At 40.9% G+C, this 265,454-nt stretch overlaps 13 protein-coding genes and 2 non-coding genes across 21 annotated transcripts; 5 read left to right on the top strand and 10 right to left on the bottom strand.

Annotated features, from left to right (window-relative positions):
- Positions 1–1,859: 1,859 nt before the first annotated feature.
- Positions 1,860–5,457, bottom strand: LOC139336009 (adenosine receptor A2b). Its single transcript, XM_070969842.1, has 2 exons — positions 4,656–5,457; positions 1,860–3,405 (listed from the first exon to the last, which is right to left on the bottom strand). The coding sequence occupies exons 1-2, from the start codon at positions 5,455–5,457 to the stop codon at positions 3,110–3,112; spliced, it is 1,098 nt and encodes a 365-aa protein (XP_070825943.1). The 3' UTR covers positions 1,860–3,109.
- A 38,441-nt stretch (positions 5,458–43,898) lies between these two features.
- cpne7 (copine VII) lies at positions 43,899–74,659 on the bottom strand. Of its 2 annotated transcripts, XM_070991180.1 has the most exons (17): positions 74,532–74,641; positions 73,444–73,510; positions 73,006–73,324; positions 67,803–67,985; positions 67,468–67,542; positions 64,771–64,845; positions 61,563–61,646; positions 61,395–61,484; positions 61,059–61,157; positions 60,772–60,858; positions 60,326–60,385; positions 58,447–58,580; positions 52,006–52,060; positions 48,915–48,966; positions 48,328–48,461; positions 47,069–47,305; positions 43,899–45,751 (listed from the first exon to the last, which is right to left on the bottom strand). In XM_070991180.1, the coding sequence occupies exons 3-17, from the start codon at positions 73,177–73,179 to the stop codon at positions 45,599–45,601; spliced, it is 1,692 nt and encodes a 563-aa protein (XP_070847281.1). In that variant the 5' UTR covers positions 73,180–73,324; positions 73,444–73,510; positions 74,532–74,641; the 3' UTR covers positions 43,899–45,598. The 2 variants fall into 2 exon arrangements, with proteins under 2 accessions (XP_070847281.1, XP_070847214.1); XM_070991113.1 differs by lacking the exon at positions 73,444–73,510 and having other exon boundaries at positions 74,532–74,659.
- Positions 74,660–79,903: 5,244 nt separating this feature from the next.
- rpl13 (ribosomal protein L13) lies at positions 79,904–84,646 on the bottom strand. The gene is made up of 6 exons (XM_070960988.1): positions 84,604–84,646; positions 84,025–84,142; positions 83,308–83,449; positions 81,619–81,792; positions 80,596–80,652; positions 79,904–80,106 (listed from the first exon to the last, which is right to left on the bottom strand). The coding sequence occupies exons 2-6, from the start codon at positions 84,126–84,128 to the stop codon at positions 79,948–79,950; spliced, it is 636 nt and encodes a 211-aa protein (XP_070817089.1). The 5' UTR covers positions 84,129–84,142; positions 84,604–84,646; the 3' UTR covers positions 79,904–79,947.
- On the bottom strand, positions 80,259–80,337 carry LOC139336587 (small nucleolar RNA MBII-202). Its single transcript, XR_011602479.1, has one exon. It is a non-coding gene; the product is annotated as a small nucleolar RNA MBII-202 (small nucleolar RNA).
- Positions 81,890–81,966, bottom strand: LOC139336592 (small nucleolar RNA MBII-202). The gene has a single exon (XR_011602480.1). It is a non-coding gene; the product is annotated as a small nucleolar RNA MBII-202 (small nucleolar RNA).
- A 10,143-nt stretch (positions 84,647–94,789) lies between the features above and the next one.
- gcshb (glycine cleavage system protein H (aminomethyl carrier), b) lies at positions 94,790–99,489 on the bottom strand. The gene is made up of 5 exons (XM_070964809.1): positions 99,305–99,489; positions 98,068–98,147; positions 95,624–95,687; positions 95,392–95,523; positions 94,790–95,226 (listed from the first exon to the last, which is right to left on the bottom strand). Exons 1-5 carry the CDS (start codon positions 99,453–99,455, stop codon positions 95,132–95,134), a joined length of 522 nt encoding a protein of 173 aa, XP_070820910.1. The 5' UTR covers positions 99,456–99,489; the 3' UTR covers positions 94,790–95,131.
- Positions 99,490–101,272: 1,783 nt separating this feature from the next.
- On the bottom strand, positions 101,273–109,744 carry kars1 (lysyl-tRNA synthetase 1). 3 transcript variants are annotated; one of them, XM_070984945.1, is made up of 15 exons: positions 109,278–109,375; positions 108,670–108,819; positions 108,283–108,418; positions 108,005–108,170; positions 107,813–107,906; positions 107,314–107,500; positions 106,341–106,466; positions 106,060–106,179; positions 105,706–105,868; positions 103,774–103,947; positions 103,506–103,591; positions 103,319–103,404; positions 103,116–103,242; positions 102,840–102,983; positions 101,273–101,951 (listed from the first exon to the last, which is right to left on the bottom strand). In XM_070984945.1, the coding sequence occupies exons 2-15, from the start codon at positions 108,807–108,809 to the stop codon at positions 101,877–101,879; spliced, it is 1,824 nt and encodes a 607-aa protein (XP_070841046.1). In that variant the 5' UTR covers positions 108,810–108,819; positions 109,278–109,375; the 3' UTR covers positions 101,273–101,876. The 3 variants fall into 3 exon arrangements, with proteins under 3 accessions (XP_070841046.1, XP_070841112.1, XP_070840978.1); XM_070985011.1 differs by lacking the exons at positions 108,670–108,819; positions 109,278–109,375 and adding an exon at positions 109,668–109,744; XM_070984877.1 differs by having other exon boundaries at positions 108,670–109,375.
- A 4,528-nt stretch (positions 109,745–114,272) lies between these two features.
- Positions 114,273–146,655, bottom strand: nfat5b (nuclear factor of activated T cells 5b). 2 transcript variants are annotated; one of them, XM_070984677.1, is made up of 13 exons: positions 146,320–146,655; positions 126,874–126,999; positions 124,221–124,851; positions 122,832–123,018; positions 121,955–122,145; positions 121,615–121,787; positions 119,935–120,069; positions 119,791–119,843; positions 118,955–119,087; positions 118,333–118,407; positions 118,032–118,135; positions 115,917–117,765; positions 114,273–115,429 (listed from the first exon to the last, which is right to left on the bottom strand). In XM_070984677.1, exons 1-13 carry the CDS (start codon positions 146,390–146,392, stop codon positions 115,191–115,193), a joined length of 3,969 nt encoding a protein of 1,322 aa, XP_070840778.1. In that variant the 5' UTR covers positions 146,393–146,655; the 3' UTR covers positions 114,273–115,190. The 2 variants fall into 2 exon arrangements, with proteins under 2 accessions (XP_070840778.1, XP_070840859.1); XM_070984758.1 differs by having other exon boundaries at positions 115,917–117,762.
- A 970-nt stretch (positions 146,656–147,625) lies between these two features.
- On the bottom strand, positions 147,626–164,349 carry LOC139331186 (polycystin-1-like protein 2). The gene is made up of 41 exons (XM_070962557.1): positions 164,028–164,349; positions 163,170–163,328; positions 162,898–163,086; positions 162,235–162,345; positions 161,870–162,017; positions 161,521–161,750; positions 161,013–161,423; positions 160,781–160,908; positions 160,517–160,661; positions 159,507–159,705; positions 159,231–159,342; positions 159,011–159,152; positions 158,684–158,848; positions 158,211–158,353; positions 157,920–158,099; positions 157,703–157,840; positions 156,995–157,141; positions 156,786–156,910; positions 156,583–156,703; positions 156,090–156,218; positions 155,776–156,001; positions 155,157–155,347; positions 154,834–155,064; positions 154,545–154,646; positions 154,246–154,424; positions 154,000–154,146; positions 153,686–153,885; positions 153,217–153,443; positions 152,917–153,133; positions 151,894–152,366; positions 151,678–151,774; positions 151,454–151,594; positions 151,180–151,365; positions 150,162–150,492; positions 149,536–149,669; positions 149,314–149,441; positions 149,068–149,228; positions 148,594–148,804; positions 148,397–148,498; positions 148,179–148,310; positions 147,626–148,044 (listed from the first exon to the last, which is right to left on the bottom strand). The coding sequence occupies exons 1-41, from the start codon at positions 164,347–164,349 to the stop codon at positions 147,874–147,876; spliced, it is 7,431 nt and encodes a 2,476-aa protein (XP_070818658.1). The 3' UTR covers positions 147,626–147,873.
- A 1,271-nt stretch (positions 164,350–165,620) lies between these two features.
- bola3 (bolA family member 3) lies at positions 165,621–167,500 on the top strand. Its single transcript, XM_070965088.1, has 4 exons — positions 165,621–165,779; positions 165,893–166,007; positions 166,368–166,456; positions 166,692–167,500. The coding sequence occupies exons 1-4, from the start codon at positions 165,711–165,713 to the stop codon at positions 166,755–166,757; spliced, it is 339 nt and encodes a 112-aa protein (XP_070821189.1). The 5' UTR covers positions 165,621–165,710; the 3' UTR covers positions 166,758–167,500.
- Positions 167,501–168,845: 1,345 nt separating this feature from the next.
- On the top strand, positions 168,846–182,874 carry vat1l (vesicle amine transport 1-like). Its single transcript, XM_070969736.1, has 9 exons — positions 168,846–169,178; positions 169,786–169,915; positions 170,140–170,355; positions 170,763–170,905; positions 172,811–172,914; positions 175,045–175,100; positions 175,258–175,452; positions 179,783–179,866; positions 180,804–182,874. Exons 1-9 carry the CDS (start codon positions 168,964–168,966, stop codon positions 180,900–180,902), a joined length of 1,242 nt encoding a protein of 413 aa, XP_070825837.1. The 5' UTR covers positions 168,846–168,963; the 3' UTR covers positions 180,903–182,874.
- Positions 182,875–184,283: 1,409 nt separating this feature from the next.
- Positions 184,284–186,563, top strand: clec3a (C-type lectin domain family 3, member A). Its single transcript, XM_070965601.1, has 3 exons — positions 184,284–184,526; positions 184,633–184,719; positions 185,368–186,563. Exons 1-3 carry the CDS (start codon positions 184,415–184,417, stop codon positions 185,763–185,765), a joined length of 597 nt encoding a protein of 198 aa, XP_070821702.1. The 5' UTR covers positions 184,284–184,414; the 3' UTR covers positions 185,766–186,563.
- Positions 186,564–187,541: 978 nt separating this feature from the next.
- On the top strand, positions 187,542–205,872 carry usp47 (ubiquitin specific peptidase 47). 2 transcript variants are annotated; one of them, XM_070958559.1, is made up of 28 exons: positions 187,542–187,841; positions 193,313–193,507; positions 195,324–195,440; positions 196,030–196,183; positions 196,275–196,371; positions 196,455–196,600; positions 196,686–196,765; positions 197,574–197,723; positions 197,916–198,011; positions 198,110–198,262; positions 198,717–198,875; positions 199,850–199,981; positions 200,157–200,233; positions 200,502–200,557; positions 200,786–200,898; positions 201,008–201,109; positions 201,367–201,574; positions 201,881–201,996; positions 202,130–202,249; positions 202,370–203,222; positions 203,439–203,614; positions 203,717–203,797; positions 203,893–204,008; positions 204,094–204,212; positions 204,403–204,533; positions 204,891–204,938; positions 205,057–205,187; positions 205,438–205,872. In XM_070958559.1, the coding sequence occupies exons 1-28, from the start codon at positions 187,797–187,799 to the stop codon at positions 205,610–205,612; spliced, it is 4,146 nt and encodes a 1,381-aa protein (XP_070814660.1). In that variant the 5' UTR covers positions 187,542–187,796; the 3' UTR covers positions 205,613–205,872. The 2 variants fall into 2 exon arrangements, with proteins under 2 accessions (XP_070814660.1, XP_070814669.1); XM_070958568.1 differs by lacking the exons at positions 187,542–187,841; positions 193,313–193,507 and adding an exon at positions 194,988–195,215.
- A 2,004-nt stretch (positions 205,873–207,876) lies between these two features.
- Positions 207,877–213,701, bottom strand: dkk3a (dickkopf WNT signaling pathway inhibitor 3a). Its single transcript, XM_070962062.1, has 7 exons — positions 212,985–213,701; positions 212,612–212,731; positions 212,474–212,533; positions 211,399–211,491; positions 210,429–210,573; positions 210,183–210,339; positions 207,877–210,074 (listed from the first exon to the last, which is right to left on the bottom strand). Exons 1-7 carry the CDS (start codon positions 213,180–213,182, stop codon positions 209,987–209,989), a joined length of 861 nt encoding a protein of 286 aa, XP_070818163.1. The 5' UTR covers positions 213,183–213,701; the 3' UTR covers positions 207,877–209,986.
- Positions 213,702–214,776: 1,075 nt separating this feature from the next.
- mical2a (microtubule associated monooxygenase, calponin and LIM domain containing 2a) lies at positions 214,777–246,355 on the top strand. 2 transcript variants are annotated; one of them, XM_070965055.1, is made up of 22 exons: positions 214,777–214,882; positions 223,639–224,002; positions 228,376–228,583; positions 229,202–229,318; positions 230,364–230,465; positions 232,257–232,412; positions 232,696–232,796; positions 233,238–233,495; positions 234,067–234,182; positions 234,319–234,445; positions 234,564–234,654; positions 235,264–235,411; positions 236,832–237,031; positions 238,069–238,172; positions 238,276–238,347; positions 238,437–238,571; positions 238,988–239,134; positions 239,807–240,073; positions 241,767–241,874; positions 243,928–244,108; positions 244,216–244,292; positions 244,382–246,355. In XM_070965055.1, the coding sequence occupies exons 2-22, from the start codon at positions 223,748–223,750 to the stop codon at positions 244,784–244,786; spliced, it is 3,375 nt and encodes a 1,124-aa protein (XP_070821156.1). In that variant the 5' UTR covers positions 214,777–214,882; positions 223,639–223,747; the 3' UTR covers positions 244,787–246,355. The 2 variants fall into 2 exon arrangements, with proteins under 2 accessions (XP_070821156.1, XP_070821164.1); XM_070965063.1 differs by lacking the exons at positions 238,988–239,134; positions 239,807–240,073; positions 241,767–241,874.
- Positions 246,356–265,454: the final 19,099 nt, after the last annotated feature.

Raw genomic sequence — 265,454 nt, 5'->3', positions numbered from 1 at the left:
GCTCATTTTAACTACTTAATGAACTGTTGGGTAGTTTAATCCACAGCAGTGAATCATATTCTGTAAGATCACCATACGTTTGTAGCCTGGCTGTCCTGTGAGAACCACGTATCTAAAACTCTAAAAAAGTTTTCATGACAGACAGCTTGTTTTCAGCTTTATGGCAACGCATTTTCCAGCTGATCCGAGAGGGTTTTTAAATAGTTTTGTTTAAGAAGTATGAGAATTTTCTCAACCCATAAAGCATCACTTAACCCTTCAGTTTGTTAAAAACATTCACATTCACAATCAGCTTATGTGGAGATGTGTGGTTTTCACTGGACAGGGAGGGTATGAATTATTACAATTTGTAAAGTAACTAAAGCTGTCAGACAAATGCAATGAGTACAACATTTACCTCTGAGATATAGAGTAGAAGTTTAAAGTTAAAAGAAAGCAAAAAGTAAATACTCAAGTACTTGATAAATGTACTCAATTACATTCCTGCTTCATTTCAGTATCTCATTACTAATTTCCAAATCCTTTCACATGTATGAATGAAGCATTTCTGTTATTGTTTGTTTCTTTTGTGCCTCATTTTTGCCAAACTAGTTTTGTGACAGTGGCTTCACGAACACATTGATAGCCTCATATGTGCTGTATATATACGATATATATACCGCGGCTCTGTTGTTGTTCATCCTTCCTCTGGAAGAAAATCAGGCACATGATCAATCAAACTTGTACACCTACAGTATTCATAAGCCAAAGCATTATATTGTTACCATCTCATTATTTTCAATAATGTACTTTAAGTCCATACCCCTGGCTCAAGCTTATGTTATCTAACATGGCATTGGTAGGTGGTAATTAACATAATCCAATTCAAATTATTCATCATAAGACACTATATCAGATGTAAAACTAAAGCAAATGAACACTGAGAGCAAACCAAAATCTGTCAAATGTATATGCACAGACAAAGTGCTATGACGGCAAACCATGTGGTCTACTGTTTAATTACATGTATGTGCTAATTGAGATACATTTCAATAATCACACCATATCAGACACAGCTGGACAATGGTCCTCCAGCATCTGTAATGCTAATTAACGTTGGCAATACATAAAAGTTTCAAGACTTTCATTATATCAAAATTATTATTCTTTGTGCATTTATCAACTGTTGTTCAGCTGTTTTAGCTCAAACAGTCGGTCATCTAATATCTGTAGTGCATGCTGTTTCTAATGTACTGTTTTCATTTATATAATTCAGTGTAATACAAGGCAGACTAGGCAATCATTTCAATGCAAATTCTTATTTCTACCCACACATATGCAAATGCATTTGCCTACAGAAAACAGCATGGCTACTGTGTGTCTATTAGTAGTAATTAGAAAACACCTGAATTAAATCTCTGTACAGTAGATATTGGGGGAAATATTACAATCTTGAAATGCTAAGAGTTTTGCTTTCCGGTTCCATCTCCATCACCTGAAACCCAATAATTTATTAACAAGGACAACAAATCTACAACACCACATACTAGTGTTGCAGAAGTGTTTGCCGTTGTGCTCCACACCTGGCCCGGGCTTTTGGAGATATATCCACAGCATACTGAAGCAGTAACGTTCACTGGAAGCCAACCATGCTGTATTTTGTCTGACAAGGTAGAGCCGCTCATGCAGTAACATGCTGTCATAGGAGTGAACAACTCTATGAGACTCGGGTACTGTGAGGAAGTTACTCTGCTCCTCACTGCTCCTTTGACAGGTCTCTTCTATCCTTTAGTGGTGTGGAGAGCAGTGAGGCTTTTTTCTTTTTTAAACTGATGATACATTTGTAAAGACATAACTCAGACCAAGTGATGACACCATTCAAAGGCATAATGCTTTATTTAACAAATCATCCAGAAACCAATACAGTAGCAAATGTTCATTATTTATAAAATTAGGAATTTAGAAACATAAATTGTATACATGCAAAAAGTCATTATTAAGACGATCATTTTTCTCACATTATTTAATGGCAGACCGTGAAGTTTTTGGGGGAGGGTCACCATTTGCAGGCGCGCAAACTTTAATGCTAATGACACCAAGCAGCAACCCAAAGGCTAAAATAGGCTGCATAAAACATTTGTGAATTTCAGTTTCTTTTTGAATGTTAACTTCACCATAACAGTTAACTTTATCCAGGAGGATCATGGGCACTGCCATGTTGAATCCATACCAGAGTAGAAGACACTGAGAGGCAGATCGTGGGCTTAATGTCTCAAAATAAATAACCACAGCCTCAGAAGTTACCCAACTTATCTCTTTGCCAGCACAAACGCAGTGACCTTTCCACAGTGTAGCTGCTTAATTACTTTTCTCCTTGCATACACTGAAATGCTGTGACTTAAAGGTTAACTTCTCCCAGCTGTTATATGCCAAGGTCTTCGACACACAGTTTAAATGGAAGAAGATATAGATGGCCTCAATCCTTCAAAGTGCTTGTAATCGGAAGGTGATCTTAGTTCACAAATATCTCATATGAATAGAAGTCTAAATATCACTTTCTTGTGATGAACTAATTGACTAACCCGAAATATTTGAGGTGAAGTGTATTCACGCAAGCAACAAGTCAAAGCACGCAACAGCTGACACTATTAAAAGATTGATTATACAACTATATGCAGGATAAAGGGAGGCATTTCTGGGGCACAGGCAAGGTTGATAGCTAACTATAAAACAACTAAAAGGTGTTTTAAGAGGCCGTCTCTGACAGTAAATCAAATCTTGTAAAAGAAAAAAATCCAAATAAGTTATAAATTGAGCCTGTGTTCCAGTCAGCTGAACACTATGAAACTGAGATTTGATTAAAAAAAAAAATAGAAAAAAAACACAATAATCAATACAAGGCAAATGATAATGATTTAGACTGTGCAGTGGTTATTTCAAATATTTGCTATCATAGCCCGTCTTAGTATCAGCCGTTGCATTGTAACCCATGTAACCAGTTATTCTAATCTTACCCATGGTACCTTAATCCAATAACTTGGCTTTGGTTAACCAGCTCAGTAAGGAAATATGAGACAGCACAGAGGTCACTGTTCGCGTCCTTTATCGAGCCAGTGGTGCCAGTCAGGTCCTAGGCCAAGCTCAACAGGGTGCAGGTGGAGGATACGCTGGAGGAGCGCTCATGGACGCTGTTGTTATTATCCAGAATTCCTGACACAAACTGTGTCTTTGAAGCACTGCAGCACCCGAGGGTGTCAGCCAGTTCGGGGCAGAGGTTCAGAGCCAGCCTCTGGAGGACGAGGTGGAATTTCCTGCGGAAGCTTCGGTTTATCCAGAAGTAGAAGATGCAGTTGAGGAAACCGTTGGAGGTTGGCAGCCATACCACCACAAACTCAATCCACTCTGGTACTCTGCTACCTGAGACGGCTGTGGGGCAGAACACATGAGGACTGACGAGTATCCACAGCAAGGCAACACAGGCCAGCAGTTTCTGAACGAGAAAAACCTTTTCCTTGAAAGGGGTCACACCTGAAACAGTTTAGCTATGGCTGGTTAATGATCATAAACTGATACATTTATTTTAAAACCATAGGTGAGCATGTAATACGTCAACTGATAATAGATGTGCGTCTTTCCCTTGAGAGCAACGACATGAAGCCATCATATTAACATTTATAGTCTAGATATGAAAGTACAAAATTAACTGATAGATTTGGTGGAGTGGAGGCAACCAATTTACAGTGAGGCTCACTAGCGTTTGGACAGCGGCACACTTTGAAGTTACAGTTAAGACTGTCAGCTTCATTTTGCAGGGATTTTCATCCATATCAGATGAATTACAGCCCTCTTTGGAAAAGGTCTTCACTTCTAAAAATATTCAGCTGTGACTCCACTTTCAGTCTTGATTACTCCAAGACAGCACATGGTTGGGGGTAAATGAGAAAACGTCAAAAAAAAGTCTGAGTCATAAAACTGGCCTTGAATCGGTATATTCATGCCCAGAATTACATAAATAACTTTTACAGCTATTTCTCTGAGCACAGTTTCAGCTGAAATCGATGGATACCACCAACTTACTTATTTTAAAAAGGAAATGCATCTAAATACCTATACATTTGACTTCTCTTGCTGTATTTGAGCCCAGACATTTGATACTGCAACATCAACAAAGCCCTGGTTGATCTTTGACTTTGTCCAGTAGATTTAAAAACATCAGGTGACCCAAAACATCTTAAAGCTAATTTCCTATATGTGCCTAAATAGCCATTGCAAGGGAAGTTTGCACTTCTTCAGCTGGGTCCACATCCAGAACTTTAACTGTATAATCCTTAAATATTCTGCATTGTTAAAGAAGATGACTATGTAAATATAAGTGTGTTGCAAGAGCAGTTTTTGTACATTTTACAACAGTTAATGCCAATTTTAATGCAAACTGGAGCCTAACAATGTGTTCTCATACTCAACTATGCAATAACTGTTACCATGATGCCAGACAGCTGGGTCTGCAGAAAAGCCTCAGACATCCAGTGATTCATTATCTATATTATGTTCCACCAATATCCACTTTGATAAATAAATGTTGTGCTGTATGTTAGAAGCTCTTTTTCAACAGGACAATGTCAGCTTTTCCTCACAACACCCCTTTGAAGGTTTATCCCCATTCATTCATTGCTTACCATTGTAGATCATAGCTGCCATGCAGGGGGTCCAACAGGTGAAGTAGGCTGCCATCACAGGTACGAGCACTCTGGACGCCACGTTGTGTCTGCTGCGACGCGCACGGTCGTATTTGAGCAGTTTCAGTCGCTGTCTCTTTGCAGCGCACCACACTCTCAGGTTTGCGTATGTCATGATGATGGAGCAGGGGAAAAATATGAAACATGTCAAGCTGAGAGAGTATCCAACGTTTGTGGAGTAAGATGGATTGCAGACCAGTGATGCAGTCGAGAAATGAACCTCAATAATGCCGCCTGGAAATGATATTGGCGACAGCAGAAAGGGAGGGAAGCACCAGGCGAAGGCAATCAGGAGCAGTGTTCTTTTTCTTGTCATCAGAGACGAGTACTGCAGCGGGTAAAACACTGCGATGTACCTCTCCAGGCTTATCGTGGCCAGAGTATACATGCAAGTGGAGTAGACGGTGGCATTGCAAAAGGCCACGACATGACAAAGAGCATCTGGCCCTTCAGTGTAGTCCTTCAGCAGACTCACCCAGAGATTCAAGGGCATGACCAGCAGTCCAAACGCGGAGTCTGCAGCAGTGAGAGAGAGGAGAAAGTACCGAGAGTTTCTTGACCAACCAGCCACGGAGGAAGTAATCACCAGGAGAACTGCGATATTTCCCAAAGTGATCATCACGCCCAAAACGATTATTATGCTTACTTTGATGGAGCGGTGAGTCAGCTCCTGCAGTCTCTGGGGGTCAACACCTGACAGGTTGGAGTCGTCAGGAGTTGAGAAGTTAAACGTTGAATGCATTTTCCTCACAGTGGCATGGGTGCAGCCAAAACATGAGGCATAAAAATGGTCAATTAAAGTACGCAAAAGTATAAGCAGACATATAGGGCCGTGTTTTGAAAGCAGCTGCTTGTAGGCTTTTTACCTCCACGATCAGCCGCACAGCTGCTGCAATTAGTGCTGGGTGGTAACAGTCTGACTCTCCAAAGAAGCACTGCAACAGTTAGACAGGTCATTATAGATCTTTCATTGTAGTTCATAATGTTTCAACAAAGTTATGATACACTAATGTCACAGGCATCATCATCCTCCAAAATAGTATGTGCATAAGTACTTTTTTTTAATTTCTTTTTGGACAACTGAGGGATATCACATTTTATACAAAGGGAAAACTTGAAAAATCACCCTGAAGTGACAGATCAATCAATCCAAAAAAGTGGAAAAACTAACTTTATCCTCACTCTCAGATGCACTTGCTGCAAAGTTGCACTTAGTATATGAATACATGTGTGTGCATGTGTTTGTGCATATAATGACTTTGATATGCAACAAATATGAGATAAATCTGTGGGAACTTAAGGAAGAAGTACCAAAAATGAGTATCAAATAAGTCATAGTAGGCCAGAGGGATCAGTGTCATGGTTTGGTATGAGGTTTGGGTTTTTTCAGGTTGTAATTGGATATAATCACATGCCGGAAGTAAATAAAGCAAGTTGTTGGTCAATGTAATCTCTCTAAGAGATGGGAGACAAAGTTCACAGCCCTTGTTCCGTACAAAAAAACAAAAAAACATTTTAAGTTAATCACAGCTAAAATAAGATTTCAGCCATTACTCAAATAAATCAACCAATAACTTACTCAGTGTACTTTTGTCATGTGAGTAATGTACTGAGATAGGAGAAACAGACATGAGCCTCTTCTTTAAGGTAGTATTAAGGTACACAATTACCCTGTTGGGTGTTTCTGTGACATGCTATTGATCCAGTCTGTTGTGGATTTCAGGATTTTTAGATACAACAGGAATCCCCATAATCTACACAGTGAGGTTTTATCCATTAGAGCATTATAGGTGCTGGGCTAAACAACTCTTCAGTAATAATAATATGTAGAGGCTGACCTGTATGCTCTCTCTCTGGCTTTATTAATTACAGTTAGCAGGACAGTTTCAGCCCTGCAGGCCTTTCATCACATCCAGTAGGCTTGTCCCACTAATTGGAATTAATAAAGCTGTGTTGTGAGTGTAAAGTGTGGCCTCTACAGTATCAACTATCATGACCAAATGTATCCTGTATCTCTCATGAATAATTAATTAAACATGTTTTACTATTAGCATTACTATTTTTTAATGGCTCTGTTCGTTGTATCAGTGGAAGCAAATAAAAATGCACTAGTGACTTACAACCACTCATTTCATCCAAGCTTGCCGGGCAGCCCATTGTGACAGGTTTCATCACCAACAATAGCAGTCAGTCAACAATTCATCACTATTAAAGGTCCCACAGACAATGTAAGCTCAGTCACAGCCTAGGAGGCCTGACATCTCACAACTAATCATGGTCCAATTTCCCCGATCACACACCATCAGTGTCAGGCTTTCCTCCACCTCCTGTTCTAGTGACAAGCTTAAGTGTTTTTGTCTGCACCGCTGATTGGTAGCTGCCAACTTGCCTCCTTCAAAAAAAAAAAAAAAAAAACCTGCACGACACAAGGGCCAAGAAAAGGGCAGGAAAGATTGTCACTGACCTTTCCCACTCAGGTAACCATCTGTTTCAGAGGTATTCTTCTGTGTGACAGTCAGTCCATTAAACAGCACAAACCAACACATTCTTCCCAGACATCCACCTTCCTGCATCCCCAAGGACACTAATACCACCCATGACTCATTATATCAGTGGCAAACAATCAAACAATTGTACAAGTCTGAGTGTCTCCCATTTACAAGATTTTAGCTCTTAATATTAAAGTCAACAGAATGAAAAAACATGATTAAGCCAATAAAAAATTTAATAGCTGTGTTGTAGAATTTCAGCCAATGTAGTAATATTTTTAACTCCATGGTGACCTCCGCTGAGTCCTACAGATGCTTCAACACCGGCAACCTTATTTCACATTAACCTTCTAATATTAGTTTTATCAGCAATGTAGCAGTTTCCATACTGTACAATGGCCATGGTATACAGCACACACACAGGACGGACTGTAAATATACATGTATGAGCAATGTATGGCCCAAAGACACACAGCTTTGCCCTGCTACCACGGCTCAATCCCCCAGAGGAGAACTGACAGCTATCTGCGTTTGATATATGTGTTTCTCTCTGTCCTAATGAGCGGATTTTTCTTTCTGATGTCGAACACGAGGCCTGGAGGAGGGGATGGACTCAGGCTCTGCGGTTAATATTCTCAGTCCCGCTCCCCCAGTTGCACTCCTTCACGTTCAGTGCATGGTCAATTGCGTGGTCCTTACCTCATTCTGTCTCATTTCGAAAATATGTGAAAGCACCAGACAGTTCCAGATATAGCACATGATGCTACATATTTTACTGACATGTGAAGAGTTCATAGTAGCCTATTTTTCAGGATGTAAGTACAAGATGCATTTATTTTCCCCCTAAAATGTTCCCGTTTAGCTTCATTAATGGTAAAATATTCACTGCTCATCTTGTGATGTTACAAAATTGACCTCACAACCGATAAAGCTCTTTATCAGCCAATGAAACCCAAATTCTGGGGATATTTTTTAATAGAAACCTAATGCACATTTTGAAAATAAGAGAGATGTGCACTTTGAGCCGTTTTCTTCTCCTCTCAGTTCATTCATAAATCCCGCTGCTGCTGCTGAGTATTTCTGTGTGGCTCATAGCATGAGATGTTTCTATGTGACAGAGAGCGAGTGTTCGTGCGTGTTTCTATGTTGAGTCTACATGTGTGGGTGTGCACACACAAGCAGCACTTGCCCAAAGGTGCATGTGTAAATGTAGTTGATCCCATGCGAACAGCAGTGAGATAGAGAGTACATGCTTGCAATTGAATATCCTGTGAGTAGGTGGACTCCTCCATTGGCCTCCTACTGTACAGCACTTCCTGGTGTGGAGGAAGGTAGCCATTGATTTGATCTGTCTGTGCATGTATGCGTGTGTGTGTGTGTGTGTGTGTGTGTGTGTGTGTGTGTGTGTGTGTGTGTGTGTGTGTGTGTGTGTGTGTGTGTGCATGTGTGTGTGGGCAGCAACACTATCTAATTCTTCCAGTGAGGTTTGATGCATGATGTTTAGGAGAGATAGTATAGCGGGGCGGTTTGATGGGTGATTGTGTGAAAACTCGATGTCTGTCTTGACAGTCTGTCTAACTGATAACAGGGCTCCGCCAGCACAGACAAAACCAGCCTGGCAGGTTGCAAGTTATTAAAGTGCTGTGGAAGATATATCCTCTTTGAGCCTACACACCAACACGTACTCTGTGCACTCAAATAAGGAGGACCAGCCCATGCTGTCTGCAAGGGTAAGTGCAGAAACTGAATGGAGAAAGTATTAAGTGGACTGTTCGTACATAATCATGCATTGCATATCAAAGGCAGAAGAGATATAGATTTGTCTAAATAAGTCCATACAAACCACCTTCATATGTCTCTGCTGCTGTATAATCCACCCATTCCTGGACTTGACTCCAACACAGTCCCTTACTGCTTTTACTAAAAATGGGGACAATATATATGTGTGGGGTTTCCTTTGTGTTTCATGACACTTGAAAGACAGAATTTAATCAATTAAAAAAAGCCCATTTAAAGGATTTTCAGGGAAAACATGCTGCATCCCTGCATGCTGTGTGTGAACAGAAAGATAGCAATCTGGTGCTCCACATTCCTAAAAAAAAATCCTGGGTAATTTAAGCAGCACATATTGACCCTGTTACACAATGTTTGTATGTCACAGTGCCTCTGCTTCTCTCCCTTCTACAAAAATACCTACACTGAGGCTAGAATTTCAGCCTTGCATAACAGCTCTTCCATTTAAAAGGCCAGGGTATTGAATATCATTGAAGATCCTTTCTACGTTTAGAGAATCGCCATTTGAATTCAGCTAATGTGCCTCTCTGTAGTCAATCTTATGCAACAGGGGTGCCATTCTCCTTGAAATAGGGTTTTTGGACATCGGAAAAGAGCGGAAATTTTGCTTTGGTACTGCCGTGCATTGAGAATTATAGCATTGTGCTCGAGTTAAACAAAGTGAATGAATGAATAAAAGGGTGTGAACGTTAGTCCTTCCAATGGAGCCCTGTTGTATATTTCAACATTAAAAAATGTTGTACTAACACTGTGCCGTCCACTTCATGCCGTGTGTGTGGTAATGTCTTTTAATAATTTCAAATTTCTACAATGTCAAACTTTTAAGCTGTTCAACTGCCAGAAAACCCGAACACATTTATCTGACCTTTTATTTTTTGCCAGTAGTTGCAACTTATACACAGCCACACAACCCTTCAGTTGCCGTGCTGTCAGCAGCACGGCAGCTTTATTTTGAAGCCAGTTGCTCCCCACTGACCTGAAATGAATGCAATCTGTCATGTCCAGATTTCGAGGTATTTCAAGTTGATTTCTATACAGCTACTGAAATCACTCTGTAACTTAAAGTTCTTTGAAGTCTCATGGCTAATGCGTACAGTATAATCATAGTGGGTAGAAGAAACACTGCAAAACGTGCATCATTTTCACATTTTAACTATATTGAACTTAGGACCAAATGCTGAACTATTCTCTGATGCTTATCTGCACTGCCATTTGCCATTCCTTGGCTGAACAAACTGAACTGCCATTTCAAGATTGTGCACAGGCTTGAGCTCTTGCAGCAAACAAGCAAGTCAAACCCAGTACTTTGTACAAACAAAGAATTTTGTTCATGACCTGCAGCTCATTGAACGTGTTTTCTTTTCAGGCTGGATATGACATTTAAAGGTGCTATCAGTAAAATGTAGAATGAGATCTACAGTAGTAGCAGCTGAAGGAATCAAGTCTACAACATTGGTAAACATGTCCTTCCTCAAAACACTGTTTTTTTCTTTCTTTTTTCTCTTCTTTTTCTTTCAAACAATTTTGTCTTAAAAGCTAATAAAATGTTATCTTTTATAATAATAGCTCCAATAAGTCATTTCTTGGCATGAGCTTTTGAGCTTTGCCAGAGTGTTTTGTGAGCAACACTTAACACTGCAGTTAACTTGACAGAAAAACAAGAGAGACACGCAGGGGAGGGCAGCGGTATAGATCGGTGAAGAACGTGTACAGTGTGTTTTTAGTCCTTAATATCTGTGAAATCTGCTGATGCAGAGTCACTAAAGTGAAGCACATAATTTGAGATGACTGTTCTCTCTATGCTAGTAGAGGTCACCACTGCTCGACAGACTAATATTGCACCGTCTCTAAAACCCGACCCTGTCCGGTTCACTCCACTCTAGAGAAAATTGTGATAAAAATGACTGTTATGTAACTGCAATAATGAGACCTGCAAATGATTGTGAAATTTGAAAAAGTTACAGAAAGTGAGCACTTGTACTTCTTATCTTCACATATAGTACATCCTTGACCATCTTGTTTGTTTTGGGTCAACTGACAGTGCGACAACACATTTCCTGTGTGAGGCTAACTAAGCCAAAGCATGCTCAGTCATAAATGGAGTGTATCTTTCTGATACTGTGAATTGGCAAGTCCAGGAAGAGGTATATACCTTTCCTCCGACTGTTTAGTTTCTGTATATTTCTTGTGCTAGACACCACCCAGACCATTGCCATCATATCAGGTCAAGAGGTCAGCCGCAGAGGAGAGAAAAACAGCTCTTGCAGAGCTGCTGGAGCACTAATGAGTGTTCCAACCAGTAAATAATAAAACAGGTAGGAAATGAACATGTCTGTCTTTTGTTTAATACTCTGTTGTATGACCAATTCAAAATTCTATTCACAGAACAGATAACAATACCAAGCTAGTTTGAGTCAAAGTCTCCTTTGAGACTGCTCTCTCTGCAGAGCTGGCCACTTTCTCTTACTTATTGGTTCATGATGATTGGGCAGAGAAATGTTTTTTGGATGACGTCATCCATGTGTGCGTCAAACCCTGCTCAGTAACATGCAGGGAATGACAATGAGCCACAGAGTGAAGACTGTGGCTCAAACTGCTGCCTGTTACATTTGTGGCAATACCTTTCTCCTCTGCAGCTGTAATTACCTGAAAAAAATGTGGCGTTTATGAACAGCTTAATAAGCCGTCCTTCAACAAGCTCCACCATAATAACATCAACAAGTTTTTAGCAAAATAGTTCTCGGGCAATCAGAGAGCCATCTGTGTTTTCAAAATTACTGTGCTGGATGTGGCATATAATTTTGATGTAGTTATTGAATTCTGGCCTATGGAGAGATAAAATATTTAAGCAGTCACTCAAGTGTGTACAGTGTAATGTCACAGTGAGGTACAGATTTCCTCAGAAAATGATGTGGCACAAATGTACTCTGCAGTTTTCATTGAGTTTCTGAGGGCAATCTGGGTGTATTCAGCATCTGATTTACTTAAACAGCAGCTCATTATGCAGTCAGCTCCTAAACTGATGCTGATACTGCACCGGTGAAGGGAAGCTGATCGGCACACTTCAGAGGTGGGATTTCTATGAGATTGGCTGGAGTTCAGTTCAGCTCCACCTGAGATAAACTGTTACTATTACCCAAAATATTATTCAGAAAAATATCAAATAAACTTCATATATATATATATATATATATATATGTGTGTGTGTGTGTTGAATTAGTATTACATTTAGTGGCAATGCACATATTCATAGGAAACTAAAAGGAGATTAAGTGATGGGGGCTAGAAAGCACATTTATTTCTGCCACTACAACCTTCTTGTTGCTCTAGTAAGTCCCATCTGCCCTGTCTCCTTTTCAGAGGTAGCGAGTTTTCCCCACAAAACTGACAGTCACAAATAGGATGACCTCAGTAAATCCAGCGAAATACATTATCATCCTCTGTTAACCTGTCTTCTCCTATTATTTGCGATCCTCCCTTAAATGTGTTTGCAATGAGGAAGAGGCACATGGTGCAAACATAGAAATGACACACAAACGAGCTGTTTGCGAAATAATGCATGTGTTTGAGGTAGAGTATGTCACATGTGTGCCTCAAAAACAGGCATAAAAGCATTAGTGAATCTGCCCTTAAGGTCTTAATGGACTCTATCAGCTTTCCAGCTCTTCCAACCAAACTGCGAGGAGACAAGAAAAAAAATGCTTTTAAAAAGAGGGAGCAAAGATGTTTAGAACATAAGACAAAGATATATGAGAATCCATCCATCCATCCATTTTCTATGCCGCTTATCCCTTTCGGGTCACGGGGGGCCGGAGCCTATCTCGGCTGTCAATGGGCGGGAGGCGGGGTACACCCTGGACTGGTCGCCAGCCAATCGCAGGGCACATACACACAACCATTCACACTCACACTCACACCTAGGGGCAATTTAGAGTCACCAAGGTGAGGAAGCCGGAGTGCCCGGAGAGAACCCACGCATGCATGGGAAGAACATGCAAACTTCACACAGAAAGGCCTGACCCAGGAATCGAACCTGCAACCTTCTTGCTGTGAGGCACGCGCACTACCTGCTTGCTCCACCGTGCAGCCCCTTATATGAGAATCCTCTGTTGAAATTCTCACACAGAACTATAGGCGGGAAAAAAAATCCAATTACAAAAAAAGAATAAGAATCTACATGCTAACAGCACTGTGAGGCTTTACTTTGAACTATATGCTAAGTCAGTATTCAAACATGCTCTCAATGAGAACGCGTCGATGTTTAGCAGGTGTAATCTTTACACCACGTTCAGGAATTGTTAGTATGTTAGTATGCCAACAATAGCTAGTTAGGACTAAATGCAAAATACAGCTGAGGCTAATGGGAATGCCATTTTTTAAAGTGTTGAGTCAGAAACCAAAAGGTCTTACAAGTTTAAATTCTGACCTTATGAATCCTTAGGATGAGTCATTCATTCTGCCTGTATTGATTGATTGATGCAAATCAGAAGAGCCTCAGTGACAGTGTTTGTCAGGTTCATCCACTTTGACGGAGGCACACTAAAAAGACACTCGTCAAGACCTATCTCTTTATTTTTATTTTTATTTTTCTATATATAATGACGCTGATTGTTGATTGGTAAAGATGTAATTGTTTGTCTGACTGGCAATAAGATTATTGCTCCAAATAGCTAAAAAGTAATATTCTTATTTAGGGCAAAGCACCTAAATGTGCTGCTCTCATCTATTACAATAACTCTGATGCTAATGCATGTATAAATGCTAATGTAATAAATTCAATCAAAGGAATTCAGTGTGTGTCCATTGTGTGCCATACGGCATACAAATGAATGGTTTATCTCACGTTTTTAAGACCACATTAAAAGATCAAAAGCAGATTCAACATAATGTACACGTCAACTTTTTATCATCAGCCTCAGGACTTCTGTCAAGCTTAATAATGAGCACGTATGAAATCCATCTGTTGGGAAAAAATCACTTTGTTTACCATGCGAACAGGAAATCAGATTGTAGCTGCCACAGATGAAATCTTGCTGGAGAAAAACAAAAAGGCATTTAAAAGACAACTGATTGAGCTGCAGCCCGAGTGTTCAGCACCAGATGGAGATAAGAGCCATCTTAATGCTTCATCTGCTGGCTCAGAAGGAAAAAAAATGTTATTTGCTTTATTTCCCAATAGTATGGTCCCACTCATTGTGAAGACTCAATAATGGCGTTGTCAGACAATACAGGGTCAATTGCAAATAATATAGCATCTTAAAGATTTTTTTCCAGGGGGTACCATCAGAGCTGATTCATTGTTAGTAGTGCCAGCATAATGGGCAAGGTTAGAGTTGTAAAACATCAAAACTAGTCAATAACATTAAGAAATTAAAGCTATATTATTCTAAGTCAAATTCCTGTGTACTGTTCTCATTATGTGGCGACACAATTTGACATCATCTTTATTGTGCCTTTAAGAAGATGCTGCTGTCATGTTCATGACACAAGAGTGATGTTGTAGACATCCCAAGGTACATGAGCAATTCAGTAGTGTTTGCTGGCCCAATGACAAGGCAGCTACGGCTTACCAAAATGTCTGTTAATAATAACGCACTTAACATGAATGTAGTTTTAGCTAATGTCAGCTCAACACCATGCAAGCATGTTACATCTAAATAAAGCCATCATATAGCTATCAAAGGTCACAAAAGCGTCCTCCTCACAAATATCACCAAACACGATTACAATATGGGGTTATATCGAAACTGATAAATGATGCTTTCACGAGCTTAAACAAAAGGAGGGCAGCAAATGCAATAAAGTCTGCTTGAGGAGAAACCACACAACAAGTACTTCCTGTACATCCTATGCAGACACGTTACTTCCTGTTCAAACAAAACCGCCACTAGGAGGTGCTACAGCACAACTAAAAGACCTCAAAAGCCTGTGACAGGACATCCTGTGTGTGTGACAGGATAACGACAAACTGAATAGATGCAGTTAATTTCTACAGTATGCAGTGGCCATAACTTTGAAAACTTTGCAACTATGCATAATTTTTGCAAGCTAGCTAGCTGATCTGTTGCAGTCTGCAAGGTGGTTGCAAGTCTAGGGAGAGGCCATGAGGTCAGCACACATCCTGGTTCATAACATGCATCTTTATTATTCTGAAGAGGCGATCTTGGAGCCCAGCAGTTATCATCTCATGACGAGTTAGCTAAATCAAAAAAAAAGCTAAATCACAGTCAGATGATGGCTGGGTTAGGATGATGGGTTCAGACATTGCATTTTGGCCATGTGTTCAACCTCTTTCACTGTTAACATGCATCACACCAGCAAAGCCTTCTCCAACATGATCGGTCTACAAACAGACTGCAAGCCGAAACCACACTTTCAATACTGAAATCTTTTCCCAAGCCTACAGATTCCACATCCATATGCAGATATCTGGTCATAGAGATTGCTGAGGAGGAGGATAAAAGTAAGAGAACTATCTATCACTCAGTAAGAGCAACCTGGAGTAAAATAGATACTATTTGAGGGGAAACCCATCAGAATCGATTGATGAGATAACAATCACCTCACTGGCTCCTCACTGCAGCCATTCAGGATACGTTCGAAATATTCAAATATGTGATTCTGAGCTCTATTCATTTTCCTATAAATTTTACATCAGACATTCTACAAAGTGTCATTGTTGAATGATGGAGCACTATACTCATGGACAGCATATATCCCCCCTCATTCTATTTGTCCCCTCCCCCCGCCGCCAATCTACATCCCCTTCTGTTCTGGATTCACTGCTGTTAAGGAAGATCGACACTGGCCCATTATCATGAGGTATATATATATATATATATATGGAGGAAGAACAGTGAGAAAAAACACACAAATATCAGTGAGGAAAAAACACACACACACACACATATACATATGTGTGTGTGTGTGTGTGTGTGTGTGTGTGTGTGTGTGTGTGTGTGTGTGTGTGTGTGTGTGTGTGTGCGTGTGCGTGTGAATGTGTATATATGTGAAGTATATATTCATTTATGTATTTATTTTATTTTTTGTTTTCTCACCGTTTTTCCTCCATATACATATTTATTTTTTTTATGTTTTTTTCTCACCATTCTTCCTCTCCCCACCATTCTTTCATAAGCGCTATCTTTTGCTCCGTGGCTGCAGAAAACCACAGATACAGGACGTGTGTCTGACCTGTCCTGTGTTTGTTTGGACCCTGGTGGAAGGTCCCTTTGTTCCGAGCAGAGAAAACACTGGTATATGATTTCACTGTGTACAGGGACCGTATAAATTCATATAATGAGTTTTACAAATCTCAGAGGTTGTACAGGTTGTTAAACAAAGGACACTGTCTTCCTAATGGAGTATTTTGTGTTCACCACTCATAATAAAACATGACAAAATAGAAATGCAACCCCAAAAGAACCTGTCAGAATAAATATATCTTTATTCTGGTGAAGAACAAATGTGAGTATGTTTGAGCCTCAAACCCATTTAGAATAATCACACACAAGGACATGTGGACTTCTTAAATTATTCAGTCTTTAATTTTCTCCAAGACACTCAGCCAAACATTCACTCTGTGGCTGTGTTAATTCATTTGAATGTCTGCGTTTTGTCAGTACAAAGCTCCACTGCACAAAGATGTGCATGTTCACGCTGTACTGGAATGTCACCTTTGCATATACAGACTTCACTACCTCACACATATTTCTGTGGGTCATTTAAATCCTTTGAATCCACATCTAAGACATATAGTACAGAGTGAAGTTATGTCAGGCAGCCAGAGTTTCACAATTGCTCAAAAGAGATAACTGGCTGTTCAAGCATTTCAATAAATTGAACTTCTCCTGGATAAAATATCGGCATACATTGAGCAACATAGTCAAAAGATTATTTAAAAGTCTTAATCTGAAGCAGCCATGATACCTACACAAGTGATTGGTGCAAGATGAACACTGCAAAATACAAACAAAACAAAAAAAAGATGCTAGATTACTTGCATTTGCAAAAGGGCAAAAACAGGGGAATCAGTGACTGTGCCAGAATTAAAATGAAGATCATAGATGAATATTGAGGCCGTTCTATTTTTTTTCTGTGCTAAAAGCAATGTTTGAGACAAAGAAAATTAGATAGGAAGACCTTATCAAGCCCCCTGGCTTTCATAGACTAACCTCCTAATTAAATCTTTAATCATTGTTACTTTTGAAGAGGTACGGATTAGATTCACTGCAGAGTATTTTAAATACAATGCAGCTAAATTGTTCACTGTAATAATAAACAGAAAACTTATGATGGATTAGGGGAAGCTGCACAGAAACTGGATGAACAACCAAGTGCATTAAAGTTATGTTTGTCCTAGCAGCTTTTTATATATAATGTAAGTATTATTATCAAATCTGAATCTTCTTATTTCATTTCCTGCGCTTCCTGGCCAGACTTAGTCTCGAATGTCAGCTCGAAAAAATCTAAATACACTAATGGCCTGCAACTCAGCAAGCTATACCTCTGCATTCTATCTTTACAATGTACTGGAAGCATACAGGGCTTAAATATTCCAGCAATGAGTCTATTAATGAATCATTAATGCAGCAATACTGTGGCAGCCATGGTGATAATGAATATGGATGTTGGCAGCATCACTTCTGTCAAATGGAGGCTTCAGTATGGGCATGCTGGCACAGAGCGAGAAATGTGTTTTTTGGCTGCTGCTGCTGTGTCCCATGTGTCACAGGCGTGACAGCTCTTTTTCATTCCCTCCATTTACTGTCATTTCCATGTGTAGCAGCCAAAAAGAATATGAGATCAAACAAAAAAAAAATGTGTATGTTAATTTACATTCATGTGCTGATTCATTTGAGAGAGAAGAGCTACAGTACAAAATGTAAGCAGAGTTTGGTTTGACAGGTGAAACCAAGCAGATCAGTTAAGGCGTAGTCCTTCACCTGTTGTTAGTATTCATGTCTGCGACTGTGTAAGACTGACAGAGAGCGTTACCTGTTGGATGCAGACTACCAAGTCAGACAAAATCAGAATTATTACACCTTTGTCAGGGGGATCACTTCCAGTTGCTGAACAACGGGATCATTTTTATAATGGCTTCAATCATTAACTGTGCCAATTCCAGGCCTCTGCTTTGCTCCTTAACCATGCTCTGAACTCTTTTTAGCAAGCAAAAAAAACTTAATTTAGAAATCACATTTCAAAACCAGAGTTAGGAGGTGGTGTACAACGTGAATGCTGAAGAAAGAGTACGCAGTTATAACTAAAATCTAAAAACACTAAAGGTTCACTTGAACAACTAAACACAAAGCGAAATTAAACCAAAGAAGAAGTTATCCTTTGTCTGTCCTCTGACATAACTTTAATTTTTGTTATTCTTCTTCGACTTCAATTTTCTTCTCAGACCACCACCCTCTGTCCCTTGAATAGGATCTTTAGAAGCTGCATTATATGCTGCTGGATTTCTGGGTTATTCAGCTACATTTAGTTTGACTGACACTTTTTTCAAGCTACCCATCCCGCAGGTTTCCACTGGGTGTCACAGTCATAATACTTTGTCCTCATTGGCAGCAGTGATCACAGTATGCTATGGTTTTACATTTATCTGTAAAAACACATTATGAGATTCTACTGCAGAGTAGAATGAGCAGTAGGATCATTTTCTCTTATCATTAAAGGAATATTACAGCATACCAAAGTGTTTGATCTATTCTGTTTCTCTCTTTGATTTAACGACATTTATCTTAATTGAAACATTAGTTATTTATTATTTGGTGATTGTGAAGTGCATAATGTAAGAGTTCTGAATCAATCCGTCCAATTTCCCTGAGTTCTCCAACTGCAGATTAGTACTTCCTTGCTACGGTTTTAGAAATATTACATTTCAGGGTTTTAGTTATGCAGACCATGAAGAGTTTAAAGCTTTCTCAAACAGTGTCCAGCCTTTGAAAAATCACCATGTGTTCTCTCGTCTCATTCATTCTCCACAGTAAATTGAGCAGATGAGTGTTCAGTGATTTAAGCTGCACTCAGATAATTGGAGTTTATTACTCAAGTATCAGGTGGATAAAGTCTTATTTGAGGTTGGAAAGTGCAGCACCGTCAGAAAGTCTTCAGCAGACTTCTGCATCTTGTGGCGCTGCAGCCTGAATCCTGAAGCGATTATTAGATTGATACAGAGTCCGGCTCCGTGAAGCTGTACTGAGGTCAGACTCTCTGTCAGCTCAACATCTTATCATGTGGTTTTGTTTGCAGAGCTCGGGTGGACTCATTTAGGACAGAAAGTAATCTGACTGCCCAGAGATGCCATCTCCACTTCCACTTGCATTGCTTTTCTTTTTATTAGCCTCTCTCTCTGACTCTTAACAGAAAAGCCAGGCTGCTAACACGTTTGCTTTTAGAAATAGAAAGCGCTCATAATTTAGCCCCACCTCCAGCATTTCCTTTTCCGCGACTGAAAGACTGGTATATTTGTTTTTAGATGATGTGCATATCCTTGCTATTATGAAGGCTTATTAATGTAACTCTTATTGCTTGCAAAGTTGAGAGATGACTGGTTTGTAGATCCGTCTATGAAGGCTAAAATTCTGCTTCCAGCGAAACAGCCACTTGAGATGCAATTTTCATCAAGTCCAAGAATTCCACCACCAACAAATCAAGTTATATGCTCCCACTTACCCAGCACTCACTGCAAATACTGTGCCGTCATCACAATTTGTTTCTGCATCTGAGTGATTATCTGGCTAACAGATATAGACATGTTGAATGTGATCAGCACCTTCATGGGAGAGTTGTATTCAGTGGACAGAGAGAAAAAACAGGGGTAATAACTGGAGTTGCTTTTTCTATCATATTTGTAATAAATCAGGATGTTGCAATCAGCGGTGCAAGTTCATTTTATTGACATGAGAAACATTTCATGTGTGCGTCTGCTGGCTAAAAGAAGCGTTAATAGACAGAGGTGACTGACTGTGTAATTTTTTTCTCGCACAGACTGATTAGACCTTGTCAGCTTTCTGAATCACTGATCACTGGAGCATATGCTACATAAATCACATTCTTAAATCACGATATACTCGTCTCAGCAAAACAATAGCCAACCTCAAAGAAGTAGAGGGAAAAAAAATTAAAAATAATGAACGACTTTGAGGCTTGAATGCGAACGAGGCAGGAATGTGAGCGATGGAGGTGTCTACTGCTGACCAATGACTGCGTGATGATGCAGTAACCCTAATTATCAGACAACTCATTTAGTCTGACAGATGATTCACAGCCTCTGGAAATACATGTGCTGTATCTATGGTGAAACTCAATAACACACACACACACACACACACACACACACAGAGAGAGAGAGAGAGAGAGAGAGAGAGAGAGAGGACTATGTCAGATACTGCTATTACATCGATCAATATGTATGTTTGTGGGGACAACTAACATATTTTCTTTTGCTGTTTTTGTCTAAATTCTTACACTGGAACCCAGTCGAGATCCATAACTTTGATTGTTTGTCTTTTAATGTGCAGCTAATCAAAACTTTTTAATTCTTCCATGGCTTTAGCAACAATCTGCTTTTTGTTTTTTTTTTAATTATTCAAAGTTGCTGGAATCCTTTGTTGGATGTCACTCTCATCTCTCTCTCCATTTCCCCCGGTCTCTCCACTGTTGACTAATCTAGTAAATGTACAAAACAGCCAAATAGATAATTGATCAAAATTTGTAGCACGTTACACATTATTGTCTGACTGTAAGGGCTCTTGCACGTAGTTTCCTTCACATCTAACACAAGAGTTTTCCAGTTTGCCTGTGAAATTGGTAGTTAATTGTGAGGAAAAAGAGCAAAAAGGCAGGTGATTATTAATTTCATGACAGAACTAGATAGTCAGCTTGGTTTACACGAGCATTGTCTGAGCTAATGTTTCAACTCTAGAAAACACTGAAAAGTCATGTGCGTTGATATGACTTTGACAATATTTCTTAACTTCAATATTTCTTAAACAACACATGGGGTTTTTAACAGCTGTTCTATTTCCGTAGAGAGAAGCAAATGCAGCAGGATATTAAAGCCTCTTTTCACTGTATGTCTCGCAGAATTCATATTGTTTCAAGAAGGAGGCTGCACTTTGGTTGGTTTTCATTAGAACCCAAACACAGCAATTAATGTAAGAGCGACAGAGCTCATCAATTCATCCCAGTGTTTTTCATCCCATGGCATCTCCATTATGCTAATTTCAAAAACACAGTTGAAGCTCTGGCGTGATAAATAGCAAATGCCTAATAATGCTGCATTTTACTTTACTTCTCCATCAAAGGGTGTAGGAATTCACACGATTAAACTCTTGCTCTGTTATTTCACATTCATGTGTGGACAAATGATCAAAGATTGTCATCAGGTCCTTCTGCTCTTTTTCTAACACACCATTACTTTTACATACTTTTAAAATACATTGGTATTGTAGCTGCCAAATCATATAGTCTTTACTGAGTCTATTCTTATTTAATTTGTTCATCTAAAAAGATTTTAAGTTGTAACTGGTTGACTCAGGCATTTTGATAAATTGTAGAAATAACTCAGAGCAAATATACTTAAAGATAGATTTTAAAGGACATGTCCTAAGGTGGGCTGCACGGTGCGCAGCAGGTAGTGCGCGTGCCTCACAGCAAGAAGGTTGCTGGTTCGATCCCCGGGTCAGGCGGGGCCTTTCTGTGTGAAGTTTGCATGTTCTTCCCGTGCATGCGTGGAAGCACTCCGGCTTCCTCCCACAGACCAAAAACATGCTCATCAGGTTAATTGATGACTCTAAAATTGTCCGTAGGTGTGAGTGTGAGTGTGAATGTTTGTTTGTCCTTGCATGTGGCCCTGCAATCGGCTGGCGACCGGTTCAGGGTGTACCCCGCCTCTCGCCCATTGTAGCTGGGATAGGCTCCAGCCCCCCGCAACCCCGAAAGGGATAGGCGGTATAGATAATGGATGGATGTCCTAAGGTGCTTCTGTATGTAAAGATTATAAAACAGAATAATAAGATATGACAGTATAAAAGATTAAACTGAACGTTGCTTTTTCACTCACTAAACAGAACACTTTCATTTATTTAGCCTCTCAGTCCAAATATATTCCACATCTCGGTGTCTTGACACAAGATGGGAAACTGGCATAATCTTGACGCCATCCTTTCAGACAAAATCTGTGGCAGTGATAAAGCGTCAGTCAAACATTAAAATGTCAGGCACATCGATATGAGGCAAGGCGTAGGTGGAAGTCTGTTTGTGCCAGAGGGAGTATAATAGAGAGAACTTCAGGGATGGATTTTTCAACTGCTGGAGACACAGTGCCTTTTAACACTCAGCCTTGGCTTGAATATCTGAAGAACAAAAAAGCAAAGGAAATAAGCGGTATGATATAGAGATAAAGAACATGTTAGCACTATTTCTCTCATGTTCTTCTGTCAATGTTACTTAGAATTTAAAGAACCAAATCAAACAAATAATAACAACTGAAATATTAATAACGAGTCAATCCATATTGCGGGTTCCAGTCCTTTATTTTCAGTTGTGATGGGGGGGAAGTTGTTTATATTTGGATCACCACTCCTTCACTTAAAGGCGCAATATCTAATATTTCTGCATTAAACTGTTTAAAAACAATATTGCTATGTTGCTTTGTGTACTTACATAATCCCAAATGTTTTCAGCAAAGTTCAAACCCAGAGAAATCTGTGATGTCATTCAAGGAGTAGTGTGTTTCATTTGGCCCATTAACAATTCATCAACAACGTCATATCCCCTTTAAGCCATCTAGCTGCAGTAACTTTCAGAAAAAGGAGGGTGATCATGTTCAGGCTCAGACACTAGTGGACTGTTCATTCTAATTGATTTCATCTTTCATTTCGTCTCAAGCTCTGGTTAATCCTTCACTTTCCTTTCAGAGGACAAAACTTTCATTTTTCTTAGTCACATTTACGTCACCAGGAAGCTCTGTGCAACAACCTATAGTTGTTGCAAGGCTCTGTCACCTTTCTGATTTCCTTCTTGAGATTCCGGCATTTCATTTGTAATTTCTCTTGGAATTCAAAGCTCTCTTGTGTTTGCATATTCTTCTTATTATCCTGGTCTCTCTGACTTCTTCTCTCCTGGAGCAGAGATTTCATGTCTGACAGACCATGTTTAAGTGCCTCCCCTGCCTCTCAGGGATTTGGCCGGCTCCCTCCTGACTTGTCCAGGTCTCTTTTTGGTGCTCTTTTTTCAAATCATCCATCTCTTGTGCACAGACAGTGTTTCTTTTCTCAATCTTTGGTCCCTTCTTTTCCTCACAAGCACTGTAGTTCTCAGTGCTTTGGAGTTTTAGCCTTTCACTCCTCTTTTTTTGGCCGTTTTTTTCCACTGCACAGTCCTTGAGCTTCCTGGCCAATTGAAAGCACCAAAGGACCTCTGGCTATCAGCCTTGTCCGGCATATCCTCCATGTTTGGCTGGGTGACTCATTCTCTAATAATTCTTCCTGAGGTTGCCGTCTGCAGCCATGCTTCTTAGATGAAAGCTCTGCCTGCCTTCAGGGAGGCTGCAGTGTTCACAACTTGGAAGAAAAGGAGTTCCAAACACTTTTTCAGTGCTTAGATTCAATTAAAAATTCATCTTCTCTCAAGTTTTCCTGCATGGTTTGTTTTATTGTCCCTCACCTAAATCCCAAAGCATCATTAAAGGTACAATCTGTAAACAAAATGTTGGTTTCATGCACATCCTTATATCCTTTCTGTCCTGTTGTCATTACAGGCTTTAGCTTTATTCAATGTCACCGACTACACTAACAGTATATACTGAAAAATGTCCAGTATGCATCAGACCAGTCTATCTCACCTACTGCGTCCCACAATGCAAAGCGCTGGAGCGGTCATAATAATCAGCCAGGCCAACAACAGGAATTCTTTTATGTAATTTCATCACTAAATTCACTTTTGTGAATTTTTGAAATCAGCTGTGCAGGTTTCAAATATTGCCAGTTTGATGAAAATTCATGAAAAATCAAAAAAGTGCTCTGACATTTTCATAGCTGAGCAGCTCCATAAGTGCCTGCGGGGGCAGCCAGCCAGCCAGCCAGCCAGTCAGTCACACTCACTCACCCCATAGACCACTGCAGCCAATACAGCAGACTTCAGCAACAAGGGCAGAGGAAAGCCAGGCCCACAACTGGAAGGTATTTTTAATTTTCATACTGCTGTTATTCTGTCATAACATTACATTTTTGATTGTCAGTGGAGAAATGTTCACAACACGGCGTTACCCAGCTCTCAGTTAAATGCTCATCTTTCAGAAAATCCACATTTGTCATTTGTCACACTGTTTTTTAGAGCTTTAGGTGATGCTAGTAGGTATTGGTGCTTTGCTATTTTAGTTCTGCTTTCCAGAACTAGAACTAGAACCCAGCTAAGCCTGGCCTGGCATACTGCAAAATATTGGAGTCACTCATGGAGTCGCTTTTTCTGTCATGTTTAACCCACAGTGATGCAGCATATCTGGCACCTGTAGCATCTGGCTTTTAGGAAATGGTGTTTATCTGTGGATTTCTGTCCTTATCTAGACACATAGATTGAACCACACAAAATATCATTAACTGAAGTTATGCTCCAAGGCTATACTATTTGTATTAAAATCAATTACAGAAGACTAGGTACATTGTATAAAAGAGTATAAACAATATTGCTGAATGAATGAATGAATGAATGAATGAATGAATGAATGAATGAATGAATGAATGAATGATATCAGTGAAAATGGAGCTATTCCTTTGTAATTCTGATGAATGAAGGTGCAAACACAGATACATACCTGTACAGTTGCTTATGGAATAGCATGTCTCATGCCAACATTGGTGCAAACATGTGTTACTGTATTTCATATCAAGCCTATCGTCATCGAGTTTGCAACAAGGAAGTATATTTCCCAAAATGTCAGTGTTCTTTTAAGATTCAGAGTGTGCGATCTATCATCCAATCATATAAACTTGAGATGTTATGATACTGTGGAAGCCCTTTTTAAAACTGTGAGATCTAGTGGCTCTATATTCATTTTACTACATTAGATTTAAAAAAAAGAAATACACTATTAATCATTACCACGTGAATAATCTGTCAACGATGGAAGTGTTTCTTTCCAATGACATATCCACGAGTTCAAACAATATTCACTTGCAAGGCTCTTTGATGGCAGGATGGTAAACCTCACTGTAAGTCACTGAAGATCAAAGGTAATCATTTCAAGGTGCCGCTTCCTCACTCACAGAAATGACATTTCAGAGGATTTAGCCATCTCTATTTTGAAAAGTTTGACTTTGCAGATGATTGAGAGGAAGGATAAAGTGTCACACATGATTCAGAGGAGTCTAAATATGGTGATTTTATAATACTAGAATGGATAGGCGTGGATGCACAGGAATTTCATGATACGGCCTGGCCCATAATAAGCAATGAACATCAGACAATATCAACTACCGAACACATATTGGTCTCAAGAAAACTTTCTACTGCGAGTTTTTAATATTCAGAGCAGGTTGCTGAGTGTTTATGCTGGTGATCTTTCTGACTGAGGGTCAACTGTGTCCCAGCTGGCTCCTGCTTTGCCACTGGGTCTCCTCCCTGACCTCAAACAACCAACCTGTCAGATAATAAAAAATAAATACAACACAGCATCATTGAATAATAAGAAGCAGCTTGTCTGCCTGATTGTTGTTATCTCTCCATAAAATCTCAAAATCAGAGGTCACAATTTCCAGTCTGATTTATTTTGTTTCTGGTGAATTCAACCTTCTTTACGCCATAGAGCATAAATCATTGACTGCATTTCTATACAGCCTATGTGGACATTGATCATCGGTACCAAACACTGATTGAGCTTTGAACTAAAAATGATGTACAGTTTATGTTACCGCTGACCATTTTCTTTACAAGCATACTGTCTACCTTCATCTACCAAGGTTTGGACTTACATTGATTTCCTACTTTCCACAGAGACATTATCCATTTCAGCACACTACCACACTAAACCAATTTGCAGAGACGTGAAACTTGCTTGTAATCCATCACTGCGAACAATTTCTTGCTTTTAGTCTTTTGTGATATTATTATTGAGTAGTAATGCAGTTGTGAGCTTTGAGAGCTCAGCCTTCAAGAGTGTTGCTCTCAGGCTGTGCAGAATGGCATTGGAGATCCCGTATGCGCTCAACATGTGTATGTGACACTATGATTCAGTGCTTAACATTATTTTTCACTTAAGTAAATTGAAAACGAGAGTTTAAGAGATTAAGAATCCACACACACCATCGTGTTGCTAAATAATTAATCAGATATTTTAATAATATACCAATGATTTTCTGCCAGTGTTTGTCTCATAGCACAAAAGATTTTCACTCTCAAAGATGTGCATTACATATTTTCATACAAGGTTTTGAACACGGCTCAGCCAATCAGTGATGAGGACCGGACCCAGAGCATCAGTGACGTAATCAGGTTAGTAAACTAGCATGTTGTTTTGAAGTGAATTGACCACATGATACCTTTGAACTGTGTCATTTCCTGGCAGCAGCTCAGAAAATGGAACAATAAAAAGAGCCATCATTCAAAGCAAACAGCAGTGTCTCACATAATAGAGCTGTGCTTTGGCACACGCTGCTGCAAACACCGACTGCTAACGCGCTGGATTTCTTTTTTCCTTCAGGGAGTGAACTGTGGAGGTCACTGACTTCTCAGACCCCTGAGGATGCCTGCTCTTCATGAGGTCAGGTGGATGACAAAGCCTGGAGCAACCACAGCGTTCCAACTCTAAGTCACCTGTTTACAAACATTTAACACCGTCAAGCTGTTTGACCAGGACGCTTAAGGGGTCTGACGCACTGACTGACAATGATGAATATATCCTCAGTGTGGCTGTTGCATGGAAACTGCTTAAACGCAATGTTATTTTGGTCAGTCATGGTCCATTTCCATCCCAGTTGTTGTGTTTGACTTCTGCTGTTTACTCAGATTTTGTGTGCTTGTGTCCTGGCAGACAGCTCAAAACAGACAACAAGAACAAATATGTGTGGTTGTATCAGATAGTCTGTTTGGACAGTGCGGTATAAATGTGGCGATACACCCTCGTACTTGCAAAGAACTGCCTGTCTGACCACTAAAAACGACACCTAATCTGCCAAACAGTCAATGAAGCTGGTTAACAGTGATAGCAGAGACAGACAGGAATAGCCATATTGAGCTAGCTCCACATCTGATCCTCAGCACACAGTGGATCTATGGAGAATCAATGACATTGATCACAGCAATTTTGTACTGAGCAGGAAGTATAGAAAGAATCAAGAACTGGATCCATAAACATCTCGACTGTCAAAAAAAACAGCTTATCTATCTCTTTAAAAGTTGCTTTTTGCAAAGATAGACTGAGTGTGTCTGCATTAGAAGAAAGTAGTCATGGATTTTTTGTGAAAGAATTTGTTGGGTTTATCACTCTTATTCCCACCTTTAAGCATTTCGTTGCTAATGTACAATTACCTTAAAAACTCCAGCTCTTTGATCGTGTGCATACTGTGTCATCAAAATTCTTTCTTTGGGATGATGTTTCACTATATTCGCACAAAGCTCCGGACTCCGTGAAATGAGAGCTCTGGAAATTAAAAGAAATAACAGTGGGGGAATGGAACAATCAAAGGTTTGCAAAGGTAGTTGTCATTCGTCCTTGCAGTCGGTCAGGGGGTAAGTACCACAGCACAGAGGCTTAATCCAAGAAGTGAAGAGCTGCAGAAAGCTTGCACATACTCTATCAGCAGTTCAGTGCTCTGCCTGGTTTACTTTTCTTTTTCATCTCCAAGCTTACTGAGATAAGAAGGAATCCCTCACGACCGCTGCTGATTGATTGTCCATAGTAAGCAGAAATTTGATCTATCAATTGTCCTCAATGAAACAAAGGCTGGTGGCTGTGGCTGAAGTCGCGAGAGTGCCGGTGTTTCAGACAGCCAATAAAGAGGCATATCAAGCACAACACACAGGGGAAACCACAGCGTGACGTACTCGGATAACGTCAGGATCCAACCTGGAGGAGCTGGAAATCTGAGCCTCTCTGCTTCTCTCTTGTTGCCATCTTGCTGGCCTCTATCACAGGTCAACAAATAGCATGTAGACTAAAAAGTGAGACCACTGTCCCAAGAAAAGCAGCAGCATTGGTCGTTTCTCCAGGTAACAAGGCTGTTTAGTGGCTCTAGTTATTTTGGTTATCATGACTCTTGTCTGTTGGGAGTGTTTCACATTTGCTACCACTCTGGTTCGCACCTCTGACTAGCTTCTTCTCCTCGCCAGCGGTGGCCGAGGCTCATGGGTACAGTAGTATTTAGAGCCAAAGTGTTGGACCAACCAACCAACCAACATTGCTTTCCCTAGACTGAAAAGTTTAAATTAAAAAGTTTAGCTTGTGTGCTTTGGCACATTCGAAGAGTCCAAGAGGAGAAACTCAGCTGAGTATACAATGTGCTGATGATTGCTGAAGAGCAGGACCAATATCAATCTCTGCCAGGTGTTGAAAAGCAGATTTGGAGGGATTTATCTCACCTGCCAACAACACTGGTCTACCAAATTTGTTGACTGTTAACTGTTTTTCTCTGTGTCTCAACTCTTCTTTAAACTAACTTTGTATTTGTGTGTGTGGGTTAAAGTTGAGCTTGGCCATTAAAACATTGTGTATTATCACGTCTCAGTGTTTGTGCAGCCAGAGCAGTGACGATAATGGTGCATTAACATTTATGGCATGCACACCACCGTGGGTAAAGAGAAATTGAGTCTTGTTTGTTGGCACAAAGCACATTCTTTTCTCCTTCCGGCCTCCAGATTAATCTATAATTAAAATGAGACTCGGACCCCTTTACTCCCATCAGGACAGTTTGTGCTTGTAAAACAGTGAGACAGTTAGCAGCACGACTGTGGCAATGAGTGCTAATGTGGGATGGTACAAGAGACTGGCATTAAATCACAACAGAAAGTCAGTCCCAGATGAATCTTTGACTTTTCCTGCACATACACATGGGCAAACATTTAATGGACCAAGAGAACAATCATCAAGCTCCTAATGGTCTATAAACTGTTTCTTTCACCCACTCCTCCCCTGATAGTTTATGGCTGTTATAGCATTATAAATCTGTATTAGTCTACATCAGTTTGAGAAGTGGTCCTGTTTAATTAAAGTCACGCTGCAGGGATTAATTAAACAAGCATCTTTATACTAGGAATCTCTCTATACAGCATCAAGATTTATGATCCAGTTTATATTATCACAGTGAGATTAATCGAGACACAAAAATGAAAGAGAAATGCAGTTCCATTATATAACCTCCATTTTTTCCTCATATAACACAACACATCTTTCACAAGCGTCCATATCATAAAGTTGCATGAGTAAATGGTGGTGATGATGATGAGGGAAAATCTTTTAAGCAATTTCCTGCACTCGCTAGTCTCCTTCAAAAAAAATGGAAAGGACACAAGCCACACAGCATGTTGCTTGGTGGAATATATTGCCTCTATAGTTTCAGTCAATGACACCACATGACACCATCTGCAGAGGTACACGTCAGACCCCTCTACAGCTGAAACACATTTCACACATATGGCCAGGATGTGGTTGTGGATCTGAGCTTTTTCTTTAGTCTACCTCAATTCTTGAACTCTCTCAAAACTCACTGTACGTATAATAAAAAGCATCATTATAATGTTATCAGTAAAAGGTGTCAAAAGTTGGGTGAGAAATCATCTGAAAGCATAGTATTCATGCACATAATGCTTTGATCTATCATTGTTCCTTCAGGAGGTATCAGGCTGTGCCATCATACATCTTCCAGAAAATGGTCCCATTTTCTAGGCCTGACCTAACGTCCCTTTAAGCTGCTTTCAGGTCTTTAACTTCCACTCTCACCAAAGCCAAGAGCAGATACTCAGCAGCTGGACCCGGCCACAGCTGGTCCCACTGGCAAGATAGGCAGTATCGTCTTAATGCTTGCTCAGTTGCCCAACCCCCATCACACTATGACTGGTTCCAAAAGTCTTACCAAAAGCTCTCAACTAGTAGCCCCTCTGATATGAGATTTTTTCTTAAATTACATCCTTTGACCTATTTTACCAAATAACAGCCTATAAAACATCACTTTTAAAGGTGTCATTGATGCTGTCTAGGACAGGATTTTTCCATTTGGGTTTCTGCCATCAGAAAAGTGGAAAAACTGGGATCAGTTGGAAAAACTTTAAATACTGATAATACGACTCTACACTAACTTGAAGAAATCATTTTTTCACTTTCAGCACGACTGCTTTGCTAACTTGTCTTTTCATGTATTAGTCTGTTTAAGCACATACACACAGTCTGTGGGTACACTGAAATATAAAGGAAATACATCTAATTCAGAGTTGCTATTGGTTGCCTGCAATAATTGATTTTTGATTTTTTTGTCCACTGGAGTGCAGCTGAAATAAGTCGTAAAAACAACACTGACATATAAGTGATTTTGGCCGTTCTGTCTACTTACACATCCAGTAGATATGGAGGAGAATTAGCATTTCTTTGGAGTTGTGTTTCTGTCCAGCTGAATGCAAATCCAATATTCACTCTGCTTTTTGCTCTGCTATGGTCTCCACCACCTCCTTGAAGCTCTTCTTTTTAGCCAACACAAACAAAAACTTCTCTGAAAAATGAAAATTTGAACCTCAACTCCATCTGCTGATGACATTCCTGTGATATGATCACCAGAAGCTCCAGAACGGCCTCTGAATAGCCCTTCAGGTGACATTGTTTTGTCACATACTGAATTAACTTTACATTCAGATATGGCCAGATATCCTCAGTTTAAAGGCCCTGAAAGTTTGATCTCTCAGTCATCTTCTTATTATGAGTGATGGGAGTTTTGACACATTATTGCTTTCAAACCTTTTTTAAAATGCCCTTTAATAATGTTTTTGTCGCAGCAATAACTATTAGTATTTCATATGATAGAGCGAGCAACTGTGATTAATAGAGGCACAATCATGCGGCCTGTTCCACAGAAAAATAGTGACAGATGTATTTATCCACTCTGTCAGTTCTGATAGATGGCACCTCTGTCATGGGTTTGCAGTAGGAGGGAGATACTGTCAGTGGCCATTAAAACAAAATGTCTTGTTTTGAAGTCCCCCTCACACATTGCTCAGGGATATTAAGGGAAAAATGTTAGCAATGCATTACTCCCACAGTGGACATGCTTGGTAAGGACAGACTGCTTTGTCTTGTGGACAGAACAACATAAATTTTACGAGCCGTCTGGTTGAGAGCATTTGTCTCACACACATTTTGCTGATGTCTTTCTAATTGTTAGTCTTGGAGAGCGCAGCACTGGCAACACCTGTGAGCCATTCAGACGACTCACAAAGACAAACAAAGCGATCTAACCATGAAGTGCATCCATTTGAATCCATCCACGCTCATATTCTGTTTGTCTTTCTGGGTCTTTCCTTTCTAACTGCAGCTTCCAGTCTTCTTCCTCTCAGGCCCAGAAGGCTGATTCCATGACATGACTGCGTACTTTGTTGTAGGCCACCAGTAACAGACCCTGTGCCAAATGTTTGAGTCTGACTACAGAGGACATACCATATGGCAATTTGTTTAATATAGTAACTGAAACTATAAATAATCATCCCTGTACAGACCTGCTCAGTCATAGTCTGGTAACATGAGTCAACAGAATATTGACTTTATATGCATTACAAAATGTATGGTATTAGGATATACCACTATGGGAGTCGCAGTACAAGAAGAACTAACATCTGTAGCACCATTTTATTTTATACTGCATTATATTACTTACTATATATAATACTATGATACTACAATAATGATTATATGTGTATATATATCTCTCTTTGATATATACTTCCTGCATTTTGTTGTTGCTGTACAAAACACATGTATTATATTAGACTGTATACTTTGATATGCACTTAGTGGACACTTTCAATACACCTGTGAACCAGAATGCAATTCAGTACAGCTGGTCTGTCATATTAATAAGCATATTGTATTCATTGCTCATACCTATACACTCAGGCTGTATATTATACAGACAGGGCCTGTGGAGTCGCATTACAGGATTTCTTTAGCACAAATTGTTAAGGGCAGAGGAAATAGCTGGACTCCAAATGCAGGAAACAGGTACTGATGATTCAAATAATAAAAAGGAGAGAGGCAAAAAACTTGGAGGAACAAAACACAAGGAGAGTGACGTGGCTGAGCTGCGTTACCAGGCTAGTCAATATATCAATCTGTCGAAGACTGGTGAGGAGATCCGGGTTTTTATCCTGCGGCTAGTGATTATGGATTGGCTGCAGCTGTAGTGGCTGATTGGCACGAGGATCAGGTGTAGGTGAGCTGTGATTGTGGAAGAACCGCCCAGTGCAGACACACACACACACACACACACACACACACACACACACACACACACACACACAGACACAGACACAGACACAGACATACACACACACACAAATGGACTCAGATGACACAAAGGGACATATATATATATGTGTGTGTGTGTGTGTGTGTGTGCGTGTGTGTGTGTGTGTGTGTGTGTGTGTGTGTGTATATATATATATATATATATATTTACTTTTTAAAACGTCGTCTCGCAAATTTCTTTAGTTCTCTTATTTTCTTATTAGTTATTTAATTCAAATAGTTCTTTATCAGTTATTTTCTTACCTTTTAGCCTGTCACTGTGCTGCAGTAACATGAATTCTCTCAATAAAGTATTGCGGCGTTGCTTTACATTTTATTAAACAGAACTTCCCATGCATCTGCTGTGAAAGTCTAAAAAGTCTGGTAATTAAATGTCCTCAGTATAGTAAGTGACAATAGGATAGAAGGTTGATTATACCTACACAAAAGCTGCCAGTGAAAGGGAATGTAGTCATAATTTCAATCCAAAAAGGTCAGCAGAACAATGAGGAACCTTTGCCCGTGCTCATAATAATGTTCAATTACATTTTCGCTGTTATGGCAAAGATCAAGCCCTGTCTTTAATAGGCTTTTCCTCTTTACGTGCCTGGATGGAGAATGGCCAGAGATCATTTTTTTCCACTTTATTACATTACAGTAATCTATGTTTTCAGCCCCTCAGTTTGAACATGATTGATAAACAGCAATTCTAATTTGCAGTGAAGCCAAATCAGTGATCAAATTAGGAAATTAACATTCTCTGTACAGCCTGTGATCTTACAATTGAGGTCATAGATCAGGTCACATACTGTCACAGACTCCTGGCTTATTTGACTGTGGAAATGATTTTGCATATCATTCTGTCTTTCCTATCCCCTTTGAGCTGTTTACCTAATAAAACAGAACTCCACATAAAAAGACTCAACTATCTGGTGATATGTTTGTCTGAAATTTCTGCATTCAGCCATATTTTGCTTCATAATAACCTTCAAACAGAATATGACCTCAAACTCTGTTTGCCAAGTCAAAAAATACTAACTGCCCTATGGCATAACACCTCAGTAGTTCAGGCCTCAGGGCCCCAAAGTCAGAAAAATCCAGGTTCAGTTTATTTAAATAATCCCTCAAACATGTCAGAATGGTTTGACAGACTCAAATGTCTCCTCCAGTGGGAAACCTGGGGCCACTTCTCTGCCAAGTCTGAATGAGGAAAGTGACTTTTCCCTTTTCCTGTGATTTTATCTTCTGTATACTGAATATTTCTGTGTGTGTGTGTGTGTGTGTGTGTGTGTGTGTGTGTGTGTGTGTGTGTGTGTGTGTGTGTGTGTGTGTGATGGTTTTAAGTTAACCCAACTACAGAGCCCCTTTTTATGTCTCATTGTCTTGTCATGTACAAGATGGTTATTAGTTTCAAATAAGAGACTGACATGTGTGGTAATGAAGAGATCTGTTTTTGAGTCGAAACGCATTGATTTGTAACAAGGCTAATTATAATGGCTATTTAACTATTTATGGCTTTGGATTTTTCTCTCTATCATTACTTATCAGTCGCTGTCCTGAAGGATATCTAATCTCTGTATTTTGACCTTTCTTCACCACTCTGAGCCAATACAGCACTCATTATTCCCCCACTTAAGCCGGGAAATTACCTTGCAAAAAACTTGATATAGATAGAATGATAAAATATAGATAATCCCAATGTGTAATTCAAAGCATTTCATTAACTCTATATAGCTTACTTCGTGCCATTACATGACTGTGGGAAAAGCAAATATTTTTATATTATATATTTTTTATAAATATATTTAATGCACAAAAATACAGTATTGCTAGCTGTCTGTTAATGATCAAATAGATTACGTTGCTAAAAGAGGCATTCTGACTTCCTGACCTCCATCTTTACCTCTCAGGCGTTAATAGGAGTAGAGATATCAGTATCTGTTTCCTTGTACTTTGAGCCTTGCCTTTGTTGGTTTGGCAATGGGGCCATGCAGGCTTAGCACTGGACAAAATTAAATCCATTTATCTCCTACAGAGACAGTGAGCCACTGGAGGCTGTAAATTGGTCTCTTCGTCAGCTTATTCAAAAACCAAAAGAATGGGTTTCAACACGTTTGTTTTTTTATCTGTTAATGTCTCTCACTGGTATAAAACATGCAGCAGCAAATTAAAGAATGCATCCTCTCTTCCCTCTGTGCCATTTGTAAAGCAACAAAGATACAGAGGGAAATACAGGCTGTGCCCTTCTAAAAAGCAGCAGTTCATTGAGTGTTGAGGTGTTGTTTAAAATGTGGCTTAAGGTATTGATTAGGTTGCTTGACTGATAGAGACAGAAGCCAATGACTGGGCTGTAACCACAATATCTTGAGTCACCTGTAATCCTCCTAAAGCTGGTTATATTCACTGTCTATGTGACACAGGTCTACTAACAACAGCTGCTAACATCAGTCATCCCATACGTGCATGTTTCTACCTCGTCAAACCACTAATGATTGGTGTCCCCAAATTTCAGCGATTACTTTGGTGAGTGCAGTGTTTTAACCACTGGAAATGATGAAAGAAACACTGACATTGCAGTAGACAGAAAACAATGCACCCTGTTCCCATTACATTTTATTCTATTATTTTGATTTGATTTCTCTCTTTGGATGCATTTCTCTTACTTAGGTAAAGCACTTTGAGATGTCTCTGTGTCTGAAAGGTGCTATACAAATAAAACTGTCTGGCATTGCCTTGCACATACAGGAAATTACATTTGACAGATTATTGAAGTCACTGATAATGCAACTTCAAGGAATGTAAATAATGAAAGACACTGATGAGCTCCTGTTTTTTCCAATAAGGAAAGGCAAGACATCAGTAATGACGTTCCCAAGCAGCACAATCAATCAGTTAAGTGGAAGGTGCCTCAATGAAATAAAATCCCTGCCTCAGTTCAATGGGCTGTCACACACTTGAATGCATATGAGATTACAAGCAAGAGATTACAATTAAGATTAGAAAAAACAGGTGGGGGGGGGGTCGTCTCACCAATCAATAGGTAACAAACGTACCTACTCACTCTGATGCAACATCTGGAAAGAGTTAAGATCTTAAATGACAGAGAACTGTCCTCTGATTCCAGAGAGAGAACCGACATTTCAGCACAACACCAGGACACGTACAGAATCTAATAAAAGAGCCAATCACAAAACCCGATGAGTGTTTCCTTTTCTTTCTTTTCACTTGAATAACATCATTGATTGATAAAAAGCCTCTCTCTCACTAGCTTTTACATTTAGAAATTCTACTTGGATTCAATAAAAGTGGAAGATCTTGCACTGCAATGTGACACATAAATCAAATTGTCTAAATAAAAAGCCTCCAAATTTTCCATTCCATCTTACATTTAATGTTATGCAAATTTCTGCACAAAATGACAAATGCATTCAGTTAACCTTAAAAAAAATATAGAATTTTTCCAAATTTTCCATTCCATCTTACATTTAATGTTATGCAAATTTCTGCACAAAATGACAAATGCATTCAGTTAACCTTAAAAAAAATATAGAATTTTCTTATTGCCTGTGGCAGATGTTTGCTGAAACACAGATTCACACACTGCCTTTTATCTTGAGTTTAAAGTCCCATAATAGCATTTAGTCCATAACAGATGTCATTTTCTGATAAGACTGCACACAGTTATGACCTCTGTATTTTGGAGTTGATGCACAAATTATGTATTACACTTGACGCATACAAATAAATTTATCATCTTTCTCTAAAGACAGACTTTGACTGGACTGCAAGGGAAATAGAGACAGGTCGTTATTTATTCAGTTTGAGACCTGGGACTTTGTTAGTCTGACTCCTTACTTCTTGAAAAAGCGATGATCTCTGCATTGTGCGCTGTCAGATATCATCAACTGTCCATTTCACCTACCAGTCTAGCTTGAGAACACTGTTGGTGAAGACAGTGGTATTTCTTTCTCTTGTACAACACATTTGTCCTGGTGTGGCTGTTAAGATAGTGAGTGAAAAAGCAACTTTTATTCAAAAGACCTGAGATTGGTGACATTTTATGTGGCTGAAAGACTTGCTAATTCCCAGTGCAGCTGGACATTTCTGAGCACGAGGTCACACTGGCTGCCACTTTTCAGTGGGCATGAGACAAATTAATAACAAGGCTGAGAGGACAGAACATATAACCAGTGGCCTTAAATAGTCTTTTGTATTACAAAATGTTCAGACATTTTTTTGCCACAGCATGTATACTAATGTATGTATGTGTGTGTGTGTGTGTCTGTGTGTGTGTGTGTGTGTGTGTGTGTGTGTATGTATATATGTATATATGTATATGTGTGTGTGTGTGTGTGTGTGTGTGTGTGTGTGTGTGTGTGTGTGTGTGTGTGTGTATATATATATATATATTCTTTCAAATTTACATTTGAGTGAAAATTGCATGTGATGGTTTATGCCATGAAAAATAAAAGAAAGCCATGAAACCCATGAAAGTGCTAAACTGCACCACCAACTCACTGTTCCATTTCATGAATCACAATCACTGTGAAAGTGTGTATGCATGTCCAATCCTCCCACAAATAGCACACATGTGCATACAAGACCATTTGACCTGGTTAACATATAAAAGATAAAATCTTCATGAACCAGAAAATCAGGAATGTCTTCAAAGATTCATTGTTGCCATGATCTTCTAGTGACCCCAAAGCTGCCATTTTGTCACACACCTATTTTGTAACAGGTGTCTTTTTTTTATTCAGTGCATGCATTATTCTTATAACATAATACTGTATGATTTGGGAGGGAGGGAGAATCTCATATAGTATGAGCCCCTCTCTGCTCCTCATGGTTTATATCTCCATTCAGGTTGTTCTTCATGGCTCCTATGTTGCTGCCTACATATTGTGGATGACATCATTACCCATAGGAGCTGTCCTAAATATGTTTGACTCATGGTAATTTAACACCAACGATGCTAATGTAATCATGACCCTGCTACATGTATCCGTACACACCCAGGGCTCTAAATGGATTAGCAAAACAATATTTATCATTTTTATGTTGTTTAAAGTAATTTCATTATCTTTAAGGAAGCTAGGATTGATAGTTTCATGATTTTAAAAAGTACCAAATGACAATGTGAACAATGTGCTGATGCACCTACAGAGAATTATCACCTGAATCTGCAGCTTTACAGAGATTTAGAGAGAGATTCAGCTCATTGTTCAGCTGTCCGGCTGCAACTTTAGCATCACAGCCACAAGGTTGGTGGAGACCAAAAACAGCGTTAAAAGAGTGAATATTGGACTTGCGTTCACCAGGTGGACAGAAACATGACTCGAAATGAATGATGATGGTGTTCCATAACTGCTGGATGTGTAAATAAACAGCTGTTTGTTGTCAAGTTTGCAATATCAACCTTAAATGTTGTATTTAGCTTGTCTCTGCTGCCCCCAAGTGGCCAAAAAAAATCTGTTGTTGCATGTTTGCATGTGCACACGTTAAAAAGGAAAGAAAAGAAAAGAGGAAAAGCTAGCATCCTCGAATCTGCACACTGTTATTTTGCTTCCACAATAATTTATCTGCTATTCTATTATTATTCTTGTATTTCTTGCCTTAATTTGACTCCATGTGCCTGCAGGCTGAAAACTAGCGTTCAATGCATTTAAAAAAGAAGATTTAATGTTACATTTGTAGAATGGAAATGTGTTTGCCCTGTGTCACAAATGTTATCACAGTCTCAAATGTTTTTTACAAGCTATACAACTGAAATCCACAGCTTTCTGAACATTTGAAATAACACACTACAGCGCAGCATCATTTCTGTGTGATGCTCTGGTTTGAACAGACTCTCTTGGTATTGCCCTGAGCAACGAGACTGAATAGCAGGCAACACATTACAGTAAGTCTAACCACAGTGCGTGTGCCAGTCTCAACACGGCACGAAACTCAACAAAGATCATTTAAGCCCAACAAAAAGCAGCCACACTGCAGTCTTCATGAATTAATTTCATGAATGCTGATGATGATGTCTCAAATATAGACCTTCTGGCTGTTTTGTTTCATCAGAAACGGGAGAGAAGACGGGTGCTTTAAGTGCATCACAGAAATCGTTGCCATTACACAGGTTTCATATCCAAATCTTCTTGCTTGCTCTCTCTTTCTAATTACACCCTGGTCATGTAGGCATGAAAGATTCCCACATGTGCATCAGTTGTTTAATTTCATACTGGTCAAAGTGGGAGGCTTTTTCAGTCCCCAGAGCCAAAGTTATGCAGTTATAGAAGGAGGTTTATGAAGCAGGGACTGAGCACTATAGAGTCTAATTAAATGACTGTATCTGCGGTGTGAGAGACATAGACAGAGCAGACTGAGACTCACTGAGTCACTGAGCCACAGCTGAAAGTCCTGCAGTGCGGAAAGGCTGTTAATTGTTCTGCAGACAGGTACACCAACTTCCAAGGGGGAGTGGTAGCTTCCTTTGTGATACACTGATCATCTCTACATATATCAGCGTAAACAAAAGTGTCCCTCTTGAAAGTTTCATGGCGTCATATACTACACATTCACAGACAGTTCATCTTTCTGCTGGGTGTTCCTTGTAGGGAATTTCTAAGCAGATTAAACTGTAGCCATGCTAGAGGGGGGTGCAGGTCGTGGTAGGTCTGTCCACCACTTTGGTGTAGATTGAAATATCTCAACAACATTTGGATGGATTGCCATGAAATTTGGTGCAGACATTCATGGCCCCCTGTGGATGAATATGACTGGTGATCCCCTGACTTCTCATCTAATGCCGCCTTCACTCAACTATTGGATGGATTGCTGTGAAATCTGATTCAGACTTTCATGCCCTCCCTGGGTTGATTTGTAATAACTTTGTTGATCCCTGAACTTTTATCCTGCACCGAATACCTGCAGAACTAATGACATTCCCATCAGCCTCAGCTCTATTTTCTGTTTAGTGTGAACTAGGATGTTTAACATTAAGATGGTGAACACGGAAACAATACTACTACTAACTACTAAATATCAGTATGTTAGCATGGTCATTGTGAGCATATTAGGATGGCAGCTGTTAGACGTGTGTTTTTAATTTCCTCCATTATTATGGTGTGGAAATGTACTTAAATATGGGAAAACTCATATTGAGTGCTGATAGTGTGGTGGCGGTGGTGTTGGTGGTGGAGGGGGGTTGTTTTTTCATGAGCTGTGACAATGACTAAGTTGATTCAAAAAATGAATGTGAAAATTGAAATGTGTGTGTGTGAGAAAGATGAGAAAAAGTGAATGGAGTGCATGAGGGAGCAGCAGAGTGAGATAGTGAGTGAGACATAATGTAAGACTATGATGATGACGGCGCTAACTTTTCCTTGGGGGTCAGTTTAGCTCAAGCAAAAATCACGACTGTAGTCCCTTCTGTGGAGCTGTGCCTTCTCTTCTTCCTCAGCAGTGTGTGTGATTCTAAATGACTCATTTGTTGACATGTTTCAATAGACTCTGTCGACCAAGGATGCTGAGAAAGCTGCTGGTGACTCGGAACACTGCATTATTTGAAAATAATATAATATTATATTGGTAGCAAAAGCACATTTTCTTTTTGTTATGCTTTGTATTAGAAACACAGTACACCCTATATATATGTATGTATATAAATATCCATATATACATGCATGTGCTGCACTGTAAATGCACAAAGTGACTGGTGGATAGAAAACATGTGAAAGACAACATCAGAGGAGCTGGCTGGAAGCATTTCAAAGGTGTGTTCAGTTCCCTCGTGGGAAGGAGGAGACAGCTAATTACTACTGAGATTTCCCATTCTCTATCTCTTATTAGTCATTTCCTCATTATAGGGAGGCGTTCGGCAACCAGCCACTGAGAATAAAGCCAATGCCTCCTCTCTCTTTCCTGTTTCTACGGCTCCTCGAGACTCGAGACCTCCCAACCATGGCAGTGTTAGGGAAGCTCAGCTGAGTTTAAAGGCGCTAAAGGTAATCTGATAACATGGAGGCAATGAGCTGATTCCACTAAACAACAGCATCTTTCCCAGGGTGCAAGCTTGCTGTTGATTTTATTGCCTGTGAATGTTAAGCGGTGGTGAGTGTTCTTTAATTGTGGCCATAAATCAGACGGCTAGGCACAAATAGGATTATAAGAGAGACAGCGAGAGAGAGAAACTGACTGCATGTCCAGCAGAGCTCACCTGAGGCTCACAGCCCTGCTGGACATGCAGTGGCCATGTGAAGGACAGCGGCCATCACAATCAAAGCCTCCTCTTTTTCATAACAGTGTGTGAGGATGGCCTCCTCCCAGAGCCCTCGCATCCTGCATCTTTGTCCCTGAATCTGACAAAAATGAAGGTCTATGTCTCCCCACAAGTAGGTGTCACCATGGAAACAACCGTTATTCAGTGCTCTCAACAATAGCCGTTAAATGAAAGGAGCTGTCTGATGGAATTAAAGAGTAGGCTCAGTCCCTCTTTCCATGCAATAAGTACTCACAGCATTGGCAGCCAAACCACACAGGGCAAATGTGTACACGATAGCATAACCTACTTTTCATCTCACACATCAATACCATGTTCTCATTTCAATTCATCCCTCCTGCACAGCGGTGAGCTGTGAGAAAATGTTTTGTGAGATGATCGCTCAGACGAGTGAGCAGGATTAGAGGAAAGTGGATGACAAAAGTAGACGGATGTAATATATCATTTTAGACAAAATCATTAAAACTCCATTAAATACAATAACAAATCACAGAGGCAGTTTCAGTTAAATGGTGAGATTTATTTACCTAACTGCAAGACAGACAGCATCAACTACAAGAACAGAGGTTTGTGCAAATGCAGGCTTGCATATTAGCATATCATAAGACCCAAAGGAATGACTGCACAGCACAGCTTAACAATTAAAGTAAGCATGCAATAAATCCCTTTCTTCCTTTTGAAAAAAAAAAATCTAATATTTACTAATGGTGCATGGGTTGCCTCTCACCCACACGGCCGGCAGTTACACCAGTTGCATATTAGGGTTGTGGGCTGTAAACCTTGTTTTGGATGGGTGCAAGAGAGAGTGTGTGTTTGGGAAATTTCAAATACATCAGTGTGGTGTAAAACCTATGACTTGTTAATTTTGTCTCACAATGGTGCAAGTATAGATAAGGGAAATAAGAAGCTCAGTGAATTCCTCCCAGTTGTTTTGTTATCTGCAGTGTGAGATGGCCACATGAACGCGGTCTTATTGTCTCCAGTGTATCAGCTCACTGTTGGTTGCGCCACTGAGGCACAAATGATTATTTCCCATTAAGACATGACTGACTGTGCACTCAAGTTCAGCGAGCTCTTGCACACAAGCACGCACTGATATTTTTTGAATACCTTAGCATTTCATACATGATTGATTACAATGAGACGTGTCACTTAATGAAACAGATATAGAATTGAATACTTTGAAGAGGTCAGAAGTTATTTGTCTGGGGCAAATCTGATTCTCTGATCTTATTAGATAAATGAACAAGATTTTGTTTGTTCTGAGGTCATCCATTTATCAATTGTATCACATTTCATAAAAATGTTAAGAGCGTGTGCAATCATTTGAGCTGGTGCACCTCATAACCTGAGGCAAAGTAGCAATAAGGTGATAGAGGTAATATGAGACGAAGAGTGAATTGCCATGTAAGGCATGAATCACAGAAGAAGTGTTGATGACTTGTAGATATTAACATGTGGGCTGGTTTGCCCTCAAGGAGCAGAAATATTGGTTGGTATCTGCACGTATTCTTATCCAGTCACAATAAGTATCCACTAAAGATTTATGGGAGAGCTGTTTTCACAGATGAAGGCTTTCAGAAATGTTTTTCTTTTTTCTGATAGCGATTATCAGCTTTTTAGTCACTTTCCTTGTGCTGTAAGTCTTTCAATAATTAGGAACAAGGTATCTCACTAAATAACCTGTGATGTCAAGTGCTGCTCCAGCATTCCAGCAGTGTTTTCCTAATTTTTGCATCCGTTCCCTCCCTGTTGTAGAGCGGTCACATGGAGCTGAGCTTCAGTTGTGAGACCATCCAGGATCATTTACATTTAAGAAACTAAGTGTGGCTGTAAACCTAGGCCTGCTGAATCAATAGGCCTCATCCTGCGATCCATAATGACTCAAGAATCCTCAATAGTTGTGATCTTCAAGGAGAGCAGCCAACAGCAGAGCTAACTGTGCTTATGTGCATTCATGAGAAGTCAATAGTGTGTGTCTGGGGAGGGCTGGTGAACCTCTAGAGGACAAATCAAAGTCAGATTAATATTTGTAGCTCGGGGGTGGATGTGTGTATGTTAGAATAGCTGCAAAGTCTAGATATCCTTCCAATGTGTTTAATGGCAAGGACAGCTTGGTTTTCAGCCAAGTGAGTTAGTCACCATTCGGTCGCTCAGAGCATAAATGCACCATATAAGATAAATGCAAATCCACTAAGCAAATATACAAAGTATAGAGTCATTAGTAGAACAGGCTACAAATAATTGGGCCCAACCAAACAATATCAGGGTTGTTACTGTATTGTGAACAAGAAGGTTTTAAAACAAGGGAGTTTTTATGTTACTGACGCTTTTAAGTCAGTCTGCTGGTATAAGCAACAGTGTTTGAGCTTTATTCATAAAATGTTGCAGTTTTAGTCAATATTACACTTATTTTGAGCGTTAGTTTGTATATGCAATCAAAAACCAACGTAGGTTCAATAAAATTATCCTTTACAGTGGAGAATTTGTTCAGCTCTGAGAAAGACTACAAACTTCAGTCAACTACTTTTGAGATGAAATCATCTGTATTTTGGGGAGAAAAAAAAAAAAAGCTTGATAAGTGATAAAATGCTGTGTGCCAGGAGGATACCTTTTGAAAACTGCAAAAACATTTCAATCAACTCCTTTACATTCTTGTTCAGTTGGCTTTTTCCACACTCCTTGAAAATGTAACAACCTGTGACTTGGACTCATCATCTCTCCTGTCCTGTTTGGTGAGATGGCCTACTCACACAGGTGTTTACAATAAAAAACAGCATCTGTCTTCTCTGCTGTAAAGAGTCATTTTCAGCGAGCGGTCGTGCCTCAGCCTCTGTAGCATCAACACGTTCCTTTGGGAAATAGTGAGGCCAAAACATGATGCTGCATGTTTTCAACTGTTACAGGATATGCTCTGAACGTCATGAAGACAATCTGACAGCGCCCAGCCAAGGTAAGAGAAAGTGTCAGTTTTAGCTTTTAGAATAAGGTGAAGATTGGAAAGCTTGATAGATCAGCAGACAAATCAAATGCAGCACAGAGTACAGAGTGATCCTCCAGGCAAGAGATACTTGAGATGAAAGCATTCACAGAACAGTTTGTTCTGGTGATGTATGTGTGCAATGATGAGCAATCCATTAATACTAATTTTACAGTAGGAAACTTTTTAATGGTCACGAAGGAAATTTGGTGATAATGATTTTTTGATTTTTTTTTATACATTTCTCTGATGTAAATCATTCTAGTGCTGGTTTATGAACATTACTGCACTCACTGTGATCGGCTTTGTGCTTTCATCTGAACTAAACTGTGTGCTCAACAGTTTAATTCCTTATGAAACATCAAGTGGAATTCTATTGCATATAAAAAGCAGCAAAATGGAAAATAATAATGAAACATACTGCAGGAAAGTGAAGGATGTTACCTGCGTGACAGCTGGGACAGGGATGACAACAATAACGAACAGTTCAGAGGGAAAGGATTCACCTGACATGAAGCATGATTTTCACAGCTTATACCATAGCATCTTACAAAAGACCAAAAAATAGGGTGTGATCAGTCACCTCCTCTTTAAGGAAAAATGTCATTTGGGTTTTGTTCACAGCTAACCTCAGGAAAGGCAGCCCTTTGCAACATTTAGCTACTGCACAGCAACCCAAACACATCTCCTACTTCAGCCCACCAGCTGATGACCTGACCGCACTTTCTGTCTTGCTGGGACTCATTAGCTCCCTGTTGTATATGAAAAAGCATACAAAGAGCTCAAGCTGTAGCAAATATCAAACACTGTTGCACTTGCAATTTCACAGATGCACAAACAGGTCTGAAGCGTCGACACGTCAGAACCAAACAAAGATCCTTCTGTTGCTGCTGTTTTCTCACCTGGTTTTTAACCTTTACTGAAGGTTTAGCTATGTATTGTTATTTAGGTACTTATTTTACACAGAATATGGCAACCTGCACCTGTAATCTGCCAAACACACTCAGCATTGCTTTCTTGTGTATTTGCAGACATCAGACGGCTGACGTCATTCATAGTTCATTCTGGTGCACTTTGGAACAGAGTCTTTCATTTTAGCAATAGATTAGTCGATCAGTTAAGAATAGTTAATTTGTATTTTACGAGGAAAAAAAAACAGAATTAATGATTTTCCACTAATCTCCTCCAGTGTCAACACATGGTTGGCTGATTTGTAATTGTGATCTGTGTGTGTCTGTAATCCAAATAAAGTCAATCCTGTGGCCAGACAGACTTGAGTATACGAGGGAAGGTCAGTATAATAACAGATCTGAATGCAGCATCTCTTCTTTAATACTGTGGTTCATCTATAATATCTGGATTAAATATTGTTCAAGTCAAGCAATAGAATTTTGATTGTGACATATAGTACTGTACAGTACATCTTCAAAATTATCTGGGTATGAAATAAGGAAAACAGTAACTTAATAGGGGCTGAATTTCCTGGCCAGTGAGGAATAATAAGCGTGCATCCGATCGATGGATGAGCACTGAGGGACTGGCCTGCATGCATAAAAATTAGGAAAAAAAAACAATCCTCCAAGACTCATGATGCTGAAACAGCTGGACGGTCAATTTGCACAGCCAGGGAGTAAAGCTGAATCCACACTGAGCAGAGAAATAAAAAGCCCACAGTCTCTGTCGCACTGTCCTGGTGTAAACACTTTGACAGCAGTGGAAATTGAAATAAATGAGTAACAACACATTTGGAAAGATTTTTTCTTCAGTCCTCGTCCAACATCGCGAAGCATGCGTCCTTTCTCCCTCATAGTTTGCCCGACTGGTGCTGTGGTCAAAGCTCGGTCCCAGGAACAGGGTGGGTGGTTATTCTGTTGGGGTGGTGGCGACTGGGCTGAGGATGGGGGTGAGTAGGTCCCTCACAGGACACATGGGGGAGATGGCCTTATGGCTGTAGTACTCTACCACTTGCTTGGGCACCTCCGCCAGAACACATTTGGCCAGGGCTGCAGGTGAAGCCTGCAATCGAGACAGAGAACAGCTGGAGTTGTCAAAACAACTGTTAAATATCATTTTAATCTCACACAGAGAAGCCAATTTTTTTAGTTTCATCCTGATCAGGCATGGACGTACCCACTGAGAAAATACCAATCTGTCTCCACCAATATACAGCAGAAATATGTTAAATATGTCCTCCTTTTATGAACCCTGTCACCCTGTCTTTTGTTATTTTCCAGCTGTTTTCAATTTCTTTCTGTTTGTTGAGGCAAAAGAGGCAGACAGAAAGCGAACTGATAAGATGCAGGCTTGAGGTGAGACATCGTATTAGACATCATATTACTCAAATAATATTCACATTACAATACTGTTGGCAGCATGTTGCATGTTGTATGAATATATTAAGGCTGAGTTTATCTGGGGTGAGAGAGAAAAGTGTAGAACTTGGCTAACAGCCAACCTCCATATCGTTAAATGTGTTCCTGAGGTCTCTGTCTCTTTTTGGGTTACTTGCTTCACTAAAACAAACTTTGGCGCTTCTGGATATCGGTATCATGAAGCTGGTTATCACCTGTCTCTGTCAGCACTGGGGTTTCCAGCTGTTAACCATAATCAGAACCATGAATACTGAGATGAGATAAAATGATCAGGTGATTGTACCCACAGGACAAATCAGAGAAAATTAAAAGTGATATTCAACAAAGTGAAATGTAAACAGCATAATCACATAACTAGAACATAAAAAGATGCCTTAGAGAATAATTAACAATGATAGTAAGAATCTAGAAATAATTTCCAAACATTAAAGTAAGGCTAAGACACAAATTAAATGTGGGTAGGCTACAGTATGTCTTTAATATAAGAATGATTACTTTTTGCACACCCCCCAGGACTGCTTTGCTTGTGGTTGTTATACTCTTTGCTGAGTATGAAAAAAAGGGGGATCCATAGCATCCGCATCGTTTTCATGCTCGTCTTGTCTCCTGTATAGAAGCATCTGTCTTTGGTAGGTTTCTTAACTAATTTATTCAGCTTTGTCCATAACAGACTGCATAAATGTATAGCTGAAATACTGCTGATTGCATGTAGTTACATTTTGAATACTTTTCTTGTGTGAAGACATTTCTGGATTTCCTCCAGTCCATGATGCCCATCTGTAGCACTGGCAAAGCCAGCAAAAGCCTCCTGTTTGCTCTTTTAAATAACAAGGGAGGGGGACGTTATATAAAAAAGATTAATGTCCACAAGCATCACTGGCACAGCAGTCAGAAGGAGTGGAGTTGAATTGAAAACTGAAAGTAAACAAGTGAAGATTGACAGACTGTGAAAAGAACTGACCGTTTTGAAGTCTCTGAAGGGCACAAACTGCACAATGTCCCTGAGGACTGGTTCGCCCTTCGGTGAGCGTAGGACTCCATCATCTCCATCCAAAATCTGCATGTCTGTGAAGTCTGCATTGCCCACACCAACAATGATTATGGAGAGAGGCTGGTAGGAGGCTCGTACAATGGCTTCACGCGTGTCTGCCATGTCTGTCACTACACCATCCGTGAGGATGAGCAGGATGTGGTATCGCTGGAAGAAGAAAAGAGCTTTCAGTGTGAATTAATCCATGTTAATGTGAACCCATTTTAACAGCAACATGCAGTTATAAGCAAGGACACCTCTCAGTGGGTGTTTTGGTCTCAAGTAGGTTTTTCATGCTGTCTTGGATAATTTTACAGCCTCCACTGAAAAGAAAAGTTTATGTGTGTATGGCACTCTGTTAAAGTGTTATACAGAAAACAAGGGAATTGAGAGTGGATAAAATAGAAACATATTAAAAACAAAAGACAGAGCAAATAAATCACAAACTACAGCAGAGAAATGCTGTGTGTGTGCATGCGTGTATGTGTGAAATTAATTTCATGTGTCTGCTGAACAGTATAATATGAGTACAGTACAAGAATATTAACATGGCACAATATACAGCGATCATTCTTGATTGGTACAATGAGCAGTGGTTAGTCTGTTGGAAACATGACTGTGTTTGTTTTACTGAATCTCCTGCCCTGTGTATTTCTAATGCATGACCTGAAAGTCTAATCATTTACAGCCGCTCATTTACTGAAAAATAAGGACTGACACTGAGGAGTAAACAATTAGATGAAGGTCAGTGCAGTTGAGTGTAATAGCTGAGAACATAATGTCCATGTAACTGATGGGTAATTCAAGGTAGTAAATAGATAATAGACTAATGTTTTTACTCCCAAAGGGATATTAAGGAAAGGTAGCAGGCACAGTGAGTGACTCTATTACCCACTTTTGTTAAATCACAGTTTAACTGCAGCTCATGAGGTAATTTCCAACAAAAATAAAGGGTCAGTGATATTGAAAAATGTACAATAATACACCACCAATGCAACACTTTATGACTTCAATCTATAATTTAAAGAATACTAATTTTCTCTATAATGGGCCACTTCTTTTGCACTGCAGGGCAACATTACCATGAACGGGGCGGTGAACCACAGGTTGTTCATTCTGGGAACTCAGAGAACAACAAACCCTCTATTATGTCCATATTTTTTTTTAATAGAGTATAAAGGGGCACTCACAGAAGCATCTTTAATGTTGCCGTCGCCTGCTGCCAGCTTAGCTATTCTGTTGATGATGGGAGAGACGTTGGTTGGGCCATACAATTGGATCTTAGGAAGGCAGTTCTGGTATGCCTCAACCACCCCTTGGATCTCTAATCAAAGAGAGCACAGAGCAAAATGAAGGAAATATTTAACACACTTGTAAAGAATTGACTGTAAATTACAGTCAGATGAATCATTTACTGTAGTTGAGCAAATTATTAGGGGCCTGAGTACAGAAAATAAAACCTCTGAAAGAAGGAACATTTACATTTTGAATATGTTTGACTGACTCTTGAGTCACAAAACTAGAGAAAGATGCACACATAAATCCTCATAAAATCCAGTACAGAGGAGTTGGTTCTCTTCTTTACTAAAGGATGTTTTGAATATGATCTGCCAAACATTCATCTACATTTTTCATTCATTCATTTACCTGAAATTTGTGATGAGGAGCCTGCTGTGCCACAGCGATAATTCTAACCCTAACCCTAGATGTTAATTCTAATATCATCAGCATAGAGGTGCACTTTTCAGGAAAGCTGTTGCTGAAAGCCCTTCCTTACCTTCACATTCATCATCCTCTTGGTTAAAATTAATGGCAAAGTCATGAGACACCTGCAGGTGCAGAAAAAGAATATTGTTAAACACTGCTAACCTGGTGGCTTTGTGCTCTGCATTCTTTTTTGTTATTATTTACATGATGTATCGGATCATGTATGGCCCATGTTTGGGACCTCGACTTTCTTCTGGTATTGCTGATTACAATTCTGTTAAGGAAAATGTTCCTTTTATAACAATGTTCAACCGAAATGACAAAGAGCTCAGTAGAACCAAGGGAACCAAAAGTGGGAAAAACCGGTTAGGTGTGTTTGGGTTCCTTCATGTAAATTTGATAGCTTCTCATTGTGATTTTGACAGTAAGGAACTTTTTCTGGTGACATCAGCGCCAGGGCTAATGAACACAGATGATACTGGGAGTCCGTTTGTCACCAGGCAGGTTCATTAAAAAGGCAGCAACCTTCAATTTTAGCATCAATCTAATATTACTTTGAATGTACTTACACTGACCACAACACATCCTAAAGATTTAAAGTTCAGTGAGATATATTTATATATTACAAGTGACAAAATGGTAATGCATCGATTCACCAGATGAATAGTTTTGCATGTAAATTAATAATGGCAGGGACAGTATGTGAAAATACTGTGTTAAGTGAAATAAATATTTAATTACAAACTGAAAACAATGATGAGTTAACTGTACTGAGGTCGAGCATATAACTGGTTAATATTGTGACAGAAAATCAACTTGATAAATTCATGAAAGTAACCCACTTTTATTTTCAGGGGCAGAATGTCTTATGTGACGTACTGCTTTGAATACTTCATTCTGTTTCCATTAATATCTTGAATCGTAACTAAACAGTAGCATATAACATGCACTATATGCATCATGTCTTGTTTTTGAAAAGAGGTTGCAACCCATCTTCTTTTATCTAGTTTATTCTTGCCATCCAAAGTCAGATTGACTTTGTTTATCTCAAAGCTGTTTAACTGGCAAAAATGAAATCCTCTTCTTGATACCTCCTCTCACAAGAAACCATTTTTTCCACAAGCACCAACTGTGAGCCATATCAGTGACAACTGACTCCTCTCCAGCTGGCTACTTTTTTAAAAGTCATTTTTGTCTTTAATGTGATTAACTGCCTGGATTCAGTCACCTTATAGATAGACAGGAGGAGTACTGGAGAATTGAATCAAAGACCACCATTTAGTTTTTGCAGTGGGGCTCGGGCAGAGAAGAGGTCTCGTTTTGTATCTCATCTAACAGGCCTGTTTCACAGCAGACCTTTTGACATGAAATAGCAGGAAACGGACAGGCGTAACTAATGACATTAATAATAGCAGTCTTCCATTTAGGTGTTATTGTTGCAGAGCTCTGGTATTGTGCAGGCTGGTTCACTGGCAGGGCTTATAGAGAGACTTAAATGGAATGGAGCATCGTTAAGCACTGCTAATGTTATTAGTTACACCTCTGCTTTTTCTGCTACTGTATGTTGTTCAACATTACAATCTTCTCTTTCAGCTTTGCCTGTTTCGAAAGAGGTGAACACAAAATTTTCTGCCAAAGTTTGAAGTTATTTTCAGTTGTTCCAATTGAGAGACCTCTGTATTTCTGTTTTTCTCTAGTGCTTTTCTTAGTGGTTTGAAGAGCGCAGGGCTCATTTGGAAAAAGGGTGTCACATGCTTTGGGACACCAATCAGGATAATAAAATCTGAATCAAAATGTGTTCACAGTTGTGGGGTTGTTGCTTAAGTTGACAGGCCACTGTCAATCAAATATGATCAAACTACACTCACACAGTCCTGATGAAGCACATTGAGTTTGTGAGCGTTAAGGTACTCAGACCATATGGTGGTCACACCCGCTGTTAAGTTCATTTGGCTCTGGCTGAGGGGAAAATATAATACATTTTCTCCTTTGAGGTCTAGCCTGGATCATGTTCAGACAGGTTTTTGCAAACAAACCAAAAGGTTTCAGACTCATTCATTCGATACTTTTGGGGAAAGTCATACTTCATCATGAGGAGCCATGTGAGAAATCGAATTGGCTTGACTGACAGCAGCTTGCAATTTAATGCTTCTTATGCATTCACTTATGCTCTCTGGTGCCAAAAGGCCTGACCATGTGTTCTGAATAATTACACAAAGAGAAAGAGCAGAAGTATTATGGGTGGTATCTTGGATTCTTATTTATATTTGTTTTCTAATTGAACTTAGCATGGATAACGCATAATTAAGAATGCAAGCATGCACAACAACACATACTGAGAAAGACCCGGCGTCCATCAAAGCTGCACAGCGGTGTAGCCTGTGAGTTCATGCGGTTCATGATTAGTCTAATGACTTCATTAGCATTCACCTGCACCACCGACCACAAAGTGGCAACAGCATGCAGTAAAATAAATGTGATTCCTGCAAGGCAGTCACTGTCATGGTGAATTCAGAAATTTAAAGTTTGTATTTACTAAGGCACAAATCTTTTCATGATTGAAATGATAATTATCAGTGTTTCACAACAGCACATAACACAGTGCAGTTTTACATTAAACCTAGGCCAGTTTAATAGATTATCAAATGGCATAGTGAGTCAACTTTGTGTGTGTGTGTGTGTGTGTGTGTGTGTGTGTGTGTGTGTGTGTGTGTGTGTGTGTTCGCGCGCGCATGCATGCACGTGTACGTACATTGTCTCTTCGCATGTCAGTCAGATGTCTCTCCAGGGCTCTATTCAGAATCGCTGATGGCTTTTGGTCCAATTTGTTTAAACAAATCCTCTCAAACTCATGAATTCTTATGCAAATTCAGCATGAACACTATGGGGCTTTTATGTCATCGAAACATGTTATTCTCTCAAGACAAGTTGATATTTTAAGACAAGGGACTTAGGAATAAAAATAAACTTGGCAATTAGTTTTAAATGTTACATTTGGATGGAATGACAAATTGTATCATAGAATAGGTAATGGAAATCAGCTTGCTTGCCATAAGGTCCCCAGGATTCGATAAGAGCACATGAATATATAGTATGCATAATATTGTTTATATTGATGCATGATGGACAGGCAGAGCAGGGATATGAACAGAGATGCTCACCTCATAGTTTGGAGGAATTCTGGCACCGAACCCCAAAGCTGAAAATCGTTTGTCACTGAAACAATAAGCAAATTAATCAGTCATACATTAGAGTTACTGCACTTTAATGTGGAAAGACATTTGACAGTTTGTCCATCTGTTCATGTTTTCAAGGGCAAACTGCCTTCCTGGTTTGAATTTCATAAATGTTAAAAGCTTGAATTATAATTTGAAATCTGTCCCGCAGTCTCTGCAGCCAGCGTTTGCACCTGTTCAAAGAGCCTCTCACAGTCTTTATCTTCTCCATGTTTCATCAAACCATTTAGATGGGCAGATATATCTGTAAGAGGCTCTGCTGTGCTGGCTTGTGTGCTCCTTGTCAAAGGCCACAGTGCACAGTTTGTATAAATAACAAGCCTGGTGCTGCTTATTTTATTTGAGTGAGAAAATTATTAGGGAGTTCAAGTAAACTAAGTCCTGTGCTTGTAGCCGACACCTTCCCAGCTGTCAACAACAACAGATGTGATGCTTGAGGTGTACAGCGGGTATATTGTACATGTAGATACACTGGGCTGCAAGGCTCAACACTGGCCCACCTGAGGGTTCACTGACACACAGGAACATATTCCTCCAGGATTCAATCAATCCAAAACTAAAATGCACCACAAAAGGCAGCTGTCTCTGCTCTGACAGTCCTCTTAACAAATTTTGCTGTACTTTTTCACTTTTACATGACTTTGACTTTTACTATGCAGAGAGGGTCTAACAAACGGTGTTATTTAGGGTGGATATCCCTGTCTCATTCCAATCCCATGACAGACTTAAAAAAAAATTGTCTTTTTCAGAGTGGTTTTAGACAGTGATAGAAAGAGTACTGGGATATTATAAGTTTAAAGTATTCAAGTATAAGTACTGTTACTAAAAGAAGATGATAATAAATGAGTTCACACAATGGTGACTGAACCTGTGGTCCACAGATGAAAGTACTGCAACATTTATATCTTTGCAATGTTATGAACTGCATGTCTGTGGTGACATTCTTGGAGAAATGCTGTATTAAGTTACTGCTAACACAAACTGAACATTTCCTCTGACTGCGGCTTCACATTAGAAGCATTTAACTAGAAAAACATGGGTTAACTTTTATTATGAAGTAGCCACATGAAATGCAGTGTGTTTGCCATTAAGGTTTTATCAAAAATCTCTCTACAAAACAGACATTTTCAGCATTTTGTGACCGAGGATCAGTTTGAAATATTGCATGGAGTAATGGGACAAGAGGAAGCAGCCACAGTGAGCTGATAGATGAAGTGCTGCGGATGACAGGCTGCACACATCCAACTTAATCAACTCCTTTCAGTTTCATAGTGCCCTGCTGTCTGCAGACTCGTGCCATGTGCAGTATAAAATCACATCACAGTTGCTAACAGAATGGTGAAAAGAGCCTAATAATTGCCTGACTTCATTTTTAATATGAAAATAGTTTGTTTTGCTGGCCCCAGAATTCTGTGACCTCTTGTATTAAACCACATTTACTGTTACCATCAGTAACTACAGACATCACCAAATCATAAGACTGCCACATTAAGAACAAACTTCATTTTCAATACACATTAAACAGATAACACGTCCGAGACTGTGTGTCATTTAGGATAAGCAGCAGAGCTGTCACAGCTTGTTTTTGAATCACATCAGTGACTGTTTGCCTACAGACAGCTTTGCCCAATGGCTGCCTCCCTTATCAGAATATTTACTGTCCACGCCTTCATGACTGACAAAACAACCACAAATTCTCCAGCCCAGTGCAATCACCACTCACATCTCCAACATAATTTCAGTCTGGGGCACAGACATTTGAAAAAGTGTGTTTAATTAATTTACTCTGGACACGGTGTGGGTGCATCAAATTATGCAAAGCAAGTTTACAGTGTTAATTTAAGTGTTGATCGGAGAGTTGTTTGTCTACACATAGAGTTAATATGGCTTTGAGGCAGAGCTATAAGAAGTGTTAAATCTACTGGGTGAGGATTTATATAAATGCAGGCAGTGATTTTTACACCCTGAGTGAGTAACAAACTCTAAACTGTGAGCTCTTGACAGAAGCAACGTTTAGCAGGTTTACCATAATAGTTAGTGCTAACTGTGATTGCTTTTGTTGTACCAGTAACAGACTAGCACAGTGACAGATTTTAAAGCAATACAGTATCATTATTAGAATTTTTTATCCTCCTCATAGAACTTGGGAAGAAAGAGAGTATTATGTCGTTTCCCATAACCTCGCAGCATTATATTTACAGTGGCTGCAAACAGTGCAACAGCCTGTAGGCTTTGGACAAATCTGAGCTCAGTTACAAAGGCATCACTGAACATGGTGCATGGGCCATTTTGAGTGCATATTTGGTTACCATCATTATTCTCCTTTCCAAGAAAAAGATGAACGTGTGCATGGGTCCAACGTTTATTCTCTGTAATGCGTCCTGTCTACATGCCCTGACTAATGTGCTGTACTGTATCCAGATATAAACACACTCCAGGAGCAATATTCCAAAGAAATTAATAGATTTTGGGTACTGCATCTGATACACCAGCATGAAAGGATGTCTCTGCTCTAAACTCACACTCAACATTTACATGCTTTCAACTCATTTTTTAGCCATCCACTGAATGCCGGCTGTGCTCCCACTATTGTGACCTTTCAAAGATGTTGTATGGATGCAAAATAATAGGAAGGAGCAAATTATGCTTTTGGCATTGTACTGGTTTTAACAGCTTTACCGATGTAGAGAATGATTGCTAATGAAAGTATTTTAATGGAGAAGGAGCTATTCATGCTGAGCCAATTTTATTCGGAGATGTGTTGTATTCTTGTTGTTGTTAAGGTCAATATACAGCACTCATTACCTTGATAGTTGCACTATTTCCATACTTGTATAATTTTTTTTGGGGGGGGGGGGCTTTTTAGCCTTTATGACAGAGACAGCAGAAGGTGGGATAGGAAAGGGGGCAGAGAGAGAGGAGATAAGACACAGCAACCTGCGGCCACTGCAGAGGACTGACAGCCTCAATACATGGGGTGCACACCCTACCAATTGAGCTACAGGGCGCCCCATACTTGTATAAATTTGACCTTGGATGAATGAAGCAATTTCCATGCAGTTTACAAAAGTCTTATGAGATCATCAGGTTCAATAAATGTAGATATGACATAGCATCTTCAGCCCAGACAAGAGGACGGAGAAGATTGCCAAGTCATTTCATCCTATGAATTTTGCTGTGAAGGCCATGGTGGCCCTTGTTTTCCCGTTTTTTTTGTCAGCACACGTGAGGAGCCATGGAGAGATGTGCCTGGTATAATAGCCCTCTCAGCAAGGTAAACGAGGCTCTACCCACACAGACAAAAGCTAATCACTCCAGCTCCATAATGCACTCCTCTGCAAGGACTCTAAAATCCCACATCACCTATATTCACTAAAGGCTAAAAGGTTTGCTTGCCCACGTTTTACAACTCAATAACAATTCCAACTTAAGAGGGTAAGGCTGCCTACACTTGCAAATACTGTTCACCTGGAGGCATTTTTCCATGCATGATGCTCTTGTGCATACATGTAAACACAGAAAATAATAAAGCTGCAAGATTGAGCTGCTAATTTTAAGGCAGGTTTTCAGTGTCTCCGGTGCTATCTCGCGTATGCTATAATTAGCCAAACAGTGCTCCCCTGATATTCAATAGGAGGATCTGCATAAATCAGGAGTCAGGGTGTTAATCCTCATCAGGCTTAGTTTCGACAGATGAGAGGGTCTTTCTCTGAAACATATCATATTATAAATAATTTCACGTTAATTAGCAAGTACCTGCAAGCATACCTGAAATAACTACAAGTTTTTCGCACATTTTCACATTGTTTATTATTTGGTCTCAATCAAACAATCAGTAAATTTAAAGGCAAAATGTGTGTGACTGAAGCCAAAACCTGATAGCTGCATCAGCTAATATTTACATTCACAGTGAGAGGAATTCTCACACGGAAATATAGCTTTGCTCAAATAGCTTCAGTGTCTTTAATGATTCCTCAAACAGGCTTCATGCTGCACCTCCTCTGTCTTTACATCAGCTTCTACACCACGCTGTTATTTCTCCAGACATAACGGCTGCTACTTCTTTTTAAGTGGCTGCTATCCTGGTGTTAGCCCCTATCTTGCATGTATTTGACTGTAGCTCAGGGTAATGAGCCTTTGGAAGCTAAGAAGGAGGACCAGTAGCCGCAACAGATACTGAGAGGAAACTGTATCATTGAGTTGTCCACAGTAGACAGCGCATGCAGCCACCACTGTGAACACAGACTGTGAGGTACATGCAAAACAGTGTGTGTGTGTGTGTGTGTGTGTGTGTGTGTGTGTGTGTGTGTGTGTGTATGTGTGTGTGTGTGTGTGTGTGTGTGTGTGTGTGTGTGTGTGTGTGTGTGTGTGTGTGTGTGTGTGTGTGTGTGTGTGTGTGTGTGTGTGTGTGTGTGTGTGCTTTCTCACAGTGATTCTGAAACTAGAACCATGGCTTAATGCGTTCTGTTTATACGTGTTCTAACCAAGTACTGTATGCTTATATTATAGCCAAAGAGGACGGGGGAAATGTTTTGGATGGATTTATCTCACATTTCATCTACTTTATATGCTGTAGGTATATTCTGGATATATATTTTTGTTACTGGACAGCAATAGTAGACATACTAAGTAGTATTTATGTTATTGTTATTGTTAAAATAGGGTGAGAGAGAGGGGTAATGCAATTACTATATGGAATGTATCTTACCCACGAGATCACCAGGATGTCCAACTTCATCTACGTTTCTGAATAATGGTATTTATGAACTATAATAAGCACAGACTATAGAGGACAATAAAGGTATTTCTTTATATCTCTATCCTAAAATGTAACCCCCCCCCCGCCCCCCCACTCCCACCCCTTTAACAGCTTCCTGTAATTGCACTTTGATCTAGACTCAAACAGCGGACTCAATCCTTGATTCATGGACTAAATGCCTCCATTTCCACCACATTTCTTTGAAATCACTTGAAAGGGACAAAAAAAAGCCTTCATCTATGGGCGGGTGTGATGTAAGAATTCCCAGCACTTTTTATTGCTTTTCTTCATGTTCATTTTTAAGCATCCATGTGAGTACCTTGGATATTCTATGCCTCACCTCACCCATGGATGATTTATTTTCCCCTCCAAGAGTCCCAGTATTTGTAGGGGACACGATGCGCTGTTTGTATTTGAATTTCTTTTTTTTTTTCTTAATTTGTTCAAGGCTTGGGAGATACCCTGCAAACTAACAGGCATGCAAACAGACAAACTGGACCCACTTTCAGTTTGTGTCTGAATGGAGCACAAGTGTGGTGAGGGAGCTTGGGTAGGTAAATTGGGCAAGATTAAAAATTACATTACTTAAAGATGATGTGGCAAGAAAGTGGAGTTACATAAAACTAGCATATTGATGATTTCACCATAATAACAAATTTCCTCAGTAGAGCCATATAGGAAACCTTTAACTTCATTATATAGAGTATATTTTATACATTGATTTAAGAATGTATTCATATACTAAAATACAAGATGCATTTTTTAATCAGTTTGATCTTCACTGGTCGGTTTTATTGTATTATTTGCAGAAATTAAAATCAATATGTGAGAGATGCAGTGTTTGCAGAATTCTATATTCTTTCTAAACGGTTACGCTAGAATGGGTTCGAAATAAATTACTGCGTTGCTTTGAAATCTCAGCCAAGAATCTGTCAGTAGCAAAACTGATGTCTGCACAGGATTTAAATGCCTGCAGCAGATATAAAGGTCAAAATGTCATCTTTCTGACAGAATCTTAAAAGCTGGAAATTAATGGACACTTTGAAAATATGGCCAGTCAATAAGGAACCATGAAGGAGTGTGTCCAGAATATTGTGTCAGTGTCCTCAGCTGACGTTTTCAGCCCCAGATTAGCCTCATGCATAAGTAATGTCAGTCGAGGCCAAATTTGCTTGCCCTAATTTTGCAAGGTACAAACCGTTTGTCATGCATTGCGTAGCCACGGGTTTAACACAGATTAACCAACACAAACACGATGTGGACAGTGAGCATGAGTGTATTTGTGCTGCAAGTAACCGGCAGATTTTTTTTTTAAATGTATTTCCATGCAGAAACGGGCCGGGAGTCAACAGTTCAGTTCCATCAGCTCTACAAGAAGCCGGTGAGCAGAAATGTAATAACCTGCAGGATTGTCTCGGCCATTCAGTGCTTCATGACTTCCATTACAATCGTTTGGCTAAGGCTCAGATGGAGCAGCTTGTTTTAGTGTGAGATCCCATCAAAATGGCATGTAAGGAGCACTCTGCAGTTGTATTTCACAACAGGAGAAACTGGCAATGCCTGTAGGCACCAAAGAGCCTTTACTGAGAAACAAAAGACTGACAAACCTATCATAGTCTTGACAGATCTCCCCCACTGCTATCAGAGCCTTCAGGTACTCGTTGGGCTGGTAAGGGTTGATGTAATGCAATGAGCAGCTGTTCCTGGGGTCTCCATTGGAGGCTGTGAAGTCAATGGCAACCTGGTAGAAAGAAGCGTGCAACATGAACAATATGACAGAAGCAATTAAGATTTTCAAAAGAATTTTCTTTTGCTACTTTGCTTTTTGTAAAGACTTTTAATTGGCTGCTCATTCTGTGCGAGCAAGCCTACGGTATGCCTAATGGCAGTATAAATTATCTGATCAGAGGTAGGAATTTGCACTTTTTACACCCACATAGACTGAAGCAGCTACAGCTCCCATGTACTGTAGATCTACCAAAGCCAACTATTTCAGGAGGAGGAACTGCATCTACCAGAACAGTCCACATTATTAATATTCATTGTTTCAATAATCCAGCCAGAGAGTGAGAAGTACAACTACAGAGGGCAGACCAAAGGGCAAGAGTTGAGGAGGGTTTGAAGTTATTCCATGAAGCTGCCAACAACAAGAAAACAAAACTGTGTGCTTGAACAAAAACACCAACAGGGGATGTTATGAGGATAAAAGGTCTATAAATCCTCAGCACTCAGATCCATTGCTTAAGTAAAATACCAAACTGTAAAAATACTCCATTGCAAGTCAAAGTCTGCATTAAAAATGTTACTTAAGTGAAAGTGTTCCTAATTTAATAAAAGTAAAAGTACTCGTTATTATTACTCATGTTGATGTAAAAACTGTGTTTCACGGGTGTATTTGATTGAGGTGGATCATCATCTGAAGTGTAGTGGAGTAGAAATATAGTGGCATGAGATCAGAATACGCAAGTACAAGTACCTTAGTTATGTTCCCTAATAAATATTCTGTAATGATTCCCTGTTAGAAAATGTAACATTTGCTGCACCTCCTCCTGAGACCCAGCCTATTCATTTATGTCCTCTGTAGTGGACATTTGGTTTTGGTCTATATCTTTTGACTCATTTGAGCTACCCTACTAAGTCCTGGTGTGCTTAGTAGAGGACATCCTGGCCTTTCCAATGACATCTCACATGTTTGGGTGGGATGAGGGGAATTTTGTTTTCATGTTGAGACAAAATGGAGACTACATCCATCCATCCATCCATCCATCCATCCATCCATCCATCCATTTTCTGTGCCACTTATCCCTTTCGGGGTTGCGGGATGGAGACTACAGCAAAACGCAAATGCCAGGAAAGGAGAAAAGATAAGTCAAATATTGTTAAGTTATTGTTTTCCTAACTATGGTAATCATATATTTTCTTGTTTATGAACCCTAACCCTAACCCATCATAAAACTGGAAACAGAGTTCAGTTAAACTTTTTGTTAGGAAAAATAATAGAAATGTTATGAATGTTTGATAATGTCAATTTCGTTCAATAGTTCAACAAAAGATACAGGCCAAATGTTCAGTTTCATTTAATAAATGGATTGACATTCTTGTTTTCTTGTCAGTCTATTATGACTTAGTTGTGTCATGGTAAAATCGTTCTGTTAGTCCACTACAGTCGATATGCTGTAAAATCTAAAATTAAAATATTTTTATAAAATTCTAAATTGTGAGTTGTTGTTTTAACTCCAAATAGGCAGAAAAAAAAATTAATTGAAACATACTTTTTTCCTTGGTTCTCAGGAGGATATTGCATGCAAATGCAACACCAAAGAAAAGTCAGAACAAAGTCTGTTTATCGTTAAAGTAATTTGATCTTAATCTAACAAATAATATGCAGAGATTTTGACAGTATTCAGGAATCCATAAAACTAGGGCCAGTGCAGTTAAAAGCTCAATGACAGGGAAGCGTCACCAAACACAGACTGCTCAAATTACCGTAAAGTGAATCTGGCATCCTCCCATGATGTAATCCAAGAAGGAGTACACTCTGTGGAGCTGTAAAAAGAGAAAAAAAAAGGTTTCTTCAAGGCAAACCCTCAGAAGGGATGTTTGGACGGCAGAGTGAGTATTCAGCTATGTTGTCGGAAGCATCTGGTAATTAAAACAGAATCAACTCAACAAATCTGTTGACTGCAAAAGATGAAAAAAAAATGCTGTGATATACAGTATCCTGTCAAAGCAAAGGAAACCAAAAATACTCTCAGTGTAAACAGTGTTGAAATGTTCTCATTTAGTAAGAGTAACCAAACAGGATTGTTTCCATGTACAGTATGCATACGCACAGAAAGCTGCGTCAATATTAAAGGTTTTTTCATTCCTATTTCATGATCTAAGTCAAAGAACAAAACACAGATTCAACTCCCTTCAACACTGATTCCCACCTTAAGGTCACTGAGGATGACAACTCCTGAATTCTTGTAGTTTCTCTTCTTCTGTTTATACTTGGGATTCACACAATCCCACGTCACCTTAAAGAAAGCAAGACAAGAAACAGAACAGGAGCAACAATTGTGGCGTTTTGAATACCGTCGATATATCTTAAGCGCCATGACATTTGTTTCATCTGTGATGGATTTCAGCAGAGTGAAAGGAGAGGCATATTGGAAATGGATGAAACGGTTATACGGCTGTCTCTCCTCCGCTCTGCTCCACCTCTCCGTTCACTGACCTTATTTCCACTTGAAATTTTCTGCATTTCCCTGAACGTGGCGTAGAACTCGCCGATGAAGTCATGCTTCCCCCTTGAGTCATAATCCCACACTAGGCACTGTGGCACACATAGACAACACTGTTTACTACTTTCTCTCTGTTGGTTTGGCCGTACATACAGTGCTCATACAATATTTATTGATTTAGCCCTCAAATATTCAGTGAATTCCCATTTAAGTCCATGCATGTGTGATGCAAGTGATACATTTTCATTATTTGGCCCTGTTTTCTGATCCCTGCTGAATCAAAATGCTCGGCCTGTGCTTTTTCCTGCTGTGGACTAAAGATCTGTTACCTTGAGCTTCCGCTCCTCATCACAGCTGCACAAGGATATGAGAGACACTTTGAAGGGCTCCCACACAGGATTCAGATTGTTTTTAATCACCTGTTAGAGTAGGAACACATTAGCAAAGTGGCAGAAACAGCTGCTGTTGCAAATGACGAGGAAATATGAGAATTTTACCTCAGTTCTGTGCACAAGCTGTTCGGTTTCATCGTCATTGATTCGGTATATTTCCAAAAATGGGTCTGACTTGCTGAAGAGATCCTGCAGAGAGATCAGAACTAGTGGCCTGCTGACTCTATCAATACAGGACCCTGTAACCATTGATCCATAGGAAAGATTGGAAAGTCTAATTCATTATTTTTTGAGTTGTAAGGAAAAAGATTTTTTTGCATTATTTATTCAGGAAGTCTTGTTGAGATCGAGATCTATTTAACAAGACGCAAGAGATGAAATACAACATCACATTTAACATTTGTCACTGAGGGTTCCATTTAATTTGATTTACAGCGTGTGAGTCAGATCATGATTGCCAATATTTAGCCGGGGGCTGTGGTAAACTTCACACGGGCAAAATTACAGGAAAGCATCATCACTTAAAATTCAGTGCTCGGCTTATTTCAATATGTATCTTAGGCTGTGTGGATGGTTTGTATGGAAGGAAGCTGAAGTTCACACAAATGGTTGTTGACACTGATTCATCACTGGTGATTGCAGAGGCAGAGGTAATTGTCTCTGTGATTAAAGGTCAGGAGGAGGCAGGTATAAAATTTACAGCGCAGCATGGAGGCAGTTTTGGAGGAGATGTCATCCATGTGGTGAGATTGAGGGGAAAAAAAAGAGGTGCTTGCAACTTTCTGACCGGAGGATAATTTAAGAACATTTTACAAGCTTCCAACTCATGCCATTCCCCAGATATTACAGTTTGTTCTCTCAACCACTGGCCTTTTTCTTCTACCAGTATCTTCATAGACCTGTTATTTCCTCCCATACGGCCTTCCTAACAGTTCTTGAATATCTTTATTGGTTTCTTCAGCCAATATTTAAAGCTCACTAGTGGAGAATTGAAACTTTCTGTGGTTCTCTATTACTGCCCATGTATAAAGTGCATATTAAATAGTCTAGCATTGGGTTCATACTGACATCACACATGTGAATTCACACGAAGGTGCCTGTGGCCAGGGTTAGGGTTAGGGTTGTCTGATATCACCATGTTGGTGTCCTACATCATAATTAATGTTGCTTCAGGACTATCGTGTGGTCTGTGAAGTTCAGCTTTCTGCTGCAGCTTGGCGAGGTTTAGACAACAAACTTACTTAGAATGATGATTTGGGTTGAAATAGACCCTTTCACAATGTCAGTGTGCCTATGTTTCCAGTCTTTTTCCCAAGTAGCAAATCTATGACACTATAACAACATGACAGGTCAGTTGCAGTGATGACATAAACAACTCTGTGATACCAGATCACACCTCCATTTGCATCATCAGCATTAGTAAATACCCTGCTAAACTGAAAATATGAGCAAGATTTTGCGTCCTTTACAGTTATTTGTGACTTAAATCATCCCGCGAGTCTCAAGCACGAGTGTCTGAGAGCAGAGCAACACTGATTATTTAGGTCAATTGATTCTTCAGGGAGGAAAACAAATGATTGCTCTGTGCGTGCGTGCGTGCGTGCGTGCGTGCGTGCGTGCGTGCATGCGTGCGTGCGTGCGTGTGACGGTGTATACCAAATGAGACAGTTAATTCTGCATTTCCCGCCACATTAGACAGATACATCTCCTGGGGGACGAGAGCAAAACGAGCTGCAGCATCCTCTCTTTGCCATCATAGCAACCGCTAGCCAGTGACATCAGCAGCTCAGATTGATCAGACGCACGTGTCAAAACTCAATCCCAGGCTATGTTAATTATTACCAATTACCACAATCTGTGATGGCTCGTCATTAATCCTCCTGTTCACCACCGTCTATTCTGTGGTCCTTCAACATTCATAGCAGGTTGAGAGGTGATACAGCTGACAAGCAGCTAATTAGAAACAGTTTGCTGCTTAAGTCATCATCTGTTGTCTATGTTAGATAAATTGCTACACGCCAGTGGTCTGTCACAACCAATTTGCATTGTTAAGAAAATGTGTGTAATACACCTGATTGCTGATAAAATCATATTGTCATGGGGACTTTAACATCATAATGAGATTAAACACTTTGTAATTTGACAGTCAGCGTGGCTCCAACAGTGCTTTTGAAACAAATTTAAAGCCTCCACACACACACGTTACATTTAACATGTGTATTTAACGTGTATAAAAAGAAAAGGAGACTTTCAGTTTTAACAGCCCAGCAGTTTGCAGGTATTTCCAGACTATCCATGACTAGTTTGTTTAGGCCCAGAGAATACATAAAGTCCCATCCTCACAGTGGAGCTGCAGGGTTCACACATCCTCGAACTCTGCTCAAAACCATCTCTGTATGAGATGCACTGTGCTTTTAGCTAACTCCAGCCTAAAATCATCTACAAACACAAAATCTTCCTGCGGAGTCTAAATGCCAAAAACTTTCTGATAAGACTTAATCATCACATTTCATCTACCATAATTTTCATTCTTTACTTCATTTACTTGTCTCTTGTGATTGAAATAATAATGTACGCACATACATAATACAGGAATATGAGAGGAAACAAATAGCACGTAGAGATAATGCATGGGGGGTGGGGTGGGGGGCTTTTTTTTATCATTGCTTGTAAGAGTCAGGTTCAGTTTCACCGTTGGTGTAGGTGTATATTGCAAACTGCAATTTCAAAAATAAATTACACACGGAAAATGTAAATCTTTCTCCCAGTAGCCATGGGAATCAAGGGCATCCTCAGGGTTGCTCCGAAGAACATGGAGCGACCTCAGCTCATCAGAGTTGTAATTGGATGTAAGCTCCCACTGTCTTTTTGATTGAAACATGCCTTCAGCACAGTTTGCCAGCGTGAGATGTGAGAGCAGGAGCAGCTAAGGTCAGTGATGTCCAGCCTTAAAGTGGAAGCATTCAACACCTAATAACACACATTTCACGTGTGGTATTATGTTCGCATGTGATGTTATGTGTTGTCATGTAATTCACACGTGAGGCTAGGATGTTCACAAATGCTCATTGTGCCTTTACATGTTTTAACATTTTGTCACAACAAAGATGTGATATGAAGCATTAGTATTGCTTTTCTACCCCTGTAACAGGGATGAAAAGTTCAAATCATTGTTGGTACTTTCTGAGGTTACACTGCAGTACCATGATTATTACATCACTACTGCTACTATCCCTGTCTGGTGGTGCTAAAGCATATCTAATAAAACATGAACTGTGCTGGCATCTTCATCAAAACTGTGTGCTCCTCTCACCTTGTCATCGAGCTTCTTGGCACAGAAGGAGAGCTCCACATACCCGTTGTTGCCAGAAATTTCCTCAGCGTGCACCTGAAAGGAAAAGACATTTGTCAGTTATATTTTGGAAATATTGACTCAACCACATGATGTACATTAAAAAATAGATATGTAATAACAAAAACCATGAAGCGCATGAAGCCATTGAAAGTCTGTTCTATAAATCTAATGTGTTAATTGAATATTACCTATAAACCTTTATGTAAGACCTTCCTTAACACAAGCATGAATCATTTATTGAAAAAGACATTTTTTATTTGCCATTTTTCCATTGCATCGCACACTAGTGAGCCCCCACTGTTGTCTTATTGTCTAAAACTGTAAAAGTTTCCACACACAGTGCAGTGCAGCTGTGAATTTTTCTAACAGCTGGCTTTCAGAGTAGCTTTTGTTTGTTAATACATGAGCATTAATTAAAAAGAAATGAGTTCAGGGTTGTCATTTTTAAGAATCACCTCGCCCCTCTGCTGCTCCCACTCAGCTGTCTGGCCTACTCACAGAACCAGAAGTTTGCTGTTTCTCCATTCCTCTATTTGAAACTGACAGAAGTTGACTTCAAAATGCCAGAACTGAAGCTGTGGAGCATGCATGACCAACGCTTGACAAGGCTTGACAAGGCTTGACAGCGATGACTGGCAAAGTAGGAAACAACTACTACTTTTTATCAGACAGCTTACCCTGACAGGAGCCAACGCAGGGAAAAATCTTTCGAAAAGGTGTGGGCAGAAGGTGTGTGTGTGCATCTTTGTGTGTGTGCATCCACATGATCGTGCAAACTGATTATAGAAAGCAAATCCTTGACATCAAAATGTCTCAGAAAGCCGAACAGCGTCACAGACGGCAGCCTTGTCCCTGCAGTGCACCTGATGGCTCTCTCCCCGCAACCGATTGGTGAATGAAAGAATGAATGACCTTGCAGGTTTGCCTTAATGCATACATTCATTCAGCGGCAGCTGATAATAAACGTTCATTTATCAGCTCTTACTGCCAACAGGGAGGCTAGAATATCTGTTAAAAACTGGGTGAAGCAAGACTAATTTTACCTTTGGGCTTTTTAAATCAGCTCATGTTGATGTTTCTTAGCGAATTTATTGTTCCATAAGTCACAACACTTTTGTGGTATTTCACTGGAGCGAAATAAAAAGTTATTAATTCAGTCAGATTATTGGCTCGGAGGAGTTTGTCGTACATTGTTTAAATTATAGCAATGTTTTAATTTGTTTCATATATGTTGAAGGTGGCAAGACCTGTTTTTGCTTTCAGCTGTGTAATAATAATAATAATAGTAAATGCATATAGCACTAATTTATATTGCAAAATGTATTGATTATTTATTGATTGAGATTTTGATTGAGATGGGCTAAGTCTCAGATCTCCACTATCCTTAGAAATGCTCCTTGTTAAAGTTATATTATATTTGTGCTTGTAATCATGCATATATTAAATATAGAAATCACACTTTGATACAGCAAGCAAAACAGAAGCAAACAAACAAGAAATGTGCAAATGCAACACACAAAGAAATGTTTTAGTGTCAGCATGTGTGGGTAGAAACTACGTGTTGGATAAGGGTTTAACATTATGATGGCGCACTGAATTCTTTATATCTGAGTAGATGAACTGGTCAAAAAATCTCCCTAAGTGAATTCACAGTTACCCTGAAGACATTCAAAAGGTCATTGCTGCTGGCTCTGGTTTAAACAAAGTCAAACTCTGGAAAGAGATGAAATGACTAAGATTTAAAATGGATGAGTTTGTCTTTAACTTTTCCGCTCACAGCATCTGGGGCCCAGGGTTCAAATCTCAGTACTGCATGTGTGCAGAGGCGAAGAGATAAAAAGAAAAGCTTCTTGCTGATGTGAATGAAATTAGACTGAGTCTAAATGGAAGTTTATACTTTCATTGGTACCAAATGTGCAAAGGATGGGCACAGAAGAGAAGCATCTGTGCTGTTTAAGAAAACCCATTCACATACTGTCACTTGGTCTTGTGTTGGATTGCATGAAACCATGTAGATCCTGTTATTATGTCCACATCCTATACGTATATGATTAAACAGACAGCAGTAAGCCTCATGGCATCTAGTCTGCCTCTCTTGTGCATTTTCAATCAAGGTATAGCCATTACTCAGACCAGACCAGAGTGGACACAATCTACCTCGTCTTGTTTTTGATATGCAACCACTGCTTGGCTTGTTAACCGCTGGTGGCTAATGAACCACCAGCTCTTCTCTTCCACATCTGACACACGTGCTTTGTTACGCATGCATCATTTCTTAGGATTCACCTGCTTCCCTGTGTGTAGTAGGACTGGCACCAAAAATGGACACTTGCATGTAGAGCTCAGAGAGGGTGTTTTCAAATTGATGTGAAAAATGAATTTGAAAATAACCTTAAAATTAGAGCCACAGGAGGGGAATGTGGAAAATGTTTACATATATACTGTAAAACATAAACAGAATGCAAGTCCATTATAGAACCTGAGTGAACAGATGTGGGGCAGGAAAAAACAGAAACCTCACATCAATTTGCCGTCCATTATTTCACTCAGCTTCCACTGGCCATTAGCCACTAACTTCCACTTCATGATGTCCAGCAACCCTGACAATTTCATTCACCAGGGAAGTAAGTTCATAAGCACAATGAAGAAACCCACCGTGATGGTGGACTTGCCGGCATATTTCCCGTATTTCAGCAATAAAGGCTTCACCATCTTCTTTTGGGCCACGATCTGCAAAGAGCAAGATAAACATCATGTTGGCCTTGAGCCCTCAGCAGTAAAGAGATCTGAGTCATCGACACCAGCATTGCTTACTCGTCCACTCTATGTGGCACATTTACAGCATCAGGTATATTTACCACCAACATCACAGACAAAGGGAGTTGCTTCTGCATGTTTTCTAAAAAAAACTAACAGAACTTTAATCCAGTCTAGCATGCACTGGCATATTAAGTCAACAAAACGGGTTAGTAAGAGTATCATCTGCCTACCTGGCCGAGTGTGCACTCCACTCCACCCAGAAAGTCGTCATCGCGGGTCCCGATGCTGTGAGTGCCGTGGATGTCATAGACTTCAAATCGCAGCTTCTGAACCTCCTCAAAGTAGTAGTCCAATGAGAAAACCTTGGCAAACACTGGATGCAAGTTGCTCTTGATCACCTCTGTCCTGTCCAGCTGAGAGGAAACACACTGAATAAGATTCTGAACCTTCACTCGCTTTCATCAAATACATTTAAACACTGTTATATTTCTTATCTGAATTCACTAAATGTGTTATTAAAGCAAGAGTAGACCGTATGGGAATTAAGCCTTTCTGTGACAAAGTTATTTACGGATTATATCCTCTTTGCTTTTACAGCAACATCTCTAATATATATATATATTTTTTTTTTTTTTTATTTTTTTTTTTTTAATATAATCTCCCTGGTTGATCTTATATATATATATGTCATTATGTTCCCTCAAGAGGATGATATGAGAGAAGATTGGAAGGCTCGGACATTTAATCTCGGCATACAGAAAAGGTCCATGCTCGTCTTTCACTGCCTGACAAGGAAAAGCTGAGCCTCGATCAGCTCATGATGCAGGATTTAGCCCTCACACAGTTCCATGAACATTTCTATGCTGCCCAATTTGTCACAAGGACAAATCAGCACTGGACATCATATCTAAGTCTGCTGGGGTTATTTTTTTTTTCAGTAAATAACAATTAAAAAAAGACCCACCCATAATGTCGGCTGGCTGGCTTTAGACCTCCAGGATGACCACTGAAAGACTTTCTCCACATGTAAAAAAGTCTTTCAGTGGTCATCCTTTATATTGGACTCACTTTTGTCTGTCAGGATGTCCAAAGTCATTTCTTCATTTTCAGTGGCGCAGGGCCAGACTTTGAGTCATGATGACTTCAGAAATTGGTGACATTGCCTTCTTGTCTCTTTCGTCTCACTTTGGTAGTGAGTGATACTCTTTTTCAGAAAAATAAAGACAGACTTGGACTGTTTTTAGCAATAACACAGTATTTCTAATAAGAATTGTGATGCTTACCACACATACACACACACAGAGCTGTGATTCCATCACTTTTGGGGATTTTACATTGACTTACATTCACTTTCTTACTTACCCAAACCATCACCACCACTACTAGCTCTAACCTTAGAAATACCTAAGAAACACACGTACACACACCCACCCACTACATTTTATTAGCAATCTGTGGATGGGTGGCAATTTAAACAAAAAGCATTTCAGTGGCTTTTTTTTTTTAATCTTTACTGTATCTGTCATGTTTCACATGTTCATACATAAACTGTGACTGTACTATGAACACACTACGAAGAAGTCTCTGAACTCTTGTGGAGGGATGAACAGCATTCTTCCAAAAGATGAAAAATAAAGATCATGACTCAGGTTAACTCTGCATTGATTTGATGCAGTGACCTTTCCATCAAAACAGCATGGAAGTATCTTAAATATCCTCCACTTTCATTCGTTTAGGCTTTTCCCTTATTTGTAACCCCCCTGTAACTGGATTGTAACTATCCTTGTTTGTTGTATTTATATGGTTTTAATCCTTGTTTCACAGTGTTGTATGCTCAGAAAGGTCTGAAATATCAGTGCATGAATAATCAATTGAACCTGACCTTTTGATTTTTGCTCTTGTGTATTCAGCCCTCTTCTTTACATAATCATTTATTCTTCTTGGCTTTAACAGTTTCCAGTTCAAGTTTTTGGTTGGTAAATGGTACATGTCACATTTTGTTGCTTGGAATGAAGGGATTTGTTTTGTCACATCTTTATTAGCTTGAACTGAAAAATAAACAGCACTAGGTTGAAAATAACTGTGCCACTGTTCCAGATGAATGACCTGACTTTTTCTCCCGTGAACATCTACCTCACCTTTTCAGGTCTGTAATGTGCAAGCAAAAACGATGATAATCCAATGGATGGTTAGCAGCAGGGATTTCTCTACTGTTTCCTTTTCACCCTGGCAAACATCACAAGGAATGAAAAGAACTTCCAGCGAGCTCTTGGCTTCTTCAGCCTCATTCATCCCCACTTGTCTTTATTGTCTTCTCTTGCCTTCTTCCTCCTCTCTTTGTGCCATCTGGACAGACAGATTTGGGATGAGTCTGATGAGTCTGTTTGTTGATGAAAGCTAATCAGAGCAACGGAGGATAGGTTGTGCCGAAGCCTGTGCCTGTTTGTTGTTGGTGTGGGGCCAGAACTACTGAGAGATCCCTGACATGGAAAATTAAGGCTGTCTCTAATCAGTTCTGCCAGGCAGGTATAACATTATCTGTGCTGCTCACTCATAACAAATCCCTGTAGTAGCTTAGGTTAGATATCAACAGAAAGATCAGGGTTTGAATTAACTCATTATCATGGGAGCATGTCGAGTCCAGTTCAAGTACAAAGAAGAGAAATCATTTCCACCCTGCTTCTGTGTTTGTCCTTGGGTGCTGAAATAAAGTAATAATGGAATAAAAGCAGTTCAACAAATAGCAGCCGCAAGTCAGTAGGGCCACACAGCCTGAGCTCAGAAAAAAAGGAAGAGGGTGGTGGTGTATGAGTGGGCTCAGCCTCTTACTCAGTTGTTGACGTAAGTAAACAATTTGCACAAGCACTAGCGCCTCCCTGTACTGAGGGAATTGACAGTGGAGGATTGGGGCGACTTGTGCACACTGTCAGGACTGTCAAGACGTACATGGATAGATCCATAGATGGTGGTGGAGGAAGGAGAGGTCTTTTACTTCAGTAAAAGTAGCTACATTATAAAAATGCTCCCGTTAAAACAGAAATCCTGCATTCCATTTTTTTGTTTAAGTAACTATCTCGAAAATCTCCTTTCATTCTCTTTGGCGACCCCTGTGGCGGTAAGCAGTAATTGCATGTCCGTTTCATCTTCTTTCCACATCGATCTTTTCTTTGTTTCTTTGTTAACAGAGACCAGCAAAAAACAGTCCGCTGCTTCACACACCAGAGAGTTGAAGAACAATCTGTGTTCATTGTGCCTACCCTTTCTGATGGACCAACCACTGCTGGGTGATGGGAAATGCATCACTAACCACTTGTAATTTTTCCTGTGAATGTCACCACACACACCCAGTTCATAATACTGCAAATGCAAAGGCTTTCATCAGTGGGTCATAGGCTAAGTCAGCATTGCTTTACCTCATTTGGCAATAGATTAACACGCAATTACTTCAATGAAAATCTCCATGATAATAGCTTTAAGTAGAGGCCTAAAAGTAATAACAGCAAGTGTTATATTATACTGCTAGTCTGTAATTAGTGATGTATTACAAGGAAGGCAGCGATGTAATGTTTGGAAGCAGCAGGTTGGGCTGGACATAATTTTGATTACTTTATACATAGTTGGGTAATTTAATCTCTTTTGTTTTGTAAGAAAAATAAACACTTTAGATAGATAGATAGATAGATAGATAGATAGATAGATAGATAGATAGATAGATAGATAGATAGATAGATAGATAGATAGATAGATAGATAGATAGATAGATAGATAGATAGATAGATAGAGTTCTTCTGGCATCACCATTCGAATTTGCCTCAGTTAGTGGAACTAAAAATAGCCACTCATATATGCTACACTGAACCCAGGTCAGTCATCTCATGTAACAGCCTCCTTACAACCAAGAAAAATCCATAACTGTGTGCTCAACGCTGTCAGCTGAGTGCTTTTATCATCGCTGCCACAAAATAGTATCCACATTCATGCAGCCCAAACATTACAGTGAGCATCTTCAACAAATGGCTCCCATGTGGCAGGAATCGGGCAGAGATGCAGTTAATTATTATCTCCCATTTCCCTGGAAAGAGAGCTTTTTGTTGGCTGAAGGGTTGCTTGGAAAATAAATCTATGCAATTACTTACCCTCGGCCATGTTTTAACACATCCTCTGCTTAATGGAGACCTGTGTTTTGGCTTCCTCTCATGAACTAAATGACTTAATTAACAGGGAAATGAGGGACCTCCTGCCCACGCTCCAATTCAGCTTGGGTGCGAACCAAGAAAGAAAACATTTTCAGCTGGAACACAACCCATCACACTGCATATTACCGAGCTACTGCTTGTCCACAGTGGGATATGTGCACTCGCCGGTCACTTCATTAGGTAAAGTTGTACAATCCTGTGTGATCCAATGCAACAGCTCTGCCATGAATTCTCCAGTTTTTGCTTGTTTTGGTGATAATTCTACTTTATGTTTATTGCTGAGGTCATAGTTGTTGCTGATGTTGTACTGGAGTGCAGCATATGGAAGGGTGTTTCTAATATTCTGTCTCTCTTATTTATGTGAGTGAAGGGGACAAATTATTAGGAACACCTCTCAGTACAATGCAGTCTACTTCAACACGACTGCAAACGACAACCTCAATAATAAATTAACACCTCAATCAAAGCTGGACATTATTGTCTTTGTAGAGGCAGAATTTATGGCGGAGATATCCTACTGGATCACATTCGGCTGTACGTGTAAATGCGTCTCATGAAGTGGCAGGTGGGTGTACAGTATGTACTGCTGAACAAACTGAATCCCACAGGTAAGGCAGCACAGTCTGTAAATGACTGAACTATGGAGACTAATGTTTACTCTTCCTCCTACAAATGGACGCCGCATTTGACATTTTTAATTCTGAGTCAGACAGCTGTTGTGTGGGCCATGATCTTTTCCGAAAGAGTGGAAAAACAGCTGCAAGTTCACCAGACCATTAACAGATGAATCTCCCTGGTTGATTATGTGACACCATGGGTTTTGGGGATAGTTGGAGTGGGACTGAAAATTCATTCCACATCACCACTGCTTAATCTCAAAATGTGATCTTTTTAGATTTGTAAAATTGGATACCAGAGGAAGGGTTGGCCAACTGTGGCTCTCTGCACAACAGTTCTGTAAAACCATTAAGAAAGCATGTTGCTCAGATCACCGTGAGGTGCTGTGATTCAAATAATTTCAAATCTTATGTATGTGTGGCTCAAGGCACAGTTCTTTACAAATGAAATGTTGTGGTTAATGACTCAGATATGGAGATTAGTAAAACATGGATTAATGTTTAAAAGCTACATTCTGCTGCCCATAGAATTGAACATTGGGGAGATATCAGCCACTTATCTCCCAAGAGGAGCAACTGTGCATTTGTCAGATTGAAAGAAAGAAAAGAGGGGAGCTCACCTCTGTCCACTGCCCGTTGGTCTGTACCATGAGTATGACACAGGGGTCTGACTTATTCAGCGTGTCTCGGTCCAGCAGAGCTTTGCAAGACACACGCAGCTCTACTTTGGAGACACAGGTAGCTGGGCCACTGAGGCTGGTCGCAGGGGAGGTGGCCTCCTGAACGTCATTCATCCTGGTTCAGGGCAAGAGGAGCTGCCAACCGGTGAAGCAGTGCGGTGTGAGGCTGTTGGTAGGTCCGAGGGATGGGAAAGCGTTGTGGTGGGTTGAGGGATCTCAGTAAAGATGTGGCAGCCTCACAGCAGACAGGCTCTTTTGACTTGGTACAGATGTCACAGAAAGAACAGAGATTCCTGTTGAGTCCCAGGGGACCAAACCAAACCCAAGCTCTTATGACTGCCTGTCAGAGCTAACCCCCTGTGACTAATATCATCTCACCTCTGTAAAGATGAGAGACAGGACATGACAGGACAGGCTTGTGCTTGCAGGAGTCTAGATCTGATTCCTGGAAAGATTCATTTAAGACTGTCAAATCGGAAGCATCCTCTTAATTCCTTTATGAATTACACTGCTGTCCACAAACACATCTGCAAAAAGATTTGATACTATCATCGTCTGCACAACACTATTTTCATTCTCTTTGCAGAACTACACACGAGACAGCGAACAGTTTAGGTGGAAAAAAGAGACTCTTTCCCCTTCCTTAGCAATGGGTAAACAAATGAAAGTGGCTGATTAAATCAGGAATCCAGCAGACACATTGCTGAGTGTCCTTATTGGCCAGAGGACAACACAAAACTAAGAAAAGGACTTTGTTTAAGCTCCATTTGGATCCCTGCTGAAGTGTCCTTGAGCAAAGTGTTTCTGACCCCACTTAACTGTTTTGAAGGGGGGGAAAGCATGGATTTCTCCACCAGCCGCGTTTGCTCAAAGTGTCTCATTCTTAGGAGACAGATGAACAAGTGCACTGCCCTGTTTGGCTTTCAGCACCAGGGACAGCGCCCGCGGATTCGATGGCCAGCTGCGAGCCTGGAAACCAGATGTTACCCAAACGCATCAGTGTGAAACTTAACTCAGTTAACCTGGAAATACAATCAGAAGCCGTAAAATAGGAGTCAAGCAAAAGTTCTAATGTGGAAAAAAAAAGAACAAAAGAAAAAAAAAAGCCTCGAGGTAAAGCAACACGTCCGCTCATGAGAGGAAAGCTGCCGATTCAAACAACTTAATGACGGCGTTGCAGGAAATGCTCCAGAGCGGGCTCTCAATGATTAATCACGACAAATGAACAAATCTGTAATCCTTGAAACCCCTGAACCAGCTGACGGCCAGGATGGCTAAACAACGACCTAGATTTCCTAACTGGAACGAGCAAAGCGTCGCACTGAGAGCGAACAGTCCAGGCTACTTTGACAACACTCACTCACTTCCAATAAGACGATCTACAGCTGATCAATTAACAAATAAACACCAGCAAAGCGCACCGAATCTCCTCATCAACAACAACACGTTAAAAACTCACTTCTTACCTGTCGTTGTTCTTTACTCTTAAACACACTTGTTTAATCCTCTCCCATGTTATACGCTGCCTGTTTTTTTTTCTCCTCCGCCCAAACTCATTGGTTCGACCGGCGAGGAGGGAGTAGGCTCGGCGTGTGGAGATGGGGAGTGGAGAGTCCAGCTGCTGATGTAAGGATGGGGTTTTCGCTGGGACTCGGTGATTGGGGGTTCAGTTCGCAAATCGAGCCTTAGGAACATCACACAAAACCATTAAAATGCATCGTTGTGGTTTTATTGATTAGAATTGATCGTGTGTTATCTCACACAGCTTGGAAGTCTGACATACACGCGGAGAATGCGCGCGCGGTTTCTGTGTGATTTGCATGCATTCAGGCTAAAATGATGGTGAACTTGTGACCCACGAACAAATTAATAAAATGTATTTAAATCTAATGACACGCCACATCAGACGTTTTCACGCTTCGCCTCGGGCTCGATGTGCTTTATTTAGACTGATACATCAATGAGATGTTTCTCCAACTTCAGCTGAGGGCAATTAATGTGCCACACTGTTCACATCTCATATTGTACATTGCATATATAATATGATTCTGCATACAATAGGTAAGCATTTGACACTACATATATCAGATGCTTCATCAGCTCCTCGTGTTAAACACTGTTCTCTGCTCAGATTTACAATAAGCTCACAATCTCAAATCAGAAAAGTTGAAATGAGATGCTTAGATGATAATCCTCTCAGTGGGATCAGTAGCTGGTCAATTTATACTCAGAAAAAGCTAATTCATGCCTAAATCAAGTGCTCCTGGCTGGGTTCGTCTCCCCTCAGTCATAGAAAATGCCACGGACGCATGTGAGACATTTCACAGCAAGACAACAAGAAGATGAAAGGACAGATCTTCCAGCAGCAGCAGCAGCAGCAGCAGCAGCAGCACATAACAACTACATCACCATGTGGGAGCTCCAGCCAGCTGAGGACCTGTGACTCTGCTCTTACCTTCATTAAATACACACATGCACACACACATACACCCACATGTATACTGTATATACTTAAGTCTGTCACTCACATTAAAATGACCATGAACTGATTCATCCGTGCACATTTTCAGTCATCTGACAGCAATGCATGTTACGTAACGTATTGTTTCTACACGCCGTTTTATGCTGGAACTTCTTCACAGTCCACCCACAAATGCATTATTTTCATGAATGTATTTCCAGACATTGCATAACGTTTATAGATTTTTAGATTTCACTGACACAAGAGCAGCTCTTTGCAGAGTTCCTGCAAAAACAGAAGCGAAGGCCATGGGAGACAAAGCCGCTAGAACAAATAGACAAAATGACTTTTTAATGTGGGTTCATCAAAATAAAACCGAAAACAGAAGCTTCGGTTTGACATGCCTCGTGTAGTTAGTTACTGTGCACTTCATGATAATAGAAATGTGTAGGCTTCAGCTGGTGTTTCATTTGATTTCTGAGGGCTTTGAAATCTCGGGATTCTAAAATGTCCTTCACACAAAACGGACATTTTCATTACAGCTTTACAACTTTGTCTTTGATTTCAAGAGGCTGTGTCTGATTTGTTGAAGAGCTGAGGCACTCAGAAGATTTCACCTGCTAAAAGGATGTGTGCGGCAAGACGGGCAGCTCAATCAAATTATTCCCACAGCATGAAAAATAAAACATTTTGGCTCCCTGCTATTTAATTATCTGCTCTGCTAAGCTGATAACCTGCACGCACAGAGATGTCGCTCACAGGTTGATATTAACAACAGGTTGGAATGCTTTAAACAAAAGTAACACATTCATCTGGGTCTGGGTCAGAGTCCTTCTGACACAGCCATCAGCCAAAGTCAAGCCCCCCCCCCCCCCCCGCTGCCTCTTCCTCCATGGGTATTCAGAGTCTGCTTTGGGGCACACACCTGAGCCCTGTTACGCCACAGCTCAAAACAACGGCCATCTGCTTCTGCTGCTTCTGCTGCTGCTGCTGCAGTGTGGGTTCAACACCTCACAGGATGTTCCCTGCCTTTCCACATGGATTATCCACTCAGACTCCCCCCCGCTGCTTCTCCTCAGTCTCTGCTCGCCTTGATGCTGCTGACCACATTGCGTGTACAATAACCCAAACAGGAGGATCTCTTAACATGGCTTGTTGCGCTCACATTTCCAGTAAAAGTGTGTAACAGCATCCACAGTTTTTCCACCAGAGGTTCCCTTGAGTGGAGGTATTTTTGGACTTAGGTGGGTTTTTGGAAATCCTCAAAGACATTATTGATCCTAAAGTCTTTCTTACGGGTGATTTTAGCAGCCCTGTTAATGGTAATCAATCACTGAGCTTGTGTTTCAGCAGCAGCTCATTGAACAGAAAGATTATCTCCACGAGTGTCCTCTATCATCATTGTGTTTGCCTTACTGACCTAGTAATACTGTGGTCCGTTTCCTTTAACAGAGAAAACGTGATACACGACACATCAGAGGTGAAGGTGATGCTGCAGGATGCAAGCGTGCATGCTTATTTGCAGCAGAAGCAGGGAGAAAACAGCTGACAAGTGCAACAAGTAGTCTCTGTGTGTGTGTGTGTGTGTGTGTGTGTGTGTGTGTGTGTGTGTGTGTGTGTGTGTGTGTGTGTGTGTGTGTGTGTGTGTGTGTGTGTGTGTGTGTGTGTGTGTGTGTGCAACGTGCATGTTGCCTTCCACAATATCAGATTTACAGATGACGTGCAGCAACTGTGAAACACCAGTTCACACTGTGCACAGAGGTGAGGAAATTAAACCAAGACCCTGAACCAAAGCATGAAGGATTCTCTCCTCACGGAGAGTCTGACGCCGAGTCTAGAGCTGCACTAGTTTCTGTGCCTAAGTTTTTCTGTTTAATTGATTATTTGGTCTACGAGTCATCAGAAAATAGTGAAAAATTCCTTTCACAGTCCGATCAACCGTTCAAAATACTCCATTTGCAATCATATAAAATAAAAAGGCAGCAAACCTGGGAGGCAATAAGCACAGAATGTTTGCTGCTAAAAGACTTTAATAATCAAATGTGTTGCCAGTTCATTCAGTCATCCTCTCCTCACACTGCTTCTGATTATCAAAACTAATATGGTATTGCTTTTATATGCAGTTTATCATAGGACAAATAGCATACACATGGATACTGAAAGGTGGGAGCTGTTAAGTGTCCAATTCTTGATTAAGCAAGTCTGTATCAGTTACCTGGAGGCCGTTTTTATGAGTTAAACCCCAGTAACACACTTAGCACAGGTGCTAAGAGGTCATGGAGTCCTGTGACGTTCGAGTGGTAAATTGGTTATTTTGCAGCGCCTGATCTTAAGGACCATCAATTTGAGTTCCCATTTCAGCCTATCAATCACTCCTGGTCCAAAATGACTTGACTGTCCGCTCACCTCCATTAACTGAATAATTTATTTGCATTCAGACAGCTGGAAAAGAGGACACTGAAGGAGGCACAGACAAGGACATTTAGCCTCACGCTGTCCTCATTCAGTCTGTATAGGTTGACATGTTGGACTTGGGATCATGTCTGGAAGTGGACATTTTTACATGGTAATGCATTTGGAATAGACATCCTCAGTCCGTTGGAGGAGTTTCTCTGAGGCTGTGTTGATTTGTTGATTCACTTTTTATTCACTCATTTCACGTAATCAGAACAACACAGCACACCAAACATGTGCAAACAGTTTAGAAATGTCCAGACTCTGCGTTGTCATAGCAGACTTCCTTATTAACAGTCTGTTTGGGTTCGTGTCTGCCAGCACATAACGCTCCGTATGAAAATTAAAATTCAACTTTGCCCCCCTCCCCCAGCAGCTGCATGTATAAATGTCCCACTGGGATGAGATTTTTTTTTATTGCTCCTCCCTCCTGACCTCCCCCACCTCTCCTACCTGTGTGTTAACATGCTGTATGTACAAATCTTTTAATATTCTAATAGCCTGTCGTGTTTAAGAGGCTCTGCCTGCTTTAGACTCTCCAACTCGTTAAAATACAATTTAACAGGACAAGTTTGAATTTACAGGTATCAGATTCTGCCGGCAGCTTTCTTCTGCTAACTGCTGAGTTTCTGACATAAGTTAATCTGCAAATTTGCTGCTCAATTGTCTATTAATTATGCTGCCACGTCAGGTTAATAACCAGCTTTCAAAAAATCCAGCTGGTTGGAAATGGATTCACATTCCTCAGCTACAGTCAACAACACTACTCTTTAATGCTTTTTGTTTCCATTAATGAGTTATATTTTGTGCCTCTAGTGCCACCTACTGCTGTAATTATGAGCCTCATGTGAACGCTGAATCCTACATTTAGGTTTTAGTTCACAGCTTATACACTTGAGACTGATGTCAATGTACAATCAGATAAACCTGCAAGCAGTGACTGGGGAAACACCTCATTCATTTTTGTTTTGTATCAGGTGAATGCAACTCAGACATGTTTATTATCACCTGTACTTTTCCTACAATGACAAGCAAAAAGGCCTATTTTGACAACCCCGATTACAAAGTTGGGGAACTATGTAAAATGGAAATAAAAAACAGAACGCAATCATTTGCAGATAAACTGTTTCCCAACAACTCTTTTACAGTGTCTGAGCCCATATAGTAACATCCTTTATACATTTATGTGTTCACAAAGTGGTGAACCTCACTCCATCCTCACTTGTGATCGACTGAACCTTTCCAGGATGCCCCCTTCATACCCAATCATGATGCCATCACCTGTTACCAATGAACCTGTTTACCTGTGGAATGTTCCAAACAGGTGTTTTTGGAGCATTCCATCTTTAGCTGCTCCTGTTCCAACTTGTTTGAAATGTGTTAGCTGCATCAAATTCAGAATAAGCAGATTTGTTTATGAGTTGAGTGTATGTCAGAAACAATGAGCAAATGATCACATTGTGTTTTACAAACTCTTTTTGGAATCAGGTTTGTTATTAGGCTTACACGTTTTTAACAATTGGGGTTTTTATGGACGATTTGTTTTGACAGTTTGTTCCTGTTTCCTGTTTTCTCGACCCAGGTCCCAAAGCAACACTATGGTTGAAATAATCAATAATGCAAATACTGTTCTAAGTTTTCACTTTAGACCGCAGGTACTGACCATGGTCAAATACTCGGAGCTGCAATCCAAACCCGACAGTTATTTCAGCACATTTGATACAAACTATAAATCAGATCTTGCCTGTATTGATACCTGAAAAAGTGATCCATCTGTTTTGACACCCAGTTCTTTTAAGCATTTACCAGACTCAATGCATTTGCCTCAGTGTGTTGTGAGACTCTACTCCGTGAAGTCCCCTGATCTATGGCTACATCACCAAAACCCTGACGGAGATCACAATCAAGACATTCTCACATTAATCTTTTTAAACACTTTATTTTGCAAAGTTCCATAGTGACTATGTTTACTTCTTCTTTTCCACATCCTGCTCGGCGGCCTCTTTGGCTCTCTTGGCACGTATGCCAAAAAGACGAGCGTTGGCGCGGGCCATACGCAGACTGGCGAAAGCCTTGAAATTCTTCTCGTCCTCAGAGATAACCCGGGCCTTCTCCTTCTTGTGCACCTGGAATAGAAGAAAAGGAAAATAGTTATATACATATCACAATTTTTATGTCCTGCCAAAAACAAATTACACAATCAATTTGACAATGATATACTAAAAGTCCAACTTTATGGCATTTAAGTTTTGGGACAACCAATTTGCTTTCCTGGTTTGATTTCTAAAAGCAGTCATCAGAAAATAGGTTCAAATGTTTCATCAAAGAAATACAGAGATTCCGGAGATTTGTCATCATTTGACTGCTGAGATTCAAAACAAACAGCTTCTTGTTTTTCTGAACGGACATCACTGACAACATGACAGCCAGCACACGAAAGGCAAAATCGAGCCAGTTCAATGTGAACTGCTGTGCTGTTGCAATGATAAGACTCTCCCTCAATTTCACCTAAAACTTATCACGTATATTTCAAGTGATCTCATTATTATCTATCGTAATCTATTTTTGAATACATGATGGGTTCTAGTGGAATCTTGAAAAAAATGAAAACGTACAGTTCTGATGGGCATGACTGGACCAGTGAGCTGAGTGGCCATCTTCAGTTCCTCCTCCTGAAAAGATTACAAATGGTTAATTCTTCAAAGCAACAAAAAACATGCATAGCACTCAGCATAGCTTGCTATGAGGCAGACATAAATTTAGACTGAAATTATTTGTTTTAAAAAAGAGCTGAATAAGGCTGGTTATTCATGTTCAACCACAGTGATCCACTTGCAGACTGACTTGATGACAAGTGTCACATGTAATCTGTACAGACATTTAACAGTACACTGACAAGCAAGGTAGAGTAAGCAGTGATGTTTTTACCTATCAGCGTCATACTCTCCCAGAAAACCTTCTAAAATGCATCACTACATGGATGAATTAGTTTTCATATTTGATTGAATTTGAAAAGTTCACCAGCATGTCCTCGGTTTCATTCGGTCACATCCCATGCAGACTAATAAAGCTCCTGACACATCCAATCTAATAACCCAGTAAAATGGCATTTAGAATTCAAATTATGATCTTTCACTGAAGGTTTGCAGCTGTAAGAAAGAGTTAAGTTTAATAAACAGTGTCATGCAGAGATCACTCCACTGCATTTTGAAAAGTTCAGATACAGAAAGATGCACAGATTAGGGCTAAATCTGAGCTCCATCAAAGACCATCTCTACACTTGGGTTCATTATTTCAAAATACATAAAGAATACATTCTTATGTTTGACAGGACTCTTAGCTTTATACAACACTCCATGTTACAATGTGTAAAAGCTGTGCATTCATTTTCAGAAGATGGACCAATAGTAAACAAACATTGGAGAGAGCTCTAAAATTGGACTTTTGAGAGATGACTCACTCCTACTGACCACATGCCTTTGTGTAATGCGTTAACACTTGTTTATCTCAGGAAAATGAGCCAAACAATCTCATCATGAAACAATTCATTAACAACCACTAATACACATCACATGCTTTACAAATTGGATCTGAACCTCTTACATTTTTGTGCTCCATGTGACAGAAAAGAAACTTACAGTGCTGTCTCCCTTCTTGGGAGCAGAAGCCTTCCTGGGGAACAGGATGAGTTTGGAGCGGTACTCCTTCAGACGCTGCACGTTGGCCTGCAGAGATTCTGTAGATCTGTTGCGACGGCGAGGGTCAACAGAGATGCCAATGGTGCGGGCTGTCTTTTTGTGGATGCCAGCTGCCTGCGGGCAGGAGACCAGAACATCAAGAGTTAAACATAACCTCGGATTTGAATCTTACGTCTACTACATAAGATACTCATTCAGTTTGGTTTTCTATGTGGAGTAAGCAGTCATCAGAAAAGGGGTTCAAAGTATTCATCAAGTAATTACAGAGATTCCGGAGATTTGTCATCATCTGACTGCTCCAAAACCAAACTGTTAAATAGTTCAGAACACGTCTGCCAACAGTCACTGATGACATGCCAGGCCAGGTACTTCACACGTTCTTCTCCATCTACATGGACAGAGCTCCGCATAAACTGTGAGCGCACAAAGTCTTTGTCAGGATGTTGATTATCTGGTCCATTAACATAATGGTATTTTAGAAGAGCAAACTTTGTTTACATTAATGATAAATAAAGTCACTCAATTACATCCCATTAATCATGATTCAACACTTCAACCTAATTAACTGCAACATAGTGCTCTCCACTTCCTCCCACACAATTTAGTGTCCAGGAATATATTGTGTGCCCATTTTAAAAGGAAGCATTTTACAGAAAATTGACACAATGTTTGCTCACAGACAATCTGGTTGATGTGGAGGCTCAAACTCCAGGATGTGACTTGACTACACTACATACAGGCTTTTGTTTCTCAATACAACTTAAAAAGCAGATGGTGGTTGAAATTAAGGGTTCTTATTCCTAAAGATGAGTTCTGATAGAAACACAGTTGGTACTATATATAAATATAACACACACGTAAACTTTAGAAACCAGATATGAATTTTAAAAAATGCATCACTCCTGTTTGAGCCTACTTCTCATGAAGGAAAACAACAAACAAATCCAAATGTTCTGAGGTGATACACATCAACAGTCATTTAGCCTTACTCCCACAACAGGCAAGTACATGGGAGGAAAGGTGAGGTACATGTTGGCAAGAACATCAAGTCTTTCAGCAGCACTTTGTGTTCCTCTGCAGGTACTGAGTTTTTTGGTTGGGTGGGAAGCATGATTCATCACAAAAGGGTTGAGCCTGCTCTGTTGTACCGTTAAGAGTAACAGCATTTCCGAGGTGGAGGTCACCTCAATAAACACTAGTTTCTAGGGTCTCCGACATGACTACAACATATAATTATAAGGTCCAGTGTGCAGGATTTACTGGTTCTGCTGACACAAGTCTAATATTCACAAGCATAATTTAATTGGTTTATAATCACCTGAAAATATAAACTGTTGTGTTCTGTCACTTTAGAGTTAGCTTTTCACAACTATAGAGGGAGCAGGTCCTCCTCCATGTTCCTGCAAACTCAATGCTAAATGCCCCCAAATCCTACACATGGTATCTTCATGTTTCAACCAATCAACCAGCACTCAGTTGGTTTGCTGCTTTTTTTCATCTTCAGCACCAATGGATTAACTCATTTACTAAGTAACATCGCTGATGGATTGTTCCTGGATACAATGTAAAAATAATAATAATGATAACAATAATAATCATATATATTTACAGACAACTACAAAGCATTACCTTAAGTTCCTCCAGGGTGAAGCCACGTCCAGCACGAACCTTGGTGTGGTACCTGACAGTGGGACACCTGACCTGTGGCCTCAGTGGTCCAGCGACAGGGCGGGGAGCAATGAGACGGGCCTTGGCTTGACGAGCCTTTCGCCTTAAGACAGAGGCATCTTCGTTAAACTACATTCCTTTTCAGTTCCAGGAACTGTGTTTGTGTTTCCACAGCATTTCTAGCCTATACACATTACAATATAATGCTCTTTATGATGGTCCTGTGCTGGGAAAAAGGCATCAAGTCAGGTACTGCAATGACAGTAAATCCTGGACTTGATTGATCACAATCATGTGTGCTTACACACATGCCACCCTCTATATAACAAGGGAGCCCTGAGACTTTGATTGAACACACCATCCTATTTAAAAAAAACAAACAAAAAAAACCACATTCAGACAAAAACACATCTGATGCATTCACAGTTCTAATGCAATGGGTTTCGAGATATACTCAAAATAAAAGTCAATATTGAGAAGCTAGCTCACTGTGCTTATATGGTATTTGGATTCATGTTATACATCAGCTTTGCAAATTAATTAGCCCCTTTACTTAATCGATAAATTAGCTTGGGTATGTGACCAGTGGTATTAAAGTACACTGTAAATAAAGTTTGTCTATGCTATTTATTCAAGGCATGTTAGCGCCCTCTCCCCGGAGCACAAGGCAGCTCTCACCTGCGGATCTTCCTGGCTGGCTGGTTGAACCAGGTGCGCACTCTTTTCTGCCAGTCTTTGTGGAAGTGAGGGTTCAAGATCATTCCATTCCGGCTGGGGGCCATGGCTGCCTACTTCCCTGCAACACAGCATGGCACACAGACATGAGGAGGCTGTCGTGCCGGCACACCATCACTCCTTACAGAGCTAATGTTACGTCTGAGATGCTAAGCTAGCAGGTTATCGCGGCTACTGGTTGTTTTGATGGCCAATTCACGTTAACGGTTGCTACATGCCACAATCAATAATCTTCCCAACTTCGGTATTTGTTACACGCGTTCACTTTTATTTGACGGGCATTATTAAAATATGGCAACAGCAACGCTAACAGGCGCACACACTAACACCACTTGACCGGGGATCACTACTAACACACAGGCTGTTTAGGAATATAGCGAGGAAATGCACTGCAATAGTCACCTTACTACAAAGGTGACAAATCACACTATCTCGGGCTGTAAGTGAAATTTACAAATATCTAAAAAATTCCAAGGATTAAGGTAGATTCTCTCTAAATCTGTGGAGAAAAAAGTATCATACCTACGAGGGAGGAAAATGGCCGAAAGGAAAAAGGAAGTTGTAATGCGGTGGATTGTGGGATATGTGTCAGACAGCCAATGATTGAACAGATATTATCAAAGAGTAAAAAACGGAGGTCTATCCGAAAAAGAACAAGCCGGAACAAGTTAAATGGAACACAATAAGCACAAAATTACACGTACAACCGCAAAATGAAGAGCTTATCTTTATTTTAACGAAAAGATTGATATCCGCTATATCGTGAACTCACTTAAACCAAGCTCAAGTGGAAATATGATTTATTTAAGCAAAACCGGAAGTACGACGGGCTCGTTTTAATCATCTTTGTACGTTGCAGGAAAATCTATTTGCTTGACTTTAGCGACACGAATTTGTCTGCAATCATTTTTTCTGTAGCTCTGAAAATGTGACCTATATGGCTGCGTTTCGGTTTGGAGATTGATTAGACATGTGTTGTGAAATATAAGTGAGGTTGCTAAAAGTGTGGAGATTTATTGATAGAACGATTTATTAACTTCTTTTGTGATGTTTATTGGCATTACTCCATGTAGTCATCTGGTGTACACATGACTGATACAGTACTTTTTGTACATTACAATTAGAGGTGAAGTGTTTGTACAGGCCACTAGATGTAGACCTAGCGCCTTTCATCGGTGGTTAGCAGTAGTCTTGGCTGTGTTTTAAATTTCCTTGTAGCCAGTTACTATACTGACAGGATACAGACTACAGCTAGTGCCGCAGATTATTTTCTAGAAGTTTTACAATCACTTTATAACGGGGAAACTGTAAGCATGTGCCTTTATTTGGAAATGACCAAAGACCACTGTGCTGTCTTTGAAGTTAGATAAATAAATTGATAAGTTAAATAAGTTAGTTAAAATGATTTAAAACGTTAAAAAGCTATTGCCAGTTGGATTTGAAAACAGCGTCGGAGTGAGCGCTCTGTTTTGTTGTTTGGTTTTCGGAATTAGCCACAGAGTGAGCGCTCTTACCTCACAACCTATCTTTGACGTTACCGTGTTTCTTGCTAGCTAGCTTCATCTCTCACGTCGAGCAGACAGCCAAGTCGGTCAGAGCCGAATTCACGATGTTGCAAATGTTTTTATGATACGCTTCTGCCTTGGAGATCATTAGTCTGTAAGTAAAATGTGTACATAAACACAATGTTTTGATAAGTAGTGAAGTTGTGTCTTATGTAGTATATTGCAGATTTGTATGTCGGTAAAAACTTTATGCTCGGTTGCCATAGTTACGTGTGTATACTTACCGTCAATGTGAATATGTCAGTGCTTATATACTGATCCTTTTTTATTTTCTCTGTAATGTTTCAGTTTTACATGAAAGAAAGAGGTAAAGACTCAAGTAAAATACAGGAAAAGCAAGCCCTGTGTGTTTATTTGAAGACCCCTTTTTGGATGTTAACTAGCTGTCTAGCTACGCACAAGAGCACGCGCTGCGAGGGCAGCATAGTAAAAAGACTAATCTACGGCGGGCTCAAGCACTACAAAACATTATTCAGCAAGCATGAGTCTACGCTCAGGGAAAAGTTACCATAAGGAGCACACCACTGTGCAGCAAAATGAAGCTAGTGGAGGCGAAGAAACCGAAGAGCAGATGCTTCCTCAGTCATTCGATGCTAAGTCACAGTCATCCAGAGCATCCACTAGACTCTCTCAGCGTTCATCATCAACAGCCACAAAAGCTTATGCTAAGGCAAAAGCTGCCCGAGCACAATTAGTTTACGCCGAAAGAGAAGCTAACATGATGAAACAGAGAGCAGAACTGGATGCAAATCTCCATCTTCTGAAGTGTGAAAGAGCTGTTGCTGCAGCTGAAGCTGAAATGGAAGCCTATGAGGAAGCTGAAGTGGAAAGCGGGGAGCTCACACAAGAACCCTGTGACACAGACAAGCCCATCAGTCCTGTACAACGCACATGTGAGTACATCCAGCAGCATTTTGCAGAACTGCCCTCAAAACGTGTAACAGTGGAGTCTGATGAGAGTAAAGTAAACACACAGGCTGTGAACAAAGACATAAAGAAAGAGCCTACAATGAACACAGACAATATTCAGCCTCACAGTACTCCAAAATACACAACCAATCCAGAAAGAGAATACTTACCTGAGCCAAAAGGTGCTCATGAGGACTTTGCAAGATATCTCATTCGGAGAGAAATGATAAGCACTGGGCTTCTGCAATTTGATGATAAACCTGAAAATTATTGGTCATGGAAGGCCTCTTTTCTAAGTGCAACAAAGGATTTGAATCTCTCTGCCAGGGAGGAGCTAGACCTGTTGATAAGATGGTTGGGAACCGACTCATCAGAGCAGGCAAAGAGAATTCGTGCGGTGCATGCCCTCAATCCTGCAGCAGGTGTCAATATGGTGTGGCAACGTCTCGAGGAGAGTTATGGAACACCTGAGGTCATCGAGGACGCACTGCTAAAAAAGATTGAACACTTTCCAAGGTTGACTAACAAAGACAACGTCAAGCTGAGAGAGCTAGGTGACATCCTCCTCGAACTGGAGTGTGCTAAGCAGGACGGCACCCTACCAGGGCTCGCATATCTGGATACACCTCGTGGGGTAAAACAAATAGTAGAAAAACTCCCCTTTAACCTCCAAGAAAAGTGGACAGCTGTTGGAAGCAACTACAAAGAGGATTACAGAGTGGCTTTTCCTCCCTTTTGTGTCTTCTCCAATTTCATTCAACGGCAAGCAAAAATAAGAAATGACCCAAGCTTCTTTCTATCCACCCCCAGCAGTCATGTGTCTTGTAGACCAGAAAAGCTTGTACAGCCTCATCGTAAAACCTCTGTGACTGTACACAAAGTAGACATCCCTGCAGAGCAATCAAGCATCCAAACCGATCCTGTTCTGAAGAAATTAGAGGAGCCCGATCGTCAGTGTCCAATACACAAAAAACCGCACCCATTGAAAAAGTGCAAGCTCTTCAGAGGCAAACCCCTGGAAGAGCGCAAAGCCTACCTAAAAGAGAATCGCATCTGTTATAGATGTTGTGGTTCTGTTCAACACATGGCAAGAGACTGTAAGGTAACCATCAAGTGTTTAGAGTGCAACAGTGAGAAGCACATCGCCGCACTGCATCCAGATCCCCCTCTCACACCCACACAGAGTGCTGTAGCTGAAGGAAGCAACAGCGGGGAGCACGGTGAATGCTCATCTTCAGTAACCTCTAAGTGTACAGAGATTTGTGGCCAGGCCGACAGTCTACGCTCGTGTTCCAAAATCTGTTTAGTGAGAGCTTTTCCAACAGGGAAAAAAGAGAAGGCAATTAGAATGTATGTGGTGCTGGATGAACAAAGTAACAAGTCCCTCGCCAAAACAGAATTCTTTGACCTTTTCAAAGTAAAAGCCAGCCACACCCCATACACCCTAAAAACATGTTCTGGGAAAACGGAGACTTCAGGAAGGAGAGCTGTTAATTTCTCTATCGAGTCCATGGATGGGAAACTCCAGCTTCCCTTACCCCCCTTGATAGAGTGTGACATGGTGCCGGATGAAAGGTCAGAAATTCCCTCTCCAGAGGTCGCGCGCCACCACCCCCACCTGCTCTCAGTTGCTGATAAGATTCAACCTGTAGACCTAGATGCTCCGATCCTTCTGCTCTTAGGGAGAGACATCCTACGGGTGCATAAAGTGCGTGAGCAAATAAATGGGCCCCATAATGCACCTTACGCTCAGCGGCTAGACCTCGGCTGGGTCATCGTTGGAGAAGTGTGCTTGGGAACAGTTCACAAGCCATCAGAGGTCAGTGTTTACAAGACTAACATGCTGAACAATGGTCGTACATCCTTTCTAAAACCATGTCCAAACAGCATCCATGTGAAAGATGACTACGGGTGCATAACACAATATCATGGTTCAGTCTTTCCTGCTTGTGACAAGAATACAAGGCCCACCCTCAGTGCAGACAATCTGGGGTGTTCAGTGTTTGACAGGTCTAAAGATGACAACAAACCAGCACTGTCCATGGATGACAAACATTTCCTTACCATCATGGATGCAAAGGTCCATCAAAACGAAGGGAACAGCTGGGTGGCTCCTTTACCCTTTCGCTGTCCAAGAAGACAGCTTCCGAGCAACAGGGAGCAAGCTTTAAAACGTCTCTGTTCACTGCGGAGGACTTTGGTGAAAAACCCAGAGATGAAAGATCATTACATTAAGTTCATGCAGAAGATGTTGGACAGTGATCAAGCTGAGTCTGCTCCACCTTTGGACAAAGACAAAGAACATTGGTACTTGCCCACATTCGGTGTGTACCACCCGCAAAAGCCAAACCAGATACGGGTCGTGTTCGACTCGAGTGCTGCATGCGATGGGACGTCTCTTAATGATGTTCTCCTTAGTGGGCCAGATTTGAACAACACTCTGTTGGGCGTCCTCTTGCGGTTCAGGAAAGAACCTGTGGCTTTTACAACAGATGTCGAGCAAATGTTCTATTGTTTTGTTGTCCAAGAAGACCATAGAGATTTCCTTCGGTACCTCTGGTATGAGGACAACGACATCAACAAAGCAGTGGTAGAATACAGGATGAAGGTCCATGTGTTTGGAAATAGCCCCTCACCTGCCGTTGCTATCTACTGCATGAGACGAGCAGCTCAAGAGGGTGAACGAGAACATGGTTGTGATGCAAGACAATTTGTTGAAAGACAGTTTTACGTTGATGACGGTCTCATGTCAGTTGCCACACCTGAAGAGGCAATAGATCTTCTCACACGGACCAGACAGATGTTAGCAGAATCCAACCTGCGACTTCACAAAGTGGCATCAAACAGCAGCCAGGTAATGGAAGCCTTCCCAGCAGAGGACCGAGCAAAGGATCTGAAGGATCTCGACCTTGGAATGGATCCTCTCCCTCTTCAGAGGAGCTTGGGGCTTTCCTGGAACCTAGAGACTGACAGCTTTACTTACCTGGTGTCCCAGGAAAAGAAGCCATTCACACGAAGAGGTGTGTTGTCGACAGTTAACAGTTTGTACGACCCCTTGGGCTTTGTAGCTCCAGTAATAATGCAAGGGAAAGCCCTGGTCCGCGAACTGTCATCTGAACAAAGAGAGTGGGATGATCCTCTCCCCCCAGAAAAGGAAGCAGAGTGGATCCTATGGAAGGACTCTTTGAAGGCTCTTGAAGATCTGCAGATCCAGCGGTGCTACATTCCAGTCTCACTGTCTTTAACACAAGAGAAAGAACTGTGCATCTTTTCAGATGCCTCCACAGTAGCTATTGGAGCTGTAGCCTACTTGAGAGCTGCTGACATTGGAGGACAGTATCATGTCGGATTTGTCATCGGGAAGTCAAAACTGGCTCCTCGTCCTGCCCACACCGTTCCACGTTTGGAACTCTGCGCGGCTGTTCTTGCTGTTGAGGTATTTGAGCTGATCAGAGATGAGATGGACATTAAAGTGAGTACTGTAAAGTTTTTCACGGACAGTAGAATTGTGCTTGGGTACATACACAACTCCACAAGAAGGTTCTATATGTATGTTTCCAATCGGGTAACACGGATTAGAGGATCCACACACCCAAACCAATGGTATTACGTGCCTACAAACCTGAACCCGGCAGACCATGCTACCAGGTTTACATCAGCAGCTCAACTCCAACACAGTAACTGGTTCACAGGCCCTGCCTTCTTGTTTTCCAACAAAGCAGCAGAGACACCTGAAGCAAGTCTTTACGACCTCATCGAGCCTGAAGCTGACGACGAGGTTCGTCCTGAGGTTGTTACTCTGGCAACCAATGTGTCAGAGCCCCTATTGAACTCACAACACCTTGAGCAGTGCTCGAGGTGGAGCACACTCTGTCGTACCTTAGCCAGGCTCATTCACGTTGCAGCATCCTTCAAAGGAAAAACAGATGACGGAGAAATGAAAGGATGGAAATGTTTCAAAGAAATGCCCAGCATATGTGAACTTTCACGAGCCAAGGTGCTAATCATTCAGTCTGTCCAGCACACAGCCTTTAAGGAGGAATTCAAATGTCTTAAAGAAGGCAGACAGACAATTATGAAGCGAAGCACACTCAAGAAGCTCAATCCAGCAGTGGATAAAGATGGCCTGTTGCGTGTCGGAGGTCGTCTCTCCTCTGCCGAGCTGACAGAAGAGGAAAAGCACCCATTGATCATTCCACACGGCCATCATATTGCTACGTTGCTTATCAGGCATTTCCATGAACAAGTGGCTCACCAAGGGCGACACGTTACTGAAGGAGCTATCCGAGGTGCTGGATACTGGATAATTGGAGGTAAGCGCTTGGTGTCTTCTGTCATACACAAGTGTGTTACCTGCCGCAAATTGAGAGGGAGATTGGAGGACCAAAAAATGGCAGATCTGCCCACAGACAGACTCGCTCCTGAACCACCGTTCACTTCGGTAGGCCTTGATGTCTTCGGGCCATGGACCATCATGACACGCCGCACAAGAGGAGGAAGTGCGGAGAGCAAGCGATGGGCTGTGCTCTTTACGTGCATGTCAACCAGAGCAGTGCACATTGAACTGATTGAAACCATGTCAACTGACAGTTTTATCAATGCTCTGAGGAGGTTCTTCTCAATTCGGGGTCCAGCAAAACTTCTGCGTTCCGACAGAGGGACAAACTTTGTAGGAGCTTGCAAGGATTTAGGTATGAACACAGATGGCACAGTAATCAAGAACTACCTACAAGAGAAAGGATGCTCCTGGGTGTTTAATCCTCCTCACGCGTCCCACATGGGTGGCTCCTGGGAGCGGCTTATTGGGGTTGCCAGGCGCATTCTGGACGCAATGCTGCTTCAAACAGGACCAACACGACTCACACATGAAGTCCTGAGCACCTTCATGGCGGAGGTGACAGCGATCATGAACTCAAGACCCCTTGTGCCCATATCCACTGACCCAGACAATCCTGCAATACTCACCCCAGCGACGCTTCTTACTCAGAAGATGAGTGCTATTTCAGCCCCAGCTGGAAACTTTGACTCGACGCAGTTGTATGGAAAGCAGTGGAAGCGAGTGCAGTGTCTTGCCGACACATTCTGGAAGAGATGGAAAGGAGAGTATCTGTCTACTCTACAGAGCCGCAGGAAGTGGACGACAGATAAGCCAAATGTAAAAGAAGGAGATGTTGTCTTATTGAAAGACAGCCAGGCCCACAGGAACGAATGGCCAATGGGACTGGTTGTTAAGACCTTGCCAAGCAGTGACGAGAGGGTCCGCAAGGTGGAGGTGCGGACTGTGAAGGATGGGACAGCCAAGTTGTTTCTAAGGCCGGTGTCCGAGATTGTAGTCCTTCTTTCTGAGTCTCAACAAAAAGACTTGTGTTGATGTTATTGCCAAAGAACATTCCCCCTTAAATTTGATTGTATCTGTATTGACATTTATTTGTAGTGATATAATGCTATTATATCAAGCGGGGAGTGTGCTGTCTTTGAAGTTAGATAAATAAATTGATAAGTTAAATAAGTTAGTTAAAATGATTTAAAACGTTAAAAAGCTATTGCCAGTTGGATTTGAAAACAGCGTCGGAGTGAGCGCTCTGTTTTGTTGTTTGGTTTTCGGAATTAGCCACAGAGTGAGCGCTCTTACCTCACAACCTATCTTTGACGTTACCGTGTTTCTTGCTAGCTAGCTTCATCTCTCACGTCGAGCAGACAGCCAAGTCGGTCAGAGCCGAATTCACGATGTTGCAAATGTTTTTATGATACGCTTCTGCCTTGGAGATCATTAGTCTGTAAGTAAAATGTGTACATAAACACAATGTTTTGATAAGTAGTGAAGTTGTGTCTTATGTAGTATATTGCAGATTTGTATGTCGGTAAAAACTTTATGCTCGGTTGCCATAGTTACGTGTGTATACTTACCGTCAATGTGAATATGTCAGTGCTTATATACTGATCCTTTTTTATTTTCTCTGTAATGTTTCAGTTTTACATGAAAGAAAGAGGTAAAGACTCAAGTAAAATACAGGAAAAGCAAGCCCTGTGTGTTTATTTGAAGACCCCTTTTTGGATGTTAACTAGCTGTCTAGCTACGCACAAGAGCACGCGCTGCGAGGGCAGCATAACCACAGTTTCAAACTGGTTATTTCTATGTCTTGAAAGATGTGTGTGTGTGTGTGTGTGTGTGTGTGTGTGTGTGTGTGTGTGTGTGTGTGTGTGTGTGTGTGTGTGTGTGTGGCTTTTATGATGATATTATGAGATTTGTACTTTCTGGAGAAATGGAAGTTATCATTATATTGACACATAGGATTTCAGTGAATAACTTCCACTGAGAAACAGGCTGTCCTCACTTAGAGACTATTTTTCCAGAGGAGTACAGAGGATAGAAAGTTTCATCACATGGTGCAATAACAATCACCTGAGGCTCAATATCAGCAAACCAATGAGCTTGCGATGGACTACAATGTTTCCAATACAGATGTTGCTGCAAAGAAGTTACAAATTCTAAAACATGGATGCTTCACACAAATCTTCAACACAATAATGGCCAGAAAAGTGTTTTGCAGAACATTGTGATGTCACAGTGCAGGTGACCTTTGATCTTTTGGATCTGAAATTACATCATTCACAATCAATTTATCCTGCAAGCTGAGTGTCTTGTAACGTCACACTGACCTTTGACCACTAAAATTTATCTGCGTCATGGCTGTCATGATAAACATCATTAATTATATGGTGTCATCAGAGACCTCAATAATTAGAGTTATTCTGTGCATTACTGTACTTTTACTGTACTACACCTCTCTTTATTCAAGACAATGGGCATTTAATGATAATGCACACAGCACTTTATGTTGAAAAATGTTTTACAGGTGGTTGCGTGGTGGTTCAGGGACCTCGTGTATAAAAGGCTGTGCAGTTTTCATACTGAAAGATGGCGTGTACATACACACAGAAATCTGACATCAGGTCTGACATCAAAGTGGATGTCACATTACACATGACACATCAGTTAATTACACGTCATCCACAAGATCTCCTGCACATCACATGTGACTTATTCCGAGGGTATTCCATACTGCGTGGCCTTCAGGGGAGCTTCGCCTCCTGTGCGTCATGGATGTTTGTCCATTTCAGCAACTGTACAGTGCCTGACATGCATCAACATCTTCATGTCACACAAACAGCGAAAGCTATCCAGTTTACCGGCGATCTTGAAGTTTCAATAGATTTTCATTGCGATGGGAGAGCTTTAATTTGCGTGTGCGTGAAATCCAGTATACGCAACCTTTTAGTACATGCACGTCATTTATACACCAGGCCTCAGAGGTTCAGATTGATGAACATGAGTGAGCAGGATTGTCCACAAGCCATCCATGAGCTGCAAAGCTCAGTGCACAGACAAGTGCCAAAACACCAGACACATCAGTTCCCCACCTCTCCCACATTTCATGTCTAATCAAGAATGAGGTTAAAAACATTCCCTGTGTGGGCTTTTGCTGTGCTCCACCCTGTCTGAACTTGTTCCTGTGAACACAATAATGAAGACAAAAAGATAATCATGTGTCTTAATCAAACAGCGTTCACATATTAAATCTGTATTTTTACAGCATTGTGCTTCATTATTCTGGAGCAGGACCTTCAGGTGAAGAGAGGTCTAGTGTGAAAAGGCATCAGTATGGAAAAATATGCTGTTTTTTGAATGGGAGGCTAACAAATAGGTCAGCCAAACAGACCTTCACTTTGAGAGGAAAGTATTATGAGGACAATTAGACACGAAATAAATGAGCTCAAAGAAATGTTTCATGAACTGGAGCTGAAATTTCTACTCACAGTGACTTTAAGCACCTGTGACAGTATTTCAGTTACGTATTACAACTCTTATTTTCTCTGATCAGCCTGAGAGTGCAGGTTTTTGTTCAGTCACTGATTCTAAAACACAGCTTCATTAATCATTGATCAACTAGGTTCTGCAATCTCTGCCTATCTGCACCTGAGGGCAAAGGTCAAGGTGTGTGGAACTATTACAAGCAAAAAGAAGCAAGCCCTGTCAGCACATGTGCAGCAACACATGAACATGTCTATAACACATCAGAAATTGGTGCCATCTTGTCACCAACACCATCTCAACGCATCCCTGCATGTTTACTGCAGTTGGCAAAACTCCAAGCTTAATTCAAATTTAAAGCTGCTGGTGAGTTCAAATATATTAAAAAGACACAAAAGAAAGAAAATCACAGGGTCATCAATTCAAATGCAAGGACCAAATTTTATTCAATGAATGTTACACAATACTTACAATCACTTTCCAGTCTTTTACCACATCTGTGCACATTTAAAAATGAAGCAAAGCACCCGATAAAGACCAAATAACACTGACAGATCTTGATATTATGAGCCCTTTAGGTCGGCTAGAAGCTACACAAATCCTAAGCAGAAGATGTTACTCAGGATTTTAAATTATTTTGATAGCACGATTCCAGTATCAAAATAAATACCACAGATAAGAGTGTCACACAAGATGTTAGTAACCCTGCCTACAGGTCTTTGATTGCAGTGACATTATAAAACAGCACAGTGAGTTGAGCGGTTTATTCCAGTGACTTAATAAATTTATCATAAGCAGGTTGGTCCATGAGGCCGTCGAGTTCTTCCGGCTTTTCAATCGTCATCTTGATTAGCCACCCTGAAAAGTAAGAGTGGATATGCTAAAAGCCAGAAGTGTACATGCTCTCTTAACCAAGCAGTTAGATTATTCTGCCTCATCTGCCTTGGCAACAAATCTACTAGGAGAAATTCCTGGAAATCACCACAACACATGGGAACTAGAATAGCGTAACGGATAGCTTACCCTCTGCATAGCAGGCTTTATTCACAAATCCAGGATTCTCTGCCAGCTCTGTGTTGATTTCAGTCACTTCCCCTGTCAGTGGTGAGTAAAGCTCACTGGCAGCCTTCACGCTTTCCAAGGCACCAAATTCCTCTGCAGCACACACAGAGAAAGAGGGACAGATAACACACTGATGGACTGAATTTCCATAGATGAAATATAGAAAAATATGCCGTGTATTCAAGGCTCTCACCCATTTGTTCAAGTCTTTGGCCAACTTCAGGGAGTCCACAGTATACCACATCACCTAATGCTTCCTACAACGAGAAAAGAAAAACTGCAAGAATTACAGCCTACATAAAGAACTATATTACACTGACTACAAGCAATAATCTAATAATGACTTAAAAGCAAATTTGTTATTGCCAACAAATCCCATGAAGTGTTTTCACCAACAACAATAATAATGACAATAAAAATAATAAACAGCTGGGAACTGAAGGTTTTGGTTTATTACTCAAACAGGAGTGAACAGTTCATTTGCAGGGGACTATTTTCAGGGAGGATGAATACGCATCTTGCACAGCAGCAGGGCAGTGTACATGTGACGAAGGAACATGTTAACCAGTGCAACAGTGTGGCTCATTGATGTGTTCTATATTATATATTTGAAATACTTGTTAGTAGTATCATTCCATTGTTGGTTTTGATCTTTCCATTGGATTTGTTAACAATAATGAAAACAGAATGCCACCATACTTATTCTTTACGTGTATCTCGTACGTTACAGGGATATTGTTTAATTATAACAGGCAGCATTGACACTGCCATAACCATAACCCTATGCGTTACATTAACGCTCTGCTTGGACTTCCTTTTGAAAAAACAGTCTGTGCTTCTGTAAAAAAACAGACTTGTGTATATATATTTATATTGTTATACTTTTTACTTATATTTATATTATATTTATATTTTTACTTCTTTAATAGCTTCTTTTTAATAGATGCGTCATGCACCAACCTCACCAAAAGCAAATTCCTCATATGCGTAAAACCGTACTTGGCAATAAAGCTTTTCTGATTCTGATTCATGGAGTCAGGCATGCAGGACCATCAATGTAGACAAAACTAGCACTGAGACATCGAACTAATTCACAGAGCACGTCTCATTTTTCGCTGTTTCAATAGTGTCACAATCTACAGAGATTAGTGCCTCAGAGAAATTTACTGCATGTAACTCAATCATACAGCTAATTACAGCCTGATCAATTATTTTGAAGCACAGGACATGAGACCCAAACTACTGCTGTCACCAACATGTAAAATGCTCATTCAGACACAATAAATTGGAAAAGCTGTACCCATGGATACAGACATAAAATATGAGTGTTTATGTTGGCAGTGTACAGACACACTATCCCAGGCCTTCTGAATTTGTTGCATTATTTAGAGCTTAAGTTCCTTTATTATTATTTATTTTTTGGGCTACATTATAAGGCAGGTAAAATGATGGATGTATTATAGGAGATTGTATCATACACAGTAAAATCTTCCTGGAGCTATCAGTTGTCAGTGAGCCCTTAGTTTGTTGAATCCACAAAGCTTTTTCTAATCTGAAGTCCTTAAATGAGACTTTAAGAAATGTAGCGACTGGTATAAGATTTTCTACTCAGTGATGCGAAGTGGGAAAGCAAACTATTCTGCTCTTCAAGCTATTTCGTGCCTCCTTACACAGCGCGTGGGGAGGGAGACTAACATGTGGACCTCATGTGAATGAATGTAGAAATGTTTCTCTGTACAAGATAATTGGTATCTATCAAATGTGTGCATGATGAACACGTGCAAGACGTGCTATGATTAATCCTACACATTTAAGATAAAGCACAATGATTGATGAATATCTTGAGACTGTAGGAGACTTCATGCATGTTTTTTTAATCATTTTATAACACATTAGTAATTAATTCTATAAAAGAAACATCACTGAGCAAACAGGCTGCCTATTAGCGTTAACTATAGCCAGTCTTCTGAACAGTTTGCTCATTTGTTCTATGACGCTATACTGAGTCCATTCTTTACGTGGTGGATGACCTTTCCCGGCTGCTGTGGGTACACACGGTCGGAGGTTTGCTCAAAGTTCACATTCCCTCGTACAGCATTAGTGATTCAGAGGTCTTGAACAAAGCGCAAACAATAAACATTTGACAATGCAAATAATTTTCGCTGCAGATACCAAATTCCATTAGCAGTGTCATTTTAGAAGCAGAGTTTCTACTCCACGTCTTCACATCACCATCATGCATCACATTAAACTATTATCCCACTGCTAGAACTCTTGACTGGCCAGCAGCAAAGATAAAACCACATGAACTTCTCATTTCAGTGGCTGTGTAGCAAACCTGTGCCAGCTCAGCATGTGATAACAACGCCTAAGACAAAAGACACCTCCCTTCTTTCAAAGTTTTGAACATCTACGGTGCCCGCCCCTGAGATTTTGTGCACACCTCTGCGGTTTGACGGCAATCAATTGCCTCAAATAATGTCCATAAAACGGTACATTGCTGCAGGTGAGGACAAAGTGCAGTCCTGAACTGCGCACGCCGCACGCCTTAGCAAATCACTATTTTTACACTGCCATCAGCAAAGCTCTCAACTAAGTGTGCCATAAATCAGTGATTAGCAAAACCCAACAACCCACCTGAGCATAATTGCTGATACCAACTGTGCCAACTCCACCTTCCACTCGCACCCACTCGTGCTTATCTGTGAACTTAAGGGCTGCGGAGGGAACAAAGGAACAGGTTAGTGTGGAACAGATGGATCAGGATGAACCATGATAAAATACTACTACTAATAATAATTTGGTGCTACCATGAGTTTAATACATAGAGTGTCAAGTGTTCCCACCAGTGTCGAGGGGTATACATATCCAATGAACACGTTACTGTACTATGGACCAAAGCTGAACAGTTTCTTATGCAACACCATGTGATTAGAAGTAATGATAATAATAATAATAATAATAATAATAATAATAATAATCTCTAGTTTACTGATTGCAATGAGACAACTGTCTCCAAGTGCAGTTTTGGATCCTGACAATCAGTGTTTTGACAGAAAAAGGTGGAAAACCAATGACTCCTTATCACACAGTATCTGTTTAAGTCAGATCGGCAATTAAAATAAAAAAAAAAAAGGGGGGGGGGGGGGGGGAGTAAGAGCCTTTTGATTGTGTGCTCCTGCTGTCATCTTTACAACACCCCCAGGAAAGAACCACAATGCCTCAACCACTGCCAGTGCTGGCATCAGACCATGCAGAAAAATACAGGTTTGAACCAGATTGTGAACCGTGGGAGATGCTGATGCACGGCTGGGGACAGCAGGAGAGATGTTTTTCTAATGATTCAACTGGATGAGAGAAATGAACTGAACATTTCACATGGCTGCTGTCTGCGAGGGAGAATGATGAATGAACGACGGGGAAATTATCCAGTTTATGACATGTTAGAGCACGTGCACAAGTGAATTGCATCACACCACGGCTGCCTGTGGCACAGACCCAGAATCATGGCTGACTTTGCTTTAATAAGCTACTACTTGGTGCACGAGACTTGGGTAATTTTATGTCTGCGGCCATTCATTAACATCACAATTTAGAGCTCGTGGCTTGAATGTCTTCCAGTGACATCAGTCGTGTTGTACACTATAGCCAATATAACGTGGCTGCCCAAAGTTTTCGCACTTTCACATCCCCCTCCAAGTTGAGCTCAAACTTTGAGCTGCCCTCCCTGTCGCATTCCTCTGCTCCGCTGTGGGAAAGTGACACAAACTGGTTGAGTGTTTTTCGCCAATTGCGCACAGACAGGAATGTGTGAGCGGCTCTGATGGACCGTAACACCGCAGGCAGCCGTGTTCACTGCGTGTTTCTGTCTTACCTGTGGACAGGGCCGAGGTCGTGCTCAGTGTCCGCGGAGAGCCGCTCCTCCACAGCAGTCGGGTCGCTGAACGCTGCGCTGCCGACGACAGCTGAGGCAGTCTGGGGGAAAAGTTTGCGGAGAGGCACCGCAGCGCCGCTCTCATCGCCATCTTCACTTCGTGTGTGTCCACCCAATAATCCAGTGCACATTACACTTGACCGCGGGGGCGCGCACCATCCAGCTCGTCGCGGGCTCGTGCTCGGGCGGGGGGGGTGTGGGAGGAGGGGTCGAGGGAGGGTGAGTTCAAGTGTGTTGTCTTTAAAAGTTCATTTAGAAATAAACTGCTAATCATAATAACATACCAAGTATCATAGCGGAAGTATCAAAAGTAGAAGTACTTGTTGTGCTGAAAATCTCCTTTCAGACTGTCAGACTCATTTAAGGGAATATTATTCTTGGTGCAGCTAGAGCTAAATCCAAATATTTTATGTATACCGTTGGATAGTTTAATGTACAACAAGATCTAAGATGATGTATGTTTTGCATGTAAAATCCAAATTTAGAAATTAAGTAATAATTACACTAACGCCTCTCTGTTAGTGAGTGAACAGGCACGCTGCATCTGTCATTGAGCAACAGTTTTAAACTGTTCAAAACTGTTTTATTATCTTATAAATTAAATTATTAGTTAAAGCATGCTAATCAATATTTCTCTATTAAACAATGGAAAATGTGAAACGGGCCTCTTAGTGACAAACCCACAGAGAATTAACACCTGACTTTAAAGTTTTGGTCTGGGATCCCAACTCTGTGAGCACACAAACTCATGTAATGCATCTGTGCTCATTTACATGTTGGTGCATTAGCTCTCACTGCAGCCTCAGCATCTTTCCCTTGCAGCTCCAGACAAAGTATTGTATTTAAGTACAGTTTTGAGGTGGTTTCTTCCTCCTCCCTACAAGATCTTGAAAGCTACTGTCCTGCTCCAGAGCAGACACATGTGGACATCCAGCCATCAGTCCAGGTGAGAATTATGTCTCATGGCTGATGACTCTGATACTGTGAAATGAGATCTGATTACACACTGAGCTTTGGTAAAAGAACCATCAAAAGTGTCTCCATGGAGCTTTTTAAAGATTGAGATAAGAACTTCTACACACTGCAGCACCAGAAAAACCAGGCTCAGCCCAATGAGGGGTCTTAATGGCGCTTAGCCCACTCAGTTGTATTCTTGGCCCCTCTGTTTAAGCTTTATGTATCTATAGAAAAATAGCAAAAACAATAAAATGGTTGGCCAAGATACACATGACTATCGTTAAGCTGTAGTTTCAGAACCATGGACAGCAGGGTCGTGTGTAAGGATTTTGAAACAGCAGCCTTATGTTATTGTTATTTAGGCTAAGAAATAGATGAAAAAACACGTCTTCATTCAAAATCTCGAATTCCTCAAGGACCTAGAGTGAGTAATCAAACTGAGCAGGGAATTGAGCCAGCCACTCAGTCACACTGGGTGAGGCTCTGTGCAACACCCAGCTGTCTAGCGATGGGTTGATAGACGATGTGAAGATTACCTTGGCGGCCTGCAGCCTCATAGCCAAAGATATTATCTGCTACCTCAAGCCTGCTTTGAGCTTTGTGGCAGACACCGTGCCTGGAGATGAGATTACATCTGCATGAGGAGCCAGCAGAGGGCGAGGCAGGGTGGAGGTCCTCTCTGCAGAGATTATTACAGTGCCACCTACAGCTACAGAGCCTCCAGAGGAAAAAGGACAAGTTGCTCTCTTGGCTCTGTAAATTGACCAGGAGGAAGATATAACTGCACAGACACAAAGGTGGCATCTAGACTTTTTCATACATTTTGGAACCCGAAGTCAGGAGTTCAGGGGCTGCTAACGTTTTCCTTTCCATGAAACCCTACAGGCTCTTGAAATTTGTAGAATCTTGTTGTGTAAACAGACCATAAACATCACAAGACAATCAACAATGTAGATTCATATGTGTTTAATTCAGACATACCCATGTTTAAACTTCTTGGCAGAGGAATTTGTGTATGGAGTTCATTTTAATAAATCTCAGACAAAGAATACAAGCAAACCTGGTAAAAACAGATGAATATACCGAGGACACTTTAAATATTAGATGTGCTTGAGCTTTTTTAATTGTATATATGGTGTATCTTCTCTGTATCTGGTAGCCAGAATCAAGCACCCCTTGAAGTGTCTTTAACTATATTCAAAAGTATTTCATCCATGTCTGCATACATCAGCATATCACACATGACTTCCTGATTAAATACCATCCATTCACTGTCTGGATGACAACAAACAAACCGGTCAAACAAGAACACACAGCAAATGTTATCGCAAAAGTGTAAGAAATACAAAAGCCAAAAAGAAAGAGCATTCATTGTTTACCAGTCAACCGTGTAACTGAGACAAGGTGATTTCCCTTAATGACAGTGAGGATCTAACAGAGACCAACATTGATAAGACATAAACCCAGCAGGCTCCACTGATGACCACAGTGAGGTAAAGGCTCCAGACGGACTCCTGCACAGATCTGACCGCAGGAGAAATCAGGGGTCATGGCATTAGACAGAGGTGCCCTCTGTGGGCGCTGGTGTCTTGTTGTCGTCAGGCTTCATGGCAGGGAACAGCAACACCTCCTGTGAAAGGACCAAAACGGATTACTCTTACAGCATGAACATAAAAAAAAAAGAGTCCACATCTGCCCTACAGATGTTGACAGATCATGTGGAAAGAGGTTGCTTTCCTGACAATGTTATCTGTCATTGTTTTCGTCTTTTTATCGTGTCTTCTTCTGTTTCATTTCAGTCTGAACACAGTCTACAGGTCTTAAAGAGGACAATGCACTGAGGGAAGGTTCCATGCGGTTGCACAAAGTACATCTTTAGCACCAAGCCGCTTTTGTTTTGAGTCTCCATTTACTGTAATTTGTTAGTTTGAATAAGTTAGTCTTAAATTCATTTGTTGACATCATGTACCTGAAGGAAATATTAAACAATTAGTTTGGAACTGAATAGTGTGAAACTAGTGGCATGTACATGAGTCCTAGTGTGCGTACAGCTCCACAGCACTACAGCAGGTCTAAATCTCCACTGTATAGGTGGGGTGAAATTACCTTACGAGGCAGCTGAATTTACAAGCTCACGCTAGCTGAGATCCCATTTTCCCAGGCTTCAAGTCATGCACTTAGGGCCAAATCACAATCATCATCGTTTTGGACTTATCAGCGTCCTATGAGGAACTACAGGTGTGGTTTAGGTGTGTCAGCAGTGGGAGAAGCCATTGTTCATTTGAATGGCAGCTCCTAAAGAGGTTATCTTCGCTGTTCTCCTGACTGACATCAACAACACTCCTGTTAGGTCACATAGTTCGTTGATCTGATTAGTTAAAGTTAGCTCATGATAGAAAATACTTTTAGTCATTCTGTCAATGACAATGACAAACAGCCTATTTTGTCACTGAGGTATAAGGACTTAATGCTTCATTTTCTCAAGCATCATTGCCACATGAGTGTATGACAGCTTTACCTTGATGTTGTTGGAGTCAGTGAGGAACATGGCAACACGATCGATGCCCATCCCCCAGCCAGCAGTTGGTGGCAGTCCATATTCCAGTGCAGTGCAGAAGGTCTCATCAATGAACATGGCTTCATCATCACCCTCAGCTTTGGCCTGAAAAGCATCCAGCTCAAATTATTGACATGGACTAATATACACGCTCACACTGCAACAGAAAGGAGCCTGAACCTACACAGGTAGACAAGGGGAGAAAAAGAAAACAACAGTTTAGGCTTATATACATACCTTGGCTTGCTGCTCGAACAGCTCCCTCTGTCTAATCGGGTCATTCAACTCTGTGTAAGCATTGGCGACTTCCTTCTTCATCACAAAGAGCTCAAAACGCTCCGTTAGGCCTTTCTGTGATCTGTGCCTGTAACAATTAAGGAAGTGTCAGTATGAACCCCAAACATTGCATTTTAAGATGATAAACATGAGGCGCTTCTCACCATTTTGCCAAGGGACTCATGATTTGAGGGTGATCACAGATGAATGTGGGGTTGATGCAGGTGACCTCAAGGAAATCTCCAACCAACTGTGTGGGAAAAGTCATTAGTAAAAGACTTGAAAGTTAAGGAAAAAAAGAGAAACAGCAGCAAACTGTACAAAAGATTATGATGTTCATCAATAGAGCACCTTGTCAAGGAGGCGTGCAGTGGTTCTAGGTGGAGGACATTCAACTCCTTTCTGTGCGCACAGGTCGTCAAAGAATTTACGCGTCTCTGTCAACAGAAGCATGAAAGAGAAACGTGAGGAAAAATGAGAAATGACTGATTACTGAACAGCAAACCCTAAATTTGTGAAAGACACAACAAGAGAGAGAAAGGGAGAAAGAGACTGTCACAGAGGCAATGTGGAAAATGGAGATAAAAGGGTTGAAAACAGCTTTTGTACAGATTCTCACCTTCACTGTTGTAGCTGTCAGTCGGAGGGAATTTGACTCCCATAATCTTCTCCAGGTCCTGGGTCATGCTCACTCTTTTGAATGGTGGAGTGAAGTCAATCTCATAGGCCTGTCCCTCTGGACCATCGGGGTGATAAGTCACCTTGTACCCTCCAGTGATGTGCTTCACCATTCCTGAAACAAACAGGGGAGGCAGCACTGAGTTTAAGAGAGCAGCTTTCCTGAGTGTCTGACAAATGACAAAACTGCTAAGACTGAGAGAATAAAAGGAGATCAGATTGATATCTGACAATAAAGCATAAATTCTTATTATGGTAACGCCATCCTCAATGGCACAGATATGAATAAATACATTACATGTTATGTGTTTCTATATAACTGTCACCAGCCAACCAGCTCATTACTGCCCTCTTGCAGCTTCATACTAATTATTTTTTATGTAGAATTTTCTCCTAACTGCGTGACAATTTTAGTGAAAAAAGCCTCGACTTTCCACACGTCTGGAGTATTGGAGAAATTTAGGAAGACTTCAACAAACACAGCATCTCTGTCTTTTTCAACCCCAGCTACACACTAAGACAGAAACTGTTGCACCATAAAGACTGCACACCCAGACACAGGAAATGCAACCTCTGTGTGCAACGCTTTGCAGCGAGGAACATATGGTGCATTTCCATTACACAGTTCCAGCTCTACTCGACTCGGTTCTACTCTACTTGGTTTGGTTGAGTTTCCATTACAATTGAGTACTTCATAGTACCTCCTCAACGTAGGCGGGGTCGTCATACCACGGCTGTGCGAAACTGCCATGACGTCAATTTGTACGCGACGCAAACAGAGCTGACAAACAATGGAGGACATCGAGGCGATGTTGTATTTGCTGCTCGGTTTGTGGCTTTTTGTCGAGCAGCCATTTCCCTTGAGTGAGAATAAAGAATAAAGTCAGCGGTTGCTGTTGCCCGGCATTACAATGGAGGGGGCGGGATTGTTTTTCCGGTGTTGGACGTTGCAGACCAGTGACGACACTCTCCAGCCAATCAGTGGCCGACAGGCTGTTGACGTCACACATATAGTATCACTTCTACTCGCTTGGAACCTCGCCAGAGCAGGTACTAAAAATAGTATTGGGTACCAGGTACTATCCCTAATGGAAACACAAAACAACCGGGTAGAGTAGAGTCGAGTCGAGTCGAGCTGCGCTCGTGGAAATTTGGCAATACAGACTTGTTTATCAAGGAAACGAAACAACCATTAAGCAAAGACATGGCTCAACACAGGAGGGTCAGCTCCTCAGGTTGAGACTAAGCAATTTACCTGAAAGACAAGGGACACTCGTTCAAAGACAACAACATACATATTTTGCTATGGAGGACAGAGAGTTTGAAAGAGGACGGAAGGTGACTATTTATGTAAAAACAGAGAAACCATCTCTCAACAGAGGAAGAGGGCAAGGACACCACTTCACACCACCTACAGTGCCAGGAGAAACATTTACACTTGGCCTCGGGTGACTCCAAGGACTGCCGTTACACAACCAGAAGCACTGACGAACCAGGTGGCATCAATGACTTTGATAATGACCTCACAGAGGTTAAACACCAGGGACGCCCCACCAGGCAATCAGAACTGAAGAAACCCGCGGATGAGAGGCAGAAAGTTTTCAGGTTTCCACAGCCAATTCCAGACCTTCACACCTCAGATAGCTCGCTCTTTATCAGTATCGCCTCCCAGAGATAGAGCAATGAATGTTTTCCACCACTATGTCATGGTTCAAAAATAAGACACACTTCAGACTTTTGTTGACATCAGACAAGAAGTCTGCCTATCGTGACATAAAACGAATTGTTTGACAGTTGGACAGTCAAATCCCTGACAGGCAAATGACTGCAAACCTTGATGCAACTACATGGCCGAGGATGTGCACTCACTTACCTGAGAGGAGTTTCTCTGTGATATCCATCAAGTCATAGTAATCTGCATATGCCATGTAGAATTCACAGGTGGTGAACTCTGGATTATGAGTGAGATCAATGCCTTCATTTCTAAACTGGCGACCAATCTCATACACTCTGTCCATTCCACCAACCACAAGCATCTGTGGGAAAGACGTGATGGACAGCATAAATATTTAGACAATAGAGAAATGTAACCATAAAAAAAATCTATGTGTGTCTGTACAAAATAATCACAGGCACAACATTACATTGATACAACAAATTTGTTAAAACAATCTCCCTGGAAGTGATTGATCACTGCGAAGGATGGCTCTTGAGAGTGATGAATTACCTTGTGGTAGAGCTCAGGTGCGATCCTCATGTAGAGGTTCATATCCAGCTCATTGTGGTAAGTAACAAATGGACGGGCCACTGCTCCACCAGGAATAATGTTCATCATTGGTGTCTCGATCTAAGCCATCAATAAACATGACTGAGCAAAGCAAGCTGACAGACTAATTTTAACGGTGTCAAATGTACGAACTATTAGAGAGAGCATTCTTTTATAAAATCTGTATTGTGTATAAACTCAAATTTACATTTGTGGAAACAAACTACAACAACAATGCTTACTTCCAAAAATCCCAGCTGGTCCAGGAATTTGCGCAGGTAAGTGATGATTTTAGCACGAGTTATGAACTTTTGTCTCACGTAATCATTGAGAATCAGATCCAGGTAGCGCTGGCGGAATCGTGTTTCCTTTGAGAAAAAGATTAGACAACGGTGAGAACAAATGTTTCAACAAGGGTTGCTGTTGTTGTAATGACAATTTGTCTTAACACAGACTACTGTGACCAAATTCACAGTAAATTTAACATCACTTTAAAAAGGAGAAGTTTCAAAATGTTTTACTTTTGCGGCATTGCAACCAGGACTGGCTGGTATGAAAAAGAAAGTGTTGAGAGTTTTGAACGTATGTCAAAATCACTTCATTCTTTTTCTTTCTGATCAGAAGAGAAAGATAAAATCATGTGCCCTCATCTGAGAGTACAGTGTCTGAAATGACAACAAATTTTTCAGGTAACGTTATACCAGATAAACTGGAATTTTCCTCTCAGGCTTATACGCTGTTATGGGATCAAACTTTCTCACTGTGGAATTGTCATAACAGGAAAAATCCGACTGCATTATGGCGTCACTTTCTTGTAGGCGTAGGCAGTAAACCATGCATGTTTTAGACATGTGTTTGTCTGTTTGGCCCCTCAGCGATGGCGAGGAGTGGTATCACTTAAAAATGTAATGTCAGTGCATACCCTCTATACCAGGCCATTAGTATGCATCAGTATGCAGCCATCCTGTGTTTGACAACTCAAACTGTTCACTGTGGAGAAATGTCTACCATGCAGTACCACAGTAACAACAAAGCTATGTAGGTTTTTCTTTGCTGTTACTATATAGCAAACCGCTGTTCAACCAGGACCTCAGTTTCAAATGCATGTCCTTTACACTGCAAATGCTTCACAAAACTGTCCCTGCCCTAAATGCATAACAAATAGTGAGGTGTAAGAACTAATGCTTTTACTTTCACTTTTGTGTGCAGCGTTACCTTGTCTTTGAGCCCAAAGTGTAGGTGGGGCAACATGTGCAAACATGGTGACAGCAGGGTCAACTCAATGGGAATGATGCTCAGCTCCCCCTTTTTGGTCTTCCCTGGGTTACCACGGACACCGATGACATCACCACGGCGCAGTTTGTTGTTGATGACCACAAAGTCCTCCTCAGACTTGTAGTTCCTGACAAAGCAAAAGAAGAAATGAATTCACTGCACTCTGAAGTATGGTGTTGGAGAGTCAATGATCTACTACGTCACATTTCACAAGACAAAGATGTTGTCCAATGCAAATAAGTTACATTCATCTTGGAAATGTGGATTTGTGGCAAGTAAGGTGTCTTGTGTCATTGGCTGTTATCAATCAAAATTCATAAAAATGCATGTACTGAGAAGTCAGATGATGGTAGTTACACCCAAAAACCAAAATGCTGTCACAGTAGAGCAAAGCCAACAAATACAAAGTACGTTTTTGACCATGTCTATCATTCTGTACCTTGAGTTCGCCATAACTTGCAACTTGACGCCTTCACCTCGCAGGTCGTAGAAAAGCAGCTTGGCACCAGAAGCCCTCTTGGCATGAACACGACCTGCCAATCATACATTAAGATCAATGGGGAATTTACTGCTGGATTACACTGTACACACCAAACAGACAGTCAGTTTCTGATCATAAATATTCTGGTACCTGATACATTGAGGACAACATCAGTCAGCTGGTCTCCAGGCTGTAGATGGTTGTATTTCTCGATGAACTCTGTGAGTGACAAGTCTACATTATACTTGTGTGGGTACGGGTCTTCTGATGTGCCTTTCAGGTCCTGGATGGCCTGGGAGCGGATCTTGAAGTATTGCTATGTTAGAAAGGAAAAGGCGGGAAGCAGATTTTATTTATACAAAAAGGATCAAAACATTAAGGGTATAATATGTAACGAATGAGGTATAACGACCATAGAAAAAGCTCACGTTTGGATCAAGCGTCTCCTCATCCACATTTTGCGCTGCCTGGTCATTGGATTCCTTCTTTTGCTCCAGCTGCTCTTTGATTTTGGTTTCTTTCTCAGCCGCCTTTTTCTCAGCTTTCATTCGTCTCTTCAGCTCACTGATGAGAAATACAGGGGCAATAAAAGATGAGTCATAGGTTAGATATTGAAGTTTCACCTGGAATTTAATGGCTGTTCAAACCTTAACACCATTCTGGTATGTGAAAATACAGATAAATCAAGGCCATGGCACAATCCACCATAACAGAGATGCACAACAATCTGTGATGCAGAACAGGGAAGGGGACCACTTGTGCTCTGATGACAAAAGGTTGGTTGTTTTTCTCACTGGAATGGAAAAGCCACCAACCTTTTGTCACCTCTCCAACGCTTCTCGCAAATTTGAGGCGGGACTGCAGCTGTACATGGGGTCGCACATTTTAACCACTGTCCTCTGACACCAAAGGCTTGGCACAGCTGCTGCCTGGCTGCTCTGACCAAACACAGCATGTTGAACTACCTGAGAAAGTAGACATAGATGTATCTATACAGATAGATAGATAGAAGGACAGTGTAGAGCATATACAACAACGGTGGTCTCTGGCCGCATGGTAAAACTGGACACTGGTGGGTTTAATGTAACCCTACTGGTCTGCACCAAGACCCGAGCCGAAGCAAAAATCCACACAACGGAGTAAAAACAAAAGATAATAAATTAACTACAACGGTAAACTCGCAGATAAATTGATAACAGACTACCTCAGACAAACGTTTACTTTTACTTTTACTTTTAGTTAGCATGGCGAATGTGTCAAAGACACACAGGGTAAACACCGCGTTGCTGCTAGCAAGTCAAGAGAGTCAAGACGAACGAAGGACAACGCGGTTAGCAAGATGTAACAACTGTTTTGACGCTTTCAAGTCCCTTAAATGCTAACAAAATGCTCTGCTACAGTAACATGCCACAATTGAATGTACCATAGCTTAACACTAATATCTAACATAGGACGAAGAAACCGCACGATTACACCAGCAATAAGAGGAGGACATTTCTTGTAATGTATTTTGGATGTTGTAGTTTTTAAGATAATTAAAAACAATATATCGTTTGACATTGGATCACTTCCACGACTACAGCTACCAGAGACACAAACGAACTGAATCCTGGGATGTGTAGGCTTGTGGTACGTCTCCATATAGAACCCTCACTTCGCTATCGGCATCTGATCACAAGCAACACTTAAGTGCTAATGCAAAGCCAAGTAGAAACGGTCAAACCTCCCGAACCAACATTTCGTTCGGAGGAAACAATACTACGCCAGATGCTGAGAATGGTTGAAATACGATCGAAGACAAGAATAAGCTCACTTTTTGCTGAGTTTCCCTTCGTCCACCGCTGTTACATCAGCCATGTTGAAGACGCCGCGCTCGGAGAGATCAACTGTAGCACACGCGCTGCAAAAAACGCGAGGCGCTTGATGGTGCGTTTGTGAATATCGGAAATCAGACTCTTACAAACGCCAAAAATAAATCTTTAAATTGTCCAACAGCAGATTTTACACAAAAAAGCTAAAGCTGCAACACGGATCAACAGCAAACAGCCCAGACAAGACTTATCCAGGATTCAAGAAACAGCGGAACTGATTGACAAGAACGTCTGCTGACGGATCCCAGGGGGTACTGGTTCATAACTCATAACCATGAAAGCAACGTTTCCTTTTATAAGGTAGGCGGGGAAAACGTGTCATTTTTGTCCTGATGGTGGCACTATAGCAGAGGCCAGAAGGCCATTAAACACTATTTATGGCCATGAACCATGACATTAAATATATAATTGATATTTGTTTTAAGAGTTTCCATTAAAAACAAAGAGCTGCAAAAGAGCTGAAGGTGTGGAGGTGTGTCCATTTTCTCATAATATGCCCTTGCCTTGCTGGTAAAAGATGCAACATATGATTTCTTCAAATGTTTGAAATTTAAATTAATGTGAAAGACTACATCAGCCATGGATTTTTGACATGTATGAATTGTGTATCCTTGTACCACAGCCAAGTATTCTTGTCCAGTAGTATACACCAAAAAAACTTAAAATAAAAGCAAAGGCACACCATTCAAAGTATATATGTTTAATAGAGATAGCAGCAAGTTTACAGAAATTTAATTGCAAGAAAATAAAACTCTCCCAACAGAAGCCACAGCAAGTTTTTTTTTTCTTCCTCCCAAGAATGATTATTTGACAGTTGTTCACATGGTTAGAAACAAAAAGGCAAAATTTCCCGCTTGCTATTTCCAGGAGCAAAACACCGCCTGTTTACTAGAAAAGTGGTTCCCTTGTGTTAGAAGTGAAAAGATACTAAAGATCTTATAGAAGTGTGGGGTAAGCAAATGGTTTTTGGAAAGTAATATCAAACTCATTTGCAATTCACATTGTTGCAAAATTATGGTACAAAATAAATCTCATATTCGTGGATATTTACTGGTCTGACTTCCTGGTACCTCAGAGCCCCTGAGAGAAATCAGAAAGACTGGGAACCACTGCACCAGTAAACAGTAAGTCTGGATGCAAACCTCCACATAAACCCTGCAAGCAAGAAGGGAGTAAAGACAGCCAAACAATCCCCCCCACCCCCCCGCCAAAAAAGAAAAAAAGATCGTCCATGTCTGAGGTGGTTGTTGAGAAGAGAAATTTCCATTTTAACTGGCTAAAAGGTTCAAAAATCAGTTGCAGGCAGCACTCAAAGCATCAGAAAACATTTTAACAAGCAACATAAATAACAGAGAGGAAATCTACTTTGGTTTTCTACTTTGGAGAGGCTATTTAGAAAAATATATATTCAAAAACTCACAGATCTACATTTACAGTATATTAGCTGCATAGCAGTTTCAGAGAAAATTTGCCTGCATCTACGTTGTAGAACATAAATGCAATGGATACTTCAGTACAAACAAGTTAAATGCATGACAGAAATTGCACAACACACATTATCAACCACAACCACATTTATCTGGTCACTGCTGTCGAGCATTTAAAGTACACTTAAAGTCTTATGGCTTAAAACATTCTAATTAACAAGGACCAATCATCACTGGCAGAACCAGCGGGGTATTAAACAGGCAACAATGGTGAAACATCAATATGGTCGCGACATGTTCTCAGAGCACTAGAGTGAGCTAGAGTGACATTTTAGGACAAAATGAACCATCTGAACACCTGTGATAGCCTCAGTTTGTTGATATCAAATGATCTGGTAACGTTACAAGAAAACCACATCTTGTTCTATTGCAAGAAACAGAGACAGTCAAGAGTTTGTAGCGTCGAGGAAATATGAGAACTTTATATTAACAATCCATCTCATTTCCACACGACTGCATAATGAGTCACGCCGTTATCTGATCTCCAGTTACATTGTAAATACACAAATGAGAAAACTGTAATTTCAAATAAAGTAATTACCTCCCCAGCATGTGTATAAAAGGACATTCTGCATCTCAGTGAGACATTTACAGCCACACTGTATAATCACATTCAGCATTATATTTAGAGTAAAAATACTTAGATTTGTTGGTCCTGTTTTGAAGGATTTTTTTTTCTTGACCGTGAAAACTGTTTGGTGTCATTTTGCCCTGCTGTGAACTACTTGGTCAAAAAGGACAACAGGGTCCAATTATACGCAAACACATGATATGTACATTAAGGTGTATGCTATTACAGCTACACCTTCCAAAATCACAAAAGAGTAACTGTGCACAGGAATGTACATGTTATTCATAGTGTACGAGGCACTTTGCTGTCTCATTTATCATCATCGCAAGGTGCCAGGTACAGTATCAGCAGGTTTGAGGGCCAAATCATATTGCTGTCATGGATACAATTACAAAATATCTGAACACAACTATGATTGTGGGAAACAATTTAGATAATAACCAACACACAAATAAATTAGATACGCTTCTTCAAAAAGAGGCACAGGCACTATACCAATAACAAAAAAAAAAAAGATAATCTTTTGAAACTTTGTAAAACAAACAAAAACAAATAAAATCATAAATACTCAACACTGGAAATCTTAGTTCTTCTATTTCACAAGTTGAAGAAAGCCAATCACAGATAGCTCTTTTCTCCAAGGTCAGGTTTCCTTCAGGAGTAGGGTCCCTTTAAAAACCACTAAAACTGCTCAAACTGACACGCTGTAGCTCCATAAATCACATTAGTCAAGTTTACATAATCTCCACCATCAAACAACAGCTGGTTGTGATTTAAAGTATATAAAATGTAACTGTGTTCCCTCGTTTCTCACGAACTGTACATAGAAAACAAGACAACCACTGAGGCATAAAACTGAGCCAATTCTGTCATCACCAGAGAGACCAGCCCCTTGTTCATGCACACACTTACAGTGAAACTAAACATGACACAAACATCTCTTTTTTTCTTTTTGGGGAAAAAAAAAACACAAAAAAGCAAGAAGGAAAAGGTGTGGCAGCAGGACATTATGCCTAATAATGATGGAGGCAAACAATGGTTTCTTTTCTAATGGTTTTTAAACTTGCAAGTTGGAAAAGAAGAGAATAAAAGCTCACGAGCCATAAAACTGGCCTGTCATCAGGATTTAAGCAAAGCAAGATTAGCGTCAAACTTTGGTCCTGAGGCCACTGGCCAACTGTGGACGAAGACGCCAAGTCTTCAGAATGCGTACATTTACAAGAAAGCATGTGAGATGGGCTCTGTTCCCATGTTAATACCTTAACCTGGATGAGATGTACAATGTGCAGCTGTAGCCAAAAAACTGTTGCTTCTCCTCAACATTCACCAAATCCATCACATTAAGAAAACTGGCTAAAAAAACAAAAAAACAAACAAACAAACAAACAAAAAAAAAGGCTCTTTCCTAGCTGGTTTAAGAATACTATTCCAGTTCATGCGTGCCTGACGCAGAATAATGCCATCCAAATGGCATTAAAACACATAATGATCTAACCCTTAAGACAAAAATAATTTACTATATTACACTCTACTCTCTCTATTGTAGATGCATGTATTTAAAAAGAGTGAACATGTCAACCAAAATAACATTTGGATAAAAATGTCTTGATGCACATTTTTCCTCATTTGTCCAGATTTGGAGGCTGGTTTTCAGGAATAAATAATGTATTAGGCCTTGGGAATGAATCATGATGGTTGTACAGTAACATGGCTGGCAATGAGATGCACTGCTGAATTACAAAATCCAGACCATAAATCTGCATCATAAGCAAAAGGAAAAGAATGGTATGTGGTAACTGGAAGCGTGATAAATTTAATGATACTAGCTTGAAAGAAATATTTCTGAGAGTCTGCTTCTCTATGCAAATGTTGCCATGCAAACAGGACAGAAATGACAGAAATGTCTGATCCATGTGCATGTTAAAAACTTATTACTTCACTGTAAACAATGAGGAAGAGGCAGCTGAAAAAAAAGCAAAGAAACACTGCCTCTTGTGGGGCTGTACTGTACCCTCGATGAGTAAAGTGGTCACGAAGAACAGCATTGTAAAGTGCTGAATATGAAAGCATAAAAGAAGTCTCAGCCCGCGTTTGTTATATTTCCACCGCCACGCTTTCTTAAAAGATTCATCTCTTTTGTATTAAAAAGGAGAACCTGTTCTAAAAAAGCAGCAGTCTGACACAGTTTGGCCTTAATGGATTCAGACTAAATGTTAGTCTGAACATGTCTGCTTGTCTACAGTATGCCGTGCTGTCTGTACACTGTGCTGTAGATGGCATCTGTCTGTCCATCCTCACTGCACAGCTGTTGACTGATCTACCAATACTCTTTTACAGTTACTACTGTACCAAACAGGTCGAGACAGGACCGGACCTAATTCAGGCAGGCCTTTTGTAAATAGCCAAAAATGATGCCACATTACTTTATCATACATCTACTGAGTTCAGACTCTGTCTTTATCATACCATTAATGAAATCCAAAGTCACTTTGTGGGCTATCAGAGACTGAGTCAATTTATTCATATGATCAGGTGCACGCTAGCTGCTAAAACACTGAAATAATTAACACCCACATATATGACAGGCACTTGTTTGTGACTCCACGTCAGATTAGTGTAGAAAACTTTACTATTCATTACTATTCTTCTTCCTCTCATGTCTCATCCTCCTCTCTAACCTTCTATCAATTCTGTCTGCGCTGTTGCGTCGCGTGAAGATCATTTTCAGACCACATCAACAGCGTCCACCTTCGACATCTTCTATCTATTCATCCATACGTACCACATTCTGTCCAAACCTTCCTGCTGTACCACACACTCTACCCTCCATGCAACAAAAAAACACAAACAAGGCATTAAAGGGAACACTATTCATGGAAACCGCTAAACACTTTGGAGAACACCTTAAAAATGCCACGAGAGCCAAAGGATGCTGCAGATTACATCACTGACAATCTATCTACAGATATACACAAACTTCATGAGTTAAATGAATAACAAGGCCACTAAGCTATTGTACTTTCATCTCTTCTCTTGGCCCGCCGACTCAGCCAAGAAACGGCAAACCAAATTCCACGTTCACTGTCTGGATACTAACTTGTCCAGTTAGTCTTTAGTGATAATTTCATGCCACTCTGGAGAATAATCACGAGGACCTTATGTTTCAGAGACTGGCTCAGCGCTTCACAATGTTTACCCCTTTCCTGAAGATGACCAAATAATGCGTTAGTAGGGCAGAAACATACTTGATGATCAGATATAAGCACATGTTCAGTTTGTCTCAAACAAATCTTGTACTGCATGAGCTTATCAACAGACAGTATTTTAACTGTCTACGTTTTACAATTATTCCAGATATTATCAGTAAAAAAAAAAAAAAAAGGCAAACCCATGAACCTGTATGAAGGTTAGTAAGAACGAGTTAAGCTGCTGCCCGGCTCGTGCAGGCTGACCAGCAGGTCATCAATCTTCTCCATGTTCTGAGAGGCAGCCATGCTGTTGTGCACAGACGCAGACTGAGACAGGGACTGGCTGAGCAGGGACTGGATGTGAGCATCACTCTCTCTTTGGTTCTGACCAGACTGGCTGATGGCTATAATCTGATCTGACAGTGTGTTTCCAGGAGTGTTCATCAGCTGCCCGCACTCTGCAAGGATGGAGCAGAAAAACCAGCTGGTCAAAATGAGTTAGAGTACTGTTAGTGCACATTAATGACACGACAGAGATGTTTTTTTTCTCAGATGTGTTCACAAGTGAGTTTGTACTGACAGTCTTATGATCACATGTCTTAATTCAGCACAATGTGTTAATGCACGCAACACAATAACGTCTATAAATCCATCACAAAGTGAACTTTATTTTCTAATTTCATTAGGTTTAATACCTCATTTTGTTCAAAAACTTTACTCAATCATCAGTTTTGACAAAGGAAAGTGTTTTAAAGTGTCGTATCAATGTGGTTCCACTGAAAGACAACTATCAATAATATTACAGTGAATTCTGTCCCCACCTCTCCATGACAACTTTGGTCTAAATACGTATCTTGGTTGCACATAGATTTCCTAATGAGTTGCCCATTCACTTTCCCATTTGACAACTCCGCAATCAATCACGAGGTATAATCCAGTCCTCACCGTTCTGAATCCCAAAAAGGAAGAGGCCAGCTTGCTGAGGCTGGCTGGGCTGACTGATGCTCCCACTGACAGCCGTCTGAAACAGAGTCCCTGGCTGCTGAACAGGGGAGGAGGTGGTCGTCTGGAGGTTTGCCACGCCGTTCTGTGAGGTGAACATGGCTGACTGTGCGAGCTCCTGAGCAGCAAGTCCACCCGGCAGAGTAGCCATGTTAGACTGAGGCATAAAGAGGCCTACAGGCTGCTCCTGCCGGTTGTTTGAGCTGCTACCCAGCTGCATCGGCTGTTGCTCCTGAAACATGACTTGCTGTCGTGGATCAGTGGGGTTCCCTAAGGCCATGGGCTCAGAGCGATCCTGTTGGTTTACTGTCACCATGCTGGCTTGGGAAAAGAGCAGAGAGGGGTTCTGGGGCTCTTGGGAAACTAGATTGCTGCTGGTCAGTGGTGGCATCTGACCCTGGCTGCTGAACAGGAGGCTGGAGGCCTGGTCTGGAGTGGAAAGGGGGTTATTGCAGAACAGCAGGCCAGCCTGCTGTTGCTGTTGCTGGCCTGGAGAGAGTGTGTTTGCAGATGGATGTGGGGAGATGTTCTGAAAGAGGGGAGCCTGCTGGGCTGGCTGTGTGTGGGGCTGGGGCTGGGAGGGCTGTTGCTGCTCCATGGGGCTTCTCTGCTGAATGGGGGAGAGCTGGGTCTGTGCCTGAAATACTGATTGTGGTTCAGGGGCAGGAGTTTGTAGAGCACTGAGGAAAGCCAGCTGCTGCTGCTGCTGCTGTTGCTGCTGTTGTTGCTGCTGTTGCTGTTGTTGGGCACTGCTGGTTGTAAGCTGAGAGGACAGGGACGTCTGAGGAAGGAAAAGTCCGGGGGTTGATGGCTGCTGGTCTGGAGACTGTAGTACTGTCATGGTGTTTTGGAAGAGTGCAGCCTGGACCTGCTCCTGAGAGGCCTTCTGAAACAGCCCCCCCTGCGGATCTTGGGTTTCAGCCAAAGAACTGGGAGTGTGGAACATGGGCGGTGAAGGGTGCGAGGACGTCTGCTGGAGGAAGTTGGTCTGAATTGAGAGCAGGTCACTCGCCTGCTGAAAGAGAGCTGCTTGTTGCTGCTGCTGTTGTTGCTGCTGCTGCTGCTGCTGCTGCTGCTGTTGGGCTTGCTGGAAAAGAGTCCCCTGGTTTGGCACCACTCCTTGTGTTGAGCCCTGCTGTTCTGCGTTCTTGCCCTGAGAGGCATCCTGAAACATGCCACACTGCATCTGAATCTGTGACTGAAACAGCTGCTGCTGTAAATTCTCCAAAACCTGCTGCTGTTGCTGCTGTTGAAGCTGCTGTTGCTGAATTTGTTGCTGCTGCTGCTGCTGCTGAATTTGCTGTTTTTGGATCTGTTGCTGGTGCTGGATGTGTTGTTGCTGCTGTTTGGCCATTGAGTTGTCAGACTGCAGTGGTAAGTTACAGAAACCCTTGGCTTTAAGTTGCCTCACTGCCTCTTCCAGCTGGGCCACTTCATCTGGGGGGAACAGGGGCAGTTGCTGCTGTTGAGGTGCAGGTTCTCCACACAGCCTCCCCACAGCTCCAGAGCTGCTGCCCGGCCTCTCCTGCCCGAGAGCCTCTCTGGCCTCCAGGAGGAACTGCTGTGAGCCTTGCTGGAGCAGAGAATCAGCAGGCACGGAGAAGGCGCTAGTAGCTGCAATGTCCTGCTTCTGGATAGTACTCAGGGGCTCTGTGTTGGGAAAAACAGGAGCCTGGCCCTTGTCAGGGTCGCCTGCAGGCTGAGACAGGCTGTTGGAAAATGGTCTGTTTTTATTTAGATGGCCTGCAGTCATGTCTGCGCTCTGCTGGGCTGGACACAGGTCACCAGTCTGCTGAAAACACAAAACAGAATATAAAGATTTCTTAGTTTAACTTTTACATTTTGTAGCGAGTTTTATTATGTGATTTTTATTGCTAACACAGCCCACATATAACACTTCTCTTCCAGACAAGTACTATAAAGGAATAAAGTGTAAACTAAATTGAGTGTTCGAAACGTTATTTGATTTGTAAAATCAAAAGGCTCCAATCCAATCAAAATCATTCTGTAACAGTTATTAATCAGGCCTTTAACAGGGTTAAAAAATCAATATATCACCTTAAATACACCAGAAGAATGAAGGTTGCTGGTGACCTCCATCGGAGTGACATCTTCTCTCTTCACTAAAGGCAACACTGAAGGCATCAAGGCACCATCTAGAACTGTAGAAGCAAGACCAAGGAATATGTTTTCTTCTTAAAATGTCTTTTTTTGCTTTGTGTTCAGCTATTCAAAGACAGGCAGTTCACCGTGAGCTAAAAGTAAGTCTGCACTCAGCTCTATGCACAATATATTAGCAGCATTCACAAAGGGGCCATAATCATGGTTAAGGTAAAATAGTTCACAAAGGGATAAGAACCTTTGATTTGTTCATCAAATGAACAAGTCTTCACTGGAGAGGGCATCTCTTTCTTCACAGGAACATCATTTTTGGCTGCAACAGCAAACAGAAACAGATGAGCCCACAAAACTGGAGAGTCTTTGTCAAATGCAGCATAACAATGTTATGTTATTAAGAAAGATGGTAAATGTGGTGCGCAGGACTGGAAATTACATTGTTCATTGTTTCATTATAGTCACTTTGATGAAAGTGCTGAGGAAAGACAGACCTGACTGCGGATGACCCTGGGTTCCTGTGTTTAGATATGGGCTGTGTATTGTGCTCTTGAAAAGATATTTCTCATGATAGTTAATATGTGCTCTGATCCTACTGTAGGTGGTGGTGTTGAGTAAAAAAACCCCTTGTAATTAAATTCAACAAAGCTGTGGTGCAACTCTTGTTTCTGTGGGAGAGAAAATATGTGTAAAACAAAATTCTTTGCCGTAGTTAACGGGAACACAATTTGTTTTTTTTTATCCTTGAGCAAAAACTCATTTGTCAACAAGGACACAGTAGACGGAAGGTTACATGAATGATCTTGTCGGTCGAAGAAGACACTCGGTGTGATTTAGCGGATTAACTGAAATTGACTGAAGCAAACCTGAATCTGGAGTGTAGGTAAAAGGCTGAACATCATGAGACCTGCCAGCATTCGTCACCACGTAGATCCCCACACACACGGAAGAGGTGATGGCCTGGTTCTGATACGCAGGGACCTTCACTATCAGGTGATTCTGGGGGTGATCATTCAGAAAGAGCCAACACAATGAATTAATGCACAGCAGAGTCTGAATACACTTATCTAACCAGAGTCAAAGGGTGAGTGGAACAGATAATATAGACCAACTGTAGGTACCCTGACGAGCTTTCGACTATGGCAACGGATGGGGGGGGGTCTTCATTGTCTTTATATCTTGTGCCCTATCAGCATCAGAGAGAGCAGACTGGATTTCTACACTGATGACTGCATTCAGTTCAGTAGATTGTGTGATACATTTACAGAGAAGAGGCCAACAGTGCAGGAAGTGCATGCTTCAATACGTTAGTCAGATCCACACTAAACGTTTCAGTCAGAAACAATCAAGACAAAAGAAGAAAACTCCACAGTGTACCTTCATCAAAAAACAAAATGTCATCTATTAAACACAAGAACCTTTTCTATTAGCTGCAGACTCATTAATTCAGCTACCTCTGACCACTTTGTTTACAAGGGCAAAGGTTTAAACTGGACTGTTGAGACACACTCAGTGTAGCCTTTGAGACGGAGGGTAATTAGGTCAGAACACAATGAGACTACTCAAACCTTTGAACCAGCAGCCATTTAAGATGATTACATCTAAAGCCCCATACAAATGTGAAATGGCTGCTTCTATCTACTCAGCTCACTCGTAATCAGCATTAATGGTACAAAAATAACACGAACAATCACATTTCTACCTGGTGAAACAGCTCCATGTCAATTTCAGCCTCTGCCTTCCACGATGTCTCATCTGGAACAGACAGAGGGTGAAGCATGTTTACTGGAGGACAATTTAAAATGCATCAAACCAAAATGTCCATGGCCAATCACATTTTTTTTACCTGAAACGTTCTCATGAAATATGACTTTGGTGTCTTTCAGAAAGTTTTTGCCAATGATAAAAACCTCTTCTCCTCCTCTCACTGAGCAACTGTGTAGTGACTTCTTTAGGATTTCAGGTACCCCTGCAGGTTGAGCTGTAAACAGAGCAAATATAAACAGTTTTAACAAGGCTCATCCAAAACATATACAAAATAATAATCAACCTGCTTTTAGGGCGGAAACAAAAGAAGCAGATTGGTTAAAACTTATTTTCACACAGGTGTCTTGCGATAAATCCAGAAGAAATACAAATACAGAGCAATGAGGTGTCTTTGTCCCCTCAAAGGAATTCATTTAACACTATCTGGTTAAACTATTTTGGCCTACAGCTCTACTTTTCCCACTGTGAGATGATGAGCTTCCAAGCTAATTAGCAACGGTGACAGTGTTTGCTATAAATCTGATGGTGCTGACTGAAACTCTGCAAAAAAGGATTAAACAGCCTCCGGCAGCACAACCCACTTTATATTTGTGTAATATCTCCTGACAGCCTGCAATCTGATACAAAACGTTTTGTAACTACATTTCCCAGGCCTTTTTTTGTTCAGGAAACTAAATTGTATGCTTTGGAAGACCTTTCAAGGCCTGTAGATACTCTGAACAAAAAGGTCTTCATACAACTCAAATACTGTCTGTTTCTCACAGGCCTTCAAAATGCTGAAAATAACAAACTCAAAACAACTCCCCTTGTCCTTGTTTCACAAACCTTTTTCACTCCTCTCTCTCTCTCTCTCTCTCTCACACACACACACACACACACACACACACACACACACACACACACACACACACACACACACACACACACACACACACACACACACACACACACACACACACACACACACACACACACACACACACACACACACACTACATTGATGTATTTTCATTTCCTGTAGTACTACCCTAACCATAACCACTGCTGCGTGACCTTAACCTTAAACCAAGTCTTCCTTCTAACATGTAATGATTTACATTACAGGGACTTGTATTTTGTCCCCATAAGGAAGGCGAGTCCTCTCCATTTTAGTCCCCACAATCTGAGTAATACACATCCACACACGCACACAGATGCCAAGTGGAATTACTATTTTTTTTGTGTGGAAGGACAGTTCCCTGGATTGCATGCTGGTTCTGTGTAAACAATAGAAGTCCACACACCTCTATTGTTTCGTCCTTTCCTTCTTTCTCCCCTGTCTCTCTCAAAGCACTTCTCTTAAATCCACTCACTCAGAAACTTTCTTACGGCCCGAAGCGTCTTTCCTGTTTATGAAACCAACCACACCCTCATACTGTAGGCATTATTGAATAAAACTTTAATCTGGAGGGATCTTTACACATTGTTTCCAAATGTGGACATCAAAAGGTGACAACCTCCTGACCTCAGGCTATATTAAACTTTACAAACAGGACATCTCCTGTTAAAGAGAGGAAAATAGCTCCGTTTATAATGGCAATTATTTACTATGTAAGTAGGTGACAAGCAGTTGACTTGTTGAAACTGATTTAAAGTAATGAAATAATACACCAGAATTAATGAAACAATCCATAGAAGAACACTTGTATCCCAACACACAATATATATCAGTTGATATAATAGCATTTGCACAGAGACAAACAGCAGGAGACTGACTTACTGCACAGGATTGGAGATGAAGGAGTCTGTAGTGTGAGCACTGAACCATCTGGACGGGGGATGTTGACCCGAAACACCAGCCGAGCGCGTGTGCTCTTCTTCTTGGAGCCGGCGACACCAATGCGAGCCTCGACGTCAGCATTACGAAGCTTCAAGATCCCAACACAGTCCACCCTGCACAGAGACAATGTTAGCAGAGAAAACAAACTGTGCAGTTTGCTTGACTAGCAGCTCTTTACAACACTAAACACCCAAAAAACATTATAACAGTAAAAAATAAGGGCTCTTTTCATGGTTTAACATATTAACAACCCCATTTCAATGTCAAGAAAAGCACATACGCTAGTGTCATGTTGGTGCTTGGATCAAGGGACACCTCGATGACAGTTGTGCCATCAACGTCCACCTCTTTGCAGGCTGTGGTGTTGCGGCCGGTCACCCTGCAAGCTTGGTAAAATCCATGAGGCTTCACGCGGCCAGTATCATTGCCAACAAACACCTGCAACACTACCGGCTCATTCACTCCTTCCAGCTGCATCAGTGAAAAAAAAAAGATGCATTATTAAAAATGTTACCAAATTAACATATAATACAAACTACTGTGGGAGGCTAGATACTGAAATGGTGTCGACCGATGCTACATACTAAGTACTTCTGTACCTGTGGAGCAGATGCATTTTGGAATCTTCTCTTTAAGCAATTAGGCTTCATGCGTCCTGCCCATTTACAAAGGCTTCCCCCAGTTAGTCTTTCCTTCTTTGTCAGCCCATCTTCATTCTATCCTCATGTGCAATCTGGTCAGCCTTTTATCTTCTTCTGCTACCCTCTATTTCTGACTTGTACGTATGCCCATTTTCTGCATCAGGGTCCACCTGCTCTTCAAGAGCCCTGACAGTACAAACAAAGCAGGAACTGATCCAGCAGAGCTCATGCTGCCATTTGCCCAGATTCCTCTCCAGATCACCTCCTGGGCTAACATCAATGACAAACTGACAAATCTCATCATCAAATACTCTGCAGTGTCTCTGCTCTGGCTCATGCCTCACTCTGTTGACATGTCTTCATCTTCCTTAGTCTCCACTACAACGTCAGTGGTCTCATTTTCAATTTGAGAACTTATTTATTATTTCTGAGATCATCATTATTATTATTATTTTTATTCAGATCTTCATTACTGGGTAGGGGACTCTCTGTGCAGTTTAGGGGTGTAACAGTTACCTTGACAGTAGGGAAGCCCTGCTGAGTGCGGTCCTTCACTGACCCTCTGCTGCCTTCGGTCAGATAGCGGGCTCGGTGCTGAGTCTCAGGCTGGACGAGGATCTTCAGCTCCTTCCCCTCGCTCTTCTGTGGATATTGCATCAAAAGAGTTCCTCCTTTGTGTTTAGCTGTCTGAGGATCATCAGAGCTGCAACAAAGACCACTTTGATCATTTCTGACTCAAACATTTTCTCACTATTTTATTTTAGTTTGTTCAAAACCTGGCTGGCATCTTCTTTCCAGCGTTGTGGAAAAAGCAAAGAATGTCTGGAACTTGCTTTAACAGATGCTTTAACCATGTCCTTATTTGTTCAGACCCCCCCCACCCCAATCCCTCACACCCCATGATGCTCTGAGCAATGCAGAGCTAACAGTCCCTCCATCAACCAAACATATTCTATGCCCGGTTCTTAAAGCGTTCAGAGTTATCTGTTTATTTAATCTGCTCTGCTTATCCTGGGTCTTTGAGAGAGGCTCTGTGATTCACTGTGGCTGACCATTGTTTGTACTTCAGTATCCTGCCCCTCCCTCCACTCTGATCTGGCCGCTCTTCTTCCGTCAAAGTGTGGTGGGAAATTTAGAGCCAGGGTAGTTTGTTAAAGATTTTCATCTGCTGTGCAACGTGTCATCTGCTAATAATACCTCTTCTGACAGTCAGAGTCAGTGCTGTATGAGGTTATCAAGGAGGGCCTGTAAGACAAGGGTCACACAGAATGAAGGCTGAGCACCTACCCAACTGTACAGCTACCACTGAGAGAATATGAAATGAATAAAACATCTATCAGCGACTCAGTAAACAACTTCCAACAATAAGTGCAGTCATTGTTTTCCTTGGCCACTGAGGGGAAACAAATAACTGGAAAAACTTGATTGCAGATGCTTTCATGCAGGGGAGGAGGCTTCACTGAATGCTTTGACAGCTTTAGCAATCACCACGTCTAATCTCACTACAACACAACTGGGGACATTTTTGAGCAATGGGAATATTTCAGGGTTGCAACTAGTGATTACTTTCATTATCAAGAAATATGCTGACTATTTGCACTGAGTCTTAATGGATTAATCGTTCAGCCTTTAAAATGTTTTTAGAAAATAGGGAAAAAAATGCATTTCACAATTTCTTATGCGTCACTGTGACACCTCCAGTTTGCCAGTTGAGTTTCAGAGACTATGACTATAAGGTGGCTTAAAGTTTTACAAGGACACCTAATGTTGGTTTTTCCTTTACTTCTTCACCCTTCTGTACACGGCCATAGCTCCTCTGACAACTTCATGAGAAGCAGAGGGCCATAAGAAGGTGGATCTCAGTTAAAGTATTTGAAACTGACTACATCTAGGCGTTACACAAACCTTCCTTTTGGTCCAGTCTTGTTGTCGGGGCCTAGCTGCGATAGGACAAAGTGTGGACCTTTGGCACTGTCGGCATCGAACACATCCATGCTAGCTTCCCCTGCGGGCACAGACTTGGGACCAGGCCTCTGGCGAGGGGTACGTTTGCGGGACTTTCGTGGCACCTCTGTGTTGTCATTGTAAGAGACGGTGCTCATGATACTGAAGTTGGAGAGGGAGTCATCCATCCAGATGCTGTTACTCTGCTCTGAGTCCAGGGACGCTTCATCCTGGCAGGACATACGGCTGTCATCAAGCAGGTCTTGCGGAGGTGGAGAGATGTTCAGTACGGTGCGGCGCTTGGATGGGGTCATCTGGTGATGTGGTTGGGCCTCCTGGGGCGCTGCGCCTCTTCCTCCTCCTAGCTCACTGCTTCCCCGGCAGTTACAGCCACTGCTGCCAGGACCATTCCCGCCTTCTGCTCCGACAACCTCTGGGACCGCTCTGCTACTCCTGCTGTCCTCTGGGTCAACATTGCCGCTGTGAATTGGGTTCGGGTCACTGGCTGAAGTACTGGAATGCATGGTGGAGCTGGAAGAGGTGGAAAAAGCACTGCGGGGGCCTTCCATGGTCATAGAAGAGGATGTAGCATCTACAGTGCAAATAATTAACAGTGAATAAAAGCATCTCAACCAGTGTTGGCTAGCAGTCCCATTTAAGGAGCAAAATTTGTTTCATGATTGTTTCTTTTTTGCTTTTTTTGTTTTTGTTTTTTCATCCAATTAAAAATTTCCCCCTTTGCATTGGATCTTACGTGTGTGTCTGTGGTGCTGATAATATCTGAGGATTTGTAAAGGTACAGTATGTGAAGCGCTGTATAGGTGTGCCTAAAAAGGAACCAAAGAAGAGGTGAGAGGTGAGCAGTCCCCCTTATCTAAATATTTTAAATATGCTGAATAAATTCATTTGCAACTAAAAAAAGAAAAAAAAAAATCAACTAACTGAATGAATCTATCATTATTACTAGCATTTTGCTCGTGTTGAACTGACAAAAAGCCAAAATGTTGAAATGGAGAGGGAAGTTCAAAACCATAATGTGAACAATACGATGCATGCCAATTATTGGAGCTTTTACTTTCAATTGTTTTTATGTTTTTTGCTACAAAAGTTCATTTTGTTGGGACTGAACGTAGCCACAGAGACAAAATAAACAAGCTTCTGACCTATGAAGCAGAGAACTGCAGACCATTTTACATGCAGACACTCCCTGCTTCAGAGGGAACTTCCTGGAATATAAAAATGAGACAGCGAATGAGCAATAAGAGCTGAACAGTAAAAATTTATTCAGATTTTTTTTTTTTTTAAATAATCATAACACAGGGTATTTTGTTTGTCAGAAAGGGTTGCTCCAGCATGCCGACATACACTGTAATTTAAAAAGCATTCAAATAGTTACAATGAACTAGATGAAGAGTGGGGAAAAGTCTGGTTAAGTTGCAGATCGTAAAAAGGAGTTAGACTGCTGTTGACAATGCGGATCGTTTGGTGTCTCATTAGTTTGCAAAACACACAGTGGGAAAGAAAAAGAGGCACACAAAACGCATGGAGGTAGTGTCATTTTGAACAAGCATCAAAACACAAAAACATATATGATCACAGATGTACAGTAGCAACCATATCTAGGAACAAACACTGTCTGCTGTCCACCACCACCACAGATGTGGAGTGGAGGGTTATGAGCGTTTAACCTCCATTACACCCTACTCACTACACCAGCACCATGATCGATTTTAAAACAGCATAAACAGTGCTGCAAATGAAGAAGAAAAAATCATTAATAACACGTTCTGCTTGTTCTTTTTCTTTAATTATGTGCCAGTTTGGAGCTGGATGGCTACGCAGTCACTCCTCAGAGGAAAGTTTATATTTGGACACCACTGTATCAAGAGAACACACAATCAAAATGTGAAGGGTCAAAGAAAAAGGGAAGAAAGGTGACAGAAGAACATGCTGTGATAAAGATGGCTCTAAATATGCTTCACATCTGTGTGTCCTCTGTTGTGTGCGCACTGTACGCTCATGTTGTTTTGTGTTATTCCGGTGTTTAATGTCAGCGAAGTGCAGAATTTTTTCCATCTAAAATACTGTCTAATCATCACACATCCAACAGTCATCTAAAGTGATCTATATATGATCATGATGTTGTTAATTTCCTACAGAAAAAAGCTTAAATTGTGCAGTAATTAACCATTAGCAGTACATCTAATTTCTCTGAAAAATATGATTTTCCCCTGTGAACAATAGCTCACCTTTAAAAGTGAAAATGGTCAACAAAGTAACTACAGCCACTCAAAGCTTCTCTAAAAAAAACTTTATTCATTATTGTGTACAGTTTAAACCACCAATCCATTTAATAGTCTATAGCACCAAAAAGCCTGTAAAAAGGCAGAGGACTCTACATACTACCTGAACCTGCAATACATGACCTACATTTCAACACAGTGTTGTTGCAACAGGCCTCAACATACAGTAGATCACAACAATCCCCTTGACCAAGTATTTCACAGTCTACCAGCAGGTACAGACTGCTACATGAGTTGTGTTTTGGTTAGGTTGAGGCATGATCAGTCCTACTTGCAGAGGAGAAATAAGGATAAGAGAAGCAGAATCCTACCTGATGCTAGAGCAGCTGAAGGGGGAGGCCCTGCCTCTCCGCCGCTCTTTTGACTCATGACTGTTGGGTTCTGCTGAGTGAAGGAAGGCAACTGTAGCTCTCTGGGAAGAAGGTCATACGCTGATTCTGTCGAGAGAGGAAGGGGGACACATAAAAGAGATGATGAGGTGACATTAACAGACAGCTCACAGCTGGACTTCTGTTGACGACCACCTTGTTGTAGTCATGAAACCTAAAAAAGGAGTGAGTGAGTTCTTGTTGTTTTCAGTCATGCTGTCCTCAGAAATACCATTTCTCTATTTAGCCCAATATAATGTTGATGTTGTAATCACAGTTTTACACACTGTTGTCCAGCAGTTTACATTACAACTTTTGCACAATTGTAAGAACATACCCGCAACCTGGTTGGCTACGAATCTGATAAACAACAAGTAAATATCCACGACGCAGAGCTAAGCCAATGGGAACAATGCATGATAATTCCAATCTCAGCTCAGATGCCAAACTGGTTTGCAGCTCTGCATGTATGCAATAATCATGCGAGACTGTCGCCTGTCCTCTCCAAGATGGCAGCAGTTTGCAAGCAGCAGTAATGCAAGACAGTTTGTTGATAGACTCTAGAGGGATTAAAAAAAAAACTGCCATTAGAGAGGGAATAAATTTGAAGTGATCTGATTATGATGATGATCAGGACTTACACCTTCAATTGAAAGATCATATTTACTAGTTAAAACAAGGATAACTTCTGGTGCACAAAGTCCAGCTTAGTACTGCACTCCTATAATACTGTTGAACTCATGATGGACACACAAAAAAGCAAAATCAAGCAGTAGAAGGAGAGAAATACTGTCTTTTTCCTTGTCAAAACCTAGCACAATGCAACTCAACCATTGACATTTCGGCAGGAGATTCAAGTTAAGCCAGACTTCACACAGGTCCCTCTGGAGCCACACAGGGCTTCACATTATGCAGCAGTGCTCCCCAAGACATGTAAGCAGACACTGATGTGTGAAACTGGTGGAGGTCTCCTTTAGTCTCTGGAATAGAGCTGCAACGAATAGTCTATTAAGTTATCTCTGGTTCCAACTTCTCCATTGTAAGGATTTGCTGCTTCTCTTTCTCGTTTTATAGCTTTGCAAATTTAATATATTTGGATTTTAGGCTGTTGGACCAAATTATTAGCTGCTAAAAATAATGGATAAGGAGGTTTTCCACTAAGCTACATTTTCCCTTTCTGAGGAGGAGCAAACCAAACAGCAAAAAAAAATCAAATATAATCATAAAAACAAAAAGCACAAAATGATGAGGCTATTTTGGATAAAAGCAGAAGCTGTCATTCTCTTGTTTTTCTCCTTTTCTGTCCAACACAAGCCTTTCTCTCTCCTCTCTGTGCCTCCCTCAGGGCCAACGGGACATGGGGAGGGGAGAAAGCCTTGGGTCAACAGCATGACAACACTTTTACTAGCAGCCTGATTCATCATCCAAATATTATGGTATGAACTTAGAGCGGCCATTACAGTCGCCTGACTCTCTTCTCTGCCAACTGCCAGCTTTAATTACTTGCAGCTGAGTCCCAGGGTTTGGTGTGTATATCAGATACTTAACCCTCCCATTGTTACCACTCGCTGTGTACAATAGACAAACCTGGGACATACTGAAACTAGCCCATGCCTCTTAATTCCCAAAGCCCTCCAGTCTCTTACAGCTCGCTTTAGAAGAGCAGGGAATGCTGGTTCCCAGAAAGGGAGCTTAAATCTGGACTCAGCAAACTCATATAACTCACACCGAACCACACATACACACAGGATTCTAGTGTGGTTTTGCTGGCTATTTGCTAAGTTCTCCAAAGAGACACACATGCATACACATGCACACAAACGCCCCTCCACCCCCTCCGCAAAAACACTTTCTCTGCCCCTGCATTTACACTTTAACTCTACAGTCTTCTTGGGGCTCACTGACTGGCTGCACATGCAGCAACATGTGCTGTGAGTGAGCAACCCTTCCAGTAAACAGATTGCCAACCGCACAGACAGAAAATATGTACTCTTCTCTCAGAGCAGCGGTCTCGAATCACTGGCTGGCCTGTTCAAAGTGTTTCCACACTCCCTTGACGTTTTTAAAGACTGAAAAAAGGTCTTATTTTGCTGCATATTTGTTTCCTCGTAAGCATACAGAGTGCAATTCTTTATTCACACGTGACAAAACACTGTTCCTTTCATACAGGAGAAGACTGAAAAAATTAAAAAGGTCAGCCTCGTTAGCTGGGAAATAAACGGACTCGCGCACCACGTGATGTTTTGATTTTAACTTAGGACTGCAGTCGTGTTGTGCAGACCACTGAGGAAAACCTTTCATTTTCTGTCCGTCTGTGATCATCATAATAACAGATTAAAAGCACCAGAAATGACAGACAGCACGCTCATGCGGTTAGTTTTGATCAGGGTCTATTAATACATTTTAATAAATATCATCTAAACTGAAATGTGGCCTCCCGCCTTAACTAGTTCATAAACCTAGTTTCTACTTACGTTCAATGTAAACAGGAGGACAACTAACAAACCAAACACACTTCGAATCACTTCAAAAAAAGTTTCACATCAGACGTCCAGCATAAAGTTCGACATTTCTGGAGCCAACAGTCGCATATATTTGCCTTTTATACCCTTACCATATCTCGTGATATGCTTATATGGTAAGTAGTGCAGCCTAAAGGTGAAAAAAGAAAGCACTCACCATGTGAATGGCAGGACTTACACTCCCATTCATTTCCCTCACATTCCTGCTGCTTGCTCTTACTAGCCCTGGCACCTGGGGCGTGGCACTGGTTTTTTGGCTGAGTGACTGATTTAACTCCCCTTCTGTCCCCCTCCTCCACTCCACCTACCGCTCTCCCTCTCTCTGTCTTGTTTACTGTGCTCCCAGACCCTTTTCTGCACTTCAACTTGCTCAACAGGTTAGGGGTATTGTCGTGTGGAATCCCGTCGGGCAGAAATGAAGCAATAGAATAAACCACTTATGTCGAAAAAAATCCTGCTTCTAGAGGTTCACAAGGTAAATATGACTGAACTTGGTAGAATACTACTGAATAAAAACTAATGGGGAAGTAAGGTTAAGCTCACCTTGACAGCTCATTTGGGCATTATTCCAAGCCGTAAAGAAGAAGAAGAAGAAAAAAAACAGTGAAAAAAAAAAAAAAAAACAGTGAAGGGGCTGGCACCTGCAGCAAACCATGTACAACAACCCTGAAATGTTTACAGCCAAGCCTACATGAAGGCTGCCAGGGACTCCATAGCAACACAGATCAGGGGACAAGTCTTTCGAGCGTTTGCGTCTCTCGTGAGATAATGTGGAGAAAATTATACAATAAAACAGCATTATCCAGACTCAAATAAAGAGGTGGGCATGGACAGTGCAGGGTATTACAGAAACATTAGAACTTTGTGGGAAGTGCTGAATAATTTCTGTAAAATGTCACCACCTGTTATGTTATTCATTCTCATGAGTAAACGGTTCATGTTTCAATTATGCATAGCTAATGCATGACTCCTGTGACTCATCAGTGTACGTATATCACAGCATTACTAATATGAGTCACAAAATATATTTTTTTTGCATGATGCAACTGGCTAATTACTTAATTTTTTTACTAACTGTAAGAGAATGATTATATGACACTTTATGGATAATGCACTTATCAATGTTGCCTGATTGTTGCTGGCAGCACAGAGGTTCACCTGTGCTGCCACAATCAGGCAACATGGTTTGCTCACCTGTCAAGGTGAGCTTAACCTTATCTTCCCCAATCTCTAAGCACAGAGGTTCACTAAGGTGAACCTCACTAAGGTGAACCTCTGTGGTGATTGGTATTTTTGCAGAGCAAGAACGATGCAAGATGAATTTAAGGGATCCTTATCTTTAATTTCGGTTTATGTTATGTTTTATGTAAAATGTTTAAATGTATTTGTGGTAGGTGTCACCTGAATTTTACATACTGCCATATCGTGATGCAACTTTTCTGGTCTTAAATGCTGCATTAAGTGACACAAACTTGTCTGTCTTCTCGAGCTGATCATCATGTCTTCATTACTAGTAATGACTTTCGTTCTCTTTCTTGTGTGGGTATGTTTTCCTGTAACCACAAATCCCAAAAATGCCATCCCATTCCATCAACATATTTCGACACTGAGGTTTTTTGGGCTACATTTAGAGAATCGTTGAAGACAGACTAAATATCAGAAGCACCTCTCAGTGTAACACAATACAATTCAACACAAGCTGCAGCCTCAAAACAACGAAATTGAAGTCGACTCCACACATCTCTGAAAGAAGAGAGAGAACAAACTTTACAAAGGTAAGATTTATTGCAGACTGTTGTTGTTATCTCTAACAAACTAGGAACTGAGTCTGCAGTCAAACTTGTCCAAGAGGGACGCTTACTGTAAAAATGGCATGACAATATGACTGGGGGGAGGGGTGTGTGTGAACGTGCAATGAGGGAAAAAAATCCAGTGGGCGTTGGTATGAAGGCCCTATTATATGCTTTATAAACCAGCAAGGTTACCTCTAATGTTCATAAACTAGTAATATATTAACCCAAACATACTTTGATCATTGTTAGTATTGTACCACGAGTTCCTGATATTTCATTTATAATGATAATTCATCTGTCATTCATTGCTGCTGCATTGTTTAGACATGAGCTGTGAACCTTTATCAAACAGTTACTGGTCATCAGCTGCTAAAGTCATCAACATTTGCCGTAAGATTGCGTCACCATCATAGTCACAACTTAGACTCACACTGAAATCAGGTTATCTGAGGGGAGCAGAGAGGGTCTCATATCACTTTACTGTGGGTCACCACAGACACTGAAGGCTGATGGCAGAAAGCCGTGATTTCAGTAATAATTAAAGCTCTCCAAAGCTGAAGTGTTTAATCTACAGTTCTTATTTTACATAAACAAACAGGCAAATTGCCTCGTAAAATACTATCAGCTACAAGTGGAATACAGGTCACACAACTTTCATTTTGACTGCCTGAGTCTGTCACCAATACATCCAGTGATTACACCAGACATGATGACTCAAATACGTTGGGAAAAAAAAGCTTGACAGTGGTTACTACAGCCTACTGAACAACAGCAGCCATTGTAAGGGGAGGTATTATCATTGCATTTTAACAGTTATTGCATTCAGGAAGGATGACACCATTGGCGCATTCGAAAAAATGTTCGCCTGATGAAGAAACATGGGAATTACCGCACTAGAGTACGGCACGATCGACAGCAACAGCTAGCTACACCCGAAAACAGGTCAGAAGATGGAGGGGAGAAGAAGTTTTAACCAGGAATTGAGATTGACTTTTTTCAGACTTAAATGAGCTTGCATGACAACAGATTGACCCGGAGGTATTTTTACCACAAACATCTTTCTAGCCTTAACCACCTTGTACTGAGCGGTTATCTGACAAAAACACTCAATCACCGTGAACAAAAGGAAAGAAAAATACACAGATAAAATACTGCTGATAATTACAATTTATATTCCCTGACCTGCATTTTCATTTGATATGAACCTTTGTTGTGTAGCTATCAGCGCAGAGAAGCACCAAAGGAAAAATATATTTTAGACTGAAAGCAAATAAGGAGTTCAAGTTTGGCAGAAACTGTAAATGTTTTGTATTAAAACCAGTTTGTTCATGCTGCAGCAGCTGCAGTGAAGAATGTGTGGCTACTGCTTTTAATTACATCAATCCCAAATAAAAAGACAAAGTAGTTGTTTTCACTTTTGCCAGAAATGTAAACATTTTCTTTTTTTGGCCATTACTGTCAGCAATCCCACTAATCTGTGAGTTCTGACAGATTTTATTTATTCTGCACAGTCATTTGACAAAGTGAAGGTCAGCCAGGCTTTAGACAGACCAAGTCATTTGTCACCCCAGGCTCTGAGTTTGTGGCATGTAGCTCTTTCAGTCCAGCTAATCCTGAAGCGATCAGGACTTCCAGGCATCAGTTTACATGCTTTCAACAAACAACCACCACTATCCTCACTTTACAAAAGAGCCCACTGAGGCTCCTGTGAGGGCCAAATGCTCCAGCTTACAGAGACAGCAGTGCAACTGAGTCAGTGTTACTGTGTGTCATTTGGGAGAAAATGAAACTGGGAAAAATAGTCCAAATCTGGCTCCACAACACATCTACCTTTGGCTCTGTGTTTACCAGAGGACTTGACAATGAGCTGAACATGAAAGCGTGACTTTAGAAAGCAGTGGAATTCAAACTATTTACAGAGAACATAACACACACACAAGCTCTCTCTCTCTCTCTCTCTCTCTCTCTCTCTCTCTCTCTCTCTCTCTCTCTCTCTCTCTCTCTCTCTCTCTCTCTCTCTCTCTCACACACACACACACACACACACACACACACACACACACGAACACTCTGCAAAAAATGCCATGCTTACACACAGGTACTGGAACGTGCACAAACGTACACAGCACTTCCACTAAAATCAAGCCTCAGGTGATGCCGTGTTTTTTCGGAATCAGAGGTGACACACACAAACGCACACACATACAGCCAGACACAGTCACACCCATACACACACACACACACACACACACACACACACACACACACACACACACACACACACACACACACACACACACACACACACACACACTAACAGCCTACAGTATAACAGAACTGTTCAACAAAACGTTTGGTGTACCAACACAGGAATTTCTGTCCGGCTCACAGGAAAACCGTGTTGAGGCAACAGGAAGAGCCTTTGGCAACAACACACGCATACACTACACAGCGTGACATCACCAAGCTGCAATGCTAACCGCATTTAATCTAAACCTGGAAGGCAATCATAGCAAAACTGAAGGTTTTGTTTTCTGAAGCTACAACCAGTAGCCAGTTAGTTTAGCTTAGCACAAAGACTGGTAACAAAGGGAAAGAGCTAACATGCCCCCGTCCAAATGAAATAAACCAACCTCCTATCATAACCACCACCCCCTCAAAAAATCATTGATTAAGGTGTTATAACTTGTTTGTTAGCGCCATATAAAAAAGCCAATTTGCCATTTTCCGGGTTATGTGCAAAACTATTTCTTAGCTCTGACCAGTCGTGAGGCAACCAGCTGAGCCAAGAAACAGTCAGGCTCAGCCTTTACAGTCTTGTTGTGTTAATGTTCGCACTCTTACAAACTCTTCTAACTAAAACTTTCCAACTTGTAGATTTATCAGTTCATAGCAATGTGTGTCTAGTAAAACATAGCAGGAAGCTTCGTGGTGGTGATGCTTAAGTCATGTGACTGTGGTGTAGTTCATTTATAACATTAGCTTGTTCCTTCTTGCTTCTTGCGATTGCATTTACGCTTCAAAAATCATAACATTTGTGAAGACTTGTGGACTACTAGCCACAGAGTTTAGTTTCTGCAATAATCCAAAATCCAATTAAAAAATGCAACTGGCTTTTTGTAAAGGGAACGAAGGCGTTGCCAAACTCCAGGCTGGCCAACACAAATGTGTTATCTCTGCAGTGAGCTTTAGAGGTGCTAGTAGGCAGATTTTGCCTGAGAGAGCCAGGCTAGCTGCTTCTCCTTGTTTCCAGTCTTTGTGCTGAGCTAAGTGGTACCGTTACATTTACTGTACAGAAATATCAGGATGCCCTGCGATCGACTGGCGACCGGTCCAGGGTGTACCCTGCCTCTCGCCTGTTGACAGCTGGGATAGGCTCCAGCCCCCCCCCACGCAACCCCGAAAGGGATATGCGGTATAGAAAATGGATGGATGGATGGATGAAATATCAGGATATCATCTTCTCATCTAACTTATTACCAGAAAGTGAATGAGCATATTTTTTCCAAAATGTCAAAAGTTTCTTTAAAAACACGGCCAGGTATTATGGAATGTAAGAAGCTGAAAAATGCTAATGATTACTGAAGGACAACAAATTCACGGCTGATTATGTGTCAGTGTTACAGAAATGAGGAACTGGGACAGTGTTCACACAATAAAGGATACAATACAATGATAATCTTAGAGCAGATGATCGAGATAAAGGCTCAAAGACTGCAGTCCGTCTTCATTCGCACAGTGCGTCTACAACCACAGTCAGCTTGCATTAAAAATAGCTTGTGGCACAGAGGTCTACACTTGCAAACCTCGCTGACTGGTTTCTGATGGAAGCTGTTTATTAGCCGTTTACTCTATTGGTAAGAAAGCGGGACTAAACAGATAAAATAGCTGGCTTTGGGTCAACATTCAGAGTCTACTGAAAAGGTCTGCTGGAGTCTGGAGGCACTCAGAAATTCACAATGGTAAGAGTATAAAATGTAGGAACGGAAACCTAATGCCAAAAGTTTGGTAAACTGAGAAGCCATTTCAAAACAATCACAGCCTTAAACAAAAAAGCAGCAGGATCTGCAGGTCGGCTCAGGCCTGGCAAAACCGGCTCCTTTAGAGCTTACACATACTGTACAGTCTGTCTGTCCCCATTTACTAAGTTAGATTTCTTTAAGACTCTCTGTTTTCCAGATTTATGACAACGTGTCCCTCAAGCTCACCTTCGAGAGCTAGACTGAGCCGACTCCTTCAGATATTAATTACTTAAGAAGATTTGGTGTTAAGTCTAATAAAGGACTTGGAATGTCTACTGATTAGTCAGGCAAAACCATAGCAGCCTGGGAAAAAGGTGGTCAATGATCAGCAAACACCTCCACCACAGAATGAATAAAGGCATTATTGGACTGTTTCACAGGAAATGAAAATGAGGAGGAACCCATTTTGGAGTCCTGTTGTAGTCTTTCGTCTGCTCAAGGAAAAATGTACAGTCTATCATACAGCTCCTATTGGAGAAACTTTCTATTGCTAAAAACACCGATGATGCAAAAGTAATTTAAAGAGCGGCTAGTGTGTAAGGTGTGCATGATGCCAAAGTAAAAATGTCCCCCCAATAATCCTTCAATAAATCAAATGCTCACTACTCTGTCCCACGTGCTAAAACAGGGTTTATGTCACATTGAGAAAATAAAATCAAGCATGAGGAGAAAAAAAGTCAGATTTCTACTGGAGCAGGTTGTGGCTTGCTGAGACAGTGAGAGAAGAACATTGTAATTTCTGCTGATGACGTCTTATTCAACTCAGCAAAAAAACTTCCTCTTTGCCAAACTCTGATACATGAAGGAGTGGCAACAGAGACAGACCATGAGAAAACACCACTTAGTCCAAATAATGGCCTTAACACCAATACAAAGACTTGTACAATGCTACAGCTTCTGACTCCAATGAGGGCAAGAAAGCAACTAAGTACCACTGGCAACCAAAATGGAAAGACGACGGGACAATAACCTCCATAAATGCACTGTATGTAAAGTTAAGCGGGAGGAACCCTGTTCACCTTGACTTGCCTCGACTTGTCCTAAGGCAAGAGATCTCACTGTGCGTGGGGGCAGAAGCTGCCGTGACCTCTGTTTTTAAATCAAACTATGGAAGAGCAACTTTACACAAGGTTACAGCCACTGAACCTTTCAAGGCTTTATAAAGATATATATGTATATATATATACACACACACACACATATATATATGTATATAAAAGCTTGTGACTAGCTGTCATGCTCTATATTTTAGGCAAGGATTTACATATTGTGACAGACTTCAATGTGAAAACCAACTTTTAATCAGATTTCATAATTAATTAATCTTCATCTATCTGGTTTCCAAGCATGAAATACCTATAATCTTATTACACTCTTGTTTTCAACGTCAGAATTCAGCAGAGGGAAAATGTCTGCTTTATGCTACCACTGGGGGTGCCAAAGTCAGAAATGTATATATCTAATATATCCATCTAACAACAAATGTCACAAACATAGATGATGCTGGTTGATGTTTTTGCTCAGTGTATGTTTAGAAGATGGAGAACATTGAAACATGAAGTATGAGTTCTAGAAATATCTCATTAACCTCTGCCTAAATAAAACGTCTGTGTGTGGGTACATGAGACAGCTGGTCAGTGCCCCCTTCAATTCCACCATTCTTTTCTAAAGAATACAGTACCATCCTAAAAACGGTTATCACCTTGCAAGCTAACAAAGAACAGACATTGGTGCAACTTCTGCTTTCATGCGTCATGGTCTCTCCTGGCCTGAGCCCTACCCGCCATCTCTCTTCGTATCCAAACCCTTTACTGTCACTCGAATTAAGACAGTTAGAAAGAATACCAACAATGACAGGAAGCAGGGGAAAAACGGCCCTCTATTCATTCCAACCCTGCCAGTCTGCCAAGGAAGGAGCAGATGACTCAGAAAAAATAAATGAAAACACAGGATATTAAGATACCACAAACGTTAGGCTGAAGGATGAATTGTTTGACTAAAGCATTCCTAAAGGCCATGAAATACCTCCCTCTGTGAGCCTCTATGAGGAGACTTTGTGATGTGACAGGTTAAACAGTATAAAAGGCAATCATGATAGTCTCATCGCCTACAGAAAACCAACACTGCTCAAACATCTGGATCAGCTACACAGGGTCTCAAAATATCAATGGCAGGAGGGGAATAAAAAACACCAGAGGCTGTGTAGTGGGGTGGGATCTTAACTAGTCCAAGATTCTGTACCTATTCTGAAATTGACCTGAGGGAAACTTTCCCAAACCCAAAGTGCAGAAATGAATGAAAAAAAGGACACCTCAACCTAAAGAGACGTAAGGAGAATTAGATCCTATCAGCAGCTGTGGTCATAGAGGGTAGAAATGCAAACCTTTAGAGCTGCAGCTATTAATCGGCTAATGAATTAGTTTGACTGACTTAAGGACTTAAGGAACTATTTTTGTAATTGCTTAATGGTCCAAGTCATTTTTCAAATGTGAAAAGTTTCTGCTTTTCTTTGCCTTGCATTTAGTAAATTGAATATATTTAGGGTTTCTTTAGACAATTCAAATAGCAACAAGTCCTCCAAATTCAACGAAAAACGTGTTTGTCTGGACAACACATAAGAAACGTTTTCATCGAATTGTCAAGCGAATCTGAAGTAAACTTTGGAAACAATGCACGAAAGGGAAAGGGTGGCAGTAATGCCTATGTTACACTTTCTTGTAATAAACAGAGTTGAAGAACAAAGCCAGTTGTTTGCCAACCACCAATAAACCTTGAACAATGAGAAGAAGAAGAAGAAGAAGAAGAAGAAGAAGAAGAAGAAGAAGAAGAAGAAGAAACAAAGCAAGTAGCATTGACCACATAAGAGAAAAATGAAGATGAAACATATCACACTAACACATTTTTGCAAAAATGTGCCAAAGTGATACTTTAAAATGATTTTAAATATGTTGGTGGACACATGGCCGTAGAGCTGATCTAACTATACATTCCAAAGCCGTCATCGATCACTGTGACAAAAAAAATCTGTTTAACGATGTGACAACGCCACGGTTCAGGTTCGGTTACGTACAGGCACAAAAACGACTTGGTCGGGAAACATCATGGTTTGTGTTAAAATGACTACCCCATTAAGGTTTAGAGAGACCTTTTGTCGTCATGGTTACAACAATAAACATGTGGTTCAGGTTATGGGAAAGCAAATACAAACACAAAAAACAAAACAACATTGACTGCTGGCTGGGAATGGGAAACGAGCAGTGGTCTCCTGTGTCAAGGTCTGATGTTTTATTGACCCATCCGTCTATGAAATGCGTCACTGTAACTGCAACAGCGTAATCACTTCAGGGCGCCGTTGAAAAAACGACTCTGTAAGATGATACATGAGCTCGTTACCGCTGGCCATTAAGAGACTAATTCACATTACTGACAAGACGCAGGAGTAGTTTGAAGTAGACAGAGTACAGAACAGCTGCTGCAGAAAAAAGGGGGCGATGAAGGAGGGGAGAGTCAAGAGCACGGGTGTCAAAGGTCAACTAGTTTCAATTCGAAGCAGCAGGATTATTTCAATCAAACAATACACGACTACAACATTCAGCTTTCCAACACACCGCAGAGTTGAATCAACAGCTCTCTGGCACAGTCTCAACAAAAACTGAATATGATAAGCTTCACAAAGGGAGGGTTTATTGTACGGCTGCTATATTGGATTACATGAATTTGATGCTCTGGTTTCTGGTCTTCGGTTTAAGCACCACACTGTAAGAATGAAGCAACGCTTGAGGTGGTAAAAGAAGTGGTGTGTGAAAAACGTTGTTATTTGACTGTAGTGTAAATAGAAGCCACCTACTTGTTTTAACGTGTTTTCACACCACGTCATTCTTTGGTTTGTACAGATATTGATCTATGGATCTTGTATACTTCTATATTTTTATTTTGACCTCTTTATGCCACTGTGCTTGCTTTTTTGTAACTTGCTGGCTGTACTAAATTTCCCCATTGTGGGATCACTAAAGTCCTATTTTATCTTATCTTATATAACATTATTCATGTTACAGCCAGAGCTTCCTGTAGGCACACATGGCTTCACACATATGCATAGGATGTGACGTAGAAAAATATTTATTTTGCTGTAAAGAATTCAAATAAATGGCAGTTCGATAGGTCACACTTTACATGCCACCTTTCTCTCCCTCCATTTGAGCCAGGAAATACCCTGGCAGCGATGTGCACAGCCTAGTTATGAGCTGCTGACATCTTAACTGCTGCTTCGAATATGCCAATGGAAAGACTCCTGCCAGCCAAGATTCACCACACTTAATATTTAATGTCTTAGTTCAGAATCATCTTGCTCTGGAGAGAAACACAAGGGGTGGATGTTAGATCTCACAGGTGCTTTGGGCTTTTCACAGGGGGGTGTGAGACATCATCCACAAGATGATTGGAGGCAAAAGCATCAGGCATCACGGCCTCCAGTTCTCCTCCTTTAGACTTGGAAGAAACTGTGTCAACACTAAACCAGCTAAATCTGAAAATGCATATTTTCTCCTCCACTTTGGCCTGTGAGCACAACATCATTTACAAGTTAATTAACAGCAATCCTATGCTGGACTATAAATCACTTCTTATGCTGGAGACACTACAGAGGAAACACTTTGACGCAGAAATCCAGCTTTTCACACACAAATGAAACAAAAACAACACAAAATGCTGTTTCAAAACACACAGCATCTTGTTCCACTTACTCAGGTTGGGGATTGAATTCAGTACTTTTCAGGGTACCGACCAAATGCTATCAATGCTACTGAGCATCGATTCATGTTAAATCCATGTACCAAATGTCAGTACCTGTTGGATAGCCTGAAAGCCCAATTCCCCACATCAGCTAACGGTAGCACGCCTGCAGCCAGTGACGACGAAGGTGAACCGTCTATCTACAACAAAGCCTTCAGTGAGGCATCATGACTTCAGGTGATTAATTAGCTAGCTTCGTTGATGTTAGCTTAGTATTTTTACTAGCGTTAGCCGACACTCAGCCACTGGCTGCATCTGGTATTTCTTACCAGCATGTTTTTAATACACTAAAACAGTGTGTGACATTTTTTAGTATGCCTGAAACCTTTAGTGTGAAACCAAAAGTATGTGAATGGCATACGGTTTATGGGGAAATATTACAGTATGCAAGTACTGCAGGAGTGGTGACAACAACAACAACAACAACAACAACAACAACAACAAGTTCCAGGTGGCAGTACCGGTATCACTTCAAATGTGAATGGTACCTAAACCTATTTTGTACATCACTGTAGCTTTTCTTAGTGAGGTCCTGCTCCAAGCCAACATTTACACCGAACATAAACTCAAACTAAACATTCAAGGGCTAATAGGTGTTTGTGGTTGCTTCAGGGTAGAAAAAGATCTGCTTTCATTTCATAAACACAACTTACCTGTTAACCTAAAATAGGCCAAGGAAACAAAGGTCTGCTGCACTTCTCACAAAACGACTGTCCGACAGGGTGGAAAAACTAGGCAACATACCTGTAGTATTTTAAAGGTTTTATGGGTTTGCTGATAACTCCACTGCAGATCATAAAGTCTATTAAAGTGCCCTGTATAGTACAAACCAAACTGTCAGAAAATGTACAGATTTTATGCTCCAAAGATGTTTTGTCTCTCGTGGTAAAGATATCACATCCGCAAGTGTTGACACAATGAAGTACTGATATCACTAAAACAAGTATCACTGTAGTAAACCAAGGATATTAAGTAACAAATAGCAAATTTGGCATTGAGATAAAATACTCTAAAATATGTACAGTACATCTTTTTTATATTTTGTATATTATTTTCTGTATTTCAGTAATAATTTTCTGATATTTTACGGATATTTTGTTAGATATTTTACTCATATTTCTATTGAATTTTTACTAACAATTTTTTATATTTTAGGGGGGTATTTTACTATTTCTGGGGGAATATTTTACTGATATTTTTCAGATACTTTCCGAATATTTTCTGGATTTTGTTTGGGATAGTTTAGCAATCTTATCTTAACTTTTGTGTGCAAAGCAAAATATCTTTTGAGGGTAAGACTAGTAAAACAACACATGGGAGGCTGAGGATTGAATCTAGGTTCGACATAAAGGTGGCAAACTGTGTCAGAAACCAATTTTAAATGGCAAAGAAAAAAAAATATAACATAAAATGAACACTTCAGTATCAGATTGAGGTTAAACCACTTATACATTGATTTGTCGTGGCCAAAACAAAGTCACAAGTGTGCAGTAAATACCAGAGGTGGTGATATTTTGACCTGGGCCTGATTAGTCTTTTAACTGAGGTTTGGTTAGTGTTAATGATTAATCAAAGAGATTTAGAAGAAGTTAAGGACATGTGAATACTTTGCATCATTACATTTGTTTTTGTCAAGACACACGCGCACACACGCGCGGGCACAAACACACACACACAGTGAATATGAGATACATTTATATTCAGTCTCACTGTTCAGACTTTACATTTGACTGATTAACAACAAATTATAATTTTAACACACGAGCTGTCACTTGCTCATAAACAACTTCCTGCTGGATTTAACTAAAAAATAGATTAAAATCAATATTGCATCATGATGTGTTAGAGGAGTGCAAACACATGCTGAGGTTAGCACAACACACTGTGAGAGTCAGTCACACTATGGCGAACAAGAATGAATCGTCAGAGCTGGAAAACCTGCCTGCATCCTTTAAATCAGTTGTTTGGGAACAATATGGGTTCTCGGGCAGCTGCAACAGCAATGGAGAAAGAGAACCGTGAATAAGACAAGGACGGTGCGTCAGAATATGATGAACGCATTTTTCTGCCTGCTGTACCAAACTTACAACATGAAACAGACCTCCGTGTGCTGTCACACCCCCATCAAAGAACCCCATAAGAAGTGAGATTGCTACCAGTATCTGCATTCACAGTAGTAGATTCTCAGACAGATAGCATCTGAGCAATTTAACCATTTTTTATGGGACTCCTACTGGTGTGTCATCCTGGGTTGGTTGGCTGAGAGTGTATTATGCAAACTTAGCATTTTAACATGGGAAAACAGAGCCTCTTCACAATACGATTTCAAAAGAGGAAACACACAACTAAAGAAAAACCAATACAATGTCAAGTACGGTCATGTGGGTTTTCTGTTGTGACACCTGGCAAATAACCGAGCAAAACTACTCCAGCTGAACTGCCTGAAGTATGCAGAACAGGTTGGGGTTGAGGTTTAACACATGAAGACAGCACAGAGAATGTTTTGGATGCCTACAAAAGCCCAAACATCTCTTCCTTGTGGTGTTTACAATAACGGCAACTTCACAAGATGGCTGAGTCATGAGCGAATTATGTCAAGGGTCGACATATCAATGTGTATGATAGAAAAGACACTAACTTAATTGCATATTTATGAACACTGAAATATACTTTCTCTTATTTATTTTTCAGATCTAAGGTGTTTTTTCTTTCATCATCAGATATCTACAAGATTTCAAGGCAATCAAGTTTTTTTAAGCGCATGCTGCCAAGTTTGCTTAACACAGCAGAGTCAATATTAATAGAGTGCTATTTAAGCTGAGGTTTACACACAGAGCGGCCAGAGAGTTAATGATCCACTAGGCTTTGGTGGGTGTCAATATGAAAAAAACAAAACAAAACTATGCCAAGATCTGCGGTCTTACAATTGTTAACTGGGTTTGATAGAATTTATGGGAAAGCCATAATTCTTCACCTTTGATGTTAAACTGTTGCAAAGACCTTTTATGACATCCAATGACCTGCAGTCATTTAGTCTGACTAGCATTCCTGTCCTGAGCACCATTGCTACACTGTGCCGTTTTTCCTGGGTATTCCCTGGACTGTTCGCAAGCTAAATATATGTATTCCTTGTGGTGGTTTAGTGGTCCAAAGTAGCTTTATGAAAAACAACTAGGCAGCAATAAAAAGGCAGAAATAATAGAATTCAACAAAGCCGCTGCAATCCACTTTACATTATGTCTATAATAGAGAATAATTCCTTTTCATCCAGGTGTGAGGGATGACTTGTCAATACTGAGGATTTGAGGAATTAAATGATGAATGGGATTTTTCTTTCCAACCAAAAGGGTAATCCTTCAGACAACTGGGGGGGAGCCGGCCTCGCCGGCAAGATGCAAAAGCTAACTTCACCTGTCACACACAGCCAAGTTACTATGCTGACACAAATACACAATAGTGTGATTAGTAAGCAAACAAGCTGGGCTAAAGAGCGAGTTACAATAGGTCGAGGTCTCAACGGAGTTTCAGATGACTGATAGGGTGCACAGGAAATTAAAGTCTACAAATAAGAGGCTTTCTGAGAAGTCAAAACTGAAACTGAATGAATCAATAAATCAACAAAAACAGCCTTAGAAAAATAAATAGTGTTATCTTAGTGTTATCTCTATTGAGGGTCAGTACTAGAGTTGGGCGGTATCCAAATTTTGATACCATCAAACCTTCCCCACATTTTCCCGGGGTATACGGTATTACCGTGACTAATTAAAAATCACTTTGCAGGGCAGCGTGACATGCGCGCAGTTCAGACGGTCAATGTTCATGCTAAGAAGCACCAATCCTAACTTGTAGCATACCAGAATGACGGGGAGAAACTCAGCTAAAAGCCTCTACCAAGCATTGTCACTCAAACGAAATATAATTCATACCTCAAGAAATTCAATGCACATGTAACAAAAACACGAAAAAAGCGCACGTCAACAGTACCGCATCTGCTGATTTCACCACAAACCACAAGCAGAGAGTCTGATGATCACGAAGATGTCTGCCTCCTCACTGTGCGACAAAAACTCGGTGAGCTAGCAGCCAAAGAGTAGCAGAAAAAAACTTTGCTAAATCATAAAGTATGTTTTACCTTTGCTGTTTTGTGGTCAAAAGTTATATTCCATCTGGAAAAAATGCTGCTAAGGTCTCCTCCTATGACTCTGTGTTACTTTGAGATCAATAACCTATGCAATAACCTATCTCTGGGCTTACTTCCTTCTGGATCGTGATTGGTGTTTTAAGGTGAATTTGGGCGGGTCGCTGAGCTATTGACCAGCGTAACCATGAGGTTAGTTTCACCGCTCCGTCTCATGAATGAGCAGAGCGCTCACAGAGGACTCTGCTGAGCAGCCCGAAGTGTTATTTTACTGTTTTACTGTCCTTTTATGAACGCTAAGAACAATAACAAGCAGAAAAAAGGCTGAAAAAGGTTCAGGTTCATTTTTTAGCATATACTTTTGCACAGTCACCTTTTTCTCGAGTAAAAATTCAACCAGATACATACAATTATGTTGGACACCTATAGACCTATATGCACAGCTTTTTTTTGTTGTTGTTGTTAATGATGGTAATGAAACTGATACCGTTGCTATTTTTAAGATACTGCGGGATACCTTATTACCGGATTACCGCCCAACCCTACTCAGTACATTTTAAATATTTTAATCAGTCATTCTGGATTTTTTAATAGTTGTTTTTAATATTGTGGAGTAAAAATCAGAGGGAAAAATCATCCAGGTCAGATACCAAACAGACACTGAGAGTCTAGATATAACCTGATAGAAAATGTGGGGTTTTTTGTCATCGTTTTTGTTTGTTTGTTTTTTGGTGTGTCATTTGAGTGAGCAGACCCTTACAAAGAAACTGTTTATCTGGGTACTTGTGTGTGCACTCGTGCTGCTTAGTTACTGCAGCCCTTTGTAGTGGGAGTAATTAAGCAATTCAGTAGTTCTAAAGGCCAATCCAAAGAACAGCCTGGCATTTTATGAAATATGCCGCTGACTTACCCTGAGATAAGTGACAGAATCAATTAACAATTTCGTCTCTGTACAACCAGGACAAAGGTAAGGATGAGAGCGACTTGCTGAGGGGCCTTGTAGTGCTACTTTGTGAATTACAACAGCTGGGTAATCATGACCTCACTGTCAGGACTTCTGTGGTCATTGTCAGGAAAGTGGGGCTGAACGATAAATGGGATGGCCGACAATAGCTTGTTGCAGATGCATCAGTATCAGTACATATTGCATATTGGTTAATGAATAACAAAGAACTGGCATATGTTGATGCTAAAGATATGTTTACACAGCACTGTGGAAAGTAATAGAGGTTAAACTAATTTTAAACCTGTAATATCTTCCTGCTACACACTGTATCTTGCTCTGTGGTAAATATATTAAGGATATCTGTAGGTACACCATTACCTGATTTATTTTTAAATCTCAAGCATTTATATCAGGGTCAAAAACACCAGTCGATATGCATGACAGATGTACTGACTACCAAGCTTGACACTGTGTTTAAAAACATATCCAACTGAAGCCAATCTCCACATACGGAAGCGGAAACTATTTATCAATACAGCAGTACACATGGTTGTTTTCGTCAGACTTCCACCTGCTCTCCTGAGTTCAGTTCAGGTGTTCTACCTGAGGGCCACCTGAGGATCACATGCTGATTTGACACAGTTTATGTAGATGGGCTCACTAGCGCCACTCTCAGGAGCAGTGGGTGCATGTGTGGAGCCTCAGGGGGGCGGGGGGCCACTGATGGCCGATTCAAACAACCCACAGAAAACAGACAGCCCTGCTTTTTAGCTGGCGGGGGGAAAGTAAACTGGTCTGACCGGTGCGCATACAGCTGCTGAGGGCTCGAGTTTGAGAAACAGTAAGAACTGCTTCACCTTGCTCCAGGAAACAAAAGCAAGAGTGAAAGCTGAAGGACACCAGGGGGACGTATGCACAGAGATTCACAGCTTCACTCCACACTCCTGTTATCAGCGGACATGTGACATGAGGCAGCTCAAACGTACATGACACTGAAGGGGCTGAACGCGACCACATGAAACTCCAAACACAGGGAGGTGGGTAAGTTACACACACACACACACACACACACACACACACACACACACACACACACACGCATTCACAAAGTTCAATAACAGAGCAGAAACTTCAACATGAGCGACAAAGAGAACAAAAATTCAGGGGCTGTTATTACCTTTTGAGTATAAGGATCTGGGAGAATTCAGGTCGAGGTCCCCGCTGAAAAGGGAGATAAAGTCAGAGGGCATCGCAATGCCTCAGACTGAGAAACCGGACACCCTCACTCAGATACAGCGTGACGTCGCTGGACGATGTTATTTTCTCTCTGAGTGTCAGAAAAGCGTAAAAGTCGTTTTGAGACAACTGTCGGTACGAAGTTGACCCTGTCTTCACAGCTGCTTCACCGTCTCCGCCGTCACTTCGTTGGTGAGTCCCCCCTCGGTCCGCCTACGACACATGTTGATGCCAGCAGACGACTCGAGCTGCTCACACGGTGAGCCACGCCCACACCGATGACGCAAGACGTACGACGACGTCCGCATTTTTTATGAGTATTTTTGACCGCACAGTGATGAACTGTTCATTGTCTTTTCTGCTCATTGTTTATGTGATAAATATTATTTGTTTACTTTAAATATACTACAGTGACATTTACTTGCACAATAATTCACATTGTGACTGGCTGCTGAGAGATATTTATATATTTGTGGAAGGAAAAATATGTGATTATGAGATAGAGTTTGTGATGTTGCATATGAATACTCTTATGATTATGTATTACTGTATTACAGTGTTGTGTTTTTTTAAGTTTTGTGGACGACATTGTATTGAATATTTTTGTTTGAAATGTTCTATATTAAGTTTTTTTTTTACTATAAGTATTATCACAATGTATACATACTGTAATGTATGACCAATACATTGTTCTCTGCAGCTGGCATTTGTTGTCATTTGACCTTTACATTTAAGTTATCAATATCTCTTTCTGTAACAGGTCATGTACTTCCATATTATAAATGTGCACAGAGCACCTGCACCCTACAGTTATAGGGTCAAAATAACAGAAAAAAAAAAAAATCTTTAAAATCTCATATGTAGAGGGAGAGATAAGAAAAGCTTGGTTTTGTTTCATAAGAAGCAGCTGTTATCTCACCACTGAATGTTATGTGGCTACTTCTTTTGAGAAATATCATATACATAACTGTAACATGTTGCTAAATATGTTGCTCAACATACATGACATGTTTGTCAGCACATGACAAACATGTCATGTATGTTGAGCAACATATAATCAGACAGCTGATGGAAATATACCAATACATACAAATTTTAAAGAGTTTTTTTTATCAGATTAGTGAGACTGATGCAAATACCATGTTTCACTATTATCAATGATTATTTAACAGAATAAAAGCATATTTTACAAGATTTAGTCACAGAAACGCAAATTATTTGCTTAACAAAATATACTGCAGCCTAAATACAGTGCATCAGTGCACAACATCATCCTGAGTTCCTACTTTCAGTTTCAGCTTCTCCTACAACAGTGACAGATCTGCAGCAGTAGACAGAAATGCTATTGATGTATAGACTTGCAAGGGCTAATATTCAGTCACAAAGCAACAACATGTTGGTTTGAATAAATGAAGTAGGCTATGACAAGCAAAAACTGAAGCAAAGCATTTTGTGGGTCAAATGTTGAACTTCTGTTTGACTGTAGAAGAACATTTCAACCCTCATTAATATTCCCTGAAGAAATAACCCAGAGTCCATTATTTGAAGCAGATGAAACAACCGGCCTCTCAGGTCGGCAGTCGCCACCTTGTTTTTTACATTTGAGTCCAAACAAACTGCAGAGTTTCATCAGCATCAGGTCCACGATCTCGTCCTCTTCTGACGGCTGCAAGAACAGTGAGCAATATGTGTAAGTCAAGGAGTATCAAGTCACATGAAGCTGTTTCTGTCATGGTAGATCTTGCTTCTTCCACACTATGTGCACAATAAGACTTCTCAGACTCAGCATGGGTGAGTTACCTTGTGATGTATCTGCTCTTGACTGAATGCCACCAGAATGACAGAGATGAAGAGGTTCAGCACCACAAAGGTCATGAACACAATGCAGGAGCCAATGAGGAAAGCGCCAAGCACTGGATTGTAATTCAGAACCTGAAGGAACGGGAGGGAGACGTAAACTGAAGAAGGATCAGCTGTTAGAATCAGCTGTGGTACAGTTATAAGAGTCTCATACTAACCTCTTCGTAGTTAAAAATGCCAAGCTGCAGGCTGATCATGGTCTGTGCAGCATCCAGCAGAGTTCGATAGGAGTATAGCTTCCACCCATACATCAGGTTAGACTGAAAAGTTAATTTCTGTGTTAGTGATCACCTATATACTTAGTTCTATTTCACAAAGTACAGCATGTTGATGCTGAGTGTGGGAAACTGCTCACAGCAATGGAGTAGGCCAGGAACATGATGGTCATGACCACCAGGAAGCCTGAAATATCAGTCCAGGCTCGCTGCAGTGTGGCTGTGATCATGTGCAGCTTTGGGTTCAGCCTCAGTAGGTGCCATAGTTTGACTGTAGCCAACAACACCAGGAAGGCAATCAGATACCCCAGCACTGCATCGGCCTTGGCTGTCTCATGGAAACTGGCGTATCTGGAAACAGAGCATGAGAGGACTGAGCATTGTTTTAAGAATCTGTTGAAAGATGTTTTGAATGGATGGAGGGAATAATAATGGATTTAGTAATGTTTTCCTATTTGTGGAGGTTGAAGTGTGAAATGCATTGACTTTCTACACTGTTTTGCAGATTAGAAAACAGGAAATAAATCAGCAAAATGCACAACAGTTGTTCATACCAATGGTAAGAGACAGTCCTTGCTTATGCTTGTATGGGTTGTGTTTTTTCTTTTGCTTACTGGTCTTTGTTATTCTGGTAGTACTCCATATCTCGCAATCCCAGTAAAGTCCTCTTGATGAATACAGACAGAGCGCTCCAGCTGAGAATGATAATCGCCAGCTCCAACAAGTTCCACTTACTCTTGAAATAAGCCCATCTCTGCTGCTTCATGAGCTTTCCCTGTCAGGAGAGGTGAAGTTTGTGTGGACAACTTAATCATTATCAGCAGTAATGGTCGTGAATTCAAGGAAGAAGGAAATCATACCTGGACAAACATGTAATAGATGATGAAGAGGAAGTAGATGGCTTCAGAGGCCATGACAAAGATGTGAAGGCCGCCGGTGGACTGGTAAAGACGCACACTCTGAAGCTCACTGTGAAACTGGAAAGCTCCTGGAGGAAACACAAAGTGACAGACAACATGGTTCTTATAAGCATTAACGTATCTGCACAGCTCTCACAAAGCGGCTGAACATGGACTACTGACCAATGGCTGTGGTCTCCAGCATGAATGTGGCAATGCAGAAGAGGTTGACGTTGGCATTGTACACAGTGAACTGCACAAAGACCGCTTGGGTGTACACATCAAGCCAGGTGTTGTCATAAAGGTACTGAAGGGATCTACAGAGACAAAGTCAAGGGCTTAAACCTAAAAATGCAATTAGATCTTATATTGTTGATAATACAAATGTGAATGTTATTTTAGGTTGAATTCACAATTAATTATGCTTTTGCCATTTCTATCATCAGTAAACTGTTACCAACAATTATTTTAGTCTCTTAATTATTGTTTTGTTTTTGGGACTTTTTTTAGTACATAAAATGTCAGACAATAAGGAAAAATGCTCATTGTAAGTTCCCTGAGAAGTAACTTGTCTGAACAGATTAAAAAATGGATGTTAATACTGATCAGCTATCAAGAAAAGCTGCAACATACAAACGTTTGACATTTTTATTCAACAAAATTTGTCATGACTAGTCAATTATCAAAAAATCGTTGTCAGTTAATTTCCTGTGAATCAACTAATTGATTAGTAGACTTATTATTTCACCTATCATCATTCATTCTACTGAGTTAATTTCAGTGAGTCCTAAATTTATCATAAAGCCCACCTGCTGGAATTTTGGAAATCTGGCCCCAGATCCACCACAAACCCTCCTCCTCTGTAGAGCATCATGCTGCCCCAGATGGGGTAGGCCCTCAGTTTACCCTGCGACTGGTAGGTCCACGGGCTGTGAAGGCTCAGCGAGGCATTATCGCCCACAAGGCGGCTCCAGCCTGGACCGTAGGAGCCCGTGTCCTCCAACTCCCATGAGTACGGAGCGTGGCAGTCCCGCTCAGGCTGCTGCATGGAGGGAGCCACGTGGCAGGAGTTTTTATGCACCCTCACCTGGCGAAGACGAGCGTTACCCACCAGCTTGGAGTTTCCATCTGTGATGAATCCTGAGACAGAGTTTCCACATCATTTGTCACAGTCAGTCTAAATAAATTGTAGTTTTGGCCACAACTAACTCCATTTTTGAACCACACAAGGCATTTTTACACATCTTCATGAAAGGAAATGTTATATTTTACTACATAAATATACTATTTATATCATGTAGTATACTGTATGTAGTATAGTAGTATAGTAAAGAGCAAAGACCCAAGTCCAATTTGAGACAAAAATATACAACACCAATTCCAAACAATTTGGGACTCTGCAAAACATAAATAAAACAGAACATGATAACTTGCTCATCCTTTTTGACATGTGCTTAACTAAAAACAGTACAAAGACCATATATGTAATGTTTTACGTGATCAACTTCTTTGTTTTTTTTGTAAATATCTGCTTATTCTGAATTTGATACCACCAACACACCAAAGTCTGGGAAAGTTGTGGATTGCTAAAAAAAACACCTTTTGGAACATTCCACAGGTAAACAGGGTCACTGGTAACAGGTGATGGTATCATAATTGGTTAAGAAAGGACCAGTGCTGAGGAGTAACTCAATGGGGACCAGAGCTACCATCAGGTCACTGAGGCCAAAATTAACAATAAACTGAGATTAGCTACTTGCTTACTTATCAAATAATTTACGTGATTTTCACTTTGTCATAAGGATTTGCAAATCACAACATACTGACCTGGGTGTTCTCCAAACAGGTTGCTTAGCAGAGTTGTGTTTGCCCAGTTGAACACATCCTGAATACTCATACTGTCTGAGATGTCTTTGCTGAAGCTCTGTCGGATGTGTTGTGTCAGAAAGTAAGCATTGGGGTCCCTCTGACCGTATGCCACCAGGAGCAACATCCACATAAATCCCATGTAGGCTGCATCAAAAGCAAACATCTTACATCAGCATCTCAGCCTTGCATATGTTGCAGCCTGGGTCGTTATGTGTCAAAGTGGGTCTCTTACCAAGAATCTCCCTCATGAGAGCGAAGACTTTCTGCTCTTTAATCATGTTGTTCCTCATCCTCTCGATGTCAGTGGGAGGGGGTGGCTGATAGAAACTGCATGTGCTGTCTCTTCTTGCTGCGCGCACTGCATCAGGATCAGCTGAGAGAGGAATATTGTACTGATGTGTTTTGTTTTTTCACACAAAACAATGCAACAAAAATGGAAAACTGGAAAAAGCGTACCTGTGTTTCTCAGACTCTCATCTATTTGAGGCTCTCCGTACTCCTCCTGGTCGACCTTCTTCAGAACAAGAGCAAAGAAAGCAGCGAAACCAAGAACCTGTGATGAAAGATTTTCAGAATTAAATACCAGACGACCTTATAAGGATATATTATATATAATGATGTATTCTAAATACATTTGATGTATATTCTGACCATGACTGTATTGTTGCTCACCTTCAGAGGTTGTGTGATGAAGAGACTCTCAAAGAAAGAGACCACCATGGAGATAAGCCAACTTATAGAGCGGTCTTTGCCGTACGTCAGCCCATACATCATTGTGAAGTATCCCGATACACCGCTGGTTGCAATCACCAGTATCCAGCCAACAAACACAAACCACCATGGCAGCCCTCCTTGACAGCGCTTCTTGGCAACGTCTCCGTTGATGCTCTCTTCTGGACTGGGGCTGCCATCGAGCTGGTCTCCTTCCAGGGTGGACGAGGGGAGGTTGAACTCCAGGAGACCCTTCATTTCCTGAACTTGCTGCATGGCTCGGTTGTAGCTGTCTGGGTTTGTAAAACGAGATGGTCCCAACAAACTCAGTTCCTTCTCAACATGATGCAGCTGCCTGTACAGGTACCTGCTGTTGTTGCTCTTCCTCTGAAGTTTGTCTGAGGTCTTCTCAGGGCTTCCGCACGTACTGTTTTCTGTCCATGCAAAAATCAGTATTAGTCAGTTAGGATGTCAAATGCATTGTCAACAAAGAAATCAACAGTTCCATTAAAACTTCTCATTCAGGTTAACCTATTTTGTGTAACAGAAAGTGTCAAGAAATTATATTTGCCACTAACATGATTCATTTTTCCTTCGGAGGGATTTCTTTGAGGTCATTGCATGTATTTATTTTGTCTTCCAATATGCAAATGAGACCATAATTAGACCATAGTAAATACAAGAAAGATATGGCCTAATTTAGATCACTGACAATCCAGGTCACATCACATCACCATCATTAGAAAATAATATTTTTTTCTGTCTGTCAAAGGTTAAATGAATCAAGTCAGTCTGATGAGGAAAAAACTGCTGAAGAAAAATAAATTCTGAAGAGACAGAGCGTTAAAATAATGCATATATTTGTCGATAATCAACAGATTTATTTTCCAACTTCCTTAGAAATGAATGGCCATTAAATCAATTAAATAACTTGTTTCATTCTTTTCCTAATTAATATTTCTTAGAGGTTAAGGTGGTGTTTACCTTGTAGATTAACTGCACATAAGCTGAGGGTCGTGGCGCGCTGCCTCTTTGAGGCCTCAGTGTAGAAGTCTCCAGCCGCCTGGTTCTGCTGTCTGATGATGTCTTCCACCAGAGACAGCAGAGTGTTGATGTCACCCTGCTGACCAGGGCGGAGCTCCAGGTCAGGAAGCGGACTCTTCATGGCCTTTGAAAGTGACTGAGCAATTCTCTTTATGTCCTAATGGAGAAACTACATTTCAGACATGTACAGAGGAGCTATTATTACTTCCTTGTCCCTGACAAGAATATCTGTTTCCTCACCTTGATCACCGTGTCTGGTGTGATGTCCTTTAGCTCTTTCTGAGGGGAAGAAGTCTGTGAGGGAGAAACTCGGCCGGTCTTTCCCTGATTAGACGCGTCCGTTTTGGCGGCCTTCTCTCGAGGACGAGTGTTTCTGAAGATACTCACAATGAGGAGATTGATGGGAAACATGATGATTGAACTTTGAATTCCGATCATAACTTGTTGCCAGGTGAACTCGATGTGGCCTGCAAAGTGAATCAAATTTAAATGGAAGCAATTCAGTGACAGCTGTCCCAGTCACACTTCCCTTGCCCCATTTCACTGCAATGCAAATTTCAATGCAAAAAATCAATCAGAAATACTTTTTCATGTTAGTGCTGAAAACCAGGAACAACCACATCTTTTCTGTGTGTGTTATGGTTGGAATTGGAGCTGGATCTTGGGAGGTTTTACACAACTAATTTGAATATTCTACAATAAAACCTACCCAGGTCCATGGTCTGCTCAGAGGGGTCGGTGGGGATGCCCCAAAACATAATGCTGGTCAGCATGGTGCACAGCAGCAGGGAAAAACAACAGGATACCCGCTGCACACGTGTGAAAGTGCTGCAGGGAGGCCGACTGATGACGGAGAACCAGATGTGGCCATCACGGAAATCCTTAGCTGTCTTCATGAAGAACAGGTTACTAGAAATTATTGAAAAAGAGGACATTTGGATTCAGAAGAAATAATAAATCAACAATAATATAAAATCAGGTTCCTTGGTGATGTGTTTTTAACAGATCCATAGCTGCTCTTACCTAAACCTCTTCAAATCCATCTCTGTGGCGACTGGGAATACCTTGTCAAGAGTGCACTCTCCCACATCTACAGCCAGCCAGGAGTTACACAGGAAGTGCCATTTCTGACCACTATCCAGGTCCTGCACCATTACTTTGTTAACATACCTGCATGTAACAACAATAATTATCTACTGACCTTACAGGAAGAGCACAAATTCACGCTTGTCTTTGTTTTAACGATCAGTTTTGCTCTCTAACTCTTACCATGCAGGGTGCACTCCTGAGTTGTCATGCCACAGCCTGATGCTCTGCAGATCTCCAAGGGAAAAGTGTGTGGTCAGCAGAAACATGTCCATCCCACCCCTCTCAAACACCGGCTTCTCGGGGTCTGTCAGGTGGTGGGGCTCACTTTCTCCCTCCGTACCCTGCAGAGTAATCGTCACCTAAAACAATCAAGATGGACAGAGATGTTCTGAGGTGTGTCAGCAACATGAATGTTGTACAACAGAAGAAGCAGCAGGGTTTTGTGTCTGTGAATCTCAGCTTTAACCGGCGTTGTTGACCTGAGAGGAGGTGGCTGCACCGTGCCGGTGCCCTGTGCTGAAATTCAGCATATAACGATACTCAGCCAAGGGGTCATTATCCTCAAGCACCGTTATCTTGACCTACAAGTGAATATGAAGATAAAACAATCAGGGATTTTTTAAATTGATAAATTAAATCATAAAACGTGAATGTTTATACAACTAAGTAACAAATATCAGATAAAAAAAACAATCCAAAGTCATATTTTCAATTCACACATTTTCAATTCAACAATATAATGGGGTGAAAGTCTTCACTGAGAGTTACCTTGGCTGAGTCCTGGATGTCTTTCCTGCGTGCCCACACAACCACGAGGAGATAAGCAGCAAAGATGGCCCCCACAAAACAGACCACCACTGGATTGTTAGTAAATGTAGCAAAAAGTTCTGCGGTGCGAGACACGTCCACCAAGTTCGGCATGACAAAGAAAGAGCTGCCAAAGACGGTTAAGTGGTTACAGAGGCACTGAGTGACCAAAGGCGTGGTGAGTGGACCAACCTGTAGGAGAGAAAAAAAAAACTTCACAGCTCGCTTTTCAAGGATGTATTGATACAGCCACTTTGAATGCATCATAATTATTTTCTGTTCACCCTGCAGCCATCTTCACTCCAAGAAGACTCAGTCTCATTCCAGTATTTGCACTGGGCAGCGATGGAAATGACAGTGACAGTGGCGTTGATGGATTTGACGCCTGGCTCCACAATGGGCTTCACAACAAGGTAGTGCACTCCAGCATCTCCTGTTCTGTCTCTGGGACTCAGCACCCAGGTATATTTCTCCTCTGCGGTCAAATAACAGATAAGTTGGTGCACAAAAGCACACACATCTCATGAATAGGTAGCAAATTCCCTCACTGTGATATCAATGTAAATAGTAGTTTATAGCTACACTCTGGTCACAACAGAGCTAATATGTCTGTCAGCTATGGAAACCTAACTCGCTGGTTCTACTCATTAATTTTTGTGTTGATTGTTCCTGTGGGAAAAGTTTGTTGCATTTGTGGCAAACATACAGTGCAATGCAGCCTGTCAGGCATTCAGAGAAGAGCTAAAATGCAAAAGAAAAGCCAATAGAACTGGACGATCAATACGCCAAACATGTCACCATTTGATTGTGATGATAATGATAATGTCAGCTATACAGTTTAAATGTGACATTGAGCCATTTCATGCATGCTACGAAAAGTTAATCTGGTAGTTTTAATTGTACCTTCTGTGAAATTCTCTCGGGGGATCTGAGTCTTGGCCACATAATTCTCATCATTTGGATAATCTTCAAATCCCAGGAATAGCATGAAGGAAATGTCTTCAGATGGCTCCATTTTCAGCACCAGTGTCACATCCGGCGAGGGAACGTCAATTATTAATGTGCTGAAATTGGCGAGGTCCAGGACTGTGCTGTTCTCCTGCCCAACGTCAAGCCTTGGCAGAAGAATCTGAAAAGACAGAAAACACATTATTCTGAAACAGTTTACCAATATTATCCAAGGTAACTCTAAAAGTATCTCTAAAAACAAATATTACCTCTATCTCTTCAGGTAAGTTCTGTACAGGGATAACAGTGCCGTCCACTCTGGTGAGAGAGATGGATCCTACGGTTCCTGTGATATTTTCCTCCTTCCATGAATACGGATTTGTCTCAAAACTCATCATCTAGAAGGAAGTGGGCATACAAAAAAATCAAATTGTGCAAAACTGTGACTGTGATTGCTTTATTCAGTCTTTTTTGGTTGGTTCCATAGTTGTAGAGATGTCATATTTTACCAAAGTTTTGAAATGACATACTAATTGCAAGCGTTGAAGGCAAGGATGCAGATTTGTAACTGATCCACATAAGAACTTTATCATTACTTACGAGGAATGAGCTGGTTCACTCTTTTAACTGGTCCAGGCATTATGAATGTCCAACAATAAGCAAAACCGTACCTTACACTGCCAACACCGACATCAAGCTGCATCTTCAAATTCACTTCAAATGATTATTTTTTCCATTTCCGTCCACTGTGCACGTACTTACCCTGACATCCACTGGCTCCTCAGGAGAGACAATATGAGCAGGCAGTGTTGGAAAGGAAAATCTGGAGGAGCTGTTCTTCTGGACATTTATATCCTGCATTTTCATCTTTTCTGGAGACACTCTGCAGGAAGCACAATCAGAATCATCAGTCATAGTTTATTGTTAAGTACATCATGTTCTAGCCAGTGCCAGTCGTCTTTTACCTGTTGACGTAGACACTGATCTGACCAGAATCAATGATGGCAGGGTCTCCATTCAGCGTTCTTTTATTCAGCAAAGCACTTTGAACATTGTTTATCCCAGTGAGAAGAAAATCTGAGACTTTTTTCTGAGGAAAACATATTATATCTTGCTTGATAAAGACCAAAGAGTACAGAGAGAAAAAAAAAGGTAGTGATAGCTTTGTCCTTACATTTGATGAAACATTCAAGATATTACTGGCTGCTTCAACTATTGGTGTCGCTGCTTGCACTACTTCTCCATCATCTCCGCCACCCTCATTAACACTGATAGCACTGAGGGAGGAGCTGAGGTCTACCAACAATGAACCTGCTTCTTCCTGGGGAGGAAATAAAGCAACAGAAAAGATTAATCTGTGCAAAACTTTCAAAAGAGCTGATGAGCATGTATTATACTGAAGGCAATGCCTTTTATTCATGGGTTGAGCAAGAGTGGAAGATGTTTTTAAATGTCCTGGTCTGCAAGACGCTCCAGATTGCACTCAAAAATTAGATGTCCTGCATCCCAAACAGGGATCATACAAGGTCTGTCCTTCCTCATTTGCTGTTTTGTGACTAATCCAGACTTCCTTTACAAACGCTTGAAACAAAGAAACAATGACTTTCAGAGGCCATTTACACCTATTGGTGTTGTTATACTCACCTAAATGTTAAAGACACAACTACAAATTTCAGGCAAGGAGTGAATTAACTTACAGAGTGTAATTTATTGATGTGACATTTTATATTTATCTGTAATTAGTGCAAATTACTGTCAAGTATTGCCTATTTGTCTGTACTGTGATTTCTTATAATGAGCATTTGTAGATTTCTTCTCTTTCTTCTCAAGTGTAACTTACAATTTGAACTATATGTCATATTGCTGCACTGATCTACTGTACTTGAGCAATGGGGCTGAGCTCATCTGGGCGGTGGGTGAGTCCAGCTACGGCTCTGGCCGTCACTTGCACTTCCTGAGTTGTATTCTTGGGTGAGTCCAGCAGAACTGTGGTCATTCTGGTCAACATTTGCTCTCTGAGCTGCAAGAGAGGGAAGTGTTGATTAACACCACGGTACTCACGACTCCACTTGTAAGCCTCACAAGTATGATTCTGTTACCTTCGTCCTTGCATCCTTCTGATCTTGGCCGGCCTCTGCGTTCAGCATATCAGAAACTGAAGTAAATATTTGTCCAAGAGCCTCACCGGAGAGCAGACCCTGCTGCTCTAACTGACCCACAGTATCCTCCACTGCAGACTGGAGAGCCTCCACAGAGGAGCTGGAGCTGCTTGTCCGCACCTTGAGAAATAGCAACACGCTGAATATTCATAGACTTTTTTACTTGGAAACCTGTTTTTCTCTTATCCTCCTTCTTTCTCTGAGATACATGATAAGCGGTTGATGACAAACCTGAGTGGAGACAGTTGTGGTGGCTTTCTCATACTCATTTTTCACAGTAACCACAACAGACAAACTGTAATTGTTGTTCTTGTCTCCGAGAGGCAGGAAGACAGATTTCACCTCGTGTGCATTACTGCAGCGCAGATGTTTGCCTTAAAAGATGAAAGAGACCATTTGTGTTGAATTCTCCATTGACAGTAAACAGTCTCTCCAACTGTAGTCAAAATTTGCCACAGCAGCGGCCTGCTGTCATTTCAGCCTCAGCTCCTCTGCGTCTAACATCAGCAAACCTTCATCTGCCTTTTCCTCAATTCTACAAAACAACTTTATACTCCTCCTGCTGCCTTGTGCTCCTTTCTCCCTGCCTTGTAACAGAGCTTTCTTTCCTTGTTTAAAAGTGAATTAAATTAAGAGATAACAGCGCACATTCTCACCCGTGTCTGTTTTGAAGCAATAAAAACAGCCAGTAGAGCAGAAAGCACCTGCTTTGCAGGTAATGTTAAACGCATCGAGAACTGTTCCTGATGGTGGAGAGATGCTACATGAAGGGGGGTCGGGCTCTGCAGGTGCATCAGTTGAAGCTTGTGCAGTTGGCTCGGGATCTGGTATTGGAAGAGTGTACTTGGCAAAACCTGGCTCCCTCTTGCCTATAAAAAAGAAAAACAAGCATTTTGTAAATCCATTAATCAGCTTCTTTCAAATCCACATAGTTCTGAACAAAGCACTGGGTTTCAAAAAAGGGCCCCAACTCCTATTTATTCTCACCCTTAATCTACATCTAAAAATTGTTTTACAGGATAAGAACGCACCATAAGCAAACACACTGATATTGTGCATCGTGTCCCTCGAAACTTCCAGATATTGGCGATGCACAACATATTCAGTGTTGCCATCCTGCCTCTCAACAGGCGGCCTTCTTCCTGCTTTGTAGTAACATTTCTCGAGGTCATCCTGGGAAAAGATCATTGCTTAATAATGTTTCGACACATTCATCTCTAATGCCCACGTTTAAAATCAAAGCTGATTTACCATCAAAGGTTTGGGGTCCTCAATATACCAAACTACGTCCGGGCAAGTTGACACACAGCTCAGCCTTAGCTTTACATAGTCGTTCACATTTATTGAAGCACAATCATCACAACTGCAAAAACAAAAGGAAATATATAACTATAACCTCTTCCAAATATACATACAGTATATCCAACTCTCAAAGAAATGTTGTATGTCAGCCCCTGCAAACAACCCACAGAATGATGGAATTGAGGATATTTGATATATTTTGTCTTGTAAATGGTCGTCTTTTACCTGATGGTGATGTCTGTGAATTCTTTTGGGGCAACAGTGATGCACTTTGAAGCTGAAGCAAGTTTAACCCATTTCCTAAACCAGGTGGTTCTCCTCACAGTGATAGTGTATTTGAAAAAATCAAAGGGATTTGGAAGACAGTCTTTTTCGATGACGTGAGTTTTGTCCTTTGTTTTGTTTCTGCATTTGCAGTTTCCTCCTGTATGGATAGAAGCAGAGGCAGCACTTTGGAAAAGATTACAGAGCTACTGACATATAAAGACAAATGTCCTGAATCACAGTATTGTTATAGCATAGGGGATGGACAAAATAACAAGAATATCAGGCAGCCCAGTAGAACAGACTACAACCTCAAATGCCATCCAACTGAATCAACGCCTGTTTGACACAGTGAGCATGTTCACGTGTGCACTAATGTTCAAGATATGATCGGGTTTTTAGAGTTTCTCTATTTGTTGTTAGTATGTAAACATCATATCTTGGTTTCAGAAATCAGATCCTGAATGTAAGAAACCACAAGGGTTTGTTGATAGAAACCAGAATACATGAAACCAGAGGACCTCAGGCAGGTTTCTGATCCTGATCCAGATTGTGATCATCAAAATATGATGATTAAGGATGTGATGGTGATCGACACTGAAAAGTGAAAATTGGACACTGTTAAGATAAACTGTTCTGGCGCTCTTATTTTCCATTACTGGTGATCAGATGGGGAAACCAAATCTAGCTGCATGAAAAAAACAGAAGTGTCCAGAGATCTAGAGACCAAACTGGTTGGTAGCTGCTGTTAGAATCATGAGGAGCTTAACAGCAAGTTTCGATGTAAATTCATATCCAATTGACAATGAACTCACTGTGACAAACACAGATCATCTGAAGCTTCACTGATCTCAAAGGGTTATTGTTTTGGATTATCTGAGTTCTTCTGATTGTGTTCACCCGTTTCATTACTTTAAGTATGGTTTAACAGACTGGTGTAAAATGCTCAGCTGTGAATTAATTGTACTTACCACATTTCCATTCAAATGCGAGCCCTTTGCTGGGCAGTGATTCAGCTCCACTTAGGTTCAGTGTGACACTCTGAGAGGCATCAACCAAAGCGTTTGGAGTAGCAATTATTTTCAAGTCAGAGTCGTCGACACTCATATTACCTATCTGCAGATGAAAAACAAAATCATTGGGCCGTAACAGAAACAAGCAAACACCATAGTATTTGTAATTTAATGTTCGGTGAAATAAATCTCATTATAATTTGATGCTAATCTTCTACATACTGTGTCTCCATATTCATCAGGTGAGTGGTCAGAGTAATTCTGGCAAGCCTGAAGTATTTTCTCTAAGTCCACGTCCACATCAGAGGCAGAGAAGGCATTCACGGCTCGTACCTTCACCTTCAACAATCCTTTACCAAGACAGTTGTATTAAGAGCACTGAGAACATGTACTATATACTATGGTACTGGTAACCGTTTCCATTTGATTACAGTGTGGCTTAAGCTGTAAGTACCTTCAAGTGGGCTGGAGAATGTATAAACTTGTAAGCTCCCATTGAGCATGCCTCTGGTCTCAGAGAGGGAGTCGCTGGCTCCAGTCAGAGTGAAGAGCAGCTCCACAGGGGCTCCTCGCTCCAACGAAACGCCAATGATGAGATCGGTAGAGTTCGGACAATCGTCTTCCTCTGCTATCACAGAGGCCTGCAAGCCCTCGACAGGCTCCAGCAGACACAGCTCCAGACCAGTGGACACCGTGTGGGCTGTGACCCCGTTAGAGGCAGCCAGAGTCAAGTTGTAACAGCCGTGTCCGAGCTTCTCCACCACACCTGCACTCAATGTAATGTTGTGAGGCGTGATCCCTCTCTCCACGGACGAGTTTGCGATCAAGTGGTCTTCATGTTGAATTGTGTAGGAAACATTTGTACCTATTTAAGAAAAAAAAAAAGGAATCACGTTGATCTGAATTTTTTGAGAAGTGGTTTATTGGAAGCATTTATCCCCTTCGCTGTCTGACTGACTCACCTGTCTCCACCACAACCTGGATCTGAACAGGCCCACCATGGAGCGCATTGCATTTAGTGCCACCTGTTGACGTATTCCTGCTATAGCACTTAGTAACCCCAATCTGTCCGACGGGCTCCTGAATGGTTATGGCTTTCTGAGCTGTGACGTGCCAGTCACTGGTAGTGCACTCCACTTCAACCATGAAAACACCAGGACGGCTGAATTTGTGTATCACAGTGCTCTCCATCCTTTAAGTGAAAGGGTGAATACAGTTAAACACAGCTGCGAAACACACGTTAGATGAATAAAGTTAATGAACAAAAACCTATCTATCCATTTATGTGGTTGGATGTGAAGTCATGCTCACTCTGCTGGGCTGTATGGATCAATAGTGTGGCCATCTCCAGCATTCAACGTGCACGTGAGGTTTCCCTGAAAAGGATGAAGAAGCCACTTCACGGTGATGGTGACATTATCAAAGACAGCTGCCAACTTGCTCACCAGCAAGAGGAGTCCTGAGAGGAAATCACACCATCAGCTCAAATTTAGGCTCCATGTTACAACAAATATAACAGTTCATCTCAGTTCACCTGCTCATCAAGCCAGCAAGGCAATCATAAGGCAAGAAAGCAGTAAATTAAATATATTTATATGGCTAAAGTTACACTGTCCACTCTTTATTTCAGTGTGGAAAAGTCTACGTATAGTGGAAGTAAAAAGGACCAATCTGACCATGTTTGCAGTGGTACTCTACAGACAGGTAGCTTCCCAGCGCAGGACATGGTTCACCAAAAGAGCTCATATCTGCTGGAGCCTGGCAAGCCTGCAGTCCATGGCAATGGGCTGGAATGACAGATGATTCAAGTAAACAACAGTGTTCAATTTTCATCCTCTGGTGTCTGTATAACCCTATAATAAGAAGGACTATTATGTCTTTAAAGAGGTCTATTAACAATAAGGAAAACACCAACTATTTGCTTAGTAAATGCATGAACACATGCAGAATGACTAATCCCACACTGACATGAATGTGAATGCATATTTACTCCAAAGATCATCCACTCATCTCCCAGGAGGGATTATAATGTCTTTTCAGGAAGTGTAATCCTTTTCTCAGCAGCCACAGGGCGGTCGTAGTTTTTGTGTTTGACACAAAGCGTGAAACAAAAGTGTAGTGTTGATTTTGGTGGGTTTTATCCAGCCTTTGTTACAGCAGCTTTAACCCAGTTAAATATGTTTCCATAAATTTTACTGTGAATGCAGATATACACTTAAACTTAATGTTCCATCGTTCATATTAAATTACAGGCTAACAAGTTAATTAATTATATAATTATATTAGACATATTTTGCATGTCAAGTAAATGAAAAATACTTTTATGCAATTCATAATACCTGTTACAGAATCCATCACATCTATCCAGCTGCACTCCTCCTGGGAGGATGTGGGTGAGGCTGTGAGTTTAGATCGGCAGTAGTGAATTGTTTTTCGGCCATAGAAGCTGTCGTCTATCTCTATGACTTGACCAGAACCACATTGCAGGGTTGCATTTTGGCCATTGCATGCGATAGATCTTCCAGAATCTGGGGGGGATCAAGAATTATATAAGAGGAGCGAAGACAACACAGGTTTAATACGATATGTTGATTTATTTAGGAGTTTATACCAAACTGGCAGATGAAGTTGAGCTCCTGGCTACAGTTCTCTGTGGCTTCCCATTGGAAGCCTGAATGTCTCAGGATATGCCCACAGGTCGCTTGTGCATCTGGCATGTTCACCCAGTTACTATAGCTGACATCTGAGCCATCCAGCCACGCAAGGGAACCTAAGAAAGGACAAAAATAAGACACCATTTAGTTTCATGAAACTTCTATTTTGAATTCTGCTATTCAGGCAAAATGCTGTGGAAGATAACGTCACCACAGATGTTAAGAAAAGCTCGTGCTCCTTATCTTTGTTTCTGGTTAGGCCATTATTAAAATGCAATTTAGGGGTCATAAAACAACAAAGCAGAAGACTGAGCTGGTGACAGGGTGAATGAATGATAAAGACTCTTTGAAGGGGAAATAAAGACACATTTGTAAATCAGGCCACTTGACAGCAAGCCCATTGAAATGCTCAAATGAATGAGAAATGTTTCTCATTACACCTGCTGCTTGAGGGAGATATCCCAGTGTGCCAGTCTACGAACAAATGTCAGTAAACAAACACATTACAGATCTATACAACAGACATACAAGCTGCCTAATGAGACAGGATCTCCATTTTTGACATTTTATTCTGAATTATTACTTATTATCACTGATGACAGATATATCAATTCAATTTTTAATGTATGTAGCAAAGTACTTAAAATGTTAGTTACAGGGAAATTTACAGGCTCATATGAAGAAAATTAAGCACTATTATTCCAGATGGATTATAAGACAGCACTCAAATACATGTAAATTCACAAAACATCTGTATAAAGCCATTAGAAGTCATGCAGTGTCTACTCTGGTCCTGCGTCCACATGCTCTCTCACCCTCTGTGGCAGCAGAGTCCAGCGTGAGGTTTGGAGCTGCGGGTGCCAGCCCAAGCCACCAGTCCTCTCCTGGCTCCAGGTGCTTCTGAAGGAACTGCTGTGTTTCATCGTTCAGGATGAAGGCCAGGTGTCCTCCACCTCGCTCACACCATCCCTGGGCACTGAGGAAGGATTGCTGCAGAGCCACAAATTCGTAGCAAGAGCCGTCAAAACCCTCCTGGTTCTCTGGGCAGGAGAGAGACTCTGTGTTCTCCTCAGCATAAGCGGGCCAGCTGAAGAAGAGAACCATCAAAGCCAGTGTGGGAAAAGTGGTACTTTCCATCTCTGCGTCTGTACACTGCTCAGACTCTCTGGTAACATCACATTTTTAAAGGCCACTGACGTCAGCAACTCTGACACTAGTCTGCTCTTTAGGGTTATTTTCAACATTAGGATGGCTTCCTTGATGGCTGTCCAGCTTTGTGTTGTGCCCATAATTCTTGTGCACAAACAAAGCTCAGGCCTGTAGTGAAAAGGCACTAGAGCCCACTGTCAACAGCCACTAATGCTTCCCTGCCCCCATTAATGTATGGGTCCACAACCTGCAGAGTGAGATAAGCTTCTCATTCAAATCTATTCCTAACATGAAAATGTCAATCTCAACTTTAAAAGGAGACACAGGCTTCGATTGTCCCATGGGGATGTTGTTGTTCAGACTGATATGGAAGGCTGACTGAGAGGATGGTAGTCTTTACTTTTACATGGGATTAATTTACTAGCTAAACATTATACAACCCTTTTTTGAAATGTTATAAGCACAGGTGTCTCATATAACAATAACGACTGCATTTCATTTGGGTACGCCATCTAAAGGGTATAGGCCTTTTTCAACGCAGACATTTTGACATGTAAAAGCAGGAAAAGCAGAGGTGTAAATAATAAAATTACTGATGGCTGAATCGAATTTAGCTGCTTCAGTTTCAGGGTCCTGGCATTGTGCATGCTGGCTCACCGTCACACTGTCACATCTTACTGGGACACATGAATAGAGCAGAGCCATTGTTAATGTTATCAGTGACACCTGTGGCGTTTTTACTGCGCTAGTCAAAAATGCCTGCTGTGAAAAAGATCTATTAGCCCACATGCTGGACAATGTGTACATGTTGCACGTGAAAAGGCAATGTTTTGTTTATTTTGGCTCCAATATTTGGGAAAAATTTAATTCACACTAACAGGTTTCAGACTTAACACTTTTCTCTCCCATGTTTATGCAGTCACTATCACATTATATATTTATAAATTTTACTTTAACAGCTATTACTTAATATTTTTTTTATTTTTCATCTGATCTGAAGTACAGAAATTAAACTTGTTTGCATACATGACTCATTGTTTTTATGGATCAAAATTATAGACTGTTGTATACTACTGTCTATTTTATCTCATATTTATTCATCTTAATTTATTTTATGTAAGAAATATCAGTCCAGTATTTCTCTTGGTGTTCGTAATACATATATGTTTGTTATGTATTATGTATGTGATGCTGGTTTTACTAGGGCCTTAAAAAAAAAAAAAAACATTAAGTACCCGGATGTGTGACGTCATAATTCTGAGACGAAGCCGTCCGAGGACATGACTTGTTGAATAACCGGAGCGGATTCAACAAACGTCCCATGTCTGAACTGACACCACATCTGCATAATGTTGGCTTGTAAACGGAGCTTGTCGAGCACGATGATCTCTGCTCTCCGGGTTCTTCGCAGTAATCAAGTAAATACACTTTTTATCAGCTTTGGCACCACAGTTCAGCGGTCTGTCTGCGATGCTAACAGTAGTGCGCTAAACTTGAAATAGCTCATCGCTCCTCGTTTCTACCTCCTCAGGTTGGCCTTGTGCAGAGATGTCTGTCCACACAAACAGACGGAGAGGTCCGCATCGCAAACATACTGAAGGAGAAGTTTCCATTAGCCTCATCGCTCAAAGTTGTGGACATATCAGGTAAACACGGATCTGATCAACTGACTGGTCAGGTCATCTTTGGGTCGAGCAGAGGCTCTCTTAACATGCAGTTTCCCTCTGCTGTTTTACCTGATTAACTGGCAATGAATTGTTAATTCTATAAGAACTTGTTCCAGCTGTTCACTCAAACAGTGAGGTTTGCACAGACTGAATGCTTTTGTGTTTATAGCTGCACAGGTACATCAAATAGATATATTTCAGATGTCCACTGCCTCTGAAGCATAGTCGTCACAATAATTACTATACAGATATGCTTTTATTGTTATGTAGAAGCTAGATGGGCACAGCATACACATGGGAAATGACAGCGTTGTTTGAGTGACTCTATGCTGTGTTCAGGTGGTTGTGGGGCCATGTATGAGATCCATATAGAGTCCAGTGAGTTCAAAGGAAAAAGGACTATTCAGCAACACCAATTAGTCAATCAGGTAAATCTCATCAACAATCAGCATGTTACCTCTGTCAGTATGAAACAATGCATGGCATATAACACGAAATTGTATTGTAATATAACATGTGCACTTGTGTTCTATGGTTTATGTTAAACATAATTGTGAGATTGTAAGATTGTTTCCTTAATTTTGGTGGACATGTATATGGAACATTTACAGATGTTTATGTGTGTCCATGATGAATTAGCGTGTTCTGTGTTGTCTTCTACAGGCACTGAAGGAGGAGATTCAAGGAATGCATGGACTGCGAATATTCACTGATGTTCCCAAACATTAGAGAAAGTCCTGCCACGGTTGACGCACAACCTTGTCCTGTGCTCACCTTATCTGTTATGAATGTACAGTTTTAAAGAGGACATTGTGTAGTAAATGAATTCCATTATAACTGTTAATGTGCCAGTAGCTGAAATGCAGAGTTAGTTCTCTATGGCAGTAACAGTGTGAAATTTGTAAGAAATGTAATATTAAATTATCTTTTTTTTAAAGTAGTGAGATATCTTCTACTCTGAGATATGTGTAAAACTGATGAACGCTACCATACGCACAAAATGACTTGTTAAAATGCCAGTGAAATGTCAAGTCATGTTGGTTTCTTCGCAATTTGGGTTCTTCTCAGGGTTGATATTGATAATGATAAGCAATTGAGGAAGTAATAAATACAACCATCCTGAATAGTAGAGAATTGCTACAGACCCAAGATCAGTTTGTGGAGTATTATTTTGCGATGTCACTGACTCTGTGATCACATTTTGAGTTGCTGTCCCATGAAAGTTGATTGATTTTACATCACTAACCACTGACTGATACATTGCTGTATTAATGCTACCTATGCAGTGAAAATGCAATTTGCAATAAAAAAGCAGCTGCTTTCCCCCTCCCACACACGTCTTACTTCATTGACTATGGAGGCTTTCGTGATTAAAAACTAGTTTGTCTAGTCTGAAAAGAAAAATGACAAAATAATCAAATTTCTATGTGATATGGAAGGATTTTCACAAAATAAAGAACCCATATATTCACAAGTTCTCTTCCAAATCTGCTACATTACGTCCACGTCTTTTTTAGCGTCTTTGAGATCCATCTTTTGCTTTTCCATTTTTTCTGCTTGCAAATTTCAGGTGCAGATGTACTGAATGGTTAAACTGCTCAGCTCTCCCCAGCAGCAGGAGGCAGCTGGATGCCCCTCACCAGATCAGACAGAGCAGACTGACAAAGCTACCAATGTTAGCAACTAGCTAATTTCAAGTCAAGGGAGAAAGGGTGACAGGACTTACATTCATCAGGTGGTCAGCACTTGATGGGATGATAGTGTCACTCTGCTTCTGCTGGATATGTGAGAAGGCGTCTATTAGAACATTAACCACAGGAACTTTATGACGCCATGATAACATTATGTCAGGGCTAACTTTTTGCGTCCGTTACTTTCTTTTCTTCCATCCTCTACTAGCACAAACCAAAAAAAGGTATTATGTTATCAACTTGTATCACTTTTGGGGATTTTTGACAAGTGGTGGAAAACAGTAAAATTTTTGTTCAAAATATTGTGGAGTTAAATGTCTTCATGAAACGTTAGCTAAGTTTTATTAGCTGTTACATCGTCTGGCTTAAAGGTGTTGTATAGAATTATGTTTCTCTTGGTTTCTCTTAGCCCCGCCCCCTCCGAACGGCGAAGGAAGAGCGCGTTCACAAAAATCCCTCGATTCCGTGCTCGTAACCCTGAGGTACTACGGGCAGCGGTAAGGCTCAAAAGTTAGAGACAAGCATTATAATTCTGTTATTGATTTTGCAAATGGGATAACCAAAATAAGTTTATTGCGTTTTTATATCTTGATTAACACAACCAACTTCTTTTATTTCTGCCTTAGTTGCCTCAGTGTTTTGATGCCCAAGTCAGTACCTTACTTGATTGTTGAGCCTTAATGGATCAAGACTGAAGATAAAAAAAAATAAAATAAAAAAAAAAAAGATGCAGCAATGGTCCGATCAAGCATCAGTGTCAAGTGCTGAGACAGAAAAGACATTTGGACATAAGTTATGACCCAGTTACATGCTGAGAGAAACCGTCCAGGAGGTAACAACCAAACTTGTTGAAGGATCATCGGGGGTTGCATCATGAATATACGGGTTGTATTCACACTTTTGCACACAGTGAAGTGTTTTGCACACACTTCACCAGCAGATGGTGCACATAAAACTTCAACCCGTTATAAGCAAAGGCAATATTGAGGGTTGAATCATAATGCAGATTCTTGAAACTTCAGTAGAAGTAATCACAATCTATGTGACTTGAATAATAATAATTATTATAATAATAAAAATATTCAGGACATAAGTTCTGCATGACTGAATAAAAGTGGAGGCGGTGAGATTTCAGGCTCCACTAAGGATAACCATCCATTTAGCGCAGGTCTGTGCACAGGCTGCACGCCACATCCCTCTGAGCCCCGAGGAGGAGCGCAGAGCCACGGCAGCAGGTCTCCGACATGGCTAAAGAAGGAGCAGACATGACGGAGGAAACCGAGTGCATGATAGACAAACATGTGGGGAAAGAAGCAGAAAACGTGGAGTCGTCCGGCGATGCCAAAGAAATGCGAGCGGTGACACTGGCAGGTTTCGGAGGTCTTAACAAACTCAGGGTGACCAAGAAGGCAATGCCCGAGCTTCAGGAGGGTGAAGTGAAGATCCGCGTCAAAGCATGGTAAATAAAAACGGAGATATCACTCACACATTTTACATGCACTTATGGATCGCTCTGGCATCCCCGTTGCATGCCCACGACACGCTGTATTTATGAGTATGAACGCTGAGCAACACATCTTCGAAAATTTCGCAGTCGTGAAGCTACAGGTCTTTTCTGGAGCAGTCTGGCGCTGGAGCCCATTCACACCAAGCAAAACCAAGAGCACACTGGAGTCAGCATTTCTCAGGCAGATCCAGTCATTTTCAATCAGAACCTCTCTTCGGTAATTGGTGCCTTTACAAGGCATTGATTGGCTCCTTGCTGCAGCAGACTACAGCTGAACCTAAGTACAGTGTTTGTCTAACCTTGAGTCATGAAAACAATGTTCAGTAGAGAATTCCTGTGGATTCCGGCCTTGTGTTCATTTGGGAATAACGACTGACTCACTGCTTATCACAACGAAATAAACAGCACAGGGCAGTAACAGCTCATACTAAATAGTTCTGTTGTTTTTTTTAATAGCTGCCAGTAGTTAGAGACAGTTCAGATGCAAGATTTACTTTCTAAATTGAATCAGAGGCACTTCATCAAGAGCAGGTAAGGACCTATGTATGCTTTGTTGCAGTGGCTTGAATTTCCTGGATCTGATGGTCCGCCAGGGGACAATTGATAATCCTCCAAAACCCCCTCTTGTCCTGGGGTTTGAATGTTCTGGAATAGTGGAGTCAGTGGGTGAAAACACAGCAGGGTTTGAGGTAAGTGAAATGAAGGAAGTCTGTAATGCTGTGATGTATGAATTAATGTCAGTCTCTGAGCAACCGACTGTGCAAAACAAAACTAGAGACGTTCTGTCAGTGTAACTATGAGATATCCATTTCACTTGATCAATAATCTGCTAATAACTTCCTCATTAGCGCCACATGGTTGTTTCCCGTTAGTGTGTGCTTGTTATCCAGCTACTCTAACATGTTTCTTCCAGATAGGCGATAGAGTTATGGCTTTTGTGAATTACAATGCCTGGGCAGAAGTTGTTTGCACACCAGTGGATTTTGTCTACAAGATGCCAGATGAGATGACTTTTGCTGAGGCTGCTGCATTCTCCCTGAACTTTGTGGCGGCCTATATGATGCTCTTTGAGGTTGCCAATCTGCGAGAGGGCATGTCAGTGTTGGTCCACTCAGCAGGAGGCGGTGTAGTAAGTGCATCTGTTATCTGACTATTGCACAGCACAAAATGAGCTCCAACATCTTATCCAGCTCTCATCTGAACTGACGGCTTCATATCCACAAATGGAACAAGCTGTTTGTCTGTTATTGCTTAATAACTGCTGTTTATGCCACAGTGTGAAATGAAAATATAGACTAGATTTTAAATTATTTCATACCAAAATTTCTTGAAACATCATCTTGAGAAATGTAAGTTTTGGAATGGCTGAAGAAAGAAATGCCTAATCATTCCAGAAACACTGTTGTTATAACTAAAGTTAATCGCTTAATAAAAAGCTTTGCACAAACTGGAATTCTATATAATTAAATTGTACTTTTGCCTTTCTACTGTGTTCTCAGGCACTGATACACTGCTGCAACTGTGTGTTATTTTCAGGGTCAAGCTGTGGCTCAGCTGTGCTCCACCGTTCCGAATGTCACAGTGTTTGGGATCGCCTCATGTTTCAAACACGCAGCCATCAGAGACTCGGTGACTCACCTCTTTGACAGAAACACCGATTACATGCAAGAAGTGAAAAAGTAAGCACAGACAGTTTGCTGTATTATGGTTGTCTGCATTTCATTCCTCGTGGTGTATTTGTGCAACAGAGTAAATGATAAAAAATGACATGCCGGACCTCATCGTGCAGCTCTGCTATAGCATATTAAATGTGAACTAATGTGGTAATGTGGACCCCACTGTGCATAGGGGGCTTTGCAAGGATGCAGATGTCACCTGTTGCCTTATTTGGTCTTGTGTGGTCATGGTCTCCATGGCAACGCACAGCTCATTTCAGAGAGCAGCAGCATTGTGTAGGGCGGAGGTCCGCACTGGCAATGTGGAACAACTGAGCCAATTAGGGCCGAGCACTGATACCCCACACATCCCATCCACAACGCAGCGTGCTGTTGGCCATTTTGCACAACAAAGAAAAGGCCTTTTAGCAAACACTGCCTGAGATTTGATGTAACATGACACATATTTGCTGTGGTGAAGTTTTAACCTTTTTTTTTTTTTTTTTTGAAGATGTTGAAGCTCATCACCATTCTGCCTCCTCTGCTTCAGAGAGCTTTGGCAGTAATTTATGGCTGCACTGTTGAGTCATGTAACCAGGATACAGGCACCGTACATGTATGAAACAGGCCATATTTTTCAGATTCTATTTTTCAGATTATAATACATGGGAATAGAGATATTTTTTTCACGAGCACTGATTGTTTCATGCTTCTGCCTTCATGTCAACAGTGGTTGTGGATTAATGTGGCTTTCATCTCTCTGGCGCACACATTCTTCTCAGGATCAAGAGCAAAGTACAATTAAATTAGTCTTTTTACAAAAGGCAAAACCATGGGAATCACAAGACCACCAAGCAGTTTAGCCAAGCAGGTGTCCAGGGCCAGAACACAGAAAGTAAGGAATTATGGTGATAATAACATGCCTTTCATTCTTTCATATCTGTGACTTTAATGAGTCCCATTATGGCAAACCTTTTTTATTCCACTGATTCTGTGTGCGATAACAAGATTAAATCTTTCTGTGACATGATGTTAATGATGTTACTGATGAGGAGTAATGTGGGCATTACAAAACATCAGTTAGTTCTTTGAAAGAAAACATGTGGGTTGTATATCAGAGCTTTTCTTATCACAGTAGGACTCCAGAGAATCAATGCTCACATCTTATGAATCCATGATTAGACAAATCCTGAAGCTGTCCCAGAGCATGAATCATACACTGAATATATGGACTCATAAATATGTATATATGTGTTGCATTTATGCATTTAGCGCTCACAGTCATAAAGAAGGCAGACAGCCATGTAAATGTATGAAGTTGGCCTCAGATTGAACTTTATCTGAACAAAAAAGAAGTGTGTGGATGAACTCATCACAACATGATCAGTAGAGCCAAAACAATCCATTAACTGATTAGTGGTTTGACAGAAAATTAATCATGCAGCTATTTTAGGGTTGCAACTGCTTTTACGTTATTGATTAATCTGTTGATTATTTTCAGGATTAATTGTTTGGTGAAAAAAAACAGAAAAAAACAATCATAATTTCCTGAAGCCTGAGGTCATGTCACCAGTCAACAGTCCACACCCCAAAGATATTCAGTTTTTATTATATAATGCAAAGAAAAGCTGCAAATTCCTTAAGTAGTTGGCAAGTAATTTTTTTTGGTCAAAGACTAGTCGTGTAATCAGAGTCATTCATAAAGCAAAAATTGGAGCCATTCTCCGGTTGGAGCTTCATTTCATTACAAACTGAACATCTTTGTGTTTTTGACTGTTGGTTGGGCCAAATGAAATAGATTGAACATGTTTTGATATTTGACGGACCAAATGATTAATTCTAAAGACGTGCGGATTAATCAATAATGAAAATAATTGTTTGTTGTGAATCTTTTTTTCTGTGGATTTCACCTTCACTTTGATGTTTTAGGATCTCTCCAGAGGGCGTAGACGTCGTGCTGGACTGCCTGTGTGGAGAGAACACGGGGAAAGGTCTGACTCTGCTCAAGCCTTTGGGAACTTACGTCCTCTATGGTGGGTACTCCTCCAGTACTCCTGCTTTTGCTGTGTGTTATCGTAACCATTGCATTTCCACTTAGTACTTTCAACGTGCAAATAACCAAATTTGAAGTGTCTTGTTTGAATTTTAGTCAATTAGCTTCAACTTTTAGTTAATTTTAGCAGTTGAGAGAAAAGTTCGACCTTTTGGGAAATATACTTATATGCTTTCTTGATGAGAATAACCAACCAACCACCGCTCTCACATCTGCACATCAAATGTGATGCTCGAGTGCAGCAAATCTTCCCATAAAGACTGGAAACTGGGGCAAACAAGGCTTGAGAAAGTCGCTGCTCTTGGCAAAGACATGTCTGGCACACATTTCATCACCCACTTGTTTCTTGTTGCCCACTTGTTTTCACTGACTGACTGTCTCACACCAGACAAACTCTGACGTGGGGAGGACAGGAATTGGCAGCTATATGTTCCCTCCGCCTGCTGACCATTCAGAATCCCTCTCCTTTGATGTCTCCTTGCCATTTCCTCCTCCCCAAAACTAGCAATAAGTGTTTCTGTATCTCCATTACTTCTATCCTTGTGGTCATTGTAATTCCTGTTAACCCCAACAATGTCGGCTAGGAAAAAAAAGGTCCACTCTAATCTGAGGCTCCTGTCACTTACAGCCTGTGTTAGAGCCTCCTGAGAAGTTACTGAAGCTCGCACAACTCAATGTTAGGTTGCAAAATAACAAATCATTTTAATTAACTTCTCATAATATTGATTTTATGTTGCTGACTGAAAGCAGGTCTGGCAATATCCCTGGTGTAGAAGCCCTTATTGAGCCAGCCCCTCCTTTTTTCAATTTCATCAAGGTTGCCAGAGTTGATAGGAAAGGTGTAGGCTTGCCTTGTTGCATTTCATTGCTAACGGTTGTTTTTTGGAAAATTAACATCTTTTGAATATCTCCCCGCCCTCTTGATGTACTTCTGCATCCCTGTACCAGTCATTTTTAGTCCTCCTAAATATTCTGCTTCTTTTATTTATGACTTTGCTGAAATTCTGTCTACCAACCCCTCTCTGCTGCATCTCTCGGAGACAGTCTCGAAGATGATGTCAACCACCTGGATTGGTTCTCAGTTTCCATGGACCTACCCAATTTCTCCTGTGGAGTCCTCCACGGTTCCATACTCGGTCCCATTTTCTTCTCCATCTACTTGCTCCCCTTGGTAGAATAATACATAAATAGAAAATCTTGTAATACTTCAGTGTACTTCTACACTGTTGACACTGACACTGACCTCCGAGTCATGCCAGAATCCAAATATAAATGCAATGGTGATTGCATCTTTGCTGTCATGGCCTCTAAACTTTAGTACAATCTCCCACTCTCTTTAAGATCAGCCCCTTCCCTGAGCTCATTTAACACTCCACACAAATAACGCCTTCATTCTTTAGCATCTATGTCTACCTGAAATTTGCCACTTTGTTTGTTTTACATAGTTTCCTACTGATGCTCCGGCTTCCTCCCACAATGGGAGGTTAGGTTAGGTTAACTGGCGCCTCCTCAATGACTTTGTAAAACAGCAAACTGATGTTTTTGTACAGATTAAACAGAGAAGATGTAATGTGTTCATTGGTGAGGTGTGGAGGCGCTGGTAGGTGCATTTTGTCATTGCTGGACAGAGCTAGGTTAGCTCTTTCCCAGTGTCCAGTCTTCATGCTAAGCTAAGCTAACTGTCTCCTGGTTGTAGCTTCATTTTTAACAAGCAGACACGAGAGTTGTATTGTTCTTCTCATCATAAGCTCGGCAAGAAAGTGAAAATGTTTATTTGCCACAATGTCGAACTATTCCGTTAAAGATGAGGGATGAAATAGTGAGGCTCAGTTGAATAAAACATGCCTGAAAATTAAATGTATTGTCCCTCACAGCTACCCTTCTTATCTGATCTCTGTTAATTACTTTAGTTCCTGTCAAGCCTTATGAATCAAGTAACAGCATTAGAGGGAGATTGATTCATTAGTTTTAGAGATCTAAGGGTATAAAGGTGCCAACTGTTTCTCCATCACCTCATCCTTCATGCTTTGTGGCTGCTGATTACTGACCAATCACTTTTGTCCAGCTTTTTGCACAGCATACCGCAATCCTTTTATTTCTGTTTTTTCAGGCGCGTCAAACATGGTAACTGGGGAAACAAAGAGTTTCTTCAGCTTTGCAAAATCTGTGAGTCAGAGATGCTGTCTGTCATCATCGTTTGAAAGAAACAGTACCCTGTTACTATCCAATGAACATTTCATGGCAAATCAAACATACACACACACACATACGAATGAGTCATCCGGATGAACTTGTTTTTTTTATTTTTGTTTGTGTTTTCCAGTGGTGGCAGGTGGAGAAGGTTAACCCTATTAAACTATATGAGGAGAACAAAGTTATAGCAGGATTTTCACTTCTCAACCTCCTCTTCAAGCACGGAAAATGTAGTCTTGTGAAATCAGTGATGGACAAACTCTTGGGTCTCTATGACCAAAAGAAAATCAAGCCGGTTGTGGACTCCCTGTGGGCGCTGGAGGAGGTAAGAGCCTGGGGTGATGAAGGGGGATAAGACGGTGAGATCAGCTATGGCCAAATTAACAATGAACTGATTACAGTAGTGACATAAGAAGACAAAACACCTTGGACAGCATATAAACTGTTGTTTGTCACTGCTGCTCTCTGTGGGACATTGTCAGCTGTTGGACATTCTTCCACAGATGGTGGGTAGGTTGCATCTTCCTTTTCCTCAATTATTATCACACCCACACAAAGCTCTGCGCCAGTCACCTCACTCCCGATTTCTACAAACTCTTCAACTGTGTTTCTGGTGAATCTTTGTACAGTAGACGACACACATAATAATCACAGTATGTACATTATTGGCCTTGGATCATCTTATCCATCATCATTGAGAATATATTGAATTTTTAAAATAGAATTAACATTGTCTTGCTGCTGCTGTGTATACAACATACAAGCACTGCCAACTGCAGAGAGCATTTTCATTGCCTCCTTGCCAACAACAGCCACTTTTCACACAGACATCAAAAAGTAGTGCAGTGTGCGCTTGCTTATGTCTAAGTTTGGCCAAAGCAGAGCTGGCATATCTTGCAGTGCTCAGATTGTTATCATCCATTGTGTGCTGGTCAGTTCTTTGATCCAGGGTTCAAGAAATCTTCCTTAACTCCTGTCAGGAGATATAGTGCAACAGCATCACATTGAGCAGCTGTTTGTGCTCAGGTGGACTCACTTACTGATAAATTCAGCCCCAGAACTGCAAAGTTTGGCTCTGCGTCCTCTACTGGACCACACAGGAAACCACTGCAAGCAAGCCGTTGCACTCATACATTTTAAATTCAAATTCACAAGGTCAGATAATTATTTTTTCTCATGAAAATTTAAACTTTGAATTAAAAGTGACAGCCCTGGTGTGCAAACTGTGCTCAATTGATTTGTTTTGCTGCACCTGAAGTAGGAAAGGCTACGCCATGAACATTCTCACTGGCTTTGACACACTGTAACATAAGCAGAAGTCTAATTAGCTTGAATATGTGAAAACATCCATGTGGCTTTGCAGGGCCTTTAAGCTGAGCGCTTTTGCACCAAACGCTAAAAATTCAGTCACCACAGACTTCTATAGTCAAACATTTTGGTAACGATGGCTCAGCTGCATCAAGTTCCATCAACCCTGGAGCTGGCTCGCCTAAATGTGTTGCTGTTGTTTTTAGTGCTATTGATCACACGTGCTATGACATGTAAGACCATGTACGTTGTGAAAAAGGGTCTTTTGAAGGTTTACCCTTGCTAACATGGAATACTGGTCCATAACTTTAAACAGCGACTGTCACAGAGTCAAAAGGGTGAAAGCCACTGTCTGTGGTACTGACTGCAGGTTTTATTTCCACTTCCAATAGCTACATGTGACTTATTGTACCACTATAACTTAAGTTACAGCCATTTCCACAGCATAAAGATTAACGTGAGAGTGATTTGTCTAATTGTTCCCATCAGTGATATCTGACAAATCTTACAAGTAAAATGTTTTGACTTTATCTCACACCCAAAAAAGAATTCTTTCTTTTTTTTTTTTTTTAACTTACTTTTTAATTGTTTTTATCACAAACAGTACTTCAAACATTTTAGTCACACACTTTCTTCTTTTACAGCCATAAGTGTCACGTACACACTGGGTATTGAACAAAACAAAACAAAAAAAATACATACAGAAACAGCTTGATAGAACTTTCCACTCAGAGACAGTTAATAAAGGATGAAAGTAAAATAAGAGGATTCAGAGCAATGGTGTAAGAGTCTCAATGCAGTCTTCACAATGACAAGAGAGAAAAAGTGACAGGTGTATCAGTTAAGTATTCTAGGGTTCATTGTATCAATATAGACAGCACAGGGCTCCATCGTTTATTAAAAGTAGGCTTTTGAAGCTAAGTGAATATGTGATTTGCTCCACCTGATACAGGGCCCAGATTTTTTGAATCCAGATGTTATAAGTGGGAGGGTCCGGTTTGAGCCATTTGATGGTTATGCACTTTAAGGCTGCGGTAAACAAAATATTTAAAAGATATTTCCTGGCCCTTCTCCTGCAGGTCAGCAGGTATTACCCAAAGTAGTGCCATAGTGGAATCTTGTAGTATTTCCTGTTTGAACACCTCGTTAAGAGCATCAAATATTTCCCTCTAAAGCAAGCTTAACTACAAGAAGTCTTTCTGAACTTTGTATCTACAGTCAGAGCGAGAATGTGTTGATGAAATGATTGTTGTCTTCAGATTTTCATTTCTCATGGGAAACTGCCCACATAGTGTTGTCATTAAACTTTGGCAGATTGCTCAGGCCATTCACTGGAACTATTGCCCGTGAAGAATCTCATTAGAGGGGAGGATGGCGTGGGATGTAGCATCAGGGGCAAAGCCTGCCTCATTTGTTGATATGCCTGGATGGAGAATTCAGTGGGCGTTGGTTTTCACGTTGACCATGGCAACCTTTTTCTCTGGAATGAAAAGCTCCAGACTGTATAACTGAAACAGAATAACATGAGGTTGTCTGACCAACAGCAGTTTTACTTCAGAAAATGAAGTCCCAAGGGAAATGCTTTGTAGAATACTAAAAAAAAAGTGAAAACATGTTTAGTATCTCAAAGTTAATTGATTGAAAGTGCAAGGAAAGAAAAAAACCTACAGTGCAAGTAGATCTAATCCCATCTCTTCTGCAAACTTGCTGTCCCGCAGTAGTGCTGAACAAGTTTCTGACCTATTTTTACTCTTGGCTTGATTTCCGCTATTTCTTTTAACAAATGAATGCTTGTGACACAACGGCATCCAGACAAAGACGCACAGTCAGTTGTGTCTTTGTGTAGACTGTAATGAGAAAGCAAGATTCTGCATCCTGCATAATCTTTTGTGATGTGTGGATTTTTCTTTGCACAGTTGAGTCAGACAAGTTTTAATGAGTAGCACTGATGTTTTACCGTTTACAGCTTTGACCTGCCAGGTATGTTGTTGGACTCAGACCAGAAAGTGCTGCAGTAAAACCAGATTCACAATAATCGCACCCTCAAAAAAGTCTGAAAGCTTTCATCAAACTTAACTTCTGTTATCCTTTTGCCAATTAGATGGTGACACGGAGCCACAAACATATCTGCTCAGCGGTCACAGTCACAGCCTCATGTTGTGAAAATTCTGTCATTAATTAACATCATGAAAACTACACAAAAATTGTTCAACTAGTAACAAGAACGATACACTAGAATACTACTACTGCTAATACTATAAAATAACAATAATAACAATACTTGCAATAATAATAGTTACACAAAGTAATATATATAGTAATAAATAGTAGTATATAGTATGATAATAAGTATGTAGTTTGCATATTTTTTAAAGAAACATGGTGTCTGTTTTACTGTGTAAGATTACGTTTAATTTGCTCTAAATTGAAATTTTCCTGCCTTCATAGACAACAAAAAATCTCATCACCTGAATCTGTTTTTTAGAGGTAATTAGGAAATGGAAGTTGAGAAGAAGTGAGAAGATGAGTAAGCCAACGCTGTCTTAAAACAATCCTCACTGAAGTTAGTAAAAGGTTATTTCACATATCATTTGTACTCACTTAAATGAGACAAACATAAATGGGATGTGGTGTCTTTTCAGAGCTGAGTACTTTATAATGTTGGTGTAAGCTTTTTTAAGAAGGTGAATATTGAAATCATTTTTGTTTTGTTTTTGACTCTAAAGTTGTGTGAGAATGTGTCTTCTCTGCAGAAATGTGTATTATTCACATCATTTGTTATTAGAGTCCACTCTGCCATGCTGGTCTAAAGCTGGTTAATCAGATCTCTTATGGAGAAAACAGCCTATATTGTTGCAGAAATCATGGGTAAAATGAAGTGATGTGCTTGTGTGCTTAGTATAAATTATAATTATTAGTAAAGTGTTTAACATGTAATGTGGCCCAGCAGGGTGAGTCAGCATCATTTTCTCAGCATTAAGGCCATTATTGTGTTTTTCTATGAAACAATCTGGATTAGACTTTCAGATGTAGAAACAGCCTAATACGCTCTGATACCATCACATAACTTTGAGTTGTGGTTGGTTTAAATGAAATACACCAACCACAGAGAAGAAAGAAGCACATTTATTTCATGCTAAATTAATGCCACTTAACTAAAATTAAATGTCTGTATGGAGAATCTCAACTATTTGTTCTTGTTGTTGTTGTTGTTAATTGTCATGCTATTTTTAGATGTTAAATATAAGAGTCATTATTTTGTGAGATTTCATTTGGAATTTCACACTATCATTCTCAGTAGTTCAGCTTGCTGAAAGTAAGTTGCTTTTATTGTTTTTCATTCTCAGGTGAAAGAGGCCATGCAGAGAATTCATGACAGAGGCAACATAGGAAAACTCATTCTGGACGTTGAGAAGGCTCCCACCCCTCTGGTAACAAGAACATTTTGTCCCTAGTTAATGGTAGGAATGAAATCAGAGTGCCTACATCAACAGACGGGGTTGTGCAGCCGGGCCGCTGGGCTCCATCTGTCAATAAAGACTGACCTTAAGTTTAAGAGCAGTTCTACAAAGATTTATGATTTTCACAGCAGCTCATGTAACAAGCATCTTTTATGATAAGAGTGGCTGAAATTATTTCAAGTTAACACGCTGTTTGTATTCCATATTATAATAAAAATGAAAAATAACAAACAGGAAACACAACAGACAATGCTTAAAATGTCGCACAGAACACATTATGAAAGTGTGATTTACTCTTACAGCTTCCAGTTTGATGTATTTTGTATGATATTATCACTCAGTGGAAGTAAAACTAAGATAATTCAATTCATTTAGTTTGATTTGATTAATCGGGATGCCAGATTAGGAAAAAAAAACTCTGAAAATGTAAGTATTATATGACATCAGTGGTTGTGTTTACATTACTGACAGGAGGAAAAAGAAAGAGGAAGATGGCAATAAACTGACAGTTGTGAAACCAGAGAACCAGACTGGGGGAGTTACATCAAGTTACTGACCATCAAAGAATGCTTTTGAACATCATTTTTAATGATCATTTCTGATGATTTCTGATCATACTGCATATTTTCAGGTCCAGTCAGGCTCATAAGGAGGCACTGAGTAGGATTTCCTCCTGTCGTTTCCATGGTGATCATGAGAAAACCATGAGATGTGTGGACATGCTCATATTAAAAGTATTATAGAGCGTGTATACAGCTGCCCATTAGCAGAGGGCACATTTACACATACATATATATATGTATACAGTCCCGCCTGAGGTCAGCTCAACGTTGATGTTCACCTTCGTGTTTCTGTTCGAGTCTCTCAGTGTACAGCTAATGATCGCTGAATAATATTTCCCCACTAGATGGCCAGCGACAGCACCGAGACCAGTGAAGCGGGAGAGGAAGAAGAGGAGCCCGAGGGAGACAACGACAGCAAGGAGCGAATGCCTTTCATCCATTAAACCCAGCAAACCCCACTGCAACACACCTAGAGACTGGAGAGGCTGCACACACTCCCCACAGAGGAACACAACCACACACGCCGTGTTGTGCAGTATGTGTGTAAGTGCAGTATGTATGCATGTGCTGTATGCATGTATGCATGATTGTATGTGCGCGTGTACAGAATATGCTTGTGCCTCTTGTCTGTTACCTACTGTTTGTCAGCTGATTGGTCAAGCATCATGTCTCTGATTAAATGAAGACCAACAGTGTTTGCCACACAGGCAACAAGTGCCATTCTCCACATAGTATTATATTCTTTATTAGGAAGTGGTGTTGTGCTAGCCAATGATGTGAATAGGTTTGTGTCCATTTTCCAGTGAAATGTATCTGCCAACAGTTTATTGGATTAGCAGCAGACTGAGTAAGCATGCTAACTTGCTGTTATCGCTGTCAGATTAGCACCCTTAAAAACAGATTTAGCAAAGCACCTGAGTGTCATATCATGTCCGTCCTCAGAGATGTCCGTCATACAATCAGAGCAAACAGTTGACACGTTTAAGAAAATCTTTTGATGCTTCTGACCAACAGTGAGTCATTTTCTTGTGTTACAATAATAATGTGGAAGGGCGTAGAGGTAGAAAAGTCAGTGTGTAGATATGTGCATGCTATTTTACTTTTAGGTGTCAGCCGTGTAACATGACGAGATCACCAGTGCCTTGGAGCTTCACACCAGTGTTTGATACTTGAACTGCTTTCCTCGTATGAAGTTCGCATTGAACAAACAAGAAAGGTATTTTTTTCACGAGAACGTTAAAAAGAGATGGGTAAACTTTTAAAGATCATATCATTTGTAGTAAAGTGAATCTATGCTGCCACCAGAGCGCTGACGAATTTTCCCACTAAACTGTTTATTCAGAACTTTTACTAAAATAATATCTGACACCGTGCAGTGTTACATTTGTAGGCAGGTCGGATTTTTAAGCACTGGCATAAAACAAAAATGAGTGTCAAATTTATATCTGTGTCAGAGTCCTGCAGATCATATGTAAATACAGATGAACATGAAATAAATCAGTAAATTCTGCATTTTCTGAGTGGGAGGTCATGAAGTGGTCAGTCAGACGGCAGTTCAAGGACTGTGGCTTGTCTGACCAAAGTCGTTTACTTGCTGGTGCCTCACAACAAAAGTGCCACAAGACTCCAACATAACTTATTTTTACAGTGAGCTGGCGCATACAGACAGGATGATGTGTCTTACTACGACAGATGACTGATCTGTTTTTATTTCTCATTTGTCAAAGTAAAAACAAAACTGCATTGTATTTCCTCTTCGCCATTTCTTCGGCCATGTTTATCTGGTGTGTTTTCTATTGGCTAGTCTTCTGAAATATTTATTACTTTACTTGAATTATTAAAGCAAAAACCAGAGTACACATCCAAAAGTATTCTCTCAACTATTAAAACAAGAGAATAAGTCTGTTTCATAATCATGCCATCTTAAGAAGTTCAAAATAAGTTAGTAACAGCAGGATTAACAGGGGAGAACAGAATGCTAACCGGTGGGGAGGCGATGCTGATGGTGCACTAACCTTCAGTTTAGAAATGGATTCCTAGACTTGGAAATGAGGACACACCTTGGAATTACATCTCACTTTTGATGCCTTTAATGTCAGGTCTGTGTGTGTGTGTGTGTGTGTGTGTGTGTGTGTGTGTGTGTGTGTGTGTGTGTGTGTGTGTGTGTGTGTGTGTGTGTGTGTGTGTGTGTGTGTGTGTGTGTGTGTGTGAGAGAGAGAGAGAGAGAGAGAGGGTGAGTATGTTTTTGAGTGTGTATTCATCTTGCCTTGTTTAAAAAAGGATTAAAATGTGTTTAAAGAAGTGCTTAGCCTTGTAGTGAAAATTCCTTATAAACTATAGTTGACCTGTGGTCGTCACATTTTTTGTTGTGTACTTTCTTTGAGTACAGCTACTTGAATAAATTTATCTGCAAAGCATTCCATGATCTGATGGTCATTTCTTTGTTGATTGTTTCATTCAGCTTCGCGTGAGATTTGCAGTTCTCTCTGTTTCACATAAAAGACGTGTCCCTCCTTTCAGTGTACATTACCTTTCAAAATTTGTAATATTGTAGTAGTATATTTCACTTTCTGCATAGCCCCAGTTTGACACCAGATGGCAACAAAGTAAGGCATTTCAAACCTAGCCTGAATCAATTAATGTACTGTTGGCAGAATAGTTGCAAACTTGTATGTGAAGATCTCTGTGTGTGATCATTAATCACTAATTAAACCAGACCTGCTGACCCTCAGTGCAGCAGCTGCCTGTCTCATCCTCAACTCACGGTTAGTTCTGGTTTCATGCGTGCCTCGAGATGAAAGGAGATAAGTTAGCAGAGGCTGCATCGGAGGAGCATACAAAGCCAACGGTAAGCTACAGTACAGGACCAGTTCACATCCATTTACACCTGCTGTATATATATATATGCATCTCTCATCTTTTCACTCAAGACACAGCTTCTAGAACTTTCTGGAAAACTATATATTCAGAAGATCATCTTGGAGTGGTAGGTGTATGTGTTCCAGCCGATGAATCAATCACAGTTTTAACATTAACGACCATGTTTGGTCAGAATCAATACATTCTGGGGGTTATTTCACGTAAGGGGGGAAACATGTGATTTAGATCTGTCTTAAACTAAAGCTCATGCTTAGAAATGTACAACTTGAAGATTATAAAGTGGGAAAACACACATGAGCTGCTTTTGAGAATTGTACTGCTATACTGAGCCCATATGCCCATGGTTTTTCATATTTAGCTCACTCCTCCCATCTTTCTACAACATCTCACTCTAAAAATAACTTTGCCTGCACCAGAGCTGGGACCTGGACTTCCTCGGCTCTAATAGCAGCTTTGTTTTTGAAAATTATATAACTGGAGGTCTGTGTGATTGAAACACTGAAAAGACAGTGTATGAGCAACAGCAATATTTATTTGATTACTTGTGTTCGTGCACTAAAAGTTGTAAATTCAACCCTTGATAGTGTAATTAATACTACTTACTGGACATAAATCCTCCATTTCACTTGTGGCCTGTCGCATTTGACAGTTCACACGTTGGCACTTTTTCTGAGTTGACACCAAGGCGTTAACATTATTTTCCACTTGTCCAAAAGCGACATGGAAAGGGGGATGAGGTGGAGAACACTCTGTAATAGTGAAGCAGTCAATGAATTTCCAGTTTGTTTGTGAAATGAAAGGGAATACTGCTTAGTGCACCTTGTCCCAAGCAAATATTTATCAAAAGCCAGACACAAGGAAGTCATTATTTACCACTCCACCCTTATACCTCTCTCACCTCCTCCTGATGTTTGGACAAAAACAAACAGAGTTGGAGCCAATACAGGGAGAGTACCCAGAAAGGCACACAGAGGGCCCAGTATATATTGAGCAGCCAGCAGTGTTTTTGCTTCCTTGCACAGCAGTACAACGTGTGCCACTGTGTCCTGTCCTGTAGGATCCACTGGCCTCAGACATGGCACGCCTGGCCCTGCCTGTCTTCCTCGTTCTTTGCTTCTCTTTGCTCCACTTCAGCTCCGGCCGTCCATCCCGCACCAGGAAGGCCGTGTCACCTCGTCAGTCTGGAGGTAAGTATGCACATCACACACAGTTTATAAATCATGTGTCTGCCACCGATGCTCATATGACCTGTTATTTTCTTTTTTTTTTTCATGCTTCTCTGTCGACATTCAGCTGCAGAGGAAGATGATGTGAAGTCTCAGCTTGAGAGGTTGTGGCAGGAGGTGAATTCACTGAAAGAGATGCAGGCGTTGCAGACAGGTACAGCCTTCACTAGATAAAGGAAGGTGAAAAGAGATGGCAGTAGATTACTGCAGTCTTCAGTATGTTTGTTTTGAGAATGAATAAATAATGGTTGGTTAATAATCTAATTCTGATTTTAGGTGGTTTTATTAATATGGAGCTTTAAGAGCGTGCTCACAGTTGAGAGGTAGCTGGTAACTTAAAAACTAGAGTTTGAACTTCAGTCACCAGCAGAGGGCAGCAGCACTCATAGCATCCATTACACTGTGAAAATTTCTAAATGATTTTTATTTTGTATTTATAATTTTGTCTTTTTATTCTGTTTCTTTTTCCTTTTGTTTTTCTTTTTTATAAGATGTACAACAGTTGATATAAAAATAACATAAATGTATTTATTTATAGATGTTAATTAATATTTTTATTATGCTCTGCTTTTCTGCATACTATGTTAGTGAACAAATATGGCCATAAAAATATTGGAGGAAAAAAAAGGGGGATTCAAACACTTTGCAAGTATTAAAAAAGATTATTTTTGGGTAATGCCTTTAATAATTATTTTCCTATTAGTGGGGAACTACACATTGCAATAGATTTGAACTCTCCGAAAACAATATACAGTAGTTACATTACAAATCAGTTCACTCATTAAGTGCTTTGTATTTTCAGTCTGTCTTCGAGGCATCAAAGCTCACAGGAAGTGTTATCTTACAATTGAGGAACCCAAACATTACCATGAAGCAAATGAAGACTGCATTGCACAAGGAGGAACTCTTGCAACGCCACGGGACATGATGGAAAACAATGAACTGAGAGACTATGCAAAGAGGAGTGCTCCAGGATCCAAGGACTTCTGGATCGGTGTGGCAGACATAGTGAAAGAAGGCCAGTATGTTGATGTCAACAGCATGCCAGTCAGCTACTTCAACTGGGACCGCTCCAAGAAGCAGCCCACAGGAACGAAGAGGGAGAGCTGTGTTGCTCTTTCAGTGGTTGCACAAGGAAAGTGGTATGATGAGGTGTGTCGCAGCCTCAAAAAGTACATCTGTGAATATGTCATTCCCTAAAGGAGACACAGTGGTCACTGACAATCTGATGATCATTTGTGTGGGTCATTAATTAAAACTGAGCAAAAATTAGTTGTCCAATCAGTGCTAATTCATGATGGAAACATGATTTGTTATTGGCTGTGTATTATGACATTTCTTATATTAAAATGTGTCTCTATTGTTTTTAATTAGGTTGATTATGAGGTTCTAGACACACATTTGTAACTGCAATCATTAGATAATCAGGTGACATAATGTGACATCAGACATCAGGTTACTTCATGCAAAGTCCCAAATCCTCAAGTGATGAATGAACAGCATGAGAAGTAAGAAGTTACACAGAATAAACCAAAATTTAAGCTTTTGTTGTTTTGTTACAACTGTTTCATTTTGTAAATACACCTCTTGGGGTACATTCAACTCTGTTATCAGATCTATTGGCTAAACAGGCAGCATGTACAGTTCTGAATGGTAAGTAGTGTTCAGACCTTTAGCTACAACCTGACTATGCAGCCTTAGCAACACAGTGAAGCTCTCATGATGCTGCAGCTGTAGGCCATTATCTGTACAATCTAAATCATTTGATGTCATAGCGCAACAAATTATGCAAAAGCTGAAGGGGTGTGCAAACATTTTCACTGCACTGTACGTAAAAAGGTTTACAGCCTGATCACAATGGAGGCGTCATATCAGAATATCGTTATACAATAGAAAATTAACTGTGGGGGACTTATTGATATTTTTGGTATTGTTCATAGATCAAATGAAAAGCATGTGTGTTGTGCCCATTTCAGTAATAAAGCTATTCTTATTCCCACTTTGGCCTCCTCACAGTCTCTACCAGAATTATCTGTAAATCCTGGCCTCTGCTGGCACTGATGTCCACTTGCTTGGTTACAACAAACAATGAGGAAATTACTCATGCTATGCATATTTCCTTACTCTATTATAACACGTTACTATCTGGATGCTTTGATCATTTTTCAAATCACTTACGATGTATTATTATTATTATTATTATTATTATTATTATTATTATTATTATTATTATTATTATTTTGGTGCAGTGAACCCCTTCACACCCCAAACCACATCTGTGTCTCCAGACTCCAATGCAGTGCTAACACTCAAAAACAGGCCCTTACATGAAAAGTGTAGTAACAGTGTACATCAGTGCAAAAATGTCCAATTAAATATTACATATTTCTTATATTACTTGAATAAATACTGCTTAGAGGGCTCAGGAAAGCTCTAGGACTAGGGTGCTATCTTGGCTTGGTCTTTAACCCAGTCTTTGGTGTGGTGTGCTCTGCAGTACATAGCATTTTCTTCAGTGCATGTGAGTTTTCTGTCATCCCTGTTGCACATTCTGTGCATGCAAGGACTGGCCACGTGGATCAGATGACCAATGGGACCCTGTCCATCTACCATATTTAAATACATTTCGGAGTAAATTTGTGACATATTTCTAAATATAATAAATAAATAAATAAATAAATAAATAAATAAATAAATAAATAAATAAATAAGCATCGTGAAACCGTGTTGTGCACTTCACTATTGAATTCTTAAAAACTGCTGTGATCAGATTGAAAGGAGCGCATTGTTCGAATTGTGCCAAACTGACCCATATCCGTCATGCGTCGGTCTCTCACACGAGCTAAACCATTAATGCCCTGGTTTTGTGCGTTTCTGTCATCGCTGTCTTTTTAAAAACGCAGACACACACAGCCCGACGTCATTCTGTCCGCACACATCACGCACGCTTGTCTGGCTGGAAGGTGACGCCAAAGCTCCCTGAGTGAAGTCTCGCGGAGTGAAACACCGGCCATTTTTCTCCATATATAGCAGGACACTTTGTGCTTGGGTAGTGTAACCGAAAGTGTTGCGATCACTTTGATAAGCCTACAAGTTTTGGCAAGTTTAATTTTGTTATCCAAGCATCCAAACTTACAGCAAACAGGACACAAACCATGTTTGTGTTTACCACTGCAAAGTTTTTTCGCTGACATCCTTGTCCGGATAGATGTTTGTCTAACTGTCGCACAAATGGAAATGGTGCCTAGCGAGGAGAACCAGTTCGTACCCAAAGAGGTGAGGTTATCACAGACCCAGCCCAGGTCGGGGAATCAACCTCTGGCTGTTAGCTGTTACCCTTGTAGACCATACTCATTAATAATGGAAAAACTTTTGCACTACTTTAGGAGTTTGCGATCTTGGTTTATAATTTAGAGGCTAACTCTCACCTGCTAACAGTTAGCTAAACATGACTTGGACGGCCTATCATGACATGGCTAGCCAACTAACGTTTTAGCTAACATCAGTTAGCCGCTAGTTTCACCGCATCTCATACAAAGTGAGTTTATGTAGATAACTAAAGCTTTAGAGTAGTTATCATTGAGGTATCCAGACTTCGAATTTGACTTTCTGATCATCAAATACTCCAGAGCTTTTCAAATGTTGCGGTCGACAGACGAAGACGACGTTTGTCAACATTAGTTAGCTAACTTGCAAGTAACATTAGCTGATATAATTTGGCTAGCTAATGTCGTTAGCCCTTTAAGTCTGATTAATGACATCAACTGTAGTTAATCTAGATGTTTTTGAAGTTGCTAAAAGAAATGGCAGTAACTATATTACAGCAACGGACCTTTCTGTCAGTGTTGAGGCAGCGTTGATCCCTATTGCTAGTTTGAGAATGCATATTTGAGTCCCCGTTTGCGGCTTGTTTTGAATGGTAACGTTACTTGTAGCTTTACTGTAAAAACGTTCACGTTAGCTAGTGGAATTCGCAAGCTAACGCTAATGTTAGCGGATCTGACGAGCTAACGTTGCTCATGAAGATGCAGACATGTAAAACACTACGTTAGCGTTAATGTTAACGTTAGTTAATTGGGTGACTCTAATGTTAGAATAAACATGTTCGCCCTTCCTATTTCGACATCTTTACCAAATCCATTCGTCATGATGATAAGTTATTCAGCCCTTGATTATATATCCTGTTTGGCTTGGTTGTTAGCAACCATTGACGTGCGATGTACAAACGTTGCTTAAAAATTAGTTAATCTACGACGGTACGATGGTTCTCATGCTTTCCACAGAAGGAAATAAAAAAAAGAAAGAGCTCAAAATCTCCAGCCTCTGTCAGCACCCTTCATGTTTTCTAGATGCTGATTTGCTTGTTGACATGTTGACTCGGGTTAACAGTGTAATTTCAACGTAAACGTCCCAGAGGATACGACTGGCATGGCATGTTATTTCATACTTTGCGTCTATCTATAGGATTGCTAGAAGTCATTTTGAGTCTAGTATTTAATTATGGCTGTTTTTTAATCACAGTTTGGCTGCATTGACGTCAGCTGCAGTCATACATCAAGCATAGGACGTCAGACGTTGATATTAGGGCTGGAGGGAAAATTGCATCTGATGATGCAGCACTGCACACCTTTTCTTCATATTTTGTAGTAATCGTGTAGCTTTTAGTGACACAAGGTATTAATGGATTACTAATAGACATAATAAAACTTTGCTGGGATAGTCTAACAGGAAGGATAACTTGAACTTGTCAGGAGGATATTGTTTTTTGTATTACTATATATACTTTTCTCTTTGACAGCAATGCAGGAGAGTCTCAGCACCCTAAAAAAATCATTTGACTGGTTAAAAAAGAATTGCTGAAATTACATCATTTTGTCCCCTGCTCTTCATTATAGAATTTTAATTTCTGTAGATTTCATATTTGGGTATTCATATGGTTAAGGAAATCTGCTGGCCATTAAGATATACATCAGACTGTCCTTCAGGTAGACATGTTCGTAAGACAGGAGCATAAAACCTAGTGAAATCACTTCCAAGAAAGAACCAGTGTGTAAGAATTAAGGGGATCTATTGGCACAATATAGAAAATGGAATATAATATTCATAAGTATGTCTTCACAGTGTATAATCACCTGGAAATAAGAATTGGACTGTTACCTTAGAATGAGCTCTTTGTATCTACAGAGGCAGCGGGTCCTCTCGCCCTGAAGCCCAGAAGGGGCAAACCAAACACTGACTCTAGAGAACGTCTTTCATTTTTGGCACGAGTTTCACAGCCACTGCAGGTTATCTTACATACTTATTAAAGGAGATGTGAGACCAGGGGTATTCACTTGGTTGCAATGTGCAACTTCACCACTAGATGCCACTAAATCTTCCACGCAGGTCCATTAAGTTCTATTGCCGATATCAGTGGCGATGACAAATGGTGTGAGACATGAGCTCAAGTGTAGGTAGAGTGGTCTTGGTAATTAAAGGTGTATCTAACTGATCTGCACTAAAATGTCTAAAAATTACTCAGCCTATATTATGTATTTTGTTGAATTTTGAATTTACATTATCCAATGGCCCCATGCTACTTCACAACATCATCAAGTATTCGCATACTGTCTACAAGCTGGTGTTTGGTGTTGAAAGTGGGTGGCAGTGGTTGTGCATTGTCTTCGGTCACCAAAAATCACTCAGAGCACTCTGCTGATGCTATGGGTTCAACTAAATGAAACATTTCTGAGGCGAGATGCATAGCTAGTAACCATGGTCACATAACCAGACTCGTACATGCAACCATGTAACATTTAATGAGTGGCTACTGAATGGCTTTGTGTTTGTGATGGTCCTGCTGTGTGGATTTATGGTAATGAAACCTGTTCTAAATGTCACCATACTGTATGTACATACATCTTTGGACCCATGTAGTCACTTCATGTGTCTTGGGTGGATCAGATAGCTGTCTTATCTCTTAAAAACTCTTAAAAACTATATTTTTTCAGAATGTTTTTCATGCATTATGGCAAAGAGAGCTGCAACATCAAATCCTGTTAATTGGTAAACGATAATAGTGCCTCTGTGTAATTTACAGTAGCATTGCCTCACACCACATTCTTTTGACGTAACTGTGATCATTTAATTTTTCCATTTTCTCTGTGCTTCCTAGTTTGTTGTTTTAAGAGCCTTTGAAGTGTAGTTGGTATCTTTGAAAGGCTTTGGAACTACAAGCAACAACATATCAATTATGTTGGATTTTATCATGCATCTTGATTTGTCAAATTTCATTTGTTAAAGGAAGTCATGGGTAATCATTATTTTTAGCCAGTTAAGTCTGTGATAAAATTGCTACTTTGTCGCTGGAGGGTCTTGTGTTGCTAAGTCAATAGCAATATGTATGAAAAGATGCGAAAGAAGATGAGTACCTTCAAAGGTGTTGCATTTCGGTCTGTTCTGCTAGTACAAATCAAAACAAGCCAAAAACAAGCAGGCAGTGAACATGAGACATTTTCCCCCACCATCATAATCGATTTTTTCTTTGAATCTTTTGGGGTGTTTGCTATTAAGGCTGATAGTAGAAAGCCGAACAGAGCACTGTCCCACCTGCTTTATGTTTGACTATGCCAAGACATCTCTCTCCAAGTGGAAACTAAATTCTGCCTGTCTAAACCTCCTTTGTGGTTTTCATAGTTCTTTTACATTCACTGCCAGGCTTGCCAGTGGTGTCTGAACAAGTCAGCAATTTGAGGAAACCATTATTTTATTGAGCCACAATTTAAAACAACAAAAAACATTTGGCAGAACATATTTCTACTGACAGTCAAGTTTTATTTGTCATGCCTTCATCTGTTTTTTCAATTACTATCAACAGTTAGTGCCCCCAATAGCTATACCAGCCACTGTCACTACTTTCCAGAACATTTTTTTGAATGTGGTCGCCCATTCAAATGTGTGGCATATTTCTTGCAAATGCAGGGTCCAAAGCACCAAATGTGGGAAAATTTTGGGTTTGGCTGGAGAAAGACAGGGAGAAAAGTCAGAGGTTGGCATGTGAGAGGTGGTATTGGAACAACGCAGGACCCTGAGGTGATGGTGCAGGATGCAGCTTTGTGGCCGCAATTGTGCCATTTACAGTAAATGGTATTTAAAGTAGAGTTTTGGCTGTTGTTGATCTCTCTACCTGCATCTCTGCATCTGAATTTTTGTGCATTGTCATGTGCAGTTGTAATTAGATTACATTATCATGTGTTCATGGATGTTGACATTTCACAACAGTATAGTGTATCATTATTTTGGTGCCGTTTAGAATCAGTTACAGCTGTAAAGAAATACAGCCTGAGCTTTGCAGTACATGTGGCTTCATGTCAGCACCTGGTGATTATATCCATGGTAAAAATAACCTTTAATCTCATAATACACTTGTGTGTTGTCAGCTGCAGCTTCTTTATAGGACCTGTCAGTTGCATTTTGCCAAGATCACAAACTTGAATATATGCCTAGCCAAGAGGTTGATTTGCCAGCCAAACAGTGGTAGATGTAGGCCTAAAAATCAGCTGCATTTAGCCTAAAGGTGTTTTTTTTTTTTTGAGGGGGGGGGGGATTACACAAATATGTTTTACATCTTATTTTCCCTTTTGTGTTCTCCATCCCAACTTTCTCTGTATATCATTAGGGTTTGTTTTGGAGTTGCAGACAGAGTATTTTTGATGAGATGAAGAGGATTTCTCAGGTAGCCATGCCTTGTGTGTGGCGTGGGAGAGTGTGCTAAAGCATGGTGTTAAAAGGATGCATGAAGCAGCACCGTGATGATCAGGCTTTTCTTTTATAAACAGTCAGCCTCATAAACAGCTTTATCAAATATAAGAGACATGCAATGAAATAATGATCACTTTAATGACATACTGGCAGATGAGTCCTGTTAAACACACATTTCTGTAAAAATATAATCACATTTAATGTTATCATCTAGAATTTAGATACCCATCAACATACCAGTACAATTCATTTGGTACTGATACCAAATAAAGTGGTACCTATATACAGTAATTCAGTGATATAAAAACATTTTATTGTTAATCACCAATGCCTGAAGTTAGGGCAGCTGGCCATTACACTGTGTGCTCAACAGTAAAAAGTAAGCATGTGTCAGCAATTGCATGGCCTGATTTGATTATACATTAATAATTTTTATTATTATTTGACATCAGATAAGGAGAAATTGTCCACTGCTCTGCAAGCGGCCTTGTCCAGTCATGTGCAAGGTTCTTACTTTAGATACTAAAATGTGGCAATGCGGTATTTGGAGGAATCAACGCATGTTTGTCTTCAAAAAACAAAAAAATTTGCATGCAGGAACATCATTTAAAATTGGCAACATTTTCATTTAAATTTGAAACTCTCTGATCAGATATCAAGTAAACAAGTGTACACACCTGGCCAGACATTCTGTTCTAGCTTTTGGTATTTTGTTTTTGTTGCTCTGACGCATCTCAGTTGGTACCAAAATGTACTACAGTTCAACATCCAGCTGTATCCTTTTGAGAAATGTCAGTTAACTGGTAACGTGGAGGCTATATCAGCGCTGAGGCATGACATGAGGTTGTATGTTTCCTCTGTCGACTGGCATGTTTCTAGTAATGTGTAAAGGCATTTATTCTAACATGTAGCTTTTCACCAGTGCACAGTGCTTAACATGCAAAATACAGAATGAAAATGTAGCATCATGCTAATCTTATTTTTCTCTTTTTCCTCTTGATTTGCAGATCCAAAATGCAGCTGAAGAGCCCAGAGTGCTGTGTATAATTCAGGACACCACCAGTGCAAAGACGGTGAATGAGAGGCTCACCCTCAACCTGCCTGCCTCCACCACCCTCTCCAAACTTTATGAAGATGTTGCCCACAAAGCAGGATATGTGAAAGGCACTTTTGACCTTGCCTGGGGAAATGTGCCAGACATGGTTAGGAGATTCATTCATCTAGACATTCACTTTTGTTTCCTCCAACATGTGATAATGGTTTTCTGCATAAATCGACACAACTGTCAGTGCAATTATGCATCTCAAACGGCTTCATGCTGAAGCTTTGTGATAGCTGTTAAATCAAAAGTGTTAAGTCAAGGTAAAACTTGCATTTCAGGGTTTTAACTTGATGCTAAGATGACATGGAATACAAAAAGGCATTGATTAGCTTAATTGTGTGTTGATAATTTGAAGTTTGCAATCAGTGGGAGCCTTTTTCCCCCATCCTACTGGATTTGGATGGTCACACAAAAACATGGTTCCCTTAACCCAGCTTGGCAGGCAATGCTCTGTATTTATATAATAGTCTAGATAGCTTAGATTTGTGTAGGATTAAAAATGTTTAAGTATTGGGTCAGCAGCAGCAGTTTTTATCTCCTCTAAAGACTAGGGCCGTACTTGAATGAGAATTTTCAGTCAGAGAAATAAAAAGTTTAGGTCCTGGTCTTAGTTCTGTTATAGAATCCACTGTCTGTCTCTTCTGTGTGGCTGTTACCCGAAGAGTCAGTCTCACTGGACGGCAGTAGAGGAGGTTGTAGTGGCATCTGGCTCTGTGTTGTCCTGGTCTCTGTTTCCACCCTCTTCATTTTATAGTATGCCAATTTTGACACAAGCAAAAGTTTACAACCTGCTATGCTGTTCCTCTGCCTAAGTCAACACGACTTCTCCGCTGATGATGTCAGTCATCTAGGGGAGATTCCCAATAAACACACTATGCCATCTGTCCACCACCAGACAAACTGGTTAAGGTAGTAGATATTTAGCACTTAATGAGCCTGATATCTCTCTCAACAAAAAAAAATGAAATATTGGACTTCTTTGACAATTGTTTGCTCATTTGTCCTTTAACAATTTTAGAAGGTGATGGTATGTCAGTGCTGTGTTTGTAGCTTTTTCCGCTGACCCCAATTGGTCAATAAATGAATTGGTGCAGCTTTAAGTTAATGTTTTGATTTGGTGTAGATGAGTTCAAGTATTTCAGGTGAACTCCGGGGGAATTCATAATCACGGTCGTGTTTGCAGTTGCTGTTCACTTGTCTTGAGAAATTTATGTTTGAGCACATAGGCCCGACCACTTCGACAATGGAAGGAGTGTGTCACCATAGCATGACCTCAGTGGAGCTGATAGTGGTAGAGATATGTATGAAAGTTGGGCAGGGAACTGGTTTTTCTTTTTTTCATGCTATCAGTGTTCAGAAAAAGATTTTGCCGCACCATTTGTTTTCTGCTACAAAGAAAACTGTGCAAGAATGGTGTTGTTAAGAGAGAGCACTCTCATATTTTGCACAGGCAACTTCAGAATGAATGCATCTTTAATGTGTTCACTCAGTGTTGATATTGAGTTTGTTCTGTGTTGTCTGTTTGTGTACATACTACTCCCTTTTCTTAAATGAGCGCAGGCTAATCCTGCTGCTGACCCAGGCCAAAGCCCAGGTGTCTGTTGTTATCTCACTGAGTAGGTCAGTGGATTAAGCCACTGTATGTTTCCACTGCAGCACTTTGCTTGCTTGTCCTCAGCTCGCCTAGGGGAAAGACAGAAAGTCGTCTGCAACGCTGCGTCGTTCACATGTTGGCTTCAAGTTATTTACCTTGTCTGCGTCAACACAGAGAATTTGCCGAAAATGAGTTCAATGGGAATCTAAGTTTTGTGAGTTCATCCAGTTTGGAGCCTATAGAAGACTGCTTGTTTTGAAGCTGATGTTGTTCTGCTTTGTCCAGGAATTGTTATTTTCATGTTTCTGTTCATGTGATGTAGGCACCACTGGAGCACAGCAGTGAGATGTCCCTCTCAGATTCTGGGTTTGAGCCTGGTGGTAAACGGAATTTCCTCCAGCTTACAGACAAAGATGGAGAGCAGCCCCAGATTGCATCGGTGAGTGATATAAACACAGTGAATTCATAATTTATAAATAATATCAATAATTCTTTGTTGTTAAGTGTACAATCTGCGATCCCATTGGCTTTTGTCTGAAGAAGATTTAGCCTCTGGGCGCAATGCCCTAATGTTTTGGGACTTCCGGTGTAGCTGGTGAATGGAAGAGGAAGTCTTGGTCCAGATATCCGGGCCAGGACTTCCTCTTCCACATACCGGTCATTGTTTACAAGCCCATTAGAAGTTTTAGACATTTCGGCTAATCTCTATAAAAAAATATCTGTATATGAATCGATAAATGATTGCAGATGGGTTCCCGGATTGCATTTCAACCAATGCATTCTACTTTTTTTGCTCTCTACATTGAGTGTTTACCTGCATGCAATCAAAGCCTGCTTGAACGTGATTTGGTCATTACTACAAATGGAAACCAGAATGCTTTCGAGACCAAAAATCTTGTCCCTTGCCTACAGGTTCTGTATTCGGATGCAGATTTCTGTCTATTGAGATTATTGGGTGTACTACTGTGTGATTGGTTTTTAGTTAGTTATTTTATTCAAAGTTCCTCTCTGTGTGTTAATGTGTGCAGGATGAGTCAGGAACAGCAGACAGCAGTGGACTGGATGACAGTTCTCAGGAGCGGTTTATTGGGCCCCTACCGAGAGACGGCACTGCAGGCTGCAGTGGTGACTACAGCAGTCCATCTTACTCCTACTCGTCTATCCTCAACAAATCTGAGACAGGTGAGGTTTTGTCTCCTGTTGAATAATGGACATTACTCCTTTTATACAAACCAGCTGACCTCTTCTTTCCTTTCTCTTGCCCATGCTGCAGGTTATGTGGGCTTGGTCAACCAAGCCATGACCTGCTATTTGAACAGTCTTCTACAGACGCTGTTCATGACCCCAGAGTTCAGAAATGCGCTCTACAAGTAAGGAACTTTGCTCGTATTGGCGAAGTTTTACTTATGAATTACAATTTTAAAATTCCTTTATAACTTCTGTCCAACTTCAGCTGGGAGTTTGAGGAGTCTGAGGAGGACCCAGTCACCAGCATCCCCTACCAGCTGCAGAGGCTGTTTGTTCTGCTGCAGACGAGTAAGAAGCGGGCGATTGAGACCACTGATGTAACGCGGAGCTTTGGCTGGGACAGCAGTGAGGGTGAGCGTTTGAATGCTCCTGTGACTACACTCACATGCCTCTGGATCTGTACGCTTAATTACACTTTTTGTGCGTTTGTTTTTAGCTTGGCAGCAGCATGACGTCCAGGAGCTGTGCAGGGTCATGTTTGATGCCCTGGAGCAAAAGTGGAAGCAGACAGAGCAGGTAGGAGAATGCAAGAAGTTTTCCTAGACTTCTGACAACAAACATCATTTCAGCAGCTAGTTTAAGGGCTCCCACCCACAATGGAAACAAAAGACCTACTGTGAATTGAGCCAGTAAGCTGCAGGGTTTGCTGTTTCTGATCAGAGTGAGTTCTTAACTGAAAAACACTTCATCCAGTGTGCGTATGTGCAGCCATGTGGTCTGGACACAGACAAATGAATGCATGTGATTGAGCCCAGTTAAAAATAATGTAGATAACTATGTATTTTTTCTAGTTCACTTTTCAGAAGCTTTCACTGAAGCGAGAATTTCAAGTTAAAAACTGGTCCAGATGGTGTGAAGATTTAGTCCCAAACTGGAATTTGGTTCAGATGAACCTTATGTTCATTGACACAGGTTTTAGCGTGAATCTAATAGTCTGAAAGTAATATTTAGTGTAGACGTTAGACTCTATTTTAAGAGAGAACTTAGGTGTAGCTGGTGCGACGGGCCATAGGTGTACCACAAGCCACAGTAGTATGTCAGAATTGCAAGAAAATTGTAACAGCAGTAGGGGGCACCTCAGCAGCTATTGTGACGTCAAAACCAAGCAGACCAACCAAACCAAACTACAACTACTCCTACCTTTGAATAGTGAACTGACCATATGTGTAAAATCAGTCTAGAAGCCAAACATGTTAATGTTCACTACTTCTACACTTAGAAAAAGTGCACCCGGGAGAGAAAATGTTGTTGCCAAACAAATGCTGTATTGTTACAAGTGAAACATGGCTGAGGAAGCCTGACTGTCATGCCTCCGTATCCTCAGGCTGACCTGATCAACCAGCTGTACCAGGGGAAGCTGAAGGATTATGTCCGTTGTCTGGAGTGTGGCTATGAGAGCTGGAGAATTGATACTTACCTGGACATCCCTCTCGTGATCCGACCCTTTGGAGCCAGCCAGGCCTATGGCAGTGTGGTGTGTTTTTCTCCACATTTCATTCCTTTGAACTTTTAACTCATGTGCAGACACTTTTAACCCTCATTCACTCTGTGGGATTCACAGCTACATCAAGGCTGCCTTAAATGCAGTACTTTTAATACTGTTTATGAGCATTTATTATTTCAGCCTCCATGTAAATATACCTGAAGCTATTTTTTTCTGCCACAGGAAGAGGCTTTGCAGGCATTTATCCAACCAGAAACTCTGGATGGGCCCAACCAGTACTTCTGTGAACGCTGCAAAAAGAAATGTGATGCCCGGAAGGTGAGCGTACTGAAAATGTGACATGGGAGTCATGTTCAGTGGAGATAGAGCTCTGCTGTTGACCTGTCTGAGTCTTTGATAAATGCTTCCCTTCACAGGGTTTGAGATTTCTGCACTTTCCCTACCTGCTGACACTCCAGCTGAAGCGCTTTGATTTTGACTACACCACTATGCATCGCATCAAGCTTAACGACCGCATGACTTTCCCAGAGGAGCTTGACATGAGCCCGTTCATTGATGTGGAAGACGAGGTGAGGGCACAAATGGCAATCTCCACTTTAATCAGATTTACATTCATTCAGCCAGGTCACCTCCCTCCAGGGAAATGCTGATATCCTCTCAATACCAATATGTCATGTAGTGAGTGAAAAACATGTGATAGCTCTGGATCATTCTGTTTTTGCATCTTATATTGCCTCTACATTCAGTAATATGACACAACTCAAGGGCAAAATAAGTGAACAAACACCTTTTAGGTCATAAAGGCAACACCCGATGTGTTACAGGTGTCTTCAGTTCTTTACTGTTGAATTATTCAAGTAAAAAGAAGACGTGAAGCTAGATGATGTGACACGTTTTCCCACAAACGTTACTTGTAGTTTTTAACAACTCACTTCGTATCCTGTGAAGTATGGTTGACCATTGTGTTTAGCCTCTGTCTTTTTAAACACCTCTCCATGATCGGTTTTGACATGGTCTCTCTAGAAGTCACCTCAGACAGAGAGCTGCACTGACAGCGGAGCAGAGAATGAAGGCAGTTGCCACAGCGACCAGATGAGCAACGATTTTTCCACCGATGATTGTGTGGATGAGGGCATCTGCTTGGACAGCACCGGCAGCACAGAGAGAGTGTTGAAGCCAAAGGTAATCATCTTGACCATCCACCATACTGTATAGGTATTGTTGATTGTTGTTAATCTCCTTGGTTCGCTGTCTGTTGGATGGTTAGATGTCTCAATCAAGTTGTTTTTAATGTCCTGAATCGAGTCCTTTAATATTAGGTATCTGCTGATACTGAGTCGGATCTGATATTTACCGTATATTCACCCAAATGTTGATTAAATATGAATCTGACACATTGAAATAGCAGACATAGCCTTCTAAATTTGGTCCACCTTATTTTTCACAAGCTGCTTGATCCAAATACTGAGTATTCTGATTTAAAAACTATAAAGTTGATGATCTTAAATTATTGATATTATATCGATGAAAGTTTAAGTGGGAGAATTTGACTCCTGAACGTGAAGTAACACCATCCACTAGATGGAGAGCCACTAAACAATCTTTGGCAGAGTACTGACAACAGCTTGCAGACAGCACACAAACCTGGTAATAGCCAAGTTGTACTCAGGGAATTAACATTAATTAGTGACAGCTGATATGACCTGCTGCTGCATTTTGACATTTTAACGTCAACAGTCAGCAGCGGCGAAAAATGAGGAGCTTCTACCTGAATGTTTTATACACTTCGTTTTGCTAATGAGGAGCGATAACAGCTTTGTTACTGGAGTTTAGCAAGTCCATGTAGTTTGCAGTCAATCACTGGTATGGCCAATTAATATTTCACACTCACAAAGTCCTAATTTTCAGTGGCATATGCAGTGAAAATTCCCACTGCAGAGCTTGGCTGTGATTAAGGAGAGCCACACTGTAACACTTACAGGCTGAGGTGGATAAAAGACAGTTACAGCTGAATGATAAGCTGTTTCTCCCCTCTGTGCATGCTTTCCTCTTCCCTCTGTAAATATAGCGTGTATCGCTATATCCTGCTGTTGCAACTGTTGTCAGCATCACTTACCCTGTATGCTGAGTCCTAACTACTTGGTTGTTGTTCACAGAGTTTGCTGACCTTTGAGCTGTTCTCTGTCATGGTCCATTCTGGGAGTGCTGCGGGTGGCCATTACTACGCCTGCATCAAATCCTTCAGTGATGGCCAGTGGTACAGTTTCAATGATCAACACGTGAGCAAGGTCAGACTCAGTCTTTGAGTAACCTCTCTTGTCCTTGTACAGCACTTACATATCGGGCAGAATGGCTCACCAGACTATATCAGTGCAAGTCATCAGTTTGTACTCTGCTTATCATTACCATGGTGGTATCTGTTCAATCATTGTCAGTATGTTTCTGTGCATTTCTGTTGGGCAGATCACCCAAGATGATATCAGGAAGACATATGGGGGGTCCTCAGGGAGCAGAGGCTATTATTCCAGTGCCTTTGCAAGGTCAGTTGTCTTGTATCTGTCTCCAGCACTCACAGGATTGCTGTATATTGCATGCATACAGTCCATTTGTTCAGGAAATGCAATAATGATGAAGTGGACTTGTTTATTTGTGTTCAAAAGAAAAGTCAAGAGGGTTCGTGTTTATGCTTTGTTTCTAGTTCTCTTATGTTCCCTTTAAAGGAATAGGCAACTGCCTTAGGGCTGACAAATTTCTCTAAATGTGTTCCACTTCTTTCATTGACAAGTCGTCTACATCTTCTCCCTACAGCTCTACCAATGCTTACATGCTGATTTATAGATTGAAAGATCCCTCAAGGAATGCAAGTAAGAATTTACTTCAGTTAAATCTTGTACGGCTGATGTTAAAACATGTCATCTGAATTATTTTAATGTGCCACACATTTTAAAACCACACCACTACATCCCTTCAGTGTGATAGGGTTATGCTGATATTTTCATATAACTTGTTTCTAACACCAGGGTTGCCTTGAGTGCACTTGTCTTAGAATTAGTATACAGTTGTAATGAGAACCCTGTCTGTCCTGTTTGCAGAGTATTTATCTGCAGAAGACTTCCCAGAGCACATTAAGAGTTTGGTTCAGAAGGAGAAAGAGTCTGAAGAGCAGGAGAAGAGACAGAGGGAGATTGAGCGCAACACTTGCAAGGTACATGGTCCATCAGTTCAAGGTCTAGTGTTTTGCTGCTGAATGAGGATCAGTTGATGCCTTGCTTCTCTTTTCAGTGTAGTTTAACTCTTCTGCTTTTTACCTTCAGATCAAGCTATTCTGCATGCATCCCGTGAAGATGATGATGGAGAGCAAGCTGGAAGTACACAAAGACAAAACCCTCAGAGAAGCAACAGAGATGGCTTACAAAGTCTGTTGGTTTATTGTTCCTTCATGATCTGATTTTCCAACAACATAGCTGATCAGCAGTTGGCTTTTAAATCTTGAATGTTGAGTGTCTGTAAATGCACCAGAAAGGATACAAAGGTTATTGTGTTCAACCACTGTACTGCACAATAATGTAATATTGGAAAAATAGTTATAGTAAGCTTTGGAAAATGGATGAACCCTCATCAAGATGAATCCTGTGTTTACTTTTTGTGGTCATTCGTGTGTTCTGTACCTCAGCTGATGGAGCTGGAGGGAGTGGTCTCTCTCGACTGTTGCCGTTTGGTAAAGTACGATGAGTTCCATGAGTACCTGGAGCGCTCCTACGAAGGTGAGGAGGACACACCGATGGGCCTGCTGCTGGGAGGAGTCAAGTCCTCATATATGTTTGACTTGCTGCTCGAGACCCGCAGGCCAGAGCAAGTGTTCCAGCCTTACAAACCCGGAGGTCAGTAGCCTGATGCTGTTGATTCAAACTTTTCAGTTAGGAATGTCTGAAAGATGGAGATAGGCTCTTGTTTTGTCTACTGTTGTACTTTGTGCTGCATAGGTATATTGTGTGCAATTAACTTAAAAAGAAAAGTTTGATTCAAGCCCATGGAGCAGAGTGTGCGTGATCATGTAGACTCTACTATATGGACCAGCTGTGCAAATGGACTGTACACCAGTTATAGAATCAGATGTGTAGATGGTCAAAATACCAAGTGAAACAATAACTTAATGTCTGTGTGGGTGTGCTTCTGATTTTCTGCAGAGGTGATGGTGAAGGTTCATGTTGTGGATCTGAAGAGCGAGACCATCGCCTCTCCAATCAGCGTTCGAGCGTACTTGAACCAGACGATCACTGAATTCAAACAGCTTATTGCACAGGTATCGTGCTCTCCTCACTTCTCCTTCACTGGATCCTCTCTTCCTTGTTCAGTTTCGTAAACTGTGTTCATAACCCCCATGAGAACATCTGAACAGTCTTGGAGACTTAAACTTTATGTGTATTTCTTCCCAGGCTACAGGGTTATCTGCAGAAACCATGCGTGTGGTCCTGGAGCGCTGCTATAACGACCTCCGGCTCCTGTATGTTCCAAACAAAACACTGAAAGCTGAAGGATTCTTCAGGAGTAACAAGGTCCCTACTTTTTTTCAGTTCCGGCTTTTGTGCTTACATTTGTTTGCATTGCCTTTTGTGCCAAAATATGTCATAAAATCTGCTGAATGTGACCTATTTTTTGTTTTGTCTTTCCATCAGGTTTTTGTAGAGAGCTCTGAGTCCACAGATCATCAGGTTGCTTTCACTGACTCACTCCTGTGGAAACTGTTGGATCGTCACGGGAATACAATCCGACTCTTGGTCTTGCTGCCTGAGCAGTCTCCTGGTACCTTGGCCAGCAGGACTCTTTGCCAAAAAGCAGGCGGTGACTCTGATGTGCCCTTTGAGGGCGCAAAGGGTAACAGGAAATCTGTCGAGGCTATCCTCGAGGAGAGCACAGAGAAGTTAAAGAATCTGTCTCTGCAGCAGCAGCAGCAGCAGCAGCAGCAGCAGCAGCAGCAGCAGCAGCAGCAGCAGCAGCAGCAGGGCTCCAGCACCAGTGACAGCCAGAAAAGCTCTGACGCCAGCGACTTTGAACATATCGAATCCCCGACCCAAGAGGCTGACTCTAACTCTTCCCTCTGTGTGGCCGCAGACAACAGAGAGTTAGAGAACCGGATCAGGACTGCGGCCGGAGGCAGCAGCGGAGCCTCCTCCGACCCCGAGAACCACTTTGCTTGCGAGGAGCGCTCGGACTCTGAGGTGAACAATGACCGCAGCACCAGCTCAGTGGACAGCGACATCCTGAGCTCCAGCCACAGTAGTGACACACTGTGTAATGCCGACAGCGGGCCCATACAGCTGGCCAACGGCTTGGACTCGCACAGCATCACGAGTAGCCGTCGCTCCAAAGCCCACGAGGGCAAAAAAGAGACGTGGGACACTGCTGAAGAAGACTCTGGAACGGACAGCGAGTACGACGACAATGGGAAGAGCAAGGCAGAGGCTCATTACCTGTACTTCAGAGCAGAGCCGTGTTCTCAGGATGACTCCACGTGGGATGCACAAAAATGTACGAACCCTCTGTTTAGAATCTAGTTTTAAGGAATAATCATCCTTGAGTAAGGAAAATAAGTTCACATTACATTTTTAAGTTCATCAGAGGCACACACACTCTTTTCTTGCAGAGCTTGTTTGAAGTTGCATTGACAATATTGCGCAAGTGAAAGAATATTCCTCAGTGTTTGAAGGCAAACGTTTAATTGTTGTTTCTTGTCATCTGTTTCAGGTTTAGTGGTTCATGTGGACAAGAGAATAACATTAGCAGCATTTAAACAGAACCTGGAGCCCTATGTGGGAGTCACCTCCACCCAGTTCAAGGTGTTTCGGGTGTATGCCAACAACCAGGAGTTTGAGAGTGTACGGCTCAATGAAACACTCTCATCGTTCTCTGATGATAACAAGGTCAGCATCTGTTCTGGAAGTGGCTTTAGAAGATTTTAGTAGTCTTTGCTAGAGTGAGCCAATACTTGACTTTTGACTTGGACATTTTATTACTTCCCATAGATAACTATTCGACTAGGAAGAGCACTGAAAAAGGGTGAATACAGAGTGAAAGTGTATCAGCTACTAGTGAATGAACCAGAGGTAAGAACTGAAAGACTTTCCTGTGTACTACACTCAAGAAAATTGTGTCTGAACATTGTAATCACAAATACGAATCATTTTTTCATGTTTCACAGCCCTGTAAGTTCCTTGCGGACACGGTGTTTGCCAAGGGCATGACTGTCAGACAGTCTAAAGAGGAGCTGCTCCCTCAGTTGAAAGAGCAGTGCAAGCTTGACCTCAACATCGACAGGTGAGACGTGGTTACTGCACATTTGTAAATAAAAGGAGAAAGTGTAAGAGTTAACCAAACTTTGTGTGTGTGTGTGTGTTTTCAGGGTTCGTCTCAGGAAAAAGACGTGGAAGAACCCAGGCACAGTGTTTCTGGACTACCATGTCTATGAAGAGGACATCAGCATCTCCTCCAACTGGGAGGTTTTCCTGGAAGTTCTCAATGGTAAAATCCGGATCAACATCAGAGTGATGAAATTATTCCTTCATTTATAATGTCGTTCTTGAAGATACAAATGCCAGCACTTAAAACTGGACTGCAGGGAAACGGGTCCTTTTTCCAGGTGACGTTTTGGTTAAAATAAAAAACAGTTAGAGCACAGCTTGATCTACCGTCTGTTATGATTTGTTTTCAGAACCAGAGAAGATGAAGTCCATGTCGCAGCTGGCTGTTCTGACCCGGAGATGGAGCCCTGCCACAATGAAGCTGGGACCCTTCCAGGAAGTTATTCTGGAGAGCAGCAGTGTAGAAGAACTCAAGGAGAAGGTTTGTCTGGTTTAAGTTTTTCACAATTTGTTTGCATCATTTACACAGAGGTACAATTTATTCATCCAGTAAGACATGGAAGTTACAGCCCTCTCATCCTGATCAACCAACACCAGTTACCAAAATGCAGGAAGTAAATACCCACAAAATAATACTATAGATGAAAAGGGCATATAACTAGCTGTTCGTGCAGTGATGCAGTGTCTTTGCTCTAAGCAGCATCATCACATTTTATTCATTGACTGAGAAATGAAATTTAACCTGAAAGGAGTTACAAAATAATATGTTTGCTTGAATAACAGATGCTCTAATACCATTCACTGTAACTAATTGGCCTTTTGTGTAATCTTTTTGCAGCTCAGTGAAATCAGTGATATTCCTCTCGAGAACCTGGAGTTTGCAAAGGTACGTGAGATGCAGCACCTCGCACATGACACTTATATATCTTCTTATGTTACTTTAGTCTCCCATCTTCCAAACTAATCCACCCCTGACTGAGTGTCCATTGCTCTGCTCCGTGCAGGGCAGAGGAACATTTCCTTGTGATATTTCTGTGCTGGAGATCCATCAGGATTTGGACTGGAACCCTAAGGTGTCCACTCTGAACGTGTGGCCTCTGTACATCTGTGATGATGGAGCTGTGGTCTTCTACAGGTGAAAGAGTTCAAAACTACTTCCTTACTTACAATCCATAAGCAGTAATTAGGAGGTTATTGAAGGAAAGCTCTTAATGGGTCATAGTTGTAGAAAATGCATAATTAGGCATTCATAAGTGCTTTATAATGACTAATAAAGAGCCAATATGCAGGCTGATAGGCATCTAGTAATAATGAATATATGAAATTGTGTGACACATTTTAAATGTTTGTGAACTGAAATCCACATTCCTGTGATCTTTGTGCAGGCACAGCACAGAGGAGCCTATGGAGCTGTCGGAGGACGAGCGCAGTGAGCTGATGAAGAAGGAGAGCAGTCGTCTGCTCAAGACTGGACACCGTGTCAGCTACTCGCCACGCAAGGAGAAGGCCCTCAAGATCTACCTGGATGGAGGCCCTGCCAAGGACCCGGGGCAGGACTGAGACACAGAGCACAGCTCCTGGTTATTTGGATCGTCTGGCTGCTGCAGCAGGGCAGCCAGGCTGCAGGACTCTGAGTCTGAGTGTCGGGTCCGATAGTTACTTGAACATCAAACAGCGTTGTGAGGCTGATGTGCTCTCACCCTCCACTCTGAGCCCCAGGACTGGTTCAGAAACCCTATTGTGCACTATAGTGTATTGTACTGTAAAGTTTAAAGGGAAGTACGAAAGTCATTCAATACAGGAAAAAAAAAATCAAATACTGTATAGACAAATCAAATTGAACGTAAAAGCTCCAGAGATGGATGCAGAGATGGTCGGACTGTGAAACTGGGCTGGAGGACATTCATCCCATCTCTTTAAGTCTCCCGTCTCCTTTCACATCAGTCTGTTTTACTGTGTGTTTCTCATCCTGTTTCAGGAATAGTGTTGATTCCGATTCATCTGTGACCGTCTCGTAAGTCCATACGCTCACAGCGCCTGAGCACTGCTCTGTTAGAGAAATCATGCTCATCTTACCTGGCTCACCGTCGAATATTTCAAAAGCAACAGCACATACAACCAAGAACTACTTATCTCGCCTTCCGTTTCACCTCTTCTGGCAAGGCTAACCTCACTCTCCCAGAGACTTTGACAAGTTGAGACATCACTCATTCGCAAGAATCAAAAAAAGCAACAATTAAAGTCTTTGTAAATGGAGGTCTTTTCTGCTCCTCTTCTGCTCCTATAATGCCAGAGTAATATCTTGTTATGGGTCGTCCCTTCTGCTGCTCTTTGTGCTTTATAGGAGCTTTACCTCTGCTAAATCACTTCCATTAGATATGGTGATGCCTAGGCTATGAGTCCTTTTAATACAAAGTACAATGAAACAAAACCAAGTAGACTATATTAAGATTTCCTTTGTTTTGTTTTTGTTTGTTGTAAATTATTATTTTGCTCCAGACTTAATCATTCAGTTCAGTCTCGCGAGGCACCAGGCACACATCTGTTGTCTGTATTAACTTTGAATTTAGAAAGTGGATTTTCTGTCCTGTTTTTTCCACCTTGTGAACTGGGTGTACATCTCTAGTGTCATCCACGTGTGTGTGTGTGTGTGTGTGTGTGTGTGTGTGTGTGTGTGTGTGTGTGTGTGTGTGTGTGTGTGTGTGCGTGTGCGTGTGCGTGTGCGTGTGCGTGTGCGTGCGTGCGTGCGTGCGTGCGTGCGTTGTACTGAGGGGACGGAGCGCTCTCTGGGTTTTTGGCAGAGACTGTGAGGTTGTTATTTGGCGCTTCTACCTGCTGCTGCTGCTGCTTGATAGACCGTCGGACTTCTCAGCCTGCCCGGGCGAACTGGTCTGAGGACTGAAGCTCAGCATCCCGGCCCCTCTGGGCTCCTGATGCTGCCACCAGCTATTCACTGTAGAAATGCCAATATCTGAGGAAAATCTTTTTTGTTGTTGTTGATGTTTATTTCTTTGAGATTTAAAATCCTGTGTGAAAATAGTTTAAGATGATTTTAGAAATTAATTAAAATGCTTTTTTTCATACCTGCAGTTTTCTGTCACTGTACATTAAAACGGCTAAGTTTAAAGGTGGGATGAGTCATTCTTAAGGAGGTTGTTAATGTTGGCATCTCTCCTTCACAATGCAGTTACACGGCTGCTTGTCAGGTTTACCGTCCCTCTTGCTCTTCATTTACCCTCCTTGTCCTCGTACTCGAGCAACAATGTCACATGTTGATTGGCTGGAGCTGTGTTATGTGGCTTGGTACAAGCCACTTTCTGTGTTTCCCATTTGCAGAGCCAGAGCTGTGTACAAAAACCAGATCAGCGCACACAGAATGGACGACTAGTGGACCGTGAGGAGATGATAATCTTACTCCAGAATGACTCACCCCACTGTCACTCAAATCATATTTTCACCTTTTTTAGAGGTTTGATGTTTTTTTGTTTTTTAAAAAAAAAAACTTTATTTTTTAATGGCAAGAGTTGTACAAGCTGCATGTTGTCAGTGCAGGGGTTATATTTGACAGGTGTAGCTGTATGCAAGTTAACATCCAGCACAAGTATACTGATACATTTACACTCAGAGCAAGTATTGCTTGGATTAATATTGCACCTTCCAGCCTGGATGTTGAAGTGGTGACAGTGCTGAAAGACAAGAGAGCACATACAAGCAACATGAGCTGTTGGGGGACTAATGGTATTTTTTTTCCTAAGTACTGTTTGGGACCACAACATAGATGGAAATGCAGATGTGGACAACAGCTGGAATTAAAACCAAGTTTGGACTGATTCTTCTTTAGGTTTTTATTCACGTTGACTCATCAGACCTCCTCTCAGACTGTGCGGGCAGGTCCAGACTGCTTGAAAGGCCTTTTTCATAGACATTTTGACATGCTATAGCCATTTGTGTTGCAATGAGCAGCATGTACAGCACCAGGACCCTGAAACTAAAGCAGCTAAATGAAATTCAGCCATCACTGATTTTATTATTTACACCTGTGCTTTTTCTACAGTGACATGTCCCAATGGCTTCCATCAAAATGCTTTCTCCCAGGTTTGCCTTGTTTTTGTGGGACACTCAAACATTATCATTCTTGTTAGTGCATTGAAGTTAGTGATATCATGTAATTCCTATTACAGCTCCACCTGCTTAGAGGACTAATCCGCCAGGGTATTTGCAACACCTGTGTGAGTGTGCAGGACCTCATCACATTGTTTCCACCTCAAGAATCAGTCAACTGAGCCCTGTGGAGTTGGGGGATTCAAAGTTGTGGATCCAGGGAAGTGCAGGACCTTAAAATGTTTGCTATCGGACCACCAAAGAGACACAGTGTGATTCAAAGTTCATAGGAAGGCAGTTATAGGAAAAGGAGGAAAAAATGCCAGCAGAGATTCAGTGTGGTTCTTTTTAGGACTTGTCTGGTATTTTTGTATTTATTTACCACTTTGTTAGGTACAGCTGTACAATCTAATGCAACCCAGTTGTTTACAACAGCCGGACCATTGACGAACCAGGTGGCGTCAATGATCTTGATAACGACCCCACAGCAGTTTAATGCCAGGGACTCCACTGGTCAAAACCAGCCAGAAAAGCCCTTTGGATGAGAGGTGAAATGTTATCAGGTGTCCTACATTCAACCCTCCTTGGATGACTAAAACATAGAGCATGATTATAGTTTGAGCTTGCACCTAAACTCACAGTCTAAAAAGGATCCATTTCAGAAGATCCCATTTGACTCTATAACATTCAGCTGTCAACACGATTTGTCTCAATAGTCAGCAATTACTCTCCTGTAACTGTGAAAGTACTGAACCGACCCTGACACGAACCTTTCCCAACATCTTTTGTGTACCTAAATGAGACCCAGAGTCACTGCCAGCCAACGGTCAACCAAGTCATAGTTATTGACAATCAAATTGAAGTATGCATATAAAAGAAATATATATACAGCCAGAAAAAAACATGACACGGCATACTGGACAGTGTATCGTCACTATAATAACGTCTTCTGTTGAGGCCTCAACCTTGGCAGAAACAAAGAGTACATCTGTGGAACATGACGATCTTGGCAGCAGAACAGATGCCGCCAGGATCAAACTGCAAGGCTTGCCACAACATTTTCTCAGGAACGAAGGAAAAAACTTTGCAATGAACAACTTAAGGATATTGAAGCAGCAAGAATTATTCTTGCAACAATTACTCTCATACTTTGGTTTTATCAGACACGTATAAGGATACAAATTAGCTTCCTCAATGGCAACACGACTAACTGTTGTAGTCACTGGCAGCAGCTGTTTACATGTTAACAGAATCCTTTACCAGATTTAGGAGAAACCCCACATGTTCTGCTGACATCTCATGGTAATGCTGGCATCCTGTAGATGAATATAGGTGTAATGTGGAGTGGAGTGAATCTGTGCGATGGCTTTACTAGTCATACAGTACATGAAGCATGATTGTATCTGGTTTCCTTTTTCCCTAGTTCACAGTAACTCTACTAGTTCTGGGTAGAGGTCAGGAGGTGAGTAGTCTACAGATACTCAGTGCTTGTAGCAGCATTCAGTGTGTTTTAGATAATTTAGGCAAAGATTTGCATTAGATGAGGGTTAGAGTTACAATACAATATAGAGCAAATAGTCATGAAACCAGCATTTAGTATCAATACAGGACTTTGCAAATATAGTATTTCCTGTTTTCTGTGAGCGACCTATCTACATTTTCAGAAACCTTTGAGGATTATGAGCCTCAGGTCTCAATTAAAGCACATAAAATAAACATATTTTCATCCATTTCTTTGAATTAAGCTGGCAAACAGAAAGTTCTATGACTGTTTGCAAGAAAGCTCTGAAGTATAGCAGGTTACAAGGCAATGTGAATCAAACCAAGCTGTGTCTAGATTATATAGTCTATCTCTGAGTATAGAGTGTCTGTCAGGTCCTCTTCACTTGAGTCCTCTCCTTTAAGGCACATGGACCCTCGCCTGTCAAAAACATGCATGTGAAGCTTTAATATCTTGGATTTATGTCATTCACTCAACAACAAATACACAATTTAAGACCTTCTGTGCTATTAAATGCACTGTACTCACCCCAGGTGCTGGCAGTGGAGATCTCCTGCACAGGGGCAGTGTTTCCTGGGTCCCTCGTCCTGAATGTCCCAGGACAACAGCTGTACCAGGTGGTTGGAGGCACCAAAGCAGCGCTCACGCTCAATGGGCTTGGCCGAGCAGACAGGGAAGAGCAGGGCTGAACCAGAAAGAAAACACACTGGTATAACTTCTGGGAGAATGTAGAGACACTGAGCAGCACATACTGCTCTGTGTGCTGTACTGTACCTTTATGGAAAGCACAGCAGAGGTCTGAGCTGCAGTCAGTCTGGTACTGACAAGTGCTGCCAGCTTCTCCTTTCGTTGCATTTTGACTGCATTGACCCCATACGCATAGCTGGTCACCACAGCACTCCTCATCCTTAGTACAGGGCTGAAAGAGAAGAAAAATAGCTTTCATTAAAATAGATTTCTGCTGACATCTGTCATCAAATGCTAATTCTTTGTGCAGTATTGGTGTCTGAGAACTTAGCACGCACCTTCAGTTCAACGATGCTGAAACTCAGCGGAGTGTTAATGACAGTCATGATTCTCTAAGTGTGAAGTCTGCTGATGTTTTTTTTTTATTGTTGTTGTGAAATATAAATAAGATCTGCAGGTCAACGGGTTTCTGACAGCAGTGAGACAGATTCATAGTCCTGCACACCCTCTATGAATTGTTAATGTGGCGATATGGCAAACACAGTTCTGGTTATTTCCATGCAGAGTTTCTCAGTGCAGCACTTTTGATAAGGCACAGATCCTGTCCTCTGTGTATTTATTATCCCTGCACTCTGTACCCATCTTTGGCAGCCTGCCAGCATCTTTATCCCTTTGCACTGCTTTTTACTCTGCTACACCGAGGCCAGTTCATCCAAAGATGACACGACAGAATCAGCAATAATAACCGAGTCTTAAATAAAACCAATGGAAGACTTCAATCACTAATGTTCTTTTTTGTTTTATACATCCTTCAAGAGAAAGGAGGAAAAAAGGAGCTCTTATTTAACCTTGACACATGCTGTCCTTTCATGTGAAGCTCACAGGACAGTATTCACAAACAACACACTCCAATTACACTTGTGGGCACACTGCAGTGCAATCGAAGTGAAACCTCAGCAGCCTGGAGGTCGCCGTGTGTGAAAGCGACAGGCTTGAAAAACAGTGCATTTCAAAGAAAACCGAATAGTGCAGATTAAGATAACATAGGTTCACTTACCACATCGATTGCTTTGCAAGGCAGACACTTTGAGTCGTGTGTGTCGTACAGGCAGTACCTTCCCTTCCCACAGTCCTCGTCAGTCATACATCCCTAAAGATAAGAGAGTGGAAGGATTACAACAAGATTACGTCAGAGCGGTCCAGTTAACATGTGAAATAAGAAGACATTATTTCTATTTTCAAGAACACGCGTGAGCTCCTGATGGGTGCTTATTTTTAGAAATTATGCTGAACATGTTTTTGCAAAATATCTCAAACTTAAAAATCTCTAGACATCCCCATCGGCATATCATCTGCATCCAAAGGTAGAGCAACTCCAGATTTAAGGCACATTCAAGTCACAGTGAAGAACTAAATAAATTAAACTCATAGTTAATTCGGCGCGGGGGGAAACTAGCAAGATATTTATGAAGAATGAGGCGCCTAATCCAGTTTTATTTTTACCTCTTGTAACTAGGACAGGCTCTTGTCCCTGAGTTACCACATGAGCACTTACTGTGTTTACCTATCCTGCCTTCTGTGTCTAACAGCACATCATTCAATGGACCCCTTCTACCAATACTCAAAATGTATAAGTAGCAAGAGGACAACGCTTACAATATACTGACAGTGATGATCCATTGCTCTTTTAATTGGGTTTCTATATGACAATGTTGTGAACAACCCTGTCTCTGAATGTGTGTTGTTGCATAAGAGCCTCTTCTGTTAGATGCTTTAACCATGATGCTGAATTCCAGTTACAAGCAAGAAAAGCACAAAGCACATGCTGTCACTTCACTGTCAACAATTTTGTGCTGTCATCAATTTGATAAATGCACTTGAGCTGTGCATCAGCATTTTTTTCAATCTTTCTTTTATACATGGTGAATGAAAATATTGATTGGTGCCTAATGAATGCACACTGTACATCCCACATACATGATGCTGCTGCCAGGCTTTATGCGATCTTGAGGCCTTTTCATGTTAAGAAATTCAAACTGAGCAGTCAGTGGTCATATGAAAAACAGGAGTTCTGTTTAGAGATGGATTTTTTCCACTTCATTCAAGAGTAAAGGTTCACAGAGTGAACTTACATGATCAATACTGTTGCCCAGGTCAGTAGACTGGTCGGCCCTGGTAATGTTGATTGTCTCCTGTGTGATGGTGGGAGGCTGGTTTAGTAGCAGTTACAAAGGGAAAAAAACATTATGTCACTTTGTCCAGAAGCCTACCTGGTCTCCTGAGGTGTTTACATGTTCACTGTCAATCACTTTATCAGAAGCAGTATCATTGTGACGACTTGGAGGAAGGTTATTGGGATGAGGGCTCGGATTGACACTTTCGTTGTGCCTCTACAACGATTGGAGAGATGATCAGAGACAGATTTCAGGTAAAGTGCATGCATTAAAAAGTCCCTCTAATATTCCAGTTCTTTCAACTGCTGCCTGTGTTACACTTTAACCAGAGATTGAAGTTTTGTTTTTTCATACAGATTTTCATAACACCAGCGAATAACCAAATGCTGCTCTCAGCAGTCAGCAGTGAAATAACGCTGTGTCATGTAAAAAGCCAGACGCTGACTGAGAGGTGCAACTGGCTGCCTACTTGGTGAAACGCATCCTCGGGCTTTTGCTGCGGATCCTCTGGCAGTTGCTCCACTTCCACAAACATGCGGTCCAGCTCCGTTTGTCCCTGGTCGGAATTACCCTCCAGGATGTGACTGATGCCCGAGTCCACTATCTCGGGGAGGATACCATTGCTGACTGCTGTGAGAGCCAGAACTAGCAGGGCGACTCGCATCATGGTGCTGCTGCTGCTACTGCTGCTCCTGCTGCTGCACTCTGAGGAGGGTGTGGTGATGATGCTGAGAAACACAAACAGCGTCACCGCAGCGGATTCGTCTCCGTCACTGAGGGAGTCGTCAACTCATAGATGTGCACCTCTGTAACATTTTCTAAACAGGTAAAAACTCACGGTAGCTGGTTTCAGCGGAATAATATGTGACCACTGCTTTCTAACCGGCTCTCATGGTGTTCGGTAAAGTTGACAGGACACCTCAAACATAGTTCCGGCCAAGTTTAACCACCGTTCTAAATCAGTACGCGAGGTAAACTGCCAGTAACCATAGCAACTGTACTTTTGGTTCATACTAGCTATCCATTAGCTTTAGCTTACTGATGACACAAACTTAACACAGAGGTTGACCGACTATAAGCCAACTTGCATTAAAACCAAACTTAAAAATGGACGCAGGCGTAAAGTCCACAGTCTCTTTTGTCGTCGTTAATGGTCTAAGGTGAGACTGCAATATTGAACTCAACCAGGTGCTGATGTAGCTAATTTGCTATCTTAGAAAGTAATGGACGCGACAATATCAACCATTTCAAGACAAGTTTCCTTACTACTTTTCCCCTACAGCTCCTAACGTTACTGTTTCAAATCCAACTCTGTCTACATACCCGTGACTCTGCTAAGATAGATACTGAACATTGCAAATTTCTCCCAGACAAAGAATACACAGCATAAAAACCATCCAGTTAGAGGCGTCGTTAGCGTGTCCTGAAATTACTGCGGTAATTGCGTTTCCACAACGACATTTTGCTGTTGAAAACAAAATTCAGTCTATCTCAGTTGTATAGTGGCGGAGGCAGAAAGGCCAAGAACTGCTCAGAAAACTGTGACAAATTAAACCACCACCGTTTGCATGGCCACTCTGGAGGTGAGTGAGAAAATTTCTGAATTTGGGTGAAGCACTCCTTTAAACCAAATACCCTGCACACGCAGCCCCACAGTCTAGCCACGAGGTGGCGGTATTTCCTTTCATAGCAGATGTGTCCGGGCCGCGGACTCTGCGGTGTGCGCCCACGTTTGCGGTGTTCCATGCTTTTGTCTATGTGCTGCGCAGACTGCTGTTTCTGCTGACACTTTGTAAAAGTCCGTGTGGCGCCTGCTGGTCTAATGCTAAAGGAATTCGTTCACCTGAAAAGCCAATGTTTTGTACTAGAATGAAGTTTCTCTCCTGATATTTGCGCTGTCCGTGTCCACATAATCATGAGATGTTAGTTTAGGCTCATGTCCATGCCTTTCAGTAACATTTTTCGATGCAAACATTTAATGATTTAGCTTTTATTTCCATCCGATTTTAGATTTGCAGCCCAATCAGATTTAATTCAACCTCCCCCCAAAATCCAATCTTTTGTATAATGAGCAACTTTCTTCCTGTGGGGCAAGCTCGCAGGCCATCAGTAGACGGTGGGTGGTCGGTCAAGCAGTGAACTATGTGTTTGGCATGAGAAAATCTGAATCCTCTGGATTAAACAGCAGCCGCAGGAGCTGCTCAGGGATGTGTCTGACTTCAGAGCACCGCCCTCCAAAACTGAAATCAGCCACACGGAGAAACTGCTGCCTGTCAGGCTGACTGAGGACCGACGCACTCCAGCCCAGGACCCCGTCTGTCCGAAGACACAGCAAGACCGAGAGTTTGGATTGGGCTGAGATATGATGTAAGTTCATCTGTTTTACACCTGCGAGTTTTTTTGTGTGTGTGTGTCGGGCATGAATAAGTGGGTGGCGTGAGAATGAGACACCTGACAGAAGTGCTGTTTTCCTGACCTGACCTGTATTCCTGTCACAAGTTTAAGAAGCGCCTTTGTATGACAGTAAGACAGGGTTATAGTAAGGGTTATGGCACAGGGAATGATCAAGAAGTAGCCTGTTAATCCAACACGGACGCTGGTATTGTGATCACGCCGCTTTGTTCTGCTGCCATTTGACTGTGAGCTAGGTGTAATGGTTGCTGGTGTTTGGAGTTTTATGAACACGTGTTAAATCTCGTGTTTTTTTGTGAGCGCCGTGGTTGAACTCAGATGTTTGACTCTGAGAGGAGTCAGACATCTGGGCTCGTCTCAGCCCCCAGATAACAAAAATGTTATCTCCACTTGAGCAACCTGCGTTTTTTTTGTTTGTTTTTTTTTCTGTGCTGATGTCTGTGCCATGAATCACTTTGAGTGAATGTGTACTTTTCAAACATGCCTCAAGGCAAACCCATTCAAACTGGACTTAGAGGTTTTCTGTAAGAGAGTTAAGAGTAGAAGCAGGTAAATCTAGGTAAGAATCATCCCTCACCAAGACCAGCCTTAACTGAAGGCGGTCCTGTCAGTACAAGTTAATGAACTCTGTACTGGGTTTTTATTCTTTTCAGTCTTTCTTAAAGGTGACTCCACCTGCTCAACAGCTTCCAGAGCATAAATAGCCCTTGAGCGTGTCTTTGAGGTTGTAATGACACAATTTACGTAATAAAGAAAGGTGTGGTGTTGGCAGTTTGTACTGTCAGGTTACTGAGGGAATTTCAGTGAGTGACAGAAACTGTAAATGTTTGCTAGTGTGGTTAATATGCAGCTACTGTCACTGATCAAATACACAGCTCAACCTTTGATATGCGCTGCATTCCTGATTAAGCAGGAAAAAACAGTCAGACTTATAAAAAAAATTGGACCAATGAGAGCAAAACAACTGTCATAAAGACAATGCTTTGATTAATTTGTGGGACTTTATAACATCTTCAGTATGACTGATCCGCTTCTCCTTCTTCCACGTTTCAACATACCCCACGAGCGCTCTGTCTGGGATGATTCATATGTCTTGCAAGATGATGCACGATTCGCTCAGCAGCATTTTTAAGGAGGGTCACTAGAGTCATACAAACAGTGGTATTTTGCCTTCCCACTGCTGTATGAGCAATCATTTCCTGTGTACTTTACAGCTGTTTAAGATACAGCGTACTGTTCTCCATCAAACAGGAAGATCCAAACTTTATTTGAGTCTGCCAGTGAATGTGCTAACATCTAAACAGTGTTCATACATATAGTATCTGGTCTTTGGCCCCAATGCCAGTGGTCTGTGTGACTTGTACTCATGGAAATTAACAACCTCGTTGTGCATAAACATTCAACTGCAAACCACATTATTCTCCTCTTGCTGAAATTTCCCTCTCACTAAGCCTTATTGAGTCATTCGTTGAAGTCATGCTATGATATAAAACATATGGAAAGACACAGCAAGCAGTGTGTTGCTCAGACAGATAGGTAATCTTTTTGCGACTGCGCATTTCGCCATGTGTTTTTGCCAAATAGCTGCAAGGCTTACGTTCTGAACATGCTCACTGATTACAAATTTAACTCTCAGTCGTGTTCTCCCTTCAACAAAATACCTCGCCTCAGAGCAAGAGAAGACACAAACATCATCAAATCTCAACACTATATATTAGAGCTGTGTGAACAGTTCTAACTCATGTCCTGGATAACATTGGAACACAATGAAAAACTGGAAGGACAAACCCGACGCAGCAAACTAATTCAGTTGACATTTACATACAAACTTCCACATTTTCCAAACTGTCCTTTGACTTGGTGCCAGTAGGTCTGAAAACACTCGGAGCACGATAGGCTTCAGCGCCGCTCCAGTCGCTTACAACTGTGAATTCCTGTGCCAGTGTTTCATTTTTAGTTTGTAATTACCAGCTTTGCTAGAGTTTAACAACAGTGTGTGGAGATAAAAACAGCATTACAGAAAGCTGCGCAGGTCCCTGCAATCATGCAGCCAAAGAAGGCCCACATTACAAGGATGCATGTGAAAAACCTAAAAATGTTATCAGCGACCTCGTCTTTTCTTGATTGTAGATGCCTCACCGAAGCATTTCAGACTCTCACTCCTGTAGTTCTAAACTGCATTTGGCATAATATTTTGCAGTTGTCACAACACCCTTTCACAGCTCAGATTAACTGAGTGTCACTTATGCACGACTGCTCACCTGTCCAATGTCCAAGCTGTAATGATTGCGTCAGTCTTCAAGTTGCTCTTGCTGTCACATTATTAGTCTGTGGTTACAGCCTCTTGCATACAGGTAAATACATATAATTAATACAAAAAAAAATAGACATTATTTAAAGACTTTACATTTTAGTTTTAGAAACAAGCACTGTAGGTAAAGAGATGCCTTGATAACTCCGTGGATCAAACAGTTAAATGGATACATTAATGAATGAATGTTCCAGTGAGTGAATCAGTCAATAAATCAGAGTAATATGGGAACATATGCTTTGGAGGAAAACAATGTAAATGTGTTCTGCTCAGCCAGATAAACTGATTATGAGTGGAAGGTTGTACTCATTATTGCCAGGGAGGTGTTGTAAACTTTCTCCTTCCTCTCTGCAATATGTTTCCTTCCTTGTTCCACAGCATAAAGACAGGCTCATGTGCAAGAGAGAGGAACTTTCAGAGATAGGTCGGTCATGTTGTTCCCGTAGCCTGTGAGTCTGTACTCAAAATGTTGACTGCAGTATTAAAAAAAACAACACAATCTCTGCATTCTTAGAAGCTGATGCTGCACTGCAGCATATTTTGGGACATATCACATCTACACACCCTTAAAGATGGAGGCACTGAAGGAGGTACAGGGAGACTTTGCTGTTGTAAAGTCACACTGAGATGTCATTAACTCTTTCCATCTGGCAAGGACAGGAGCGCACTGAAAAGGGTTTAAACACATCTTAGTCGTGCTTTAAAGTCACAGAGGTGGAATTTTACAGAGGCAGCTCTCCTCAGAGCTTTGATCTGGACAGGAAACCAGACACACTCCACAGGAAGTGTTTGGATGGGAGGCGTCTGAGGGAGCTCACGCACTTTGCTGCACAACTCAGAGCTTTTTGAAGTGTAAAATAAGGGATTGAATCTCTTTTTCAGTGCAACAGTGATTCAGTTTAACCCCCAAAACAAGTGGATTGTGTCTGAATAGTTTCTGAGGTTGAGTTTTGTGAGAATCCTTGGTCTGTGTTGTGACCAGGGCCTGCTGCAGTTCATCACGGGTGAACCCTGAACACTTGACTGTCATTGAGTTGACCCTTGTTTGTTTTTGTGTTCATGTGAGGTAATCTTGGTCATGTGGTCTCTTGTTTACAGGTCTAGTCCTGTTAATATGTTTTTAGGTCATATGCTGTTTTCTTCTGCAACATGACACTTGTCTATTCTGAGCCTGGCTTTATGGATTTCTGGCTTACAGAACATGCTATTCCTGCTAGCCAGTAATACTGCCACCTAACCCTTCACTGTGCCCCCCCCCCCCCCCCCCCCCCGTGATATGGATGAATGAAAGATGCCTCTGATTTCTGACCCTCAGTGCCAGTCAGTTTGTACTTTGCCTTGTGCTTTATATTTACTGCATTTATGACATGTCAGAGGATCCACCTTCATTACTTTATGATGTTCTGACGGTGATGTGAATTTGTTTTCTTTAGCTATTCTCCTTTATTTGAGAACATTGTTCACTCTCATTGTCATGATAACTAATTCATTCATTATTGTAACACATGAGACTGTGTGGCTAAAATAAGTGCTCAAGTGAAATGTTTGTGTCAGTAGCTGGGCAGGCGTGACTCTGTGCGCAGTGTGTCCGGATAAATCATTCTCCAAAGAAGCCATGTGGCGAACACACCTCGTGGGTCAGACGAGCCCGCAGGCAGCAGCCCGAAGCTTCACAAGCCTGCTCCTGTTTGTGTAAATTCAGTTTTCTCCTCAGAAGGTGACTGATGTTTACTGCGTTCTGTCTCTACCTTGCTCATGACAGCTCTTCTTTTGTTTTGGCACCGCTGCCTGAACACGCAGCCAGATTTCAGAAAGCTGAGATAATACTGTGGAGCTCTGGGGCCTGGTGAAGGGCAGAGCCAGCCGGCTGAAGTCCACATGAGTGCACTGTTTTCTGAGTCACACTGCCTGCTTATCAGGCCCGCAGAGGGTTCCTTCCTGGTTTTCTTCAGTCCAGTCTGTAATTACTGTTGCTGGCTACACTACAGTGTGTGCATTTCCCAGCACTCCCAATGTTTTCCTTGTGTTGTCACCTTCCTATTGTATTCTGATAGCCTGAAGCTATGCGCTCTGCAGAAACAAGTGAAGACGTTGCGTCACTGGTTTGACACTAAGTTCAGCGTCTTCAGTATCGTCAGTGTCAGTTATACTATTTGTGCTAGATAGGACTGGCTATTTGAAGTAGCATATGGTCACTTTTGGGTTGTCATATACTGGACATATAAATGTATTAAACTGATTATTTTGGGATGAGAACGGCAACATTCTATAGTTATTTACAAACCCAATGAAAGACCTCTTAAGTATATGTACAGCCAAAGCCTGAGCCTGTGGACAAACAATCCACACCGTGCATTGCACACCATGCACCACTGGGTAACATGTCCCTTCATTACAGGAAACATGGACTGTGGTTCATTTTCCGGTGTTGTAAATATTCACCATGGTACCAAATATTTATTAATCTGCTGCTAAAAATAGTCCTCAACAAATGTACTTTACTTTTGTTTGAGTAACCTTTGCGAAAAACTACAGTGACCAGCTGCTCCTGTCCCATTTTTCAAGATTTCAGTCTCAAGTAGAAGTGATGTTTCTTGGGGGCAGAGAGTCACAAACAAGGCTGGGAAATTGGAAAGTAACACATAGTTGATTTTGCATGGGATTTGTTGACAATATAAGAAATGTAGAATAATCCCAGCTTTGTCCCGTGCAACTTGAAATTCACTTATTCCTTGTCTGGTCATACATGTTGTAGACAACTAATGATAAGTTATATGAAACTATTTAATGAAACGCTTAAGAAAATGTGTGTGTTTTATGGGAAAGTAGGTGGATTGTATGTCTATAAAAGCGGGCATGTTTTGCTGTTTCTTTTTGCCTTCCAGGTGTAACAGGTACATTTTTCGCATTCCTAGCATTCTCCCTCTATCATACTGGAAAATGATAGCTTGCTATGTCTCTCAGACACACAGCAGTGCTTTTACTTGTATACTCCATCACAAATCCATCCTATCGACGCATTTCTCTTTGGGCAATGTGTCACTGTACAGTAAAATAGACATAAATAATGGTAAAATGATACATCTGGAGATTGTGCTTCGAGAAAAATAGCAGAAATCACTGTATAAATTCCTCACTCAATTAGCTGCAGTCAGTTTCACTCAATGAGATCATGTTGGAAACAGGCAGGAGACTTAAAACATTTATGCCGTTAAACTCTCTGATCCTCTTAACCATTATATGGTTTGGTTCGGCTGTGATGTACAGTGTGTGTGTGTGTGTGTGTGTGTGTGCGTGTGTGTGTGTGTGTAAGCATGTGTATTCTTTCCGCTTCGTCTGTCATTAGTTGTATTTTTACAGCCGTTCTGTGGGTTTGATCTGTCTGCCCACAAGTGACTTTCCATTCTGTCAGACTGAGATGGTGAAGTCATGGGACTCTGTCTGAGACAATGTAGTTTGAGTGTTGAGCATTGACTTGGCTATGAAGACAGTAAATGGTACCTTTTCATTAGTCCTCGCAGGCTCGTACAGCAGATGGTTCCAATAATTGTGCCTTTTTTTACCACTTTACTTGGACAGAAATGTGAACGCATAAGTGTGGTCAGCATGTCTTTGTGTGAACTTTCCTCCAAAGGCATGAGAGATTATTGAAAACTGGCCAAAATTTAGAATAAAATGACGTCAACGAAAAACTATTAGCTGTTCCTGTGAAAAGACAGCCACAAATGAAAATGGAAGTTTGCCTTTGTAATATCATTGACCATTTTATCCTTTTTTGGCAGAAATTCGCATCTCACTAACTCAAATTTACTTTAAACTCCACTGTCAAAAGACATAACTCGGCAGAGGCTTTATAGAAGATATTATGTAGGCCCCAAACACCCCACATACCACATGGTAGAATACACACCAATTTTCCCGTCACAGTCTGCTGCCATGCATGAAAGATTAAAGCACCTGCATCATATATCATACCCGCCTCTGTCATCACTCGTCACTCATTGACAGTCAGAGAGTAAGTACCCCCAAAAAACTATGGAGGTGGTCCTATGACTACTTGGCTGGTGGAGCCAGTGAGAGGGCTAGCTCAGTGTTAGACTCATGCTGATGGAGCAGATCAGAGCTCTTCTGGCCACGTGGCAAAGGAATGTCAACTCACTGATTCTGAGGCTGGGTGTCTGCTGTGAAAGGCCTTGGGAGTCTACAGGATCTACCAACAAGACATGGGCTTTTTGAGGTTACAAAGGTGTGTGAAGCAGGCTGGGGGTCACTTGAGTGTACAGTATTTCTACTGGCTGGTCGGTGTTCCTTTCTCTGCCTAAGTCTTTCTCTGAAATGTAAAACAACAACAGGCGCAGCATCAAAACAGGATACAAATGCACCCTCAAACAGGATCTTGTGCAAAGTAATATGCTAATTTTAGCAGAGGCACAAATACTGGTGCTTTGGGAGCGACATTCAAAACCTCACCACATTCAAATTGCAGTCAAAAACATGGTCATTGGATACAGTGACTACCTTTTGCATGTACTGATGTATTGTCCCCATTTAAAGCTCTCTATGGGGCATTTTCATGGCAGTCATTTTGCTCCTGGAGGGCCTTGGTTAGGGTGTGATAGTAATGTTATTGTAGCTCACAGATGAGTTCAGTCAGGCTTCTTGAGGAGTCGATCAAAAGGATCTTGCTCAGTCAAAACAAAATGTAGTGGAAAAGTGAAAACTGATGAGATGTCTACATTACAGATAGAACCTGAAGTAAAATCTGAACTGGGACATCATCAGTGAGGTAAAAGATCCACCTACTACATACCCTACTGATAATGGATTACTGTGGGGGTCTGTTGGAGCCCTGCACTCCTAGCCCGACCTCTCCTCTAACCCTGCCCATCCCGCTCCATGGGACATTAAAATATCAAAGGCAGACTTCTCCCAAAACTCACAGAAGCTGTGGTCTCCACCCAAGTGAGCACACACATGCTTAATGCAGAAAATTTCCACATTTTGCTTTGATGTTGAGTCCTGGCACAGATTTTCTGGTGTGATTTTCAAAATGCTTGATGGTTGATTGGAGGAAAGAGAAAACAATGCTGTATTTAATTCTGTTGGTTCAGCTCTGTTCTGATGGGAGTGTGTGTGTGTGTGTGTGTGTGTGTGTGTGTGTGTGTGTGTGTGTGTGTGTGTGTGTGTGTGTGTGTGTGTGTGTGTGTGTGTTTTAGAAACAGTGTCTTTCACACGCACCCACATATGTAAGCATACTAAATGCACAAGCGCAAGGTAGACTATAAAGCATACATACCCAATCCAAGCCAGTCAATCTGTGTGAGTGAGGGATTGCATTACAGTTAGTTTCAAAGACCTCTCTTTTTACTGCTGAAAACACTGTCTGGTTTTCCGCTGGAATGAAAAATACCACAAGACAAATACTTTTCCGGTCTACTCATCCGTGGTCAGTGCTGCACTCCAGGAATGAAAGGTGCTTAACAGAAACAAACAGTGGCCATCCTCTGGATTGCAGTTATAGGGAAACCACTTTTTACCATGTTGAATACAGTACTGTATGTAAACAGTAGAAATGTTATTTATACAGAACAGCAACATGTACAATTTTTGGCAAGAAAATTCAGCTCTTTGTTAGTGACGACTCAATACTATGTATACTGATATAGCATATTGTTGATTCCCTGGAGCCAATGCGTTAGCCCTCATTGCCATTAAGACAGTTTACACTTGGAGTGTACTACAGAAATATACAACTGAAACCCATTCAACAATTGCTACAGTTTGCTACAGAGTCCCAATATCTTGTAACAGTATCATATAATTTTGATTATGTGCCCCATGGTCGATATCTCATGTTGAAGTTTTAATGGTTTTGTTCTGTGTAAAGCTATCACTGAGCCTTGAAGCCATTGAAATATTTGCTTCTATCTAACACCAGTAAGTCCAGTCCTAAACCACAAACAGCCCCTTTTATAGGCTCACATAGTTAAGCCTCTGTGAAGCACAAGTAGTAAATATGCTTGACGGCTGTCTGATGACGACAGACTGAATCATTTTACTTCTACTCTCTGGTATTATTTATCCCACAGCCTTGCCTCTGCTTGAATGTTATCTTGTCAATGTGGATGCTTCAGCCTGCATGCCGACTCTCAATGACATGAGTGTTCTCTTGATAAATCGGTCATGTAAGTTGGAGTCATAGAGCAGATGATGAAGCTGCGTTTTCAGTTTAATTTAGATTACTAAAACATTCTAGTCTGCAACCTATTTGAATTGACTGAAATAATGAAACATATCCAGGCTAATAACACAATATGGAAAAACCAGATGCCCAAAGCCGTCTGTGAGAGACTCTTTGCCATGAGATGACATCAGACTCTTATGTGTCTTGCCTCCTCAGAGTGGGCATGACAGTGCGGGCCAAGCTGAGGGTGTAGCCACATCTGGCAGAGAGTGCTGAAGAAAGCAGGAGCCTGAGCACACCATACCATCTACTGCGGCAGGGGAAGATGGGAGAGACAGAGGAGGATAATGTGGGGAAACTTTTTGAGAACTTCCTCCAGGCCTCGACCTGTAAGGGGACCCTTCAGGCCTTCAATGTCCTCTGCAGACAGCTGGACCTGGACCCTGCAGACAGCGCCACCTTCTACAGCAGTCTGAAGGCGAAGGTCACCACCTGGAAGGCCAAAGCACTATGGAGTAAACTAGACAAGAGGATGTCCCATAAAGAGTACAAGAAAGGCCAGGCCTGTGTGGGCACCAAGGTAAATTTATTCATTTGTTTTCCACAGCTGTACTCTGTGCCATGTTTACTAATCATAGGCCAATGCAGATAGAGATTATGAATTTATAAAGGCCAGAGATGAAGATATATGTAAATTGAAACACCATAGAAGCTGCCAACTATTGAGTAGTGCCTGCCAACTATTTTCCAAAGTAAATCATACATTTATAGGTTGATTTCCTGCTTTCCAGTTGGCTTTGTTTCTTTCAGATTATCATGAAAGTCAGTCATTTTCGTTATTGTATGAGACATGAGGAATTTGCATTGCTTTGTCAAAGTTATGTTACAGTGATAACATACTTGTTCTACCAAGTCTACTCGGTGCTGTGTTCCATGATCCTCCACCAACCAAGGCAACTGCCCAACAGCAACCCTTTTAAAGCAAAAAACAAGACAATACACACCAGCTTTTCATGGTGACCTTAATTGCTTTATTAGTTACTTCAGTGTAGGACAATATAACTTGTGAGTGCAGTGCTTTACAGCAGCCAGCACCGTCTTATCTCAGCTATATGAGCAACTGCATGTTTTCCACATGGTTCAAACTGCAGCCAGTTGACAAAATGGAGGAAGAGGTGCTTTGATTAATTCTCTGCATGTTAATTTTAGTTTTTTTTTTAATTGCATAAAAAATATGTGATGTGCTTTGGAAAATATTTGACGTTACTCATTGGTGAGCTGAAACATTGAAGGCCAAATTTCTGTTGTTTTTTCCATGAAAAGAAGTTGTGGATATGAATAGCATTGCATGTAATAATCTAAAAATATCAGATCCGTATCATATTTCATTAATGTTGACATTTTGCGATTTAGGAAATGGCTTTGTGACTTAAGCTCACATGGTTCCGTTTTTTAAAAAAGAAAAAAACAGTCTGCACTTTGTTCCTCCTCAGGACTGTTGATAAACTGCAAAATACCACAGCTGAGGCAAAGTCATAGTTTGCAATATAACCTCTGCCTGTCAAGACACAGCCCATCAGCTCCATTAACACACACTCTTTCACTGCAAAACCTCCCAACATACAGGACAGGAAATTAAAGAGATATACATTGCTTTGTAGTGTTTCTCTCTCGCTCTCTCTCACACACGGGTGCTACATGACAAAGCGGTACAGAAATGCAAACATTGTGCCATGTCATTTCATAGACAAATGCATCGCTGAACCATCAGTGAATCCACCACATGTAAATGTATTTACTATTGGAACTGTACAAATGCTTTAAATTCACAGCAATGACCAAGTACATTAAAGGCAACAAGCAACAGATGGACACATAATCAAATGAAACATAACACAGAATTTCATAAAGACACAGAAGAAAAACAGCTCTACATCTGTGCACTGCCTCATCTAACCCTGCAGCCAAATAACACAATTCAGAAAGCAAATTACAGACAAAGAGGACATTTTGTAAACACGTGTAAGAAGAGAGCTGTGGAAGAGCTGTTCTTGAATTATGAAAAGATGGCTGCAGCGAAGACAAAGAAATCATGTCAGGGTGGTGGGGTGCTTGGCAGTGAAGGTGATGAGGGAAAGTAGGAAAACCTGGAGGAGTGTGATTACCTTTCAGGCATCAGCTGTCTCCAGCTTGAAAGAGTGTTTTTATTGCACAGAGAAACAGACAGCATCACTCAGCAACTATGAATATTTGGCCCCAGGTACACTGAGGGTGTGCTCTGCTCTTTATAGGCTCTTCCTTAAAGGTTGGAGCCAGACCCAGGTTGTTATTAAAGAGTGTTTAAATGCTCCAGTGTGAGCTCAGTTTTATAGGTTCTGTCTAATTTAAGCCAACACCAAAATAAGTAAAAAGAGAGAAGGTCAGCGTTTGAAGAAGGTGAGAAACTTCTGAGGCAAACATTTTAGGCTGGATTGTGTAATTCTGACAATCCACAGGGTTGAGCTGTAAAATAAAAAGTGTTACTGTGTACCAAAGTAGTAAACCAGATGTACAAACCGGGGATTGTGTGCATTATTTAAACACTAACTTATTATGAATTTATGAGACTGCATTTTCTTCTCAGAGCCAGAGATTGAAGAATTTGCTCCTAAATTTTAACCCATGTACAGCACAAGTACACTGTGACGCCTGTTTTATTCAAGACAGACACTCTGCTTTTACTTGATTGCTAATTTCTCCTCTCTCTGGGAGAACCACAAGGTGATGACTCGTGCTTTCATGGCAACTGAGTTCTTTAAACAGTGACAGATGTGAAATCACTCAGCACCTCGTCTTCATATTCCCGCTGTGGCAGCAATCTTTAAAGGATGTGATGTCATCCGTGTTTTATGACCTGACGCAGCTGGCTGCTGTGACACTGACACGTAACCGCAGTGCGTTTCTTCCTCATAAAGTTTTACTGTGCACAAAAGAAGTTGCAAATGGATCTTTTTTAAAATCCATAATATGGTGTTGTGAAACAACAACAGCTTCACCTCCAATGGATTCATGTGAAGCCCCACAGTCAGTGTGCTGGTTAGACCACACTGTTGTTGGAATCGGCCTCTGCAGTTTGACAGTTGTGTTTTAGGTTTGAAAAGATATTGTTTGAGAGCCCCACAGAGCTGAAATGATTTGGCAATTAATCATTCAGTCAAATTTGATGTTTCGAGCAAAAAGTTTCTCAAATGTGAATATTTTGTGCTTTTCTTTGTCAAATCTGCCCGAAAAATAAGTGTTTCTGGGTTTTTGTCTGTTGGTCAAACAAAACAAGTAATATAATGACGTCACATTGGGTTCTGGGGGATTGTGATTGACGTTTCTCACTTATATCCTGACATTTCATAGACCAGATGATTAAGAAACCGTCACAATAGTAGCTTTAGTTGCCTTACATTGAAATCAAGATGCTGTGATAGCAAAGAGCTCCTTGTATTGGCCACACTGTCCACTGAGGTGAAAAATACTCTGACAGAAAGGGTTCATTAACAAGGCGGGTGAAAAAGTGGCCACGACGAGGTGGAGCTGGGATGAGAGCGAGGTCACAGGTGGGAAGCTGAAAGGAAGTGTGTGTGTCCTGACTCAACAGATGTGGAGCGAGCTGTCAGGAAAGGCTTTGTATCTGGAACAATATATCAGCGAATGGCAAAGGGCTAAAACAAACAGCCTGTTAGTGCTACTGACTGACAGATGAAAACAGTTACATGAGATTAGATAGAAACATGCAGACTGTGAACGAACATCTGAATAAACTGAGTTAGTATTGTGCACATTTGACGGCATCCTTCCATCTGTCTCTGGCTGTGTGAATAGCCAGTACACTTACTCACACTTTGTTAGGAGAAAAAAATGACTGACTTGTCCAGGCAGCGCTTCCAGCACCTGTGTGTGTGCTTCACACCTGAGATTACCTCATCCTGATAACTTCAGGCAACACAGGATGACACATTGTGTTCATCATCACCCGCATCCCCTGTGAAGCCACCCCGGAATTCAGCCACATGCTCACAGAGGGAGAATATGGAATGACTAAAGCAACAATCATCTTGTTTTCGGTGCAGGAGCAGAGAGCCATTTATGGTATGATTTGGGATTTTTGGTCAGCTGGCCCTGGGTTCTCCGTAAACAGCGCCCAGTCTGATTGTCTCACAGAACTGATATGGATGGTTGGCACCCCCTGACTCTGTCTCCACTTTGTGTTGTCCTGTTGGTGACACACAGGATGGCATGAAGTTAGTCCTTGTGCTCAAATATGTGGCAAACCCCTGTCTGTAAACTGGTTGATTTTAGAATCTGGGTTAGGAGTGGTGGCTCTTTATTTCAAACTTCAGACATGGTTTTGTTCTGGATTCGATGTCACATCTCCTCTCTACGCAATTTTCCAGAGTGCCTCTTAACATGTTTAGAAGGAAAGAGGATACAGCCTGCCAGCACACATGCGTCGGTTCTTTCATCTATCATTCAAGAGGATGATGTCATGTTTGAGCCCCACATTCTCAGACAGACGCTGTAACCTCAACAAACTGACTTCATGCATTTTTGGGTGAGGCTGATGCATGAATAACACCTTGGGTAAAGGTTGTAATAACGGTTTAGGTTGATGAAAGATGTTGGCAAACAATATTTAGCCACTTCTAAACGCTCATATGTTTTACTAACAATCCAGCAGACTGGAATGATCGTCAGAGTCCGTCTATCCTGCTCTAGTGAGACATACTAAGCCTCTAAATGCTCCAGTTGTGCAGTAAACTGCTGCTCGCTCTGTGTAGGTGTTGTAATGCTCGTTGATATGTTAATAAACAAGTAGGATTCATCTCAGCCTCTCAGCCTTCTGTGATTATAGACGTCACCACGTTATAGCTCATTTCTCTGTGCCTTGTGTGGGTAATGATGGCCATTTCTCATCTTGTTTAGTGCCTCATCATTGGAGGAGGCCCCTGCGGCCTGCGGACAGCCATCGAGCTCGCTTTGATGGGCGCCAAAGTGGTGGTGATCGAGAAGAGAGACTCCTTCTCGAGGAACAACGTGCTGCACCTCTGGCCCTACACCATTCATGACCTGCGCAGCCTCGGGGCCAAGAAGTTTTACGGCAAATTCTGTGCCGGAGCCATAGACCACATCAGTGAGTATCTGACTTCACTTTGTATCTTGTTTGTGTTGCTGTAATAGTGTAATGTCTCTACTTGGATTTTGTGCTACCCATCTTGTCCTTAAATGTTACAATTTACTTGTAAATAACCAAAAATTTTGAGAAAACTTTGTTATTACTTTACAATGATGTGGTGTATATCGTTTGTCTTAGACCCTTTAGTGAACCTGTGTTATATATTCAGACACATATAAACATGCAGTATAGAGTTAGTATAGTACACTATTGGACCATAAGTGGAGCTGAGGGATTGACTCCAAAACCATTTCAAAGAGAAGGAAGTGAATGTGGAAGGAAAATGATCCATATTTCTAGAAAATGATCAGTATTAGTACTATAGAGGACATAATGGTAAAATAATGATATATTATTAAATTTCATTGAGTTGCCCCCTCATTTACTTTAACATCATTTGAACATTGATTCTTTTAATCTTTCCAACACTACAACGAGGAAAGGCAAAGGTTCAGGAGAGCATTGGTGTTCAGGCCTCGCTCTCAACAGCGTCAAGACAACATAACAGAAAACACAAAGTTTGGCAGTGTTGTACATCTGTATGCAAACAATGATGTGTGTGTCTGCTTCTAATAGGCATTCAGCAGCTGCAGCTGATCCTACTGAAGGTGGCCCTGATTGTTGCTGTGGAGTTTCACATCAATGTGGAGTTTGTGAAGCTGCTGGAACCTCCGGAGGATCAGGAAAATGAAGGTATTCATCCCCATTTTCACTCCAGTTACGCATCCAAACAGTAGATTTAATGGTGCGTTTATATTCACCCGCTTGTCAGTTGGTTTTATGACCTACAAGCTTTGGGAAGATGAGGAGATTGAAGCAGCTGGAAACAATACGACTGGAACATGAAGCAGGATGAGGCTGGGAAGTTTAATAAAGTGTGTAAAGCTAGATAAAGACATCAGGCTGCGTCCTCCAGCTTGTGAGACAGATACTCTGTGGCTGCCTTGAGGATCTGTTTTCACTCTCTCTCTCTGTTGTTTGGTACTCTTCTTCCAGTGTGGTCAGGCAGCAAGGGACTTCTCACCCTGCAGTATTTAATTTCCTTGACAGCCACCAATAAACAGGAGTCAAACATTGGCAACAATCTAGTTTTTCATCAATTTAAATGAGGTTAACGGAGGTCAAGTGTACTGCCTGATTTCCCTGTGAGTGCTCAAATGCGCTGTATGCCTGCTCTGTATGGCACCTACTTATCACAATAATACCAGTGAATAAGCATTGTTTCCTTTGTTTCAAACAAAGTGTTGTTACTGTCAGCACGTACACTGCACTGTACTGTAAACTCTCCGGAAGAAAATAACTTGCACACTGTTGTCAGGTGTTGTCTCTCCAGCTGTAATATCAATACGCCGATAACAGCGAGAGCCTTGCCTAAATTTGGACGCAGACTTATCCCTCCTGTTCTGCTGTGACGGACTTAGCTGTGCCCTTGACATCATGGAATGCATTTTCCACATGGTGATGTTACACAACAAACTGCCAAGCTGTGACTGTGCTGGTCTCACACTCCTGCAGCACCAACGCTGGCTGATGTTAAATCTGAAACTCATCTGTTGATCAAGTTTGCAGGCCAGATCTAGTGCACGTTGCTGAGACAGTGCATCTCTGCACTGCGTGAACATAAGAGTCATCTTTATTTCCTTTCCTTGCTCTTCGTTAAGCATTCCTTTTTGAAACGTAACATGAAAAGACACGTCCACCCCCCCTTATTGTCTCTGTCTCTGCGTCCATCTCTCAGGTGTTGGGTGGAGGGCTGCAATCCGACCTGCTGATCACCCTGTGGCTAACTTTGAATTTGATGTCGTGGTGGGGGCTGATGGACGAAGGAATACTCTGGAAGGTGAGAAGACGGCAAACAAAAGGGGTGAACAGTATAGATAGCTCAAGGATGCATTTCACATGAGGCTGTTTACATACTGGCCTCATCTTGTTTTTAACGACTGATCTCTTAGCTTCAACAGTAAGAAAGTGCTGCATGTAGCAGCTTGTGTTTTTCAGCAGAACACATTATTTGAGTGTCTGTAACAGATACGCAACATGCTTGCTTGATAGTTTCTGTCTCCAAAATAGTTTTACTGTGAAGCTCCTGTATGTGTTTAACTCTGAAGATCGCAGGAGCATCATGTGGAACAAAAGGTAATGTTTTAGTATTGACTTAACTCAGATAAAAGCCAGCACACATTCTGTTTAATGAATAGTCCGAGACATCCAGCAGGACTATTTCTGGACTCTCACTTTGAAGAAGTGCATTATTTTTGTTGTGAAGCTATAAATGAAACTCACCTTTTGTCAGCTTACACTCACATGAAACCATTGATCTCTCCCAGTGGGAAAAGCTATACATCAAACCCTGAGCCACTGTACAGAAATAGAGCAGGGCTGATGGCTTAGTGCAGCAGCTGATGCATGCATGCTGGACTCTCCATTTTTCTGTCTCACTGTTTCACTGTCTTTCCTAAAAATGCTGTCATCTAAAAACCAATTGGCATCAGATGCTTATTCCTAAAAAGGGCATTTTGGGGCAGAACAAGATGTTTAGCTCATTCTTCAATTATGAAGAAGCCTGGGGGAAATGATTTTCCCCTGCAGTCCGCCTGCTTTTGAGCTACTTTTGTAGCCTAGATATGGTAACACAGAGTTAAACACAATGAGACCTGCAGAGGGGAAAACCATCAATTTTAGTAGTGACAGTATGGAGGAGTGGTAAGACGAGTTTAGACGCTTTTGCCCCCAGAAAGTACCATGACTGTTATTCATTTTCTTTCCCTCCTGCACTTACATCTTTAGAATGACTGACACTTTTAGTCAGTTCTCGCCAGTTCGGAAAGGTAAAAAAGACAAGGTATTAAAAGACAATACCCATCCCAGCAACAGTCTGTTTACTCTGCTGCCATCTGGCAAGTGATAGAGAAGTATCTGCTGCTGTACCACCAGACCTCAGGACAGCTGTGAGACTCCTCAGCTCATCCTCTGCACCACTCCATCATAAAAAATAGTTTTTAGTAGCATAAAGGGACTACACCTTGCATTTAGTTGTGCAACCCTGTGTTAAGGATTGAAAAATAAATGAACCTTGAAACTTTGAAATCCTGCCAGTAAAACCTGATTTTAGTCTATTTGATTTGTGCTTGGGGAATTTGGTTTTTCCTGTTTTCTGATTCAAAATATCTCAAAAAGACAGTTTTCAAGAAATCTTTTTCAGGTTCAGTTTTGCATAAGGTTAATTGAATGGGATTCCTTGAACATATGAATAAAACAAAAAAAAAATCTACATTAAGCTGATTTTTTAACTCTTAAACCATGAAGTAAATTGTTGATAAAATGAAAGCCTACTGCATGTTAAGAGAGTGTTCAAGTGGCCCTTTACTGCTACTCCTTCAGTTCTGAAGGTTAATTAAGCACAAGGCATTTAACTTTGACAATAGCATTTAATTCCTGGTGCTTTTTACAATCCATGGCTTTTGTTCACTTGGCTATATAAAGGCTCACATTGGTAAGGTGCCTCTTATCTGAAAATAAGTGCTTTTTAATCATGGTGCTGGATATCCTTTGGTTTTAACAGCCAAGCCTGGTTTGCTCCCCTCTGTTTCTTTGTTTTCATTCTTTATCCCACTGTCGTTTTCTCTCTCAGGTTTCAAAAGAAAAGAGTTTAGGGGGAAGCTGGCGATTGCCATCACAGCCAATTTCATCAACAGGAACACCACTGCAGAGGCCAAAGTAGAAGAGATCAGCGGCGTGGCCTTCATCTTCAACCAGAAGTTCTTTCTCGACCTCAAAGAGGAGACAGGTGGGAGAGAGGCACAGTCAAACTGTGGTGTTAGCTGGCAAGATCTGACAGAAAGGCTGGGTTTTTGCTCTGTTTGCTCTGGTTGTGTAATCAATGACCACTGATGAAATGATTTTGGGTGATCCTCTCAGCTTCCAACAGTACAGATCGGGAAAACACGTGACCAGAATTAAACACTGATGGCTTTGAGTCCGTCACTTCTAATGTCCACTACAACTGTTTGATGCCCCACTGATGCTCTTTGGAGTTTTCAGTAATTCTCAAACCTTATCACTTGTTGCAGGTATTGACCTGGAGAACATTGTCTACTACAGGGACAACACCCATTACTTTGTCATGACTGCCAAGAAACAGAGCCTGTTGGACAAGGGAGTCGTCATTAATGTAAGCGAAACATGAAGGGCAACTGTCCGGGGTCCGTTGTGTCATATTTTTGTTGGTTTATTTAATTTGATCATTGTAACAAGCAATCAATATCATGAACTACTGTACAAGCCACTACTACTGTATAGTGCAATGAAATTCAAGAGCCCTGCAATAAAACTAACTCTTTAGAGTTTTTCTTTATTGTTTGTGAGTTCTGTGTCTGATCCGGTTGACTTAACTATAGTAATTTCTGACATTGTATTTTGTGCTGTTATTTCATGGCGGCTTTCAGCCTGAAATGCCTTTTTGTTCCATTTGATTTTTCTAAAATTGTTGGAAATGTGGGCAGTACTTCAGAGGTGTAGAACCAGGCACAATCTGTCTCTGGTGTCTCAGAGCTGCTGAGCTCAGACTTGCTCTGTGTGAACTTCTCCTGACTGTCATGCTTCTGTTCAATAGGATTACATAGAAACCCAGATGCTGCTGAGCAGTGAAAATGTCAACCAGGAAGCTCTTCAGTGCTACGCCCGAGAGGCTGCTGACTTTGGCACCAACTACCAACTTCCCACCCTGGATTTTGCCATGAACCACTGTGGGCAGCCAGATGTAGCAATGTTTGACTTCACGAGCATGCACGCCTCTGAGAACGCTGCTCTGGTCAGGGAGAGATTTGGACACCAGCTGCTGGTAGCACTGGTTGGCGACAGTCTGCTAGAGGTGAGGAAGGCCAAGAAGTATCGAGTTAAGTCAAGTGAGCTCAGTTCAGGTGAGTGCAGGAAAGGAACAGGGTGTGGTGGAAGAGCAAAAGAAGCTCTTACACAATCTGGCAGTCATAGCTGGAGGCTCCGTTTTCCCAGGCCAGATGCTGTAAGGCAGGGAGTCTGTGAGAGGAGAAGCGTTGGTGTTCCTGCTCCACTCCACCTCCTTCCTGTGTACAGACTCATCCTTGATGATGATCATGCTAGTGGTCATTGAGGCAGTTCAATTTTTCAGCACCGGGATGATTGTGGTGTGCTGAAGCAAGTCTTTTGTAATGTAGTGCTTGTCGCACTGTTTGTATATTATGTAATGTCAGTCTATGCTAGATCACCTGTTTTGTTTTGTTTTGCAGTTTCAAAATCATGACAGTCTGTGTGCACTAAACGTGCACAGCATTGACTGCACAGTATTTGCAATAGTGATTTCATCACTTCAAAGTAATTTAAAGTGTTGATGTTTTGTCTCTTCATGTATGCTGACACACAGTTATATTCATATATTCATATATTTGTTTTGCATTCCTGTGCAGCCCTTCTGGCCCATGGGGACGGGTTGTGCCAGAGGCTTCCTGGCTGCCTTTGACACAGCCTGGATGGTAAAGAGCTGGGCTCAGGGTCGGTCAGTTCTGGAAGTGCTGGCAGAGAGGTGCAAACACATGTTCACTGCCTTTGAGAAATATGAAAGTGTGTTTGGTTTGCATGTCTGTCTCAATACCATTTAGTATTGTGTGTTTAGACTCATATAAATGACATCATGTATCTTGCACTATGTGTTTCTATAGGGAGAGTATTTACAGGCTACTTCCGCAGACAACACCTGAAAATATTGCCAAAAACTTTGAACAGTACACGATAGACCCTGCAACTCGATACCCCAACCTCAACTCCTCTTGTGTCAGGCCACTCCAGGTGAGAGGGAGGACTCGCTTTGACAGTCACATTCTTACCGTCTGGCTCATTTGTTAGTGATTACACACAGGCAGTTGAGTTTTGATTGTGAAAATGTTCCCTTTCCTTCCTGTTACAGGTGCGTCACTTGTACATCAGCGGAGAGCTGAATTCCTGTTCTCTGGAACGTGCTGCCACCATACGTCGGCCTGTCAATCTCAGCAGACGAGGTGGGTTTAGCAGGAATGGGCAGATTCCTGTGGGATGCTTTTATGAGTAATCTTGTACTTCAAAGCATGACAGCTGCTGACTCTTCTTCAGATTATTTAGGGAAGTAGTCTGAATCATTGATAAGAGGCTCCTTTCCTCTGTTACTTTGAAAGGATCCTCAACAACATGTTAGCGTCAAGCTTTCTTTTCCATTTTTAACTAAGAGTTGGCAACAGATTAACAGTATTCTGATAAAATGTACTGTATGTGAGGCACAAAGTAAATATTCATCCTCCTTTGTGACTATCTGATTATAAGGCTGCAGAATTTACAATGGGATTATACAGTATATGAACTGGGAACTGACAGTAAAGACAGAAGCTTTACATGCTCAGCTCAAGTAACTTGAGTTATTGACCAAAGGCACCAAAAGAACAGCATGTCTAGACAAAGATGTGTACATACCTCAGCACCCGCTCCCAGCATTTCTGTCATGACCTATTTACTGGCATACCATGTGTTGGTCCATACTTGTGACCTCATATCCTGTTCAGCCTGAAGTGGGTGATTTTTGTTACTGTATTGTTTTCTTGAAAAATCTGACTTTTCCTCCATGCTTGTTTTTGTAGAGTCGGAGATCAGACCGGCGAGGCTGCTCACCTGGTGCCAGAAACAGACAGAGGGCTACAGGAACGTGATGATTGCAGACTTGACGTCTTCTTGGAAGAGCGGCATCGCCCTCTGTGCCCTCATCCACAGGTTCAAACCCCAGCTGATGTACGTAACACACGTGAGATAATATCAGTACCAGCCTGCTGCGCTACATCTCTCCCTCTAAAACCAGTGTCCAGTATTTAATGCATACCTACATTCACATGAACAAACCTGCTTTTACTGAGAATGAACTCTACACCTCTTTGCAACAAGTAGTTGTGAAGAAATCCATTTCTTGTGGGTGTGTAAAATATGCTTGGCATGAGAGAAACTCTTTAATTTATGTGTACTTTCTGCTGTGCTCTTTCCCTCCTCCTCACAACTTGTAAAACACTTGACCCCTTTTTAAGAGGGCGATTGGTGTGAAAAAGACCTCAAACATAGCTGTCCTATCGGTAAAGATAGCTGGTAGTAAACAGAGGAGTTTTCAGAGCGTAGCTGTGTACTGTGTTCACATATTTTAACCAAGGGCTTTGGTCAATGAGTGCATCAGCTCTACTGAGGTAAATACTGGCTGCTCCAAGGGCCTGTATTAATGTGGATTACAACTTATTATTGAGTAGTATTTAATTCTAAATAATGGCCCTTTCTGTCGGTTGATTTGGAGCTGTGGAGAAATCTCATGCAGGACTTAGTGTGCTTTGGTGCCCACTTAAAGGACAAAATCCTCCCTAAAAACAGAAACTTCTACCTTAGTTTTCACTTTTTGGGCTTACACTGCCTTACACAGCATGGGATTAGTCAGTGCAACTGTAGATTAGTACATTTACAAATCTAATTATATCCTCTCACTCTTAAATTATTGCCTTCATACCTCACCACATGCCACTACAATTTTATGTGGTCCTGTAAGTTTCCAGGAACCACTGGCATTTTTCCCCTTCCCTCCTCCATATGCATGCCTGTCAGCAGACTGCAGGGAGGGGAGAATGAAAGAGAAAAGAAAGAGTGGGCCCCTGTACTTAGAGAATAACACCAAAGTTTGTATGTACTGCTCTCTACTTTACATTATTTCTAAGGGTGTCTGCACACCATCAGTGAAGGTAGAGATGTCAGAGCTGGGGTTTGCTGCCATTTCCTCCTGCAATTAGAGGAATAAATTCCTCTACAGGCCTGACAATTGATTGAGTAAGATATGTTCCTGTGTTAAGTCATGTCATTGTGCTTCTGTTAACTTCTGGTAACACCTACATTTAGACATTAAAGTCTCCATCAGGAAATAATCCTTTTGGTTGCAAACAGTTGCAGTTACAAACCTTATTGTTACATTCCTGTCTCGTTATTCAGGGCATCTTAAATAGTTATGGTACAAGAAGATCTGCTTTTTAGAAAGCAGCAGAAAATGAAACGGTCTAGAAATGTGTCTGGGCTGACACAGTGACTATATGTTTTTCCCAGCTGCTCTGCCATGACATATGTAGCTTGAATCTTTTTTCATTACCCTCCTCTTACTCAAGCCACCATTACTCTCTTTTTCCATCAGAGACTTTGACTCTTTAAATGAAGAGGACCCTGCTGCAAACCTCCAGCTGGCTTTAGACATCAGTGAGCGTGAATTTGGGATTCGATCATTCATGTCTGTGAAGGAGCTGAGTGACGACCAGGAGCTGGATAAGACCAGGATGATCACCTACCTGTCCAAGTTCTATGAGCTCTTCCGTGGCACACCTCTGCCTGCCTCAGGTAGCCTTCTCCACTGTACTCCAATCCACTCTACTCTACTTCATTCCACCGTAGCCTACTTTGCTCAACTCTACTCAACTGTACTCTACTCTGCTCCACTGGACTAGTTCTACTTGCTCTTTTCTACTGTATTCTAGTATGATCCAGCTCAGCTCTTCTATATTTATACACTTTTGTGCTCAACTCTGTTCGACTGTATCCCACTGCTCTCTCCAGTATTCTACTGTCCCCTACTAAACTCTACTCGACTCAGCTCTACTCTATTGGACTCTACTATTCTCAACTCAGCTCTGCAGTTCTTTACTCTACACAACTTTATTTGACTCAACACTTCTGACCTTGGCTCTGCGGTACTCTACTGTAGCCTGCTCTTCTCTATTCTACTAGATACAATTCAACTCTGCTTTACTTCATTTGACTCTACAGGTTTGACTCTTCTCTACTTGACTCTACTTGACTGTATTTCATAGGTAATAGATGCTGATGCCTGTTGTTAATGTACTCTTTTTCTCTCCTTCTTTGTTTCTGGTCCTCATCTTCTTCATTTTCTTATTGTATGGCTAAATATGTAGAAGCAGTAACAACAACAACAAAAACAAAAAACCCAGTAAAAGAGAAGGTATTGAATTTCATTTGGTTTCCGGTTAAAAAGGCGTGTGTTGTTCAGTCCTTTAAGTCAAATACAGTGGCACGAGAGGAATGTGTACCAGAGCTGTGGACTGCAATAGTGTAAAATTGTTGACAACATGAGACAGCCTGTCTCCACTGAAGGGCTATTGAATACTTACCTATACGATCTTGTTATATTTAACCTCAGCCAACCCTTTGCCTTCCTCTGACATGCAGCTGAGTCATTAAGAAATGCTTTCTTTCTTTAGTGGAACATTTCTCTACAAAGACACAGCAGCTCTCCTTTTTCCAGCCCACTCTAACTTTCCCAATCTATATGGTCATTATTCACCGACATTATCTGACATTTATGGATGTGCGCTGTGGAAACAATGAAAATTCATATGCAGTCATGTGTTACACCGCAGGTTCCAGGGGAGCGGATGAAAACAATGAAGATTATCCATCTAAGGAAGTCAGAAGTAATAATAATGTGCTTAATCTTGCACTGCCCAGGAAACGGGTACCAAAGGTAACTCCACAATAAAATATTTAAATCTGATGTATTAAATATAACAAATTGACTGTCTGTGACATTATCCTCATTTCCTGTTCAAATGGGATTGTACTTTCAGGATGAAAAGAAGTCAGACGGTACAGATCCCATTTACAAAAGGAGGCGGAAATTCTGCAGTTATTTGGAGGAGGTTTGTTGTGAAACTACCTACTCGTGATTTCAGACTTAATCACTATGGTTGATATAGTAGGATCATGTCTGTTGTCCGTCTCTTATTAGGCCACCAATCTGTCAAGTAATGGTCCCTCGGTGCGAGAGGCCAGAGAGCCCAAGGAGAACAAAGTGCGCTCAATGGCTACTCAGCTGCTGGCCAAGTTTGAAAGCACACCCAGCTACATCACCCGCAGACCACAGGTAAGAACACAACAGACTTCATTTCATTTGGTTTTATTTCACTGTAAGATTTCAGTTTTCATTGTAGTCCTTACAGGCTGTAACTGAGTATATATGTATGGATATACTGTATGTATGCATCAGTCTATCTACAGTATTTATCTACAGACATGTACTTTGTACACCTTTCCTGCCTGCTTATTATTACGAATGGCTGCTTGCCCTCTTTTTCACGGATCATAAATGTGTTTTAAATTTCCCTTGTTGCGAGCTGGAGCACTGACCGTGGTCTGTGGTTTTAATCTGAAAAAACTTTCCTTTTGCTAATGCTACAAAGTCATCTCTTGTCTGTTATTTCCAGCGTTTCATCTTTCCAGCCTTTTCTATTTCTGTGCCTTTTTATTTACTGTCCTTCTAACCTTTCGACAAAATCTCAGTCAGACTGTGAGAGGTCCTTCCCGCTGCAAACTCTTGACCTGACTGAGAGCCTGCAAATTAAACTCAGGCCTCCAGTCCCACCTAAACCTCCTCCTGAGATACGGCTAGTCTGGAGCGGCCAGACAGCAGTTGATACACACAAACAGGTATTGGAACAGTCTTAAAACTAGTTGTAGACAGTCCTACTGTCCCAACACATGTATTAAATTATTTCTATTATTACTTTTTCAGGCGCACACTCTATATATGCACATATACCTCTCACACACGTTTTTGTATTGAGTGAAGTATGTCTGGTTGTTAGAAGGTATACTTACATAATGTTTGCCCAATAATCTTAAAAAACCAGACAAAAGAGCTTTGCAGTTGCTCAAAGCATTGTGTTCATGAGATAAGCTTTTTGAATATCTTACCCACAAGGCGAACAACAAGCAGCCAGAAAGTGCCAAGAAAATGATAATGTGGATTTAACAGTCTCTTTCATTTAAATGTAGTTGTTGGCCCGTAGGTCTCAGATGTCAGACTGGCCCAAGAAGAAAGTTTTAAAACAGTTACCACTTGCAAATGCATTACCATGTGATGATTACATAACTCTGGCAAATCATGAAGCAGACAGAATATTATCTGTAATGGGTTACCTATGCAAGTTGATTTTCATGCTGTGCTGGCATTACTGACGCCTCAAAAAATGTGCGCTATGCTTTTAAAATGGTTATCAGCCTCGTAAAGTATTTGTGTAATTAACGGGCTGAAGCATATGAAAGCACCTGTATGGCTCTTTAAACAATCTACAACCTGCTGTATATTATCCCTTTCAGTTTGAAGTCAGTATCAGAGAAGCAGCACAACACTTAGTCCACCTGCCTCCAAAGACTGTGCCCAAACCCCAAGTCCAGCCTCAGTGCCAGCATCCATTTTCTGTTGTGAAGCTCAGACATGTTGATCAAACGCACACTGAGACAAAGCCCCAGCCTCAGCCTGAGAGTGCAGACCCCCCTGCTTCCTCTCCGTCCTGCCAGTCAGCCATCCAGTTCATGTCGAGAGTCCTCCAGCGCCTCAGGGAGGTGGATGAACACATCTCTGAGGTGATCACTGTCTCCTCTTTCATATCTTTAACTTCTTGCTTCTGTTTACGTCTCTGTCCTCTTTTTAAACCCTTGTGATTGCCGCATGTTCTGATCCCCAAAAAAGGCCCCAGTGGAAGGTGATTATATATTATGCTCTGATTACACATTTAGGCTTGTGTAATGTGTAGTTGGATGGCGAAGTCAGCCCCTAAATTATCCAGCCTGACGAAAATGGCAAGAGCAGACCTACAGACCTGGCACAAGCTGAGACAGACATACAAGCAGATTATTGGCCAGTCTGTGTCCGTGTGGAAAAGGACCACCAGGGCCAGGCTGCAGGCACTGGCTTATGTCTGCAAATAAGATATTTAGATTATTCATTATTTCATTTGCTGAAAGTCTGCCTGCCTTGGCTCAGATCAGTATCTCAAAAATGTTCACCTTTTCAAGTCATTTAGCGTAGAAATTAGGGTTTTTGTTGAGAAAAACGGTGACCTGAATATTAAAGTTTCAATTGCAGTTCAGCTTGTTTTGAGAATTTTTGTAAAATACAGGGACAGACAATATATTTTACACTTCATCAAGATTACTTTCAACAGATCACTATTGCTAACACTGCCATAAAGACAGTTTATATTACTACTGTTGGTCAAACTTGTACATATTAGATTATTTTAAGTTTTTTAAAAATCCACTTGCAGTTTGAACACAAATGACTTGGCTTTTCTGGAGCTCTGAAATCTTTCATGTTGAAACTAACTGAACTTCATGATGAAGGCTGACAGTGTTTTCATTATTGTTAAAGGAAATTGGGAATGCACATATTTGGTTTCTTGCCAAGTGTTAAATGAAAAGAGTGTCACTGCTCCCATAAGTGTGTGTTAAATACGGAGCTGGGCCCAGGAGGTGATTAGCTTAGCTTAGCACAAAGTAGGGGAAACAGACAACCTGGCTTTCTGTGAAGTTCAATTATATGTCTACCAAAAACATGCTAATACATTTTGTCTCATCTCTTAAATTCTTATAACAACCATCTCTTTGTGGTTTCAGGGAGAGTTTTGTACTGAAGCTATTTTTTGGATAATAACACAGAGGTGCGGTGACTTGTCACTGTGAGGCTGCTGCTGTTTGAGAAGTGCTGATTTTTGAACTTTGGACAGAGCCATGCTGTTTGCCCTCTGCTTCCAGTCTTATGCTAAGATATGCAAACCACCTAATGGCTCAAGTTCCATACTTAACGTTACGTACTTAATGGAATTTGACAGTCACTTTGACTCAAAACTCAAAGACTAAATTCTTCACCATATGACATATGAGCGTATTTTGGCTGAAATGACGTCCTTGTCTCTGATTTCTCTGCTGGGTCTGTGTGGCTGTCTCACATTTCTCATCCAGTACAGTATGAGTAACCACATCAAGTCCGGTGTGAAATTAATGTAATAAGGCAGCCTTCGTTCCACACAGTGACGTTATTCTTCTAATTCTGACAATACACACCTAGCTGTCAAATCCTGCTTCTTATTGGGAAAGTAGAACAGACAGGTCTTTCATCATTTGGCTGTGTAATGTGTATTAAATGGTTATTAGTCTACCTGATCATATCTACACGCAGAAAGCTCCACATTTGTTGGTGGGAGAATGTGTCTCATTGTACTGAGGACAGGAGACTGATGCCCTTTCTTTTCTTCCTGTGCTCCGTCTCATCCTGCAGAAAAAAGCTCAGACACAACAAGCTAGAGAATTTCACACAAAGAGTATAAAGGAGAAAGCTGTTCACCTTACTGGGTTGTTCTCAGGAGACAGCTCAGCTGTACTCAAGGTGACTATCTCAAACTTGATCTGTGACCCCACCCTGGCCTTGTGTTTTGTGCTACCTGCCCCTCACAGTGTGTTTATTTGCATGCGGAAACATGTCATGTTTGGGATCACAGGTGGTACATGCAGCCAGTTTTCGCCATTGTCCAGTATTTTGTAGAACAGATGCTTTTTGACTGTTAGATATACCTTCTGTCATAGCAATTCAATGACATTTTTTTAATCAAGGTAGGGCTTAAAGTGGCTATATAATATTTTTATAATAATGTATAAAATGAATGTCAAAGGGGTCGCTCATAGTGATGAACCTACAGAGAACTATCACTTGAATCTGCAGCTCCAGCACAAATCTACACTCCGTAATATGCCCTTTTTTATTACATATTTCTTATTTTACAGTGACTGCTTACAGCTTATAATTTTGTCCAAGCCATTCATATATAATGGAGGTAGACTAAATATTAGAAACACTTAATATCAGTATAGCAGAATGAAATTTAAACCACAAGCAACACCCTCAAAATGACCAAAAAGCTAAGACAGTATCTCTCTGAAAAGCTTCAACAGTAACTGAACATGATAAACCTGTGAATAAAATTCATGGCAGGGCTCAGATTTATCTTGGTGTACCTAATAAACTGGCAAGCAGAGTTCATGTGTATGACATCATGTTTGTTCCAGTAGTGAAGTCTCAAAACATCATCTCTAAGCAGTGCACATAAAAACCTCCAGACACAAACAGGGACTAAAGTAACATGAAAAAACAAGCATCTGAGCCCAAGATTTACATTGTTGTCATGTATCTTCTTAATTACAATAGACAGATTTATGCAAAAGGCCTGCTGCTTTGCATGAGAGCTGTGCTTTTAACTGCTGTCTCTGCCCCTTGTGCTTTTAATTACCAGCAGTCGTCACAGAAGAGAAGCGTGTGTTCTTGTGGTGGCACTTTGTGGCTTTCTCTGCTCCACCCATCCCAAACAGCCCACTGCAACTCAACATCCAGATGTTATAGCAGGACTTACACTAGTTTAAAATAAAGGAGCAACTCCCAATGCAAAAGGATTAGCCTTTTTTTAATGTTTGGATCAAATTTGATTCCTGAAGAGCAATTGGGAAACTATTTAGACATGATAACCTTTCTCACTGAACCGTGTGTGTTTATCCGTATAACCTTGTGATTATCTATAATTGTCTTACTTGCTTTCCTTAACTGTGTTTTCTTCTCGGCCACATGTTAGTAAGTAGTTGCAAAGGAGTCTGAGGCTGCAGGCTATAAGCAAACAAAGTGGCCAACCTCTCTGATTTCTGAACAAGAAGACATTCAGGAAATGGCATTGACAAAAAAGAAAACACCTCGATCTGGGTGGAAAACATTCATTAACACAGCTGTGTGGTCCTCATCTTGTGCTCAAATTGTCACACTTTCATTCTTCCTGCATGTAATACCCACCTCTGTTTTGACTAAGCATGCTGACACCTTCAAGAGTAACTAAGCTGAGGTCATCTGACTTCATCACTGATTTTGTTCTCATGTTTCTCATTGCAAAGCTGTACATAACAGCCTTGGTCTTGCCAAGAAAATACATATTGTCTTTGCACTTCAATTGACTAGTGGTTTTAACATCCTCAGAGGTGGTAAAAATATGGCAAAAGTTTGTTCCTGACCTTGGAAAACAAATCCTAACTCATGGACCACTTGATCGCTTTTTGACCTTGAGTTAAACATAAAATGGCAAATGTGGAGAAGTAGAATTAGATTAAATGTGCTATTTGCAGAACATGCAATATAATATTCATTTGTGTGTTTTCATGAGTGTATAATGGCCTGAAAATAAGAATTGTTGTGTGTTCATTACTGTTGAATCACCGTGAAATGTGTCTGACACCTGTTTCAGTCATCTGAGGTATTTAATTAGCTGCGTTGAAGTCGTGGTAAAAAGTAGCTGAATAGAAGGATCGAAGTCGGTGATTCAGCTGATGTTATAACGAGGTTGGGGACATTAGTGCTCCTCCTCATCTGCTGTCCTGACTTCACTGTTTTCTTCTCTGTTTCCCAGGGCGGCTCGGTGCGAAGGGCGTTCCCGCCTTCAGGTGACAAGTGTCACGCCTGCGAGAGACGTGTTTATATGGTGGAGAGGGTCTGTGCTGAGGGGCTCTACTTCCACAGGGAGTGTTTTCGCTGTTCGACCTGCAGCTCTGCGCTGCGACAGGGAGCACACGCCTTCGACTCTGAGCAGGGTTCGTATCATTAAACATCATCTGTAAACAATATTTGATCTTCTTCTAATAAAAACGTTCGGTATTCAGTTGGCTGCTTTGCACTGATGTTTGCTGTTATCTAACAGGGAAGTTATACTGCAAACTTCATTTTGATCAGCGCAACAATGTGACTAACCTGCGGAGGAATTTGTCCCGGCTTTCAGTGAGTGTTTTGCATTTCTAACAATGTATGAACAGCAATATATTTACTGTAAAATATCTAACTTCTCTGTCTGTCACATCCTTTCTTAGAGCCGTTATGGAGCTGGAATCCAGGAGCAATGTGCTGATGATGGACAGCACTCTGAGTCCAGCAGCACAGCAGACTTGCAGAGTCCATCTTCAGCAGGTACCTTCAGCGCGTTCGTAAGGAAACGCCTGAGCTGGCCCCTGAGTGTGACTCGTGCTGTGTGTAACGCCCCCTGGTATCTGTCCAACCGTGTGCGTAGTACAGCACAGGCCCTCACCAGCCACCTGAGGGACAACGCCCAGGACTATGCGTCCCTGTATGAGCTACTGAGCATGAGCTTGCCCCTGCTGTTCGTTTTACAAGAGGTACTGCTGCAGATGTACGCAGAGGCTGTGCCTGATGGGCCCAGCTGCATACAGCCTCTACTGCTGTGGCTGCAGGAGCATGTAGGCGACAGGCTGATGTAGACGCTTAGCAGACCTCGGGTGTTAACATTTGACCCCAAATGTCATCAAATCAGTGGCTGAGTGGCGCTTTAGCTGGACCTGATCTCATCTAATTATCATTTGTAGCCGTGCACAAGCACCTTTTTTAATGTTTACTTGCTTTTTATGATGATACTGTAGGTAGATTTACTCTCAGTATGCTGGATGTAGTTGTGCGTCAGCCAAAGAAGAGACACTGTAGGTTGCTCATGCAACTTTTTGCAATTTACTACAGGGGGTTGGGAAGGTTTGGCATAATGAAAGCTACACCAAATAATTTGCAGTGGGTTTGACATGGAATCTGTGCCATACCTGTAGGGTAAAAATAAGTTTAGAACAGGCCACAGTCAGTGCGTTAAAGGTATACTATGCAGGATTTTCCTCAAGAAACTCAAAGACTCAGACAAAAAGACCTGTCACTGCTGAAATGTCCAATCATCTTGCTGTAGAATTCAACCTTTTACAAACTGTCTTTTAAAATGGACCCTGCAGTTAAAATAGCTTAACTCAGGTTATGACTGACTAACTCAATGCACTTTATGTTTGAGAACTGGCCCATGGATGTCGCAGTAAACTGTCACAAAAGATGAAAGTCCGGGCAGGTTTTTTTTTGACTCTACATATGTGCTCCCGCCATATGTTAGAAAAAGACAATTTATACACACACATATGCAGGTGTATGTGCTTTACACACATGTCAACAGTTTGCTCATGATCTTTATTCAGTCTGACAGCTCAGTTTACTTCCAAAAGCTGTTTTTATACATTTTTCTGTCCAGAACACCAAAGAATCTCTCTTGACGCTGTGGCGTTGAGAGCTTCCGTCTCAGTATTTACTTCTACTTTGCTGCCATCTACTGTTGACTCTCAGAAAAACCATGAAGGCAAAGTAAGATACCCTCACCCCTTCATTTTTCAAACCTCTCCCTGTACATCACCACCAAGACAGTTAACGGTTTAAATCATTGATTTCTGAGATATTTGCAGACTTACTGTAGACAGTAGGAGCTGGTGAGCGTGCTGTGATGTGTTTGAATGTGCTTGCCCCTCTTGCCATTATTTTATTGCATGTTGTTGGAAGACCAACAGCAAACCTCTTTGACTGGAAGCAACACCGTCGCTTCCTATTCACCTAATGATGCTCATGGGGCACTTTAGATTTTTAGAGTATTTTGTTTCTCATTAGAAAATGTTTGAAAATGACATTTGCAAGAACTTCAGCTATTATTTGAAGTGTTTACAGCATGACACGCTGGATATGCAATGTGATGTTTGTGATTTGTGATCAGCTACCTAATATTTCAGGTTGAATTACTGAATCTGCTGCATGTTAAATGTCTGGTTTACAGCGCAGCGAAAGACTTCAGTGTTTTAAAATACCAAAGAACTGTTTCCACACACACTGACTCAGCATTTATTTTATAAATCTGTATAACAAGATGAGACTCATGCAAACTGTAACATGTACGATGGTGCCAGCGTACAAATATGGTCTTCATTATGAATGTCAGTATTTTGTTTTCATAAACATTTTCTACTTTTGTGCTTTCATCTGTTGTTATTTGTGTCTGAATGTTCTGTGTTTTAGATCATTCAGCTGAAGCCTTTTATGAAGTATGTGAGCCAGCTGGATGGTTAGGGGAAATGACATTTTGAAGGTGATCACGTGCATGGTCACATGGTCGTGTGTGATGTGATACTGACTATAAATAACTGATGCAAGGTGTCTGATATGGCTTAACAGCGTTTACAGTGCTGAAGCAGCTGAAGACGTTTCTTTGAAGTGACACTGAGTGATTAAACTCATGACTAATTTTCAGCTTCGGTGTTCGTCATTGACCGTTGGGAATGAACTCCTGCTAACTAATTCTGGTTCAAGAGCTCTGAATCGCTCCCTACGTCTCCTGTGTTTTCAGTGATTCAAACAGAGTGAATAATGAATTAGAAAGTGGAAAGAAATAAGTCATCTGGTTTGTACAAACCAGTAAAGAGAAGAAACCAAGGAAACATCAAATCAGGTATGCCTGTATGCCTCCCAAAAACAAAAATCAACAAAAAATATGAGTTCTCTAACTGTTAACCAGTAGTTAAAACATTATAGACAAGGTGCATTCAGTATTTGATGACCTGTGTATGAGACCGGGTTGAATCAGACCTCTGTAGCCTGCAGCTCGTTTCTGCTTTAGGCTAGCAACCTCCCCTCCCTACCTCCCTAATCATCACCAGGAGCCCTTGAGCAAGGCTGTTAAAACCTCCAGCCACTCCAGTGGAGCCGCTGCGAAGCCACCAGGACAGACTGTGGTTGTACTGGGCAGCTTCCAGGTATGAGTGCATTGTTCTCCATGACACCTACCCGGTTAAATAAAGGATCACGGAATGTTTTTATGTATGTTTCCATACAAAGGTTTAACAAAGCGACGTTGAGAGAAACTTTCTTTTTCAATGTGTGCACTGATATCTGTAACTTTATATTTTCACTGCACAACAGGTCTAAAGCTTGATTGAAAACACATTACTGGCATTTCTCTGCCTACTCTTCAGTATCTTAAAATGAAAAAGCATCTCCACGTTGTGTTAGAAAGCATTCAGGAATGCACTCAGAGCTCGTGAAGTGAACCTCCACAGACTTAAAAGAATTCTGTGTTATGTGATTCTACTTCTAAAACAGTCCTTGACTCCAGTTCTTATTCTCCTGAGACTTCTGCAACTCCTTTGAGAGTAAATATTAATGGTTAATTACACTTTGAAAAGATGATGTCCACCATTTAACTTTCCCACCTGCTTCTAACTGAACTAATGCTGCTACGACTTCTACTGTCATTATCATAAGAAGAATGAATTCTACCATTATCTTCATAGAGATACAGAATGCAAACGTTGAATGGAATAAAAGCATGGCTTCCTAATGAGTGTGAAACAGATAGACCTTGTTTGGTACATAAAAGTATCGGATGCAGTTTTTTAATCATCTCATCAGTGTTGTCTTCAGTCTGGTATGAGGACATGTGAGTGCATATTTTTGCCTGTTCTGTTAAATAGAGTATCAAATTTGCTGTTTATGCAACAAAAACTCTTTAAGATGAGACACTACAGGTGGAAACATACACTTTTTTTCATGCACTGGTCAGTTTGCATATTTAAACACACAATTTCAGTAAACTAATACAAAAAAATAATTGTTTTCATGTATTTAATCAACCGGGGAAGTTTCCTGGTGATATCTATGAGTTAACATTTTTACCCTATTCACCTGCAGAGTCTTGCCTTGAGATCTCCATGACAGCCAACAAACTGACAGATTCCTTTGTTAATTGATTATCTGCGTTGTTCTACTAACAGCTTTAAACTTTCCTGATCAGTTTCCCAACATTTGTTTGCTTTTTTCTCAATCAGAAGCTGCAACAGAAGTGGGGTTATCACTTCACCCCCTGAGGACTGAGAAAGAAAGAATAATGATGATTCTTCATATTCAAAGTGTGCTGGAAATGTTTCCTTGTCTTGCTGCGCTGATTTTTGATCTCAAAATGTGCGTGTTGTGACTGACTTCTGACTTTGTTTGTTAGATACAAAAGGATTTAATGTTTTGAATGACAGTAAAGGTAACAGTTCAGAAGATGCTCATCATGGCAACACGACCTGCTTGTGGTTGTAGAAGATGAAGTTTCGCCTCTGATCCAAAAGGTTTCTTCAGTGAATGAGAATCTTCACAGACATATCACTCGTAGTGGTTGTTTTTGGAAACTTTGATGAGCAAAACAGCTGTTTTTAAATAGAAAACTACATACTCCAATGCAAATTTCCACATGAAAAAAGTCAGAAAATAAAGTCTTCCTTAGTGAGCTTTGCTAACACAACTCTCTGTTCTCCATTCCTAAAAATAAAATTAAAAAAAAAAAAAAAGTTTAGCAAATGTTTACAGGTGCAACTTCCAAACTAAAGTATTACATTACATATCCACAAAGATCAGTGAGGAGCCATTAAGCGTTTCTGGCCAAAGGTTCATGAAAGCACCATTTAGCTCATTAATATCCTCAGAGGTACAATCTCTTCCAGTGAGCAGATGCTGACCTCTGAATCTCTCTGTTCTACCTTTAGAACTGAACTAAAACCTGGTCAATAAAGCACATAATAAAATAGAATTCGCCTGTGTCCTCTTTAGTCTTCTACATTAAAAATCATAAAAGGAAAGCATTCTCCTGATGTGTTGGAAAGTACTGAGGAATGCACTTAGAGTGCAGAGGGTGACGCCTGCACTGACTTGATAAAATTCACTACAAAAAAAAGAAAAAAAAAACCTGCTGGAATGAGTATTAGACAAATGTGTGAACTAAAAAAGGTCCTTGACTCCACAAAGCCAGTTCACGCTCTCAATGAAAGTCTTTATCGGCTCGCTCGGTTAATTAACCTTTCAAGTTTTTAAGTATCAAAGAGTTGAAAGAGCGTTTTGTGTTGAAGAAGAGAAGATTTAGAGATGTAAAGTAGTCAAGTTCTCTGTGTGTCTGCCTCTCCTTAAGTCTCAAACTCACGGTAAATATTGATCAATTTAATATAAAGTTTGTGTGCACAATCAAAAATTTTTTAAAAATAACTTGATGATGAGAGCCTCTCAGAGGTAGCCTTCAGAAATCATTTTACAATCATGAATGAATGAACGCATCCATATTATTATCTATTCATTTAAGAATATATTGAGTTAAATAATTGAATGGCAAAATGTGAAAATGGCAGGAAGACAACACAGGACATTTACTTGCTTGATGCTTTGAAGAGGAGGTGTTTGAAGGAGCTCATCTTAGAGACTTCATTTACTTAATGTTTTTGTAAATGTGATCACATCAAACCCAGAACAGCTCTGTGCATATAAAGTGTATTAAAAACACGAGGAGTCAATGTTTCTATGCAAAGCTGGTGCTCTGATTGTTTTCAGACAAGATGTCACCGAATACTTTTCAAGAAAATAAGCAAAATGAAGGCGGCTTTAGTTTAAGCCCACAGACATGTGGTGCAGCAACGTGAAGTGAGGTTTTTTCCAACACAAACCTGCAGCTGCTCAAGTCCCTGCACTTTGTTTGGAGTGCCGTCCATTTACTGACCCCATGTAACTTTTTCATTACAAATTTCTTCCATTAAACGACCTTTCCTTAAAAGCAAAAAAGAGCAGAATAGAAAACAAGTTATACAGTAACAATGATTAGCGTTCAAGCAACAGAGCAATCAGAGCCTGAAATTGCATTGAAATTACAGAAGCTGTGAAAGTTGATGAAAAAATAGAAAAGCTGGGACAAGATGAATCTAAAAATGTAATGTCATTATTTCACCACTTTCACGCAAATCATCCCTTTAAACAGTCAAATACAAATGTGGAAAAGGGAAGAGGAGAGATACTCACTGCAGTGAATAATCTGTATTCCGCTTTAACACTTTTATTTACATCTGAGGACAAAAGAATCCTCTTCACAACAGAAAGTACAATAAACAACTGTCACCTACGGTCATCTGTTTCCATATTTGAAATATTTTACAGCTGAGTAGGTATTATAAGATAATCCTAATGTTATTAGTTAATGGCCTGATAAAAGCAACAACGACTAATGCTCTGATAAACAAGCTTCTTGGTTCATATTAGCCATTGTAAGAGAATGTAAGTCATTCTATAACACACAAGCTTCCCGTCTGACGCCCAGCAGGACAGATGAATGGACAGTGAGGTTGTCTTAGTCTGGTGCTGCCGTCGGTCAGCGAGGCTCCTCTCTGTCTGCATCGAGTGCCTGCTTCAATCTGTTTGACCAGCTGCAACAGCATAGGAAATGTTTTTTTTTTTTTTTAAATGTCTTTAATCATAATCACTGAGCAGCTGTTATTGGCAAGAGTGAGGAATCTGAAAGGAAAACACTCTTTATATTGTCATTAATCTGTAAATGCAAAATATGAAGTTTCATAAAATCACTGCTGGAAAGTATTTAAGTGCATTTATTTCATACTTTGACTGTACAGAGGGGAAATACTGTACGTTTTACTCCTCTACGGCCATTTTACAGCTGTAGTTACTGGTTGCTGTGCAACATGCAAAACAATGATTATAAAGGATGATGCATAGTGATCAATGAGATTACCCAGCAGCATATAAAGTAGTTAAACTTAGCTCCACTTAAACCAACCACAGCAGTAAAATGCTGCTCACACATTAATGTAGCAGTAATAATAATCTAATAATATACTACATGATAGTATAAGGAGCCCAGAAGTACTTTTACTGATACTTCAATCATATTTTGCTAATACTTACATACTTTTACTTAAGTTTCAATGCAGGACTTTTACTTCATGGTATTGTTACTTTTGTTTAGATTTGACCTAAATGTAGCTTCATGTGGAGCCCAGAATGTGATCAAATGTGGTAAAGAGTACCAAAAATGATTGAATAATGTAGTTAAAATGGTCTTAAAAGACAAAATGAGCTGATGAAAGTAAAATAAATGAAGTTTTAAGTTCTTCTATCAATTGAGTACTGCTTAAGGAAACAGAATAAAAAGCCCTTTTCTTTTTTAGTCGATTGATTGATACTTAATTCTTTTCTATTTAATTGTATTATGTATTGATGTCAGATTTCTTGACTCGTCTGATAAACCGCCTTTTGTCGGTTTTGTTGCTCTGCAGCTGCATACTATGAAGAAATTCTTTGGTTCCTCTTCAGTGGCATATTTCAAACTTCATCCGTCCAAATGTGCAAATATGCCGCAAACTATTCTGTAATCATTTCTTAAATCAGTGTACATTTTATGAACTGAAAGAATGCTGTTGAAGAGCCTTGAACACATCCCAAGCTGCCTCTTCTGAATTTAACCGGTGCTCAGAGCACAATGCCAACATTTGTAATTGCATTTCTTTTAAAAGCAATCCGGCCAGTTCAAACACGACAGCCTTCAACACAACTGAAATACTTCAGATTTTTGCTCTCATCCCAATGCCAAAAGTCCATCAATGCTGATTTCAATGTGACGCATCGACGTCGTCAGGCTGAAATTATTTTTGTAATAATTACTTTTGTGCTTCAGGAATTTCAGAGTTGAGAATTTTTTCTTGGAGGCATATCGTAAATCTTTGGAAGTAAAAACAAAACTGTCCTCATACCATGTGGGTGATTGTGTAAACATACATTTTTTGGATCATTTGAGTGAACTTGCCCTTTAATAGGATCCCTTAGCATGCCATTGATAATTCTCATTGGTTCAATTCAAAACAATCCACATAATTTCATTCAGATATCTCAGAGTGACAGTGAGTTTGACCAGACCTCTGTAACATATCACGAAGGGATACTGTTTGTGCTGCGGCTCTGGTATTGTTAGATTCTTTGAAACATCTGGAAACCAAAGAAACCAGCGACAAACAGGCTTCAAATGGCATCTGAATAAAACCTTGGAACATGTGACGCAGAGCCGTGAAAACACTGCTCCTGTCACACACATCAGCATTTGCTGTTTCTAGTAAAACCTGTCAGTTCAGACGGGTTCTTCCAGGAATCGGCAACATGTAACAGCTGTAAATCACAAACAATCACGTCTAAAAGCTCTTATCAAATAGGTAAAGCTTAAACCACCTTTGAAGCAATCGGAAACAGAGAAACAGAAATCAATTTAGATTAAAATGTCACAGATTATTGCTTTGATAACATTCTACATGCAGGCAATTTAGGGATTCAAAGGGAAATATAGTCTTTTTCTCCACATAAAACCACCATAGTTGCTTTTGTATTTAATTTAAAAACCATCATTCTGTTGATGCCTTCAGCTGCATCAACTAATTGCAACAGACTTCAGATATCCCCCTATACCACTGACATTATGTTTTTGCCTTTATGAGAAATAATGAGAGATTTTTAAAAAAGTTTAAACTGGAAGGAATACTTTGTCTGTACTCCATATCGTTAAACAAAACAAGGGCTTGCAGCTGCACGTGCACGTCTCTCCCTCTGCTGGAGAAGGTATGAAGGCAGCGAGAGAGAGCTGCTGTGGATCCATCTCTCCAAACCACTTTGTTCATGTCTGGTCTCTCTGGTTAGCTGTGTTCGAAAAGGCCATTGTTTATTTAATCTCTTTCCAGCGATCCCACATAGCCCTGAAATCCAATTTACAACATACTATCGGTATAAGAGGATGTATACACCTCATGTACTCCACCAGGAGAAAAGGCAAACAGGTGAGCTATACAAAAACAGAAACTGCTCTGTCGACATTTAGACATGTCTAAGCAGGAAAATAATGGCTGCCTTTGAATTTAGGTAAGAAAATTTCCCGACTGTGTTAATCTACATGCAGGCTCACCAGCTGCTCATTAATCATCATTAATCACCATCCTTAATTTTAAAGTTAAACCTGTCCTGTACCTGCAAATATCTGCTGTGAAATTTTCCAAAATACATCTCCAGATGCACCCAAACTCATCATCAGTTATGTATCCTTTGGTCATTGGGTGTTTTGGGTCTCAAAACATGAGACACCTTCGCCCAGGAGACCCAGTCAGAGCTGATCAGAGGTCTGCCTGTGTCTGGACAGCCTTCCACAGCTGGCTCCTCCTCAAACACGGCCCTTTCTGCTGACTCCACGCTGTGCTTGATAGTCCGCCTCTTGTTGACTCCTGTTCTGCTCAGGAGATATAATGCTTTGCAGAGGGACCGACCAGCAAATCCTCTGCAACCAACTTCTATAGGCAGGCACCAGGTCCTCCATCCTCGTCTGCACCACTCATCTACAAGGTCATCATACCTTGCCTTCCTCCTTCCTCCATCCGGTCCTCCCAGGGAACTTTGTCCTCCACCATGACCACTTGTCTTGTTGGTTCTGACAAAAGACTGGTCTCATTGGTCTCAGTGTGGTCACTGCGATGGAATCAGGAAACCAGAGATGTTTCCTCAGGTCAACCAACAGCTGCCATTGCTTGGAGTCCTGACGGTGCTCTTTGGCATGCATTAGGCCTCTCTCCATCTTAATGAAAAGGATAAATCGCTGTGCTGGTTCCTGCCATTTGGAATGAGCAGTGGAATAGCAGATGGTTTTAGCTATGGTCTGCAGCACCTGGTCATGCCACTGATGATAGCGGCCCTCTCCCAGGCCTTTCGGGCAGTATCTCACATACTCTCTTTGGCAAATTCCCTCGTTGTCAATCTGATTTTGTCCCTTGATTTTCTTCCTGTTAATCCTGTTACCTGCCTGTTAGTGGTGTGCCAGTCTTCTGGCTCAGTCCACCAGTTTGCTGCCTACACTCATCAGCCTCCCTCCAATCTCTGTGGCCTTCCGCCTGCCAGTGTTCACTGGTCTTCAGCCACACTCATCGGGTGCCTTCAGGCTTCAGCAGCAGTCAAACAGCTCCTTAAAGTCTCCAGTCAACCTCCCCTTTCCTGCTGATTTCAGTTCAGGTATCAGGCTATCATTGGTGTTGCACATTCAGGTAGATGGTCAAAACAGAACAAGTTGATAGTCCAACTTAATGTCAGCTAGCGGAATGTTAACTTAGTATGTTTACGTAAGTACTGCAATTAAATATAAATTTGAGGTTTCATGCCACTTTTCACTGGTGAACATTGTACTTTTTATTCCAGTGCATTAAACATTCAATCAGTCTTCTCTGTGCATGACCATCAGCCACAATTTTACCTCAGCTTTACAGAGCTTCATAGAAAGTTTCAGCTCATTGTTTAGTTGTTTGCTTTGCAGCTTTTCTGTTTGGTTCACCCTCGCAGCTCCCAAAGTATGGGTTGCAGTAAACAAAACTACCACTGTTCCACTAGCTGGTGAACATAATAGAGCATTTAGCAGCTTAAGAGCCAGGTATTTCTCTCAGTAGCCGGTGGAGACCAAAAACAGAGCTAAAAGAGGTTGAATATTGGTCTTTCGTGCATCAAGTGGCCCAAACATGTCTCCAAATAAATGATAATCTTTCTCTTTAGGTACTGGATGTGTAAACATGCAAACTTTTGCAAACATATTCACTATTTCAACTTAAAAAGTGATGATATGTCAATGTTGTCTTCACAACTTGATTCTGCTGCCCCCAAGTGGCCAAAAAAATCATCACTGCAGGTATAAGGAAAGGATCTGAATATCTCTTCCTCCACCAGTCAGGTTATATACTGTATACTGCACTGACAGTATTCCCTTTTAATACAGTTTTTCTCAGTATTTCTCCTGCTGAGGGTTTAACAAAACCTTTTTTAGCCTTTACGTTTCTGTGTAACATTCACTTTAGTCATTGCAGGGGCCTCTTCACGTGTGAAATTCACATGTTTGTAATGACAGTGCAGGCATATATTTTATGTTGGAGTCAATGGTGAAACGTTACTCAAGGGTTGTTCCAGTTCACAGCATCATCACCAGCTGCTCTTGGTTTTGGCTGAGGATGGTACTATAAACTGAGCCCTGGATTTCTTGCCAACCTTATCCTCTGACATTTAAGCTGGGGTAGTGACAATGCATTTCAATAGGCCATTGTTCTGAATCACTATCATCAGTAAAGCCCAGGACCCAGGAGCTGTGGTTTTTCACCAAAAAGCAGAAAATGATCACCCATAATCAGATATCATACACCAAGATGTCTTAAACAGGAGCATTTCCAGCTATTAGGTGTAATTACTCTCCTGCATCTGCTTTTATATACCACTGTATTCATATCAAATAGCCTCCCTGCACATGCTAAGACCATATCCTTGTCTGTCCTTTAAATAGGACAACAGCAGACCTGGCAGCAGTTAAGAAAAACACCCTCAAAAAGGTAATCTTGGCAGGGCCAACACTGAGGATGAGTAGCTTGTGTCTATTAGAGGTTCAGGAACTCATATGTGTTTGAACTGTGTTAATGCCTCAGAACAGGAGAATCTATCAAATGTATATTTTCCACTATTATCACAGCTCAACCTGCACCTTTATGGTTTGTAATTTTCCTATTTTTTGAAATTAAATTCATTTCACTGCTGAGACTGTGTGCCACAAATTGTATTTCACAATCCTTTAAAGTCCTGTGTTTTCATTATAAAACATATACTACTGTTTCAGCAAGAATTATTCCCTCTGAATCTCCTTGTGTCAAACTGTAGATGCAGATATTTTTTTGCCAGATGGCAGAAATTCGATGGTGCACTGAATTTTTTTGACAGCAGGACATGAAGCTCTGTCCTAAAAGCATGCATCTGTGTGATATCGCAAAATCCTCTGCCTCAGATACAATCTGCGTGCACATCTGGTTATAATCACATTTTAAACATTGGTTATGCAATAATCTGTCTTTAATGTCTGTGTCCTGCTGGCAGAACCTTCTATCGAAAAGACAACTGAGCTGCAAAAGAGATAAAGAGATTTGTGGGGAACTAGCAGGTATGCAAACTGTTTAAAACTGTGAAAAAAAAACATCCAAATGGCTGCAGCAGCATATTGAAACATTTTATAAGGATTTTGTCACAACTTACATTCATCAAGTGACCCATTTCTCACAAATTGTCCTGTTTAACCTCCACATATGGTACTGTGGAGTGTAACAGTGTGTCCAGTATTTTCTTGGGTTGTTGTCAAGCTACTGCATAACATATATATTGTGTTTCATGTTGTGATTTAATTTCAAAGTCTAAATTTATCAGTTGATGTAGCTGTGATGGTGTACAATTTAAATTCTCATAATGAAAAGAAAATGATGCACTTCCTCCTTCCACAGATACATACTGGAGCCACTGAACCTAAAACGCTTCTCATGGCATCTGTACAAACTAACCAAGTCCACATAAAATCTACGGATAACATACAGCCAAAGTGGGAAACACAGCAACATGAAGGAAAATGAGTTAGCAGGGTTGAATATGCATGATATAAAAAAACAAGTCTAACTTTCACGTAAATAATCCCGATCAGTCAAAAATGAGATACATTTTGACTCTTTAACTCTAAGTTGGAAATAAATAGATTAGATTAGATTCAACTTTATTGTCATCGTCAGAGTGCAACACAGAGACAACGAAATGCAGTTTAGCATCTAACCAGAAGTGCAAATAGTCATAATATCAAAAAAATATATAAATACATGTAAATAATAATAATAATAATTTTATTTGTATAGCACTTTTCATACAGAAGGAAATGTAGAAATAAGTGCTTTACATTCAAAGAAAAAGACAATAAAGACCCCCCAACCTCTACACCTGCCTACACACACCCACACACAAGATCACAAACTCACACAATCAATACTCACGTTATCATGTTACATCATGATGAACTAAGTACTGAGGAAACACCATCTTGAATTAAAAAGAAATTAAATGAAATAGTGCCAGTGGCATGAAGTATAAACAGTATGAGGTAGGTGCAGGTAGTGCAAGCGATTTCTATTAAACCATAAAAACACATGCAACACGGTATGTAAACAGGTGACATGTGCAACACAGTATGTAAACAGGTGATGTGCAACAGGTAGTAAGTGGACTACTATTACTAATGGAAAACACAACAGGAATCTGTCATTTCATTAATTGTTTTGTCATCACAAAGTGACCTCATACTTAACAAGGCTGCAGTGATGAAATACTAAACATGATAGACTACACTGAACCGTGCAACAGTTATTTTCATTCATTAGGATTATTGATGGTCAGCTACGGACCTACCTGATATTTAATGGAGCCCTGCTTAATGACCAGAGTGGTGGGCACGTGGTTGTACTACAGACATTTACTTTCCATGAAATAAATCACCACAGGAAGGAAAGTGGCTGTGTCAGGTTGAAAGCATGGCATGGTGCCAACAGACTTTGTGTCTGTTAAATCAATTATAGCCACAGTTCTGTTCATAATTCTGCACTTTGATTTGAAGGCAATCGTTCTGTCCGTATTTGCACCGTGAAGGAATGGTCACTTCACATCTCCACAGTGGACCGGTTAGGAGGCGGACTCTTTCTATGTTTTCATCTGATCCTTGTAACCTGGTACAAGCACTGCATGGGTTACCATGGTGACCAAAGTGAAGTGAACATGGCTGTCCTGGCTCTTATACTTCAGGCTCGTAAAAGGAGGGAGGAAGTTAAAAAATGGAGTGTTTGAGACTCTTAAATTGCTTTTTCCATAGTCTAATGGTGCAGGTTTCGGGAGTGGGGGGTGGTTGATGGTTGATGATTGTTGATGCGCCACTTTATCCAGATGTTTTCTGTCCTGTGCTGAGGTGTTTCCATAAAACACAGTTAATCAAAAGGTGAAGACCCTCTCGACACATTTGGGGATGCTGCTTTCAGCCGCTGGAGGAGCCCCTCCGGAGGATCTGAGAGGAGCGTTTGTCTCTTGATGCATTTTTAACATCCAACATCTTTACAATCGCTTGTAAAGCATTTTGAATTGTATTTTATTTGTTTGAAAGGTGCTAGAAAGATACACTGTGATTGACTGATGGTGATAAAATTGCATCAGGAAGCTGCTCTAAAAGAAAAGTCCCACTTTGAAGAAGAGGAGATTGTTTGAATCTGTTGAATTTCCTGTTGAATTAGATTTTTTATGACCAGAGGTAAATTGACTGCTTTGGCTCTTCAGGTAGTCCACAAATGCTTTTTTTGTTTTGGAAACATTCAACCCCAAATTGTTGGATACACACCAGTTAGGAATCAGACCGACCAGTGTGGTTTCATCTGCAAACTTAAGCAACTTATACTGGGAGTGGGGAATGTACTCATTTGTGTAAAGCAAGTACAACAGTGGAGAGATAACTCATCCCTGTGGGGCCCCGGGTTAATAACCAGACGCTTCAAGAACTTGCTGTTAATCTGAGCACCTGCTTCCTCCTCATTCCCAGTGGGGAAGTTTATCATACAGCTTGGAATTGTTTAATATGCTGAGCTGTAATCAGCAAACATAAAGACATAAAGTGCATCACTGTCACAGATGCATTTGATCTACATGCAAACAAGTAAGATTCAAAAGCATCACTGGACAAATGACTGCAAACCAGGCAGCATGGTTTAGATTCCTCAGGCTCAGGCACAACAACAGGCTTCAATCAAGCCGGGAGCGTCTGCTCGATAAGGGATTTGAAGAGCTGGACTCCTGACCAATCAGCTCTGAAAAAAATGGTTAGAATTTCAACATGATCTTATTACGCAGCTGTGATCACAGTCTTCAGTGATCTGACAGACGTGTCTATTAAACACTCACTGAAAACTGTCAGATAATTGCTTGATAATACCTTTGTACAGATTTCAACTTCCTGTTGTTTAATAATTGCACTGAATCCCTTTTGTGGGACAGCAATTGATTTAATAATATAATTGTAATCATGCTAATCATATTTCATTGTCTGCCGGGAACACAACGAAGCAACTTAGAAAACAGTAAAAAAAAATTTTCAAAAACCAATGACCCGATATCAGAAAATATGTGAGAAACAGATTAAGTCTTTTGACCTAAAAAGGAAGATAATCTACTCCCTGGAATTATGTGTGAAGAACAGACCAAATAAGAAATGTTTAGTGAGCATCAACATGTAGATTTGGATTTTTTACAAGCTAACAGCTTCGGCTGCAGTGCCACTTGTAATATATAAGGTATTATCCCATTTGTGACTGAAGATCACAAGTACTGGCCTATAAAACACTCTTCCAGCCGCTCTTACAAGGTACTTTAGGTATATGTTAGCTGTACAGCTAAAATTCCACAAGGTTTATGGTTGTATACTGCTTTTACATCAAAGAGGCTGTAGAATGCAAGGACTGCATGATTCAAGATCAGTACTCACTCAGGCAGTGAGGGACGATGAAAGAGACCTTGACTTGAGAAAGGTATGGACAGTAAAAGAGACGTGTCACCGTGGACGTGTTTGGAAGCCTCCCTCCTGCTGTATTTTACATGATTTATTGCAAAGGTCCAATCATCAATACGCTAGTCCAGCCTGAGGAACATTGCTCTCATAATTACGTTTCTACATCTGAGAGATGCTTAATTTCATTTTTATTTATCATTTCTAATTCATCCAGACATCACTGAGGGCTTTTAAACTATGCTCACCTCTGTGAGTCATCCACAGACACTTCATATCAGACTGACAGATAATGATGAGAAGAGTACTTATCTAAATAAACGAAAACAAAACTTGAGCACATCGAAGTGGAGCAGCTTAAAGATGTTCTAACATGTTATGTAATAGACGATTTGAAAGCCTTTTTGAAAACAAATCCCATAATAGTCCTCATTGTACTCAAATTGTGAGCCAGTTGGACAGTGAGCTGATAAGTGAAACAGAAAACAAGTTTCTAAGCTGCCAAAGGGGGGTATTTCCAGACACCTCGGTTTGAAACTGTTCATCAGCTCATCAGTGAGCCTTGAAATGTAACTTAATTCTGCCAGCTGACAAGAAATTTATATGCTGAGGACATAAGGAAAATTCAGGCTCCTGTAGTGTCATTTATTTGTGGTTCAAACATCTTCCATGACTTCTAATCATTCAGCACAAATTCCTCAAGATGTGAAAACTCGGAAACTAAAAACCTGGATTCATTCAGGCACATTTGCTCAAACATGTTAGCAAAAATACATGCACTTAAACACAAATACAGTGTATGAAATAATCAGAAGCTCTGCTGATTGGGTTGTGGACTCCTCCACTCTTATTCATTTAACCAGTGAGTGAACCTCACTAGTCCTTCTCTTATCTCTGAGTAAAGGGAATCAGTGTGGCGGGTTGAGCAGTCAAAGCAGAGAGCCAGAGAAGCACCTGGCCTCACACTGCTATCTGATTAGAGGAGGTTGCAGGCCAGCCTGAACCAGACCAGGCCAGGCAGTGGCAGCGGCAGGGCAGATCTGGAGTAAAATGAACTAAACCAGGTTAATTCTATTGCACCGTGGCCTCCCTTAGAGGCTTAGAGCAGCAGGTTCATATCAAAGCAATGCTATAGCGCAGACCAACCTTATCAACCTAGGAGTCAGGAATGAGGACTGCAGTGCAGAAACTATAGCTTCACTGGTTCAGAAGAGCTGATTCGTGTTCTCTGAAGCATGCACTTAATGATTACGCTGTCATTATCGCCGGTGTTCCCAAGCTCCCAAATTGGCTTATAAAAAAAGAGTCCTCTAACAAACACTTAAGAGAAAAATTAAGACAACAAAAGGGTTTTTAATTTGCTCCGCTTTTATCTGTTTTAGGAAATGATGAGTTACAGATGGCAAAATCCACAAGAGCTGGACCATATGTGCACATACTGTACTGCATATACAGCGTAGAGATGCTAAACATTGCTCATCTGTGACAGTGAAAAAGTAGCTACACGCAGACTGCACTGCTTAGATGCTCAGATAAGGCCATGCATGGCACATTTTGATGCACATCCTCTTAAATGCACAGGTAGTCTTTGCTAAAGTTGATGTATTGGGACGCTGACGTGCTTGGAAGCAGCAAGTGAATGGAAGTAAACAGACATCTTTACTGGTTGTATAATGTAACCCAATGTACCAGGTTGACAATGAATGGAAAAATAAAAATCAAATCAGAGGATAAACCTTTGCAGGTTCAAGGTGAGAGACTGGAAAATGTAAGGAGACATATTTTGTCCTGTGGGCCGTCGCTGGAAAGCGCCATCCTAAATCATGGCCTTCTTGTTGGGCCTATCATACTTGTTAATTATGAGACAATCAAATAGCTACAGAGGCACCTGGAAACAGCAGCCTGTTGTGTAGACAGAAAGTGTTTGTTATTACAGTGTTATCCCTGAACGACTGTGAGGCTGTTTCGTGATGGGGTCAGTTCCATTAGCCTGTTTTGGTTCAGTTTGGGAAAAAAACAGACCATCTGTGGGCAAAGTGTACAAACAGTGCAGTCTAAGTGTAGTACATGAGAATGGAGGTCTGAGTACTGCAGGAGTGAAGTAAGGTAAGTGTGCAGGACCTAGATTTCACTTCTGCATTGGTGAGGAGGACAACCAACCAACCACTTAGTTCAGTATATTACACTGAACTAAGTGGGAATTTGGGAAATTAAGTTAATGGTTTACGGGGCTGCACGGTGGCGCAGCAGGTAGTGCGGGTGCCTCACAGCAAGAAGGTTGCCGGTTCGATCCCCGGGTCAGGCGGGGCCTTTCTGTGTGAAGTTTGCATGTTCTTCCCGTGCATGCGTGGGTTCTCTCCGGGTACTCCGGCTTCCTCCCACAGACCAAAAACATGCTCATTAGGTTAATTGATGACTCTAAATTGTCCATAGGTGTGAGTGTGAGTGTGAATGTTTGTCTGTCTTTGCATGTGGCCCTGCAATCGGCTGGCGACCGGTTCAGGGTGTACCCCGCCTCTCGCCCATTGTAGCTGGGATAGGCTCCAGCCCCCCGCAACCCCGAAAGGGATAGGCGGTATAGATAATGGATGGATGGATGGGTTTACTTCATCCTGATGCGTTTGCTTGCTGTTTGCCTATATTTCCAATATTCTATCCCCATCTGTCTACCTCTCTGTAGCAGGTGAGTTGCTCTTCAGTGAATGAGTCTTGCAGCAGGTGGCGAGTGATTTGTGAACAATTTAACTCAAAGACAAAAGTCTGAACAGAATAAAATGTTAAAAAGTGTAATTTATCCTGAACCACATCCATATTTGGAGGTGGTGAAGCCCTCTAAGTAAATCATGAGATCTGTGGCCCTGCCTGTCTTGAAGGGGCCCCTGTGTTCAAGTATAGTTTTCAGGCCTAATTTAGCCTATTTCTTTTTTGTACTTAAATAGTGGATATTCCTAAATTAATATGTGTGATCAAATTACCATTCAGTAAATCAAGCACCAGCTGGTATTCTTGAACAGAAACAATGCCACACAGAGAGTGGCAAGAATAAAGGTTCATTGGACCATACATCTTTCAAATCCAACCAAGCGACTGGAGCAGAGTAGGCTAGTTATCTGCATGACTCTATGGTGTGCTCCATAACACAAGGAAAAAAAAAGCTAATATTTACAATCACAATTAAATGTATGCTTCCCAAAATGTGCGGATGAGCACAGTCAATATTTGAATTGTACAAAAAGATCTCAAAATGATTAAATAAAGACAAAAACTTGTGCTCAAGTGACACAGTGTCTGAGCTGTGTTTGAAGTGTTTAAGTACAAAGCTGACAGAAGCGTGTGTATTTACAGGGGCGTGGACCTCCTTACCACCTGCCTCGGATAAGAAGAACACACATTTGACGTGACTCTCCCACTGCGTCTCGCCTTCATTCACTCGTTCTCTACTGACATGTTTATCCACATAGTCTCATTTGCCACCTATACAGCTTATACCACCGCACTGCTGATGTGGCCACACCCTCTTACACAACAGCTGTGCATGAACGGGGTCCTGGGCATGGTGGGTGAGCTGTTTGTTTGGTGGCTTTTCTCTGTCTCCACATGCAAGACTGATGAAATACAAGAACAGTGAGCATGAATAAGAACATCAGGAATACATATACTTGAATTTAACTGTAATCATTTTGCTCAGTAACCTACAAAATGCAGTCCTCTGCAGGGTGCACTGACACTGAATTCATAAGACAGTGTTTCCTAAGTTCTGGCACACATGACCAGAGCTCTTGAGATCCACCATGATTATTTTTAACATGACAGCTAATGAATTAGCGGTTACATCTGACCTCCTGGAGTTACATACTGCTGCATTGTTCTTTGGAAAAAAAAAGAAAAAGAAAAAAACAACAACAAGGGCTTCTCATTAAAAGTCGTCCCACATACAGCTGCCTTTTGGTGATTAATAATTTGTTATTTAGGGAACAGCCAACATCCGTCCTGGATGAACAGAGAAAGTGATATGACTGCCAAGAGCTACTTTGAGTAGTTAAGATATACAATGAAGTGTGTTTTCAATAAACATACAGTCCATACAGTCCTGTTAAAAGAACATTTAAATCATACACCTCCCTGTGTTTTGCTCTTGGCTAAACATGCACAGACAGGTGTTCAGAGGTGTTGATGGATGTCCTCAGTGGAGCAGTCGTTCATCTTTATAGATCCTTTTCTTTTGAAGGATTGGTGTCAAAACACTGGCTTCTAACGGATGACTTGTTCAGACAGGACCGTAGTCATGTCTTTGACTGGGTTTTCTGTCTGGAACTGTTTGAACTCGCACTTGTAAATCTGATACATACAAGATGATATATAAGCTAAAGCTTGGCATTAGCGTGGTATGTAATAAATATAGCACAGTGTGAGGAGACTTATTAAGGGAAAAATACATATAACGATGCATTTCAAATCATTTTAAATCTGTTTTGATCCAGTAGTATTACAGCGATAACCAGCTGGAGGCCACAGTTTGTTGAGGCTGGTGATTATAGCGTCACAAAGTTTCTCCACACCCTATCTACATGAAGGCCTCCATTCAACATTCCCCTCCTCTCTCCTGTTTGAATTTGGCCAGCCTTGTGAAGTCAGCTGATGCCTTTACGTCCTGTAGGAAATGTTGCAGCTCAGGACTGAGCCCTAAGGAATGAACTATAGGCATGATTAAGAGCGCGTCTTGAAGGAAAATGACAAACGACATAGAAACCATGACTGCAGGTCTCATTTCTTGGTATATTTCGTGAATTCACATGGTTTGCTCAGCAATTTTCTTAGTTTAGAAATATTTTACAAAATCAGAGGATAGACGTTACACCTTCTGCCGCACAATCTAGCTATGCTGTATTCATGACACGTTTTGTGCTCTAATATTGTTCTTTTCAACATTCAAATAATAATTAGAGCTGGAGGTCAAGTAATGTCAAGCCAAAGTGGGCACTCTGTAAAGCAGAAGTGTCCGTTTTCCAAAAGATATGAATGCACCTTGTCAGCCCGTCATTTAAGGTAATTTAAGTTAAATGCACACGATTTTTTAATGTGATGATGTGATGCAAATGTATCAATCCTATGTGATTATGTAAACAATAGCCATAATAATAATAACAATAACAATAATAATAACAATAATAATAATAATAATAATAATAATAATAATAATAATAATAATAATAATAATAATAACAACAATAAATTACTATACTATAACATATTGCCACCAATGAATACACCAGTGTCCCCTGACAATTTTTTTGTCATTATGACCAAAAACAGATAACTGTGAAATGTGAAATTTTATATGTAGTTTCTTGATATCATGTAGACTAAAGTAGAGCAAAGCCTTAATGAACCTGAGTGGAAATCTGACTTGCAAAGAGCAGTCAATAGTAGCCTAGTTAATAAAACAGCCAATGAAATGGCAGTCTATACAATGCATTGGTATATACAGCACCTACTGTTTGTTATGAAGCCTATTTATTATTTAGATTACTGCTATACATATGAACGTTACTCTGCACTTTCCTGCTTTACTCACTTCTGGTTAGATACTAAACTGCATTTCACTTTCTCGGTGCTCATACTGCACTGACAATAAACTCAAATCTAATCTTGAACACTTCACACATGAGAAATTACTTTTTCTTTGGGGCCAGTTGTAGCATATCTTAAAATCTCACAGTCACACATCAGAAGCTTGGTAGGATGTTGGGTCAATGACAATATCGATCCAGCTGTGACATTTTCTATTAATAAAATAACTAAACACTCCTCTGGTGCTACATGCTGTAGTCCTGGGTATACTTGAGATGATCCGATAGGGTCATTGACGACTG

The sequence above is a fragment of the Chaetodon trifascialis genome, chromosome 1 (genome assembly GCF_039877785.1).
Source record: "Chaetodon trifascialis isolate fChaTrf1 chromosome 1, fChaTrf1.hap1, whole genome shotgun sequence".
NCBI lineage: Eukaryota > Metazoa > Chordata > Actinopteri > Chaetodontiformes > Chaetodontidae > Chaetodon > Chaetodon trifascialis.
Note: the sequence above shows the minus strand (reverse complement) of the source record. Positions and strands in the feature narration are given on the sequence as shown.

What these genes read in the sequence shown, in the direction of transcription:
- gcshb (XM_070964809.1), bottom strand. Translation starts at nt 99,455, where the DNA reads ATGGCGATGAGAGCGGCGCTGCGGTGCCTCTCCGCAAACTTTTCCCCC. An exon ending in GACCTCGGCCCTGTCCACAG is followed by an intron (nt 98,148 to 99,304) that starts GTAAGACAGAAA and finishes TTCCCTCCGCAG; the next exon opens with CCCTTAAGTTCACAGATAAG. An exon ending in TAAAGCCTGCTATGCAGAGG is followed by an intron (nt 95,227 to 95,391) that starts GTAAGCTATCCG and finishes CTTACTTTTCAG; the next exon opens with GGTGGCTAATCAAGATGACG.
- clec3a (XM_070965601.1), top strand. Translation starts at nt 184,415, where the DNA reads ATGGCACGCCTGGCCCTGCCTGTCTTCCTCGTTCTTTGCTTCTCTTTG. An exon ending in GTCACCTCGTCAGTCTGGAG is followed by an intron (nt 184,527 to 184,632) that starts GTAAGTATGCAC and finishes GTCGACATTCAG; the next exon opens with CTGCAGAGGAAGATGATGTG. An exon ending in GATGCAGGCGTTGCAGACAG is followed by an intron (nt 184,720 to 185,367) that starts GTACAGCCTTCA and finishes TTGTATTTTCAG; the next exon opens with TCTGTCTTCGAGGCATCAAA.
- LOC139331186 (XM_070962557.1), bottom strand. Translation starts at nt 164,349, where the DNA reads ATGGAAAGTACCACTTTTCCCACACTGGCTTTGATGGTTCTCTTCTTC. An exon ending in CTGATGAATATGGAGACACA is followed by an intron (nt 160,662 to 160,780) that starts GTATGTAGAAGA and finishes TTTCATCTGCAG; the next exon opens with ATAGGTAATATGAGTGTCGA. An exon ending in AAGAGCAGATACATCACAAG is followed by an intron (nt 148,045 to 148,178) that starts GTAACTCACCCA and finishes CTGTTCTTGCAG; the next exon opens with CCGTCAGAAGAGGACGAGAT.
- cpne7 (XM_070991113.1), bottom strand. Translation starts at nt 73,179, where the DNA reads ATGAATGACGTTCAGGAGGCCACCTCCCCTGCGACCAGCCTCAGTGGC. An exon ending in TGGAGTGCACACTCGGCCAG is followed by an intron (nt 67,543 to 67,802) that starts GTAGGCAGATGA and finishes TGCTCTTTGCAG; the next exon opens with ATCGTGGCCCAAAAGAAGAT. An exon ending in CCAAGAAGCTCGATGACAAG is followed by an intron (nt 61,647 to 64,770) that starts GTGAGAGGAGCA and finishes ATCTCTCTGCAG; the next exon opens with GATCTCTTCAGCAAGTCAGA.
- mical2a (XM_070965055.1), top strand. Translation starts at nt 223,748, where the DNA reads ATGGGAGAGACAGAGGAGGATAATGTGGGGAAACTTTTTGAGAACTTC. An exon ending in CTTGTGTCAGGCCACTCCAG is followed by an intron (nt 234,446 to 234,563) that starts GTGAGAGGGAGG and finishes TTCCTGTTACAG; the next exon opens with GTGCGTCACTTGTACATCAG. An exon ending in ACAGCTCAGCTGTACTCAAG is followed by an intron (nt 241,875 to 243,927) that starts GTGACTATCTCA and finishes TCTGTTTCCCAG; the next exon opens with GGCGGCTCGGTGCGAAGGGC.
- dkk3a (XM_070962062.1), bottom strand. Translation starts at nt 213,182, where the DNA reads ATGATGCGAGTCGCCCTGCTAGTTCTGGCTCTCACAGCAGTCAGCAAT. An exon ending in CCGAGGATGCGTTTCACCAA is followed by an intron (nt 212,732 to 212,984) that starts GTAGGCAGCCAG and finishes CAATCGTTGTAG; the next exon opens with AGGCACAACGAAAGTGTCAA. An exon ending in TAAACACCTCAGGAGACCAG is followed by an intron (nt 212,534 to 212,611) that starts GTAGGCTTCTGG and finishes ACCATCACACAG; the next exon opens with GAGACAATCAACATTACCAG.
- bola3 (XM_070965088.1), top strand. Translation starts at nt 165,711, where the DNA reads ATGTTGGCTTGTAAACGGAGCTTGTCGAGCACGATGATCTCTGCTCTC. An exon ending in GGGTTCTTCGCAGTAATCAA is followed by an intron (nt 165,780 to 165,892) that starts GTAAATACACTT and finishes CTACCTCCTCAG; the next exon opens with GTTGGCCTTGTGCAGAGATG. An exon ending in CAAAGTTGTGGACATATCAG is followed by an intron (nt 166,008 to 166,367) that starts GTAAACACGGAT and finishes TGCTGTGTTCAG; the next exon opens with GTGGTTGTGGGGCCATGTAT.
- LOC139336009 (XM_070969842.1), bottom strand. Translation starts at nt 5,457, where the DNA reads ATGCATTCAACGTTTAACTTCTCAACTCCTGACGACTCCAACCTGTCA. An exon ending in GGCAGCTATGATCTACAATG is followed by an intron (nt 3,406 to 4,655) that starts GTAAGCAATGAA and finishes TCTGCCCCACAG; the next exon opens with CCGTCTCAGGTAGCAGAGTA.
- nfat5b (XM_070984677.1), bottom strand. Translation starts at nt 146,392, where the DNA reads ATGCCCTCTGACTTTATCTCCCTTTTCAGCGGGGACCTCGACCTGAAT. An exon ending in AGCACCAACATGACACTAGC is followed by an intron (nt 121,788 to 121,954) that starts GTATGTGCTTTT and finishes GTCTCTGTGCAG; the next exon opens with GGTGGACTGTGTTGGGATCT. An exon ending in ATTCTTCTGGTGTATTTAAG is followed by an intron (nt 117,766 to 118,031) that starts GTGATATATTGA and finishes TTGTGTTTTCAG; the next exon opens with CAGACTGGTGACCTGTGTCC.
- rpl13 (XM_070960988.1), bottom strand. Translation starts at nt 84,128, where the DNA reads ATGGCCCCCAGCCGGAATGGAATGATCTTGAACCCTCACTTCCACAAA. An exon ending in TCACCCTGGAGGAACTTAAG is followed by an intron (nt 81,793 to 83,307) that starts GTAATGCTTTGT and finishes TCCTGCCCGCAG; the next exon opens with GCAGCTGGCATCCACAAAAA. An exon ending in CAGTCATGCCCATCAGAACT is followed by an intron (nt 80,107 to 80,595) that starts GTACGTTTTCAT and finishes CTTCTATTCCAG; the next exon opens with GTGCACAAGAAGGAGAAGGC.
- vat1l (XM_070969736.1), top strand. Translation starts at nt 168,964, where the DNA reads ATGGCTAAAGAAGGAGCAGACATGACGGAGGAAACCGAGTGCATGATA. An exon ending in GGGAACTTACGTCCTCTATG is followed by an intron (nt 172,915 to 175,044) that starts GTGGGTACTCCT and finishes CTGTTTTTTCAG; the next exon opens with GCGCGTCAAACATGGTAACT. An exon ending in TCTTCAGCTTTGCAAAATCT is followed by an intron (nt 175,101 to 175,257) that starts GTGAGTCAGAGA and finishes TGTGTTTTCCAG; the next exon opens with TGGTGGCAGGTGGAGAAGGT.
- kars1 (XM_070984877.1), bottom strand. Translation starts at nt 108,809, where the DNA reads ATGCTGTGTTTGGTCAGAGCAGCCAGGCAGCAGCTGTGCCAAGCCTTT. An exon ending in CAAGTTATGGCGAACTCAAG is followed by an intron (nt 107,501 to 107,812) that starts GTACAGAATGAT and finishes TTGCTTTGTCAG; the next exon opens with GAACTACAAGTCTGAGGAGG. An exon ending in ACTTTGGGCTCAAAGACAAG is followed by an intron (nt 106,467 to 107,313) that starts GTAACGCTGCAC and finishes TTTTTCTCAAAG; the next exon opens with GAAACACGATTCCGCCAGCG.
- usp47 (XM_070958559.1), top strand. Translation starts at nt 187,797, where the DNA reads ATGGAAATGGTGCCTAGCGAGGAGAACCAGTTCGTACCCAAAGAG. An exon ending in GGGGAAATGTGCCAGACATG is followed by an intron (nt 193,508 to 195,323) that starts GTTAGGAGATTC and finishes CATGTGATGTAG; the next exon opens with GCACCACTGGAGCACAGCAG. An exon ending in TTGAGCGCAACACTTGCAAG is followed by an intron (nt 200,899 to 201,007) that starts GTACATGGTCCA and finishes TTTTACCTTCAG; the next exon opens with ATCAAGCTATTCTGCATGCA.